General features: G+C 50.8%; 7 protein-coding genes across 8 annotated transcripts in view; 1 reads left to right on the top strand and 6 right to left on the bottom strand.

Annotated features, from left to right (window-relative positions):
- The window catches only part of Dnajc16 (DnaJ heat shock protein family (Hsp40) member C16), a 30,691-nt gene extending 19,546 nt beyond the window's left edge, over positions 1-11,145 (bottom strand). Inside the window, exons 1-4 of the mRNA XM_032895112.1 lie at positions 11,026-11,145; positions 9,229-9,413; positions 4,342-4,408; positions 2,372-2,702 (exon numbers count right to left, since the gene is read on the bottom strand). Of these exons, the coding sequence (XP_032751003.1) occupies positions 2,372-2,702; positions 4,342-4,408; positions 9,229-9,395 (565 nt within the window). The 5' untranslated portion in view covers positions 9,396-9,413; positions 11,026-11,145. The remainder of the gene's footprint in view (positions 1-2,371; positions 2,703-4,341; positions 4,409-9,228; positions 9,414-11,025) is intronic.
- Positions 11,146-13,660: 2,515 nt separating this feature from the next.
- Positions 13,661-32,150, top strand: Casp9 (caspase 9). Of its 2 annotated transcripts, none has more exons than XM_032895100.1 (9): positions 13,661-13,688; positions 16,289-16,688; positions 19,183-19,217; positions 20,681-20,857; positions 21,226-21,315; positions 22,471-22,618; positions 28,503-28,682; positions 29,165-29,274; positions 30,395-32,150. In XM_032895100.1, exons 2-9 carry the CDS (start codon positions 16,490-16,492, stop codon positions 30,485-30,487), a joined length of 1,032 nt encoding a protein of 343 aa, XP_032750991.1. In that variant the 5' UTR covers positions 13,661-13,688; positions 16,289-16,489; the 3' UTR covers positions 30,488-32,150. The 2 variants fall into 2 exon arrangements, with proteins under 2 accessions (XP_032750991.1, XP_032750988.1); XM_032895097.1 differs by lacking the exon at positions 13,661-13,688 and adding an exon at positions 13,863-14,197 and having other exon boundaries at positions 30,395-31,445.
- LOC116893222 (chymotrypsin-like elastase family member 2A) lies at positions 31,709-41,584 on the bottom strand. Its single transcript, XM_032895105.1, has 8 exons — positions 41,529-41,584; positions 41,106-41,200; positions 39,955-40,052; positions 39,420-39,548; positions 38,968-39,104; positions 36,660-36,805; positions 35,319-35,471; positions 31,709-31,802 (listed from the first exon to the last, which is right to left on the bottom strand). The coding sequence occupies exons 1-8, from the start codon at positions 41,566-41,568 to the stop codon at positions 31,785-31,787; spliced, it is 816 nt and encodes a 271-aa protein (XP_032750996.1). The 5' UTR covers positions 41,569-41,584; the 3' UTR covers positions 31,709-31,784.
- A 10,785-nt stretch (positions 41,585-52,369) lies between these two features.
- Ctrc (chymotrypsin C) lies at positions 52,370-60,007 on the bottom strand (the record flags this gene model as incomplete). Its single annotated transcript, XM_032890990.1, is given in 9 exon segments — positions 52,370-52,414; positions 52,539-52,635; positions 52,637-52,689; positions 54,263-54,408; positions 55,401-55,537; positions 58,222-58,289; positions 58,291-58,351; positions 59,593-59,690; positions 59,774-60,007. Coding segments are annotated over 9 exon segments (939 nt in total), but the record flags the coding sequence as incomplete, so codon positions are not given.
- Positions 60,008-65,267: 5,260 nt separating this feature from the next.
- Efhd2 (EF-hand domain family member D2) lies at positions 65,268-81,489 on the bottom strand. Its single transcript, XM_032895094.1, has 4 exons — positions 81,095-81,489; positions 69,078-69,225; positions 67,696-67,830; positions 65,268-66,747 (listed from the first exon to the last, which is right to left on the bottom strand). The coding sequence occupies exons 1-4, from the start codon at positions 81,397-81,399 to the stop codon at positions 66,616-66,618; spliced, it is 720 nt and encodes a 239-aa protein (XP_032750985.1). The 5' UTR covers positions 81,400-81,489; the 3' UTR covers positions 65,268-66,615.
- A 14,559-nt stretch (positions 81,490-96,048) lies between these two features.
- Positions 96,049-215,037, bottom strand: Fhad1 (forkhead associated phosphopeptide binding domain 1). The gene is made up of 33 exons (XM_032895089.1): positions 214,885-215,037; positions 212,381-212,487; positions 202,623-202,829; positions 188,210-188,453; positions 182,593-182,702; positions 179,421-179,666; positions 171,106-171,229; positions 169,606-169,736; positions 167,976-168,065; positions 166,396-166,500; positions 161,590-161,697; positions 159,445-159,528; positions 158,035-158,184; positions 155,475-155,670; positions 146,739-146,809; positions 145,791-145,928; positions 139,846-139,953; positions 136,717-136,824; positions 135,642-135,746; positions 129,470-129,643; positions 127,605-127,830; positions 125,242-125,326; positions 124,751-124,857; positions 122,364-122,523; positions 121,946-122,072; positions 115,954-116,083; positions 115,215-115,342; positions 111,924-112,019; positions 111,322-111,542; positions 109,709-109,874; positions 105,051-105,119; positions 102,263-102,316; positions 96,049-96,789 (listed from the first exon to the last, which is right to left on the bottom strand). Exons 2-33 carry the CDS (start codon positions 212,471-212,473, stop codon positions 96,679-96,681), a joined length of 4,272 nt encoding a protein of 1,423 aa, XP_032750980.1. The 5' UTR covers positions 212,474-212,487; positions 214,885-215,037; the 3' UTR covers positions 96,049-96,678.
- A 15,711-nt stretch (positions 215,038-230,748) lies between these two features.
- Positions 230,749-235,869, bottom strand: Tmem51 (transmembrane protein 51). Its single transcript, XM_032895082.1, has 2 exons — positions 235,406-235,869; positions 230,749-231,862 (listed from the first exon to the last, which is right to left on the bottom strand). The coding sequence occupies exons 1-2, from the start codon at positions 235,744-235,746 to the stop codon at positions 231,454-231,456; spliced, it is 750 nt and encodes a 249-aa protein (XP_032750973.1). The 5' UTR covers positions 235,747-235,869; the 3' UTR covers positions 230,749-231,453.
- Positions 235,870-284,296: the final 48,427 nt, after the last annotated feature.

Here is a 284,296-nt window from a genome sequence, read left to right as displayed (position 1 = left end):
GACAGAGGCGGGTACTTAGTAGGTGCTCAATCAAAGTGGCTATTAGCCAATTCTTATTCTTTCTTTCCCTTTCTTTTGTTTTTGTTTTTTCAAGACAGGGCTTCTCTATGTAACAGCCCTGGCTACTCCAGAACTCTCTCTGTAGACCAGGCTGGCCTTGAACTCACAGAGATCTGCCTGCCTGTTTCCTGAGTGCTGGAATTAAAGGCATGGACCACCACCCAGCTAACCAATTCTTTCTTATACAATGAAACTGTGCAGAAGACAGAAAGAAGGCAACTGCGTTCCTAGTGTCACATTTGAAACTTTACCACTCTGTGCGTGTGCATGTGCGTGTACATATGGAGGGCAGAGGTCAACCCTAGGCCATTCCTCAGGTGCCATGCGCCTTAGTTTTGGAGTCAGTGTCCTCTCTTGGCTTAGAACCTGCTGATTAGGCTAGGCTGGATGGCCAGCTGGCCTCAGGATCCAGCTGCCTCTGTACTCAACCACAGCATAGCATATGTCATGGCACCCAGATGTGTGTGTAGTGTGTAGTGTACGTGTGTGTGCTAACCAACACTTGTACACAGGATGCTAGAGGTCGACACTGGGCATCTTTCTCTAATGCTTTCCACGTGTTGTCATGGTAGTTGTTGATGGTGTGTATGTGCACACATGCATCTTTGGGAGCATCCCACAGAATAAATATGGAGATAAAAGGACAGCTTTGCCAGGAATGGTGGCACACACCTTTCACCCTACTACCTGGGAGGCAGAAGCAGGCAGATTTCTGTGAGTTTGAGGCCAGACTGATCTAGATAGCAAGTTTCAGGACAGTCAGGGCTACACAAACAGATCCTGTCTCATTAATACAAACAACCACAAAAACAGAGATTGGAGACAATTGAGGTCTGAATTCGAATTCCCCTTCCTTCCAACCACCAGTTTGTGGTCTCTCAGACCAAACCCTCCAATGTTGCTCTCATCCCCCTAGTCCCAGGGAGTCCTTCATGACCCTCCTTTATCCCTGTGTCCTACATGTTCCTTCTGACAGGAGCGATGGGTTGCTTTTGCTATGGTAACAGAGCACCACACACCAAGTCAACTTCTCATCTTAAAGTTCCGGAGACAAGGAGTCCAATTTATCCTACAGGGCTGAGCTATGGTGTCAGCAGCTGGCTTCCTTTGTAAGCTGCAGGGAAAGCCCGTGTGAACCCTTTTCAGCTCCTGGTGACTACTGCATCTCAGACCTTGTGGTCCTTCCCCTATGTTCACATCTTTATGACTTCTGCTGCAACCTGACAATCAGAGTTCCATGCCCAGAAACCACAGGTAGGAAGGAGAGAACAAAGTCAACCTCTGACCCCCATGTGGGCTGGGTGTGTTCTCACATGCATTTACTTGTGCAACATCTCCGCTCTCATCCAGCTTTATACACTGAGAGCAAACAACTTCCCACTGCCTTTGCTCCACTGGACGACAGCACTTCTGGCTTCGTCCAAGGGCAACTGTATCCAGGCCCATATATCCAGGGACATATTTGGCCAAGGCCGAGTACCCTCCTGCTTCTGCACAGCACACCAAAAATCTATTTGGAACAAATGGCCCACTAATTTCCAGAAGTCTACTCTTTTTAGAGAATTGAGAAAAGAAGAGAAGAGAAGAGAAGAGAAGAGAAGAGAAGAGAAGAGAAGAGAAGAGAAGAGAAGAGAGCAGAGCAGAGCAGAGCAGAGCAGAGCCAAGCCAGTTATGCTGGTATATGCTTTTGAGAAAGTAGAGTATGGAAAGATGGCTCTGCAGGTAAAAGCACTCCTTGCTCTTGCAGAGGATCTAGGTTCAAATCCCAGGACCCACATGGTGGCTCACAACCTTGTGTGACTCCAGTTCCAGAGGATCCTATACCCTTTTCTGACCATCTCAGGCACTAGTCATGCATGCAAGTACAGACATTCATGTAGGCAGAACATTCATACGCATTTAAAAAGGAAAGAAAAGTAGTTTAATACACTTCTTCTCTCCATAAACACCCTTGAAAATCAATCACTATGGACTTGGGAAAAGAAAACACACTGGTTGCTCCCTCTCCCCAACACCCATCACATTTAAGAATGACGGGCTGGCTGGAGCAGTGCCTCTGGGGTTCAAAGAGCACTTGCTGCTCTTGCAGAAGACCTGGGCTCAGTTCCCAGAACCCACAGAGCAGCTTAGAACCACCTCTAGCTCCAGTTCCTGGGGATCTACTGCTCTCTTCTGTCTCCATGGGCACCGCTTGTATGCAGTGCACGTACATACGTGTATTTCAGTGAACACTCACACATAGAACACGTACATTTTAAAGAGAAGAAAGAGTCATCTTCTGTGTACACGTGCTCTAATGGAAACGACTTACCCAGTCCTTCCAGTTCCTGGACCACTTCCTTCCAGACAGGCTCGATGTGGATACAGCTAAAGCACCAATCCGACGTGATCTTAATGAGGTAGGGTTTTTTGAAGCTGTCAGGAACCACTTCATTCACGTAGTGTGAAAAGTGCAACAAGTACTTCTCATCGATTGAGTCCCGCCGCTCAGAATTGAAAGGGAAGTGAAAAAAGGATTCATCAAAATAGAAGTTCTCATGGAAATGGCGGAAGCGGTACTCGCGCTGCTGCTGGTAGCCTTGGTTCTCACCCGCATCACCGTAGTGGTCATAGTTTGTCCTCTTCTCCTCATTGGACAGAATCTGAAAGAGGAAGAGGAAGAGAAGGAGTCCAAAGGGCAAGGGAGGTGGCTTGCCAAAGGGCTCTCCTTCCTCGATCTCTGCTTTCAGGACTGAGGACTGAGGCCAGGTCTTGTGTGCACTTGTCGAACCCTTTACCCCTGGGCCACACCCCAGCCACGAATGGCTTTCCTGGAAGCAGCCTGAAAGATGGAAGTGCGTTTCTCAGAAGTGAATAGTAGGATGGTGGGTTCAACTCCAGCAAGGCTGGACGCATGGGGAGAAGTGAAGGAGAGACCGATTCCCATCTGACCACTCCTAGAACCCACATGGCAGGAGAGAGCCGACTCATGCAAGTTCTCCTCTGACCAACATGAGTGCCACGGCACGTGTAAGCCCAGAAAACACACACATGCACAGAGTGAGTAAGTTCCTCTCAAACTCCCTAACAGAGACGTTAAAACTCCCTGAGTTCATTTGGTGAGGTCGTCTCCCTCAGGTAGACATTAAAGCTGTCAACCATCCCGGTAAACACCAGATAAGACCTGACCATTACCATTACCAGGATCCACCATAGAACATCACCCTGGCCGCACCACTGGAGTTAGACTCATTTGGACCAAGGTACGGTAACCATGAACATCAGAGAGTAAACAAAGCGTAGTCCAGGGCCTTAAGCATGAGCTGACCTCAGCTTTCGCTTTTATGTTCGTTCCATGTGTGGAGAACACAGGTATGGAGGTCTGAGGACACCTTGTAGAGTCAGTTCTCTCCTTCCACCATATGGGTCTGGGGTTGAACACAGGCCTTAGGGCTGGCTAGCAGGTGCTGTTACCCACTGAGCCATGTTACCGCCAACTTTGCTTGACTCAAGTCTAGCTTTGAAGACTAAAATTCAATAATCTTTTTAGGGTGATGAGTCACCATCTGCTGAAACACATTACCCTAACAAATCAGGCAGTCAGGGACCTACTGCCTATGTGTATTCTAGGCCATGCTACTTAAGCTGACATGTTGGAGACTTACCAGAAGTCTTGTGTTTCAGTTATTTGTAACCTTGTGTAACCAGGCAAACTGCTGTGAGATTCTTTAACCTGAGTCTCTACAATCAGAACAGACATCTGTCTGGGTAAGTGCAAAGTTCTTATTAAAGCTTTCAAAATGGGTTGGGTTTTCTAGGAGCTACAATGTTCAGGGGTTTGCTTCGACATGTTGGAGGGGCAGAGATCTCTTCTCTAACATTATGAGAAATCTGGGGCTGCCTGTGGAGAATGTGCCCTGCTGAGGTGACGTCACAGAGCTCCTCAGCTCTGGCCTGTTTCCCCTTTGCTTTGTGTGTGCATTCATATTTCTGTTTTCATGTGTGTGAGCTCACGTGCTGTGGAGGCCCGAGGCCAATGTTAGGGGTTTTGCTCAGTCACCCTCCACCCTATTCTTTGAGGCAGAGTCTCTCAACTTAACTGGGAGCTCTCGGATAAGGCTGGTCTGCCTAGGCAGTTTGACCCGGGGAGCCTTTCTCAGCCTTGTGAGCACTGACGTTGTAGGTGGCATTTGTGTGGGTTCTGCAGATCCTGCCTGCATGGCTGATGTGCTGAGCCATCTCCCAGTCCCTCCACCCATTTTCTAGGAGCTAATGGAGGCACCGAAGTGGCCGTCACGGTACCTCATAAGCCTTGCTGATCTGAATGAACTTGTCCTCTGCTCCAGGGTCTTTGTTTTTGTCAGGATGCCTGAAACACAGATGGCAGCCAGTGAGAAGATTTTTTTACGCACAGCTATTTTATAACCTCATCCACACAACTCTCAACGTCAGGAACGAAGAGAAGGCTGTTTGCTTAGGACTGTTTCCAAAAATAAATGGTAGAAACAATCAGTTGCTTCACTCAACCATAAAAAAAAATTGAACTTTAACACAGGCCGTTTCCTCTCAAGATGCTCCAGCTGAGCCCATTTCCAAAGCATCAGAGATCACCACAGCTCACTGCTGAGAAGAGGTGACACATGTGCATCCTCATCCTTGTCCTAAGCATGACTCAACCTGGCTCAAGGCTAAATCAGTTATTCATGCTGTCCCCGGGCAGCAGTGCTCCCTCCCTGGGTCAGGTTCATGCTGCAGGTGCTTGGCTTTGTTTTCCTGAATGCAGGCCCTGGGTGTAGGCGAAGCTGCACCGTGAGGGGATGATGGCCACATCTCCCACCGTGAGGGGATGACGGCCACATTGCCATGCCTGCTGCTCACTCTCACATCAGAACCCCAGTTTTTGCCCCTGCCCTGCTGACCTACTCTGCCTCTGACTGGCTACTTTTCCCTTCGTGTGGGTAATGATTTCAAGGCTGTGTGTAAGCTGCGGAAGCCAAGAGTCTCTCAACTAGTAGGCACCTGCTATTTCCACGTGAGGCATTCACTCTGCATCTTTTCATGTTTACATGTTATCTTGTTATCTTTGGGGTATAAAGTTTGTTTTTTAAGACTGGGTCTCAGGTACCCAGGGCGGGCTTTAAACTCTAGAGCTTTGCCTCTTTCTTCCCCGAAGTGTGAACCACAGGTCACACTCCTCCCACTGGCAGCTCTGGAGATCTGAGAGCAGGGATGAGCCACGTGTGCTTTACTGCTGCTCCCTAAGATTGAAATCAGATTTCCACAAAGACTTCACTGGTCATGGTATGAAGAGATTGTCACTATTTGACACAGAAGCTCAGTAGATGGCTTAAGCTGGCTTCAAACTTCTCATCCTTCTGCCTCAGCATTGTGAGAGCTGGAACCACAGGCTTGTTCTACCAGACCCAGCCACATTTATTCTTTTTTTTTTTTTTTTCGAGCTGGGGACCGAACCCAGGGCCTTGTGCTTGCTAGACAAGCGCTCTACCACTGAGCTACATCCCCAGCCATTAAGTTTTTTTTTTTTTTTTTTTTTTTTTTTCTTTTCTTTTTTTTTTTTTAACCACATTTATTCTTTGCTGTTCTTTTGCCCCTCTATGTAGCCCTGGATATCCTGAAACTCTCTTTGTGGATGAAGCTGGCCTCAGACTCACGGAGATCCACCTGCTTCTGCCCCCAGAGTACTGGGACTAAAGGTGTGCACCACCAAGCCTCACCCCACTTACACTGTGTAATCACTTATGCTAACCGTATGACGTTTTTCCTAGCAAACATGCTGGGAAGAAAAACAATTCACAGGGAAACAGGAAAGACTGACAACACACCAGATGCACTGAAGTAAAAAGCTACAAGTCACTAAACTCATTGGAGCATCAATGTATGAGTGGACTTTATCCCCTACTCTACTCTCTGAAACAAGGAACTTCAAATGACTTGCACTTGGATACCACCCTGCCCTTAACCACTGAATCCTTGCCACAAATGTCAATAAGGTTAAAAAGCGAATGTCAGGTAGACACACCGAACACAACAGGACTTAAGGGAACAGGATGGCGGCCCAAAGTGCGCTTCTACTGACTACAATATAAGCTTTTACTCTTCAAACTCAGGTTAAGGGATGGGTGGAGAAAGTGTGCACACCTGCAGATGATGACTTAGCCTGAGGAGCTGACAGGCAGGAAGGGAGGAGGGGCTTCGCAGGAGACGGAGGCAAAGGCTCGATGGCAGCTGAGTAGAACAGGTTAGCTGAGAACTCAGGGGTGCTTTCCTGAAGGTGGGAGACCTCTCCAAGTTGCAAATACTTGGAGAAGGGAAGTTCAGCCCTAGGTGAGTACCATCCAATGTTGGGTTCAGGGAAGGAGATGGATTCATGAGCTGCCTCACAGTGGGCAAACTTTCCATTTCAAAATACTGTGTATGGCTCAACTGACTTTCAGTGTAACCTCTAAAGGAATAAAAGTGAAGATGCAAGGTAGTAATTTCTTTCAGGTAAGAGTGAGCAGGACCGATGTGCTTTGAGCAAACCACGTTATGCCAGTCTGCTTCTCCTAGGGGGCCCTGGTACTCTGCTAACACAGATGGCAAACCCATGATAATATGTAATTCATGAGCGAGAAATAGAGTTTTCCTGATAGAAAAATATAGTCACATCACATGGTCTCACCAGGCATGTTTTTGGTGAGGTCTAAGAAACACTCAGAAAAGCACTTGACAAAATATGGTCCAAGTGCTAACTAACCATGTCTCCCTGCTATGCTCATTCTGGAAGTCAAGTGGGGCTGTATCACTTCAATGTTACTATGAAACCACCCAGAGGGGACACAGACTAAAGCAAGAGAGAAAAAACACTGCCTGGGCCCAAACAGTAGAAACCAGGAAAACAGTACAAACTTGCAGGTAAATATGAATTCAATGCACAAAGCCAACGCTGTTCATTTGTGCCGTTATGAATCACTCCTAGAGACTCCAGCAGGAAGACAAGGGCGTTTAGCCAACAGCTGAACATCTCTTAAAACTTGACACATAAAGGTCACAACTGTCCGCTGCAGGAGGGAGGCCCCCAACCTTAAGCTACCATTCTAGATACCTTGTCCAAAGAAGGCTGTTATTTATGAACTAACCACAGACTGTCATCTTGCCTTAAGTACAGAGAGGCAGGGACCTGAGATATTACTGAAAGCCAATTTGGCAGAGACTTGCTGGAAAGAGGCCATGCATTATTCGACATGGCATTTTCAGCATCTAATTCTCGATTCCTCGTGATAGGAATATTGCCCCAAATATTATTCATTGACATTCTTTACACTTTTTACCTTTACCACAATTAATTTAAAATCAAGCTAAATCTGCTCATTGAGAAAAAATACTGTCAGCCGGAGAGCGTGCAAGGTTAGAGTCTTCGCAAAGGCGGCTCCGTGGCTGCCCAACTTGACACTACTTCTTCCTGAAGCACTAACCAGTGTGCACAGGGGCAAGTGATCGCAAAGTCGTGTGCCAACAGGACAAACTGTGGGCATGAGGGGCAACAGGGTTGCCAACTCTGCGACTGGACGACCCATTTGTAGATCGGGTTGAAGCATCTCTCTCAAGGGGTAGTCAAATGGGCACAATGAGACACGCAGAACCTGGAGGTGAACATGCAGTAGGTATTCAACAATGGTCCTCCCGCTACTCTCTCTGCAGCTACTTAATGCCTGTCCTTCCTTGGCCGACGTTGTCTCGGGAGAAGTTTGCCCAAAGTAAGTTTAACACTTACTGCTTTCCTGGTAATTATAATCCTGATAACGCCAGGTGAAACTGTGATTGCTCTCATGAGCATACCTAGTGCCTGAGAGGCAGGGGGGATCTCTCTGTGAGTTCAGGGCCAGTCTGGGCTACATAGTGAGTTCTAGGCCGGGCAGGGCTACACACTAAGACTTTTGTCTCAAAAAGTTCTGGTAATTCTCTCAAGGTGTTTTTACAAAGTTATACACTTGCTTCTTGAATCTCTTAAAATTGGAGCCAAAAGTCCATATTCTAAATGTTTTAAAAGCTTAGAGTTTTAGAGAATAGAACTATATGTTCCCTGTAACATTTATACACATAAAGAATTGCTTTCTAGGGGTTGGAGAGATGGCTCAGTGGTTAAGAGCACTTGCTGCTCTTCCAGAGGACCAAGGTTTTGTTCCAGTGCCCACATGAGGCAACTCCCACTCCCCGTAACTCCACCTCCAGCACGTTCAGCAGTCTCTTTTGAGATATACACATAATTAAAAATAAAATTACCAAAAAAACCAAAAACCCCAAACAAAGAAGGGTAGTGGCAGAAACACACACCTTTCATCTCAGCATTCGGGAGGTAGAAATGGGTGAATCTCTGAGTTTAAGGCCAGTATGGTTTACGAAGTGAGTTCCAGGACAGCCAGAGCTACAGGGAAGCCCCCCAACCCCCAAACTCTCATACACACACTCTCTTCCCACACAAAGGAAAAACAATGTTTAAAAACCAGAATTCAGCTACATAACACAACAGGAGGTTAATTCCTACAGACCACCCCGCTTCCTTATTTGCTCTAGCCAGCAGTTCTCAACCTTCTTGTGACCCTTCAATACAGTTCCTCACGGTGTAACACCCCTAACCATCAAGTTACTTTTGTTGCTACTTTGTAACTGTACTTTTGCTACTGTTACGAATAGTAAATGTTTTCTGACCGTCTTAGGTGACCCCTCGGAGAGGGTTGTTCAACCCCCAAAGGGGTCGGGAATCACAGGTTGAGAACTGCTGTTCTAGTGGGCCTGGAACTTGCCAGGAAGCCCTGGCTGACTTCAACCAAAGGTGGGTGAGCCTCCTGCCTCTGCCTCTGAAGTGCTGGGATCATAAGTGTAAGGTATCCTGTGCATTTCAATTATTTTTTTTAAATTCATTTTACTTCTTACTTTAACATTACATGTCCTAACAGTATCTACGAGGATGCTCTAAGCTGTAGTATTTCTGAAGAATTGTGTATCAAAGTAAACACAGACTTTAGACTGCTAAAACAGATGGAGCATGGGCCATCAGCTGGCTCTCAATACTCTAAACAGGTCTACAAATACACCCAGCATAGAGACAGACAAGTCATCCTCACTGAGGCTTCAGCCACCTGCTGACTGCTTAGCAGACACTGAACTCCTGTTCTTGGTTTCACCTACCATTCCCGAGCGAGCTTCTTATATGCCTTTTTAATGTCCGCCTGACTGGCTGTGCGGCTGACCCCTAGGACTCTGTATGGGTCAAAATCCAACGCAGACAGGCTTTGCAGGATCAGAACGAGGACTATCAAGAATTGCCAGGAAACGCTCAACCTTTTCAATTCCATCTCTCTTCCTTCCCAGAGCTGAAATGATTAAAAGGTAGTTTTAAGTTCAAGAGACAGGAACCTGAATGCTTGTGCTTTCTTAGGGAGGGGATCAAGATGTTCAGATGAGAACTAAACAAGAAATTTTCTTAAAAAGGGGAATGTGTCAATCTAGTTGTCCCTATCTTAAAAAAAAAAACATGACTCTTGAATATCACACATAAGAACTATTATAAGTTAAAAAAAAAAAGACAAGTCATATTAGAAAAGCCCTTTTAAAATTATTGAAAATGAATGCTCTGAAATACATGGTGACTACAAGAACAGATTTAGGATATCCAGGAGACCACATCTCACGTGCACAACCTCACCTATCATAATAATAAACAATTGGCTTCAGAGTAGCTCAGAATGTGTCAAATTAATTCACGAATTCATCATGATTTCTCATGTACTAAATTACATTCTGAGATCACTGTGGCATTTCTGGGCACTAAATGGACATCAAAGTAAAACTTTACAAATAATTGTGCAGTAATATTCAGAAGCCTGCTGCTATTATTATTATTATTATTATTATTATTATTATTATTATTATCACATTCATTCAGACAAAATGGGAAGCTGTTTTTTAAGCCAATTAGCAATTTGGTTATTGACCATGGAAACTTCAGATATGAAAAAATGGTTATGAAAGAATTTAGTTTTCCATCTAAAGAGAACAGGAAAGACTTAATGAATAGGCAGGGCTTTAAAATGTCTTAACTACAACTCAGTTGAGGGGTTGAACTCAGTGTGGGTTTTGGAATAATCCTGGCTGGTTGGTACAGAGATAGTGTAGACCTGGACACACACACACTCACACAGAGGGCTTTGGTCTTTTATACCATACACTATTTTCATGGGTCACATTTATCTTGACCTCACAGTGTTCAGTTCAGTGGCTGACAACTCACTCGGGGCGGGGTGGGGGGGTGTATTTGACAAGTTCCAGGTATAAATCCTGCTTGGGAGTCTTCACAGACAATTGACCACTGTTTAGGACTGCACACATGCTAAGTACAATCCACAAGCAAGCCAGTTTCTCTTTCAAGACAACCTGTTCTGAGGTATTGAGATCCAGAATGGGGATCAGATTGGGGGTGGAGGGGAGGTTTTCCACCATTCTAGGACCTAAACCTATGTTCTTGCTGGCAGGGTGTGACTGAGCACCAGCACCTAGCAGGATCTTCATGGTCGGGGGTGGGGTAAAGTGGGTAAGGGGTTTAATATGCAAAAGCCACAAGCAGGGTGGGTGAAGTGTCAGCCCCTCAGAGTGGGTGAGATGGGGACATTATTTTGGCTGACGTTCTCCAGCTCCAGGGGGCTGGCCACAGGGCAGGGGACGCGCTGGCCAACAGGTAGCCCTCGGTGTCCCCAAGCGCAGGTGGCTGAGACTCCCCAGACGCTCCGCAGGACCAAGTCCCGACTCCGGCGCCCGCCCGGGTCGCGACCTTCCGGGAGGCGGCCCCCTCCCCCGCCGCCCCGGTTCCTGTCGGCTCCCGGGTCCCCCCGGGCCCAGCAAGGGCTGAGGTCGCGGAGGATCTCACGGGAGAGTCCCCCAGCCTGCAGGGCCCCGCCGCGTTCGCGCGTCACGCCGGGAAGGAGTTACCGGGAAAGGGCACCGGCCCAACCGGCCGCAGCGTCCGTGCTCCAGTGAATCCGCCGGGGCCGGCGCCTCCAGTCCACACCAGAGCACCTGGGGAGGGGAAAGAGGCGGGGCCCAGGCCCGGGGCAGTCACGTGTCACTTAAAGACCCCGCGTCTGGAAGGCGCGCACCGACCGGGTTTAAGCTGCACTCTCAGCCAACCTATTTTGGCCCTGATGGTCTCCGTAGGCACGTGGATCGGGCGCGGTTGCTATAGGAACGGAGCGCGCTCTCCGGCTGGGTCTGAAGGCTTGATCTTGACCAGCGAGGCCAGAGCGTGCCTACTAGCGAGGCCAACTCGCTATGCATCACGGGATACCAGGAAGACCTCCGGGAACTGGGGAGGGGTTTCCACTGGTTGCCAGAAGGTGGCCCACTTCTAGCAACTGTTGCTAGGACGGGGACGCAGTCGCTGGTCCCAGTTCACTTTGACCCTATTCATAGAATCCTAGAACGTCAGAGTTTGAGGCGACCTTAGGGATTCTTCCTAGTTCAACCTCTCCATATACTGAAGTTCGGAGAGGGTCAAAGACTTGCCCAAAGCTTAGAATCCAAGACTTCAAATTCTGTATATCAACCCAAAAATGTTCTAGACTGGGATTTAGACAAGAACTGGGGAAGAGGGCGTGGTGAATAGGCTGACATTTTTTGCGCCTGCAACCAAGGGCTCTTGGGAATGTATTTTCTATTCCATGCCTCCAGTTGAGTGAATTCTTATGTTATTGGTTGCTTTTTATCCCTTACCTAGCACACCGTTTTTGTTGTTTGTTTTTTGAGACAGGGTCTCACTGTGTAACCCTCGCTGGCCTGGAACTTGCTAGGTGGACCAGGGTGGCCTCAAACTCACGAGCTCTGCCTGCCTCTGCCTCCCAAAAGAGTTCTGGCATTAAAAGTCTGCACTACCATGCCCGGCTCTATCTTTTATGCATTTATTCCATATCTCTGCTCTTTTAGGAGTGTAAGCTCCTGTAGGTAGTCTCTTTTCTTCTTCAGCACCGTATCACTGTCTGCACAGACCTTGATTTGTACAAGCTGTCAGTATTTGAATAGTTAGTTGCAAAATAAATGAAAAGTGAAGCTAAAGCTTTTTGCCCCCCCCCCCACCTTGGCCTCTGTGGGCAATAAAGTGCAGCCCTCATGCATGCTAGGCAAGTGCTCTATCACTGAGCTCTAAGGCTTTGCTGCTCGAATGAACAATACATTCATAGTGGTTTTGGGTTGAGCTTCTGCACTTGCACCAGCAGACCAATGTGCTGTAGTCACTCATGCTCAGTTTTACCAAGCCGAAACTAGGTTATTTAACTGTCTGAGAAATCAGGTGACAGAGATATAACTGCCCAATCCCCAAACCAGCCAGTTTTAGCTAACACGGCGAATCTCCTTGACTTTGAGGCAACTAATCCCCTTGGAGTTTCTTCTTTGGGCTCTCCCCAGACTTCCTGTTTGTAAATTCACCTCAGCTACTCATCCGAATGTGCATCCTATCTTATGGAAAGAAGCTTTGCCTGATGCCAAAATCGGGAAGCGAGTGTAATATCATCTTTTGACATATTCCATGGTAGATTCTTGGCTAAGGGTCTATCCCAGTTCGGGTTTGAATCTCAGATGCCTCTGTTGGGGTCAAGCTGTGAGATCCCTAACACATGTCCACAGCTGTCAGCAAGGAATAACTATTATCGGGAATATGTCAGGGATAATAACATGGCTAGCTGGGACAACATCGTAAGTGGCTAGCACGATGCTCAATTATTTTTTTTAAAAAGATTTATTTACTTAATGTATATAGGAATCTTCATGCACACCAAAAGAGGGAATCAGCTTCCATTATAGATGGCTGTGAGCCACCATGTGGTTGCTGGGAATTGAACTCAGGACCTGGGGAAGAGCAGCCAGTGCTCTTAACCACTGAACCATCTCTCCAGCCTTGTTCAGCTACTTTTTAAGTCGTGGAAATGAGTGGTACAAAACTGAGAGAAGAGAGGACTAGATTCCTGGCAGTTTCTATGTGGGAGGTGCTGAGGAGGGAAAGAGAAGAGAGCGAGATGGAAGTCTGTGGGCTTAGTTTGCTGAGGCAGGACAGCATGAAAAAGCAGGAGGCGAGGTTTTACTAGCCGCAACGGAGGAGGGCGTTAGAAGAAAGCCACAGCCCGCAAAGGACTTGAAAGACGTCTAGACATGGTTTCTTCCCTTTCCTCTCGGGACCCTTTGAGCATCTGTAGAAATAGGGTCACCAGTGAACTTTGTTAGAACAATCGCTGCTAAGCGGAACCAGCAAATGGGCGGAAGGTAGCAAGGCAAACCTGGGGTTTGGAACCCTAGGGGCGTCCTAGGGGAGAGTCTGGGAGGAGAAGGCCGCATGGAAAGTCACGTGGGTCGCATGGGGGGGCGGAGCAACGTTACGTTTGGCCGCTGTTAGAGGCGGGCGAGAGCTGGGCGAGGGAGGGGCGTGAGGAGAGAGCGCTGCAGGGAAAGAGGTGGGGTGAGGCCTGAGTGCGGGACCAGGAGAGAGTTGGAATGGCAAGATGGGGGCGGGTCCTGGAGGCGGGGACAAAGGCAAAAGCAGAGGAGGGGGCGGGCCACGGGGCGGAGCGAAGGAACTCCATAGGGCCGGAGTGCTGGTCTATGAGGCAAGGAAGAGCGAGTCTTATGTGAGGCGTGTGACGGGGCGGGGCTTGCGTGCAGCGCCAGCGGGCGGGACGAAGCAAGGACATCTTGGGGCGTGGCGAAGGGGCGTGGCCTGAGAGCGCGGGGGTGGGGGTGGGGGGAAGGGGGGACTTGGGGGGAGTGAGAGAGGTGGGAAGACTGGTGAAGCGGTGACCGGGCCTTCGGAGCTGAGGTGGCTGCGGAGGTGGAGCCGAGTGAGCTTGAGGGACCGGCCTTGGGGCGGTGACCACTGGTCGGAGCGTGATCCCTAGAGGAGCTATGTGGGGGCGGGGCGTGGGTGCGGGGGCGGGACCCGAGGCCCGGAAGCGGACGGAACCAGGGGTCCAGCAATCCGCTAGCCATGGACGAGGCGGACCGGCAACTCCTGCGGCGATGCAGGGTACGCCTTGTGCGCGAACTGCAAGTCGCGGAGCTGTGGGACGCTCTGCTAAGTCGTGAGCTCTTCACGCGCGACATGATCGAGGATATTCAGGTGCGCCCCCGCCCCCTTGTGTCCGCCGCTTTTCCCACGGCGCCGGTAGGGACTGGGAGGTCGCGGAGAGGTTCACTGAAGCCACCACTACGGAGCTCCCGCCCTTTTCTCCCGCTTTGCACAGTGTGCAACCCAGGCCCTGGGAAACCATGGTGTGGGAACTCCATTTTTAAAACCTTCCACAATCCAGCTCTTTTAATCCTTCAGAAGGACCCAAGCACCTCTTTTGTGGAGTGCTCGCTAATGCTATCTGTAACCCACACCTTGTTAGTAGTTTAGCCTCTCTGTAGAAGGGTCCTAAACACCCACTTTAGGTTTATGCTGGCTCATTGTACTTGTCACTTGCCGTCTTTGAGCCTCAGTTTCCTGGGCTGTGAAATGCAACGGTGTCATCCTGTTCTAGGATGAATGAGATAACCAAGGTGAAGCACTTCTGTGGGGGACACAGCACCAGGACCCATGTCTTTTTTTTTAGCTGGGCTTTTATCCAAGTGCATGCTTTATAAAGGATTTCAGAAAAGAAGGACTTTGATACAGGTACCACCGAAGAATACAATCAAACATTTGATTTTTAAAAAAATACATTTGAGCTTCTTTGCTCCAGTTGATGCCTCACTGCAAGTCTGAAAAGGGAGTATTTCTTTTTGAGAGGATATGAGTGTCAGGCCCTGGGGAACTGTCTAGAAAGCTGTCTCCAGCATCTGGATTGGAACCTAGCCTGGTCTAGTGAAGGAAAATAGAAGAAAGTGGTGTAGAGTCATGGGGTTAACTACCAGATAATAACAAAAGTAGTCTCAGGAACACTTTCGGAGGGGCCCATGCTGGCCAAGGAAAGTGGTTTGAAGGGAAAGCCCTAGTCTTCCAGAAGGCATATTACGGAGGATCAGAAGCCAAACTGTGCAGGGAGGCACCAGCGGCCTCGGTCGTATGTCCTTCTCCAGTTAAGTGTGGTCAGAGCAGTGTCCGACCTAGTGTTGGCAGTGGCAGGCTGTTTGAAAGGAATGGTTTATTCCTCTGGAATCCCAGCCCTCAGAAGGTAGAGGCAGGAGGATCAGGTGTTCGAGGGCATCCTTGGCTACATGCAGAGTTTGAGATCAAGTCTCCGGAAACCAAAACCAAGGGCTGGAGAGTTGCCTCAGTCGTTAAGAGCTTTGATTTCGGTTTTCAGCACCCACATGGTAGCTCACAACTATAACTGTAGTCCCTGGGGATCTGACACCCTCTTCTGGCCTCCTCGGGCACCAGGCACACACGATTGGCACATATACATCTAGATACACACACATATACATACATACATACATACATACATACATACATACATACATAGTAAATGTATAAAAGCAAAACCAAAGCAAGAAGCTAGACATACAGCTTATATGGTACAGTGCATGTCTAGTATTCGTGAATCCCTGAGTCTAACCCCTAGCCCTACATAAACCAGGCCTGGTGACTCTGGAGTCAGGAGAGGCAGAAGTTCAAAGGTCATCCTCAGCTATGAAGGAAGTTGAAGGCCAATCTTGGCTACTTGAGAACTTTTCCTTCCCCCACACAAATATGAAAGTCCCCCCCCCAACAGAAACTTCTTTTCCTCCAAAAACAGAGATGTTGGAGATCTTGAATTCTATATTTAATTCTCTTATTTTAATGTTAGGAACAAGTTTAGAAAGTTTTAAGTACCTCGTGCAAACTACTGACCACCATTTTGCTACTTTTAGTAGGGCTAATTAGCACCTAGCACAGAGCTGGACAAACACACAGTAGGTGTCATTGACAAGCAAAGACTGCAGAGGGACATGAACTCAGTACACTGCTAGATTAGTTTCTGTCTATCTACCACAGGCATATTAAGGGGATCAGAAGCCAAACTGCGCGGACTGCGCGGGGAGGCACCAGCAGCCTCTGTCCTTCTCTAGCTAAGTGTGGTCAGAGCAGTGTTTGACCTAGTGTTGGCAATGGCAGACTGTTTGAAAGGAGAGACTTGTTCCAGGGGTGGTGGTACATACCTGCAGTCCCGGCAGGTGAGAAGCGGGAGGTAGGGTGACTGTAGATGTCACTGGATAATGAGCGTCTGGTTTTCTATCCAAACAGCGAGCAGGCTCTGGGTCTCGGCGGGATCAGGCCAGGCAGCTGGTCATAGATCTTGAGACTCGAGGGAGGCAGGCCCTTCCTCGCTTCATCTCCTGCTTAGAGGACACAGGCCAAGGCTCTCTGGCTTCATTCTTGCAAAGCAGTCGGCAAGCAGCCAAGCAGGATCCAGAAGCTGTTACACCCCTAGACCACCTGGTGCCTATGGTCCTGGGACCAATGGGACTCAAGTCAAAGGAGCAGAGAGTAGTGAAGCTGGACCCGTCGCAGCCTGCCTTGGGAAACCTCACCCCAGTGGTGCTGGGGCCAGAAGAGCTCTGGCCTACTCGGCTCAGGCCAGAGGTTCTCACACCAGAAACACCCAGGCCGGTGGACATTGGTTCTGGCGGAGCTCATGATGTCTGTGAGTATCAAGAGAATGTTTGGCGGGTGGGTGCATTGAGGTTACTTGGGTGTGACTCTGGGTACCGCTCTGGTTGAGATTCAGGATTTAAATGTAATGTTTGTCTTAATGAACGCTCACAGGAGAGACGTGGACTCTTCCGATCAGTCTATAGGAGATGAAATTTTGATAGCTTGTCTGAGAAGCAAGCGTCTGATTTGTATAGTCCTTGTTACTCTCAGTGTTTCCAGAAGGGGCCGTTGCTCAGGGATTGCCTTTGGGTTCTGGTGGGTGTCTGAAATTACCCACGCCCGACAGGAGGTGAGAGGAAGCTGGTTGTCAGGACTCGGCCCTGCCCACACATATATTGCACGAAGCATACTCCTACCTCCCTCAGTCCTGCAAAGCAGATTTTGTTAGATTCAGCCTTGTCAGTGAGGAAGCAAAGCCCCGGGAAAGAGGAATGATTTGCTTAAGATGTCAAGGCAACAGAATGTGGGGAAATGCAACATGTCAGCTCTGTGTGTGTGTGTGTGTGTGTGTGTGTGTGTGTGTGTGTGTGTGTCTGTGCGCGTGCATGCGCACACAGGGTTCTACCACCCGCACTGCCACATTACAGGATATTCTAGAATCCTAGGAGACCTTGTCTCTTCAGTCCATACCCGGCTCCTGCAATTGAGGGGACTGCTGTCCTGGTCTCCTTGACATCTGTCACTTTTCCTGTCTTTGAACATCATTAAAAATGAAACCGTACCTTAGTAGGAGCCCTGCTGAGTTTGGTGTGTTTCACCCATCATGCCTGTGTTCCTTCATGGTGTGGTACAGACCACGGGTCACTCTCTTTCGTTGCCAGCTGATAGTTGGTCCTGCTCTGAATAACCTGGAGTTACAGACTTGGCGGGGCGGAAGCACAAGACACGGACTTGGAGCAGCAACCTTACAGAGGCCATGGAGGAAGGCTTGCTTTCTGTGGCATTTCTCAGCCTGCTTTCTGACTCAGCTCAGGACCACCTGCCCAGTCACGGCACTAACCACAGTGGGCTGGGCCCTCCCCTGTCAGTCACCGCAGACTTGCCTACAGGCCAACCTCATGGAGGCATTTCTCATTGAGAGTTTCTCTTCTTGACTCGTATCGAGTTGACGTAAAACTAGCCCAGACCCTGTAACTTTTGAAGTCTGTTAAAGGGAAGAATCCTGAAGTTCTGAAGGTACAGTTGGCTGACCTAGAAGGATGAGGAATCGTTTCTGTGTGTAGTCACCTCATGACAGGAGGCAGACGATACAGGGGACCCATTGCTTATCTCCCTGGGGAATGTCATTTGGAATCATTAGGAAGAGCAGTCTGGACCTGAAACTTTCTGCTTTCTGGTAAAGTTTATTTTATTGACTTTGTGTGTGTGTGTGTGTGTGTGTGTGTGTGTGTGTGTGTGTGTGTGTGTATGCGCATGCACGTGAGGGAGTGCACGCCTGCATTTGTGCATCGTTGCACACGTGTGGAGGCAGAGCCTCTGGTGTTGGCCCTCCCTTCTACCTGGTTTGTGACAGACACTCTTGTTCATCGCTACTCGAGTCGGGTCAGGTGGCCTGTGAACGTCTTAGGGTCTCTCCTCTGCCTCCCATCTCAGTGTAGGGGTTCTGGGATTACAAGTGCTTTCTACTGCATCCAACTGTGTGGGTTCTGGGGATCCAGACTCCAGCCTTCTCAACCTTGTGTCCAGTGCTTTACCCACAAGCCAACCTCCTAGCTCCTCACGAGGGATTTGATGTGAATTTGTATTCCCAGTTGCAGCCCAGTTCTGAGGAGAAATGTTAATCCAGGGGCTGGAGGTTGGTAAAACACTAAGTTAGCGTGTGCTCTGACTTCCTCCTCTCTTTTAAGATTTGTTATTTTTATTCTATGTATATGGGTGTTTTGCCTGTGTGTGTGTATGTGTATGTACACATGATGTACATGGGTGTGTACTGCATACATGCCTGGTGCCCACAGAGGCTACACTAGGGTGCCATATCTCCTGAAACTGGACCTGACAATGAACCTGAACTGATCCGGATGTGTTTGCTGGGATTTGAACCCTGATCCTCTGCAAGAACGCTCTTGTGTGCTGAGCCACCTCTCTGTCCCCTCACCCCACCTCCCTTGCTCCTTTCCATGTGGCGTTTTGTATGAATGGAATCATGTGCTCTGTATTTCAGTGGCTGCCTTGTTTGCTTTAACATAACCTCTTGCTCTCCGATTACCCAGGGCATTGTGGGTATCACGAGCAGGCTCCTCTTTAGGATATCCCCCAGAGTAGCTGAATCATAGTTTGAGGCTTTGGAATAAGACCTCAGTGAACATTCTTGGCCAACTCCTTACAAGGGTGTAAGTGTGTGTTTAACTTTGTTGGCAACTCTTAGATACTTCGCCATACTGTCGGGGTCCCACTTGTCTCTCATGGGAGCTGTCCGCACAGCTCCTTAGCTTTTCCCAGATGAACCTCAACACCCCCATTTCTTCTTTCTCCCGTTTTCCCAGGTACTCCAGGGAAGATCGAGAGACATGCAGATATGGTGAGTCCTCATGTGTTAGAGTTTGTCTGTTCCCCCAAGCCTGGCTAGCCAGTCAGCACTCTCCATGGCTCCTGACCCCAGCCGGAGCACTCTGTCCTGTCCGCCCATCTGCCTCTGTAAAGTCAGAGCTGGAACCCAAAGAAGGGCTACAGCCTCTGGGGTGTCCACTCCAGGGTGAGCCACTCAAGCTATTCTTGAGTATACTTCACATATGTACTCTGTGGCTCCCATGTGCTGGGGACAAGGGGACAACAAGACCACTCACCCTACAGAGCCCTGTGCTAGGGAGAAAACTTAGGCAGAAGAATATTTAAATATTTTCAGACCTGTGGGCTCAAACAGGCTGTGGAAAGAGGAAGTTCAAGGGCCCTGAGCCTGGGCGAGAGCTGCCTCAGGAGATCAGAGGCTGGGCCCTGGCATGAGACTGCTCTGAAAGAGCCTTCCACATGACCCTCAGTTGAGCGCTGGGCCAGTCCCTCTGGGCGAATGTGTCTGGTTGGTTTGCTTGTTTTTTCTTTTTGGGGGGATGGGAAAGTTCAAGACAGAGTTTCTCTGTGTAGTCTGGTTTCCCAGGAACTCACTCTGTAGACCAGGCTGGCCTGGAACTCAAAGAGATTCACCTGCCTCTGCCTCCCATAGTGCTGGGATCAAAGGTGTGCATCACCATCCCCCACTCTGTTTGGTTTTTTAAGGAATTATTTTGCGTGTGTGTGTGTGTGTGTGTGTGTGTGTGTGTGTGTGTGTTTTCTGCCTACATGTACCACGTGTGTGCAGTGCTCATAAGCCCGGAGAGGGTGTCGCATCTCCTAGAACTGGAGTGACAGGAGGCTGTGAGCCACCATGTGGCACTGGAAATTGAACTGAAGTCCTCTATGAGAGCAGACGGTGCTCTTAATTACTGCACCGTCTCTCCAGCCCCTTCTCCACTCCATTTCTGTATTTTTGAAACTAGAATTTATTATTTAGCCCAAGATGTTCTAGAACTCAATATAAAGCCCCCAAATCACTTTGAACTCATGAAAATCTTCCTTCCCAACTTCCCTGGTTTATGGGCTTTTTTTTTTGGAGGAGGGTGTTGTTTTGTTCCTTTGAGACAAAGTCTCTCTGTGTAGACTAGGCCTGAGCCCAGAAGTCCACCCGCCTTTGCAATTCAAGTGTCGCCATTAACCGTGTGTGCCACCGTGGCTGGCTGGGCTTTGGTGTGGGAGCCACTTAGCTGACGGTTTTCCACCCCCAAATACTAAGATGGCATTCACTTCTCTCAGGGAGGTGGCACACACCTGGCACTTGTCTGGCTCTTCCTGTGGGTTTTCTCACTGGAATGGTGGGTGGAGTCCGCACTGCTCCCCATGACGCGTGCTGGCACTCCAGACTTGACCACTTCCGTGAGATCCAGGAGTCCCTGCCTCTCCCGAGGGGTGCCCTGAGCTCCCTGATGACACCGGAAACCTGTTGTTACACAGGCATACACCCTGGACTCGGATCCCTGTGGCCACTGCCTCATCATCAACAACGTGAACTTCTGCCCTTCCTCAGGGCTCAGCACACGCACTGGCTCCCACGTGGACTGTGAGAAGCTTCAGCACCGCTTCCGCTGGCTGCGCTTCATGGTGGAGGTGAAGAACGACCTGACTGCTAAGGTATAACCACTGTCCCCCAAGGAACATTCCCCAGAGAAGCCTCTGTGTCCACAGGCCTGTGGAGGTGACCTGGGCAACTGGTGCAAGCATCAGATAGAGAGAGGGGGTCTGAGGACCGGCTTTCTTAATGCTGGCCACTTGACCTCTTATGCCTCGGTTTCCCGGTTTAGAAGCAAGAGTAATGGTCCCCACAGAGTTATCGTGGGGATTAAACGGCCAGTGACTAAGCACAGCACCAATGGTGCCGTCTGCTGACTGCGTCCGTCCCAGCTTCAGCACTGGGAGCTGCTGTGTCGTGGCCTTTGGCCGGATCCTGTAAGTCAGATCTCCATTGGTGCCCCTGCCTTAACTGTAGCCTTCCCTCCTAGAAAATGGTCACGGCTTTGATGGAGATGGCGCACCGCGACCACCGTGCCCTGGACTGCTTCGTGGTGGTCATCCTCTCTCATGGCTGCCAGGTAGGAGGCCTCTCGACAGCTCTGCCGTATCCCTGCCCCTCTGTGTTCGTGGCCCCTTAGCTTTGGGGAGGAAGTGGTGAGGCCTTTGTCCCTCCTGCTGTGTTTTCAGGGCCCTGTGGTCCTCTAAGGAGTTGCCTTTGTGGGTGGGAGGGGGATGGGGAGGTCCTGTCCAGGATGGAGAAGGAGAACCTGTCTGCTCAGCTCTCCTCCCTGGTTCAGAAACCAAATGCAGCTGTCCTGGTTCCCCACATCTGCTGTGTTCCATGGAGAATGTTCCAGGCCCTTTCCTATCGGGTGGGACACAGGACACTGGGATCCATCTGATGCTTTGGCCACTAACGTACTAATTCACCCTGGCTAAGCCCCTACTCCTATCCGGGTCTTAGATCCTTCATGTTTTTTTTTTTGTTTTTTTTTAACATTTATTTATTTATTATGTATACATCACACAGCTTTCTGCCTGCGTGTATGCACCTACAGGTCAGAAGAGGGCATCAGATCCCATTACAGAGGGTTGTGAGCCACCATGTGGTTGCTGGGAATTGAACTCAGGACCTCGGGAAGAGCAGTCAGTGCTCTTAACCGCTGAGCCATCTCTCCAGCCCCGATCCTTCATGTTTTAAGTTGAGGGCTTGAGGGCCAGTGAGATAAGGGTGCTGGCTGCCAAGCCTGACAACTTGGAACCCACACAGTGTGGGGAGAGAGCTGACTCCTACAGACTGTTCTCTGACCCCCAACATGCATGGGGGTAGCCTATGCACAGACACTCAACAACAACAACAACAACAACACCAAGATAAATGCTGTTCTGTGTTTGGCTGCTTCAGAGGGTATGGAGGACCAGAAGGCTGACTGTGGAGGGCTAGGTGAGGCCTGGGAACCAGCATTTGTACAAGCCTATGGGTGACGTTGACACTGGTGGCGTGGGGACAGACCGTCTACACACAGCTGACCTGCACTCAGGCTCCTTGGCTCCCATAGTTAAGTGAGTCTGAGTCCCTTAGAATGGACGCTGACCCGCCTGCTCTATCTTGGTTAGTCAGTGTCCCCGCCTAGGGCCCTCCCCACACAGAGCCTTCAGACAGGCCTCTGGATTTCTACCTAGAGTCTTTTGTAACTGAGGTATTTTGGTAACCACGGTACCTTGTCCTCTAGGCCAGCCACCTCCAGTTCCCGGGTGCTGTCTATGGCACAGATGGATGCTCTGTGTCTATCGAGAGAATTGTGAACATCTTCAACGGGACCGGCTGCCCCAGCCTGGGAGGGAAGCCCAAGCTGTTCTTCATCCAGGCCTGCGGTGGTGGTGAGTGGACTCGGGCCTCCTGTGAGCACAGCAGGCAGGGAAGGAGCCACTGCATCTTCCCTTCCCCACCTCAGCCCCTCACTGCATCTGTGGGGTGCTCCATACACGTCACTGGCACACGCCATGGTACACGTATAGTAGGACTTCCACCTCACCACCAAAGGCCTAGCACCATCTGAGTTGGCTGCAGTGATGCCAGAGGTCTGTGTGAGCTTGGTATCTTCAGTCCCAGAGTTCCCATAAAAACAGAGTGGGGCAGGGGAGGTAGCTCCATCTGTAAGGTGCTTGCCATGAAAGCGCGGAGGTCATGAGTGTGAGCCAGGCACGCACACATGTATACACACATACTCACATGCTAACATTCACACACACACACACACACACACACACACACACACACACACACACACACACACAGAGCAAAGGAGATTCTACCATTCTACCGTCCCAGGGAAAGTGCACTGAGCCTCAGGGAGAAACTAAAGAATTTAACTCCCGGAACTCCCAGGAGCCCGGGGATGTGAGGGACTTCAAGGTTTTGCTTTGTGCTTGGTGCCTTACTGTTTTCTGTTGCTATAACCGAACACCACAGGCTAGGTAATATATAAGGAGGGAGGGTTATTCCCTCACGATCTGGAAGCTGAAAATCCAGAACCAGGGTGCTGGCTCTGGTGAGGGCTTGTCGAATTCTTGTCCATTTTCAATGTGGCGGGCAGCTTCCCGTGACAAGACAGTACTTGTGCTTGCTGCCACCGCCGCCTCCCTCCCTCCCCCACCCACTCTCTCTCCTTATGACTTTTAAGAGAATTTGAACTTCTGTACTTGCAAGATCACTGTAAACAGCCATGTCTGGGTATTTACATCCCAAATGTTGCCTCCAAAGAGTTATTTATTTATTTTGCATGTGTACTCTGTCTGCATGTACATCTGCACACCAGAAGAGGCATCAGAACCCAGTATAGATGGTTGTGAGCCACCATGTGGTTGCTGGGAATTGAACTCAGGACCTCTGGAAATACAGATAGGACTCTTAATCGCTGAGCCATCCCTCCAGGCCATACTTTTAATCCCAGCACTCAGAAAGCAGAGACAGGTGGATCTCTGAGTTCAAGGCCAGCCTGGTCTATGTAGTGAATTTCAGGCCAACCAGATCGGTACAGTGAGACCCTATGTCTTAGTTAGGGTTTCACTGCTGTGAAGAGACAGACACATGACCAAGGCAATTCCTATAAAGGCCAACATTTAATTGAGTCTGGCTTACAGTTTCAGAGGTTCAGTCCATTATCGTCATGACAGGAAGCATCCAGGTCGACATGGTGCTCTAGAAGGAGCTGAGAATTCTGCATTTTGATCCAGAAGAGACTCCCAGGCAGCTGGGGGAGGGTCTCTTACACACTGGGCAGAGCTTCTAAGCCCACCTCCACAATGATGCACTTCCTCCAACAAAGCCACACCTACTTCAACAAGGCCACACCTACTCCAACAAGGCCACACCTCCTAATAGTGCCACTTCCCATGGACCAAGTATATTCAAACCACCACAGCCTATCTCAAAAATAAATAAGATACAGCAAACCTCTGACTTTGACATTACATGCTTTTGTTTTGTTTTCCAAGCCTGGAACCCGCTGCTCTTTCTTACAAAGCACAAATGGACCAGCAAACAAACAAATCTAGGCGGCTGGGAGATGGTTCAGTGGTTAAGCACTGCTGCTGCTCTTATACAGAGGGGACCAGAGTGTGCTGTCCAGCACCTAAAACTGCTTGCACCTTTAGGCCCAGGGCATACAGTTCTCTTTTCTGACTCGCCTCCCCACCCCAATATGCTCACACATTCACATACACATATCCCCATAAATAAAACTTGATACTTTTATTTTTTTTCTTTTACTCTCAAGCAACTGAGATTAAAGGATAAAAACATTTTGAATTTTTTTTTTTTTTTTGGTTTTTTTTTTTCGGGGCTGGGGACCGAACCCAGGGCCTTCACAACTTCCTAGGCAAGCGCTCTACCACTGAGCCAAATCCCCAACCCCTTGAATTTTTTTTTAAATCTAGAATTAGTGACACTCACTGTAATCACAACATTTCCGAGGTGGAGGCAGGAGAATCATGAGTTCAAGGCTACCTTCAGCTACGTGGTGAATTTGAGGCTAGGATGGACTATATAAGAACCTGTCTTTAAAAAAAAAAAGTCCTTGGAAGCTAAAACAGGAAGATTACCTGAGTCCAGGAATTTGAAAATAACCTGGGAAACAGGGAGAGTGTACGTGTGCACACACGTGTACACACACACTCGTGCACTCACACATATGCACACCTAAGAACAAAACAAATGATTTTTTTTAGCGCACTAGGACCTCTGACATCCTGTCCAGGAGTCTCTTCTATGGAGGCCCTGGGCTTCTGACTGTTGTCTGCCTTGTCCCTGCACCTGAGCTTCCAGTGAAGTGACCGCTGTGAACCAGGGGGCTGTCTGGCTCACCCTAGGGACAGGGCACACCCCCATGTCCTGTAACACAGGTTCTGTGGATGCTTGGCCCCATTCTGTTTGGTATCATCTAGGGGAACAGGCCTTAGGCATTCAAGAAGTATTTATTTAGCACCTTGTGTATACAACAGAAGAGAGAGTGTGACCCTTAGATTTTATAATTTAATGTGAACAGTATAAGTCGCTGCAGGATTTATGCTTTTAGGCTGACAATGAAGGATTCAGGACGTGTCAGTAAATACTGGATTGGTCACTAACTCACTGCATAGCCCTGGGCCTTCATCTGCAGAAGTCTCAGTGAATGGGGGTCATAATACCGGATGCCTGAGTTATGCATATGCAGCACCCGCTCAGCTCCTTTAAATAACTGAGAACCGTGAGGCGGTGGTGGTGCTCGCCTTTGATCCTAGCACTCTGAAGGCAGAGGCAGGTAGATCTCTCCCGAGTTTGAGGCCAGTCTGGTCTACAGAAGTTCTAGGACAGCTCAGGCTACACAGAGAAACCCTGTCTTGAAAACCGAAAACAAACCAAGGCCAAACAAAAACCATAAAACAAAACAACCCTGAAATCCCATATACCCCCAACTACCTCCAGGGCTCAGGGGTACCCGCACATCCCCCTCTTGTTGCCAGTGCTCTTTGGTCTAATGTTGACATCCTGGAAGGAGTAGTTGAGCCCTCCAGCCATGGAGATGCCCCCTTGTTCACCCTATTTCTGTTCTAGGGTGTTTTGAGATGATGTTCCAAACCCAATCCCTGAAAGACACAGAGAGAACAAGGAACAGAGCCACAAACTCCCAGGCTCCCAGGACAGCTCCCTGTTTGCTTGTCGCCTCTCCCACCCCCTCACCCCCTCACCCCCCACCCTGTTTTCAGTAGCAAGTAGGATTCTGGTCCCACACACATGACTGGTGCTACTCTTCAGACTTCTTAGCAGGGTCATCAGGCCTTTGATGACCAAGACTCTGCCACTGTGCTTGCCCACCCATTCCTTAGCACAGCCTTCCCAGAATGCTCCAGGTTCCTGGTTATTAATTTCTTTTTTTTTTTTTTAAGATTTATTTTATGTATAGGAGCACACTGTAGCTGTCCTCAGACACACCAGAAGAGGGCATCAGATCTCATTACAGATGGTTGTGAGTCACCATGTGTTGCTGGGAATTGAACTCAGGACCTCTGGAAGAGCAGTCAGTGCTCTTAACCACTGAGCCATCTCTCCAGCCCCTGGCTATTAATTTCTTGATTTGTATATTTTGAGATGTAACCCTGGCTGTCCTGGGACTCACTGTATTGACCAGACTGTCCTCAAACTCATAGCCATCTGCCCACCTCCACAGGGGATCAAAGGCGTAGACCACCACACCTGACTGTTTTGGTTTTCTGTCTTATGCACATGGGTGTTTTCATGTGTGCTCTGTGGACCACATGGGCACAGGGCCAGCGAGAGAGGCCATGAGATCACTTGGCACTGCAGTTGGAGCGGGCTGTGAGCTGCCATGTGGATTCTCTGCAAGAGCCCCCAGTGCGTTCACCCGCTGGGCCATCTCTCCAGCCCCGACTCTCCTATCCCTCTGCTTACAGTTCATTCCCATTGCCTCCAGGAAGTCTTCCCTGTTGCCCCCTTCCTTGACAAGGCTGATCCCAGCACTTGGGAAGCAGAAGCAGGAGGGTCTGTGAGTTCCAGGGTGGGTAGTCTTCATAGTGAGGCTCAGGACAGCCAGAGCTATAGAGAGAGACCAAAAAAAAAAAAAATAGTGTCAGGCTCACCTGGGCTACATGAGATCCTGTCTACCCTCCTAGATTATTCCCTCTTTTGGAATTTTAGTCTTTTCTTTGTCTAGCTCTGTCTTTGCCAGGAAGTATGACCTGTGTTTAATGCTGTTGCCACCTGGTGGTGCCATGTCACCTACGGACAGAAACAATGCCATCCCTGCTCCTGCCTGCTCCTGCCTGTCTAGGTACCCTGTTCACACTCATGCAGACGCCAGCCCAGGGTTTTGTTCGCTCTACTGTTGCTGTTTTCAAAGTCACTATTTTCATTTAAAAGGTGACGTGTCACCTACCCTCTGTAGGTGGTGGCATAGAACCAGGCTTTGGAAATGCCCCCCAGAGCCAGTAACGGATGTGGTGCTGTCACTGTGTCATATAGTGTGACACCCTTGGGGAGAAGCCAGGTGTGGCTCAGACATGCCCCGCTGTCGGTCCTGGGGGAATCCTCTCGGGAGCTTATGTGGAGAGGGCAGAGAGCAGCCACAGTGCGCCACGGCTGCTGAGGGCTGGCATGCTGAGGGGACTTTCTGCCTCCTGCTGGACGTTGGTATGGGGGGTCAGCCTTGCCTGTAGACAGGTTTGTCCTCACCTGGGGCTCGGCCTTCCTATGCAGTTTGCAGACAGAATGACACATGAACAGACATGTGGCTGGTGTCTCTGTCTGTCTCGTTCTTCTACTTTCCCATGTCACTTCCTGACAGTGGCCATTTGGGTGACAAACACCTTTCAGCTCCCACTAGTTGAGGGATCTCCGTAGAGGGCCTTGGGCTGCACTGTGCTATTTCCTTAGGAAATTGTGGGTTTATAAGAGGTGTACACATTGACACAGATCTTGTTAGCTACGATGCGTGTATGTACGCCCACACACATAAAATGTAGCCTGTATGTTCACACTTGTGCATGGTCGTGGAGGTCAGAGGGCAACTTGGAGTCAGTTCTCTCCTTCCACCCTGTGGGACCCAGGCTTGGCCGCAGGTGCCCGTGCCTTCTGAGCCATTTTGTCAGGCCCCCCTTTTTGGTATAGTTTGGATTCTCTGTTTTGGGGTACCATAAAATAATTAGGGTAGCTCAAAAGATACCAGTGGTTGGGCCTGTTAGCACAGACCTGTAATCCTGGCTATTTAGGAAGCCAAGGCAGGGTGATCAAAGCTCAAAACCAGGCCCCGGAGAGATACATCAGCGGCTAAGAGCACATGCTGTTGCAGGGGACCCTGTTCAGTTCCCAGCACACACGTGGGCAGCTTCCTGTAACTGCAGGTCCAGGAGATCCGACACCCTCTTCTGGCCACTGTGGGTAACTGTACTCATGCACATACCCCACACATAATAAAACATGAATACTGTGTTTATGCTTTAATCCCAGCACTTGAGAGGCAGAGGCAGGTGGATCTCTTTTGAGTTCAAAGCCAGCCTGGTCTACATAGTGAGTTGCAGGCCAGCCAGGATTGCCTAAGTGAGACCCCATCTCAAAACAAGCATGCCCCATCATATCCAGTTTCTGTTTCCTTCCCGGATGACAGAGCTCACACGTGAAGCCTTCCAGTCCAGACCTTTTCCTTTCCAGAAGCACCCTGTGCTGGAGTGACATTCATGATGTTAGGTGACTGTTTTCTGCTTCCTGCAGAGCAGAAAGACCATGGCTTTGAGGTGGCCTTCACTTCCTCTCAAGACAAGGCCTTCGACAGTGATTCTGAGCCAGATGCTGTCCCGTACCAGGAAGGCCCAAGGACCTTGGACCAGCTGGACGCCGTGTCCAGTTTGCCCACCCCCAGTGACATCCTTGTGTCCTACTCCACCTTCCCAGGTGAGCTCATCCGTGCACCCGCCCCTAGCCCAGGGCGGCTGTGCCCTGAGGTGGTGTTTCTGCCAGGCACAGCCTATGGGGTCCTCATCAGGTTCTTTACCTCTCCCGGCCCCACCTCAGGCTGAAGTAGGCGAGTCATGAGGATTAAGAGCAGTGATCCTAGCTGAGGTTGTCTTGGGGAATACACTGGGGGGTAGGGGTGGGACACTGGTACTAACCTCAGCTCAGTGCCTGGCATGAGGTGGTAAGGTGCATCCTTCAACCTTCTTGAGACCCCTGGCTTCTCAGAAGCTGAGAAAGAAGGAGACACAGCCAGTCAAGTGGTATTGAGGGTGGAGGCTAGCAGGGAGCCAGGAAGATGGGCTCACGCTTGCCACGTGCCAGTGAAGCACAGTCTGGATCTGGCCACAGCCTGCATACTCCGCCAAGGACTGTGCCCCTCTGCTCGGCAGTGGCAGAGGTCAGCCTTCCCCCTCCTGTAGGTTTTGTCTCCTGGAGAGACAAGAAGAGCGGTTCCTGGTACATCGAGACCTTGGATGGTGTCCTGGAGCAGTGGGCTCGCTCTGAAGACCTGCAGTCCCTCCTTCTCAGGGTGAGCACTTCCTCCTGAGGGCAGAGAGGCCTGCAGAACAGGGCAGCAGGCCCTGGGCAGTGCAGAGACTGACAGAGAATCAGGGAGTGCTTTGCCTCTCAAATGAGGAAGCGACCATGGTGGTGACATTGGTCCTGATTGCAAAGTGTCATCTTCCCTGCCTACTTAGAGGCAGATGCCCAGACAGACACCCAGGTCCCAGATGAGAGTGATCTTAAGGGCCAGGAGGGCTGGCTCAGTGGCAAAAGTGACTCCCTGAACCCCATGCCAGTCCCCCACATGCTCTCTTTTTAGATAGGGTCTCATGTAGCCCAGGCTAGCCTAGAACTTGCTGTGTAGTGGGCAATGACCTTGAACTTTTGATCCTCCTGCCTCTACTTCTTGGGTGCTGAGATTGTAAGTGTTGACTGCCACACTCAGTTTATGCAGTGCGGGGGCCAGTGGAGCTACATCTCCACCCCATGTCACCAACTCGACTGTTAGGCATTGCGATTCTGTCCTAGTGTGTCCCCTTCCTGCAGGCCTCAGTGAGAATGGGGGGGGCATAACAGCCCCTCCCCTTTCAGGGCTTTTTTTTCTCCATGTGGACCCTGAGGGTTTGCTCAGATACACACTCTAGGGGTATAGGGGGTCACTTCTGGTCCTGAGACAGACCCTACAGGGCAGGGTACAGCCAAGGCCAAGCAGGACACATGTGATCTCTGGGTCATCTTCCCCCATCTTTCTTGTCCCCCCCTCAACTTTTCAGTCTGATTAGAACTGAATTTTTGCGTAAGAAAACTTGGCTAGGTGGTGGTGGCATATGCCTTTAATCCCCACACTTGGCAGTCAGAGGCAGGAAGATCTCCCAGTCCAAGGCCAGCCTGGTCTACAGAGTGAGTTCCAGGACAGCCAGAGCTACATAGAGAAACCCTGTCTCAAACAAAACCAAACCAAACCTTGAATTCTCCATTCTTTTACAAAGCTAAGGGGTTTGTTCTATGACCCACCTCAGGAGGTTGTAGGTGGAGTCGTCTTCAGACGTCCCCTTCAGTGGCCCTCTCCTTAGGGCCCCTTCTCAGCCCTTGCCTCAGTCAAGGTCCCTGCACTCACAGATTACCCCTGTGCTTCTGTTTTGCAGGTCGCCAATGCTGTTTCTGAGAAAGGGATTTATAAGCAGATTCCTGGCTGTTTTAACTTCCTCCGGAAGAAGCTGTTCTTTAAAACTTCATGAGGCAGGGGCTGCTCTCTGCCTCATTTTTCTACCAAAAGCCTTCATGGCCTGGAGGAGGCCAAGGTCAGAACTGTCCCGTGAAGCAAGGATTTCGAACTGGGGCAGGCTGCTCTTCCCCCTTTCCCATGCAGACAGGCTCCTAGCAGCTTCCAGGTTGGAGGAGACTTGGAACGGTGGGAGGGGAGGAACAGAGTACTGTGGATGCTGCCTGGCCGCTTCATCTGTGGTTAGGGACTGTGGCCTGGGACCCCCAGGCCTCTCTAGAACAGGGCTTCTCTGCCGATGTACTACAGACATGTGGGGTTGTGTAATCCTGTCATGGCACTGCCCCGTGTGTTGTCGAGTGTTTTAAGCTGTCTCTGGTCTCTACCTGAGCACCCCTCCTGAGTTCTGCCAACCAGACAGTCTTCAGGCATTGTCATGTGTGCCCTGGGGGACATTACAGCACTCCCCTCCCAGGGCCATTGCCCACAGGGGTCTGTGGCTACAGACACAGGCATCACTGTTTCCCAGACCCACAGTCCAGCTGGCCCAGTGTGAATACCTGGATCTGGACTGCGTCTCATCAAAGTTTCCAGAGGGTTAATTCTTCCTTGAGCACAGTATTTATTTTTAAACAATAAATCTTAGGCAAAAGGACTGTCTTTTGCCTTTATTGTCCCCACCCTCACTCTGCTCTTCCTACAATGGAGACTAGCTTTTTCCTGAGTATTTCTCTGTGCCTTCCAAGGTCTCTGCCTGAGCCCAGGAGTTGACTGAGGTAGGAGCCAGAGTCCCCACAGATCAAGTCTCCTGTCTGAAGGATCTTGGTTACCCTAGTGGGGACACCTGGACAGTGTCTCCCAGTGTCTTCCTTGCTAGGTGAGCCTGGTCCTCCAGTGGCAGTAACCGGGCAACAGTGGCGTGCTGGCCTCCCCTGGGAAGGGTACCATCCCCGTCTTTAAAGCTGTTCTGATTTCACTTATTTTTCTGCCTTTCTGGTTTCTTCTGGTCTTTGCTGTGTGAACATTCACTTGACCGTAGATGGTAGGGGTGCCAAGCCTTGTTTGTTTATTTTTGAACTGGGCTCTGACTTTGTAGCCCAGGCTAGCCTCAAAGTCTCCATCCCACTGCTCCCGAGTACAGGGATTATAGCTTGTCACCGCCACAGGTTGGGCCACAGGTGTTGTTTCCAGGGCCCTGGTTAGGGTGTCGGGTTAATAAGACAGACGCATCTCACGATGTGATTCCTAAGTCACTTTATTACTGTGTCCCTTCCGTGCCGTTCCCAAGGTGACAGTCACAGAGATGCCTTTGCTTAGTTCTTTGCAATCACCTGCAGGACACACAGGAGAGTGACGTTAAGCTGAGGGCTGAGCACTGAGTTCACTGACTTCTCAGGGCCAAGAGGTGCGGTCGCAGTTTTCCCCTCCTGTCAAGAAGGGTCTTGGCCCAGAGTCCTGCTTGGGGGTCAGGCCCGGAAGCCAGGAATCGATTACAAGCCAAATGTACAGATGGGTGTGGTTTTTTGATGTAATTTGTTTCTTTGTTTTTTTCTGAGACTGGGTCTCCCTGGGTAGCCTTGCTGTCTTGGAACTCACCACGTAGCCAACACTGGCCTTGAACTCATGGAGATCCGCCTGCCTTTGCCTCTGGGTACTGGTATTAAAAGTGTGCACCTCTACACAGGCCTATTTGTTTCTTAAACTTACTATTTGAGGCACTAATGTAGTGTATGAGGTGAGGCTCTCACTTATCTCCCATGACCAATTAGCAGGATCAAATACTTTTTTGGGTGGGTCTTTGGTGCTGGGATGGAGCCCTGGGTCTTACATTCTATGCACCTGTTCTACCACAGAGCTACACAATAACCCTTAACCCTTGGGCTTCTTTTTTTTTTTTTTTTTTTTTTGAGCTGGGTTTTTTATAACTCAAGATGGCTTTAAAGTTTCTATGCAGCCAGGGATGACCTTTAATTCCTGACCCTCCCCCCTGCACCTGTGCTGGGTTCCTCCCGTGCTTCTGACATGCAGGCTCTATAACCAGCCGAGCTTCAGGTTTTGTAGCACAAACATGCAGATAGAGCACAGGGATCTGTGTCTGAGGTCGCTCACTGCAGCAGCGCTGCAGCAGCGTGGGTGGGCGTTCAAAACAGAACCCAGAGCCAGGTGACAGGCTTGCACATTTAATCCCAGCACAGGCAGGGCAGGAGGCAGGAGGCAGAGGCAGGTGGATCTCTGTGAGTTTGAGGCTCGCCTGGTCTACAGGGTGAGTTCCAGGGCAGCCAAGGCTACACAGAGAAACCCAGTTTCGAAAAACAAAGACAAAACAAAAATCAGGACCCAGAGTAAATGTCTCTAGTGATGTTTGTGCTGAAGACACTTCACAGTTCAGAATGACCACTGAGTTCATTAAACAAATAAAATGTGACTGTCATGGCTTTTGTTAGAAGACAATCTACACAAGTAGTTGTGAGAGTTTCTTTGTTGTTTGTTTTGAGGCTGGGACTCACTATGTAGCCTAGGCTGGCCTCATTACCACCATGCCTGGCTATATTTGGTTGGCTGGTTTTGTTTGAGAACAGGGTCTCATGTAGCTCAGACTGGACTTAAAACAATCCTCCTGCCTCTGACTCCCAAGTACTGGCCATTATACATCTGTACCCCACGTCTGGCAATACAGTACTTTTTGGTTTGGTTTTGCGTTTTTGGTTTATGCTCACAAGGCCCAGATGAACACATAGCATATAATTCACAGTGATTGCCTCTGTAGAGTGGGACAAAGGTGAAAGCCAGGGGATCTTCGTTATTTGCGTGATACGCTCCTATGATCCTTTAATAAGCAATATTTTTACATTGCTGGCATTTTTCAGTGGTCATTTGCCGAAAGGATGAATACCGGGGTCGTTTGTGCCTTTTGTTGGCTGCTTGCTGGCCTTGGCTCATCACCTAAGGCTGTCTAGGCAGGTGTGCTCTGAGGCACCCCCTCAGGGTTGCAGCTGTTTGTGTACACACACACACACACACATACACACACACACACACACACAGAGCCTTGGTCTGGGACCATGAGAGGCTCCTATTGTCCCCTCTGCAGCTTCTCCAGGGACAGCTGGCTGCTCAGTGCTCCACCCCTGCCTGTCGTGTCCTCCCCTCCCAGTCCCCCAGCATTGTCCCCAAGTGGCTGCTCTCCCAGGAATGCAGGAGCTCCGCCCAGGTAACCAGCAAGTTTTGCTTTCCCCCTTTGGTCTTCCTGACTCCTACCCTCGGCCATCTGCCTTGCCGTGCCGCCTGTGGCTGGGAACAGCAGGTGCTGGGACAACAGGTCACGCTTTGGGTCCCGAAGGTGCTGCCAGTCTCAGCTGTGGGCTAACTAATGCAGCAGCTGGGACCACAAAAGACATCTGAGGAGCTGGCTGAGACAAAGGCCAGAAGCATCTTTCCAACCAATCACCGCGGCTCCTTTGAAATGCTCTAAGCTGGCTTTAGAGTCCCCTCTGTCAAAATTTAGTCATGGCTTCCTTAATCAGTTCACAATCAAACTAAAATAGGGAAAAAACAAAAAAAACAAAAAACAAAAAACTCCCCAAACCTAACACTTCTCTTGATTTTCCATTTTTCTCTAACTTACTTTTAAAAGAGCAAAATCAATTTTAAAAAAGATTTTAAAAAAGCATTTACTTGCTGTGTGCGCATGTGTGTACCACAGGACACCCGGGACTGAACTCAGGCCATCTATAAGGCTTGACCCCAAGCCCCTCTATCCCACTGGTCCATTTCTGAGCCCTGACAAACTTTCTTGGGAACTCTGGGGCCGAGTCTAGCTGTGAGCGGAACAGACCCAGCAGACAGACAAAAGACTGAGAAGCGGGCAGGTGAGAGCCGGCAAACTTGGAAGCTCCCTCAGGCTGGCTCTGACAGCCGGCTCCCTCAGGCACACGCTCACAGCTGCCGCTTCATATCTGGTTTTCCAGTAGTCTAATTCAATGTAAGGTTCCCTGCACACCGAGCTGGAGATAATGAGCCAACGGCAGCTTCCCTTCTTCATGGGGGCTGCCGCACGAGCCACCACCCTAGTCATTCTGTCGTAACCGGGCTGTACCGGCTGAGGAGTCTGGCTCGGTTCAAGTCCCATTTTACAGAAAAGCAAACCAAGGGGGCGGAGTTAAATACACCCTATGGGCAGAGTCCTCCCCCTTCCCAGCATTCCTCTGCACACTCCATGTTCCTTCATCCTCACCCAGGGCCCCTTGACTGCCAACTTCCTCCTGCTCTGCTACCTCCCTGACTGCCCGTGTCCTTAACTGCTCTGACTGGCCAGCGTGCCTCTGGGTTCCTCCTGCCTCTGCTTCTCCAGCACTAGGATAACACTGGCTACCACGCTTGGCTTTTTACATGGGTCCTGGGGATTGATCTGCGGCCTTTGTATTTGTGAGGCACGCACTTTATAACATTCCCTCTGTTATTCTTTTAATAATTTGGGATTATTATAGTAAAAGGGAAATCGAGCTTCCAGAAGAGGGCTTTCTGGGGACACACAGGCACAGAAGATTAACTTATGCCGGGGAGTGGCCCAACATAGAACTGAATAGTCCTTTGTCCCGGGGCAGATGAGACAGTTGGCCTTGAGGGAGTTGGGGGAGCACTCTTCAGGGGAATTAAGTGCTAAAAACTAAGGTTGTAGGGGTCTCAACCTGGGTATGGGCTTTGCAGATAAATATCACTGACAGCACTGGAGGGTGGGGGCTGGGCTTACATGCCCATATAAAGAGATGAGATCCACTTGCTGCCCCTGGGAACCCCAGCGGGTCTCATGGTGGGCGGGCCGTGGGCTCAGGGATGGCAGTTCTTACCGAGTTGATCCAGTCGATGTAGTTGGAGACCCTGGTGAAGACAGATGGCTTACGGGGGTAGTTGCAGCCCAGAGTGGAGCCAAAGCTCACAATACCGTGCACCTGCCACTGGCCATTAGATGCCTGGCAATTCAGTGGTCCGCCGGAGTCCCCCTGAGGAAGCCAGAGTGGGGCGTGAAGAGAGGAAGAGGGTGCCCAGTGGGGCCTATTGTTCTACGAGGTCATTGTCCTCGGAAGCGAGCCTTATGGACACAGGTGGTGGTACCGTACCTTCAGGAGCTGGTATTCACTTTTTGGATACTGAGCCTCACAACGTGCCTCTCCTGCTTCAGCCTCATAAATGCTGCCATTACAGGCGTGGACTATCATGTTGGCATCGCTCGCCACTTATTAATTAATTAATTTATTAATTAAAAAAATCAGGGTCTTTCCATTTAGCGCAGACTGTGCTAAACTGTGCAACCCTCCCTAGTGCTGGGGTGGTAGGTATGTGTCCCAAGTTGGCAGCTATGCCCTTTCTATGCCTTTTCTTGTTTCACTTTCATGAGAGCGCGTCAGTCCAGCGGAAGCTTTTCTGGTTCACAAGAGAAGGCAAAGCTGTTCAGAGGCCCGAGGGAGACCATGGAGAGTGTGTGTGTGTGTGTGTGTGTGTGTGTGTGTGTGTGTGTGTGTGTCTGTCTGTCTGTCTGTCTGTCTGTCTGTCTGTCTGTGTAGTCGAGGCATTGACTGCATCTGAAGGTGTGGGGGGTCCCTTCCCCCTTTGTCTTCCTCTGCAGAATCTGCCTGTACCAAGTCCTTCGGTTCCTGACACTGTCTTTAAGTAGATTTCTGTAGCAGCTACCCAAGGGGCTATCTTGGGCCGTTTACTGTGGGATGACAGTAATGGGAGACCTGGATGAGATTCAAGAAAGACTAAAGACTTCCCAGCAGGGCTGGAGAGATGGCTCAGTGGTTAAGACTCCTGACTGCTCTTCCAGAGGTCCTGAGTTCAATTCCAGCAACCACATGGTGGCTCACAACCACCTGTAATGAGATGCCCTCTCCTGGTGTGTCTGAAGACAGCTTCAGTGTACTCATATAAATAAGTCTTAAAAAAAAAAAAAAAGATTTCCTAGCAGTTAGGCAAAGAGAATGCTACAGGGCAATGGTACTTATAATATTTTTCTAGGGACAACGAGAACGAAGGCCAGTTTCTGGAATGTTCCAGAACAATTAACAGGGTTCCAGCCCAGGAAGGAGGGAGAAGATGGATCCTAGGACACCCCACTACCCCAACTCCCCCTATGCCACATCCACGCCATATTTTGCTGTAGACTGAGACACCCGATTGTGGATACTCACATTGCAGCTGGAGGTCACACCGTCGCCACCAGCACACACCATGTTGGTCTTCACGGAGCTTCCCCACCAGCTAGCGCTGGAGCAGGTGGCATAGTCCACAACCAGCAGACGGCCCTGCTGCAGGACGTCAGGAGTGGCTCCGTTGGCTGAATGAGACCACAGAGAAGGCATGAGGGGGCAAAGAGACTCCCACGTAAAGAGAGAACAAGGACTGCCAGGGATGTGCTTGCCATGAACGCAGGAAGACCTGAGTTCAGATCTCCAATGCGCGCGGAAAATGCCAAGTGTGACTGTGGGGGTGGGGACGGAGACTGGAGAATTCCTAGAGCTTGCTAGTCATGTGTGAGAGAAGCTTCGCTGCTGTGTCTTCCGTCCAACCCTTCCTTTCTGGTCCAGTTTACTTTCTCCCACCCACACAGTTGCTGCTGGTGGCCATGTTAGTTAGCATTGTGTCCTCAGTTGATTGGTTGGTGTTTGGAATATTGGTGATTGGTTCAGGGCGAGCATCTGACTCAACCCAAAGCCAATGAGCTCCTTCCTCTGGGATTCTGGCATAGGCAGTGGCTGCCATTTTCTTTTGTGTGGCGAAGGATGAAGCAGAAAAGACGCTCTGAAGTAGAGCTTCACGTTGCTCACAGGCTCCAAATTCCTTGATATAGAATGTTCCCGACATCTAGCTATGTGTCTACCCTTGGGTTAGAATTCCTCTTTTTGCCTGGCTAGTTCCACAGGTTTCTCTTACTTTACTATGAGGAAGCTGTTTGGAGCCTTCTAGCTGCCGAAAAAAAAAAATACTGGTCAAGGTAGTTTTCCTCATGGCCCAAGTGACATTGTCTACATCACTGCCACAGTTGGCCAGAATAAAGTTCATTTCATTTCCCGGTGTGTGTGTGTGTCCATGTGGAGGTCAGAAGTCAACCTCTACTGCAGTTCTCAACCTTCCAAACGACTCTTTAATACATACAGTTCCTCATGTCGTGGTGACCCCCAACCATAAAAGTATGATTGCTACTTCATAACTAATTTTGCTACGATTATGAATCATAATGTAAATATCAGATAAGCAGAATATTTGATATGCGATCCTAAGGGGTCGCGACCCACAGGTTGAAAAACACTTCTCTAGCGCCATCTGCCTTGACTTTTGAATTAGGGTCTGTCACTAGCTTAGGGCTCACCCAATAAGGTAAGGCTGGGTGGCTACTGATCCGTAAGGATCCCCACAGTTGTGATCGTAGGAACACACAACCACACCTGTCTTCTTTCAAGGGTTCTGAGGATGTATCTCCCCATGCTTGCAAAGCAAGCAGTTTACCAACTGAGTTAGTCTCCCATTTCTCATTATCTTTCTTTAATCACAGTTTATCAGGCTCTTCAAACAGGCCAGTTGCCACAGTAATATTTATTCCCATTTCACAGATGGGACTTGGAAGACTGCGCTCTAATTAGTATACAACTGATGCTTGGTTAACACCATCCAGGGGCCAAAGCATTTCATACACATCTTTGACATTCACCGCAGACTTTATACTTTAAAAGTGAGGAAATAGGTTTTAAAAAGGGCCCATTGTGAGTGAAATGTGTATATCTAAGAAGCCAGGGCTAACACCCCCCCACCCCCCCAATTTCCTCATTGGTTTGGTGTTGGGCCTCATTGCTCTCTACCGAGAAGAAAATGGCCGCCACTGCAAACAGCTCTTTGTCTGGGAGAGCCACTTCTCTAGTCCCAATTCCTATTGGCTTAGCTTGAGTCAGGTGCTCATCCCTGAGCCAATCACCAGTGATCAGAACACTAACCAATCATATGAGAGGACACAGTATAGCTAAACCTGGCCCAGCTTTCTGAAGAGGGTCTTGGGGATTTCACGGAGCTCCAGAAGATTGTGGTCACACAGTCTATGTTATTCTGAGCTCTGGCCTTGGACCACATGAAAGACACAGTGTGGTCTGTGTAGCTCTCACTCCACCATAGTGAACTTGTGCGCAGTGGCTGCTGTGCACTGTAGTTACCAGTCATAAGCGCTTCCACGGACTGTCTTCTCTCGCCTTCTCTATAGCTTGTCAACTATATATAGCCTCTACTCCACTCCCTTCTCGTGCTGGTCTGTGCCCCATTTTACAGATGAGGAAGCCACCAGAGCTCAGTAATGTGTCTGCATCACACAGCGAATAAAGCTGAGATTTGAACCCCGGACATATTTACCAGTCTCCTCTAAGGCAACCAAACACCGTAGGGACAGAGATAACAGCATCTCCCTTCCCTGCCAGGCCTTGGGGGTCCTCCCCGCACCCACTCGCTTTCACTTACTCTGCAGCCGGCCCCAGCCTGTGACGTAGCAGGGGTAGTTGTTTGGCAGAATGGTACCAGCAGGTGGGAGGCAAGCCGTTTGGATCTTGCTGGTCAGGGCCACTGGGCTGGCCAGTTTGACCAGGGCAATGTCATTCCTAGGTCAGGTAAAAAGGTTAGAGCAGCAAGGGTGTTGACTATTCCTATCTAGCATTCTCATTTCCCATGTATGATCCAAGGCTGACCCAGCTGGCAGGGTAGCAGGATCTCCCACAGCCTTTGCTTCTCCCTCCTCTGATAACTCCACCATTGCCACCTCTGTGGCAGCTTTGGGGGATAGGGGTGGCCCCACTTCTAGGAGGGAAGAGCTCCTTCTCTTCTGTACAGAAGAGGCAGAGGAGGGGTGTGTGGGCTCCCTCTCTGTGCTGCCGCCAACCCTACCCACTGAGAGCACCAGGTAGAACAGAACATACCCGTTGGAGAGCTTTTGAGCGTTCCACTTCTCATGGACCACAAGCTTGGAGACCTGAACAGCCAGTGAGCCGGATTCCGAGGTGGAGAGGCTGTGTCGGCCCAGCAGCACGCGGTAGGTCCTAGAGTTGCTGTGAGGGGCAGAGCGAGAGGTCAGGGACCTCTTCCCCTCCCCCAACCCCTCCCTCCGGTCTGTGAGCAAGGACACCTCAGGACAGAATGCTATCAAGGAAACAATCCCTGCCCCGAACCATCACTGTTTTCCCCGGAAGAAAGGCAAGCATTGGGCTTCTTCTTCTTCCTCTATATTCTACTGGCACAGGGCATTCAGTGCATGTAGTGTATGCACAAGGGAACTTGATAACCCTGAACCACCATGGACTTGCCCCTGTGTCTAAGGCAGACATGTGATGACTCTCTCCAGGCTCCCTTACAGAGCACTGACCAGTCTCCTCGGGGATCCATGTTCTAGTGTTGAGTGCCACTCCATGACACCGTGCCCAGCTAGGCGAGCAGGGAACCACCGTGTCCAGTTACCTGATACAATGGGCAGCGGTCAGAACCCAGTTGTTGGCCACCAGGGAGCCTCCGCAGGTGTGGTGCCACTTTCCAGAGGAAAGGAACTGCAGGGAGACCTGGGGTGGGGGTTGGGGGCGGAAGAACAGGTGCTTGGGTGGGAGAAACTGGTTTCTCAGTTCTCCCATGGTTTGACAGCAGGCTGAGGCAGCACGCTCAAGCCAGGTCCCATACTTAAGGGGCTATCCCTAGACCTCCAACCACTGAGGTAAAAATATTTTCCTCCGAGACACACAGGGTCGGTTGGTACATAGTCATGGATGATCCAGAGACTCTGACCCTCCTCCCTTTACCTCCTGAGTTCTGGGGCTACAGACGTGTGCCACTGAACCCAGTAAATTCTAGAGCTTTACAGGAAAAAATGAAGACAAAAGCTGGCTGTGGTGGCACATGTGGTCCGAGATCTTAGTGCTTGGGTGGTGGAAACAGAGAGAGATCAAGAACAATCTTAGCTAGGTAGCAAGTTGCAGGACAGCCTGGGCTATACGAAACCTTGTCTCAAAGCAACAGCAAAACCTAACACAAATCTACGACGAACAAAATATTAAAAATTTCACTAACTAATCTCAACCCTCAGGGCAGTGGCTGAGACAGGAGGGTGAGAATTTGAGGTCAGCTTGGGCTACCTAGTGAGCCTGTGTTGTGGCCCTTAACCCAACCCTCATCCTATGTTTTCTTTCATTTCTGACATTGTCTTGCTATGTAGCCCAGGCTGACCTTTAGCCCCCACCCCCCACCACCCTCAGTCCTCCAAGAGGAAGGTGAGATTGAAGGTGTGAGCCACCATGCCCGCTCACCCATATCTTCTCAGTGCACAGCAGCCAGAAAAATCCTTTCTTAACGTTCAGACTGATGGAAGCTACACTCTCCCCAGACCATCCAGAGCAGAGCTTCCTCTCACGTAGTGTAATGTACTGAGGTCCTACACCATCTCTTTGACCTCATAGGCATTCAAGAACTAACTTTTCCCTCAAACCCCCATCACCACCACCACCAAATTGGCCAAGGTTGTAGAAATGTATCCTATTGGTGCAGTTGCTTGTGCTGCCCTCTCCGTTTCCGGAGGCCTCATCTTTGCGTGCACGATAGACCCACCGGTGTGGCGGACTCACCTGCCAGGGCCAGCTGTTGGGACTGGCCTCTTGACCCCCAACTACCCTGCTCACATCATGCTGGACCTCGTAAGTGGGGTACCCGCAGCTGAGAGCTGTGAAGAGAGAGTTGAGAGAGAAGTGTGTTGGTTGGGAACGGTATTTGTGGACATACCTGAACCCCAACAGGAAACCCTTGCTTTGGAATGATCTTCGAGGTCCATGAGTCCTGTCCTTCACCCCTGCTTCATAAGTTGCCTTTGTAACTGAAGCTGGCCTTAAATTTGCAACCCTCTTGTCTTAGGCTCCTGAGGCTGACACAAGGAGTGTGTCACCGTGTCCTACTCCATGTGTCCTATAACTGAGGGACCAACTGGAGAGGGGACAGCCACTGGAGGGAAGGACAGGAGGGTCCGGTTCCCAGCTTCAGCAGACAGAGGTTACCTCCAGCCACCAAGGCAGATAGCAGCAGTGTCCTGATCATGGTGTGTCCGTGGATGTCTGTACGTCTGGCCCTGACTAAGCTTTGTTTATATCCATGGCCTTATCTGCCATGGAAGCGGGAGGAGTACACAAGGTGGAGCTTTTCCCAAAGCCCAGTGGAATAAAGGGCTGGAGTCCAAATGTTTTTTTAAATTTTTTCCATTTCCTTGCTATCCTGGAAGTATATTGAGAAACTTGCCAAAGATAGGTGCCAAGTTGGCTTTGTTGGGTATGGCCGCATACACCTGGTACCCTAGCTCTGGGGAGGCAGAGGCAGGGTGATCAGGAGTTAAGATCATCCATCGCTACATAGAGTGCTCTGGGCCAGCCTGGGCTACATGAGATTGTTTCACCCAAACCCCCTTCCCCCAAACAACAACAACAACAACAACAACAACAACAACAACAACAACTACCACCACCAAAGACACATAGATTCTATTTGCTTTCAAGAGACTGCTGCACGTTAGGGGAGGGTGAGCTTGTTCTAGCTCGACCCCTAATGCCCTGGAATAGGTAGAACCTTTCTTTATGGTCACAAGGGTCATGAGAGCAGCCATTTTGCTTGTTCTTGGGGTTGCTTTTTCTGAAGAAAATACCAGACCAGCTTGCGAAGCATCCAGTTCGAAGTCAGCCTGGTCTACAAAGTGGGTTTTAGGATATCCAGGGCTACACAGAGAAACCCTGTCTCAAACAAACAAATAAACAAGAGAGGAGAGAGAGAGAGAGAGAGAGAGAGAGAGAGAGAGAGAGAGAGAGAGAGAGAGAGAGAGAGAGAGAGAGAAGCAACTTCCTAAGTCTACCCTAAAGGTTAAGGCATCCATTTTTGGATGCTGGTTGATGTTTGCTGTCTTGGTCAGTTGGGATCAGTTGGACCCAGTGACTTACTTAATCCCTTGTAAAACTGAGTTAAAGATTTCAGCAACATACTCCATTCCATCCTCTATGTGATGCTTTCTATGCTGTTCAATAAAGACAGAGCAAAGCCCTTTGTGAGGGACAGACAGACAGTCACCCAACAACAGACACATAGGCACAGAACACACAGAAATGACGATCTCACACGCAGGGACAGATGCGGGCACAGGGACAGACAGATTTCCCAAGACAGCCTCCAGGTGGGCACAGGTTCAGACTTACACAGTAGACAGACAGGGGACCAAAGCCTCCGAGAACATGAAATAGAGAATTTAAATCTGGACTCACTCTGGGTTAAGGGACTCCTAGGGGAAATGCTTCCATTTCCTTCCTTAATGCATTGCAATTGGTGACTCAGAGCTAACTGCTAATGTATGTGATCCATGCTGACTAGGGGCTACAGGTATAGCTCAGCCCATGGAGGGCTTACCCAGCCCTGGGTCGGAATCTCAGCGCTGTAGAACATTAGGTTCCTGTGGCACAGTCCTGTGATCCCAGGGCTCTCAGAGGCGGAGGCAGGAGGATATACTGATTGTTTTCAGCTACACAGCAACGTCAACCTGGACTACATGAGACACTATCTCAAAAAGAGAAAGGAGAGAGGGAAAGAAGGAGAGAATGAATGAATGAATGAATGAATGAATTCAGGTACAGTTCTGGGACTGCCGTATGGGTGGGAAGCTCAGGGCAAGAGTCTTGCAAAGATAGGGGTGTCGGGGTGCGGGATCCTATTGAACTGGAAGTCAGAGGGTGTTCTTGTTTAAGCTCGACCCCTGATTCCCTGGAATGGGTAGGTAGAACCTTTGTTTATGGTTACAAGGGTCACGAGAGCAGCGATTTTGGAAATGTCAATGTCAGTTTTCCCTTAAAAGTCAAGGTGCAGTGGCACTCTTCTCGGGGCGTTGGCTTTGAGATCAAAATAAGTTTTCTCTAGATGAAGTCACTGAGCAAACAGCTTGCCGGGAGCTTGCTGCTTGCTGTGTGACCTTGGGCAAAGTAGGCAGGCTCTTTGCTTGAGGGTTGTTTACCTACAAAATGGAAGGGAACACATGCTCAGTCTCTCTCCATCTCTTCTCTGCCTCTCAAATTGAACCTGGGGACCTACACATGCCAGGCAGGCCCCCTGTTCCTGAGTTCTGTCTCCAGCACCCCCTGACCCCAACCCCTGCCTCCACCCCCACCCGTGCCATCTCTCCAGCCAGAAATCATCATTTCATGCTTGACGGGCAAGCGCTCTACCCACTGAGCTACACGCCCTCCCCACTCTGAGTGATGCTTGGTGTCTTACTGTAGAGGCCTTCAAAGCATCCTTGGTCCCACCCCTTAGACACCAATCCCAGTTTCCACAACCAAAGATGACGGTACTCATCACTACACACACCCTGGGGAACAAGCCCACTTCTCTGTGGTTTCCTTTCCATTTTGTGATTGTGGCCTCAGATCACTTCACCAGAACTTAAGGTACGGCTCACCTCTGGTTACATGGCCTCCCTAGAACCCAGTGCTTAGTAGGGAAGGGGATATAGTGCGAGGACTGGTAGAGTCCAGCACATGCTCCATCCCTGTCTTGGAAGGGAGGCTTTATCCTGACCCAGGACTAAGGCTGGGCTGCATGTGAATCCATTCGAGGCTTCTGTGCTGTGCTGAGAGGGAACAGCGAGGAACCACTGCAGCCCCCAGGCCCCCAAACCCTACCACCTGACTCCTGCACTTTTGGATGCCGTGGCTGTGTAGCAAGCTCTAAACTGGGTTGTGTGACCTTGAGCTTCTGCGGGTGGAGCAGGGCCACAGATGTAACCTTCTCATGACTCACTCAGAGCCATTCCTCTGAGGAGCCAGGTGGCGGGCTCTCTGGCTCGGGGCCTGGGCTCAGCATGGGCATGTCTGTGTGGGCTGTTTGAGGGTCCCAGCCTGGCCTTGTGGCTGGAACCAGCGACTTTGGATCAGATTGGAAAGTTGGAAAGTTAGAACTCCCGTGAGGGCCGTGGCCTCCAGGTCAGCACCTGCAGTGCATCCTCTAGGGTGAGATGTTGGCTTGGCACTAGGGCACGTGCTATCTTACTGTTCCTCCCAGACGGCCTCAAAGCCAGTGCTGTTGACCCTGACTCTGGCAGAGACTCTAAATTCTCAGAAGGGGAACTGGGTAAATGGTGTGTGTGTGTGTGTGTGTTTGTGTGTGTGTGTGTATGCCTGTCTTTCTGTCTGTATATGTGTTTGTGTTTAGGTGTATATGTGTGTGTGTATGGATGTCTATATATGAATGCACCTGTCTATATGTATAAGTGTGTCTTTGTGTATGTACATGTATATGTGTGTTATGAGTGTATACATGTATATGATGTCTATCTCTGTATGAGCCCATATATATATATGTATATATATATATATATGCTTTGAAATGTTTATAAGGTTAAGTATGTGTTTGTTTTTCTGTGTGTATGCATGTATATGTGTGCACACATGTCTATAGATGTGTATGTGCAAACAAAAAGATGTGTGTGTGTGCGTAAGTATGTGTGTGCATGGGTATATGAGTGTTTATGTGTGTTTGTGTTTATATATGTCTGCCTATATACCTGTATGTGTACATGCATGTCTGCCTGTTTCTGTGTATCTGTACTTTTGTATATTCAAATGTGTTTGAGTATATATGTACATAGTATGCATGGCACGTACACATGTGTGTGTCTACATACGAATACATTCTAGCGTGTATATGAAAGTGTGAGTGCACACAAGTATATATGTGTTTGAATGTAAATGTGTATGCATTTGTGCGTATCTGTGAGTGTGTACGCATGTGCATGCTTATGTGTCTGTATGATCTGTGTGCTAAGTGTGTGTACATGTATTTGTCTCTGTGCGTATGCACAGTTGCACTTAGTTGGGTGTGAGGCTGTTTATGTGGGTATGTGTATAAATATGTGTGCACGTGTGTGTGAGGCAGGGTCTCATGTCCTCAGGTTGCCTCGAACTCACTGTAGGTAGGGTGAGATGGTTTCGTGTGTAAAGCACTTGCTGTGTAAAATCGAAGGGGGGAATCAGCTCCTGCAAGTTGTCCTCTGACTTCTGCATGTGGTACGTACGCACCCCCTCATGCCATACACGCACAATACCAAGGATCCAGTGGTTACACAGAGTACACACCTGTGATCCAGGTTCTTGGGAGATGTTCATTCTTTTTCTTCTTTTTAGACAAAGGTCTCCCTCTATAGCCCAGAGCCTGCCTCAGCCTTCCAGTGATCACTCTGTGGACTTTATCTATGTCTGTTTGTCTGTCCCTCTGCCTGTGTCCATCTTTCTACCTATCTATCGTCTATCCATCTACCTACCTACTTATTTATCCTCCCCCCCCTTTGGAGATGGAAGGTCTCAGGTAGTCCAAGCTGGCCTCTGACTCTTATGTAGTTGAGGGTGACCTCAAACTCCTCTCTTGCACCTCCCAACATCTGTCTCTAGGTCTCCTGCTGTTTCCTGCCGCCTACACCCCTCCCTGGCTACTGGAGCACTTTTGTGTGTGAAGACCCCAGTGTGACTTTAGGATCCTGTTGGAACAATGTGACTGTCTAGGACATAGCTATGGAGTTGGACTTTAAATCACAGTGCCCTGCTCCTGGCTGTGTGGTCTGGGGGAAAGGGATTAAGTCTCTCAGAACCCAAGGTTCTCTTCTAGAAGGGATAGCAGCCAGGGTTCTCTGTGGCTGAGGTATTGGGTGAGGCACAGTAATTGCTACTGTTACACAGCACCGGCACCATGGGTACTGGGCTCTCTGAAGCCACAGCCAGGCATCCCTCAACCCAGTGTGAATTCCTAGAAAGAAGCCGTGTCTGGCTGACTGGTTGGGACTGCAGAGATGTGGAGACGTGGGGATGACGTAGGTCCAGAGGCTAATTAGGTGTACCGTGCGTAGTCTTTAGCCCACTAAATACCATCCCTGGCCCCAGCTCTGTGTCTAAACAAATACCCTGCTGCTACCCCGACCTGACATCCTGAGAATAGATAAAAACAGTTTGAAACGTATTAACTCAACAAAACCCTGTTTTTCCACCCAAAACAAAGGGTTGACGTATATAGTACCGGGAGCCCTGTGGTAGAGTCCTCCAATCTTATAACCTGCACACCTGATGTCACCACCAACATATTTGAATGGTATCCTCACTTGTGGCTTTCTTTGTTATGTTACTAAAAAAAAGGTCATACAATTGCTACCTCACTGGAGCACGGTATTTGAGGAGACCAAATCTGCATTCCTGGGTCACAATCACTCAAATTTGGTTCCAGAATAAACCATACATTTTATTCCTTTGAGGCGAGATCTGTTTCTCTCATCAACACCACAAAGAAAACAGGGGACAAAGCAGGGCATGGTAGTGCCAGCCTTTAACCCCTGAGAGGCAGAGGCAGACAGAGGCAGGCAGGCAGATCTCTGTGAGTTCAAGACTAGCGTGGTTCATAGTGAATTCTAGAACAACCAGAGCTGCTACAGAATAGAGACATATTCTCTCTCTCTCTCTCTCTCTCTCTCTCTCTCTCTCTCTCTCTCTCTCACACACACACACACACACACACACACACACACACACGGGAGGAGGGGTAATTAAAGCCTGAGTCTGTGGTCTCTCAGACCAGGCCTCCAATGTTGCTCTCATCCCCCTGGTCCCAGGGAGTCCTTCATGACCCTCCTTTATCCCCGGGCCCTGCAGTTCCTTCTGACAGGAGTGATGGGTTGCTTTGGCTATGGTAACAGACCACCACACACCAAACCATCTTCTCATCTTAAAGTTCTGGAAACAAGGAGTCCAATTTATCCTACAGGCCTGAGTCATGGAGTCAGCAGATGGCTTCCTTCGCAAGCACCAGGAGAATCCGTCTAGGTCCTTTTCAGCTCCTGGTGACTGCCTGAATCTCTTGTCTCATGGACCCTTCTCCCTGTTCCTGTCTTCCTGACCCTGACCCCCTGGGGGAGTGTCATCCTTCATCTTTACATCTGTCATGTGACCCTCCTGTCTCCTCCTTCTGGGGACCCCGCTGATTACAATGGGCCTAGCCCAGTCTCTCAGGCTGCGATGGTCGGTCTTGACTGTCAACTTGACTAAATTGAGAGTCACCTAAGAAATTATGAAAGCACACCTTCGGGCGTGTCTGTGACCTTTCTGGAAAGAGTTTGACCAGGAGGACTCTGGCCTTATCCACAGTTTCAATTATCTATGGATTAAAATTTTGAATGAGTAATTAGGAAGAGAGGAGGCCTGGGGGCGGAGCCTGGCTGGAGGTGGGGCCTGGGGCGGAGCCTGGCTGGAGTAAGAAGGTCTTGGGGGAGGGGTATTCCTTGGGGTGTTGTCTTTTTTATCCCTTTCCTGTTGCTGTTTCCTCTTCTTCCCATCCCCGTGGTATCTGCTGCTCAGCTGCCTTTCAGGCGTCACCTCCCTGCCCATAGCTGTCCTTCAAGACCCGCAAATCCCGATAGGGGAAGCAGAACAGACAGCCAGGCGCAGAAGAGATCACAGGCGGCTGTGAGCACAGCGGCTGAGAGCAGACTTCAGTCAAACAGTTCATTTAATGGGGAGTGGGTGGGTCACAAAAGCTTCTTAAACCTTTATAGGGTGGGTAGGGGCTTACAAGGTGAGTGTACATCATTGGCCGCGCCGGGGTGATGGGGACGCCTCATTTGCATAAGGAAGAATTCCAGGTGCTGCTAGACATGACCTTACAAGGGGAGAGGAAATTTAACCTGGCTACTGGGGCTCTGGTCGGCAAAGGTGGGGCTGTAGGGTTACATCCCTGGCCTCACACCCAGCCATACCCTTCTGCCACAAAGCTCTGAAACCATAAAGAAAGTTCCCCTCTCCCTATTAAGCTGTTTCCACTGGGTCAAGTGATGATAAACAGAGATGGATCACCCCGTCTGAAGATTCTAAATCAAATCTGAAAATTCCCCTTAGCCCCGGAAGTTCCATGGTCATAGCTTCTGGGGAATTTTTCAGGGACAATGATCCATTCAGCCCAGCCCTTGTAAGCAGCACCTGCCATGACCTCGGCATCCGTTCCTGCCTCCAAGTTCCTGCCCTTGCATGAGTTCCTGCCCTGACTTCCTTCAGGTGAGGAACTGTGATGTGGAAGTGTAAGCCCAATAAACCCTTTCCTCTCCATTTTGTTTTCCGGTCATGGTGTTTCTGTCCTCACAGCAATAGAAACTAACTAAGACAAGATGGTACCATCATAGTGGGACATTGCTGTGACCATGTTTTGAGGAGGATCGTGGAAGAATTTTGGAACACTGGACTGGAAAAAGCCATTGAATGTTGAGCTCTCAGTGGGAAGTTCTGTGGGAGCTTGGAAGATGAGAATGTTGAAGGCCAGCAGACGATGGAGGCCAGGCTTGTGAAGTTTCAGAAGGAAGATTAAAGGCTCTATTGGAGCCATTTGTTATATTGAATTAAGATTCTGTGGTTCTAGAGCATGACAAATACAGAGGGATGCTCACAGCCAACCATTGAACTGAGAACAGGGTCCCCATCAGAGGAGTTAGAGAAAGGATTGAAGGAGCTGAAGGGGCTTGCAACCCCATAAGAACAACAATAACAACCAACCAGAGCTCCCAGGGACTAAACCACCATCCAAAGACTACACATGGACAGACCCATGGCTCCAGCTGCATATGTAGCAGAGGATGGCCTTGTTGGGCATCAATGGGAGGAGAAACCCTTGGTCTGGCCAAGGCTCCATGCCCCAGTGTAGGGGAATGTCAGGGCTGGGGAGATGGGAAGGGGTGGGTGGTCGGGTCGGGGAACACCCTCGTAGAAGGAGGAGGAGAAGGGATGGGATAGGGGGTTTATGAACAGGAAAACAGGAAAGGGGGTAACATTTGAAATGTAAATTAAAAATCCAATTAAAAAAAGAGAAAAAATAAATATATATATATATATATAAAAAAAGATTCCGTGGTTCTGGTTAGATGGGACTGAAGAATAAGTTGTGGTTAACAAGATACCGGAATTACTAAAGTGAAACCTTTACTTTGCTGGGATCCACAATGTGGGTTAGCTGAAGCTGCGAAATTAATGGCGATTAAGAAAAGACCAAGGGCAACCACATGGGGCTCACAACCATGGAAAAGACCAAGGGGGGTTGGGGATTTAGTTCAGTGGTAGAGCACTTGCCTAGCAAGCGCAAGGCCCTGGGTTCGGTCCCCAGCTCTGAAAAAGAAAAGAAAAGAAAAGAAAGGTAAAGAAAAAAAAAGAAAAGACCGAGGGCTGGAGCGATGTCTCAGTGGTTAAGAGCACTGACTGCTCTTCCAGAGGTCCTGAGTTCAAATCCCAGCAACCACATGGTAGCTCACAGCCATCTGTAATCAGATGCTCTATTCTGGTGTGTCTGAAGACAACTATAGTGCATAATAAATAAAAAAATAAATCTTTAAAAAAAAAAAAAGAAAGAAAATACCGAGATGGTTGAGGCAAAATCTCAGGAAAGTTTCCTGAGAGCCACTAGACAGAGGCTGTGTTCCAGACATGGCCAAGGTTGCACCCCACCATGGCAGTCCAGCTTGGTAGAGTAAGAGTCACCCAGTGATACTGGCTTGGAAGGTTTGGAGGGATCATGGAGAACAGCCGAGGTCTGGGCACTGTATGGCTGTGTTACAGTCCCTTAAGAGAGTCTAGGAGAGGCTATCGGAGAAAGTATAGCCTAGCTGTAGCAGAAGACCCCGGCTCATTGGAGATGCCAGCACCATGGGGCGACCTCTAAAAACAACAGCAGCAGTGGAGCGGAGCCGGCCAGAGCCTAGAAGACAAACTGTGTGTGTGTTCCAGAGGGCAGAGCTGGAGAAGGGACCCGAGCTCTTCCGAAGAGTCCAGAAGATGCCGAGTGGGTCCCAGACATTGGTCCTGAATTATTTACAATTGGAGTTTGATTTTTTTTTTATTTAGTTGCGACTGCGTCCTGTCTCTCCCTTCTCGAAGTAAGAACGTGTCGAATTTATTTTTGATGTTTATAGGAGCCCGCAGTTGAGAGACCGAATTTTAAAAGCGATTCTAGGATTTAAAAGAGACTTTGGATTTTTTTTTTTTTTATAAATAGACTGAAGTTTAAAGTGTTTGAATTTGTAAAGACGGTGGGGCTTTTAAGACTTGGAATATTTTATAGTGTGACGTTCATGTTAATGTGTGTTCTTGGGGATGAACAGGAAAGGAAATATGGCTTAACAAGTAAGCGTTGGTGTGTCAAGTTGGCAAGGGGTCAGTTGCGCTGGCTAGTTTAGGTCAGCTTGACACAAGGTATAGTCCTCAGAAAAGGGGAACCCTCAGTTTCAAAAATTGACAATTTAGAACATCGCACCTATGAGACTGGATTGTAGGCAAGACTGTAGGGTATTCTCCTAACTAGTGATTGATAGGGAAGGGCCAGCCATTGTGGGTGATGCCATCTCTGGGTTGGTGGTCCTGCTTCTGTAAGGAAGCTGAGCAACCCATGAGGAGCAAACCAGTAAGCAGCACCCTCCATGGCCTCTGCATCAGCTCCTGCCTCCAGGTTCCTGCCCTGCTTGAGTTCCTGTCCCGACTTCCTTCAGTGATGGACTGTGAGGGGGAAGTGTAAGCTGAATAAACCCTTTCCTCTCCAACTTGGTTTTGGTCATGGTCTTTAACAAACAGCCACACTTTCAGGAGCGGTTCCAGGCTAGTGTCTCCTCTGGGACACCTGTCACCAATCCCCAGTCACCTTGACTCTCACCTGCCTCTTGCTCCTGTTCCTAGTCCATTGTGGTTCTTGCCTGTGGGTTCGTCCTGTTCCTGAGGCTTAGTTCAGTACTTCCTCTCTCTGAGCCTCAGTTTCCCTACCCACCTCACACAACGAAGGCTTTCCCTGTGACTGTGGAAGCCACGGCTTTCCTCAAGCCCGTGGGTGGGGCTGGGGTCTCCTCTTCCTGTACCTTCCTGGGTCAGGATTCGTTAAATTCTCCAACCAGACACCTCTGCCCAACAGCTGCAGTTGAGATTGCAGTGTGTGTGTGTGTGTGTGTGTGTGTGTGTGTGTGTGTGTGTGTGTGGTGGGGTGACAGAGGAGGGGGGCAGTGGCATGGGGGAACAGGATTTGGGTGTCTTTCTGTGGCCTGGCCTCTCTGAACTGAGTGAGTCTGCCCTTGATTCTCAGTGAATCCCCAGCCTTCACGTGCAACTAGAAGTTCTAGACCTTAATTTTGACCCCGTATGCTACATGCCTGCCTCTTTAATACTATCATTAATACTTTATTAATTAATAGATCAATTTAAACAATTATCAATTATTTAAATATTATAAATATTATATTATAATATCATACATATATTTAACACAGCCCCACAAATAAAATATAATCATATTTAATAAATTAATACATGTTAATTTAATAATATATGTTAATAAAATAGTTTAAATAAATTAACATTATTAATTGAATTAATAATAATTTTTAAAAAGTCACCTTCCTTAAGTCTCTACAGCCTGGCCTAGGATATCTGTTTCCAGTGCTTGGAGACCCAGGAACCCCCAGAAGACATAAATGAATGTAGTCAGTCAATCATGGGAGAAACTTTATTGCTGTTGGGAGATGGGCTGCGAGACTCCTGGAACGGCCTCTTCACAGTTGTATTTTCTGGAGAAGTAGAAGCCTATGTGAGCGACGCTACCTTCTGGGCCAGCACAAGGCTCTCTGAGGGGTTATAGGTTCCCAGGAGGCCGGGCCGGTGTCTGCACAAAGGCTCCGGGGTCTCCCAGCTCTTCAGAGCATGGTGCTTGTGGACTCAGAACGCATCCTAGACCTCCTGCCTCCCCCCCCACCCCCACCCCCGTCCTTAAACCTTTATGTAGCCACCCACGTGTCCCTCTATGTGAGCCGCCCCTCCCCTCAGTCCTGACTCAAGGCCTCCTCTGAGAAGGCTTCAGCCAGGGTCTGTCAGTGAATGGAAGAGTGAACTTGAATGTGGGCTTAAGTGACCGAGCAGTGAATACATCCGGAAAGGAGCCATTGAAGGAGAGGGCTCAGGGGCCCAGAGACGGGCCCAGGGAACACCTACCTCGTTGATCCAGTCATTGTAGGCAGACACTCAGGTGAAGACTAATGTTTCTTGTGTACGCTTGCAGCCGCTATTGGAACCGAAGCTCACGATGCTGCACCTGCCATGAGCCGTCTTCTGCTTGGCAGTTCAGTGGGCCGCCAGAGTCTCCCTGCAGCAAGGCAGTAGGCCTCAGCTCCAATGCACCCCAAGAGGCTGGCCTTGGCTGCTTTGGGGGTTGCTAGCTGGGCCCTTCGATTCCACATCTACTATTCAGGCCTCAGGCGTGAAGATTCTGACAGAGAAAGTGTAGGGGCTACCTTGGCCTCGTCCGGTGAGGCCCTGAGGTGTCAGCTAGCTAGCTTTCGGTTGGCTGTGATCTGGGATGATGCCAATAAACTCGCCCTCAGGTTCCCTGACTGTTGAGGGACCCAGAGAGTCATGGAGGCTGGGAACCCTGAAGAGGCCTGGGAAAGAAGGGAGGGCAGTGTGTTTCAGAATGGACACTGTTCTGAATGGTTTGTGGTTCTGGTCATACTCTGAGTCCCTGTCTCCTCTGAGTGGAGCCTTTAGGAGAATGTGTGGAACAGGAAGGAAGCCACTTCGTGCTGCTAGGCATGCTCACGGTGGTTCTGTGTAGTGGTTAGTACGGCTTCTTTTCTGATGCGCGTATGTACATGCATGTGTGTATGTATGTGTGCATGAATGTACGTGCGTGAGAGTGAAGGTGTGCATGCATGTGTATGTGTGTGTGTGTATGTGAGAATGAAGATATGTATGCTTATATGTCTGTGTGTGAGGATGAAGGTGTATGTGTGTGCATGAATGTACATATATGAGAGTGAAGGTATGCATGCATGTGTATGTGTGCATGTGTGTGTGTGTATGGAGGTATGTGTTTGTATGTGAGAATGAAGATATGCATGCATGTGTCTGTGTGTAAGGATGAAGGTGTATGTGTGTGTGTGTGGGTGTGTGTGTGTATTTAGTTATTTGTGCCAGTGTGTGTGCACATGTATGTGTATGTATGTATAGCCAGGAGGCACACTCTCCAGCCTGGAGCTGGCCAATTGGGTAGATGCACTGACCCGTGAGCCCCAGGAATTCCCTCGGCTTCTCCTCCCTAGCACTGGGACTCAGGTGCACCCCACGGGTGGCATTTTCATAACGTGAGTTCTGGGGATCAAATTCAGCTCCTTGTGCTTGCAAGGCAAGCTCTACCAACTGAATTATCTCCCCAGCCCTTGCCTCAGTATATATTTTTTCACTTTCATTGTGTGTGTGTGTGTGTGTGTGTGTGTGTGTGTGTGTGTGTGCATACATGCACCCATGTGTGCATGCACACACACCACAGTGCATGTGTGGTGACCACAGGACAATGTGGGAGTTGATCCTCTTGTTCCAACATGTGGCATCTGGGGACCAAGTCCCCAGGCTTGGTGAAAGGGGTTTTACCCTTTGAGCCACCTCTCCCCTCTTGCCACTTTATAGAGAACTTCAGCAGCCACCCAATTGCTGGCACTGGGACTTGAACCTGAGTTCCTCATGTCCAGCCCTCTGCCTCTCGCCATGCACTGAGGGGTGAACAGAGAAGGGTGAACAGGAGCGACAGCTTTCTCCTAGGCCTGCACGGTTCATCAGAGCCTGGCTTCTTGGAGGGAGGGGTGTGATTTGCTCCACCTGAACCCTGCTCTGCCCAGGGAGGTAGTCCCTGCTGTCCCCTGGTGTGGGGTCAGGACACTCACGTTACAGGCAGAGATGACGCCATCACCCCCAGCGCACACCATCGTCTTCCGGACCTTGATGAACCACCAGTCCAACCTGGAGCACGTGGCATGGCTCACGATGGGCTGCAGGCCCTGCTGGAGCACTTCAGCGATGGGACCATTGGCTGAGGAGAGAGTAGCCATGCAGGCAGGGAGTCAACCCGTGTCGTCGGTTCAGCCCTAGCTCTGGCCTCCAGCCAGCAGGACACCGAGAGTGTATGGAAGGCTGTGGGAACCACGGGTGTGCCCTTCACTGGGATGGCTCAGGTCTGTGGGTCACAGTCCCTTGGGGACTATGGGCCTCTAGTTTGGAGTCTTAATTTTGCTTCCCCTTCCTATTTTGCCGTGCTCAGGATCAAACCCAGGCCTCTGAGGATGCTGGACATGCATGCTACCACTGCACTATACACCTAGCTTTCTCTTAACTTTGTATTTTGTGACAGGGTCTCCCGCGTTGCCTAGGCTGGCCTCTGACTCACTGTGACCTGGGGCAGGTTGACTTGTGACCCTTCGGCCTCAGCTGAGGTCTTGGGGGCTTCCCTCACTCCATCTTTAGGGGACACATCTAAAGGCTTTCCTCGCACAGGAGGTCCTAAGAGCTAACCTCTGCTTTCTCCTGGTCTCGGCAGTCTCACTTAACCATCTAGTTAAGTTGGCATCTTCTTGGGCATCCGTCTGCTATGAGATCTAGCCTCCTACCCCTAAGGGGCAGTTTTAGTTAGCTAGCTAGCTAGTTAGTTAGTTTAATTATTTTGGTGCAGGGTCTCATGTAGCTTAGGTTGGCCTCAAACCCCCTGTGTAGTAACCTTGAACTCCTGATTCTCCAGCTTCCACTTTCCAAGTTCTGGATCATAGGCCAGCCTTTCGTTTGTACCTCATTTCTACGGCTGGGGCAATGAGGCAGTCCCTGTTCTAAACACCCGATGAGTTCTAGCCACACACACGTTTACTTGTGATGTGCTTGTCCCATGGTCTGGGCTAAGTAATACATAGCAGTTGTTATTATCACAAAGGTTTAAAAATCTACGAAAACATCAGTCGGGAGGGAGAACGTGGGATGGACAGTGGCACCTCCTCCAGAAAGCCTCGGGGATTTTCCAGTGCAGGCTGTACTCACTCCAGAGGCGACCCCAGCCCGTGACATAGCAGGGATAGTCCTGAGGCAGCAAGGAACCTTCCTCTGGGATGCAGGCCACCTGGATGGTGTTGCTCAGCTCCACAGGCTCAGCCAGCTTAATGATGGCGATGTCGTTCCTGGAACGCACAGTGGAGGTTCGGCAAGCGGGCAGAGGGTGGTGCTGTGTGTTGACCTTTGGTGGCCAGGGATCTGCTAGGAGCTACGTAACAAAGCTAGGGGAGGACCCTGGAGGGCAAATGGCTCGTGGTGTGTGTGTATGTGTGTGTGTGTGTGTGTGTGTGTGGTGTGGTGTGTTTGTGTGTATGTGTGTGTGTGTGTGTGTGTGTGTGTATGTGTGGTGTGTTGTGTGTGTGTGTGTGTGTGTGCATGTGTGTGTGTGTGTGTGTGTGTGTGTGTGTGTCTGTGTGTCTGTGTGTGTGTGTGTGTGTGTGTGTGTGTGTGTGTGTGTGTGTGTGTGTGTGTGTGTGTCTGTGGTGTGTGTGTGCATGTGTGTGTGTGTGTGTGTGTGTGTGTTGTGTGTGTGTGTGTGTGTGTGTGTGTGTGTGTATATGTGTGTGTGTGTGTGTGTAGAGAATGTGTGTGTGTGTGTGTGTGTGTGGTGTGTGTGTGAGAGAGAGAGTATGTGTGAGTGTGTGTGTGTGTGTGTGAGAGAGAGAGTGTGTGTGTGAGAGGGTGTGTGTGTGTGTATGTGTGTATGTGTGTATATGTGTATGTGTGTGTGAGTGTGTATATGTGTATGTGTGTGTGTATGTGTGTATGTATGTGTGTGTGTGTATGTGTGTGTGTATGTGTGTGTGTGTATGTATGTGTGTATGTGTGTATGTATGTGTATGTGTGTATATGTATATGTGTGTGTATGTGTGGTGTGTCTGTGTGTACCAGTGCATGTGTGCAGAGTCCAGAAGACTTCAGGTGTCCTGGGCTGTCCCTGACCACCTTGTTCCCTGGGCAGCATCTCTCACCAGAGTGAGGCTGGTAGTCAGCAATCCCTAGAGATCCCTAAGCCTCCAGCTCCCACAGCCCTCGGGTTACTGTACACAGCTTCCCATGGGATGCTGGGATCTGAACTTGGGTCCTCAGGCTTGCACAGAGTGCTGTCTAATTTTATGTCCGTTTGATGTAAGTTAGGGTCATCTGGGAAGAAGGCATCATAACCGAGAAAATACTCTCAAAAGATTGGCCCATAGGCCAGGCTGTGGGGCGTCTTCTTGATTGGTGATTGATGTGGGAGGGCCCAGCCATTCCTAGACTGGTGGTCCTGGTGAGCAAGCCATGAGGAGCAAGCCAGGAAGCAGCACCCCTCCATGGCCTCCACATCAGCTCCTGCCTCCAGGTTCCTGCCCTGCTTGAGCTCCTGCTCCCGTTCCCTCAGTGACCTGGAAGTCTAAGATAAAACAAAGTGGGCTGGAGAGATGGCTCAGCAGTTAAGAGCACTGACTGCTCTTCCAGAGGTCCTGAGTTCAATTCCCAGCAACCACATGGTGGCTCACAACCATCTGTAACAAGACCTGATCCCCTCTTCTGGTGTGTCTGAAGATAGCTACAGTGTACTTATATCTAATAAATAAATAAATATTAAAAAAAACCCCAAACCTTGCCAGGTAGTGGTGGCCCACACCTTTAATCCCAGCACTCTGGAAGCAGAGGCAGGTTTTGAAAAAGAAAAATAAAAGAAAAATCCTTTTCTTACCAAGTTGCTTTTGGCATGATATTTATAATGGCTTCAGAAACCCCAAGACACACAAGGGCTCTTAGCCATGAAGCCACCTTTCCAGCCCTAAGTGACCCTTCCAATAGATGCAGCTGTCCCCTCAGATGTGGCTTCTTCCTCATGTGCCAGCTCATGACAGCTCAGCAGAGTGAAATCTTCAGAACCATTGTAGGTTATGACCCCTGGAAAGGAGCTGCAGCTGGTCCAACGTGATGACAAAGGCGTGCACAGGTTCATTTAGCTGCTCTCTCGCCAGAGAGAAAATTGGTGACGCTGGCAGACATGCACTGGCTGTGTGACTTGGTCCACATTTCTCTGTCTCTGTCTCTGTCTGTCTCTGTCTGTCTCTGTCTGTCTCTGTCTCTCTGTCTCTCTCTGTCTCTCTCTCTGTCTCTGTCTCTCTGTCTCTGTCTCTCTCTGTCTCTCTGTCTCTGTCCTCTCTCTCTACTTCGGTTTTTTAAGACAGGGGTTTTCTGTGTACCCCCGGCTGTTCTGGAACCTACTTTACAGACCAGGCTGGCCTCAAACTCAGAGGTCTGCTTGCCTCTGCCTAAAGGTGTACACCACGACTACCACTGGCTGTTGTGTTGTGTTGTGTTGTGTTGTTTGTTTGTTTGTTTGTTTTGAGATAGTCTCTCAGAGCTCTGACTGTCCTGGAACTCGTGCAGACCAAACTGCTGGCCTTGAACTTACAGAGATCCCCCAGCCTCTGCGGGAATTAAAGGCATGTGCCACCAAGCTCCACATGGGGTATATTTCTTAACTCCTCTGAGCTGTAGTTCTCCATCTAGGGCTGTTGTGAGACTTAGCGGAAAGATGGCATCTCACATGCCTGATGCAGTCTGGGCATGCGCACGGCACTCCGTATAGGTAACGCTTGGCTCAGCCTCTGGCCCGGTCAATTCTGGAAAGTGTGGTGTGGAGCCTCAGGTGTAGAGATACCCGTGTACTTAACCCTTATCCTTGGTCAGTGTGAAGGACGAGTGGCGCTATCCTGTGATCCTATGAGCTGGGCTCGCCAAGTGCTGGGGCCAGACTCTGTGGCTCCACCTTGGGGACCCTCCTCCCATGCTGCCCCAGGGCCGGCACTGACCACACGAGGAGGCGGTTCCACTTCTCATGGACGTAGATGGTGTCCACCTCAGCGTACACGGAGCCTTCCTCATCCTCCACTGTCAGATTATACTTCCCCAGGCCCACACGGTAGGTGAAGTCTTTGCTAGAAATGGGAAGGAGAGACATCAAATGGCCTCAGGCAGGGCCAACAGGGAACTGAGAACTTTAGAGGCCTGGTCCTCTTTTGACAGTAGGGCTTTGTGGGAAAGAGGAAGTCTGTTCCCATCCCCCCGCCCCTGTGCGAGATTAGAGAAGAACCACAGCTTACAGCCAGGACTCAGCCTTGCCGCCCTAGACTGGCAGACTAGGAGAAGCCAAGCTGCTATTGCCTCTGGCTTCCACATGGCCTTAGGCACCTCACTGTCCCCTGCTTGGCTCTGTCCTCCCTAGTACAAGATCCTCCTGCCCTAAGATGGCAGGCAAGCGCCTGTCATCCCTTGGCTGTTGAGGTGCTCACATCCGGAAGCCTTTCCCACAACTCTGCCTCTCTCCAGTCAACTGTGGTTCTTGCATAGACGCCTCCTCTCCCCCCAACCCCCACCCCCATTCCCGGGTCCCCACACTCTGCACCCAGTAGGAGGCTGCCTCAGTATTTTCCAGTCCTCAGAGGCTCCTCCCTCAGGCTGATCCTGGAATCCCACAGATCAGTGAGTGATCTTCCTTTTGTGTCTTTGCCCAGATCCATTTGTCTGTCTTTCTGTCTCTCTCTTTCTCTCCTTTTTTCCTCCCTCCCTTCCTCTTTCCCTCTTTCCCTTAACCTGCCTCTTTCCTTCTTCTTTTTAGCCCAGGCTGGCCTCAAATGCATAGCCAAGGATAGCCTTCAACCTCTGATCTCCCTTCCTCCACTTCACAAGTGACACAAGTGACTGTTACAGGTGTGTGTTATTAACTCACCTGTTTTGATGTGGCACTTGTGTGTGTGTGTGTGTGTGTGTACCCAGGGCTTTGTGCATGCTAAGAAGGAACTCTACCAACTAAGCTATACTCCCCCTTATTTTACTATTTTAATTCCTCCTCCCTCCCTCTCTCCTTCCTAGTTCTGGGCTATCTTCTTTTATCGTCTTTTAACTTGAATGAAAGCCACCTTGTATCCTGTCCCCTTCTCCCAACCCTGTTTTTATTACACATTGACTCCTTCATATGCTGCTCTGCCTTCTACTAAAATAGCCCCAGAGGACGGCTTTTGTCTTCCTTGCCATTTCTTGACACGCAGTAGGTGCACAAGAAACGTTTTCAACTGAATAAATGAATGAGTTGAGTTAGCAGAGGAGAACAGCTGACAGAGCGAACCCAGTGCCTGGACTGTTGGCTCCTCGATGGCCTCCGGGTGTCATCCCCACTCACTTGATGCAGTGGGCGGCAGTGAGGACGTGGCTGGTGGTGATGAGACTGCCCCCACAGGTGTGCCTCCATGTGTCGTCCTTGAGGTACTGGAGAGAGACCTGCAGAAGGACTGCACATCATCCCTCTGGGGTTGCCCAGCCTTGCCCCTCCAACCCCTGCATCTGTCTTGCAGCATGCGTACCTGCCAAGGCCAGCTGTTGGGGACAGCATTCTCTCCTCCTACCACTCTGGTTGACAGGTTAGGTGGGAAGGCGGGGTTCCCGCAGCAAGAGGCTGGGGAGACAGGGGAGCGCAAGTAAGCGGGCTGGCCTTTTGAGAAGGGGGAGATGGGAAAACTCGGGTATGGAAGTTTATATTCTACTCGGTGACTTGGGAGAGTCCACTTGGCTCTCTGGGCCTCAGTTTCCCTTTTGTGTGTGTGTGTGTGTGTGTGTGTGTGTGTGTGTGTGTGTGTGTGTGTGTGTGTGAAAGAATGACCTTAACCTGGGAGTCTCCTGAGAACAAAGCCACTCGATACATTTAAAGAGTCACAGAAGGAGAAATGAGAGGACCAGGCAGCCACTAGCGCTCATGACAGACAAAGGATATCTTCGGTGGGTCACCGTGTAGTGTGTGACAGAAGGGTACTCAGTGTGGACCACACAGCGTCCCACCCTGTCATGCCTCAGACCTTGTGTGGATTGGTTACGAGCGCGTGTTCTGAGGTGAGGCTGACGGAGCCAGCATTCTGGCGTTAGGCGGCGTGTGGTTCTCTGGCAGGGTACTGAGCATCACTGGATGAAGATAGGGGCAGACCCAGTACATGCAGTGTCCAGCCTGCTCCTGCATCTAGAGAGTCCTTAGGATTCCTGATCAAGAGCTTTTACTTGTCCAAACCAAACCAAACCAAACCCGGTCGCACCGTCCATTTCAATCTGGGAGAATGGCACCAAAATGGGAGAGCCAAGAGCCATCAGGGGTGGGGATGTGGGTTGGGGTCGGGGGGACACAGATGGGGAAACACAGGCCCACTGGTTCCCTGGAGTGAACCCAGAATGAAGCACCTATGGTGACCCTTGCTCAGGGTCTCCTGTCTGAACCTCACAGCCTGGAGGGAGCTCTCCGTCCGTTCTCCGGAGCCTACTAATCTGGAAGAGGTTTAACCGACACACAGATGCTCAGTGGGCGAACCCACATAGGACCCCAAAAGTGCCTTTTTGGGGGAGCAGAGGACACCCCCAAGGCCAGCTTGATCTTACAGCCAGCTGGATGCAGCTGGTCCCCACTCCCACGCTTACCGCAGGCCAGGATGGCAGCGAGGACCGTAATTCCCAACATGGTTCAGGTGTTGAGGACTGGCTGGTGTGGACAGGCTGGGCATTTATAGGCATCGGAGAGGGGAGGTGAGGCCACCAGAGTCAAGGCTGAGCTAAGCCTGGGGCCAAACCTGTCCCGACAAGGCCTTTTCCTAACCTTGGTAATTACTGTTTAATTTGGGCAGGCCATGTGGTTGGCTAGAGGCATGGGGTTAAAGGAATCCAGCCAGCCTCCCTCTTCCATCAGAGCGTGCTGAACTAAACTCCAGGGCTGCCGTCTGCCTTTGTCAATGTGGTAACTCAGTTTGTATATTTTTCTACTGATTTTTGCTTTATTAGTATGATTTTTTAAAATGTAGTGTGGAGAGCTCTTGGTGCCCCTTTCAAGAATATTGGCAAGAATGATTGACATTGGGCTGGGACAAGGAAGTTGGCTCATGATAAACACAGCTAAGGAATGGGTTCTTTGTATCTTGATCGTCTTAAGTCCCTGAATATACAGTAATCATGAGACCTTTGTTTATGCCCTGTTTGTTCCTTCCCTACTTTGTCCTTGATCTAGAACTGGCACTATTCTTTGCATGTGCTTAGAATGGTATAAAAGCAGACCGGGAAAAAAATAAACCCACTTCAGCATTTGCTGGGGTCATAGCATAAAGTTGTCTAATTGTCTTTTTTTTTTTTTTTTCTTTAAGCCTCACTCCCTCCCCTGAGACCCTGTTGGCTGACTGAGCTGGCTTGGTCAATGTAAAGATGATTTCACATGCATGAGTGTTTGCCCACATGTATATCTGCACACTACATTTAAGTCTGCTGCCCCGGGAGGCCAGAAGGAGAGATCAGATCTGGAACTAGAATTACAGATGATTGTGAGTGGCTTGTGGGTGTTGGGGACCAAACCTGGGTCCTCTGTAAAAGCAGCAAATGCTTTTAACCACTGAGCCGTGTCTCCAACCCCATTTCTCATTGAATTTAAAGAAATCAAGGGGTTGGGAATTTAGCTCAGTGGTAGAGCGCTTGCCTAGCAAGTGCAAGGCCCTGGGTTCGGTCCTCAGCTCCGAAAAACAAAACAAAACAAACAAAACAAAACAAAACAAAAAACAAAACAAAGAAATCAAAGCATTCTCTTGGGGGTCCTCAAGGTAGCAGGGCTTTGGCACCAGCCATGAGTGTATTTAATGTGTCTGTGACCGTTTCTTCAGAGCAGCAGGTAGGGTGGGTGGGCGCCACATTGGCGTTCTCACCCATGGCTCTGGCACAGAGAGTGGCTGGGCAGAGGATGCCGTTAGCCTTCGCCCACACTGTGATATTAGGTGGGTTGATTTCCTTTCTCGTCCTTTCCTAATAAAGACAGCAAAAGCTGTCAGAGACACTTGGTGGGTATCTGTGAGCGGCAGGGCGGGGTTGGGAGTGTGGATTTCCTGTGACTGATGGTCAGGGCTTGCGGCTGTACTTACTTGTTTATAGATGTGTGTTTTATTTGAGTGTGCACACTACCTGCTATGTGTATGTCCTGAGCCTTCTGTCAGCCAGGGTGATGTAGTTCCAGGAGAGATGAACCTGGCTGGAGCTCTGTAGGAGATGAAATCCATTCTAGGTGGGAACTGGATAGGCTGCAGGTAATAAGGTTTCTTTGCTGATCCCACGTTCAGAATAAACTGGAAGCACTGAGAATGTCACTGCCCTCTGCTCTGTCCCACGGTAGCTCTCACTTCCAGAGCCCACAGTGTGACTCTCGGCACCTCAGATGTCAGTGCCAGCAGCTGCGATGGAAAAGTAACCACAAAAGATGTGTGGGGGTGGTGAGATGTGACCAGATGATGCCGCATGGCCTCCAGAGAAGCAATGCTAAGGTTTGGGGGGAGGAGGCGGAACCTGTGAAAGGAACAGGTGTTAGCCAAAGGGGACTGGGTTCTGGCTGCTTTGACAAGAATGGTGGCAGCCATTGCCTCTAGAATAAGGTTCACTGAAGCGGGTGAGGTTTTGCCTCAAATACCATTCGAAAGAATTGTGACTTCAGAGTTTGGGGATTCACTGATGAGCTTCAGATCAGTGAGGTTGAGTGGTTAGTTCAATGGGGGGTTGACTGTGGTGGTGTACACCTTTAATTCCAGCACTTGGGAGACTGAGGCAGAGTTTGAGGTTAGCCTGATCTACATAGAGATTTCCAACTAGAGCTACACAGTGAAATCCTTCCTCTTTTTTTTTTTTTTGAGTCCCATGAAGGGTCTGGGAGAGCAAAGGAGATTTGAGTGGCTTGAATCTGGTAAGGAAGATTAATGAGAAGATGGGGGTCCAGGGAAGTTTTTTAAAAATTAATTTGGATAAAAAAACCCCTTTAAAGTTACATATAGTTATTTACGTGTGTGTGTGTGTGTTTGTGTGTGTGTGCCACACAAGCACGTGTCACAGCATATATGTAGACGACAGAGGACAGTTCGATGGAATTAGTGCTCTCTTCTACCATGGGTCCATGGAGCCCCGGCTGGTCTCACACCCCTGAGCTTCCCATCTCTGTCTCCACCAGACCATGCTGTGGGGATGGTTTCTGGAGCAATTTCTCTTGGGAACTGGGTCACTTGAAGCCACCTCATTTCTCCGCTGGCTTTCTCTGCAGGGCTTTGAGTGGTTGAGGTCTTGGCAGGCTAAGGTTGAGGTTCCCCAATAGCTGAGCCTCTGGCACCCGAAAGTCAGCCTGTGGGTCTTGGATTCTGAGGGCTCTCGGCCCACGCTCATCCGCCAGGCCAGCTGCGGCTTGAATGGAAGCTGGTTCCTTTCAATCTCGTTTCCCTTCCCGAGGCTGCCGGACTAGCACGGTGGTTCTCACGACCCATCCACGGGGTCAAACGACCCTTTTACAAGGGTTGCGTATCAGATACTTACATTAGGATTCTTAACAGTAGGAGAATTAGTTACGGAGTAGCAACGAAACAATTTTCTGGCGGGGGGGGGGGGTCACCACAATGTTAAAAAGAGTCGCAGCATTTGAGAAACACTGGACGAGCCAGTTAGAGAATCCCTAGTGGATGAGTGTAGAGGGTACATGCTCACAGAAAGGCACTAGAAAAACCAGTTACTAAACACGCAGGCTTTCAAATTGAATCCCCCAGACTGCCGCCTGAACCCGGTTTCTCAGTTACTAGAACTTTCACGTAGAAAAGTCTACAATGTGATTCAATGTAGCCATGCCTCAAGCTTTGTTGTGGTGGTTGCCAATTGGAAACTTTTTTCTCCCAAGTTTTAGTGCGCTAAAAATATGCAAAAAACAAATCCCTTGGCATCAGACTCCAGAGGTTTTGACCCAGAACCGGCTAAGTTGTGCCGACCCGAGTTTCACTCCTAACCTCACCTGGATCGCTGCTTGCAGTGATCCCCACAAAAAAGGAACTGAAAGGAGATGCCTGGCTTAAGATGTTAGTGGCCATCTGATGCTGCAGTTCCACTCACGGCCACAAGGGGACAGCAGCATCCAGACAAATCAGAAACTTCCCCCACTGGGTTCAGGCTGTAATCACAAGTTTGGCAAGACTTGGAGATCCCAGTTCAGTCCAGCAGATGAAGACTGGGACGCCATGGGCCCCACACAAGCAGCTGCTGATCTCACCATTGCAGCCGCTCCAGAGGCATCAAGGATGGTGGGTATCTGCGTGTGCGTTGGGGAGGTGGTGGGGGGCACTCACTGGTTCAGAACCTCTGTACCCATAGCACCCATCTTGTTACAGTTTCTTTAGACAGGCAGGGTCTTGGGGCTTAGTCCAAGCCAACCAGGTTTGAACTCTCCTTCCTCTCACCTCAGCCCCCAGGAAGGCCAGGATGTCAGGTGTGTGTCACATCTGCCCTGTCCATTCTTCTGACAGTCTCTGTGAAATCTGAAGGCAGGGGGCCTTATGATAAAGGCTCGCGCCTTGGGTTAAATCCTGTTGCCTCAATCAGTCTGTGTGCCCGCAGACCTTCAGGCCTCCCTATTCTTAACCATTAAAAGGGATTAAAAACCAGTGCTCCTGGCCTAGAGAGATGGCTCAGTGGTTAAGAGCACTGACTGCTCTTCCAGAGGTCCTGAGTTCAAATCCCAGTAACCACATGGTGACTCACAGCCATCTGTAATGGGATCTGGTGCCCTCTTCTGGTGTGTCTGAAGACAGTTACAATATATATATTCTTAGAAAAAAACAACCCAGTGCTCCTTCGGTGAGCTCCTTTAAGGATGAAGTGGGTTTAATATGGGTGCTTAGATCACTGTTTTACAGATGCTAAGGGACAGATCTCTCCAGCAAGAGTGCCCTCCTCCCTGGGCACTTGCTGTGGCCGCCCAGATCCAGAATAAATCCTGTCCGCCTTTGTCTCCGGTTAGTCATCAAAAACCACGCACACATAAGAATATAGAATTTTATCTCCTTTTAGTTAAAAAAAATAATCGTACCACCGAATGAAGCTTTTTTCATTTTTTGGGGGAGTGGGGTCGGGGGAGAGGTGTTGAGAGGGGGAACCAAAAATAAAATGCAAACAGCCAAAAGTAAAGGGAATTTATATTCCTCTGTATAAACATATCCGCTAAGGCAAACAAGCCAGGGCCACGGCTGCTGAGCTGGGCTGGGCTTGGCCCCTCCGATTCTCACAGGTTCTAAGACCGAAAAAATAAAACCTTTGCAAGTCCTGCAGGGGTCCTGGGGGCTCTCGAGGCATTGTAGTAAAACAAAGAGTCATCAAGTTTCACAAGCAGTGACACGAGGAACATTGCATAACGGTGGCCCCGGTGGCCGTTCACTTAGACTGAGGTGACGTCACAGTTCCACAACACAGCAACGGACACACACATACACACACGTAAAGCAAGCACATGAGCTATGGAGGAGCGGCACGGGTTTCACTATGGCCTGTCTGGTGACAGGGGGGTCCCCATGCGATCTGGTGCTGACAGGCTGGTGCCATCGCTGGTGACAATCTCAAGGAAGGGTAGTGTGAAAGGGGTGCCAGCCCCGTGTCCTATTGCCAGTGCACATAAACACATCAGGCACTCCGTGGGGAGTCAAGGCAGAGTGCTGAAGTCTACCCTGAAAAGGCCAATCCCTTAGGAACCCCACCCTCCTCTCCACAGCCCCTTGGGACCCACCCCACAGAACCCTATCACTCACATCCCCCGTGGCATGCCTGACAGAGTGTAGCCTGTGAGGTAGATTCGCTCAGTGGCCTTCACCCTGCCTGGCTGGGCCCCATTTATATTAGCTTAGAGTGGTAGGGCCTGGATCTCCTCACTACTATAAGAGTCCCTGGATCTCCTCACCAATATAGGAGTCCCTCCACCTTCAGCGGAGATGGGGCCGATCTGAAAGGAAGAGTCCTGGGGAGGGTCTCACTTTCTGCTGGACCATGGCAGGGCGGCCTATAGTTAAGGGTAGGTGATGAGTGGAGAAAGTAGCTGGTACCAAAGGCAGGGGCGTGAATGGGCTGGAGTTGGGCTAGAGCAGGCAGCAGAGTGGCCAGAGAACAAGAGACGTAGGGATGGCCAAAGAGGATGCTGGTGGCTGGTGTCACAGCCGCATGAACAGCGGAAGGGAGCAGGGCCTGGACCAACCACTGAGGAGACTCCCGGTCACATACAGTTTGCGTTTTCATAGTGGTCCAGGCACAGAGACCAGGACCTGGGAGCTAGTCTCCCACAGGTCTCCTGGACCGACCCGTACCCCCAGACTGCACACGGGGCCGGGCCAGGTCTTGGCCTTGGCTCTGGCTACTTGAATGTGGACTGCAGCTCCTTAAAGGCCGCTTTCCGCTGCTTCACCTCCTCAGCCTGCTTCTTCCTTTCCTCCTGCTCGGCTTTGATCTCTTCCTCAAAGCGGCTGGACACGTTGATGGCCTGCACCTGAGGGGGAGGGGGGACAGGTCAGGGGTGTGGTCTCCACATCAGATCAGCCCAGGGAGCTGCTTTTCCAGGGGACCTTTCTGGCCCCGGCCCTTGTGAGCCACAGTCACCTCTCAGCCTTAGTTTGTCCACATAGAATCTTGCACACAGAAACTGACCACAGGGCTCTCTGGCAGAGGCGGGGACATAGAGCCCAGCTGGTAAAGTGCTTGCCTAGCATGGGTGACGTCCTGGGTTTTGTGCTGTGCTGCAGAAAACCGGTCATGGTACTAAACATTTATGATCCTAGCTCTGGGGAGACAGAGGCGGAAGGATCAGAAGTTCAAGGCCAGCCTGGGTTATATGAGACCATTTCTCTCTGAGAGAGTAAGAAAGAGGAGGCAGACAGACAGATGGACACACTCACAGAAAGGAGAGAGAGAAGGAGAGGGAAAGGAAGAGGGAGAGGGAGAGAGAGAGGGAGAAGGAGAGAGAGAGAGGGAGAGGGAGAGGAAGAGCGAGAGAATATTCACTGGCAGAAGCAGTGGGGGTTTACAGACAGCTGTGATGCCCTTGACATCCTGTCCTAGGTCAGACATACTGGTCCACTGATGAACCCTGACATCTCTATCAAAGGTTTGAAGAGAGAGAAGGGAAGGGGATCAGCCTTTCATGGAAATAAGAAATAAGAAAAGGTGGGGTTCTGGATGGGTTCAGGAGCCGCTGAACCAAATATGTCCCCTCCCCTCATCTATATATGCACTGAAGGGGGGAGGCTGTACATGCAGCCCTGTGGCTTCCTCCAGGCTAGGTCTGGCAAGGGTGGGGCATCCAGGGAGCCTCATGGCCCTCACGAAAGGTCAGCCCCACCTCTCCTCTGCAGCCTCGAGGGACAGGGAGGCACCGCGCCAGTCCTCCGTGTTAGCCCTGTCATCGCACAGCTGGACCGTGCAGTCCCTGGCTCCTCACCTTGGCCTCGAAGAAGTTCTTGGCACCCTTGACGCCCTCTGTGGAGACATCAATCTCGGAGAGGCGGGCCAGGACGTGCAAGCCACTGTCTTCCTGCAACTCCCCTGCTGCCGCCTTGCGGAAGATCAGAAGGAACTGTGGACGAGGGCACAGGGGTCAGTGAGGGATAATGGGGACAAAGTCCCCGGCCGCACCCAAGCCCCAGCTCAGATCCCTCTGCAGAAAGGCTGCGTGCTCACCTGCAGGACCGGAAGTCAAGATAGGCGGGGCTCTGGCCCCCACCTTCCTGGTCTGTCCTGCTAGGACCCTGGGTTAAAGAGTTCCCACCTGGGGCTGGGGATTTAGCTCAGTGGTAGAGCGCTTACCTAGGAAGCGCAAAGGCCCTGGGTTCGGTCCCCAGCTCCAAAAAAAGAACCAAAAAAAAAAAAAAAAAAGAGTTCCCACCAGTGGCTTCAGGGCGGCTCTACTTGTCACCCGCTGTCCTCCACACAAATCTGCACTGTGTTCACAAAGCCCCAGAGGGACCACACTCCCATCCCGCAGTGGGAAGATGGTTCAGAGACAGCAAACGGCTTCTGCGCTAGAAGGATTCGGATGGATGCTCTCTGACCCCAAGCTATTTTTGGGGTACCATTTCCCCTGGCCTCTGGTTATCCCCACATAACCTAAGAAGCCCTTGACGCCACCTCTCTTCCCTACCTTCTCTGACTCATGCCAGCTCTCTAAGGGCTAGCATTGTCTGGAGCACCTACTTTCTCACAGCCGCAACTCTATGCCTTCTGGGGCCTAGAACCATACAACTTATTTATTTTAGATATGAGTACACTGTCGCTGTCTTCAGACACACCAGAAGAGGGCACCGGATCCCATTACAGAGGGTTGGGAGCCTCCCGTGTGGTTGCTGGGATTCGAACTCAGGACCTCTGGAAGCGCAGTCAGTGCTCTAACCACTGAGCCATCTCTTCAGCACGCGCCGTGGCTATTGTGCTTTGAGCCTTGGTCTCTCCAGCCATTCCCTAAACGGGCTGGTCCATAGCTTCTGCCTCAGAGAATGTGAAGCTACCTAGCACCATGCCTGGTCCCCTCAGCAGAACCGTTACCTTCCTTTCCTCCGAGCCAAGCACCTCATTTCAGAGACTTCCCACTCTAAATCTCCAGACCCTCAGAGCACACAGCCTTTTCCACAACTCAGTGGCGTGCATACATAGGAGTCGTTCAAAATAGCTGATCGTGATGGCCGACATTCGTAATCCCAGCACTAGTTTGGCTGAGGCAGGAGGATACCTGCTAAGAATGCCTTGCAAGCCTCAGTTATTCACAGCTGGCTGGCCACCCAGTGCTCAGGTGTGGCTGGCCGGGAGTGGCCTGGGGGATGGACTCACCTCCCGGAAGCTGAGTTTGCTGTCAAAATCCTCATCCACCTCTTGGATCATACTCTTCAGGCCCAGGTGCGTCTGGGGGGCCCCCAGCTTCTCCATCATGAGTTTCAGCTCCATCAGGTCGATGAAGCCATCCTTGCCCGCATCATACCTGTGGGCGCAGAGAGAGACTTAAGGCTATCATGACGGACCTGGTGTTGGGAGGATGCAGAGAGGCCGAGAGCCGGGGGTACAGGAAGTGGTCAGTGTCTTCCCATCAGGGCTGGAAGGGCCCTTACCACGTGGTCTGGCAGCATCCTGTATTTTAAACAGTGCTAATTCTCACACAAACCCAAGGCGTGGAGGGGGAAACCACAGCCTCCTGTACTGTGTGTGGTGTGAACAAGCAGATGTTCTCACGTCACGCCTGTGGGTCCTGCTCTCTCTGGTCTAGGCACCTCGATGGGCAGTGTGTGTGTGTGTGTGTGTGTGTGTGTGTGTGTACACATGCGTGAATACGAAATCATTCCCAGTGGCCAGAGAATGCATGGATGTCGGAGATGGTCTCAATGTTTAATTTTTTTTAGACAGTTTCACCTGGCAGCCCCAGCTGTCCTACAAGTCACTATGTAGCCCAGGTTGGCCCTGTGCTCACAGCAATCCTCCTTCCTGTCTGTACAGTTGGGACGGTTCATGTGCACATCACATTCCTCTATTTCTTTCTGTGGTGCGTGTTCCACTCTAACAGAGCCACGCCCCTTCACGGGAGGGAGCCAGCACCCTTCACTCGGGGATCTTCCCGCCCCAGCTTATGCCAAGGTTCTCTGGGAGAGAGAATAAAAAGCACCTACTAGGTGCTCAGACTGTGGCATGAGTGACTTGGGAATGACTTCCGAGCCAAGGGTCTCAGCAGCCTCTTTGGAGCACTGTGTCTGGGAGGGAGGCAGGGCCGCAGTCACAGCAGGGCGGTGGATCTGGGTGTGTTCAGGGAACAGGCTGTTCTGGGAGCCCGCAGGGAGCGGGGTGGGTGTGCTGGCACAGAACCAGTTGATAATCAGGCCTCTGTTTCCGCCCTTCCCTTCTTCCCTCTGCCACCAACAGCCTGGCAGGGTCAGGGATGGGTGAGGACAGGGTCTGGATGTCCCTTCTCTATGTCCTCACACTCCTTGTGCTGTGAGTGGCCAGAGGTAGCTAGCTTCCAATCCACTTTCTAGCCAGTAAAGGTGCTGTCTGCACCGCCAAGTCTGCTGGTCAGGGTGACACACAGCTGCTCTGGTTGTCTCCTGGGACGTGAGCCTGGGGGAAGTGTCCTCAGGGTGACAGCAGGCTTTTCTGCCTGAGGACAAGTACGGGCTCAATTACAGATACTGGGTGCCCTTCCTGCTTCTCCTTGGCTTTCCCCTGTGCCCCTCTCCAATTACACACAGCCGCACCTGACTGTAGACATCTAAACAGCCCCCGGGTTGGACGGCAGCTTTATTACTCCTTAACGCTCTTAATAACCAGAGGCTCAGAGAGGCTAACTGACCTACCCAAGGTCACACAGCAGTAAGGAAAAGAGCTGGGCCACTATCCCAGGTCTGTCAGGCTGATGAACTTTTTTTTTTTTTTTTTTTTTTTTTGGAGCTGAGGACTGAACCCAGGGCCTTGTGCTTGCTAGGCAAGTGCTCTACCACTGAACTAAATCCCCAACCCGGCTGATGAACTTATAAATCAACGCATCTGTGCCCTGTCCCCTTCTGTGTCCCGTGGCCACCTGCAGATCGGTGTCTGCCAGCAGCGCCAAGGCGAGCATTTGTGTGAGGGGTATAAATAGTTGATGTATGGGTGAATCAGGCCTTGGAAGGAAGGAAGCACAGACCATGTGTTCCCTAACAGAGTAAGAGCGCTGGGTGGGGACAGGCAGGCTAGTGGCCCCGAGGACAGAGGGACTGCTGGATAGGGCAAGTATGAGAGGATGTGGTGAATGCCAGTCCGGCAGGCAAGGGCTGTGAAGGCCCAGCCACCATCTGCAGCAGGAACCACCCCCACCCCTGAGGTGACTGGGCACTCTCCTGTCGCAGCACTGTGTCTGCTGGAGGTGGAAGGCTGGGCTCCCACTGCATTTCTTTGTCAACAGGGGTACCTGATGAGGGGCTTGTCTTTCCCAAGGCAAGACACAAAGGACACCTCTTCTGTGTCCCTTGGGACCACAGAGTCCCTTACATTCTGAACGTGGACCGCGTCACAGTTCTCACGTCAGACTGCCTGGGCTCCCCCTCAGTACAACGAAGAACGTGTGACCTTTAAGGGGCATCTGGTGACATCTTGGCACAATTTTTGCTTGTCTTAAGTGGGTGTCAGAGGTGCTACTGAACAGACATCAAAAAATCTGCCTACGGCATCCGTACAGCCCCCTGCAAGGAGAATGCTCTGGTCTGAGTCTCTTTTTTGAGGTTATGCTAAAATATCCTGACAAAAAGCAGGTTGGAGAGAACGGGCCATGATGGCTGGGGTAGTTCTGGCAGCAGCTTGAAGCAACCGGCCACATCATAGCCACCAACCGCAGAGCGAATGAACCGAAAGAGTCCTTGCTGTGCTTTCTGTCTCCCGGATCGCTTTCCCGACTTGTCCTAGTTAGCTCTAATTGTCAACCCGATACAGTCTAGAGTCATCTGAGAAGGGAATCTCAATTGAGGGTTTGCCCAGATCAGATTGGCCTGCAGGTCTACCTGTGGGGGATTACCTTGATGGCTAACTGATTTAGGAGGGCCCAGCCCACTGTGGGTGGCGCCATTCCCTGGGCTGGATGGGGAAGTTAGCTGATCGTGAGTCGGAAACAGCAAGCAGGATTCCTCCTTGGTTTCTGCTTCAAGTTCCTATGAGTTCCTGTCTTGACTCCTCCCAGCGATGTCCTATGACATCGAAGTCTAAGCCAGATAAACCCCTTTCTCCCCAGATTGCTTTTGGTTCAAGTGCTTTACCCCAGGGAATGATACTGCCCACTCTTAGGCAGGGCCTCCCCACATCAATTAGCATAATCCAGCCCCCTAAAGACACGCCCACAGGCCAACCTGGTCCAGACAATCCCTCACTGAGCTTCCCTTTCCAGGGATTCTAAATCGTGTCAAGTTGACAGTGCAACTAAACGTCACTGGTACTAAACGTCGTCACTGGAGCATGGTTGAGAAACGCAGATGTCATGGTGCCTCTTGGTCATTGGGAGACCTGCTTGGGCTCATAGATGCCAAGCCCACAGCACGGCCCACACAGTAAGTAAGCTTCCTGGCAGCCATCACCACTCTGGTGAGATTTGGTTATGTTGCCAAGTAACTTCTGTGTGCCAGGCACTTTACATGCTCGGCAATCATAGCAGGTCAGAACTGGAGGACCACTGAAAAGGGCTCTAGCCTGGGACCCCAGCTCGGGAGCCACATGTCCCTTGTTTTTCTGTGTCCCCAGCTGGGTCTATGCTTCTTTTAAAGCCAGAATAAATTATCTCAGACTAAAGGAAGCACACGCCATGCCCAAACTTGGAGATCACGTTGGGTTGTGGATTCCCTGGTTTCTGGCAGCTTCAGGCTGGGCCAGGCCACGCCTCAAGCCGCAGTCTATATCAATCAAAGGTCATTCAATTACCAGGGCAGGGCCCCAACCCAGGCCAACTCCAGTCTCCAGGGGACGATGCAGGGGCTGGCTACAGTTCCGAAAAACATCGATCGCCAAGCCAGGTGACACAGAGCCAAAAGCAGGGTGGGAGATGGCCCTGGGGGAGGCCCTAAAGGTGTACATGGGTGACTAGTTCACAGGACTGACCTGAGAGAAAAGTCGACTACATACTCACCCTGTATTCAAAACCCAACCCTGCCTCTGTTGGTTGGGTGGCCCTGCTGGTCACCTGACCCCAAGAACCCCACTTTCACCATGTCTACCACGCAGATTAAAGAGCCCACTCTGAAAGTGAGGCAAGGATTGCGAGATGATTCAAGTTGGCTCTCAGCACAGGGCCAGACACACAGTAGGTGCTTAATACCTTAAAACCGGCCATTGCCATCAAGATCATGCACCAGATGCTACACTGAGCATTTCACATCCTTACTATGAAAACGGCAGTGACGTTGGGTTAATAAAAACCACCCTGGAGGCCCAGAGCACTGCTGCTCAATCATGAGGACCAGGTTTGGGTTAGGACCAGGTTTGGGTTTCAGCACCCGGGCCAGCCAGCTCACAAGCACCTGTAACGCCAGCGCCACGGCGTCTGTCGCCCTCTTCTGGCCATCCCCAGTACTGCATCACATAATGCACGTACACAGTCAGGTGCGCACATGGACACAGAACACTAAATTATAAGAGAAAAACAGGACAAAAGTCCCCGCTATGCTGGAGCTGGGTGTGATGACCCTTGTCAATAATCTCAGCACCTGGAAGATTAAGGCAGGAGGATTGCAGTGAGTTTGAGGTCAGCTAGGTTTGCATAAGAGTTTTCGAGTCGGGTTGGGGATTTAGCTCAGTGGTAGAGCGCTTGCCTAGCAAACGCAAGGCCCTGGGTTCGGTCCCCAGCTCCGAAAAAAAGAAAAAGAAAAAGAAAAAGAAAAGAGTTTTCGAGTCTAGGTAAGGCGGTCTTACAAACAAACCCATGCTGGCTTCTCCAAGGGGTCTAGGCCTAGCTCCCTACAGAATTGGGAGGAGTGGAGTGACCTGAGGGGTAGGAAGTCAGACTGGATAGATGGCCAAGGGGCTTCTCAGCATTCTCTTCCCCTTCTAGGCTTGACTTAATATCCAGCACCTTAGGGGGTCTGGCTAAACTGTAGGGGACTGGAGCCTTAAGCAGGTAGCCCCTGGTCGCCCTGCTTTCCTCCCTGTAAGGGGGTAACAGTGGGGACTGTCCCCACACCTCCAAGCAAGTGAACAGCTGTGGGAAATGATGGTGTTCTCGTGAGAGAGGCGAGGCTGGGGAGACCCTCTCATCCTGCTGCCTTTCTTTCTGAGCTGGAAATGAGGCTCCAGGAGGCTCCGAGGATCCGGGAAGGAAAGGTTGGCCCTCGGGGTTCATCCACCTAGCCTGGCCCACCAGCTTATGGAGGAAAATTGGGGCCCAGGGCAGGGGAATGATAATTCCACACAGCAGGTGGGATATTACTAGCTGGACTCCCCCCTTTGGCTCCCTCTTCCCATGGGCCTCTGGGGCTGGGCCTGATGCTCCCCTCCGGGACTCTTGGGTCTGGTTCAGGAAAGCCAGTGTCACCAAGCTCTGATAACAAAACTCAGGCTTTGGAGCTCAGCACCTTTTCTCAGCATCCGAGGGACAGGACGACAACGACGTTGTGGCTGCCTGGCACCCAGCCCACATTCCAGCCTCCCTCCCCGTGCATAGTTCACGCCAGGGGAGGGCTCAGCAGCTGCTGTCCTGGATGTGACAAAAAAGATCCCTCCCATCCACCCTCCCTCCAGCTGCCACCCAGGCTGACCCTGTCTTTAGGTCTGAATGTGATCTTAGTCAGCCGCGCTCCCCCATCTCTGTCTGTCCTCTCCCTCCGTCCTGATAACCCCGAGTCACAAGGGTGGCATTCTCCCTCCAGACATCCCTTTCGAGGAGGCTGAAGCAGAAAGAAAGTGCACTGGCCAAGGTCAGCATGGGTGCAGGTGGGGTCCAACTGTGATAAAACAAAACAAAACAAAACCACACCATATCCGGCTGCCTCCAGACACTGGGTTGGAGAGTCCCAGGGCTAGAAAGGGTAGTGAGTGGAGGTCACTTCAGCCAGCCCGGCCGCCGGCCGTAAGGGCCAACTCCCAATGTGGTTTTCCCTGCTTGGTGCCTTGAATTCCTCTGAGGACAGAGGGCTCACTGTTCCCTCAGGTAGGCAGCCCTCGCTCCCCCAGCCCCAGCCCTGCTGTGCTGGCTGAAGCGAAGCCATTATCACAGCTGTTGCCCCAGCAAAGGGGTACAGGGAACTAACCACATTCTGTCCCTTCTGGCACCCAGCCCAGGCCTGTGTTGCTGCTTCCAAATGGCCACAGGAGGATCGACTGCTGAAGGGACGCTGGTCTCAGCGGTCCCCAGGCTCCGGCCCCCAGTCTCCGTGCTCTCTTATTACCATGAATATCAGGGGTTTAGGGACCAAGTAGTGTGCAGTGCTCACAGGCCCCCTCCCCTGTTTTCCAGAAGGTCCAGTGAGAGCCTCCAAGCTGAGAGCTACTTGCCAGAGAGCTGCCAAGACTCAGGGTTGTCTTAACCTCAAGTTTGACACCACCCACGGGCTGAGCCAAGGTGGCGATGTGGGAGCGTCTTGCCGTCGCTCTATTCTCCGCCCACCTTTAATAATCACTTATGATACCGAGTATGAATATAACCCAGTGTTGTTACCCACTCTTGACTCCATTCACAGTACTCCTGAAGAGATCACACAGACAAAGTCACCTGCCTGCCGTCACCAGGAAGGGAAATGGAAGTAGACAGACTGGCCTTGTACTTTCTCTTTCTTGGTTTCTTTCTGTGATGCTGGGGATTAACCCCAGGGTCCCATGCATGCTGAGGTCTTGCAGAGTGGCCCAGGCTGGTCTCGAACCTACTTTGCAGCACAGGCTGGCCTTGAGTTTTTCTATCCCCCCGCCTCAGCCGCCTGAGCAGCTGGGATGACAGGCCAGCGCCACCAGAATTGGGAAGCACTTGGGGAGATGCATTTTCTGACAGCTCCACATTACGAGTGAGACATGAAGGCCTGTGGACCACGTGAGGGAGAAATCAGGGTAGGGAGATAGACCCCCGATGAAGAGACTGCCTCTGCCTCTCACTAGCTCTGGACCCAATCTTCTGAGCTCAGTCTCCCTACCTGTGAAGTGGCCGGTAGTATCAGGAAGGGAGCCGGCAGGACTGGAGAGATGGCTCAGTGGTTAAGAGCACTTGCTGTTCTCGCAGAGGACCTGGGTTCAATTCCCAGCACCCATATGGAAACTTCCACTGTGTGTAACTCCAGTTTGGGGAATGCAATATCCTCCAAAGGCAAAACACCCATATAATAATAATAATAATAATAATAATAATAATAATAATAATAACAACAACAACAACAATAACAATAAGTAGTAGTAGTAGTAGTAGTAGTAGTAGTAGTAGTAGTAGTAGTAGTAGTAGTAAGAAGAAGAAGAAGAAGAGAGTCAAGATCCTGCTACCCAGTGGGTCAACAGAGGCCTCATTCATCCGTCAAATGGCTGAGTCCTAAAAAGGACTTCCTGCTCAGCACAGCCAGGCTGGGCCCAGCTAGCCACACCTGCCTGGCCCTGCAGCCTGCTCTGTTTTTGCAAAGCTGGACTTCCGCTTTGCAAGAAGGTTGTTGAGCAGCCAGAAGGAACTCAGCGACTGCAGGGTGTGGGGACCGTTCCTTGTAAGAGGCTGTGACGTGACTAACTCCTCAGAGGAGCCGTCCTTGCAGAAGGGGGCCTCCAACCTGCCTCTGGAAGTCCTGATGACCCTTGGGCCAGGCCTGGACCTCAACCAGAAGGCTGGGAAGGAGGGAGGTGGGGCAATGGGAGGTGTAACCATCGCTCCCCCCACCAACCAGAAAGTCCCCAGGAGGGGGAGGAGAGGTGACTCAGACGCAGAGGGGAAGTGGGTGGAAAAGAGAAGAGGTCCTTGTTGGGAATCCTTCCTCCCTGGGGTAGGAGGCACCTCAACCCCCACCAAGCCTGCTAGCCTCCTAGAGCTAATCGTACAAGTAGCACTCACCACCTTGGCCAAGTGACTCACCTCTTTGAGTCTTGAGGACTAAACTTGACCTCTAAGTAATTGAGGTGAGTTCCCCTGGGACTCTCTAGTAAGGACAGGGCTGGGGACACCTTTAATTCGACACCACCCCCAGGCTGCTGTGGGGACGCGTGGCTGCAGTCTTTCCTAACGGTAGACACACAGAAGCCTTCCATTACTGGCCCTGTGGACCCACCATAGAATTCCCAAGGACAGTGCCTGCAGCTGGATTTTCGTATGCAAAACTTGAGAAAGATAGCTGCTGGGTGGCAGGTGGCACCTTTGTCTTCTAAGACCATCCATGATCCCAGACCCCAGGCCAAACCTGTGACAGTTCTGTTTCCCCACGTCAGGTAGGGTCCTAAGGCCCCAGGAGACACAGAGGCTCAGAAGCCCAGTACCCTGCTCAGACACCCAGCTGGGTGGCAAGGGCCCGTGTGTCCCAGTTTTGTGTCGCTCCAAGGGCTGCCGTTAGCTCTCCCCTTTTCTTCTACCACCTGCCTGCCACGTAATTAAGTGATAATGAATTCATCTCTCTATTTCTGTTATTTATCAAAGCAATATGTAGCCGTCAATCAGAGCGTCTGCTGGGCAAGAGGAAAAGTGGCAACGGGTTGTATCCCTGTCATCCCTGCCCAATGCAAAGGGCTGCTGCCAGCCTCACAGCCTGGCGGCTCTGTGGGGGGGAAGCGGAGGCAGCCAGAGGCTCATTCTGAGCTACCTCAGGATCGGTGCTGATGGCTGCCGCCAGGGCCAGGGCATATGGTGAACTTGGGACAGTGGTGACAGTAAGTTAGTAAGTACTGATTCAGTGCCAAGTCCTAGGTTACGCATCTGACAGCACCATCAGGTGAGGAAAGAGACCCAGAGAGGGTTAAGGAATGTGCTCTAGGTCCACATGCTGCTAAATCCACAGCCTTGTAGGGCTGCAGACTGTCAAGCAGGAAGGGAAGAGAGAGGAGGCCCGGTGGCCCCAGGAGCTTGTGATAGGAAGCCAGAAAGAAAGGGGACCTTGCCTGCCTGCTGCAAGGGGTCATGGGATGAAGCGGGTGGGGAGGAGGCTGGCCAGACGGGACAAGGAACTAGGGCACCTTCCTCAGATTCCACAGCTCGTTCACAATTATGTGGGTGCCTGCCTTCCAGGCAAGCGTCAGCTTACAGAACCTTCCAGAGTTCTCCCTGGGCTGTTATCGGCTCAGAGGGTAGCCATCCCTGAAATTTTGTGGACCTGTCCCATGCCTTTTTGTCTTGGAAACTTCTAGAAACAACTCTGGATGAGTGGGTAGAGAGAGGGGAGGAGGTTGAGTGTGTGTGTGTGAGAGAGAGAAGGGATAGAGTCTGAGGCCACGAGGGGTAGGGCGAGAGGGTAGGGTACAGGCTCTAAGATGCAGGGCCTCTATGCCTGACCGAAGGGGGAACTCAATACATGTCATCTCTAGGCCCCACCTCCAGAAAAACCCATGATTCCGAGCTGGTCACTTCTCTCTTCTGGGCCTCAGTTTTCCTGTCTGTAAAATGGGGAGAGGGGCTGGAGTCAGCTGGCAGTGCTGTTTCCTCCGGCACTCCCTCAACCACTGTTCTCAGGCGGTATCTGCTCGTCCACACTGAATGCATGGACCAGAAGACTGCACCGTAGTTCTGAAGAACATCAGTGCTCCAGAGCCCTAGAACATAAGTGTCTTTGAGATTCATCACACACAGCCCGTTCCTTTTACACAGGGGTAGACTGAGGTCCAGGGATGACAAGGAAGATGACGCAGGAAGCCTGGCCTCCTAGCCGCCAAGGAAAAGCTAGCTCCACTTTCGAGGGCACCAGTTCCACTCCTTCCTGCCCTCTGCTCTCAACAGAGCCCTGGCTCAGATCCTGGGACCTGCTGGGCCCCAGGAGGCAACTGCCGCTTGCACAGTGGAAACAGATCGTGTATTTTGTGCTCTGAGAAGCTAGCTGTGGCTGTTCCCAGCCGAGCCCCGGCTGGGCTGGGCTCATGGGGCACAGTGAAGCCTTGTTTCCCTGAATACAACATCAGCAGCTCTGTGCCCCAGCAAGGGACCCTGGCGAGTGGCGCTTCCTTCTCCTGAGGTCCAGCTTTCTGGCCCCTTCCTGCCCCTCCCAACACCCCAGCATGCAGCACTAGTGCCAAGAGGTAGCTCTGAGGAGGCCAGGACTCTCTCATCTCCACAAAAGCACCTCTCAATTAAACTGCTCCCCCCAAAACAGCCTGTGTGAAACTGAGTACAAACACAGCTTCCAGACCATTGTCCCCACAAATCCAAGTGGTCTCTCCCGAGTTTGCTCTTTGGGGGTGTCACACGGAGAGGGGGAGGGAGACGGGGGAGAGAGAGAGAGAGAGAGAGAGAGAGAGAGAGAGAGAGAGAGAGAGAGAGAGAGAGGGAGGTGTCAGGATGTGATTTGAGACACTGACACAGGCATCTGTGAGAGACAGTTCTGAAGGGAAGGCTGGGGCTTTGGAAGCTACCCTGTCTGAGTTCGAATCCTACTCCTGTCATTTTGTAGCTGTAAAGTCCTGGGTCACAGGGCTGCTGGGAGGCATGTGTGGGCTGCACTGCCTCAGTCCTATCTCAACAGAGATCTATGACACACGAATATCCTCTGGGACACTCCCACAGGCTGGCTCTACCTGTAAGTCACAGTTGTCCTAAGATTCAAAAGCAAGGAATGCGGATTCCTGCTCTCCTGGCCTGGTCAGTCGGCGCAGACTGAAGCCAGTGGGTATCCCCTCACCCTGGAACCTCCATGGAGAAGTTTGGGAGTGTATTCCAGCAGCACGAGGGACTTTCTAGTCACCCACGGACTGGGTGGGAAGTGGGAAGTGGGACGCAGGAAAGCCCTCTCTGGACCCCGGATGGAGGAAACGCCCCCTTCACGGGCTTCCCGATTGGTGTCTGGGTATTGTCAGCTGGGTGTGGCTGGGGCTCTCAATCCTTTACCTGCCTACAGTTTTCTGCTTTGGGACTCCCTGCGTACCCCACCCAAAACTCAGCTTCAGTGGTTTGGACCCCTCTGCGCCCTACTCGGGCCTGGTACCTGGAGGACTGTTTCCTTTCCAGGAACCATAGGTGGCTTGATCAAAGTAGGGACGACGGTCCTATGGAGGGCACCTTCTCTACCCCCATGGGTACTCTTTCCACCCCCCTCCATATTGCTTTATTTTGTGGGGGTGGAATGGCTGGGCCCGCAGGTCTAGGGGACACCCTAATCTGGTAAGGGTACAGCTTGGGATCACAGGAACTGGAGTGTGGCGGTTGGAGACCCCAGGCAGGGCACATAGCAAGGGGTCCCCTTTCTGCCCAGAGAGTACGGGAGCAGGGCGCCGGGCGCCGGGCACCGGGTACCGGGCACCGGGGATTGTATGGGAGGGGGAAGACTATTGCTGGGAAGAGGGCTGCTTTCTGATAAAGGGCAAGGGAGACACCACTGCACCGCCCGCCGCTGAGTGAAGGGGTTCCGGGTGGAGAGCTCAGGGAGGTGGACTCACAGTGTGTGGAGAAGGACTAAGCCCCAGGGGACTCTGTCCTGATAATAGGGGAAATACATATTTGAAGACCGGGGGGACAGGGACAGAGGAGCTCTCTCCTACTGTGCGGTCACACAGTGTTAAGGAAAAGGACATGGCCAACAGGGTGGGCGGGAGTGGAAGGGCTGAAGCGTTTTTTTTCACCCATGGTAAGTAAACAGAATAACTGAGGGGTGTGTGTGTGTGTGTGTGTGTGTGTGTGTGGCACGGGGAGGTAGTCCCAATCTAGAACTAGAGAGACCAGAGCTAAGCAGAAGAAATTAAAGGACCCTAGTAAAAGGCATATGTTTCGCATGGGTGCCGGGAATGTCCCCTTAAGAGGCAATAGGGGTGCCTTATCGAGGTGGGGGGGTAGGGAGTCCAGTAGTTGGGACAGGAAAGGAAGGGAGGAAGCCACTGGCCCTTTCTCGGTGTGTGTGGGTTTAGGGTGGTACGTGCAGTAACATTAACAGTGGGAAGGGGATCGGTTCCCTCGTGGGAACTCGCTGGGGACCTGCGATTATCTAGAAGGGACCTCGGGGTGCTCCCAACCCGTGTGGAGTATCCCGAGGGCAGCATCACCAGGAGGAGGGGGTCACATGCCAGGACCGGGAAAGGGGGTTCCCCAGATCCACTTGCGTGCTTGGGTGGTGGGTCTGGAAGCCTCGTGGCTCTCTGGAAGGGGCAGCAGAGTTCCCCACCCTGGTGGGTCCGGGTCCTGGGGAATCCTAGATGGGATTACTGGAGGTTCCGGCCCGAGGCCGGGTCTAGGGTGGTGGGGAACCGGGCGCGAGGGCACTCACTGCTTGAACATCTTCTCCATGTCTTTGATCTGCTTCCTGGAGAACTCCTTGAACTCGGTGTAGGGGTTGAAGACGCGGCGGCTGGGCGACTGCGGCTCGCCGATGCCCTGGTTGAGGTCCGCGCGCCGCAGCAGCTTGGCGCTCAGCTCGTCGTCCGCGCTGCCCAACGCCTGGGCAGTCTCGTCGGGAGCCTCAGCCGCTGCCGCCGCCGCCCCGTTGAGCCCCGGCTGCTCGGTCGCCTCGCCGCCCTCGCCCTCCATCTGCAGCCTCCGACTCAGCTTGCTGGCCAGCTCGTCCGTGGCCATGGTGGCCCGCGCACCGCTGCCTCGGCCGGGCCCCTGCTCCGCGCCGCGCACCCGGCCGCGCTCTTCCTCTTCCTGACACTCCCCGCCGCCAGGCGCCGCCCTGAAGGTGGGACTTAGGGGACCGCCCGCCCCCGGGCTGGCTCCCGCCGCCTGTGCCGCGTGCCCGGTCCCTCTCAGTCCCCGGGGAGGGGGGGGTCAAGTGCATTCTGCTTCCTAGCTCTTCATCGTCGTCCCCCTCCCGCCCCCCCCAGTGAAAAACCATCAATATCTCTCTGTTGACCTCTGGGGGACCGCTGAGTCCCGGGAGCCCTCTGGAAGGAACCCGGGGAGGGGGGCGTCCCAACCCTGCGGGAGGGAAGAGGGTCCGCTTGCACGAGGTGGCTGTGCGTTCAGGGACTGGAGAGGGGCGCGGCTCCCAGCCCCTTCTCTAAAAGGGGTTTGTATCTCTGATACGCTGTCGGTTGCCATGGAGACCACTGGTGGTGAGCCTCTGGGCATTCTTGATAAGGTTGCAGAAGTCTGAAGAAGGTGGACCCTAGCTAGCACTAGAGTCCAACTGAGACAGTCTCCGGGGCCGTAGTAGCTGGCATCATTCAAGAGTGGGGTAGCTGCTATGAGGGAGGTGAATCCTACCAGTCCTCAAAGGTCCCCGAAGAACTGGGGAAAGGGAAAGGGGCTCGCTCGTCCTGTTACAGAATGATTCAGCACAATAAGCTGCTTGATCCGGTGGATGCCTGGGACTCTACCTCAGAGGGGTTTCAGAGAGATCTCCATGTTGCCTCTTTGATGAGGATCCCGGGGGTGGGGGATGACCTCCTCTCCAAAAGCTCAGGAAAGGGGGCTGGAAAGGAGGAGTTCAGAGAGAATTTGTCTCTGTCATCTAGTCTGTCACTTCAAAACCAGCAAACCTAGGCTGAAGAGAAGGCTCGGTTATTAAGAGTGGTTATCGCGCTGGCGGAGGACGGACCTTCTAGCGTCCGTGCAGGATGGGGGTAGGGAAGGTCAAATCACAAAAGGCCTGTAAGTCCAGCATCAGGGATCCAAGACCCTCTTCTGGCCTGCTTCTGCACCTGCACTCACAAGCATATACCCCTCCCCCACGTCCACATAATGAAACCTAAAGTAAATCTTTGAGCAGGGTGTATGCAGCCTTTAGTCCTAACACTCGGGAGGCAGAGAGGTTACCCAGTTCGGTCATTCTGGTCCACAATCAGGAGTTCCAGGCTAGCGAGGGCTGCATAGAGAGAAGCCCTTCTTGATAGATAGATAGATAGATAGATAGATAGATAGATAGATAGATAGATAGATAGACAGATAGATAGATAGATAGACAGACAACAAACTCTTAAAACTACAACGCTATGGTACTCTGGCGTCAACTGCAGGGGCACTAGCCACAATACTGATTCCCAGGCCCCACCTAGATTGACAGACCTGTCCTTTGTCACTGGGGTCCACAAAGCTGCTTTCCACAAGCACTTGGGGGAAACTTTACTCTTTGGAGTTGAGTCTCTGGTACAGATGGGGTGTGTATTCTCTAAGATGTTAGGACAATGCTGGGGACCCAGATACCGCCCACTCCTAAAAGCAGGGTGCAGAGAAGACATGGAGAGGGCTGGCTAAAAGGTGACAACGCTGTGAAAACAGAGGGTACCCGAGAAGCTTTTGGCTGCCGCAGGAGGACTCTCAGAGGAAGGCGTCCATCAGTATTTGTTGATGCGTTCAAAAATATTGTTGAAGGAAAAGGGATTTGCAGGAGTAAAATGGATACAGAAGGAACCGGTAATTTAGAAAATGCAACATTTCGGGGTTGGGGATTTAGCTCAGCGGTAGAGCACTTGGCAAGGCCCTGGGTTCGGTCCCCAGCTCCGAAAAAAAAAGAAAAAAGAAAAAAAAAAGAAAAGGAAATGCAACATTTCGATTCACTGTTTGGAAGGTTGCTAAGTCTGATAAAGATGCTAATTAAGTTTAGAGATTTTGATTTCTTAAAGACCAAGGGAGTTACACTTCCTTAGTGTTGGGTAGTTTAGTCCAGCTGCTTGTAAAAGGAACCCAGTTTACTTATTTCATAGGGACCGAGAACGGGGGAGGGGCGCACAGAGATCTGAACATTTAAATTACATCTGCACACGTCTATGTTTGTCTAGGCTGTCCTTGTAAAGTGTGAAGGTTACTTTTAAAACTGTGGTGAGCCTCAGTTTACCCAAACTTATGACTTTATTTTAGATAGATATCAGTAGCCCAGGCTAACCCCATCCTCTCTGTGTAGCCGAGGATGATGCGTTTCTGATATTTCAGCTTTCTAAATGCTGGGAGAACAAGATCTGCACCCTTAGATGCTGTTTATATGATGCTAGAGATTGAACTCAGGGCTTTGAGCATGCTAGCCCAATGCCTTACTGTCTGATCCATATCCCCAGTCTGATTTCTTGTTCTGTTTGTGAGACAGTCTCCCTTTTCAGTCTGAGGGCTGGGACTTGCCATTTGGTCTAGGCAGACCTCAAACTATAGATTCCCCTGCTTCAGCTTCTCAGGTGCTGTGATCACAGGTATCTGGTACACTCCGGGAGAATGTATGATGATCTAATGGTTCTGCAGGACTCAGACGTGTCTTAATTATGGGCAGTTTTGCATCTACTTGACTTCACCAGGATGAGGATATCTGATGGGTCTGCTGTCCGGAGAAGTAATTCATATGAGATGAATCTGGGGTCCAGTTTGAACTCTTTGAAGGGTGTGTGTGTGTGTGTGTGTGTGTGTGTGTGTGTGTGTGTGTGTTAAGCTCTACTTAACATCCTACTTAGCTTGCATAGGTAAAATCCTGGGGCAAGAGGATGAACACCTTGATGCACAGGTAACGGGATTTCTCCCTTATCTGCTACATCTTGAGAAAGAGATAGTTACCAGAGCCTTACTACCTCAGCTCAGGACACCCTTCTGGGTGAGCAACTCCCCAGTCCATTTTAAATTTTATATTAAATTAATAATAATAATAATAATAATTTGAAGCATGTGTTACTGGTGGTCAGAGGACAATTCTTAGCGTTTGGTTCTCCTTTCCTGGTACCTAGGAATGGCACTCAGTTAAGCGCTTTTTGTTTTTTGTTTTTTTTGAGACAAAAATCTCGCTCTGTAAACCAGGTTGGTCAAGATCTCACTAGATAGCTCAGGCTGGCCTATAACTGTCATCAATGCTCCGGTTTCAGCGCCCTGAGTATTGAGACTAAGGCATGGGTCATTCTACTCAGCTTGGGAAAGCTCTGAAAACTACTCTTGGGTTACCTGTACACACACACACACACACACACACACACACACACACACACACACACACGTGCATATGCACATACATATGAAGGCCAGAGGTCTTTGGCTGTCATTTCTCAGGCTCAGTTCACCTGTGTTTTGAGATAGGGTTTTCCACTAGCCTGGAAGTTGTGGAGCAGACGCTTTCCAAACGTGTGTGGTGGTGGGGGTTGAACTCAACTCCTTGCACGTGCACAGCGAACACATTGCTGACTGACCTATCTCCCAGCCTTGTCTCCCGGCCCTCGGTGAACTTCCTCATACTTCTGAGCCTCTGTGACATGTGAGGAAGGTGCTCATTGCCTTGCCTGTTTCAGAGGCAATGGGGCTGTGGTCTTGCCTAAAGGGCTGGTTGCTAAAACCAGAACCAGAGATACAAGTTGGAGACTGAGTTTCGTTCAATTTTTTTTTCTTCCGTCTTGGGGGTCCAGGGAATCTTTGTTTTTCTTTTAGACACTAAAGCAGTGGGGAGAGTATGAAAAAACAGAGGTGATTGATGGGCTCTGACTGGAGACAGACTGGAGATAGAACTTCCAGGAAATACCAGTTGGCTTTTTATTAGGAGAGTCACTTTATAATGACCACGAGTCCTGTGTGGTGAGCACGGATTCTGGCAGCGGGGAAGATCTATTCTGGTGGCACATTCTAGCATTTGGTCATGGAGAAAGAATGATCTTGAGGAAAAATCACCCCCTCAGCAAAGGATTTCTACGGAGGCTGAGGCGAGTGAGAGCCAACCCTGACGCTCTCGCAAGTGGAGAGGGAGCTAAGCCGACTTAGTCATCGCTGACGTGTCTCTTCTCTGCCTCCCACATTTACTTGTATAACTGTCTTGTAGGGAGGGGTGAAGTCTTATCAAGAAAACAATTTGAAAAAGAGAAGGGCTGGGCTGGGAGATGGCTCAGTGGGTATGAGCCGTTGCTATGCAAGCGTGAGGACCTGAGTTCGAATCCCAAGTATCCACACTTAAAAAAATACCTAGTAAGATGTGGTGGCACACAATTTTAACCTCAGCACTTGAGAGGCAGGGATAGGGAGATTTCTGAGTTCGAGGCCAGCCTGGTTTACAGAATGAGTTCCAGGACAGCCAGGGCTATACAGAGAACTTAGCACTGTAGCTGGTGGAGGCAGGAGAATTACTGGGGTTTGCTTCCAGCCTAGCTCAAAGATCAGTGAGAGACAGGAAACAGGGTAGTATGGTGGCATGATAGAGTGGGCCAATCAATGCCTTTTGTGGGAGTGCATGGGTGCACACCTTACACACATGCACACACATACACACATGCACACACATACACACTTGACATGCTTTTGTCGGCGTACACAGAAAAGACAGAAGGAAGAAACAAGAAAGGGTTGGGAAGAGCTCTGGGTTGACCAGACAGGGCATGACCACTGGGGGCCACATTCCAGAGTCTGACAGAACCGGGTGGTTCCTTCAAGCCCTGAGATTCTGGGGGATCAAGAAAGGGATTAGCGAGGCCTTGAGAGATAACCCCAGGTCAGAGCATGTGCCTAGCACTCAGGAATGCCAGGAAGCTAATTAATCATCATAAAGATCCAGTCATCAGGAAGCCCCGGAGAGATGAGAGATGCTTAGAAGTCAAGGCCCAGGGACACCATAAACACTCACTTGAGGTAATGGGCTGATGGCAGGGAGAGGGGCCATAATCTCTGTCTTCAATCTCTTACAGCATCTGGAGGCCATTCAGTGGGTTCACTGAAGGTAGCTACTGTCAGCTAGGAACTCTGAGGCCCCGCTGCCTGGTGCAGGAGGAGAGGGTAGGGGAGCATTTGCAAATGTTTGCAAGCCGACTTGTGTACAGGGCTCTCTCTTGGAGTTATCTTGGAGATTATGAATTGACTCTAGAAACTAGGTAGCATTCCATAGTATTTGCATATGGGGCTGGGGGTGTGGCTAAATGGTCCAGTGCTTGCCTAGCATGCGTGGGTCTTGTGTTTGGTCTTCAATATCCTAAGATTTAGTTGCATAGGCCTAAATGGATTGTGGTTGTTTTAAATTATATATATATATATATATATTTTTTTTTTTTTGCTTTATTAGTGTGGCAGTTCCAAAGACCAGTGACTTTCCCTTGGGCTAGTTCTAGCCCTCAGGAACAGTCATTCCAAATGCCCACGCCCAGCCGCACCTCGTCCCAGTAATGTCCTGTGACCAATAAGTGAAAACCTTTGGGACTCCAGTAACCTAACAGATTACCAGCTTCCACCAATCCAAGAGCTAAGAATGTCACCAGGTAGCATCGCAAGCCTAAAGCAAAGCTCCCCCAATCTCATGGTACCTGCCTCTCTGATATACCCACCGGTATGTTTTAAACTTGCTTTTATTTGTGAAGTCCTTTGTTCTGTAAAGCTGTAAGAACTTCAGGATACTGCTTCACGGTGCGATATAGAATTTGGGGGCAACCTAGATCTGGCCTCAGGAGACAGAGGCAAATTGATCTCTAAGTTTGAGGCCAGCCTGGTTTACAAGAAGAGTTTCGGGACAGCCAGGGCTACACAGAGAAACCCTGTCATGAAGAACCAAAGAAACCTTGTCAAAAAAATAAAACAAACAAACAAACAAACAAACAAAACAAAACAAAAAACAAAAAACAAAAAAACAAAAAAACAAAAAACATACAAAAGAAAACAGAAACCCAAACAACAAACCCCCAAAACAAAAACAACCAAAAAACCCCAAAAAACAAACAAACAAACAAAAAAACAAACCAAAAATGAATTGATGTGGGAGAGTCCAGTCCACTGCCTCAGATCCTGCCTCTAAGTTCCTGCCTTTAGTTTCTTCCTTGACTTCCCTTCTTGATGGATGTTGATCAGAATGAGGAAGCCAAATAAATGCCAGCAACAGAAAGCATATCAGAACAATGGCGGTGGGGAGCGTGCACGGTGCCCGTGGGTCGCCAGAGGACAACTGAAGGAGTCAGTTCTGGACGTCTGCCAGGGCCAGCCTGGGGTTAGAACTGAAGGTAGGAGTTTGGCAGCAAATCCCTTTGCCAGTGGAACCACCTTACCAGCCTCCAAGTTAATGCCTCTGTTTGCAGCCGTTTCCTCTGAACTGAATGTTCCTGGTGGGAAGGAGGAGGGGGAGGGGGACCCAGAAAAACAAACAAACCTCCAGGAAAGGGGAGATTACACGGGGCTTCTCCCCAGGGCTTGGAGACCATAAACAACTGCTGGGCAATGGGGACTCTGGAAGACCTGCCCTTCTGCCTCCAGGTGCCTTCCAAGAGTGCATCTTTCCTGAGTCCTCCCCTGTGTAGGGGCGAGTCCTCCACGTGGAAACAACCCCTCACTCAGACTCCTGGAACTCCAATAGGCTCGTAAGTTCCTGGATGGATTTAGTGTACCGGCTTCTTCAGATTGTCCTCCGTCCCTGTCTGGGTGAATAGATGTTGGTCTGTGCAACTGTTAGTCGGTTCAAATCCTTTAAGACTATGTGTGTGTGTGTGTGTGTGTGTGGGGAGAGGATACCGTAAGTCTAGCCCTTCTGGGCTCCTTCCACAGATGCTACTACGGACATGGGCAGAAGACTGTGAATTTCATTCTGGCAGCCGCTACCCTGGGAAAGCAGCACATTGCTGCCTGTAGCTGATCCAGACAGACTTGTCAAGTGCGCTGGCTGTGGTCTGGGATCCGTTCCTGGTCCAGTCTAACAGGAGACTGTGTGACCCACTGGACCCCACAGAGTCAACTAGGAAGGCTCTTCCACTCCCATTTCTTACCCATCACCAACTGTTGATAAAGCAGCCGATGCCCTGCCCCCAACCAGACTTCCCCGGTTGCCTTTGAAACCCCCTCCCTCAGCCCCAGCCTAGCTTGCATTGAATTCAGGGGACATATTTGTTGAGTGAATCCATGATGGCCTGTGGTGTCCTGAGAAGGCTGGGGACACATCGGATGTTTTCTCAACGTCCCCTCCCCAGCATCCGGTGGCCCACTTTCAGGTCTGTAGGTCGCCGCCAAGAAACAGAAGCCCCCGAAGTGACACCTCTGAACCCACATGACTCTACACAAAGCTCACAGGAATGCAGAACACAGGCTTCTCAAGTGTCGTCTCCTGTTGTCTCTGAGGGAGTGACTCGGGCACCAGATAGGGGTTCAGGCAGTGTGACACGCTGGCCTTTGGGTTATCGCTGTAATCCGGAGGTTATTTAAGTAGCTCTCTGCTCAGCGGATGGAGTAATAATAGGTAGAAGATACTGCGTGTGGCCACTGTGGGGGGACACCTGAGAATGCAGGACACCGTAGAGTTACTACAGCGTGGACCAAGGCAGACATAGGTGAAGTTAGGTGAAAGAGGTAATCTGGTCCCCACGACAAGCTATACACCCAAGAGATTCACGGAGGAAGCGGGTGACTCAGCAGATACCAGGAAGCCCAGGAGCTGTGAGGCTGAAGGCAGCATTCCTCCAGGCCTCAAGGGGGGGAAAACAGCTCTTTCGGGCCATCAGGCAGAGCATCTGTGCAGATGACTCGCTACGAGCAAAAGCAGTATGGAAGATGGTTAGGCCCCATGCTTGAGATCTCACTGGGATGAGCTTGGGGGAATATTGTCTGTGGCGTGGTCCGTGTAGAGTTCCACAGTTTCTCTATGCACCCCAGGCCGGTCTTGAACCGGCTAAAGAGCCTAGGTTGACCTTGAACTTTTGATGAGCTCTTCACCTCAACCTCCCCTATCCTGGGATTAAGACCTCGTGCCACCCATCCCTGGCTCTCCTGGAGCTCTCGAGAGCATTATGCATTTGAGAAATCTGTGAAGCATTTGGGGCCACCACCGTAGGCATACGTGACACTCAGAATGCTCTCCTTGGGGCTTGGGGAGCTGACTCGGGTGGGAAAGGGCTTGCTACATGAGCAGAAGGACCCTAATTCAATAGTCTCAGGGCTCACATGAAAAAGCCAAACAGGGAAGCTCGTGCCTTTGGTCCTAGTGCCGTGGAGGTGGAGACCAGAGGATGCCTGGAGTTCAGTGGCCAGTCAGTCTAGTTGAATTGGTGACTTCAGGTTAAAGGAGAGACCCCATCAAAAAGTGGGGATTGAGGAAGACACACAACGCTGACCCTCTGGTCTTCACCCATCTCATGGCAGCTAGCTCCATAGCAGGCCTCGTCTATAAACGCGTTCATCTAGTCTTGAGGACAGTTTCCCACAAGGACTGGTAATTCTGCCCACTTTTATAGATAAAGTTTTTATTGGAACACAAACATGACCATCCATTTACCCCTGCTTGCCCCAGAGACAGACTTAAACAAGTGTTCACAGAGGCACTGTGGCTGATCCTGTATAACAATCACTTTTGACAGAATAGAGTTTTTGTTCCCTGGCTAGCTCGATCCTCACCAACAGTGCACGAACAGCAGGGGTCTGGACTTCATTAAGTAAAATGGCGGACTGAAGAAGTCTGGATTCCAATGCTTGCTGTGCCACATTGGGCAAAGTACTTCACAGACTCTTCATTCCACCGGCAAAACTGGAGCTGTGTGCAGAGGAAGCGGGATTATGCCTACGGGGTCTAGCAAATGTCTGATGGTTCGCAAGGACACTATAAAATGTAGTTATCAGGGGTTGGGGATTTAGCTCAGTGGTAGAGTGCTTGCCTAGGAAGCGCAAGGCCCTGGGTTCGGTCCCCAGCTCCGAAAAAAAGAACCAAAAAAAAAAAAAGGACCCTGAGAAAGCCAAAAGAACAGGCATCACTAAAGTGATCCGTTCACTAGAACATACCTCCAAGTCAAGGATTCCAACTTCCTTCATTAAAGTAATAGTTCAGAGGGCTGGAAAGACGGCTCAGCAGTTAAGAGCACTGACTGCTCTTCCGGATGGAGGACCCCAGTTTGATTCTCAGCACCCACCTGGTTGCTTGTAACCACCAGTAACTCCCGTGCAGGGGATCTGACACCCTCTTCTGGCCTCCACAGGCATTGCATGCACACAGCGCACGGATACATAAGGCAGCAAAATGCTCACGCACATACACTTTAAAAGCAGTAGGTTATAATGTGAAGGGAGCAAAGGTCAAAGCCAGGAGAGCTAGCACAACGTCACCCCCAGGCTCACGGCAGGATCTGTTGCCTGACGGAAGACTAATTGTGTCCCTGAAAATGTGACTTGGCAGTCAAAGGAAAGCTGCTTCTCTGATAAGACTTCAGTTAGACAGAAACAAAGACTCTGGCTTCTGAATCTTGGGGTCTTAGGGAGGGAAGCTGTTTATACCAGAGGTAAGAGGAAACTCAAAAAAAGCAACTTGCTAATGGATCTGTCCTGGGATGGAGGCCTAGCTATGGATCCTGGAGACAGTAAAATCAAATGTTTTTAAAAAAACAAATCAGCCACATAAGGTCATGAGTTGACCCGAAATAGCTGGAGACACCGAGAGGACAGAGGCAAACAGTACATCTTGATGAAGCCGGTCTTGGTAAGTTGCAATAGTCTTTCCTCACTGCCTGGCCTCCTGCTCAGGAGGCTCCAAGCAGGAGAAAGAGGACCTCGATTAGCATCTGCAGGTTTTTGGTTTCCTCAGGTCTCGCCCTGTATTGCTCTCCCCTCTAAGTCCCCCACCCCCACCCCAAACCCAGCAACCACAGTTCTTACTAGAAGCATGCCTTGGAATAAAGATCTGGAAGCTATTTTTTTCTCCACCCAGACAGCTCATGATGCTGGCTTCTGTCTGCAACAGCAGGCACTGGTGAGGCTGCCAAGTTGCGAGAGAAGGTCCTTTAGCTGCAGAGTCACGATTCCGAGCTTCCATGCAGGCCAGCATCAGTGAGGTATAAGATGTTTGCCATAGCTTCTTAGGCGAGCAGAGGGAAGAGGCCGGAGAGGCTGGAGGTGACTTGTTTCAGTTGGCTGTGGCCCACCCTTCTCATGTGTCTAAGGTCAGGTGGCTGGTGTACCTCAGAGCCACTGTGTGGGCATGAGGAGAAAAACCACTTCTGGTTGTCCAAGCCTCTTCTGTGTCGATCCAAGGAATGGGGTGTGTGTGTGTGTGTGTGTGTGTGTGTGAGTGTGTGTGTGTGTGTGTGTGTGTGTGTGTACCTACCTGTGTGTGCACCTGTGTGGAGGTGTGTATTCAACCTCAGATGTGAGTCTCTCGTTTCTTGAGACAAGGTCTCTCACTGGGTCCTAGAACTCACTGATGTTTGGGCTATCCTGGCTGGCTAGGGGGCCAGAAGGATCTGCCTCCCCCCCCTAACTCCCTGCCCTCCAGTGCTGGGATTAGAAGTACAAACGCAACTTTTTTACATAGGTTCTGGGGACAGAACTTAGGTCCTCATTCTTTGCATAGAAACCACTTTAGAAACTGAACCATCTACCCGACAGAACCAGGGCATCTCAAGGGATAAGAAGGGTCCCAGTGAGAGCCCAAGGCAGCCTGCAGGGCCAGCTGGGCTTTAGATGGGAGAGAAGTGGTACTCAGAGTGGCTGAGAAGCAAGGTAGCATTCCCCTGCTGGGAGTGTGATCAGCCTCAAATAACAGAAACATGGTGTGGAGGATTGCGAATGGAGGCCCTCCTCTACTGGCTCTGGCTTTGTCTACCAAGGGCTAACGAAGGAACGTGAGGCAGGTGGAGACTACAAAGCCGCACCCTTAACAGCTGCTCTTTGGAGCCTGTCTGTGGCTATCACCTTGTCTGGCCTCTGGGGATGGGCTGGGACAGGCTTGGCCAAGGGCCTTCCTAGACTGAGTTTCACAATCTCCCTGTTCATCGTGGGCGACGTGCTTCCCTGCAGCCGTGGACGGCTCTGTGAGGTGTGGGTATTTGGCAAGCTCAGCCTCTACCCACTGTCTGATTAGTGGTGTCACTCACTGTTGACAGCCACTACCCCGACCCACTGGTCTGTCAGGAACCAGACATGTAAACGAGGCCACCTATAATCAGGGCGGACAGGACAGACAATCTACCTTGACCTGTGCAATCGTGAGACATATTTGTTGTTTTTTGTCACCAAGTTGCGGGTGGTTTGTTCCGCAGCAGACATGCACCTGACTGTGCTGGCTTCAGTGTGTGGGGACAAGAAGTCCAGAGGGAGGCAACCCTCTGGCTTAGAGCTCATAGATGCCACCAGGTCCCACCAGACCCTTTTCTGTTCTACTCTATTTTCATTGAAAGGTGGCTTTTGTCTTTTGTTTCAGAAGCTAAGCCCTTCCAGGACTCTGACTTCTGTGTTAGCGTCTGGCTCTGTACAGTACATTTTAGCCATAAGGGAGGAGGGAGAACCAAGACATTAGCTTTCGGCCTATATTGCAGAGGAAGGAGATGACCACGCAGCGACCAAACAGAAATAGTATCTGCTCCCTGTAGGGTTAGGTGGTTCTGTGTCCCGAGGGCTTGGCCGCTCTCGGAGGCAGGATGTGGTTAGTTGACCACGCTTACCCCACGCCGTCACCAGGCGGGTGTCCAGCCCTAGGGCAGCCCTGGGACACCTCTCTGGGGGTGGGGAAGCATAGTCTGAGGCACTGGGTGTCTGGTTCTCAGGTTCTCAGACACCCAGGTGCTGCTGGGTGCCTTGGAAGAGCTGAGTACAAAGTGGGGACCCTATGGGCTAGATCTAGCCCAGGGCTAAGGGAGAAAGAGGGGAGCTCTGCCTTTTCCCATGGCGGGGTGGGGATGAGGGTTCTTTGGCTTGACAGCTACAGGCTTGGACTTGGCTTGGTGGTGGTCAAGGCTGGGAGTACAGAGAGGCCTTCTACGGGAGCCTTCTCCATGGCTCCCCAACAGTCCAGGGTTTTAAAGCATTTATTGTCATGGCAGAAAGTGGATAAGTAAAACCGTACCCCACTTCTCAGAGTGGGCCTGAGATTAAATACCTTTTGCAGGGAGGAGTGTCTGGGAAGGAAAGTTTCATTGACTAAGCCTCGAGGCCTTTAGGTACCTCATTATAACGGAGATCTGTCTTGAGCGTATGTGACCACAGCTCATATCCTCTACCTGTAGAGGGGCTTGGGGTGTTGCCCTTACTGATGGCCACAAATCTATGGAGGGCTGTGGCTAGTGACAGGGGCCTGGTGCTGGGAAATCGCCCACTGTCCCTTCAGGGTCACTGGGGTTTCAAGCTTTATCTCAAAGGGGAACCAGGGTGCCTTTCACGGTCTCACATGCTCCCCAGTGTCTTCTGTCTGTACTGTCCCCATGCTGTCTCTCTAGGCTTCTGGGGCTCCTTGCCTCTGTCTGTCTGTCTTGTCTGTCGGTCTATCTACATATATACATACACATACACACATATATGTATACATGTATATATGTATCTATGTATTTCCCTTCTGGAGGACTGGATCTCCCCCCAACCCCCCACCCCCGAACACAAGTGGGAACATGGCTGGCCCTGGGACTCCATCATCCTCCAGCTCACAAATGGCCTGAATGGCATCTCAGGATCTACTCCCAGATGCCAAGGCCGGAGGTGCTGATGGATTCAACCTGAACTGTGAGGGAATCAGATTGGTTATAGCCAGTCGGCTGTGTCCAGGGACGCAGCAAATCTGATGCAGGGTTGCTGCTCGGGGAACAGCAGGTGTCAGGAAGTGAGGTCAGTTACAAAGGTGAGAAAAGAAACATTACCATGTCTCTCCCCTCCCTCTCTTCCTCTTCCCCTCCTCCCCTCCCCCTTTCCTCCTCCCCCCCTTTCTTTCTTCTCTCTGTGGTGCTGGAGAAGGAACACGGAGCCTTCTGCACGTTAGACAATCTCTCCACTACAGAGCCACATCTCAGTGACCAAACTTTTTTTTTTTCAGACCAGATCTTCCCATATAGCATATATTTTCCCATAGGCAGCAAGTTGCGGCAATCCTCCTGCCTCTGTCCCCTCCCATCACTGTGGTTGCCGTTAAGTGTGCAGATACACCCAGCTTTTTACGTGGGTGCTGGGGTTTGGACTCAGGTCCTCATGTTTGAGCACTGATCCATCTCCTTGTTGAGACAGAGTCTCATGTAGCCCAGGCTATCCCCAAACTTGCAATGTGCTTGAGAGTGACCTTGAACCCCTGTACCACCTTCCTTACCTCTGGGGTGCTACAATCAGGCACAGCTCAGGTCAGGTTGATCATGAAACACATGTTAAGATTTTTTTTTTAAAAAGCCTTTCTTTCTTTTGAGGCCAACCTGGTCTACAGAGTGAGTTCTAGGGCTATACAGAGAAACCATATCTCCAAAAAAATTTTTTTTCATTTTGTTTTTTGTTATTGGTGTTATGTGTGTGCAGTTTCCTGTGTGGGCCAAGAGAGGGCGTCAGATCTCCTGGAACTGAAGTTACAGATGGCTAGAGCTGTGTTGCGGGTGCTGGGCACTAAACCCTGATTCTCTAAAAAGTAGCCAGTGCTTTTAACCACAGAACCATCTCTCCAGCCTCTCAAGAGCCTTCTTAAGGTCAAGTGAACTTCGCCTTTCTCACTGACTTTGGATATGCCTCTCATGACACAACACATAAAAAGTTTTTCTCCTATGTTCCCCAAGTTTTAACAAGCATAAAGAATACATTTGGCTTTATAATTAATACAGGACAATGGACTTACTGTAAATTTGATACAACCTAGAATCATCTGGGAAGAGAGCCTCAAAGAGGGGTCATCGACATAGATTCAGTCTATGGGGCCTTGTCTTATCTGATGTTAACTGATGTGGAAAGACTCAGCCCACTGTAGGTGGCACCATTCCCTAGGCCTGGGAACCTGAGCTGTAGTGAGAGTAGAGAACAGGAGCTGAGCACAAGTGAGTGAGTGTGCACACGCTCATTCCTCTCTGCTCTTAACTGTGGCAGCGATGTGACTAGCTATTTGACGTTCCTGCCCTGACTTATGGCGGGCTGTGAGCATCACGCTGGTAAAATAAACAGAAATAACCCCCCCTTTTTTTGTCCCCTAGGTTGCTCTTTGTCTGGAATGAAATTAGACAGAAATGAAATTAGAATAGAATATGAAAATATTTTTATTACTTTCTTTTAAAAAAAATAATAAGCCAGTTTACTTTGTGCCTTCCGGCTCCTTCTTCACCCAGGTGTGGCTGGCTGCCTGTCCAGGAAAGACTGTCAGTGATAAGAGGTAGGTAGATGGAGAGAGGGTGGGGCATGAGAGGAGAATTGAGGGTCTCTGTAAACATCAAGGGATGGAGTGCGTGTGCTCTGGTCTGTCCTGCCACCAGTGGCTGGGAAGACTAGGGCCATCTTGTCCAGCAGAATGGACAATGTGACAGAATTAGAAACCGCGTTTCCAGCAGGGCATCATGGTACACACTCTTAGTCCCAGTTCTGAAGAGGCAGAGGCGGGCAGATCTCTGTGAGTTTTGGGGACAGCCTGGTCTAGAGAACAACAGTTCCAGGACAGCCAGGGCTACACAGAGAGACCCTGTCTTGAAAAAACAAACAAAACAAAACCCAACCAACCAAACGCACACAATGAAATCAGCCTTGCAGGACCCGTTTACCGGCTGAGTGGCTAGGCGGGTCAGCCAACCTCTCTGGAGTTCAGCAAGGTAGGGCTTGGGGAGAGGACTGAGAAATGTTTTGAGGACTACAAAGGGCCACAGAGATGTCGGTCAGGATGACAGAAGTGACAGTGTTGACTGGCATTCTAAATTTATTATAATAAACTCAGATATACATTCACTACACTATGGCCGAGTACTTCGGGCATCCCTGTCGGCTTGTGGCTCCAGCTGGGTCTCTTTGCAGCTCCCCGGAGGAGCCAATGCCTGGGGACATCAGAACCCAAACTGAACAACTGTATCCACGAGCATCAGGAGTCTGCGCTATAACATATTTATATACGTGCATTTATATACATTTATAGATAATTTTAAAAGGTCTTCTCCTCACATAGTCCAAAACAATGTCCTGTGGAAAATATTAACCTAGAAGGCAAAAACGTCCAAGCATCCATATTTAACATGTTACAAAAAGTCCCTCGGTACTTGTTCCTGGAGAGTCAGGATCACGTGAAGCCCCGGGACGGTGCGTTTTCTAGTTCTTTCCGCCGGGTTTAATGAATGAAAGGCTCTGGGTGGGCTTGCACACCTCCTTCTTTATCTCTCTCTCCTGGCCTGTCTTCAGGGTGGCTTTCTTGGCTCCAGCCTTGAATGAACAAAAAGAACAGACACACGAAATCTGTCAATGCAGTCAGAGCCTCAGATGGCCGATGCAATTTTAAGAAAAGATTCACTTTATTTTTCAATCATGCCTGTGTGCGTGTCTGTATGTGTATGAGCACATGTATGTACAGGTGTCTGGGGAGGCTAGAGGTGTCAGGTTCCCCTGGAAGCTGGGGTCACAGGCAGCTGTGAGAGGCCGGATATGGATGCTGGGAATCAAACTCAGTCCTCTGCCAGAATGGCACGAGCTCTCAACTGGCGATTGATGATTCCAGACCCCTGTGCAGCGTTTCTGAACTAAAATGTAAAACACACACGTGTAGACGTGAGAAAGTGGGACAATCCTCAGTCATTGCCATGTTCCGTGGGGATGAGCCTCATGCTTCCATGCACCCTTCCCAGTACGTGGGATTGTGCTCTCTCTCTCCCCCCAGTTTACATCGGATGTTTTGAAACTGGGGTCTGTGCTAGGAGCTGCTCCCTGGAGTGGGGTTTCCTACTCCTGGGGTGGCATTTCTCCCTCTGAGCTGTCACGGGTCTGGAAGAGGTGTCCCATGGCTCTAGTGGCTTGGCAGGAGAACATGGCAGACTCTCCAGGAGGCCCTCATGCCTGAGTCCTTTTCCCTTAGCAAGGGGACACACCATAGTGGCCACAGACCGGACGCTGCTCCACGTCACAGCTGGGCTTCTTGGATGACAATCTCTCCCAGGATTGGGGATTTACGGGCTCTGAGGTCTTTCACTTGCTTTCTGTCACATGACTGGGGAGAGGAGGTCTGCAGAGATGTGGTAGTGGACAGTGTGCATGCATGGCACGCTCCCGTGTGTGCGTGTGTGTGTGTGTGTGTGTGTGTGTGTGTGTGTGCGTGCGCGCATGCGTGTGTATCAACAGTATCCAGTCCTCTCCCTTGGTTTTTTTTTTTGTTTTTTTGTTTTTTTTTTCTTTTCTTTTGTTCAGAGCTGGGGACTGAACCCAGGGCCTTGCGCTTGCTAGACAAGCGCTCTACCACTGAGCTAAATCCCCAACCCCTCTCCCTTGGTTTTTCACAGGAGGCCCATCTCCCTGTGAATCTACATCTCTCTCTCTGTGAGTAGGTAACCACCTCTCCAGAAGGCCTCTTGCTTGCACACTCTGCACTGTGGCTATGTCAGCCTTTTGAGTTCCTGTCTAACAGGGTGTTTGCTTCCTACTGTCTCCTATACGTATTTGATTCAAACCATCAGGATGCATGTACACCTGAGGCAAGGGGGAGCTTGTTGGTAAGGTGAGTTTCAGCGGCCACTGTATAACACCTCCCTACGCACTCCATTTTCTTCTTCTGTCACATGGAGACCAGGCTGTGGGGTCTGTCTTTTTCAGAGACCAGTGGAGTCATTCTGGGAAGTTTTTGTTTTATTTTTTTTAATTCATTTATTTATTATATATAAGTACACTGTAGCTGTCTTCAGACACACCAGAAGAGGGCATCAGATCTCATTACAGATGGTTGCGAGCCACCATGTGGTTGCTGGGATTTGAACTCAGGACCTATGGAAGAGCAGTCAGTGCTCTTAACCGCTGAGCCATCTCTCCAGCCCGTTTTTTTTTTTTTAAAATTATGTTTTATTTCTTTGGGTGTGTGTATGACATGATATACATTACAGTCTGGGGACAACTTGTTATTTCTACCTTGTGAGTACTGGGGACTAGACTCAGGACCTGAGGCTTAGTGTCAAGCGCTGTAACTTGTGAGGCTACCTCACAAGTCTCTGGAAATAGAAAAAGCCACCTCGGTGTTTGCTTGAGGACAGCTTTGAAATTAGCCTTGGGAGGCCCAAACCAGTGGCAGATGGGAGCCTTAAGTGTTTGTTTTGTTTTAAGTAATTTTATTATTTGATGCTATGAGTATTTTGCTTTCGTGCATGTACGGCACCAAATGCATGCCTGATGCCAGACACGGTCACAAGAGCGTGTGGGATGTCTTGGATACATCTCATTAGTGACACTTGTGAGCCACTATGTGGGTGTTGGGAATTGAACCCAGGTCCTCTGCAAGAGCAGCAGATGTTCCTATCTACTGAGCCAACTCTAGCCCCCTGGGTTTTTTTGTTTTTGTTTTTGTTTTTTTTAAAGACAGGGTATGTAGTCCAGGCTAGCCTTGAAATAGTGAGATAGCCCAGGCTAGCCTTGAATTCCTAATCCTCCTGCCTACACATCCCAAATGCTGGGATTATGGATGTGTGCTACCTACCATCCTGGTCCTTGAATGTGTTCTGAGAGCCTACATTCAGAATCTGCTCAGGGGGAGAGAGCCTGAGATCAGCATAGCAGGCTACTCAGGGAGGAAGAAAACAGGCAGCAACCAGGATGGTCTTCCTGCTGAGAGGTCTTCCCTCCATGCTTCTTTCTCTGGGTTTTTCAGGGAAACTGCCACCCGCAGATGGCTCCCAAATGTCCCTGCCCCAACCTGTTGCGGCACCAGAGCCAGAAAGCTCTGCTCATTAAAAATAGAGCCCGGCGGTGCCACCCCTGGGTCTGCCACGAGTGTGGGAAAGGGACTTTCTGTCTATTTGGCTTGACAAGGGAAGGCAGCTGTGGCCACTGACCCCCGGGGTGGGGGGAAGGGGGGAAAGAGGTAGGCTTTGGACACGCTAACGTGAACAGGAAGGGGAGGAGCCTTGGCAGAGACCAGCCTGAGATGAACTCCAGACAGGGTTCAGTTTGACATCTTTGGGATCACAGAACACACTCTAAGGGACAGAAGCCAGTCTACAACAGTGCAGCCCAGGTGGAAATTATACACTGGGCTGCTTTTGTCCTGGCAAACCGCGAGGCCCAGCCCACTCCCAAGCAGCCGCTGGTGCCTCAGCCTGTCTCCCCACAGACCTCTGCTGCCACAGACTGGGAGGGACCCCTTGAAAGAGGCTCTGGAGCTCTGCCCACTGACTTTTGCCTTCACAGTACTTTGACCAAAGCAATTATTAGCACTCGTATTTGCTTAACAGCAGTTACAAAATATTCCCAGGGCTAAGCCAGGCAGGCAAGTTTTTATGAGTGTTCTGGTGGGACTTCCTTGTCAATCCAACGTTATTATTATCCCTGGCTAACACAGTGGATATCTTCCCTCACCCCTCTCACATATATGAAAATGGTATGGTGTTCATGAACACATATATGTATTATGCTTGTGCATGGATATATACATATACACATATACCATGGCTGTGCTAAGGAAGCTTGCATTTTAGATCTTTAGATCAGGGATGCCTAACCTGTGCAGGGACATGTGTGTGTGCATGCATGCATGTGTGTGTGTGTGTGTGTGTTGTACATGCGTGCATGCATGTATATTAAACTCAAATGTGTGTGTGATTCATACATAAAAATTTCATGCCTGCCCCTTTGGTGGTGACATTGCCCCTTCAGGGATGTATGATTAACCCCCTTGCCTGTGTCACCTGCCACATCCCAGGCTCTCAGCTCATGTCTGTCCCAGGGTGGGACCTCATGGTTCACTCCTCCCCCTTCATGTTCAGCAGCATGGTAGCCCAGCCTAGGCAATTAGCACATCTCTGGATGTTTTAAAACATAGGAAACTAGGAAAAATGTTCACTTTGGCATATATCCCACAAATGATGGCAAAAGACTGCTGGCCACAAGGGGAAGAAAACAGGTCCACGGCAACTTGGAGGGCAGATAAGAGGAGGCATTTCCAAAGTATTATGAGGGACCCATGAGTGGGCAAGCCTGGAGGAGCCCTCACTGCCTCTGTCCCTTCCAGGGGCATACTGACTCTCTCCCCCAGGACTCTGGGCATTCGAGGGGGGGGACCCAGTAACAATCTGCAAGAAGTCTGGAGCAAGTCTGTCTGCACCATGTCATCCTAGACCCCAAACCTTGTATCGATGCCTTCATAGCTGCAAGTGGGATCGCTGCATTCCCAGAGAAGTGTGCTTTGTCCCACTCTCCATGGCCCAGAGGACACCTGACATTCCAGCATCTCCATGTCAGAGAGATGTGACATTCCCAGGATAGCCAGGCCCTCTAGATAGCTCTGTTCCCTTACAACCTGAGGCAGTTCTTAGACAAAACCTAGCCGCATCTCCTTCCTGTTTATGGATGAATGACAAGCCCCTTCACCGGTCTACTTTGGAGTAGGCAAAGGTCTCAGATCTAAGGGATCCCACCCACCAGGGCACACTCTGTTTGGGGATAAAGCTATTAAGGAAGAGACTTTTGATCTTTAAAAATATCCCTGATGACCAAGCATGGTGGCACATGCCTCTCCTAAGGAGACAGAGGCAGGTGGATCTCTGTAAATTCAAGGCTAACCTGGTGTACACATTGTGAGTTCTAGGCCAGCTGAGGTTATGTGGTGAGACCCTGTCTCAAAAAAAAAAAAAAAATGTTCCAGCACAACCAACGTTTACTGTCAAGGCTGCCAGCCTACAGTCAATATTCCTTTCGTCGTTTAGTTCCTTTAATAGTTTAAGGCCTGTGTGTGTTTGACCCTGGGTAGGGTCTCATGCTTTCCCCAGACGTTGCCTCAGATTCGCAAACAAAACTCAACTCTATTAACAGCAGGATATCCTGGCCTCCCCGTAGGTTAGCCTTTCACCTTATCGACTATAATCCTGTCATTTGTCTCTTAGGGACCACTCGGTGATAAGACGGTCTACTCAAGCCCCACCCAAAGTCCTGTGTATGACAGTCATAAACCACAGAGAGAGCTGGGACTCTCGTTGAGTGGATGCACACATGGGGTATGCTTAAGCACTTCTATTTCTCCCAGTCCTCGTGCTAAAGCCTGTTTGAAAATATCTTGAGGAAAATCTAAAACCTCCAACTCCTGCTTTATGAACCGGTCTGCTCTTCGTCACTGATGCTGTGAAACCTGGTTTAGCCTGAGTCGTGATCCCTGAAGCTCTACGGAAGCTCCCCAGTCTGTTGAGGGTGACGGGCACTGCACCTCCTTCATCTGTGCCCCCCCAAATACGGACAGATTCATCTCCTTTCTCGTGTGCAGAGGAAGTGAGTCTAGCCCCGGGCTTCCGCGAGGCGGAGTGTGGATTGGGGCGATTCCAGGAAGGGCTGGATCACAGCTGTGACACCTCAGGATATTTAAAATGTCATAGTCTCGGTTCTCAGCTCTTTTGAGAAAAGATGATTTTAGGTGATGTTCCCTCGGAATTTGAGAGAAACGTGCACCCGAACTGTGGCAATTGTACACCCCGAAAGACAGTAAGGAACATCCGATATCTCCTACCTGTGCTGGGCTCCATGGAGGCGTCCTCGTTAATCGTGTGGCTTGAGACTCACACAGTCTCTGATCCTCAGACCCCTCCTCTGTAGGCTAGGATAACCCCAGCCTTGGAAGGGAATGAGCTGCCATTCCTCGTCCCACACTACCGAAAGCATGGCTCCCAGCGGATGTGAGGAACTGCTAACGGACTGTTTCGCCCTCTCTCTGGCTCACCTGGAGACTCGAGTCCTGCATCTTTCTCTTGACCATCTCTACGAATATGCGTCTCTAATACAGAAAGGACAGCGACATGTAGTTTAGACCTGTACTGCCTTCTTCTCTATGTAGGATTTACCTATTTGGAATGTCGGGCCCTTGTGGGGGTGGGGGCGGGGAGTGACATATAGGCCGGCAGTAGGGGGTTCTGTTTTGGGGGGGTTCGAAGGTGCTTTGCCTCTCGGGGATCTCTGTTTAGATTCTAGCTAGGAGGAGACTGGCCGGCGGGCTGAAGTCTCTCTCAGGCAAAATGGCTTCTGCTGGCAGCTGGGGAGGGGTGCAGGGGGGGCTTGCAGTACCGGGGAGGGCAGAGGGTGCAGATGTCCCCACAGTACAGGTGTTAAGGAGACCATAGTGGCTACCCTGCTCCTCAGGTATTTATCGCCTGTTGGGAAGTCACTCACACCCCAGTCTGACATGCCATTCTGATTCAGAACTATTGACCCTGCTGTCTTCCGGCCCTTAGGGGTAGTTCCCAGAAGAAAGACCCTTCAGAGGTACAGAGGATACCAAGGTGACAGAGGGAGCTGCGGCCTCCTGTTCAGAAGTCAGCGGGTAAACTGAATGGTGCTAGGGAGAGGGAATTCCCGGAGAGCTCTGAAACCCGTGTGTTTCAGAAACTCGTGCCTTCAGGGCTTTGGGTGTAAGAAAAGGGGGACGAGTTGTGGTGAGCTGTGAACCAGGATCCTGAGTCCTTCCTAAGGGGTCTGGGAGGTGGCATTTTTATGGATTGTGGGTCTCATGTTCTTGTCTCCAGAGAAACTAGAAATCTAGCATACTGAGATATTTCTTTAAAAGTAAAACAAACAAACAAAAAACTCTCCCCAAACAAACAAACAAACAAACAAACAAAATACCACAACCAAAATCGCAAGCCAACGAGACACTCTCCCGAGCAGTGGAAGCCATCCGTGGGCAGCTGTTCCTGACAGCTGCTTCTGGGCCGCCCTCCTTGGCACCAAGCTGGTTTTTCTGTCAATACCCATTGGTGGGCTGCCAGAGAAACGGTGTCCAAGTCCATCCAAACGTCATAATGAGAGCACATCTCTATGAAAATATATCTCCATCTGATATTTGGGGCAATACTTAGACTAAACTGCTATGTTGTTTATCTGAAATTCGAAAGGCCGGGGGTGTGGCTTGGTAACACAGTGTTTTCCCAGGAGGTGAGGGGCTGTGGGTTCCGTCCTGAGTGTCCCATTTCACTTTTCCCTCCCACTGGTAACCCCACCTGGCTTTCCCCATACCCAGGGAAGGAAGGAAGGAGGGGGCAGGGAGGGAGAGAGGCATGGAGAGAGGGAGGGAGGGAGGGAGACAGTCTCTTGGGAGAAGGAGAGTGAATGTTCCCCAGTCTCTTCCAATTTCTCAAAACAACTGTCCCCGGAACTCTTTGGGGCCTGAGTTTAGCTGACAGTTGCCCTCTGGGTATTTTGTACTTAGAAGGTGTCCAGCTTGCAGCTGTTCTCTGTTTATCTCGGGGCTGGAGAGAGGCTGGGAGGAGGAGGAGCACTTGCTCCTACTGAGAGCACTGAATAAGCATCCACGGCGGAGGCTTATGACCACCGGTCTGTAGCTCCAACCCCAGAACGTCCCAGTATTCCATGCCTTTCTCTGGCTTTGGAGGCTGCGTGCACGCACACGCACGAGAACACACACACACACACACACACACACAGAGTCACGAATGTGGTTAGAGGGACAGGGACCAGGCTTGTATCATCTGGAGTCTTAGGTATTATGAAGCAGCCATTTAAACCTTCCTTAAGCTTCTGTTTTAAGTACTGGGGAAAGAACTCAAGGCTCTTCGCAAACTAGGCAAGGACTGACCTGTAGCCCAAGGCCTTGTTTGTGTGCCTTCCTCTTTCCCCGTGTTCTCCTCTCTCCAGCAAACCCAGCCCGAGTATGCTGGCCTATAAGTTAGATGAAGTGAAGCTACTCTGGGTTGGGGGGGCATCTCTTTCAAGGGACCCAAGGACTCAGAGGAAGCCTGATCCATTTGTGAATGAAGGCTGAGTGGTGGATAGCTGGGCCCTGAAGACCGGGCAGAGCTGGGGAGCTGGACTCACAGGGTTCCAGGACATGGAGATCTGCTCTCAGTTGTGACTCGGTGGACACTAAGGCTGCCTTTCCACCGAGGCTGCTTTTTGGGATGTGGTACATCCTGTCACATGAGCCCCCCTGGGGGAATGCTCTGGGGGATCCCTGTTCTGAAAACACTGGGGACAGCTCGTGCACTGTATTTGGAGGACTTGGTGAACCAGGGACCAAGCTGGATCTCTGTTTGCAACGGAGTGCCAGGGTGCCAGGGAGCCCGATGGAAACCGCTCACATGCGAGCATGAAAGTTGCTGTAGTCAGGAACTTAGGCCCCCATTCTGGGTTCCACTTCGTACCCCAACTCATGCACTCCCTCCTTAGGAAAGAAGTCTTGGGGTTCCCCACTCACTCCCTTTTATCTTTTCTCCAAATCCTAAGCCATTTAGTATCGGAGATGTCTTTTTTTCACTGGCCAAAAGTGCCCTGGGATTTCCTTCGCTTTGGGACCCTGAGTTAGAAACACATGTGCCTGTCTCCTAGGTCCTCTGTCCAATGTGCCAGGAGGCAGCGGTCAGGGCGAGGCTGGGAGGGAGGACAGGGAGGAGGTACCGGTGTCCCTGGGCAGTGTGGGCTGCCCTTCATTGCCCAGGGCCCTCACCCTTGCAAGGGAGCTACTCTGCCAGCGGCCGTCTGACATGGCCTCTTCCTACCTGTTTTTCATTGTCTTTGAAGGGGCAGCTGCAGGATGAGTTTCTCTGCTCCTGATCCTCTACTCGATCCTGAATGAAGAAACCAGGCGAGGGAGAGAGCGTTTAGTCCACTCTTTCCTGTTCCACTCTGGGGCTTAGCGATGGGGGCTTCTGGGAGATGCTACGGCTCACTGCCCAACGCTTCAGAAGAGGCCTGCGGGAGGGTGGAACCTGGTTCCTCTTCACTTTTCCCTCATTCACGGTACCACTTGCCCTGTATTTTTTTTTCAGCCTTCTGTCCCTGCCGCTCCCCATTCCTTCCCATCTGACATATCTGATGACTTCTTAAGAACATTGTTTATTGTATTTGTTTATTGAGTTTTTTTTGTTTATTTTTGTTTTTGTTTTTGTTTTCGGAGCTGGGGACCGAACCCAGGACCTTGCGCTTGCTAGGCAAGCGCTCTACCACTGAGCTAAACCCCCAGCTCCTGTATTTGTTTATTTATTTAGCATCTGCGAAGCCATAAGCTCCTGTGGAGGACTGAGGATAACCCATTCTCTTCTTCCTTCCTCTATGTGGGTCCTGGGATTCGAACTTATGCTGCAAAGCTTGTTAGCAAGCACCTTTACCCAAGGAGCCAATCTCATCTGCCCAATGTCTACGTCTACCAGTTTCTACTCTTTGGCCACAGTGGGACAGAGGAGTAGTAGAAGGGCCAGACAACTCTGGGCCCAAGCCAACCTTAGAAAACCGAGTTTAACAGGATAAGGATGTCGGTGACGACAAGGGCGTCTAGTCTCATCCTGAAGATGACGAATCTAAATGAATGACATGGGAGGGGTTGGGGGGGGGTTTCAGCCTAGCTGAGACCACTCCTAAAAGCAGCGAGCAAACCTCTGGGCTGGAATTTGACAGGCTGGAGCCTGGAAGGAAGTGAAGTTTGCTCCCCTGGCCAACCAAGCCGCTGAGAGCAGCTGTTCTCACACTTCCAGCCCCGATGAAGGCCCGGGAAAGGGCTCCTGGGCTTCTCAGAGGGCAGCTCCCCAGTGTTTAAAGGCTTTCTATTGAAAATTCCCATCTGAGCCATTCACGGAAAGTATCTGCTCTCTCTTGGCCACAGCCCCAGCTGCATTCACCAGCTAGAAAAGAATGCTGGACAAAAAGGGCTGCCAGCTTCTGGTGGGGAGGGGGGCAGGAAACAGCCGGGGGGGTTGCTGGGCTCCCAGCTGGGGGCGGGGTGGGGGAGGCATCAGTGATCCAGCCCTGACTGCCTGGAGTTACCTTTCTCGCCCTCCTATAGTACCGAGTTTTCTAGGGGTGCCGCCGTCATTCTGAATGTACCCCTTCCCCACTATCCTGCTAAGCGGGTCCTGTTTGTCACTGCCATTGTCGAGAAGCCGAGACCCAGAGTGGCCACCTACCAAAGGGTCAGAGGTGGGCACGGATCCTGTTGTTTGACTCCAAAGTCGACCTCTTAATTCTTAGAGAGATGCCTTTTCTAGGAATGTGGAAACAGCTCAGGGCTGAACACAGCGCTGGCATGGACTTATGGTCCCGTGGACAGAGGCCTGAGGTCTCAGGCTCTGTGTGTGTCTGACTCAGAGTTTCCTTGCTTTTGACAACCAGCTTTATCACCCAGCCGAGGGTGTTAGCCAAAGGGGGAAGCTTTCCCTCGTGTGCGCTTCCTAGGTTTCCTGGAAACATACATTATAAAATCGGGCATGTATGTATGACTTGAGAGTAGAAGCAAAAATGTCTAGGGGACCAAAGGGGCTTGTGGGGTTGGGACTGACTCAAGGGTGTACGGGCGTGGATGGGTGTGTGTGCGTGCATGATGTTAACATACACATGCATGAGGGGAGTCTTTACACAACCCTGTGCCGTGTGCGTGTGAGCCCTACACACTAATGAAAAAGCAAGGAAGGAAAGAGTTAGTTCGGAGGCATGGCTTTCGACTCTGGGAAGTCCTGTATTGGAAAGAGGCACTCAAATATTACAACCGTACTGGTGTATGCACGTGTATCTGTGTCCGTCTGTCTGTCTGTTCTAAAGGAGAATGGTTCGAAAGCCTCGGATGGGAAACATCCTTGCCCAGGGCCTCAACCAGTCCATCTTTACAACATTACAGAGGGAACTTGGAAAAACTGTCAAGCCTCTTTGATAAAAATTAAAATAAACATAACTTTGGAAAGAAAGTGGATTTTCCTTTAAGATCCCCTTCCCTTGAAATCAGGGTTTCACTTTTATAGACCAGGTTGGCCTCAAACTCTGAGTCATGGCAGAAAGAACAGGTACCACCACCTTCTACCCAACTTCCCCTGCCCCTCTCCCCCTTTAAATGAAAATGCACTCCTAGAATGGACAGACGGTTTAGAACTTCTTTTCTCTAGAAAACAGGGGTTTCTAACGGTATGGAGAGCTACGGGACTTGTATGAAAACCACAGCCCTGGAACGAGACCCACCACTTTCACGGCACTCAGAGGCGGCCAGGAGACTAGAGTGGAGAAGTTACAGGGACCGTGGAGCAGAGGGCTTGGTGGGCTGCCAGGCACTGCGACCCTTTGTCAGTCTCAGCTCTTCTCTGAGCCTCTTGGCCCTGGATAGAGCCCCTTGCAAGCTGTGGAACTCAGCCGCAGGTGCGGCGTGGCGCAGGCGCACCCGGCTCGGAGGGCGGGTACACGTGAGCTTGAGCGGAGCGTGACCTCTACCAGCACAGTGTGGCTGAGCTGCAGCTCCATCTATCTCTCCACACCTTAAAGCCTGGGAATTTGCAGCCCTAGCTCTGCTGGGACCCCCTGCTGCAGGCTGAACTGTGCCATTTTGGGTCACCCCCCCCACTCGCCCGCGCCCGAGCCTGCGCCCGCACCACGCCCGCCCGCCCGTGCTCCGCGCAGGATGTCGTCTGGTGCCAACAGGCTGGCCAGCTGCATTGTGTATGAATGAGGCAGCTCGTGAATAATGCATGTGACATTGATTATGCAAATCCTCAGGTTCTTACACTTTCAGCCAGCACACCACAATGGGCTGCTGGGGGCCCTTTGAGGTCCTGGTCTATGGTTTTGTGTCTGTTCTTGAGGGATTGGGCTGACAAATCCTAGGGGGCACCTTGGGAAGGAGTGGGTGCCCTGGCAGTCCAACCTCCTATTTGCTCTAGCTGCCCTTGATGGGGCTCAGTGCAAAAGCTGCACACATACATCCCCACCCCCACCCCTGACAAAACTTCACCTCTGGTCTGAGGTATTCCATGGTACACACATGTGGTGGCTTGGGACAGGGGAATGGGCATAAGCAGTCATATTTGAGGCTGCTTTCATTGGGGTTGGGGGTTGACCGCCCCCATAGTGCTTCCAGGGCATCATGTTTCATAGCTGGCCTCCTTAGAGCTCAACCACACACAACACACACACACACACACACACACACACACACACACACACACACAGGAATCACATCACAAGAGTCAATGTATATGCTTAAGCAAACGCCGACACACTGTCACGGTTACGCACACGCACGCGGATTCAACTGTGTCCCTTGTCCTGCATGTTTGAACACTTACAGAGTCATATATATGCAAACACTCATAGGCACACACATGCATGTGTGCATGGGCGCACATAAACACAAAGGCCCAAAGTCAAGAGATGATAATTACAACGGGATCCTTACAACCAGCCCAGCATACAGCACAGGAATCAGGGGAGACCTGGGCCTTGATGCAGCCCTGTTCACTAGCTACTGTGTTAACCTGGGCAAACCTCTCAGCACTGTCTCACTGGATTCATCTCATGTGGCTCCCGGTTGGGGGGGGTCCCCAAACCTGGCTATGAAGTCTTAGTCTTTCCCTCTCCACCTCCTGAGTGCTGGGCTCACCAGCGCGAATCACCAAACCCAGCTTATGCAGTGCTGGTGGTCTGACCCAAGGCTGTGAGCGTTCCGGGCAAGCATTCAATCAAATGAGCTACATCCCCCAGCCCCGGTCTCTCAGTCCACTGAGGCTCCGTTTTCTCATCTGTAAAAAAGTCAGGCTCGTGGTCTGCACCAGGCACGCCTCTTAACGGCATTAGTAAATGACCACGTCTGTGTGGTGCAGACTGAGCCCAGGGTCTAGCCTGAGGAGGGTCACGAAGAGATGGTGGTAGTGATTAATTTTCTCACCAGCCTTATCTGAGCCTGGGGTCTGTATTGTCTTAGCAAGAGTGGAGGGGGCTGCCGAGATGGCTGGGTGGGTCACGGCGTCTACTGCCCAGCCTGACAACCTGGGTTTGATCCCCAAACTCGCACGGTGGAAGGAAAGAACTGACTCCTGAAAACTGTCCTCTGACATCCACACGCACACTGTAGCACATGCACGCCCACACGTGTACTGGCGAGGAAATGAATAGATGTAATTACAGGCAGTAAGATGCACGCTGGGCTTCAGTGAGGTTAAGAACATGCGTAAGGTCTCGAAGCAGGTGGTGGAGTTCTGAGTCTGACTATGTCTGTTGGCCACAAAAGCTATTCTACCACTGCCTGCACTTGGCAAGGGGGTTCCTCCCAGGGCTGTCCTACCATATTTTTTTTTTGAGACAGGGTCTCTCTACGTATCCTTGACTGGCCTTGAACTCACTATGTCGACCAGGCTGGCCTTGAACTCATGCCCAGTTGTCCCATCTCAGGGGCCAGGTGGCTCACCTTCTGCTGCTTGAAGGCCCTGTTGAGTCTCTTTTCCTGGCTTAGCTGCTGCTCTGTGCGGTCCAGGGCCTCCTTCAGCAGCGCCTTTTCCTCGGCCTCTTTGTGGATATCGTCCTCCAGCTTCGCTACCTGTGTCTGGTACATCTGAACGGACACTTTGCTATGCCTGGGTGCGCAGAGAAACAAAGTCCCTTTCCCCCTGACCGTCCCCACTCGCCTTCAAGACCCCAACCTCTCTAGATCCTTTCCTACGAGTTTGACTTATGAGATAGTGACAAAGACTTGGGGGGTAGAGGGCAGAAAACGTTGAGCATGCACAGCATGGGGTGGTTTGTAAGCGTTGCTGGCCTTCCCCCATGCTTCAGGGGTGTGGGTGGGGCCCCGCAAGTCTTGGGGAAATGATGCACCCTCAAAGTCACGCAAGTGCTAAATCAAGATTTGTGTGTATGTGTGTGTATTTGTATGTATGTGTGTGTATGTATGCGTATATGTGTGTGTGTATATATGTGTGTATGTGTGTGTATGTGTATATATATGTGTGTGCACGTGTGCCTGTGTGTGTGTATGTATGTATGTATGTGTAAGTGTGTGTGTGTATGTATGTGTGTATATGTGTGTGCATGTGTGTGTGTACTCGTGCCTGTGTGTATGTATGTATGTGTGTATATGTATGTATGTATGTGTAAGTGTGTATGTGTGTATATATGTGTGTATTTGTGTGTGCATGTGTGTGTGCGCACGCGTGCCTGTGTGTATGTATGTATATGTATGTATGTATGTGTAAGTGCGTATGTGTGTATGTGTGTATATGTGTGTGCATGTGTGTGTGCATGCGTGCCTGTGTGTGTATGTATGTATGTGTATGTATGTATGTGTATGTGTATATGTATGTGTGTATGTGTATGTATGTATGTGTATGTGTATATGTATGTGTGTATATGTGTGTGCATGTGTGTGTGTGCATGCGTGCCTGTGTGCGTGCATACACTCGTTTGTGTGGATGTGGGCATGCTTGCGTGGAGGTCAGAGGACAACATCAGGTATGCGTCCTTGCCTTCCACCTTGTTTAAGGCAGGATCTCTTTGTTGATTTGCTGCTTGTGTCCAGAACAGTGAATTCTCCGATCTCTGCCTCCCATCTTCCTGTAGGAGCACTGGAATTATGGATGCACCTACTACTGCTTGGATGAGGATTCAGACTCGGCTCCTAACGCTTGTGGGACACGTGCTTTACCTATCAGATCACGTTCAGCCTTCTGCTATATTGAGACAGGCCTGGATGTTGCACAGGCTGGCTCGGAACTTGCTGTGCAGTACAGGGTGACCTTGAACTCCTGATCCTTCAGCGAGTGCTGGGATTCTAGGTATGAGTGGCCATCTCAACTCTTGTGCACTGCTCGGGCTGGAGCCCGGTGCTTCGTGCATGCTGGGCAAACTCTGCTGTCTGAGCTGCACCCACCTCACAAGGTTCTAACGGGTGTAGCCCGCTCATTGAGAGCAGACAGGCTAGAGAGGCATGGCCCTCCCCCAACTGGTGCTATTACTTAATCTGCGTCGAGCCCTCTGTCCTGCCCCAGCCCGGCAGGAGTCCATGCTCAGCCAGGGGATGGGTACCTGAGCTGCTCCAGTTCCCATTCGTATCCCCTCACGAGCTCCTCTTTCCTCTGAAGCCGGGTCTTGAGCTGAGTGATCTTATCAAACACCAGGTCCAGGTCCTTCTGTCGGAGGTGGTTGACCCTCTCCCGCTCTTTCGGGGACAGGTGCTTCAGGGACATGTGGCTGGACATGTCCTTGATGTTCATCAGGCTGCCGAGCGTCTTGATCATGTCCGTGTACTGCAAGGAGATGGGTGGCTGGTGAGAGCTGCGTCGGGGGCGGCACGTGGCGATGCTGGTGTCTGAATCTAGCTCATGCTTTGCAGCCCGCGGGAAGCAAATGTGTGTGACTGCAGTTGGGCCTTTCATCCTCCCCTACCCGACAGCCACGTCTTTTCCAGAATGGATGGGAAGTGACAACAGAAATTAATACTCGTTCTAATGGTGGGGCTCCCCGGGAACTGGGCTGTGTGCTGGTTCCCGACCCATGCTGAGTGGCAGCCGGGTCTTGCCGAGTTAGTGGAACGAGTCAATATGGCTCAGCCTGGCAGTAAATGATCCTGTGGCTAACAGTCAGTGCTGGGCAGAAAGGGGGGGAGGGGGGCCGCCACATCCACACACCAGCTTCTCACTGAGCTCTAAGGCTTCCGCTGCATCCGTCTTCATGGTCTTCTCCATGGCAAAGGGGGAGCCCGAGCTGAAAGGGCCATTCAGAGGCTGAAATAAAGGAGAGATGGACAGCGCTCTTGGTGCTCTGTCGTCCGTGTCAGCCACGGGAAGCTGGGACCCCTGTGTGACCATGGACTAGGCGTTCCGTGGGTTTCTCGTCTCTATTCCTGACCATCTAGTCTGAACTCTCAGCCGTCGGTTTCGTTTGCCAGCGCCTCTTCTGATGTCTTCCTTCTAGAACAGGGTCTCCCGCCCGGGCTGGGTTTGCCCCTCCCCAGCCCCCAGGTTGTTTAGTGATATATACTGGCTCGTCTAATGGGAGGAGGCTGAGGGTGCCAGTGAACAAGACAGTCCCCCAGTCAAACCGGCTGGGAGCCACCTGACCCCAAATATCCTGTGTGTGTGGAGAGGGAGGTTGAAGGCCAACCTTTCGTGCCATTCCCTAGGAGCTGTCTTTCTTATTCTTTAGACAGTGTCTCTCACCAGGCCTTGAGAGGCCTGCTGACTTGCCGATCCCCAGAAACCCTTCTGCCTTTACTTCCCCAGCACTGGGCTTACAAGGCACACTACAGCGATCAGCGCTTTTTCTTTCTTTTGAGACAGGGTTTCACTGTGTACCTCTGGCTGGTCTGGACTCACTATGTAGACCAGGTTGGCCTAGAAATCACAGAGAACCATCTGCTGGGATTAAAGATGTGTGTGCTTTAATGTCATGCTTGCCTTTTTTTTTTGAATGTGAATTCTGGGATCAGTCGGAAGCCATCGTGTTTACGTAGTAATTCTTTACCAATTGAGGTATCCCAGCCTCTAACTCCAAATATCAATGTGTTGATGTTGAGAAGCCCTGGGCCAAGTGACAGGCTCCATAGAGATGGTGACCATGTTGCTGCCTGTATGCTGCACTCCAGTGCCAAGCTAGGCACTGGTCACATGGTGGCCCAAGATGTGCCTGAGGAATGAATGGATGAATGAATGAATGAATGAATGCGACGCAGGAACAGTATGTTTTCCTTCTGTTAGAAGAACCTCATGTTCCCACGGTAGAAATGGAGTCCTTCAGGAGATGTGCCCAAATGTTCTCTGGGTGGGGGAGGCTCCCCTGGAACGTTTCCTGAGATGATACAGGCCCGGCCTTCCAGCTGTGCATTTGCTATGCCCTGCCTCAGCCAGTTGGAAGCTCTGACTGGAAGCCTGGAACAGCAATCAGGCCAAGCAGAGAACGTGGAGCCACGGGTGACTATCATACACCTTGTCAGGACCCAGGTGGCCTTTGGTCCTCAGTAGGTACATCGTGGCCTTCTTGGCTCTCAGCATCGACAGGCGCTGTCCTGTGACCCCCTGAACACTACAGCGAAACTAAAAACCCTGACCATAAAACTAGAAAGGCTCTCAGTAACCAGTTGGTAAGTGTGGGTACAGTTATACATTGAGACAAGAAGAAAAGGCGTGTGTGTATGTGTGTGTGTGTGTGTGTGTGTTGCACATGTATGTGTTGCGTGTGTATACATGCGTGTGCACATGGATGAGGTACATGTGTGCAGGTGCGTGTAACCCATGTTGTGGCCAGAGGAGGTCAGGAGCCCTGTCCTGTCGCACTTTGCCTCGCTCCCTTTAGACAGGATCTCTCACGGAACCTGGGGCTGGGCTGGCAACCAGCAAACCCTGGTGATGCTCCTGTCTCCCTCTCTCCTAGTGCTGGGCTTAGAGGTGGGTGCGTGGCCACACCCTGCTCTTTCCATGGGTATTGGAGATTTGAACTCATGTCCTCGTGTCTGAAGAGCAAGTGCTCTTACCCACTGAGCCGTTCCCCTGGCCCTGACAAGAGGATCTTTGGAGATAACAGTAAGTTGGACAGAGTCCTCTGCGCCCCTCTCCAGGATCCCCTTTTCATCCTGGCAGGGTGCAGAGGAAGACAGCCGGGGACGGAGTACGGGCTCTCTCCTTTATCTCTGTGACCTTGGATGAGGTGCATTGCTTCTGAAGCCCTCATTTTTAATCTGTCAAACAGGGACATTGGAAATCTACAGGTCAGCTGCTGCGAGGATTTGCTAAGCAGGTGACGGGCTCAGCTCACTGCCCAGGAACAATTTTACATGCTTCCAACTTTGGAGGATGGAGAGATGGGAGGTTCCCTGCTGTGTGGCAGCAATGGTGGGGTGAGGTGGGGGTGGGGTCATCCCACAAAGGGAAGACCAGTCTGGGTAGCAGAGCCAGGCCATGAGATCTAGCTGATCTCCCATCTGGAGATGGTCCCGCCACACCCGACCCTGGAGAACAACAGGTGTACGGTTTTAGTAAGAAAACCAGCTTCTTTCAAAGACCTTTCTCTCCAAGGGCAGTGAATGTCCGGAAAGATTATTTGAGAGGGACATTGGTTCAGATAGGATAACTTTGTTGTTCGTTCTAGAAGCTTCCGTGGGCTTTATCCCCAGTTGTGTTAGCCAGGTGGTAGCCAGTGGGCCCTGTGATTGACACTCACCTCAGCCTATCAAACACTCGGTCTCACATCCATTAGGTTACTAGGTCACCTTCAATGTCACCATTCAGTTCTCATTACTGAGAATCTTGGCATGAAGTCCCACTTTCCCTGGGATAGCATTACTTAGCAACCACAACGCCCTGTGCTTCATCCTGAATTCTGAGCCAGGCACTGGGGGAAGCATTTGTAAAGTTATCGTGGCTTTTGTTGTTGTTGTTGTTGAGGGCCTTAAGTAGCCCCTGTAGGCCTAAAAATTGCCACGTGGTCATGTCTGACCTACACTCCTGACCCACCAGACTCTGCCCCTCAGTCCTGGGACTACAGGTGTGCGTCACCACAGTTGGCTGTCCTTTCAGGCTGGGCTCCCTCACGGGGCTCGCCTCTGGCCCCCTCACCACAGCTCCCTTATACTTATGTGTGTTCGAGTCTTTCAGTTTACGGGGAATGGCAGACTTTGGCAAACTCCTGGCGTAACCTCATTTTCTGTAGAATGCAATGTGTCATAGGAGAAGGGGGGGCCCTTGAGCTTCAGTGACTGACCTGGTCCAGACTCAAAGTAATGACATACTGTACTGTACAGATGGAAGGCCACTGTCTGTGCCAGTATCCATTGACTCCCTGGGTGGTGCATGTAGACAGACACCTGCTCATCGGGGAGGGCTGGCCTTGAACCCCTGGCACACTGTCTCGAGGCTCAGATCACACCAGCCCTAATGCCCACCCTCTCATGTTGGTCACAGCAGAGATAAGTGATTTTTGGTTACCGGTCGGATCTCTACTCTTGAGAAAGTTGTCAGGTCAGGCTTTGCGTCTAATAATATTTTCTGTACATTTTTTTCCATTCGGAGGGTCTTGAGCTCTAGGAACGACTCATTCACGTGGTCCTTATGATCTATAAAAGAAATAATGTAGACTCAGGTAGACATCATTTTACGCCATCGCTGTAGCTGCGGTTTACAGGACACGGGACCGTTCTAATCCTCACAACCTCACGGGGATACTGGTGAGGAAACCGAGGCCCAGAGAGGTTAAGTGACTTCCTCAAGGCTGCATATTGAGTGTGAGGCTTTGGCCACCATTGCAGAGGCCTTCATAGTGAATGTCACTGCAGGGCTTCCAACCACAGAGGTGACAATGGCACTTGTACCAGGATACCCTAGCGCCCAGTACCTTTCTCAGTCATCAGCTGCCCGTTCTGAGCCAGTTCCAGCCCTTTTGAATGGGGTGCTCTAAGAGGACCCCCTATGGCTCACCCTCGGTGTAGTTAGACCATGACAAAGTCCCCACCAGGTGACAGGGAAATAAAAAAAGACAGTAGCGAGTCTTCATGTCCTGTTTATGTAATGCCAGGATGTGCACTTGACCCTGAGGCAGGACCTGGCTCGTCTCTGTTAGTGTTTTAATGTCCTGATTATTAAATGGTGGGGACATCTTGGCCAACCAGCCCATCCCCAAGGTGCACACCAGGTTCTGGGGCCCCCAAGCTGGGACCAGAGAACTTACTGGAGGAGTTGGCCTTCTCCAGTTCTTTGATTCGTGTTCGGAGTTCAGACAGGGCCTTCTTCTGCCGCTGGATGACTTCCTCGTGTCGAGACCCTTTGCACTTGGCCCCCAGGTCACTGAAGAACTGCTCCTGGGGACAGGGTAGCAGACACAGCAGCTCCATAAGGGGCCAGGTATTTCCCTCAGGTTCCCAGTGACTTAAACAACTCGTGTTTGGCAGAAACCCTGTCACTCAGTGCTTGTGGAAACTATCCTAAGAGCTTCGGCAGAGGAGGCATTCACATGTTTCGTCATAGACATCAAGTCCTACGTAGGTCATCATAGACATCAAGTCCTATGTAGGTCATCATAGACATCAAGTCCTACGTAGGTCATCATAGACATCAAGTCCTATGTAGGTCATCATAGACATCAAGTCCTACGTAGGTCATCATAGACATTAAGTCCTACGTAGGAGGATTTGCAGCTCTACTTCCTACTATAAATAAAATATCCCTGGTTTTCCTTCTCTGCAGTCTTCTTCTAAAGACCTTCGTGCCTGGGTCTCCGTTTCCTGCCTGCTCTTAAGACAGGGTCTCTCACTATAGCCCTGGCTGTCCTGGAACTCACTGTGTAGACCAGGCTGTTGGTCTCAAACTCAAGAGATTCCCCTGCCTCTGCCTCCTGAGTGCTGGGATTAAAGGCGTGTGTCTCCACGCCGAGTTTTGGATTTTCCATTTGTTAGCAATCTCCCCTTTTCCTGAAGAGTAACTTTTAGAAAAGGATTCTTTTATTACTTTTTCTTTTTTTTTTTTTCGGAGCTGGGGACCGAACCCAGGGCCTTGCGCTTCCTAGGCAAGCGCTCTACCACTGAGCTAAATCCCCAACCCCTCTTTTATTACTTTTTAATGAGTGTGTGTGTGTGTGTGTGTGTGTGTGTGTGTGTGTGCGCGCGCGCCTGAGGTGCACTGAGGAGGTGTCTGAGGAGGCCAGAGGAGGGCATCAGATTTCATGGAGGTGGAGTTAAAGGTGGCTGTGAGCTGTGGCTGCTGGGAACAGAAGTCCAGTCCTGTGCGAGAGCCACAGGTGACCTTAACTGCTGAGCTGTCTCCCTAGCACCCTCACTTCTGGGAGAGCATTTTTACTTCTCTTTCTCCTCCCCCTTCTGTGGTGCTGAGGGTGGAACCCATGTCTTGTGCATAACTAAGATCCTCCTTTGTTGCTCAGCTGTATTCTCAGCCCCAGAAGGACATTTAAGGTGAGACCTCAGGAGGCCCTTTTCACGCTGGCCACGAGGATGGTTTTGGGGATAGCGGACACCCTGGTACTTGGTCAGTCTGGAGAGAGAGAGAGTCCTCTGAGACTTCAGGATCTCTAGAGTGGCAGGTCCAACAGAACCTTCTGTGACAATAATTCCATACCTGCCATATGTGGTAAGATGGCTGCCGGCCACACGCGGACCCCACGGGACTGTCAGGGACTAGAGTGGGGGTCTGCTCCATTTTAAGACAAATTCAGAGGAATTTAGGATTATTTTTTCCTTAAAGAAAAAAGGAGGAGTCACATCCCAGTAATGCAGAGGGTTTGCCTGGCATGCACGAAACCCTGGGCTCCATACCCAGCACTGGATAAACCGACGTGACACACACCTGTGGTTCCAGCGCTTGGGTGCAAGTGGATCAGAAGCTCAAGGCCTTTTCTGGCTACATAGTGAGTTCGAGGCCAGCCTGGGTTACTTGAGATCTTGTCTCAGTTCTCTGGTGAGTCATTCACTCATTCATTCATTCACTCATTCCACACCCCGGAGTGCCAACTTGCTGTAGGCTCTGGGGAATCTATCAGGGAGTGACACTGGCAAATTCTTGCTGTCCTGGATTGTGTATCCGAGGGCACAAGGAGACAGACAGTGGGGAAGGTAAATAGGGAGAGACACAGTGGGCAGTCACAGATGTTTAGCAGATAATTAATGGGGGGTGCGCTGTGAGTAGGGATGGGTTTTCAGTTGTCAGACGGTTGCTAGGGGGAGGCCTCAGCCAACCTGGCGAGAATGGAAGGCACCAACGATCTGTCTCGTTTATAACTACTTTTAAAATAGCAACTTTTGGTTCATTTTAGGTTGCAGATATACACATCGGAGACAACACACACAGCATGAGGTGAACAGAAATTATTAAAATTTTATATAGCTAGGCATCTTGGTCTTTCTTTTCTTTTTAAACGTTTTCCCCCTTTTTAATTTTTCTTTGAGACAGGCTCTCACAGAGCCCCGGTTGCCGTCTGACTTTCTATGTAGCCAAAGATGACCTTGAACTCCTGGTCCTCCTGTCTCCAACTCCTGAGTGCTGGGATTTCCGGTGAGTGCTGCCATGCCTAGTCTGTGTGGTAATTACAGTGTAGTAATAGCTTTGGGAGCTCAACAAGCCCTACCCACTGAGCTACACGTCCAGTCCTGTGTCTATCAACCCATCACTACTTACCCATATTCTCATCCAAATTCATTGGCCCCGCCTTCTCTTCCCCTATGCTAAGATGCTATTCCAGGTGCCTCCGTCAAGGGCCCCAAGCTAAGTCCTCCCGAAGAGCTGAACTTTGCACGGCAGATGGACGGTGAATAATTTTGTGTTAGATACCCCAGCTTCGGTGACAGAAATCCAACCACAGACAGGGCGGAAGTCAGGGAAAAGAGAATCACTGGGTCTTCCTTTGCTGACGTTGGTGATTCTTTGAGGCTGATAGGGTGATGAGTCCTTAGGCCCTGTGCTAGTCACACTGGCTCTCCCGGGGTTCGAGGCCTACAATCTCCTTCAAGAGGGCTCAGCAACACTGGCTGAGACCCTCCCTTTGACATTTCTATCACTCATACCTTTATGACTCTGCTCCCAATCTCCCCCTGTGAAGGTCCTGACCAACAGTTCTGAGAGAACCCTTTCTCTACCGTGTCGTTCTTAACCACTATTCTGGTCAGTGTTTTGTCTCTGGACGAAAGCAATGGTTAATCTAGGAAGAACGAACCTCAGCTGATTGAAAAGACGCCTCCATCAGATTGGTCTGTGAGGCTCTTTTTTCTTTGGATTAATGGTTGATATGGGAGGGCTCAGCCCACTGTGGACAGGGCTAGCCTGGAACAGGTGGGCTTGGGGTATATCAGAAAGCAGGGCGAGCAAGCCAGGAAAAGCAAGCCAGTAAGCAGCATTCTTCCGTGACCTCTATGTCGGTCCTAGCCTATAGGTTCCGGCCTTGAGCTCCGGCCCTGACTTCCTTCAGTGATGCACTGTGAGCTGTAAGGTGGAGTGAACCCTTTCCTCCCCAAGCTGTCTTTGGTCAGTGTTGATCACACCGATGGAAAGCAAGTGAGGACAGTGTTAAGCCCTACCATAGCAGCTCCACAAACCACTTGACCCCACCTCCTCCCTAGGACATACTTTTAGTCTATACTGTTTTCTTTCTGTCTCTTCCTTTCGTGCACAGAGGCTCCATGAGGGCCAGGCACGCTTCCTGTGGAGCCTGGCCTCTCAGGATGGTGCTCAAGATGTGCAAAATGTGGAAGGAGAGAGGAGGCTGTCCCCAGCTCAGGGCTGTCAGGCGAGTGAGTGGACCCAACTCCTCTGGTCCGCCTCAGGGCTTGGTTCTGTACCTCAGCTGCTGGAGGACATCTGTTTGTCCTGGAAGGAGCCACCTGAACGTTCCCTCTGTCTGGACAGAAGCAGACAGGAGGTGCTGATCTGGGGCAGAAGACCAGGCTCGGCAGCCAGGCAGGGCTCTCTTGAGTCTTTCATGCACTGGGAGAGGAAGTGCCACGTGATCCTTCCTCATGCCCCTCTGGGAAACTCTCTTACTGAGTGAGGATGCGAATTCTTTCTCATACAACTCTGGAGCCCTCTGACCCTCTCTGGCTTTGGAAACAGGAAGTAGCCTGGATGAGGACCACTGTTCCAAGTGCCTTTTATCTTACATTCCCATCCCCCATCGGCTTCCACTGTGAGATAGAAACTAAAAGTAACCATTCAACGGAGTCTCTCCATCCAACACAGGCAAGGTGTTTGGATCCCTTTATGCCTTTCCCTGTCTCTAGCACGAGGCCTGGTATACAGCAAGTGCTCAATAGTGGCTGTGAGTCAGGTCCTGCTTTTGGGGCTTAGGATTCCAACAGGAGTGATTGACATCTCCTACCCCAGCTGAGCTTCCAGTCACCTGGGTCATTGCACTCCTCCTCCTGGTTGCCCTGAGCAACAGGGAACACTTCTATTTAAGTGCTCTGGACAGCACTCGGTGCCAGGGACGGCTGGCTGGACCTCGAGCCCTTTCATCTTGGCTGCCAGAAGCCCTGGCTCATTCGTCTGGCAGGGACAGTGTCTTTGTTGACATTTTTGGCTTTGTTTCTTCTGCAGATGCCTCCCCAAAGCATCTGGTTTCCCAAAGTGAGAGGAACGGATGTTCTGAACTCTAGGAAACTGAGACCTCAAGGAATTACTGCACCCTGCAGTCGGCCTCCTAGGAATGATGGCTAAGACCACGGCACCAGGCATGGCGCAGAGAGTGGGCATCAGCTTTGGGGACCACCTGACGGACCACTCAGGCATGCTTCCCGTTGGATGAGCATTTGGGACTTCCGGGCAGTCACGAAGGGGCACCTTATCAAGTGACCGCCATGGTGTGGGGGAGATGCGGGGGGGGTCACATTAACTGCATGTCAATTAACCTCTCTGGGAAAGTCATTTGTCTGTTCCCCGCAGCTTAAGAAGCCCCTTGGCCCTAGCAATTTCATAGCCAAAGGTGAGTTCTCCATGGCGGCCATACTGATTACAGCATCAGGTCAAGGGAGACACGGCTATGTGGAGAGGATATCTTGTGTATTATATGGATGCGTCGCCTGTCCATTAAAGAGTCTGTGGCCTTTCGCTTAGGCAGGAAATAGAAGGCGGGATGCCCAGGAGGCAGAGAGGATTCTGGGAAACAGAGAGGCACAGGAACATCCATCCAGGAAGATGTGAGGAGATGGACCCCTGGAGCCTGAGCACAGGTAACCAGTCGTGTGGCAGAATGTAGGTTAAAATAATTAGGTTATTTCAGTTGTGATCTAGTCAGAGAAGAGGCTCGAGATATGGCCAATGTATTTGCAAATATATATATTTTTCTTTTTTTCCGGAGATGGGGACCGAACCCAGGGCCTTGCGCTTGCTAGGCAAGTGCTCTACCACTGAGCTAAATCCCCAACACCTGCAAATATATTTTGAGTCTGAGCTTTACTTCTGGGATCATGGGGCTGGGAGGAAGAACCAAGCTTAACTTCTACACAGCTGGAATATCCACCGGCTGGATAAGGAGGACACAGAATGGAATTCTAAGCAGCCACTTATATACAAAGTGGACTTTTACAGACTTAGTTGCAAAAGGTGCCATTGAATAGAGTTGGTGGGCTGGGGTGATGGCTCAGTGGTTAGAGCACTTGCTCGTCGAGCATGTGTGTGAGCATTAGGGAATTCAGATTCCCAGCACCTATTTAAAAAAAACGCACCCTAGAGCTTGTGGGGAGGGAGGTCTCTACGTTCAGGGAGGGATTCTATCTCAAGGGCGATGAGACAGAGATATATCTGATGGCCTCCGAGCACACATGCATACCCATGAGTGCACGTGTGCGTGTGCGTGCACACACACAGAGACAGAGGTAAACAAATCAAATAGTTACAAACGATTACGCACCAGACGGAGGTATGTGCAGTCTGTGAGTTTGTGAGTGTGCATACATAAAACGTGTCTCCCGACAATTCTTTGAGGTGGGTCTGTCTTTCTCAGAGCAGGGAGCTGGTGCACAGTGACCTCCCTGGGGGGCAGTGGCCATGATGATGGCAGGAAGACCTGGGAGCATTGATGATGGCTTGACTCTGGAGACTGATCATGGGGACAGGGCTCTTTTTATTTTGTCCTTTACCGTGGACCAGCGATACTCTTAGGAAGAAAGCCCTTAGCCCTCAGGCTGTTGGGGCTGCCTGGAGCCCCACTCACAGACACTGACCTCTTGGAAGCTGGAGAATGAATCTGGGTGGGCTGGCTCTATCTGCAATGAGATGTCACACTTCTGGCTCAGGTTCCTAGGCTTCTGCTCCGTGCTCAGGTAGGGTCTGGGTTTCTCTTGGGAAGCCCTGGGGCAGAGAGGGGCATCATGGGTGTCAGACAGCTCAGGGTTCAGGGACCTGTGCATCCCTCTGTAAACACTCCTGGGGGGGCACTGAGTTCTTTCCTGTGGCTAAGCTGAGCCTGGTCACCTGGGGGGAATGCGCAGTCCAGAGCCAAGCGTGGCTCTGTCTTAATTAATGAATCTAGGAGGCAATGACACACTATCATCAGTCTGCTTCAGCCAACATTTACTGAGCCCTCTCTGTGCGGATGCCTTGGGGTGGTCGTGTCACACGGACCCGGACCCCTTCCCACACCTGAGCGCCTCCCTGAGGACCTTCAGTTCCCGGTCCTTCTTCTCCACCAGGCCGGTCGTCTGCACCACCTTCGCCTTGAGAATGCTCAGCTCACTGTTCTGCTGCCGCACCAGGGCCACCTGCCGCTCCAGCTCAGTCTTCTGCTTCTCGCTCAGCTCCCCTGGGCGCGACAGGAAGTTAGTGAGTAGTTTTCCCCACCTCAGATCTCTGCCCTCTGGGATCCACGAGGCAGGTCTGCCCCAGGGTTCTCAGGGGGCTCTAGTGCTCCCCCGGAGCACTGCCAGAGCCTCTGCACGTGACAGTGGGTGGCACCAATAAGTCCCTTGCTTCTGCCTTGTGACAGTGTTAAACCGGTGGACGCCATCAAGGCCCCACTGTCTGCCTGTGTCCCCCACCACCTACTCACGTCCCCAACCGCCTACCCACATCCCCCATAGCCTACCCACGTCCACCACCACTACCCATGTCCCCCACTGCCTACTCACATCCTCCATCATCTACCCATGTCTCCCACCACCTTACTCATGTTCCCCCACCCACATCCCCCACCCCTAACCACGTCCCCCACCGCCTACCCACGCCCTCCTGTCTTTTACAACACGCCGGCCAATGTTTTGCTACCAGCTTCTGAGTTTTTGTTTATACTTTTGTTTTCAGATAGGGTCTCATACATCCTAGGCTGGTCTCCAACTCTTCACATATCTATATCTATCTATATATACATACACATATACATATATATATACATATACATACATATATATATATATATAGAGAGAGAGAGAGAGAGAGAGAGAGAGAGAGCGCGCACCAGAGATGACTTGAGACTCCTGATCGTCCTGTCTCTACCTTCTCAGTGCTGGGACTGCAGGTGTGTGACAGACCTCAGGTTTACTTTCATTCAGTGTTGGGCCTGAACCCAGGGCCCCGAGCAGGCTCAACAAGCTCTATAGACTGAGCCCCACATCCTGCTGCTTCTCTATCTTCCTACCTGGGGCTGTTCTGAGGCCCCGGGGGTCTTCTGGGCTAGGAGCCTGACAGGTACAACAGCGCTCCCCCCACAGCTTGCACAGACAGCTGTCCACTCTCTCCGAAGCCTGCTCCCTGTGTTTCATTGTCCTCTCTATGGCTCAGGCCCTACTTCATCGCCTGAAGGCATTTCCCGGGGCTGTGACGTGAACAGACTGGCTGGAGTGGAGTTCGGGTTTCGGAGTCCACTGTTGGGAGGACCCACGCCAAGACCCTTGCACCACTTTAAAACTTCAGTCGCAGGCTACAGGGGAGCTACTGTCTGCAGCCCCACTTCACTGATGCGGACACTGAGGCTCAGAGAGGTCTTGTCTTGTCTAATGTCAAGCGATCTGGTTCTGGACTGGGTTTTGACTCCCTGTGGATACCATTTTTTTTTTTTATTTTACCACTCTCCTTCCTTCTGGAAATCCATGGGGGCAGCCTCAGGGAGCAAACAGTCCTGAGGGTTTGGGGGTGTCAGAGGCTGGAGAAGGGTGAGACAGTCTCCCTCCCCACTTCCTTCTTTCCTTCCCTTTTTTCCTGGATTGCCTCCCTCTCTCTCTCCTCCCTCCTCCTCCCTCCTCTTTCTCTCTCCCTCCTCCCTCTCTTCCCCCCCACCCCACCCCTGTCCTTCTTTTCCCCCTCCCTTTCCTTTTCTCCCTCCTTTTTTTCTTCTCCCCTCCTTCTCTTCTGTCCCCTTCCCTCCCCTCCCTCCCTCCCCTCCCTCCTCCCTCCCTCCCCTCCCTCCTCCCTCCCTCCTCTCCTCCCTCCTCCTCCCTCTCTCCTCCCTCCTCCCTCTCTCCCTTCTCCAGCCCCCCTTCCACTTTTGGAATCTAGCTTTGTTACCTCCTAAGTCTGGACTTTTTGTCCTGCCAGAGGCTGGGGACAGGAAAGAGTAAGAGGCCAAAAGAAGTGAGAGGAAGGATGGGGAAACACAAGAGGAGGGAGACAGAGGGAAGAGAGCCTTAGCCTGGCTGAGTGGTGGTACAGGAGGGGAAAAGGAAAGCGCTGTTGGAAGAGGAGGGTGTGTGACACTGGGCTTCCTCACCCCTATTCTGGGTGGCCATTATCCAAGAAGGCGTGTGGTCTTTTTTGCATGAGGAAGAAGCAGCTTGAGGGCCCCTTCAAACTTCACCCAGGCTCCTGCAAGGCCCAGCCAGAGGGGAGCCCCATATGGCTCTTCTAGGGTGGAGATGCTCTGAAGTGGATGTCACGAACATTTAAGGTCCACTAACTCTGTGTGATTCCCCCTGGGTGACAGGCTGCAAGCACACATGAAAGCAGGTCTAGGGGAGACTTTGCGTCCACGGTGCTGACTCTTGGCCTTCACTTCCTGCCTGGTCAGACTGTCAAGTAACCCAGGAACTCACACCAACCTCTCAGGTCTGACATCCGCGTGTGGGCTTCCCCGAGGTCTGTCCTCAGCTTCATGATAATCTCTTGCTGAGACAGGATTTCCTTCTGAGCCATTAGTAAGTCATCTCTGTAAGAGAGGAAAGAACCCAAACAGGCCTGAGTCTACTGTGCTCAACTTCTCTAGGGACTCCTGGGGACAGGGTAGGAGGACCCAGGGAAAAGGCTCAAAATACCCAGGGATGGATCCTGGGACCCCAGCCCAGGCAGGGAACAGACGGCCTTTACGTACTCAAAGAGAACCTCATTTTGATGTACTTGTGTGTAGTACACTTTGAGGAAGAGCCAAGGGTTGGGCTGGGAGAGGGGGGCTGAGGTCCACGAGGTTTAGTGAGGGTCTCAGCTGGTCCTGCTTGGGACCTGCCACATGACAGGGATTGGGAAGGCTAAGCAACGGGGAGAACACGGTTGTGGCCTGTCCCTGCTTCTCTAACTCCGGAGACTGGGTACTCACATCAGGTGGTCGCACGCTATTTCTTTGGCACTGCTGTCCAGGGAGGGTACTATGGTGAACTCTTGGGGCACTTCCTCCTTTTGAGCTGCATTAGAAGGACATGTTAATGTCATCACAATCTGAATGCTGTGGACGCTCCCTTTGCCCTCTCCTATGAACGCACCCGTGTCTCTCACAACTCCCTGAGCTTTCTCTGCCCTGAGATTCCTTGTATGTGTAGTGTGATGAGCTGAGGCTATGTCTCTGTGAAGATTGGATGCAGTTTGTGCTTATCGAAGTTTGAGGAAGAGCCAAGGGTTTGGCTGGGTGGGGCTGAGGTCCGCTGAGGTCCGCTGAGGTCTTATGAGGGTCTCAGCTGGTCCTGCATGAGGCCTGTCAACACCCACGGTGGGAACTGGTATGCTGGTGTTTCATCTGCACTGTGAGGTTTAAGGAGGTGGAGACTTGATCGCGTGGGGTTAGAGCAGTGAGTGGATTGGTCATTTGAGACCATGGGGGTGGAGCTCCAGCATGCCAGTGGCTTTATAAGATGGACAGACACCAGACACGTTCATGCCCCTTGTGTCTTGTCCTTTTCTATCTTCTGCCATTAAAACAAACAAACAAACCCAAAAAACTAATCTCACTGAGGCCCAGGCTGGCCTCAAACTCACTGTGTAGCTGAGGACAACTTCTGAACTTCCAATCCTCCTGCCTCAAGTGCTGGGATTCCAGGCATGCACCACCAGATCCCATTTATGTGGTGAGAGATTGAACCCAGGGCTTCCTGCATGGAAGGACTCTACCCAACCGAGCCACACGCCCAACTTTGCACAGCCATTTTTCTTTTGACATGTGACGCCTTGGACTTTCTCAGGACTCTGCTGGCAAGGCCATCACCACCAGCACCCCCCACCCCTTGAACGCTCATAGGACTGGGTGTCCACTGTCAACAGCTAACTATGGCTATGGGCTCTTCCCGGCTACTGGGTGACGTTTACAGACCAGGAAGCATTGTGGGAATGAGGGACCTGATAGCAGTGGCCCAGCCGAGCTTCAAGAGGCGTAGCCTCGTCGATGGTTCACTCTACTTGCCCTTCTCTCTTTCTAGACAAACACCTTAGGGGAATCTGTGTTTCCTGGCTCCCCAGCTTCCTCGATCGCTCCTTAGCCCACTGTCCTCTGCTTTCCAATTCTTGCAGGATCATGTATTCACTCAACAAACACGTCTTTAATGCCTCCTTTATTTTTTATTTATTTATTTTTTTTAGATTTATTCATTTATTATGTATAAGTACACTGTAGCTGTCTTCAGACACACCAGAAGAGGGCATCAGATCTCTTTACAGATGGTTGTGAGCCACCATGTGGTTGCTGGGAATTGAACTCATGACCTCTGGAAGAGCAGTCGGTGCTCTTAACCGCTGAGCCATCTCTCCAGCCCCCTAATGCCTCCTTTATGACGGACAATTATCATCCGAGGGTGGAAATGACAAAGATGTTGTCACCCTTGGGTCCCATTGAGTATCCTTGCTCTTACCTGGACTCTGGGTTAGGGGACAGAGCCTGCTCTGTGCCCTCCTTATCCTAAGTCACTGTTAGGGCCCTAAGCTGGTTACTTACAGGGGTATGGGTTGGCTTGTCTACCATGGATCTCTGAGGCCTAAGGGAGACTGTGGCGAGAGAGGACTGCAGGAATGATACAGTTCACGAGGCAAGCCTGAGCTAACCTCCATGCCTCTCAGTGGAGGCTAGCTCCCCTCTGGGGGAACTTCGGTGATGTCTGGAGACACCTGGTGGTGAGGTGGGTGAGGAATGGGGCCTGTAGTGAAGGTCAGGGATGCAGCTAAACCAGGCATCCTGCCCCCAAGCGAAGCTTATCCAGTGCCAAACATCAACAGTGCTGATGCAGAGGCCTGGGGCCCGAGGCCTCTGCTTCCAGAATTTTCCACCCAGAGTTCAGTGCCCATCATGAGTGACCCAGGTCATTTCAGGTGAGTGAGCGGCACAGCTCTGGTTGCTGTTTTTAGTTTGTTTGGGCTTATTTTGTAGGAGGTCGGTCCTGGCTGCCTGGGAGAACAATTAAGTGAGGTCGCAGTGGCCAGTGGCACAGAGAAGGCCCCGGATTGTCATTTATGATGTGGAAAAGACAACCTCCACTAATAGCTCTGGTTGCCCGTAAGCCTCACTGCTCACTGGGTTGGTACAAAGGATGTCCTAACTCATTGTCGTAACTCTGGCTCTGTCAGGCCTCCAAGGATTTCTAGAAGGGCTGAGGGAGAATGAGGGGGCGGCGTGTGGGGGGTGGCTTTTAAACTGGGCCCAGCCTGGGGCCATGCAGGGTCAGCTAGATTCGGAGTTCCCCCCCACAGCCCCGGCCCTACCTGAATCGCTGTCTTTCAATGTTGCTATCTCTCCTTCTATTTTCCTGTAGTACTGAGTCACTTGGCTGAGCCTTTCCTCCAGGCTCACGATGGTCTGCGAGTGCTGTTTGATTTGCTCTTTGTACTCCGTGATCTCCTCCTCGAAGCCGTGCTTCTGGGATTCCCGCTCATCCTGCAGGGCCTTCATCGACTGCTGCTGCAGCTTCAGCCGATCCTCCGCCATGATCTGGGGAAACATTGGTGGCGATCGAACATCGGGAGCCAGAGTCGATGGCCGTGGTCTGCCTCCTTTGCACACGCAGGCGCTGAACTGTATCTTACCTCAGAGCTTCTGCGTGCCCTTGTCTTACTGGCACCCTCCACACCCCACCCCCACTCCACTGCATGGCTGACCCATCGTCTAACGGGTTTTGCCTCCTTGGAAAAACCTTCCCACACATGTGTTCATGGAAGAGTCCCAGACAATTTCTGTTGTTTGTTTTCTTGTCCCTGAGACATTTATCCACATCTGAAGTGGCTTTTTTTTCCCCCTTCTCTCCCCTCAATCTCTGAGCTCCATGCAGCAGGAGCCTTGCCTGCTCTTTTCCTGCAAGGCCCACAGCATCGAGACCCAGATATTTGACGGAAATGATTGAATGGGAGCTGTGTGTGCCGGAGAGACCGCCCGGCAGTTAAGAGCAGTGGATGCTTTTCCAGAGACTTGGATTCAATTCCCGGCACCCACATGGTGACTCACAACCATTGGTAACATCAGTTCCGGGGCATCTGGTGCCCTCTGCTGGCCTCCATGGGAACCAGGCACATGGGTGGCAGACAGACAGACATACATGCAGGCTAAGCACCTACACATAAAATAAAAATAAATGTATCTTAAAAGAATTAATAGACAAAGAGATGAGAAAAAAGCAAATTGACTTGCATTTGTGTGTGTGTGTGTGTGTGTGTGTGTGTGTGTGTGTGTGTGTGTGTGTTGGGTGTCATTCCTTGGTGCCATCCATCTCTTTTATTGAGACAGAGTCTCTTCCTGACCAGGAACTTGCCAGGTAGGCTAAGATGGCTGGTCAGCGAGCTCCAGGGGTCTGCGGTCTCTGCCTCCCCAGTGCTGGACTACAGCAGGCAGTGCAATTCCTATTAATTGAAATCACCAACAAGGGCTCTCGGACAGAAAAGCAGACACGGCCTGTGACCACCCTCCATTTTCTGAGCCCTTTTGGACATGTCCACCCCAGACCCCTCCAGCCCCTCCTACGTCACCAGCCCTGCCTTCCTCTGCCCCTGCCCATCAGCCTCCCAGCTACCCGGTGAGCCTGGACGGCTTGCAGTCTCACTAGAGTCCCAGATTTATTTTATTTTATTTAGAGACAGTTGCTCCGCTGTTCTTGACCTCAGTCTGTAACCCATGCAGACCTTGAATGTGTTTCTCTTCACTCAACCTCCTGAGGAGCTAGGATGACAAGCCTGTTACCATCAGGTCCCACAAGGTGCAATTTCCCAAACAGGGGTGATTTCTGCCTCTAAGGGACATTTGGCAGTGTCTGATTCAGCTGGGGGTGGGGGTGGGCACAATGCTGCTTACTGTCCACAGAGCACAGGTCAGTCCCTGAGAAGAAAGGACTCTGGTCTGGAAAGTCAGCAGCCGGAGGGTGGTGTGGCGCTGGGCGGGCCTGGTCTCACCCCTCCCCCACCCTCCTAATTCTCCTGATACCTTGTCAGAGTTAGGTTTCCCCACAGGTCAGTCTGGTGGGGGGCACTTTCTCAACTGAAGTTCCTTTTTCTCAAATGACTCTGGCTTTTGTCAACTTGCCAGCACACACACTGTCATCTTCCATGGGGGAGGGGCTTACCAGTTTTTCAGACCAACCCACCATTTTCGCCTTGGTTATTTCCAGCTCTGCTAAGGTTTCCTTTAACTTCAGGGAGAGCTTCTCGGCCCTGGTACTCTCGGCTGTCCTCATCTGCTGAGCGTCCTCCACCAGGAGCAGGGCGTCCTTCAATTTGTTATTTAAGATGTCCTCTTTCTGCCCCTTTAATTCTATCTCCTAGACAAAGAGCAAACACCCAATTAACAAGGTCGACCGACATTTACTCCTCCAAGCCTCCTATCCCCTGTGCCTTCGGACACAGACTCCAGTTTGCTGGTGCTTCTGAAGCCCAAGGATTCTCTGGAAGGTTCCCATGACTTTGGAACTCTCCTCTGTCTTCAGTGGAGATCTGTCTCCCTGTGATTTCTGGTCTCCGGGCCTCATTCTGTCACCGGGAGCCTTTGACGAAGTTTTATTTCTATTTTATGAGACAGCCCTTTAAATATCTGAGGAGGGCTGTCATGTTTCTCTCTAAATCTACTTTCCAGGATAAATGCGCTAAATGCTTTTGCCCTTCGTCACCTGCCCTGCCCAGGAGACACTCTGTTCCCCGGCACGCCAGGTCCCTGCCAGACTGGATTCCAGTTGCCAAGTCCTTGGCATAGCTCATGCCTCCCCTCGGAACCCCTTCATCCATCTTTGTCACAAATCCTCCCGTCCTCTCAGAGACTCTCCTCTAAGGACTAGAGAGCATGGGCTCCTGCCAGGCCCTGTGTTGGGTCCCAAACGTTAATTTTTTAAAATGTGGGTATGTTTGTGCATCTGTGGGTGCACTGTATGAACAGGTGTGTGTATGTAGTGTGTGTATGTGCGTGTGTAGGCCACAGGACAACCTCAGGTGTCATGCTTAGAAATATAGTCTACCTCTTTTTTTTTTCTTTTTTCTTTTTTCTATTTTTCGGAGCTGGGGACCGAACCCAGTGCCTTGCGCTTGCTAGGCAAGCGCTCTACCACTGAGCTAAATCCCCAACCCCTAGTCTACCTCTTTGGAGACAGGATCTCTCCTTGGCCTGGAGCTTACCAATCAGGCTAGACCGACTAGTCAGCCAGCATCAGGAATTCTTTTGCTTCTGACTCTCAGAAGTTGGGATTTTTAATTATGTGTGTGTGTGTGTCTGTCTGTCTGTCTGACTGTCTGTCTATCTGCACACATTAGAGAAGATGCCCGAGGCCAGAGCCATTGGATCCCTTTGGGCTAGAGTTACAGGTGGTTGTTACCCTTACAGCCTGACATGTATGTTGGTGATCAAACCTAGGTCCTCTGTAAGAACAGCATTTGCGCCTAACTACTGAGCCATCGCTCCTGTTCCTGGGCCTGGCTTTCTTTCTTTCTTTTTTTTTTTGGTTCTTTTTTTCAGAGCTGGGGACCGAACCCAGTGCCTTGCGCTTCCTAGGCAAGCGCTCTACCACTGAGCTAAATCCCCAACCCCTGGGCCTGGCTTTCTTACGTGGTTTCTGGGGATTACACTCAGGTCATGGTGCTGGCCTGGCGAGCACTTTATTGAGCGGGCTTCATCCGCCCGCCCCATGAAGTGCATGCAGTCTTGAGACACAGTCCTGGGCGCTCTCCCAAGCTGCTCTTTGCTAGTGAGGATCAGCCTGCCTTTTCTCGAAGGTCCCATGGGAACAGAGACTGAGCGGGGCTGCTCCCTTCCCGAGGCCCAGCAGCTGCGCGTGCAGATTTAGCCTAAGGATGGAACCCTGAACGCACAGCTTTTATTAATTAATTTTGTTTTTTGAGACAGGGTTTCTCTATGTAATCCTGACTGTCCTAGAACTCACTCTGTAAACCAGGCTGGCCTTGAACTCACAGAGATCTGTCTGCCTCAGTCTCCTGAGTGCTGGGATTAAAGGCATTTTTTTTTTTTAAATTTATTTAAATGGCAAAGTCTCAATAGCCCAGGCTGGCTTTAAGCTCATGGGCCTCTGCCTCAGTCTCCTGAGCTGGGATCACAGGCACTTGCTGCCGATTACCTACATCCAGAATCAGTGGGAAGCGACCCCAAGCCTGACAGAGGGAAGGGCCAGCAACTCACAGTCCATCCTACACAGGGCAGACCGGGGACATTCTTCAGTGGCAGGCTGGGAAAGAGAGTTCAGGGACAGGGAGACACTTGAGAGATACATAATGTATCAAAATAGTTCTCGAAGCCGTAGGCACCAGGCCACTATCTTGGTAACGAGTTGGCCTCATCCCCGTCCATAACAACAGCACAAAGGCATCCCAGACAGAATCGCATCAGCGCGGCATCTGTGACAGCTCTGTCTGGCTGATACAGGGTCAAGGTCGAGGCTCTTCCGAGTGATTTTCCATGTTCGTCAAATATTCTAGAAGGAGTAGAGCTCCTTTTGTCATCAGAAAAGAAAACATAGTTTTTGGAAAAAGAAGAATACGGGCACTGCTGTTCCCAGGCTGTCCCTGTCCCTCACTGAGAGTAACTTCCTGGCCTTTGTGTCTGAGGTTTTTGCCTTGGGCTTGACATCTCAGTGTTGGGGACTCCTTGGGGACAAGTGACCTTGCCTAAGAGGATATAGATACAGAACCACTTGTCATCGGATGCTCAGTGGACTCCTCCAGACGTCCCCGAGGATCCACCACAGAGTGCGCTTGTGTCTGTACTGTGCTGTGAAGCCGGACTGTGTGAGGCGACCTGCTGTCGGCCGTCCTTGCTCCACGCTCACAGAGCCAGAGCTGTTTTTCTTCTCTGTTCTCTCTGTTCTCTCTCTTGCCTCTGTAGGTAGACACCAACTTTTTGTTGTTGTTTTGCTCTTGTTTTTGAAGGCAGGGTTTTCCTTTGTAGCCTTGACTTGTCCTGGAACTCACTCTGTAGACAAGGCTGGCCTCGAACTCAGAGATCCACCTGCCTCTGCCTCTCAGGTGCTAGGACTGAAGGCGAGCACCACCACCTGCTGGTATTCTAAGCTCCACCCCCACTGTTGCCTGGCAACAGCCAGCTGTGCCTGACTAAAAAGGGGGCTGCTTGCCCCCTTCTCTCTCTCTTACTCCTCTTTGCTCTTCCTCTTCTCGTGCACTCTTTGTCCCTGTTCCTTCTCTCTACCTCCCTCCTTCCCTCCATGTCCTCAAGGCCCGCCTCTCCTCTCTTCTTCTCTCATTAAACCTCTCCACGTGGATCCATGTTGGCTTGATGTGTTCTGTTCGGGCACGAGCCGTGATTTAAACTCTAACATGGTGCCCAACTTGACATCAACCTTTTGATTACCCTGTTGTGAATACGAATAAAACTGTGTGCAAACGGGGTTGGGGATTTAGCTCAGTGGTAGAGCACTTGCCTAGGAAGCGCAAGGCCCTGGGTTCGGTCCCCAGCTCCGAAAAAAAAAAGAACAACAACAACAAAAAAAATTGTGTGCAAATAAGCCACTTACCACTTAGGTCTGAGTGGGTTTTATTATTTTTTATTTTTATTTTTATTTTTTATTTATTTATTTATTTATTTATTTATTTATTTTTGAGATACGATCCCATGCAGTTCAGGATTGATTCTTGAATCCCCTCAGTGGCTGAGGATGACCTTGAAGGCCTGGTTCTCCTACCTCTGATGCCCAAGTGCTAGGATTAAAGGCATGTGCCATCAAGCCAGGTTTATGTGATACTGGGGACAGAAGTCAGGACTGCCAGTATGCTAGGTGAGCTCTCGACCGACTGAGCTCGGCAATCTTTCTGAAACTGGCTCGTCTGACAGCCTTGAGGCCTTTATCTTTTCCGTGTATCGGGTAATTATCCTCTTTTGCACATCTGTTCACAGGGCTGGAGAGGTGGCTCGACGGTGAAGAGCACTGGCTGCTCTCCCAAGGGGCCCAGGTTTGGTTCCCAGCAGGCACATGGTGGCTTACAACCATCTGTAGCTCCTGTGGTGCCCTCTTCTGGCCGCTGCCGGCACCAGACACACATGCAAGTAAAACACTCAAGTACACATAAAAAAATAAGGTAATTTTTTTTTTTAAAGAAAGAAAAAAAGTGTATTAAGGTCAGGTATGGGGCTGGTCTATGATTCCAGCTACTTGAAAGGTTAAGAGGCAGGAGGATGGCTGAGCTGAAACAAGCCTGGGTTACATAGTGAGTTCGAGGTCAACTTGGACAAATTAATGAGACTCCATTTCAAAAATAAAATAAAACAAACAAATAAAAACTTTGGATATAACTCAGTGGGAAAGCACCTGGCCGCTGTGTGCGAGGCCCTGGGCTCCATTCCCTGGCCTCATAAAACAAAATAAGTCAGTCTGTCAGGTGCCTGGTGAGTGCTTTGGTTGGGCCATTGGCCTGTCTTTTCAGTGAGCTATTAGGATTCCTCAGACGGTGTAGAGATTAACCAGTTCTCTGACCTGTGTTTCAAAGTATTTCCTGCCCAGTCTAGTGGTTCCATCTGCCCACTGTTCCCTCCGTCTGGCGGAAGCTTTTAACGTCTCCATTTTCGGTTTGGTTTCCTGGGGTTTGAGGGATTGGGTACAGAATCCCTGGCAGAGTCACACAGGGTTTGCTCTGCAGTCTGTTTTCTGTCCCCTCAGGGTGGGGTGTTACTGATCTTCCTGATGTGTGTGGTGCCACCAGCCAGCTCTGAGGTCTCCCAGCTACTCACTGCTCTTGGTATCCTGATTTAAGGATGGTTTTTGTTGCTATAGAATTCTTTTTATGATAGCCCTTGGTGGAGGCGCTCTGTAGGGCTGGCACCTGGAAAGGGCTTCGCCTCTGTGAGCTTGCCTGACATTTAGCTGTGGACTTCAACCCAGCGCCTTGCACATGCTAGGCAAGCGACACATCTCTGGGTTTTTATCTTCAGGTCTCTTTGCTTTTTAATTCCGAGACAGGGCTTTACCAGGTTTCTAAACTGACCCTCAGCTCACTCTGCAGCCCAGGCTGGTCTTGCACGACCTCAGCCTCCTGAGTGGCTGGAATTACAGGTTTATACTGACAACCCTGTTGCGCTTGCTGTGTTTCTGTGTAGTGACTACACAACCAGCAGGTTTTTCCTTGCCCTGTAACTGCTGGAATAAAATTGAAGTTTGTTTACTGATTCATGATAAACTTTAAAAAAAAAAGAGTCATTTTATGTGCATGGGTATTCCCCAGCCCTGAATATATATGTGTACATGTATGAAATATGACAGATAGGGTGTAAATGATGTATATGTAGGTATTTACATTAGTCTCACTACTAGCTTGCCTTCTCTATAAACAATTTAAACTCTCTTCTTCGCCCACCCCCTACTGACTTGTCCTCCTACCTTTGCCCCTTCCTGATTCACTTGGCTCCCTCATCGTTCCATTGGGTGGGGAAACAAGGTAACGAGACAGCTCCCTTGGTCGGGCCTCATCTGAGCTGCAGACCCTCCCATGGGAGTGTGGCAGTCCCGAGTTCTCAGGCCTTGCCTTACTTTGCTGGGCCCTGCCTCCTCTGGACACCCATCGGTCAGTTAAGGCCGCCCATCAGAGTGGGGGGTCCAGAGCAGCTGTGTAATCCCAGGTGCTTTGGTGGCACAGTTTCTCATTTGGTGGCCATCTTCAAAATGCTCCAGGGTTACTTGGGCAGCTTGTCAAAAAAAAAAATATATATATATATTCCTGATCCACCCCATGGCCAGGGGTCCTTGAAACACAGGCATGTTGACGTGTAGGTGCCCGTGTTTAAAAAAAACTCTGCAAAATGGAGGCAAAGAGACTTAGACAACCTTCTCAGTCCTTCAAGCCCTCAAGATCCTTCTGCGTGCATGCATGTGCGTGTGCGTGTGCGTGTCCCTTCCCAAGACGAGCAAATGATACTGCAGTTGGTGAGACCGTGTGCAGCCGCCTCCCCTACCCGCCATGTCAGAACTGTGGGTCCTAACAGAAATGTGTGTCATTGTGATAGAAGAAGAGTGTGAAGATGAACGGCTTCGGAATCCTGGGTTCAGATCCTGCCCCTGCACTTCTGAGCCAGGAGCTGGTAACAGTCACCGGAGCCGCTGAGACGCGTGTGCTGTGTGTAGGTCTGTCTATGGTTGTGTCTCTCTGAATGAGATCGACTGTGTTTCCTTAGGTGGGAGCACTGAGCCACAGAGAGGGTAAGCAACTTTCCTAAAGACCCAGAGCCAGAAGGGAGCAGGAGGAGGATCTGAAGCCTGGCTGCAGGGCCTGGCCGTCTGCGGGGAGCAATGGTCCTCTCATCTCCGTGACTCATACCTCTCTTTGCTTGGTCAGGCGATTCTCCAGGTCCTGTATCCTCCTCTTCTCCTTCTCCAGAGTGTCTCTCATCTTGAGTTTCTCGTACGTGTTACTCTCTGAGATCTGAAAGTCAAGGAGGGATTTGGGGGTAGCAGGGTGTAGTGGGTTAAGAATGGCCCCCATACGCTCATATAGGTGTTGGCCTTGCTGGAGAAACTCTGTCTCTGGGGGGTGGGCTTTGAGGCCTCAAAAGCCCATTCCAGGCCCTCTCTCTTGCTCTCTGCCTTCCGATCAGGAAGTAGCTGTCAGCTACTCCTCCAGCACCATGGGTGCTGCCGTACTCCCGCCATGCTCCTGCCAAGTCCCGCCATGATGATAATGGACTAAACCCTTTGAAACTGAAAGCAGGCTCTCAATTAAATGCTTTCTTTTATAAGAGCTGCCTTGGTCATGCTGTCCCTTCACAGCAGTAGGACAGTGACGGAGACAGAGGACAAACTAGCTGCAAGGGGAAGAAGCCAAGGTGAGTCACCATCGAGACCAGTGACTCAGAGGTTTGGGACAACAACTCAAGGAACAGGGTGCCTGCCAGGGTGTGAGGTGAGAGGGAGAGGATATGATGAGTCTGGGGAGCGGGGAGCCACGTCTCAGTCACAGGAGCAGAAAGGGGGAGGGGCTCCTTGTTCCGGGTTTCCTGGCTAGCACCAGGAAACGGCCTGGTCATGGGTGTTCAGTCACTGGGCACTGGGCCACTGTGTGACCTGGTAGGTGTTGGCATCGCGGCAGGTTCACCCTGGGAAGTCCCTCGCTTTTGCAGGGTGGGGCAGACTGCTTAGAACTCGTTTCCTGTTCTACCTGGCACAACTCCTGGTAGCGTCAGAGAAGGGCTATGTACTTTACACAGAGCAACCTTTGTCCCACAAAATGAGATTGTTGAAACTCTCATTTTTCAGGGGCCTGAGCTCCAGGGATCATCCGGGGTTGGCCGGTGAGTGGCAAGTGTTGGCTACGTCCAGGAGAGGTGGCCTCAGACTGCAGGGCTGCCCGGCACCCCTGGCTGGAAGTCCCCCTGGGGGTCCCTGGTTGTTCCTACCTCCTTCTGCTGGGTCAGCTGATTCTCCAGGTCTTGTGCCTTCCTCCTTTCTGCCTCCAGCACTTCCCGCATTTTCCTTTTCTCTTGAGTCAGGCTGCTCTCCAAGACCTGAGAGACACCGTCAATGATACCAGCCTCCATATTCAGGCTAACAGTTAGGATGCGCAGCCAAGTCACCCCCAGGATGACCTCACCCCCACGGCAGCTCCATGGGGAATTGCTGCGGAAGGCCCTTTCATTTTTTACTTGGTTTATAGATAAGGAAACCAGGAGCCAGAAGACGTGAGGGTTCAGGCTCAGGGCTATGATGTCTCCTGTTGACAGGGAGGTCTAGGTCCTGAACAGGGCAAGCATGGCCGGCTGAGTACAGAGGCTCTGGGAGGGGACCGGGATCTGAAGGAGAACGGTCTCATCGATGAAGGCCCTTCCAACTAGTGAAGCAAATTTATGAAGGAAGATTGGTTTCAGGAGGATGGAGGGCTGGGGATGAATGAGCCAGTCACCACTAGAATTCGTCTGGCATCTAAAAGGTTCAGGGTGCGCCTTAGTTCTGGGTTAGCTGCTGTCCCTAGCCATGGAGTTTCATCTTGTCCATCCATGTCTTACTCAGTTAATGGACTCAACTGCAGGTTCCATCCCCAGAGGACAGAAGCTGTGGTCTTGGCCCAGTAGCCAAAATCCCAAGAAAAGTCTCTCCAGCATTCACAGGCCTCCCTTCTGCATCTAGCAGGGCATCGGGTGTTTGGAACTGGCAATAAGATTTCCACTAGAGCCCACGACAGGGGAGAGGATTAGTTTTCTGAAGGCATTTAATCCCCAAGAGGTGGAGAGGAGCTAAATCTCTCCTGCTTTTGAGACAGTTTTATGTGGTTCACACCTGGGAGAAAGGAGGGTCCTGAGGTCAAAGGTTATAATTGGCTATGTAGTGAGCGTGAGGCCAACCTGGGCTAACAAAGCTCTGTCAAAACAAACACCCCAACAAACAAACGAAAAGCTCAGCGGAGGTGGCGCCATTCTTTCTGGGAAGAAACTAGAGTTTCCCCACTCCATGATGCTTAGAAAAATTTTTTTAAGGCAAGGGTGTTACTGTGTAGGCCTGTTTGGCCTGTAACCCTGCATGTAGATCATGCTAGCCTCAAACTCACAGATTCACCTCACTACACCCAGCCCGGAGGCTTAAATTTTTATGACCTTGCCATCCCTTGTTGATGCCTGGATGGCACCTGACTGAAGTGACTCCATGGAGAACACACACACACATGAACACACACACCCCACATACACACATATACACACCACATACATATCTATACCACATACACACATACCACTTACATACACAGCACACACACACACCACACACACACCGCACACACACACCACACACACCCACACCACACACACCCACCACCCACACACACACACACACACACACACACCACACACACATACATACATACATACCATATACATACCCATGCCACATACACACATACCACATACATACACAGCACACACACACATCACATAGATACCACATACACACACACCCCACAAACATAACACATACATACATGCTACACACACACACACACACATACACATACACATACACACCACACACACACACACACACACACACACACACACACACACACACACACACACACACACACACACACACACCTGCCTCCTTACCCTGCCTGGAGACATAACTCAAGGGCAAACTCTGGCAATGTTGTTGACCCAGTGCTGAGGAGCAACTGTGAGAGGCCACTGTAAACACCTCCCTGGGCCACATCGGATTGTGTGGGTGGAGCTGCAGGTAGGGGGTACCCTGGGAGTGGGGTAGGGGTGGGGAGCACTCCACTCTGAGAAGGGAGGGCAGTCAGGAAGCAAGGGCTATGCCCCAGTGCAGGGAGATCTGGCTGAGGGGATACTGTCGATGGCTACCACAGATCAGTGACACTTTCAGGTCAGAGGCTGGGCTGTGCATTATCTCTGCCTCCCATGGCCGGCTTCCAAGAAGGGAGGGATGGAGAGACTTGAATTTGCCCTTTGTGTGTGTGGCCACACAGCCTGCACCCATCAGGGACTGAGAGAGCATGTGTGAAACAGGACCAGAGGCCTGAGAATGACCACAGCTAAGTGCAACTTGACAATGTAACAAGAGTTACAACTTGACAATGTAACTAGAGTTCCGGCATAGCCACAGGAACATGGCATTTTTAATGAGGGATGGGAAACCCTTCCCTGGGCTGAAGGGATGGCGTTTGTTTCTGGCTACTGTACTTTAGGAGAAAGGCAGGTGATGAACTGCAAACTTCCAAACCTGTGAGAGTTGGACACCCACCCAATCCGTCATGGGCTCGTGTGGGCCGACTCTCAAAGGAGTCCCCCGACTGCTGCTGCTGCTATCAATCCCAGCCTTCCTCTCCCCTGGCCGCAGGAGTGAGGGACACAGCTTTTGCCTTCCCAAGAGAGGACTGAACGCTACATTTACGAATGCATTTTATGAACCCAAACTCAAACATTCTGGATCAAACACATCTGCAAGCCCTTTCATCCGCTGAACCACAGGTGACTTCTAGAACACAGAGCAGGCATGAGAAGAGGATCCAGGCCAGGCTCCCGTCCTGCTGGGAGCTGGGAACTGGATGGGGATGGTGGTGGGGGGCGGGGGCAGGCTGGGAAGGATATGGGAGCAGGTGCCTGCTTTTTAAGTATCTGGAACTCTGTGTGGTAGAGGAAGCTGGAGATGGGTTGACGACGGCCATCTTTTGGCCAGAAAGAGCTTGACTCACCCCCAACCTCAGACTTCCTGCCAGCCCTGGGCCTCTCTCTGCTGGGACTGAAGATGACTTCCGGGTATTGGTGTTCTCTCAAGATCCCATCCTCCCCAGCCTCCTGACTGAGTTGACCTCAGGGTTGGGGTGACGGGCAGAAGCCACCACCCCGGCTTGCCACATGTACATTGTTTTCCCAACTGGTTGGCAAGGCTACACATCTCCATGGCTCTCCTGGAAACTCTCTATGCTTCTCCCAACTGCAGAGTCCAGGCTAACACCAACAGCACAGAACAGCGCCCCCTCAGCCCGCCTGTCTTCTGCCTCCCCCAGCTGGGCGTACCTCCTTTTGAGAAGCCAAGTCGTCCTCCAGCTCATGGACCCGAGCTTGTGCCGTCTCCAGGTCCTCCTGCAATTTGTTTTTCTCCTCTGCGGTGCTCTCTTCCAGAGCCTGCAAGCCAACAGCCATTGTTGAGTCCACCTGCTACCATGGCAGGAAGTGGACTCTCCCTGGGCCCTGTCTGGTTTGCTTTTCCATCTTCAGCGTGCCTTAAGCGCGCCAGGGCAGAGGGGGCCGAGGTTCGGTGCGCTCGGAAGAAGCGGGGTCTGTGTGAGAACCTGAGCAGGACCCTGACGACTGTAAGCCTTGACTGACAGTCCAGGCCGGCTCAGCTCCCCCTCTCTGAACTGTTTACCTCCTTCTGGTAGGCCAGGCAACGCTCCACCTCTTGTCTGCTCCCCCCTCTAAACCCTCCTTTGCTCTGTTTTTCTCTTGGGCAATAGCTGTCTCCAGGGCCTGCAAGTCAAGGATCCTTGTGAGACGGACCTGGTTTCCATGGCAGGGAAGTGGACTCTGCCAGGCGCTTCAGACCTTACCACATCCTAAAGAGAATGTGGGACTTAGTCTGTGCGCTGGAGCAGGGGGTCTGGGGTGGCACGGGGGACCAGGTGGGCCCTGCGTGGTGCCTTCCCAGCTATGCAGCTGAGACTCTGTGCATGGAGGCCTCACTTTCCCTATCTGTACATTGGGCTGACGTGAGGAAGAGATGACGAAATGATCAATGTGAGATTCTGGGCGCAGTGCCAGCTTCCAGCCTCCACCCCTGCAGAGGAGGGAACGGGCCTAGTTTAGAGGTACTGGGGAATCTGAGTTATTACTGAAGACCTCCTGCCTGGGTGTGGGGACTGAAAATGGATGGGTTTAGGACCAACGTTAGCAAAAGGCCCTTAGATGTTGCCCACCCCACTGCTTTGTAAATGAAGTTTTACTGGGACGCTCCATGCCCACTGTTGACGTGTGGTCTCCGGCTGCTTTTTACAAGAGCAGTGTTGTGACGTCACAACGCACACTGCGAAGAGTAGCCCGCCAACATGAACACGTTTATCATCTGGCTCCGTGGAGGAAGTGTGCTGACATCAGTCTACGGCGGTAAGAAGCCTCTGTGCAAATTAAGATGATGCCATTCGGGGCCCATAATAAAAAAAAGGGAGGGGCTTGCTGGATTGGCGAAGGTGCCTGGCATTTCCTTGCCGTTGGAAACCGGAGTACTCAGAGCAGCAGGATCCATGGGACGGAGGCTGAGGGATGAGCTAAAACATGGGTTATTTTTACAGACGGAGAGAGGAGGGCTATTAGGGGACAGGAGGAAGGGTCACTTAAAAGCCAGCACAGTCCTGGAGAGATGGCTCAATGGATCAGTACAATGTTTGCCTTGCAAGCACAAGGGCCTGTCCTGATACTCAGCTTTTGTAAAAGCAGGTGCGGGGCAGGGGAGAGGGCACAGGAATTAAAATGTGCAAGCGAGAGGACCAGAGTTCAGGTCCCCAGTGCCTGTTTAAAGCTGGTGGGTGTGGCAGTCTGCCGGAATTACAGTGCTCTAAAAGCCGAGAAGGGGGAAGCCTGGGGCAAGCTGTGTCTGTGAGCTCTGGGCTCGCCTGAGAAACCCTGACTCCAAAAGGCGGGGTGTGATCACGGAAGACTCTTGGGCCTGCACACGCAAGTGCAGGAGCATACGTGCATTTAGGTTTCCATGTGTGTTTGCAGGGGCACACGTATGCACACCCCCCATGTACATACGAACATTCATAACCACATGCATACCACACACAGATGCATAAGAAGGCTAGGCAAGGTGGTGTGCACTTGTAATCCCAGTACTAGGGAGGAGACAGGTGGGTTCTTGGGGCTTACTGACCAGATAGCTCAGCCTACTTGGCAGGTTCTAAGCCAGTGACAGACCCTGTCTCAAAAAACAAGGAGGGGTTGGTGGGATGTCTCAGTGGGTAAGGACGTTTGCTTGCCAAGGCCGACAACCTGAGTTTAATATTGGGGAGCCACACGGTGGAAGGAGAGAAATGATTCCTGAAAGTTGTTCTATGACCTCTATACATACACGCACCATGCATGACATGAGTGTGTCCACACACACATGCACACATGTACTAATGCACGTGCACATACATGCATGCACCCACACGTGCACGCATGCATACACACAGATGCACACACATGCATACACACGCATGCGCACGCGCGCACGCACGCGCACACATACACTCACACACTGTGACTGAGGCCCACAAAGTTTTTTTCCCTATGAATCTCAAGGGTCAAGGTGGATGGGAGTCAGGTGGCAGTCTGTCTGGGCGGGCTGTCATGTTCGTCTGAGTGTGGATGTCCCTCTGTCTGTCTGGTTTTTTTGAGGTTCCTATGTTAAACCCAGGATGTTCAAAGCATCACTTTAAAGGTCATCTTCCCGGAGTAATTTCAGAAGGGGTAAGAGGGACATGACCCTGGGGTAGGCACCATGCAGGCCGAAGCGTCACACCCCCAAAGGGAAACAGCCAACCCCTGGGTCAGACAACCCTGGCCTGGGTAGGCTGGTGTTAGGTGGGGGTGTCAGTCAGGAAGAGGCAGAGAGCTGGGGAAGATGTCGAAGGTTTTAGGGCCTTTCTGGATTTGACTCCTTCTGTGGAAATAAAGGTTTGGTTTGGTTTATTTTCTTCCATCAAGCTCTCTAAAACCTACAACCAAGATTATGGCCCCTGTGGTTTGGGACTAAACGCAGGCTCCTGTGTTGAACGTGTTTGGTTCCCGCCTGTGCTGCTTAGGACGTTCTGGAAACTTTAGGATACGGGGCCTGGCAGCAGGAAGTTGGTCAGCAGGGCCTCCTGTCTTGGGTTACACTGGTCCCTTATCCTTTCTCCTCTCTCTGCTTCCCACCCACCATGCAGTGCGGAGCCCTCTCTACCACACGCTGCTGGCACTGCCGTGCTCTGCTAAGCGCTTGGGGTGTAGCAAACATAAAACTGAGACAAAACAAACCCTTCCTTCCCCTTAAAAAGCTAAACACAACTACCCTGGGATAGTATGATGAGCAGGAGGACCTGTGACTCCAACACTCAATCGTAGTGTGGCATGAAAGCTGAGGGGACTATGTGGGGAAAGGGGGACCTGAGGGGGACACATGAGGGTAACAGTGGGGGAAGGTGGTCTAAGCAGGATGTTACACAGGCATGAAAATTTCATAATGGAACCCACTGTTTTATGTACAAAATACTTTTTCTTCCTTCCTTCCTTCCTTTCTTCCTTCCTTCCTTCCTTCCTTCCTTTCTTTCTTTCTTTCTTTCTTTCTTCCTTCCTTCCTTTCTTTCTTTCTTTCCTTTCTTTCTTTCTAGAATCTTTCCTTCTTAAAAAAAAAAAAAGTCCAGCATTCTGTCATCGTAATGAGAAGGCCAAGCTAGCCTTACCCTGACAAGAATCTTCGGCTGATGGTTCTCCCATTTTATATCTTCCACTTGGCAAAAGGCAGAAGGGGGGCTGGCTCCACAGGTAAAGGTGTCTGCTGCCTCGAAGCCTGATGACCTGAGTTCGATTCCCAGGACCCACATGAAGGAAGGAGGGAACTGTACACACACACACACACACACACACACACACACACACACACACACGAACACACGTATGTGTGACAGAGACAGACTGTCCTAGTTGGGGTTCGCTGAACTGGAGCCAACAAGAGATGGTGACACTGTGCACGGCCTTGTCCTTCACCGTGGAAGGAGGGGATGCTCAGGAGTTGGGGTCTGGCAGGTGGGGGCAGGAAGAAGGGTACAATGTGCCCCCCACCTCCCTAACCACTCTGATTGTGTCTATCAGCCATGGCTGTGCTTTGGAATGTTACGAACCCCAGAACCTGAGCTACACTCCCACCTCTGACCCCAGAGTCTCAATGACAAAGGGTGGCCCAGCAGGTGAGATCATAAGCCTGGGACCTAGGAAGAGAGCAGAGGAAGGTATGGCGGGTCCCTAAGTGTCACACAGTATGGCAGGTCCCTAAGTGTCATACAGGGGAATGATAAGAACTGGCTTTAGAAATGCATTTCTAAGTTCTCCATAGAGTCTGGCTCAGTGGGCCCAGGTGTGGGCCCAGGCTCTATGTTTTATTAATGCTTGTTTATCAGCATATGTTAATTACGTCAACTGTGGAGGGTTGGTCTGTTGCTAGGTAATCTTGTAATGCTAAATATTGGCTCTGGTTGCCTCTGGGAGGAGAGAATCCTCACATTCACAAAGTGATGCTATGTGACCCTGTTCCTTAATGGAAAACGACTGGTTGGATAGAGAAGCCGACAGCCTATAGCTGGGCGGAAGAGAGGTGGGTGGGGCTTCGGTTCTGGGCTCAGGGTCTGAGGCAGGACCCCAAGGAGAAGAGGGAAGGTGGGAAGAGGAGAGATGATGTGGGGTAGGTGAGTCACGAAAACATGGCCTCGGGGGCTGGCCAGTTGGAGCTGAGAGCTGCCCAGATGGAACTCAGGGTTATTGATGGAGAAGTAGATTGCAGCAGCTTACATGGTAGGCTATTACATCTAGTGCATTAAGGGCTTTTTATAAATATAAAGGTTTTGTGTCTTTTATCTGGGAACGGAAGGCTCAAAGGCGGGGTAGAAACCCCAGACTAGGATGAACTATTTACTACAACACACAACTGTGGGTTCTGTTGTGACATTAAAACACGTGCGTGCAGTGTATGTATCTCCGTTTACCATCCCCCATCCTCCTCTTCTTCTCAAGTATTCCCCACTGTGCTTCATACCCTCCCTCTCCTCTCTCTTCCCCTCCTCTTTCTCATTCTCTTCTCCCCTGTCTCTCTCTTCACCTCTCATTCTTTCTGTGACCCAATCTGTTCCATCAGGGTGGCCATCCTGTCAGTGGCTATACCACTGAACAAACAGACAGACAGACAGACACTCTCTCTCTCTCTCTCTCTCTCTCTCTCTCTCTCTTTCTCTCTCTCTCAACCCCCCTTCACTCTCTCCTTCCCTCCTTTCACCCCTCCCCATCAATTATCAGCTGCCTATGGATCCTCAGGAAGGGACAGGGCCTTGTGTGCTCCCAGTCCCTCCCCGACAGGATGTCTACAGGCCCAGTCTTATCCTGGCCCTGGGAAGGTGGTCACAGCCATGAATTCTAGCCTGTGACACAGACTATTTCTAATATAGACTCTGATCAGAGTTGCTTTCCTTGGGACATCTCTGGGAAAGCCCCGGGTACCCCAACAGTAGGATGCAGATCTGGGGTGTCAGGAGCCCCTAGGGGATGTCACAACTGTGAAGCCAACTGCACCTCGAGCAGGTCCTCGGACCCCGCAGGGGTCTTAGCAGGCATGGCTCTGCAGCGAGCTTTCTACAAGGCCTGGATTCTAGGAGGGTGAGCAGCGATTTGGGCCAAGTTGTTCTCCCAGATATATAGCTAGAGAAAAAAAAAATGGGCTGATGTGACCTGAAATCAGTTTTGCTTACACTTGGCCACTCATAAACCAGGATCTGCCGTAAGGACACCACTGTGTTTAGACAAGGACACCACTGTGTTTAGTCAACTGCGATACGAAACAGATAGGGTCACGTTTCCTGAATTGTCAACGTGCCTGCCTTTTTCAATTGATCTTTCTGTGGTTTTTTTTTTTTTTAATCTTTTAAAAGTTTTGCTTATTTATTTAGTGTACTTGATATGTATGGGGTTTTTGCCTGCATGTATTATCTGGGTGCAGTGCCCATAGAGGCCAGAAGAGGGCGTCAGATGCCCTGGAACGGGAGTTACAGACAGTTCTGAGCTGGGTGCTAGGAACAAACCCACGTTCCCTACAAGAGCAGTCAATGCTCTTAACCACTGAGCCACTCGACCAATCTGGAAGCTGGGGAAATTACTGTTCCACACAAAGCCCACAGAAATGTCCACCTCACCTCCCAGACTCAAAGGAACAGCCATGGACCGACTGACTGCCTTACCGCCTTCTCTTCTGTCAGCTGCTCGATTCTGGCTTTCAGCTTCTCTTCTTGTTCTAGCTTCTCTGTCAGCTTCTCCTTTTCAGCCAGGTTCTCCTCCTGCAGAGACTGCTGGGTTTCCAGAGAAGCATTCACCTGGGCCTGCAGGGAGAGAAAAGCTAACTGAAGCTCACGGGGGAAGACAGTGAGGAGCCCTTTAGCCTTTTCCTTAAGAATTGCTTATCCTCCACAACAGTTCCTCGAAAGCCTGGCTGAACCATACTCCACGTAGAGATGTGAGTGCTTTGAGGGCAGCAGTGAGACGTCACACTCCCGGGTCTAGATACAAACCCCAGCTCTAGCTAAGTCTTCATGTCTCCCCATCCCAAACATGGGGTGTCACCGTGCCTGCATCTCGGTCCTGAGATGACGAGGGGCAACTTTGAGGCCAGGGCGTGGTGTGCGGTAAGTGCCCAGTAAACAGCACACGGGAAGGTCAGGAGCCACCGTGCTTTGATCCAACTGTGTGGCAGTCAGAACCATCGACCTCCCTGAACAGCGATGTCCGCAGAACGGGACTGATGAACTACGGACCACGGGCCGGATCGGGTTTGCCCTCCCCTCCACCTTTGTGTGTGGCATGTGGCATTTACGTGTAGGCGTGTGAGTGTCACGGTGCTCGAGTGGAGATGAGGGGACAGCCCCTCCATGTGGGTCCCAGGGACTAAACTCAGGTCGGCAGGCTTGTCTGCTGAGCCCCCTCGATGGCCCTCTTGGGGGGTTTTTACGGAGGAAAACTGTGGTTATCCCGGGAGGTCAGGTAGGGGATGGTGCCCTCTCAGACACTGGGCTCAATCCCTTTGTGCAAACAGAAAGTCCTGTTGCCTGCGGGAGGGTGGCGGCTGACACATCACCGCAGGGAGACAAATTCAAATTTACAGTCTGGGGGAAGAAAAGAACCAAAAGAGTCACCCGAAGTTCCTCGGACTGGATCATAATCTTCTTGTAATGTTCCAGAAGGTATATCAGACACAGGGAGAACCCTTAAAAGAGAGGGGCAGGAAGAGAGGCGAGGATCAGTTTATCTCCTTGTGTCTTTTTCCCTCCCTCCCTCCCTTTCTTTCTATTTCTCTCTTTCCTTTTCGAGATGTGGTCTTGCTATGTAGCCCGGGCTGGTCTTGAACTTGTGATCCTTCTGCCTCAGCTTTCTAAGTTTTGACGGTACGGATGAGCGTGTGCCACCACACACAGCTTTGCATAAGGACTTAACCCTTCAAGACAGGACAAGCTGTCTTCCAATATATTTTTCTTTTTTTTAAGATTTATTTATTTATTTATTTATTTATTTATTTATTTATTTATTTATACACTGTAGCTGTCCTCAGACACACCAGAAGAGGGCATCAGATCCCATTACAGATGGTTGTGAGCCACCATGTGGTTGCTGGGATTTGAACTCAGGTCCTCTGGAAGAGCAGCCGGTGCTCTTAACCGCTGAGCCATCTCTCCAGCCCCCAATATGTTTTCCAAATGGTTGTTAAGGATTTGTACCAGGCACAGCTCCAAGGGGTGTATGACTTCGTTTCCATAGACACTAAAGCTGTATCAACAAAGCACCACTTCCTGTATGCAAATTATGATCAAGGAATTTTAGGAAGCCACACCCTCCCCAGGCCTTACAGCCCTGGCTGCCCTGGAACTCTCTCTGTAGACCAGGCTGGCCTTGAATTTAGGGATCTACCTGCCTCTTGGAAGTGCTGGGACTACTGGGGTGTGCCACCTGTGCCTGGTCGAGGGGTTTGGATTGTTTTATTTCATGTGTGTGGGTGGTTTACGTCTATGTATGTCTGTGCTCCATGTATGCACCTGACACCCATGGAGGTCAGAAGTTGTTGTCAAATCCCCTGTGACTAGAGCAGATGGTTGTGAGCAGCCATGTGGGCGCTGGGGATTGAACTGGGAGAATAGGCCGTGCTCTTAGTCACACAGGGAAGGCCTGAGGGAAAGGGTGAGGGACAACGGTCAGCTCTGAGACGCCTGGAATCTCAACAACTGGACCCGAAGGGGAGCTGGTCAGAGAGGAACTGGATACCACCTGTGCCAGGTCCAGTCTAGGATCTCGGCCACCACCTGGGACCCAGGAGCCAAAGAGAAGGACAAACTCATGGGCGGGATCTACAGAGGGCCAAGGGAAGAGGGGAGAGATGGAAAGAGAAGTGGGGAGAGGCGCCAGACTGTGTCTCAAGATCAGACTGTGCTGGTCTGAGTAAGAATGGCTTCCATATTTTTGAATGTTGGGCCCATAGGGAGGGGCAGAACTAGGAGGTGTGGCCTTGTTGGAGTAGGTGTGGCCTTGTTGGAGTAGGTGTGGCCTCGTGGGAGGAAGTGTGTCACAGTGGAGGCAGGATTTGAGGTCTCCTAGGCTCAAACTATGCCCAGGTTGGCACACAGTCTCCTTTTTTTTTTTTCTTTTTTTCGGAGCTGGGGACCGAACCCAGGGCCTTCGCTCTACCACTGAGCTAAATCCCCAACCCCAGCACACAGTCTCCTTTTGCTGCTTTTGGATCAAGTTAGAGAACTCTTGGCTCCTCCAGTCCCATGTCTGCCTGCAGCGGCCGTGCTTCTCACCACGATAATGGACTAAACCTCTGAACCTGTAAGGCGACCCCAGTTAAATATTTTCCTTCATAAGAGTTGCTGTGGTCATGGTGTCTGTTCCTGGCAATGGAACCCTGACTGTGGTGAAGTGTGATCTCGTTGGGGTTCTGCCCTTGGGAAGAAGAGTGCGATTGCATTGTGTTTTCAGTTACAAAGGTTTTAAGTGTTGACTGCAAGAATCCAAAGGTCACAGGTCACGGCTCTGACTTCGGTTCCACATGGTGGGGCCAGCATGTGGTGGTTGCTGAGGCTGGTAGAACGCTTGTCTAGCAGGTACGAGGTCCTGCCTGGGTTTATCCAGCGCCAGTATGAACTGGATTTGGTGATGCATACCTGGAACCCCAGCATTCGGGAGGAAGACACAGAGGGTCAGAGGGCCAAGGTCATCCCCGGCTGCACGTGGAGATCGAAGCCAGCCCGAGTCACCCGAGACTCAGAAAACAAGACCGGAAACGCTGCATGAAAGCAAAGGCCCTCTGTGATCCACCCCGTTGCCATGACAGTTCATAATTTTGTGTCCCCCTCCAGATTTTTCTTTGGTCAGCTACTGACATTTAAAAAAAGGAAGAAAAAACCCCCAAGAAACCAGGAACATGGTTTGCATATTGTTTTGCAACCTGATCGCCTTTCTTCTTCTCTTTCTTTAGACAGGGAAGGTCTTGTTAGGCAGCTCTGACCGGCCTCTCTCTCAGCGATTGCCTGCCACCCTTGCTGCAGACTGCGTCTATCTTTTCCTTCCTTCCTTCCTTCCTTCCTTCCTTCCTTCCTTCCTTCCTTCCTTCATTCCTTCTTTCCTTCCTTTCCCTCAAGGTTCTCTATACTTGTTGCTGGAACCAACCAGCTTGCTCGTATAGGATAAATGAGCAAATTGCAGTTCCAGCTGAGCCTTAGTCTCCAGCCATAACAACTTCAAGCTGTGGCTGATAGAATGGGTTGGACCCCCGGCGTTCAGCACAACGGTCTTGCCGCTGTGAATCCTTCAGGCCCAGCCTGGTCTCCTCTGGGGGGTTGAGTGGGGGAGGAGGTGTCTTCTCTTGGAGTTGTGCTGACTCATTGTCAGTTTTCAGTCCATATTCATGGGGGAAGGAGATGATTTTGCTTTTGTTTCTTGGCCAGGGTTCCCTCTGGTGCTGAAAGTCTTGTGAACATGGAGGCAGGGGAGCGATGGAGGCAGGGGAGCGACGGAGTCAACTGACTGATCACAGTGGCAGCATGGTGATGAAGGAGGTGGAGAGAAGGGAGAAATCCTTTCTTCTCTTTTCTTTGTCCCACTTAGCTCAGCTCTTCCAGAAGTGGGGATTCCCCGTGGTTGCAGAAATGGACACAAACAAGTGGGTTTGCAGAAATAGCCCTAAGTGACATTTACCCCCCTTACCTCGGGAGCCTGAGAGACGGAGTCGAGGCTGCTGTCTTCCCAGTACGTCCTTTGCCAATCACCAATCAGAGGCGATGCCCAGAAGTGGAGCAGCAAGACTTCGAGGCTCCCCTATGTTGGGCGACCTGGATTGCCCTGGGTCTACCTCGGGACTTACAGACATGCTTGCTATGTAACTTTTCCCTCTCGAAACACTGTGGTAAAGGCTGGCAGGGAGCGTGGTGGTTAGAGTGGGGCAGGGAGGGACACAAGACCATGTCTCTAAGACGGCCTTGAAAAGGCTCTTTCTGTTTGGGCCCCACTGAGTGCTAATTCACTGCCTAGTGGAGATAGGGTAGGGTCTAGACAAAATCTCTCTGGTGTAAGCCAGGCTGCCCTGCCCAGGAACACATGGGTGGCCACCCACATTATGTCACCAAGTACTTGAGGTTGTTGATGAGAGCAGATCCTTGCTATCAAAGCCTCGATGTGGGCCAGGGAGGCCATGCATTCCTTATACCTACCCACGAGGTTTCCTGACCATAGTACAGACAGGTACACTGAGGCACAGCACTGTCAAGGAATCTGGCCACATGGAGTGCTGGTCTGGAGTCCCAACCCTGGGTCCAAAGCTCAAATGCAGAAGAGTCGAAAGAGAGTCAGAGAGGGGCTTTGTCCTCAGCCAAACGCACTTTGAAACTTACTTTCCATATGTCATGGTATTGGAGATGTAGCCCCAGCGGGCATTGTGGCTTTGTAAGGCAGTAGATCCCAGTTAGCAGCTGGCTCTGACTGGTTGTGTGGCCCTCCCTGCTAGCAGGAAGGCCTTGCTAGGCACTACACCATGCTCTTGGGCTTCCAGACGCGTGAGCTGTACAGGTGCTGTCTCTTTATGAACTGTCCAGACTCTGCTGTTCTGTTACAGTAACGTCATGACTCGTCCTGTGAGCACGACAAGGTGCATCTGGGGAAATGACAGTGTAGGTCCATCTAGGCCTGGGTGCTAGGGATGTGGGCATGGCCTGGTGCCCTGCTGGGCCTTCGGAGGAAGTGTGGGGCCATGACCGAAACCACACTGGCCTCATATAGTTCTGACGACAGCAAGTCCGTTTTAACATTAGTGAAAATACAGCCAGCATTAACACCTGTCTCACTGAGCTGGCAGAGGGTACAAAAGCACTTGGCTCAGAAAACACCTAGCAAGTGCTTAATCCCCAGGAGTGGAACATATCACAATGCTAAATAACCAGCAGTGAAACACTTAGCACAGTGCTAAGTACCCAGCAGGGAAACACTTAGCCCAGTGCTAAGTACCCAGCAGGGAAACACTTAGCCCAGTGCTAAGTACCCAGTAGAGAAATACTTAGCACAGTGCTAAGTACCCAGCAGGGAAACAGCACAGTGCTAAGTACCCAGCAGTGAAACACTTAACACAGTGCTAAGTACCCAGGCATAAAGCCCTTTACACAGTGGCAAGTCCCCAGAAGTGTCAAATGACTCACAATTCCTGCTGCTTCCTCAAGCTGTGACAACACAGGTTCTTGGGTGTTAAGGGATAGCGGTGGTCTCAGTGCCTCAGAGAGGTGTTGTGAGGGTAAGCAGGGACGACACAAGGACATGTTGAGAATGGTGTATCAGATCCAAGTGCTTGAAGATGACTGCTATCCTCACCATCGTCACTGTCACTACTGCCATCACCACCACCATCATCATCACCACCACCACCATCACCACTGCCTTAGGCACTGCTCTATTGCTGTGCAGAGACACCATGGCCAAGTCCACTCTTATCAAAGAAAACATTTAATTGGGGCTGGCTTACAGGTTCTGTCCGTTCTCATCGTGGAGCATGGTGGCTTGCAGGCAGGTGCTGGAGCAGTGGCTGAGAGTTAAACCATGATCCGCAGGGAGAGAGAGAGACTCTGGGCTTGGCTTGGGTTTTTGAAGCCTCAAAGCTCAGCCCCAGTGGGGGCAGTTCTCATTCAAACTATCACAGTCACCTTCCTCACCTTCACCCCCCATCACCTCCTCCACCACCACCATCACCATCACTACTGCCATTAGGATCATCACCAACACCCTCCTTCCTCTTCCCCACTTTCTCCCTCCCACTTCTCCGCCTTGTGCAGATGTCTCTGTGCTGGAGACAGGCGTGTGGTGGAGAACCCAGGGGTGCACCGGACTGCCTGTCCCTTTTGGCCCTTGGGATCTCCTTACACGGAGACAGATCCCTTTGCCGCCTACTTCCTCTTCCACACTGCGCCACTTTTTATTCTTTTCGTTTCTCTCAGCTCCGTAGAACCAAGGCATTGTAACCAAGGACACGCCCAGCAGCCCCTCCTCACTAGAGATTCACAGGTCGTCTTCCCAAAACCACTAAGCTAGGGATAAAGAGCAGGGAAGGACCTGCATTCGGACCCTCCGCCCTGCCCTGTAATGCACACTGACTGTGAACAGAGGAGGGCCCTGGGGAGCCCGGCGTAGCACCGCTCGGAGCTCAGGGCCCCCAATCCAGGAGAGAACTATGGCTGGCCTGAGGTGCTGCCCAAGGCCTGTCTGTCCCAGCCTTCCTGGAACTGCCGTCTTGACAGCTTAACTTCATATCCATATTTCTTTACAGTAACAGATGGCTCCATTTACAGACACAGACGGCGATGACAGAAGTGGTCTTGGGAGTGAGGAGGGGACAGTGTACACACAGCTTGGTGCAACTGTTACGGAGGGAAGAGACTGGGATCTGCTTCTTATTGGTTCCAGCCTGGACGAGCAAATAGAAGCCCAGGCCGCTGCTCCCCCGGCAACCCTGGCTGGAGAGCCCTGGTGGGTGGGAACACGCCAGCTCCTTCACCCGGTGACCCTGTCCTCATCTCTCATTTCTGTGTACACACTTAGATACATTAAGCCCGCTCTTAATGTTTCCTTTCCTTTTTTTTTTTTTTTTAAGAACTTTATACCGCCTCATGGATCACTTCGGAGACACCCTGTCTGGGAGGCTGAATCACTGGAAGGCAAATGTCTTTCTGGTCTCATTCCTGGCTAGATGAAGGCATGTTTATGAAGTCCTTCGAAAGAACAAGTTTTCAAGGACTGGCCACAATTTCCAAAATGTTGGCGCTACTGTGAGCGTGTCCCTGGGAGCTCTCTCTGCTCACCCTGTCTTGTCTTTCTGCATAGCACCCACTCCTACAGTTTTATTCATCCACCATTCATCTACCTATCCACCCATCCATCCTCCTACTTATCCATCCAACATCTATCCATCTGTCTGTTCATCCATCCATCCATCCATTTACCCACCTGTCCATCCATCCATCATCTATCTATCTGTCTGTCCACCCACCCATCCATCCATCCATCCATTTACCCATCTGTCCATCCATCTATCCATCTACTGATCCATCGATCATCTATCCATCTGTCTGTTCATCCATCCATCCATCCATTTACCCATCTTTCCATCCATCCATCATCTATCCATCTGTCTGTTTGTTCATCCATCCATCCATCCATCCATCCATCCATCCACCCATCCATCCATCCATCCATCCATCTACTGATCCATCCATCATCCATCCATCCGTCTGTTCATCCATCCATCCATTTACCCATCCGTCCATCCATCCATCCATCCATCTATCCATCTGTCCATCCATCCATCATCCAACCTTCTGTCTGTTCATCCATCCATCCATCCATCCATTACCCTCCATCCATCCATCCATCTACTCCATCCATCATCTATCCATCTGTCTGTTCATCCATCCATCCATCCATTTTTACCCATCTGTCCATCCATCCATCATCTATCCATCTGTATGTTCATCCATCCATCCATCCATCCATCCATCCATTTACCCATCTGTCCATCCATCCATCATCTATCCATCTGTCTGTTCATCCATCCATCCATCCATCCATCCATTTACCCATCTATCCATCCATCCATCTACTGATCCATCCATCATCTATCCATCTGTCTGTTCATCCATCCATCCATCCATCCATCCATCCATTTACTCATCTGTCCATCCATCCATCCTCCTACTTATCCATCCATCATCTATCCATCCATCATCTATCCATCCATCTGTCCATCCATCCATCCATCCATCCATTTACCCATCTGTCCATCCATCCATCCTCCTACTTATCCATCCATCATCTATCCATCCATCTGTCCATCCATCCATCCATCCATCCATCCATCCAACCATCCATCCATCCATCTGTTCATGGACTCACCGACCCACCCATTCATTCATTATCTACTCATTTGCCTATTTTTATCTACCATCCACCCACCTACCTAACATTAATCTACTTACCCACCATCACCCATCCATCCATCCATCCACATACCTAGACATCCATCTAGATATATTATGTCTATCCACACATCATTCATCCCCCATCATATATATGATATATATCACATATATGACATATCATCTCTTCATCTACCCACAATGCACTTATCCACCCGTCTACCCGTCTACCACCTTTCCTCTCTACCCACCCTCCATCGTCCCTCTCCTGTTTACCTCCCATCTGTCTCTTCTTCCTTCCTCTCCTCCCTTACTCCTTTCTCTCTCCCCATCTCTCTCCCGTCCATCCCACAGCCGTTTGGGAACCTCTCCCAGTGTGGCAGATCTCCCCTGGTTACGGGATGCGTCACTGGCTTCTCATTTCCTGAGCAGCCGTCCAGGTTCAGCTCCCTCTCAAGCACTGCATCCTCCCCCTTGAACCTGGGCAGCATCCAGCCTGCCCGAGCCTTCACGGCCTTCTCGTCTTTCTGCCCTTTGCTGGGTAGAATGTTCAATTCTACCACTTCCTAGAGACACTCGAACCTTCTTTCCCCAGCCCCACCCTGACGCTAGTGTGGCCACCGTCACCCTTAATGATAACTTACTATGCGGACCGGGCTGGCCTCAGGCTCGCAGAGACCTGCCCGTCCCTGCCTCCAAAGTGCTGGGATTAAAGGTGTGAGCCCACTTTAAAAGGTTTTGCTTTTTTTTTTTTTTCTTTTCTTTTTTTCGGAGCTGGGGACCGAACCCAGGTAGCCAGGTAGGCAAGTGCTCTACCACTGAACTAAATCCCCAACCCAAGGTTTTGCTTTAAATACTGTTTATCGATTTGATTTTACACATAGGAATGTTGTGCCTGAACCTATGTGCCATGTGTGTGCTTAGCGCCTGCAGAGGTCGGAAGGAGGCATCAGATCCTATGGAATTGGAGTTACAGATGCCTGTGAGCCACCATGTGGGTGCTGGAACCAAACCTGGGCCCTGTGCAAGAGCAGCCACGTCTCCTGCCCCTCTACTTTAAATTTTTTTTTTTTTTTTTTAATTCTTTTTTTTTTTTATCTTTTTTTTTTTCCCGGAGCTGAGGACCGAACTCAGGGCCTTGTGCTTGCTAGGCAAGTGCTCTACCACTGAGCTAAATCCCCAACCCCTACTTTAAATTTTAAGTTCCGTTTTATGCTTGTTTTGCGTGAGTGTTTGTGTGTGTTCATTGGAGGATCACTTTTGGGAGTGGATCCCCTCCTTCCATCATAGGGGTCTTGGGGAATGAACTCAGCTGCTGGGCTTTGCCTGCTATGCCGTCTTGCCAGCCCTCATGCCGCAAAGCCTCCTTCACCAGCATATTCATTCATGGCGATATTCCAAACACTTTACCAGACAGGAAGGCCCCGCTACCTTTGTCGGAATCCGACAGCTCGATGTTGAGGTCCCCGAGCAGCTGCTCTGTCTCCTCCAACCAGGACAGGGACACTCTCAGGATGTTCAGTACAGCCTTCTGAAGTCCCAACACGGGCGGGCTGAGCTGCAGGTGCTGGAGGAGCTCCACCTCCATCTTCAGGCCCATGCTATTGCAGGAATCTCTCATGCAAGCCTGGGGACAGACAGGCTATGAGCAGTCAGACCCGGCGTCTATCAGTGGCCCTGACCAGGGCTCTGGTGAGACTGGTCAGTGAGGACCTGGCCAGAAAGCAGGTTGGCAGCCCATCGCTGGCCTGCTGTGGCCCACTTTTGGCGGCCTTTCTTTCTCTTTGGCCTTGGGGAGGATGGGCATGTGTGTGTGCACATGTGTGTATGCATGTGTGTGCTTGAGCGTGTGCATATGCGTGTGTGCATGTGTGACCATGTGTGTGTCCTCTTCTGTCACTCCCACCTTATTGCCTTGAGACAGTGTCTCTCATCAAACCAAGAGCTCAACATTTCAGCTCAACGGGCTCTTGGGATCACCTGCCTTTGCCCACCAGTGCTGGGCTGCAGGCCTTTGCAGCCATGCCTGGCTTTTTGACATGGGCACTAAGGATCTGAACTCAGGTCTTCGTGCTTGTACAATGAACACTCTTACCTCTTGAGCCATCCGCCCCACCCCCCAGCCCTTGTCTGGATCTTTGATAGACACAGGGATCTCCTTTTAAGGCCGGGTAATGCCACACTGCTGCTGCCAATCTGTCTGACGGGAGAGCCAAATCTGGCTACTTCTAGTCATCAGAGTTCTTGTCAAGACCAACGCAGGCGCTGGACAGAACGTGCCGTTTCCTGACTTGTTTGAAAGGGAGCTGGCAAGTCAGCATTTGCGAGAAACTCCCTAAATAGCAGCTTCTGATTGCAAGAGAAGACAGAGGCAGCTGTGCATTGACACACGCAGGGTGGGGGCGCCAGGGGGCACCCCAGACCTTCATCCTTCCTCTTCTAGAGGGAAAGGCAATAGCTGGAAATAGCTTTTGAGGCTGAGCAAAACTGAAAATTTTGAGTAAAGCCATTTCTCTCCCTCTTCCTCTCTGCCTCCCCTACCACCTTCCTCTCTGTCTCTGTCTGTGTTTGTCTCTCTCCCGTGTGTGTGTGTGTGTGTGTGTGTGTGTGTGTGTGTGTGTGTGTGGCTGTACATGCACGTGTGTGCACATTCAGGTATGGAGGGTGGGGTCTCAGGAGCCATGCCCCTTTGTTTTTTGAGGTAGAAGCTCTCACTGGGCAGTGGGCTGGCCAGTGAGCCCCACGGATCTGCCTGCCTCCAACAGTGCTAAGATTACAGACAGGCGTGCGCTATCATGCTCAACTTTTAAAATGGGGGATCCAATGCAGGCCCTCTCTCGCCCACAGAAAACACTGGAGTGACTGAGCCGTCTCCCCAGCTGTGGTTTCTCTTTCTTACTTTTTAAAATCCAGAGCTGGGGACTTCCCAGAGTTGGTACAGTCATCGCTATCTGTCTGTGGGGAATTAATTAGTTCCAAGACACTGAAGCCAAATTCTGAGGAAGTTCAGTTTCCTTAGTGAGAGGCGTGGCATTTGCACACAACCTACGCACGTCCTTCTGTATGCTTTAAGTGGCCTCTAAGGCAACTTACAACACCTGGCACAACTTACATGCTAGCACAAAAGTGACAGGAGAGAAATGTCTGAGGGTGGGAGTGAAGTCCGGTGGTACAGAGCTTGTCCACTGTGCACAAGAGCAAAGAGCCCACCCCAAACAAAATCAAACCTTATCTGGTTCGAGACTGACTTTGGGGAGAGGGGTGCATGCAGACCAGAGGTCAATGCTGGGTCTTCCTCGATCACTCTCTACCTTACTTTAAGAAGCCTTTTGGCGTGTTTGAGAGAAGGTCTCAGGAAACCCAGGCTGGCTTCAACCTTGCCGTGTAGCTAAGGGTGACCTCGATCCTGGAGCCTTGACTTGCATCAGGACACCCAGCTTTATGCAGTGATGTGGATCCAACCCAGGGCTTCACGCATGCTACGCCCCTCCTCCTCCCCCCCTCATTTTTTTGACAGCGTCTCTCGCTGACACCAGAGCTAGAATGGGTGCCTCACGAGCCCCCGGGATCTTTCTGTGTCTGTCCGCTTTCCCAAGCACCAGGGCAACAGGTGGGTGCTGCTCCCGTCTTTTTATGCGGGTGCTGAGGGTTCAAACTCAGGACCTCATGCTTGTAGCAAGCGTGTTACCGTCCGAGCTATATTTTGAGTTTAATAGAGAAAATTCGTCTGTATGAGTTCTTGCCCTGGGAGGCAATTTTGAGTCAAAGGTTAAAAAGGAGAACGTTTTAGGGGTTGGGGATTTAGCTCAGCGGTAGAGCTCTTGCCTAGCAAGCGCAAGGCCCCGGGTTCGGTCCCCAGCTCTGAGAAAGAAAAAAAAAAAAAAAAAAAAAGGAGAAACGCTTTCTCCCCAATCGGTCCCAGGGTCAGGGCAGTTTCTTCACAGGAGGGGGATGGCAAGATGGTGGCCTGCAAAGCGCTCCCAGAGGCTACCTGGCACTTGTCCAGCAGCATCCTCAGCTTCTCCACGTTATGCACGACCTCCTCTTGCTTGGAGTGTAGATGGGTCTCCCTTTGCAGGGTCCACTTCCTCTGCTGGAAGCTGAGGTTGTCCTCGGTGACTTGGACAATCCTCTCTATCAGCTGGCCAGAGGACAGACAGTAAGACGTCTCAGGGCAGCCTGCTCTGCGAGGCAGTGATTGCAAAGTAGGAGCCCAAGTCCTGGCTGGGGGAGGGGGAGGGGTGCAGGGCCTGAGATGCTGCCTCTGAGGGAATATGCGCTCTGTCACCAGGACGCGTCGCTCAGGAGCTGGGGTCTACGCTGTCACTCTGAATTTGTTCCAGATCCTTCCACACTTATAGCAATGAGTCTTGACACTAAGTGTGCGCTCATAGGCCCTGGTCTCCTGTACCTGCCTGTCTGGTTTTTTTTTTTTCTTTTTCTGTGTTTGAATATTGTACATATGTATGTATGTATATGTGTATGTATGTACATGTGTATGTATGTACCGTGTCTGGGCATGGTGCACATGTGTGAGAGTATGCATATGTGTGTTTCTTTGTGTGTATATCTGTCTGTGTGTATCTGTGTGTGTGTATCTGTGCATCTGTCTGTGTACGTATCTGTGTATCTGTGTTTATATCTCTGTGTGTGTGTATGTGTGTGCATATGTGTGTATGTGTATGCATGATGAGCCGAGAGGATACTGGCTACCATTCCTCATGTGCCATCCACCTGGTTTTATTGAGATAGGGCATCTTATTGGCCTAGAACTTGCTAAGTAGGCTAAGGCTGGCTGGTTGGAGAACCCTGAGCCCCAAGGGTCTGCCTGTCTATCTTTCCTTTGCACTGGGGTTACAAGTGTGTAATGGCACGCAGACCTTTGTGTTTTATCTGGGTCCTGGGGATTGAACTCAGGTCCTTATGCTTGCAAGGTGAACACTTTACTGACTGAGCTATCTGTCCAACGCCCCCACCCTCTTGTAAACCTCTTACCTCTTCTTGGCCACAAAGGGCTGAAAAGAGAGCAGGCAAGCAGCACGTGGCCTATCTACACTGCTGTGGCTAGCTTCCCCTTTTGGAAGGGATCAACCGAGGGATGTGGACCAAAGCCAGGTGGCCCCTCTGCTCTCAGAGCACCGGTGCGTGTCTGGTGACCAGCCCTGAGCCTGCCTGGCTATGACTCGATTTCTACCAGGAATGTTTTGAGGGATTTTTAAACCAGCTTTCACTTCAAAAGCCAGGAAATCCCCTGAAATCAAAACAAATCTTTATGGTGTAGCAACAGTGTGAGAAACATGTACCACTAACAAAAACAAGCATACGCTCTCGGGGTCTGGCATCCAGATCCCCGGAGACGGAAGCGGAGGAGTCACGTGGCCCGAGAGCCAGCCGCACTAACCTGCTGGTCGGTGACCGGCTTGTCTCGGAATGGCTTTGTTTTCCCGAAGGTGGCTTTGATGACCTGGCTTCTGAAGTTCTCTAGCTGTGGCACAAAGGGAATGGGGGTTACTGAGACAGAGGCAAGGCTAAACAGTGTCTTCACCTCTCGGTTCAGGCCGCATGCCTGAACGGTCATTCATTATGAAGCACTAGGGTGCAGAGCCGTAGACAGAACACAGCAGCAGGCTTCAAGTACTTTTAGTGCCCAACCCGACCAAGGCACACACGGCAGAAGCCCTCCAAAGAGACCCTTGCAGTCAGCTATCCAGAAGGGTGCCTTTTCATAATTGCCAGGCTGTGAAGTAGATATTGAGGCTGTTAGCCCCAATAAATGTTCTTGGCGTTGGCGACAGGGAGAGGAGAAAGCACATGTGTGTTCCCAGACACCTTGGACATCAGCGATCCCAGAGCTTCTCTGTCCATTGTGATTCATTTCTAGGTCTATGGAGCCAGCACAGTGTGGGCATGGGATGAGCGTTCAGTGGGGGTTTGCTGAGCACTTGGATATGGAATTGTATCTGTCAGACCTATAGCTGGTACCAGTGCCTCCCATAGGTTGGGGATTTTAGCTTGCGGTGGAGGGCTGGCCCTGTGTGGAAAGCTTAGAGAATCCCAAGTCTAAGGTACCCCAGACTCCACCAGGAAGCAGAGGCTGAGAAGCCTGGTTGAGAATTTACTCCCACAGCACCCCATGACCTAAGCCTGTGATTCCCTGGGCAGATGTGGGCATTAAAGACTCTATGTTCTCAATGGGACCCAGAGGGCCGCCAGATGACGTTCAAAGTCACAGAGCTGTCCGCAGAACTCAGAACTCTGGGCAAACAGAGACAGTGACAATACAGGAGACTTTCAAGCCATGAGCTCCAAGCTATCCTCTGGTTTCACGGCCAAAGGAGGGTCAAGCCAGCCAAGAGGTTGGTTATATGGGGAAGCCCTGCATGCGAGGGCCCCTGGCGCCACCAGAGGGACTGAATACAGGGATGACTGCTTATAGTGAGGGATGTGGTGACAGGTGTTTAGATGCTGTGCTGGGAGTTGGAGACAGTGGACTGGGCTGAGGTAGGTGGGCCAGGCCTTGAGGTAAACAGACAGTGAGAAGGCCGGGAGGCAGGAGGACGGCTGATTCCCTCCCCCTGGAGTCTATGCATAGAGCTGTCTCATGATCCTTTAGGTGACCGAGCTTGGAACTGAAATGGAGGTCTCTGGACAAGAAGCATGGAACAAGCACTCAGTTCAGGTATACTGGTGGGCGGGAGGGGGGGGTGTTCTACCAGACAGCAAAGGAGATGAGGGGTCAGCACAGGGACCATGTGACAGACAAGGGACTGAGGACCTACTAGAGAAATCACAGTGTGATGGGTTATTTGATGACAAGCTTTAAAGTCTGTCCGATGAGCAGCACCATTTGATGGAGTCTACCTCACATGTCCCGAGTGTGGGGACCAAGCCTGATTACACAACCTGGTTAGGGCTTGGATTGCCATAGAAATAGAAATTGTGTGGCTTTGATGCAGGACAAGATGGAATTATGGTTTTTAGTATTTTTTTGAGGTGACTAACTGCCCTTCTGAGACCCTGCTATGTGGTAGAGTAGATGCCCCTCCCAGACACAGAAGCACGAACATCTCGGAACACAAAGTGTCTTGAGCACCACCAGGTGGGGGGTTGGCAGAGATTCCCACAATAATCTCAAGTGGATGTCCTGGGTTGCTTAGGCCTCTGCTCTTGGCTTTTCATTGGCTCTCCCCTCCTGCCCAGCCAGGGGAGGACTCTCTCTCTACCCTGACCAGGATCACCTCTGTCTAGCATGGACTTTATATACTCAGGGCTTTCTTTCTTTCTTTTTTTTTTCTTTTTCCGGAGCTGGGGACCGAACCCAGGGCCTTGCACTTGCTAGGCAAGTTCTCTACCACTGAGCTAAACCCCCAACCCGGCTTTCTTATTTAAAGAAGAGGCATGTCCTTATGACCACCGAGAAAAGACCAGGATAAATGCATCACACCCTGTTCCGCCCCACCCCGCTCTGACACCGGAATTGGCTGCCTGGGTGTAGGAGACCCCCGGGGAACGTGGTCCAGCAAGGGGGGCTGCGGAACGCTCCTACCTGGCCTACTGCCCTTTCCAAATTCATTTTAATGAGGTTCTCTCTGTTCCCCATTTCTTGCAGCTGAAGCAATTTCCTTCTGGAATCTTCCTGAAGCTTCTCTTCAACCTGAAAGGATGATCAGAGCATGTGCTAGCTGCTGCTAAAGTGGCCGTGAGGCAGCCTCGGGGAGAGCCCTCTGTGAGATCCAATGGTTGGAGGTAGGGGGTGTCCCAGGGCAGCCCACACGGAGCAGGGGTCTACAGGGAGTCTGGTGAGGAAGCCCTCTAATGAGGCTTCGCGCCCCCCCCCCCCACCGGGCCAAGCACCAGGCTTTCTTTACTCCCTGGGCTGGGCTGAGTTAGACCTACCCCAAGCCTGAATCTGAGGGCAGTCCCTACTAGGTCATGTGACTTCAGGGGGTTGTTTTGTTGGTCTGTGACTCGGTGTTTCACGGGGGTGGGGGGGTAGGGGGGCGGGGGCGGGAGCAGTGTTACCAGGACTGTCTTGAGTTACCGTGGGGTTAAGAGTGTTTGGAGTAGTGATGAGATTTTATAACTGCTCTGGGTGCGTTACTGTTGGCTGTTACTTGTAAAACTGCAAGATAAACCACCGACCACTATTCTCATGCCGAGTCCGCAGGGGGCTTCGTAAATGTTGTTATTAGGAAGGCTGTTCTGAATATGTCATCAGTGGGGACCACTCGGGGAGGTCAGCCAAGCAAGACTTTGAAAGAGATGGAACTTGCGGAAGGCATTCGAAAGGGATGGGGGTCTGGGGCGTGGCTACTTACTCCCTTAAAAGTGCTCAATGCTACCCTCTGCTGGCCATCAGATGCACTGCATCCCTATTCACCACCACTTTTTCCAAATCAGTAGATGTGAGACAGAAAAGGCTTCTGGAGGGCCTGTTCATGCGTGATTATAATGCATTTAGAACACACTCACTCCTCGTTATCCCTCTGCTCCCTCCCACATCCGTCCCTTCCTCTTCCTGACTTGTCTGTCCCACTTCCCTGGGGACCACGGCTCTAGCCTGTATTAGAGGTAGGGGTATGTCTTTAAAGGAAGGGGTTTCATGCTGAAGCAGCCTCGCAAGCCTCTTATTGGGGTCTGGAGAGGGGTGCACCCCAAATGTACACTCCAGCACTTTCTCCAGAGCCCTGTGGGGCAGCGAAGAGCCTCTCAGACTCAGGCTGCCTGAGAAGCCTGCTCACAGCTTTGGTCCTCAATGCTTGTCCTGCAGGTCCTCCCAGCTCTAATTAAGGAGGTGGGAATTCAGTGCCTGGCCTTGGACCTGCTCTGTATCCCCAACTGAATGTTCTCCTCCCTTCTTCCAAGCTCAAAGCCGCAGAACCAGCCTCAGTCACAGCCCAGCCCCGCCCTGGTCCTTAAGTGTCCTGCCTGCCCTGTCCCTCCATTGCTGCCACACAGAAGAGATACTTAGGAGTGGATTTAGTCCTCAGAGGTTTATTAGGTCCCCACCCTGTATACAATCTCGGGCTGGGCACTGATGACCTTTGCTCTCCTCTCCTCCAATTTATTTCCTTCTAGAGCATTCTTGACGGTGCTGCTGGGACCCACCCGGACATGAGCAAGGGAGTCTGAATCAGCTTCCTCCCATAAGCCCTAGATGACCAAAGTGCTTAGGGACACCGAGTTTTAAATTCACACCCTGGCTCAGTGGAGGGGGTGGGTTTTCAATTGAATTTAAAAATACCATTTTATTTTTAAATATGACTATGGAGGATTTGAATTTTAAAATGAATTTAATTTCAGTTTCCATTTCTAGTCACGTGTGACTAGAGGCGGTGTCGCCTGCAATGATGAGTCCCGTAAATGAGGCTTCTGGCATGGTTTTTACCCCTCTCTGAGTGTATGCTTTCACACAAACTATTCTGCTCCGAGATGCTCCCTCAACCTTTGCGTCCTCATCTGTCAAATGGATACAACAGCTTCCAGATCCAGTGGGCTGAGAGAACAGACAGCAATGACTGTTGCAATGCCATAGTCAACTCTGATCTCCACATTCAGAACTGGCCACCAACCCAGTGCAGTCATTGCCTCAGTCACGGGCCTCCAGCAGCTTCTCTCTGCCTTCAGTACATAGCCCAGGCTCCAGTCTTAATGAAAGAAACTGTGAGTCAAAGGGAAAGGAAACCTCAACAAAGGGCAGGGGAGGCTGGCTACATAATAACCAACCGGGTAGTAATAGTAATTAGGTAATAGACTTACAGGGAAAACAATAGTCTATAGAGTGCTAGGGAGGTCAGTCAATGGAGAGATCAATGCACAGTCAAAATATGATCCAGAAAGGAGAGTAACACATACACACAGAAACATGCACACACGCACATACGCACACACGCACCCCTGAGAGACTTGGCCATCAGCATCCTTAGGGATATATTTTAGTAGGAGGAGGAGGATCCTGGATGGATACCCGGGGAAGCAGGGAAGGCCCAGTTCCTGTGGGTGTGAACACTAAATGTACAAAGGCATTTGGGATCCCTTTGGGGTGTCAGTGTGGACAGAGGTGTAGGTAGTGGTGATAATATTACATAAGTTTGTGTCATGCCAGTGATGGTGAAGGGGATGCTGGTGGCCATTGTGTCATCTGGGAGTGGGATAGCGAAAGAGTAAAAACTTGCTGGGTGGTGGTGGCACACACCTTTAATCAGCACGGGAAGCAGAGACAGCACTCTGTGAGTTCGAGGACAGCCAGGGCTACATGGAGAAACCCTGGCTCCAAAAAACAAAAGAAAATAAAACAAATAAAAAGGAGTATATCAGATTTGGGGAAGACATGAAATAGCTTTTGTGCTGTTCTTACTAGATGAGGAGATGAGTGAAAAAAATTCCAAAGGAGTACAGGAGAGAATAATTAATGAAAACTGTCACTGAAGTGGGCATGGCATGGCGTCACACGCCTTTAATCCCAGCACTTTGGAAAGATGGCTCAGTGGTTGAGAGCACTGGCTGCTCTTCCAGAGGTCCTGAGTTCCCAGCAACCACATGGTGGCTCACAACCATCTGCAATGGGATCTGATGTCCTCTTCTGGTGTGTCTGAAGGCAGCTACAGTGTGCTTATATATAATAAATAATAAATCTTTATAAAAAAGAGTGCTGGCTGCTCTTTTTTTTTTTTTTTCCCCCGGAGCTGGGGACCAAACCCAGGGCCTTGCGCTTCCTAGGCAAGCGCTCTACCACTGAGCTAAATCCCCAACCCCAGAGTGCTGGCTGCTCTTGCAGAGGACTGGGGTTCAATTCCCAGAACCCACGTGGAGGCTTGCATGTGGAGCCAGGGTTTCTCTATGTAGCCCTGGCTGTCCTTGAACTCACAGAGTGCTGTCTCTGTTTCCCATCTCTAACTCCAGTTCCAGGGGATCCAACTCCTTCTTCTGGGCTCCCTGGGTACTGTACACACATGGTGCACAGATACACATGCAGGCAAAACACCCAAACACTAAAATAATAATTAAAAAATTAACATAATACCTTGACAGAAGCAACCTGGAGTAAGGAGGATTTACTTGCCTTACATTTCCAAATTATAGTCCATTATTGGGGGAGGGGAGGCCACGGCAAGATCTCAAGCAGCTAGCTACATTGTATCCACAGTCAGAAACAGAGAGGAATGTATGCAGGCTGCCCTCTGATGCTTGGTATTCAGTTAGGTTTCTCTACTCTAAAAAAAATTTTTTTTAAAAATGTGTGTGTGTGAGCTAGAATCCCAGGCAGTTGTGATCCACCTGATATGGATGCTAGGAATTGAACTCAAGTCTTCTGAAAGAGCAACTAGCATCCTTTACCCGTGAGCCATCGCTTTAGCTTCAGATTTCTCTCTTTTTATACAGTTTGGGAACCGTCCTAGGGAATGGTTCCACCCACAGTGGGCTCGTTCTTCTCATGCTAATTAATGATCAAGATAACTCCCACAGACCAATTAGACCTAGATAATTCCTCAACCAAGATCTCATCTCTGGCTATTCCAGGAGCTGGCAATTGACTTCTTTCCTGGGCAAATTTTATAGATAGGATTTTTGGCCACTGTCCTTTATAAATATTAATTTTATTTTTTTTTGTGTGTGTGTGTCCATTCAATGCTGCCAATTATGTGCATGGCTGTGGACCTGTAGTGTAGGTGCACAGACAGCCTCTCAGAGACTGTATCCTCAAAGAAAACTGACTCTTTCCCCAGCAGCCCTCAACTTCCAATAGCTTCTCAGTTAGGGGTGGGACCTCATAAGTCCCTCCCATAGCCAGATTGGGATTTTGAGTTTTTTATTACTCTCCACTTTTTTTTGTCTTTTTAAAGACAGAGACTCTCACTGAACCTGGAGCCCATTCATTCTTCTACATTGACTGGTTAGAGGGCTCCTGGCTCTGCTAATCTCCATCCACCCCAGTGCTGGAGTTACAGCTATGTGCCACCACAGACGGATTTTACATGGGTTCTGGGGATCTACGTTTAGATTCCCATTCTTGTACAGCCGGCAATTTCCCCACTGAGCCATTGTCCCAGCCCTGACTTTTATTTTATTTTAGTTTTTTTTAAAAAATTTATATAGCCCTGTGTGGTTGCCACCCTGGATGCCACACTTCCCAGGACAGGAGAGTAACGCAAGTCTGCAGGTAGGGGCGACTCCCATGGAGACCGGTTTTATTCTGAGCATCTTGCTCAGGGTTACCTGCTCCCGTCCGTGAGGAGTGGCAGATGTAGGCATCGGCCACACGGGGGCGCTGTGTGGGTGGAGCAGGACGCTGCACCGGGAGAGCTTGTCTCTTGTGGTCAGGGACACAAGCAAGCTTCCTTGAAGCACGCACCTTGGTCTTTTCTCGCAGCGTCTTGGAGATGACGTTCTGACCCGTGTAGTTCTTCTTCAGTTCCTCTCTGAGCTTCTTCACTTCTTTCTCCATCTCTTGCATTTGCTTAAATAAATAAATAAATAAATAAGCAAGCACCATAGAGAATTCAAGTTTAAGTGACAAGACACCTCCTAAATGGAAGGTTCCCCTTCCTCAGGTCCCCCGTATTCCTGGGGCTCATACAGACAGGATCTATACCAGCCAGCTAAGCTCCTTTTTGGCTCTAAATTTGTAGGCAAGATAGATCCCCACTCCCACCCCCATTAATATATTCAGTATGCTTGAGAAAGGAAAATAATTAATTTCTTGGAAAAGACAATCAACAGAAGGGGTTTGAAGGGTTTGGGAGAATGGTTCAGCGGTTGAGTGTTTGCTGTGCAAGCATGAAGAACTGGAGTTCGGATCCCTAGAACCCAAGTAAAAGGCTGATGGGTATGGCAACTGGCCTGGAGTCCCAGTGTCAGAAGCCAGAGACAGGACCTCTCAATCAAACCCAGAGACAGGACTTCTCAATCAAACCCAGAGCAACCTGGTTACCAGAAACAAGAGGGATTGGGGTATTGAAATATGTTTTTATTGCAATTTTTAGAGGTTTATTTTTAATTGTGTGTGTGTGTATGTGTGTGTGTGTGTCTGTGCACACGTACAGGATGTCCTTTAAAACCAGGAGAGGGGGGGTTGGGGATTTAGCTCAGTGGTAGAGCGCTTGCCTAGGAAGCGCAAGGCCCTGGTTCGGTCCCCAGCTCCGAAAAAAGAACCAAAAAAAAAAAAAAAAAAAAAAAAAAAAACAAAACCAGGAGAGGGCATCAGATACGCTGTAACTGGAATTACAGGTGGTTGTGAGTCACACGATATGGGTGCTGGGAATCAAACTAGGGTCTTCTACAATAGCATTAATTGTTGAACCATCCTTCAAGCCCCTTTGTGGTTATTTTTCTGGCCACAGTCTCTCTGAGGCAACCAATAACCTTTCTCTTTCTTTCATGTTTACCCAGTGTAATAAAAATCTCAGTTGTTAAAAACACAGGAGGGCTGGAGAGATGGCTCAGTGGTTAGGAGCACTGACTGCTCTTCCAGAGGTCCTGAGTTCAATTCCCAGCAACCACATGGTGGCTCACAGCCATCTGTGGTGAGATCTTGGTGCCCTCTTCTGGCGTACAGGCATATATGCAGGCAGAACACTACATAAAAAATACCCTACTGTAAATAAATAAATCTTAAACAGGAGATACTTGTGTTCACAACACCGTAAATTACAGTAGAATTTAGATTTATGTAAACAAAGGTCCAGGGTGGGGAAGCCAAATGAACTTCTATTTCAGCAGCAGGTATGGCTTCTCTGCTCAGTCCAGGGGGAACCCACGGGATAAACAGAGGCAACTAGCCCAAGGAGAGAGCCCCATGGCTCCCCCAAACAGCAGAGCCAGAACCTTGAGCTTTAAGGAGGGCCTTGGGTCACACCAAGAACGTCCGGGTCAGAGCCTTGCTCGGAGGCGCGCTCACGGAGGCGCGCTCGCGGATGAGGACATTCAACTTACACTTCTGCACAGTTTCAGCTCTTTCTCCTGAGCCTCCCTGCGATCCTTCTGAGCCTCTTCCTTTCTCAGATCTTCTTTCAGCTTTGAACACTGAGGAGAGAAAGGGGCCAGGGCTGGTGATGTGGAGGTGTCTGGGGGAGGGCGTACCCAGGGCCCCAGCCGGCTCTGAGAGAACTTTGTGCTGTTTCCATCCCACATTCCTGCAGGGGAGACAGCTTGTCTCTGACAGGCACACAGATGCTTCAGGACCTCTGGGTTCCTGCCTCTCTCTCTGAAATTTCCTTTCAGAAGCCAGAAATCCGGATCACGAGAAAAACTTGTCTTTGGAGAGCTGGGTGAAAGAGCGTGTGTGTTGCCACTGGGAACTTTGTGTTACTTCAAAGGCTATGACCACCCAGCAGTGGGGAGGGAAATGTACCCTCACTAAGAGGTGCGCTTTGGTTCCAGTTAAGAATGTGTGCTGTTTGATTTTAACTTTCAATTCCACAAAACTTAGAATAACCTGGGAATACAGTGAGGAATTATCTGTATTAGGTTGGCCCGTGTGCACATCACAGAGGGGATCACTGTGATTTTTAATCGATGTAAGAAGACCCAGCCCATTGTGGGCAGCACCATTCCCTAGGCAAGCAATCTTGAGCGGTGTGAGGGAGGATAAGCAAGCAGGGATCTGTAGGATTATTCTCTTTTTGCACTCGACTATGGACATGATGCTTCAAGTTTCTGCCTTGATGCCCCTCAGAGAAGGACTTTTGGGGGGTGGGGGAGGGGTCAGGATATTTTATCTCAGCAACAGAAATGAAACTAGGGCAGAGTGCACTCTGAAGCCAGTGGCTGGATCCCGGCAGCGAATCTGAAGGCTTAAGGACTCTCTCTCCATCTCCTTAGTACGATGGTTTGACTGTGTTACTGGGGATGGGCTTTGACTCACTTCCTGCCTGCTCTCTGCTTCCTGAGAGCTGTGGAGCACCCCAATTTAGTCCTCATGCTTGCATAGTAGGTACTTTACCTCCCCAGCCTCCTACTTTTTTTTTTTTTTTTTTTTGAAACAGGCTCGTGTAGCACAGGCTGGCCTTGAACTCTGGATCTTCCTGCCCCAGCCTCCCAAGTGCTTACTTATTATATGAACATAGTGGGTGTGTTTGCTGAGTTAGCCTCTGTACTGTGTTGATTCTGATCCTGGTTCCCACTGCTCTCCCTCTCTGGTAACCGCAGAGAAGGAGGTGGAGAGATGGCTCAGTGCTTAAGAACACTGGCTGTTCTCCTAGAGGACCCACGTTCAGTTCCCAGTACCCACACAGCAGCTCACAAACACCTTTAACTCCAATTCGAGGGGATCTTGCGCCCTCTTCTGGCCTCCACAGGTGCTGCACTCACAGGTACACGCTCATGCACAGGCACACACAATTCAAATGAAAATAAGTCTTAAGAAAGAAAAGAAAAGCCATGGGGGAACTCGGATCTTTGTTAGTCTTTCTAGGAGGACATTTCAGGACTCTCCTTATGTTCCTGGACCCCACAATGTGGAAGGAAGGCTGTAGAGTTCAAAGTCAAGGCACAAGAGAAGTGAAGAGGGGTGCGTCACGTGACCGTTTCCTGAGCCCCGAGGAGATGGCGCCCGGAAACTCACCCTGGAGGTCAGGGCTTCCAGCTGGTACTCCTTCTCCTTGTTCTGGATTCTCAGTTGATTTACCTCCTCCTGCAGCTGCTGAACTTGCTCGTTGCGCGCTGACACGTCTTTCTGTAACGATGTCACCATCCCTGTTTTAAACAAAGTCAGGACAGAGGCCAAAGACACAGTGAGGATCACCGCTACCACTGCTGTCACAGTCGGCCACTGGGGAGACCCCATGGCACTGAGGAAGGTGCGTGGTCCAAGGACCCCAGGGGCTGGAATGGGGCTGGGACCAACGTTGTGTGGCTATTTCTTACACGCAGAAACTCTTCCTGGGGAGGAGAGACGTTCCTTCTGCAAGTTGCCAGGCTCAGGATTGGTATCTGACTTTTCTTCGGTCTCTCTCCACCATGGTGGTGGTGTTTGTTTTTGAGATAGGGTCTTTCACAGAGCCCAGAGCACATCCATTACCCAGAATGGCTGGCCAATGAGCTCCAGGAATCCTCCGGCCACTGCTTCCCCAGTGCTGGCAATGATAAGTGCTGACTTTTTACGTGAGTTCTGGGGATCAAACTTACATCCTCTTGCTTGCATGGTAAGTACTTTCTGACTGAGCTGCTTCCCCAGACCTCTGTTTCAGAAATTTTGACGCTCTTCCCTTTCTCCTAATGCCTCTGTCCTCTTCTAGTCTTTAGATACATTGTTCTCAGCTTCAAATATCCCATCTAAGTATGGCGACTCAGCATTCTTAGGAGACAGTCCCCTGCAGGATCTGGCCCTCTCTTCTCCTCTGACCCTTCATCTGTCTCACAATCCCTCTTTCCCTGAGATATACTTACCTGTTGCTTCTTCAACAGAGCTAGGTGATTCCTTCCCCAGGACCTTTGCACGTGCTTGCTGCTAGCAGAACACCATTCCTAGAGGGTGCCTTCTGTTTGCGCATGTGATATCCCTGTCCTAACTCCTCAATCCCTTCACTACCATGTTGCCCCATTTTACTGTCTTTACAGCATTGCTGTCCCTCAGACACGCTTGACTACTTACCTGTCTGCCTGTCGTATGGATGGATCCAGGCTAAGTAACCTCTGTGGCTAGCAAGATGGACCATGATTAACTGTCCCCCCTCCCACAGTCTTTGGCGTTGAACTACCTCAGTTGACCAGTTAGCAAATTGTTTTCACTAAGGGCCAAGAGCAGTCAAGGAAATGGTTCTCAGGACTACAGGCCACTCAGTGTCCTTGTCCTCCCTGGTGAGATGGGCTCTAGCTAAGGGTTGGCATTCACTCAAACATTGACTATGGAGGTAGTGCCTGTGCTAAAGCTGGCTGGTGAGCTCACTTCTGGGGAAGATCCCGGAGGCATGTCCTGAGGGTTGCTGAGAACTCTGAGGCTCTGTCCAAGCTCAGAGAGCAAAGTGTGGCAATCGATTGGTGATGTCTGCTCAGGCCACAGGAGTGGGTGGTGAAGTTAGTGCCTCCTAAGCCTGACTCAGAGAGCTGACTCCTAAGAGCTCACCTGATGTGATGGCCTGGTCTCTCTTTAAGTTCTCGCCCTCGCTCTTCAGGGATTCGATTTCCGTGTTGCGCTCTGCCAGGGTCTGACTCAGCACCTGGCTATAGCCTTTTTGAAGAGCATTGATCTGTGGGAGGAAGGAGCACAAAGTCAGAGGGCAACAGCCCAGCTCCAAGACACATGGGTATTTCTCAAATCTGTGCAGAGATCATCACATGATCTTGTCTTGCTGATGACAAAGGTATAGAGGCCCAGCTGCCCCAGGGATACCTTTCCCCTTAATGGGCTCCTCCTGTCTTTGGAACTCGCAGCCATAAGTAGACCAGCCCTGGGGTTTTTCATCAGGCATCACAGCTAGTTGTCAAGCGGAGTTCAAGAGAGTGATACAGGCTGTAACCTTTTCCTTGTGTAGGGAACAGTGCGCATGTGGAGCTCAAAGGACAATATTTAGGACTTGGCACTCTCCTTTCATCCTATAGGCCCCAGTGATTGAACTCAGGGAGTTAAGGTTTGGGGGCAAGTTCCTTTGCTGTCCCATGATATCATCATTACCATCATCACCATCATCACCACCACCCATCACCATCATCATCACCACTACCACCACCATCAGCAGCATCACCATCACCATCATCAGCATCACCATCACCAGCATCACCATCATTATTTTGTGTTTTTTTATAGTGTAGTTCTTACACATGAATTCTGTCAGTGACAGTATTGAATTGCAATGTCAGAAGGCTGGACTCATCTGCCAGTGCCTCAGACACATTCTCGATGCTGGCTCCTTCTGTAGAGCCTCACAGCACTCTGATGGATGTCCCCATACAGTTCTCGCTTTGCACGTGAGGAAATCAAGAACAGGAGAGCCGGGCTTGCTGGCTTAGGGCCTTGGGGATGGCTTGGGGTAGAGCTTCACCCAAGCCCTGCCTCAGGTATCTGGCTCCCATCACAAGGCTGAAGGAGCTGATGTCAGAAGCTGGAGTCTGGGCACTGGAGAGTTGTCACTGTTGGTAAAGAGCCTACTATGCAAGCATGAGGACCTGAGTTCAGATCTCCAGCACCCGTGTCACAAAGCCTGGTAGAATGGCACGTGCCGGTAACTGCAGCCCTGGGGACTGGGGACGGGTGGTCCGTGAAGCTCACTGGCCAGTCAGTTTAGCTGGACCACGACCTTCAGGATCATTAAGAGATCCTGTCAAAAAATGAAAGCGGAGCGCGACTGAGAAAAGACACCTAAGATGGGTGCAGTGGTACATACCTTTAACCCCAACTTCGAGGTCACCCTTGTCTATAAGACGTTCTAGGACGCTATACAGAGAAACCCTGTCTTGAGAAATCAGACTGGGGATGGATGGGTGTACCTGGCTTCAACCTCTGGCCTTTATGTGTACACACCTGAATGCACACACAGACACGTGCACACCCCCACATTAGCATCTCCCCCCCACACGCACGGAGATATATATCTATATCTATATCTATATCTATCTATCTATCTATCTATCTATCTATCTATCTATCTATCTATATATAGAGAGAGAGAGATTGAGAAAGAGATTGAGAGAGAACATGCTGGAATCTATCCTGTGTGGCCTGTCTTTTTGGGGGAATGTCTGCCACATCTGGTCCCTGCCATGTCCAGGTTATGCAGGCATAAGACCTGGGTCCTGTCTTAGGGCTGTTTTTTGTTTGTTTGTTTTATTTTGTTTTTTCTTTTTTAAGACAGGCTTTCTTTATTCCCTATGTAGCTCTGGCTGGCCTAGAACTTGGTAGGTAGTTCATGGTGGCCTCAAACTCACAGAGATCCTCTCTGCCTCTGCCTCTGCCTCTGCCTCTGCCTCTGCCTCTGCGCCTCTCTGCCTCTCTGCCTCTCTGCCTCTCTGCCTCTCTGCCTCTCTGCCTCTCTCTGCCTCTCTGCCTCTCCTCTCTGCCTCTCTGCCTCTCTGCCTCTGCCTCTGCCTCTGCCTCTGCCTCTGCCTCTGGCTCTGCCTCTGCCTCTGCCTCTCTGCCTCTGCCTCGGCCTTTCTACTTCTGTCCCTCTGCCTCTGCTCTGCCTCTGTGCTCTCTTCCTCTGTCTATGTCTCTGCCTCTGCCTCTGCCCCTGCCTCTCCATCTGCCTCTGCCTCTGCCCCTCTCCTCTGCCTCTCTGCCTCCGTCTCTGCCTCTGCCTCTGTGTCTTCTTCTGCCTCTGCTTCTGCTTCTGCCTCTGCCTCTGCCTCTCTGCTGCCTCTGCCTCTGCCTCTCTGCCTCTCTGCCTCTGCCTCTGCTGCTCTCTCCTCTCTGCCTCTGCCTCTCTGCCTCTCTGCCTCTCCTCTCCTCTCCCTCTCCCTCTCCCTCTCCCTCTGCCTCTGCCTCTGCCTCTCTCTGCCTCTGCCTCTGCCTCTGCCTCTGCCTCTGCCTCTGCCTCTGCCTCTGCCTCTGCCTCTCTGCCTCTGCCTCTCTGCCTCTGCCTCTGCCTCTGCCTCTCCCTCTGCCTCTGCCTCTGCCTCTGCCTCTGCCTCTGCCTCTGCCTCTGCCTCTGCCTCTCTGCCTCTGCCTCTCTGCCTCTGCCTCTGCCTCTGCCTCGGCCTCTGCCTCTGCCTCTGCCTCTGCCTCTGCCTCGGGCTCTGCCTCAGCATCTGCCTTGGCCTCTGCCTTGGGCTCTGCCTCTGCCTCTGCCTCGGCCTCTGCCTCTCTGCCTCTGCCTCTGCCTCTGCCTCTGCCTCTGCCTCTGCCTCTGCCTCGGCCTCTGCCTCTGCCTCGGCCTCGGCCTCTGCCTTGGCCTCTCTCACATACTGGGAGGAAAGGTGTGCCACTATGCCATGCCTAGTCCTGTCTCAGCTTTTAGTTCTGTTAGCATGGTCATGCTAGCCCTGACTTTACAGGGCTGCAAAGAGATTTTATAAGCTAATAGACTCAAGTGCTCAGACAATGCCTGGTGCACCACATAAAGATATTAGCAATGATTCCGTGATTATCCTGCGTCAGCTTCGGCTGCGTAGAGGGAAGGAAGGCAGACTGTAAATACTTTTGTGTGCGCCTGTGAATTTTGTCCAAACAAACTTAACTACCTGGTGACTGCTGACTGTCATACCCTGTCACAGGCTTGGCATAAACAAGACAAAGGGTAGGCCCTGCCCCACCCAGATAATTAAGACACACACACAGACACAGTCACACAGATACACATAGACACATACACACACAGACACAGACAGAGATAGACACACACACACAGACACACACAGACACAGACACACACACACAGACACACACACACAGACACACACACACACAGTCACACATACATACACAGACAGTCACACAGACACACACACACACACACAGATACAGTCACACAGACACACACACACACACACACACAAAGACACACAGACACACAAACACAGATACAGTCACACAGATACACATAGACACACACACACAGTCACACAGACAGACACAGACACACACACACACAGTCACAAACACAGACACACACACACATAGATACAGTCACACAGACACACATAGATACACACAGTCACACAAAGACACACACAGACACACACAGACACAGACACACAGAGATACATATAGACACACACATAGACACAGACACACGTGCTTGCATGCATGTATGCACACAGGCACAGCACGCGCATACACACCGCACCACTAGATGGCGCACACAGGCCTGTGTTGGGCTTCCCTCTGACCCTGAGTAGAAATCTTTGGTCGAATCAACAGAGGAATTTTATTCAGCCATAAAGAAAAATGAAATGGATGGATCTGGAAAATCTTCTATTAAGTGAGAGCCTAGCTTGTTCCCAGAAAGGCAAACAGCAAGGCTCATCTCTCTGTGTGGGTTGTAGCTTCTAACACACACACACACACACACACACACACACACACACACACATGCACGCACACACATACACACACATGCACACATACACATGCGTGCACACACACACATGCGCGCGCGCACACACACACACACACTCCATCTCTCTGGGGTTGGCGGAGGGCAAATGCCAGGAAACTAGGAAGGGGCCACGAGAGAGGAAAGGTGACTTCCAGCAGGAAATGACTATGTAACTAAAGCTCAGGGAATGTTAACTGCACTTCATTTAAACCCCAAAAGTCATGATTGGTTAGATTAGACCAATCACGGAAGCCCTGCATTTCTTATTAGGCTGTTCAAACTCACTTCCTCAGAGTAAACAGACCATAGGCAACATCCGGTATTGTTTCTTCATGATTTTTTGCACTTTTAACGATTTCCAAAGAGTTTGGGTTTTATTTGGGTCTTGATGTGTTTTACATGTTGTTAATTCTTTTTCTTTTTTCTTTTCTTTTTTTTTCCGGAGCTGGGGACCGAACCCAGGGCCTTGCGCTTGCTAGGCAAGCGCTCTACCACTGACCTAAATCCCCAACCCCTTAAAAGTCACCATGTGGTTGCTGGGAATTGAACTCAGGACCTCTGGAAGAACAGACAATGCTCTTAACCACTGAGCCATCTCTCTAGCCCCGTTAATTCTTATTATATACATTTAAATCCACTCCACTGGTTCTTATTATATAAACTGAAATCTTCTAATAAAACTTTTAAATAATGAAAATAAAACCTAGGAAGGGTAAATGCCAGTGTGTGTGTATGTGTGTGTGTGAATGTATATGTGTGTAGAGGTGTATATGTGTGTATGGGTGTGTGTGAGTGTGCGTGTGTGAGTGGTGTTTGTGTGTTTTTGTGTGAGTGTGTGTATGTGTGTGAGTGTACATGTGTGTGTGAGTGTGTTTGAGTGTATATGTGTGTAGAGGTGTATATGTGTGTATGGGTGTGTGTGAGTGTGCGTGGTGTTTGTGTGTTTTTGTGTGAGAGTGTGTATGTGTGTTTGCGTGAGTGTGTATGTGTGTGAGTGTGTGTCTGTTGGGTGCACAGGCTGTGCCTCTCACCATCCTCGGAGCCACACGCCTGAACATTTGGATGAAGAAAGCTCATCTTTCCCTGCTTGCTGGGAATGCTTGCTGCTCAAGCATTAAGATCTGAGTTCGGATCCCAGCACGCACATAACTAAACAGTATTGTCAGCATACAAGGCTGTAAGCCCACCCCACTGGGGACAGAGACAGCGAGGTCTCCAGGGCTTGCTGGCTGCCAGCCTAGCTTCAGGCTCACAGAGAGACCCTGTCTCAGGGGAACGAGACGGACAGGTGCACGCACCCACTCACATGTGCAGGCATATGCTACACACGTTCAAAAACAAAATAAAAACAAACATTTCTAGTTTCTAGCCTAAATCTTTCTTGCGCAGACAGAAAAATTTCAATCAAGCACCCCGCTCTAAGGTCTCAAATTGCAAACAGTTTTCAGCCTTCTTCACAGCCTTCATTACCTAAATAAATATCCAGATTGTCTGTCGTTGGTGCAAACCCCGGGATGTTTATTGCCTGGTTAGGCTGTGTAATAAAATGGGCATTGGATCATAAGGAAGTTAACAGTGCTGGGAAGAATGATTGCCTAGAGGTAATAACCGCCCGCTAATTAGCTCAGGCAGGAGGTGAGCGTGTTCTAGTGGCATGGTGGCGGACGGAAAAGCTTTGAGAGCAAATCGTTAGGTACATGCTTTCGGGGGACCCTCGATAGCACATAAAGTAACCAGAGCCATTAATCAACCTGCCGTACAGATTATACTTCCGCCCGAGGGTTCTGCTGGCAATAAAATGGTTTAGAGACTGAAACGAGAGCCGCTTGGATTTAAATCTGCCGCATCTTTGAGTTCAGACACGCGTGACAAACTACCAGACAATGATGGCTTTGGGAAGAGAGGGCTTTTTTGGGGGCGGGGGGCTCTCAGTCCATGCTGGAAGCAGGAGCTCTAGTGAGGCAGCTGGTTATATGGTCAATCTGCCGTTAGGAAGCAGAGAGCAATGAACGCTGGCTTTTTCCTTTCCATTCAGTCCAGGAAACCAGCATAGGGGATGGTTCTGCCCACAGTGAGGGCGGGTCTTCCTGTCCAGATAGAACCTCACAGGCAGGCCTGCTGTCCCTTGAACTCCACATGTTTGTTGTAGTGCGCGTGTACACACACACACACACACACACACACACACACACACACACACACACTCACTCACATGCACACACAAATAAAAACTGAAACAAAACACCCCTTTCAATTGTAACTGAATGTTTAGTAAGTGAGCACGGTTGTATCTAAATTGTTCTGAAGTGAAAAAAAAATCATTCCCAGATGTTACTAGTTACTTGAACTCAAGTTGTGACCTGCTGCCATGGAGTCAAAGACAGGTGAGTATCTGTCGTCCTTGGTCTCTCCTCTGTCCCTCCCTCCCCTCCCTCCCCTCCCCCCTCCCTCCCTCCCTCCCTCCCTCCCTCCCTCCCTCCTCTCTCTCTCTGGTCCTGGAACTCGCTCTGTAGACCAGGCTTACTTTGATCCCAGAGATCTGCCTGCCTCTGCCTCCTGAGTGCTGGGATTAAAGGTGCACGTCATCACCGCCCAGCCCTAGTTTGATTTCTTTGGCTGTAATAAACACCCATGCCTTACTTTTCAGGAGCCATCAACCATGTTCCTTTGATACAGGATTTTTCACTGGGACCTGGCTTGCCTCTTTGAATAGACAACAGACTGGCTGGCTGAGAAGCCCTGAGGCCTCTACCCGACCAGTGCTGGCATTACAAGTATGCCCACCACACCTTGCCTATTTTAAATGGTCTCCATTAGAAAACGTTTTTCGGAATTTCTACTCATATCATCCCTACCTCTCCCTTCCTCTTTGACTCCTCCCATATCCCATTTCCTCTCAAATTTATGACTTCTTCATTTTACACAAGACACATATATATTATATATGATTAATTATTGCCACATACATGCATTATATTATATATACTAAACATTATTGTTATATAGATACACACCCACATATACATACACACATACACACACATACACACACATACACACACAAACACATACACATACATTCACACATACACACATACACACCCAAACACACATACACACATATACATACACACAAACACATATACATGTACACACACACATACACACATACACACATATACACACACAAACACATACATGGACACATATATACACACAAACACATATATACACAAACATACATACACACATACATATACACACATATGCACACATAAACACATACACACATACACACATACATATACACATATACATGTACACATACACATATATACACAAACATACATACACACATACATATACACACATACACACACATAAACACATACACACATATACACATACATACACACATATACATGTACACATACACATATATACATACAAACACATATATACACAAACATGTACGTACACACATACATATACACATAATACACACATACATACAAACACATACATGCACATTCACGTGAACACGCATCCTGATGACCCCACTTGGTGTTGCTCACAGGCACGCTAAGGGGACTGTTCAGGGCTGACCACCTGGGACTAGATAACCTATCAGCGAGTTCGTCTCTGGAAAAGACTGATTCTCCTGCCCACAGCAGCCACTGAGTGCCTGTAGCTCTTCATCCAGGGGTGGGGCCTTGTGAGTCCCCAACCCTTTTGCAAGCCTTGCTTTTTTACGGGGACCGAGCTCAGGTCCTTGCACTTGGGGAGCGAGTACTTTAACAGCTGAGCCATCTCCTGGGCCCAACTGCTGTTTTTAGAAACAGGAATTTGGATCTAGTTTCCAGAAGCTGCCTGTCAATGGAGGCCTTTCAAGCGAGGAGTTTACGTTCGATGGCACTGCCCATGATGAAGCCGGCTGCCACCTTCAGGGCTTGAGGAGGAGTTGGGAGTTGGAGGAGCTGGGCTAACTGTCTGTGGCTCTTTCTGGCTGGGGCGGCCAGGGGTGTGACAGGCAGTCATTAAGGCAAGGAGGCCATGCTGGGGTAGGACTGAGAAGCTGGGAGAGAGTGTGGGAGAAAGCGGGCAGGGCAGATGCCGGTCTGCAGCGCCCGCCACCTCCGGCGAGCTGTGCAAGATCCAGGCAGCTCCTGCGCATCTCTGGGACTCCCACGGTCTCTCTGTGGGGTGTGTCAGAGGACTGTGACAGAGCTGAAGAACATCCTCCAAGGCCCGGCACATGCCACACTGGGAAACTGGACCCCTGATGGCCTTCTGTCCGTACACTCTGTGATGCCCCAGATGCCCTCTTCCAGCTGCCCCCACCTGGGCCCAGGCTCCACTCTGATTGTGGTGTCTCTACGCTTTGATCAACGTGTCCCCAAAGTCCTACCTGGCTCTTCATGCTCTCAATCTCCTTCTGCCTGTGATCGTCCCCTTCATCCAGGTCCTGGAACCGGGGGTCGCACCTGTTGCTCTGCCTGGCGGCGGCAACAACTGCAGCCATCTCAGACAACCTTTGACTTAGGTCGGCAATCTCAGCCTGCAGGTTCATGATCACCGCGTCTTTATATTTGGACTCCATTTCAAAGTCAGAGAGCCGGTTAATCTCTCTCCCCAGTAGCAGGATGATGTCGTCCTATGTGGGGGACAGGAGGGAGGCTTAGTAGCAGTGGGTGTGGATAGTAAGCTAGGCCTGTTTCTATCCTGTGGGGGGAGCAGGGTGTCACTCAGGGAGAGGGCAGGCGGGAGCGAGGAGACACCTGCTGACCACCGGATCTCTTGGAAGGTTCTGGGGAGACTAGAGTTGGGTTCGAACCACCTGTCTGTACTAAGATGCTTATAATGGAGCCTCCCAGGTGCAGAAACTTTTTTTTTTTACCCAGAAAAAAATTTTTTTCATGTGGTAAATCCTCCGTGAATGTCAGCAGACATTCTGCGCATTCCCTTACGAGGCCCACGTCCAGGACGTTGGGGACCCAGCACAGGTAATTAGAATGGGATTCAATCCTAATGCATTCTGACGATCACAAGGGCGTTATTAACAATAGTTTGTATGTATTCTGAAGGGGTCATTTCTTTCTTTCTTCTCTTATGGAATTCTGTTTCCCCCTGGAAGCCCCCATGAAAATGTGCTCATGGAAGAAGTCAGGAAACAGAACACTGAATGCAGCCATGGCGGCTTGTGAACACTGGGGTAGGTGGGGGAACTGTGGGCGGAGTTCCCAATGCGGCTCCTCACTAGGAAAACACAGTAACCAAAGAAACTTGTTTCTCCAAAGCCCGATAAGGTACCCTGAACCTCTCAGAATGATGGAGAGACTGGAAAAACAGAATTCTAGCCGCACGCCCGGGGAACAGATGGTGTCGCAGGCATGAGGGAGCCCACTGGCATCACCAAGTGTCTTTCTCTGGGTCTTTGTGACTGTTTATGTCATAGCTCTTCCAGCAGACACTGTTTCTGTTGTTCCGTATCCTCAGCGTGTTCCTGTGCCTCATCCAAAGTGAGCTACTCGGGGCCTCCACACTCAACACAGAACTGGTTAGCTTTTGTGCCACAAAGATTTACTGAGCACCTTCCATGTGCTGGGCTCTGCACTTCAGGTACGGTGTCCTGCAATGGCTTCTGTCTTTCTGGTGCCGTCCCTGGTCTCTATGCCCCCCTTAAGGGAATGTCATCGCTCCTTCTGTGTGGCTTGGGTAGGAGTGAGTCAGTCAAGTAGCTCACTTCCTGTCCTTCCTGCTTCTGTCCCTGTGACCCAGGCTGACCAACCGAGTTTTCTCAGCGCCCCTGAGTGTGGATTTGGGGTGAGGGTATGGGTCCCGCTTCTCTTTGGATTGTGGACTTTAAGTATAGAGAGCTTGATCATAACCATCCTGCCCAGCACAGGGAGCTTAGCCTGCTGGGGAATGTCAAACTGCAAGAAAGACAAGGAGTAGAACAGGCAACAGGGACATTCCAATGACGTCACTGAAGATCCTGGACGCAGCCAGGCCTGAAGCTTGACAGCCTTTCACCGTCCAGTAAGATTAGCCAGTGAACATTTTCCACCGCTATCGTTGGCTATCACTTGTCCTTGAAGGTGTCTCAGGAAATCAGGGTGTAAAAGGCTCAAAAGAGCAAAACTGATTTGGTTTTCATTTTCTTCCCACCTTAGTGGGAGTCACGATGGCGGCGGATCAAACGTGACAAATACTTGGTGGCTTTTGTCACTGAGTGGTATCAATTTCTACCGTCCACCAAGTCCACCAGCCTGTGGCTCCAGTGGAGTGGACGGACGCTGGCAGAGATGGTACAGCGTGAGCTCTGGGCAGGCTGTCAAGATGCCGTAGCGTCTGCCCTGAGGACCTGGGGGCTGCTCTGCTGGGGACAGACTACACGCAGGGGACTTGCCATTTCCCTCACCTGGGGGAAACCTATGGCTGCTAACACCTGAGAGCATCAGACCACAGCACTCCAAGTTGATGGCAGTTGTGTGTAAGTTGTGAGGCACCCGCAGAGGTCCCAAGTCAAGTCATGGAGGCAAGGGAATGGCGGGTGGCTGTTTTAGCCACTACAGTTTGGGGTGACTTGCTGCAGGGTGACAGACAGGTGGCTTCTCATCGTACCACAGCACCTCATGGTCTGGTCTAAGGACACCAACCTCAGAACTGCCTCCTGGCCCTAACGTCGACACTCTTAAGACAGTGATCCCGAGCGTCAAAGGACCCAGTGTTCCTGCAAGAACTTCTTGGGCTCAGACCTCAGTCTGTAAGGAAAGTGAGGCATTTATTGGGCTGTAGTTTGGGTCTCATGTAGCCCAGGCTGGCCTTGAGCTTACTATATAGCTCAGGATGACCTTGAGCCTTTCATCCTCCTGCCTCCACCTCGGAATGCCAGGATCACAGGCCTGTGTGTCACCTGCCTGGTTTATGCAGTGTTTGGGGCCAAAGCCAGGATCTCGTGCACCACGTGGTGGGCAAGCACGCTAGCCCCTGAGCCATACTGCCTGTTCAGGGTCTCCTTTCTGTTTTCAAGCTGTGGCTGGATGGGGAGTGGTCAGTGTCTGGGGTAGCCTGTGCTCAATCCCTTTAGGGTTCAGCCTCTGACCCCTCTGCTCCACGTCTCTAACAGCATCGCCTTGGCTCTCCTGTCTTTTACCTCAGCTCCCCTTTCCTCTGACCACAGCTGTTGTGTATTTTCCCCACCGCTGTGCCATCACTCGGGGTTGAGCCGGTGTGGGGGAGAGAGGCACCGGACCTGGGTGCCGATTCCGTTCTACTTTTTACGCTGTGCGAACCTGGGCACGCCAGCCAACCTCTCTGAGCTGAAGTTTCTTCCTCAGTAAAGTGGAGGTGATGGGATATGTTCTGAAGCCTTCAGAGATGAAAGGAGCTGATGAGGGTCGAGTTAGGGGCTCAGCCTGGCTCACAGGAAGTGCTCAACGAACCGTCCGTGAGGCTGTTATTGTCTAGGACACGTCTATTGAGTAAGTGGTCCCTTGGATGTAGGACACAGAGGAGAGGTGACGAGGTTCCGTGGCCTCTGACTGCTAGTGCCCTGTGGACCCCCAGCCCCACCTCACCTTGTCTTGCTGGCCTAGGTCCTGGTCCACGAAGATCTCGGGGGGAGGTACTATCCCAGCGATGCCCTCGGTCAAGCCTTGCTCTGACATCTCCATGGCGCTGGCCCACACTGCAGGACATCCACAGAGAACAGGGTGCTGTGTTCCCCAGCTTGGAGGTCCCCACACCCTGAGCTACTCATGGTTTTCCCTCAAAAGTCATACTACATCACCATCACCACCACCATCATCATCATCACTAAATTGAGTCTCACTATGTAGCTCTCCCTGGCTTGGAATTCTCTATGAAGACCAGGCTGGCCTCAAACGCACAGAGTTCCACCCGTCTCTAACTCCAAAGTGCTGGGATTGAGGGCGTGGGTCACCATGCCCAGCCTTTAGTTTTTTAACTTGTGTTTGTATGTATGCCTGTGTGTTCCCATGTACATGCTTGTGAGAAGGCGTGTGAGTGCGTGTGTGTGTGTGCGTGTGCATGCCAAGGCCAGAGGCTGACATCACATGTGCGCCTCCCTCACTGACCATCTTACTTTTTGTCAGGGTCTCACTGAACACAGAGCATACGGTTTTGGGTATAATGACTGTCGGAAGCTCCGGCCATCCCCTTGTCTGCCCCGTGGCTGTGATTACATATGCACGCTGCCCTGCTTTTCACGGGTTCTGGGGACCTGAACTCGGGTCTTCACGCTTTGGCTGCAGCCACTTTATCCACCAGGTCCTGTTCCCAGATGTTTCTCCGACTTAAAAAGTTCAGAGCCGTGTGTATGCAGCGACATGGCTGTGGAAGGACTGGCTGGGAGAGCAGCCAGCTCACCTCTCTTCCTCACTGCTCTGTGGCCTGCCGATCACTGATGCGCCTTTCTCTGCTGCACCAGGATCTGGCGACCAGGAGGGGAGCTCTAAGCCTCCCTCTGCCTTGGTTTCTACATAAATAATTCAGTGACGTGAACAGTCTTATCGCAGGGAGCTATTATGAGATTAAATAAAAAAAGACATAGAGTTGTGCTGGCTCTGAAATGCACTGTGTAGCCCAGGCTGGCCCTAAACACATGCCAATCCTCCGGCCTCAGCCTCCTGAGTGCTGGGATCACAGACGCGAGTCGCCATGCTCACAGAATGCTTTGAGAAAATGTGTGGTTTCACTATTTTCAACTCTATGAGGCGTGTGTCTGCGCGTGGGTAGGTGTATGTGAGTGCAGATGTCTGTGGAGGCCTGAGACATTGTGTCCTCAGGAGCCAGAGTTATAGATGGTTTTGATGTGGGTGCTGGGAACTGAACTTCAGTCCTGTGCAAGAGCACCCAGCACTCTTACCTACTGACACATCTCTTCGGTTCCCTCATGCTTTTAAAAATAATTGAGGGGGGTGTGGCTAGAGAGAGATGGCTCAGTGGTTAAGAGCACTGACTGCTCTTCCTGAGGTCCTGAGTTCAACTCCCATCAACCACATGGTGGCTCACAACCATCTCCGAGTTCAGTTCCAGGATATCTGACACCTTACCCTCTGGTTCTACAGCCGCGACACCCATGTGCTGCACAGGGACACATGTGAGCAAGACATCCTCACACATCAAATCAAATAAGCAAATCTTTGAAACACTCTGAGCTATGTGTGTGTGGGGGCGCACACCTCTAACCCCAGCACTCGGAAGGCAGAGGCCCACAGATTCATGTGAGTCTGAAGCCAGCGCGGTCTACATAGTGAGTCCCGGGACGGCCAGGGCTACATACTGAGACTCTGTTGCAAAAACAAACAAAGCAGCAAACTGTTAAAAATAAAATTTTACTGGAACACGGCCCCAACCATTCACTTCAGGCCGCTGCTTTTTGCTCTACAAGGACAGAGATCTGTAATCCAGCTACCCAAGGGACTGAGACCGCAAAGGGGAAGTGCGTTTTCTCCAGCGGAGCCTCAGTGGGTATACAGACCACACCTAAGGGAGACCTGCGCCCGGCAGTAGATGGGTTGGGAGGATTTGTTTGGTCTCCCAGTGCTTTGTCTGGGCAGTTTTTTTTTTCCTTTTTAACCTTATAGATCTTTTGGTTAAATATTGTAGTTTTTAATTTTGTTTTCATAGGCTTTCTGTGTCTGAGTGGGTATAGCGCACATTCTGCGTGTATGTGTTTCTTGTGATTTTTCTTAAACTCCCCACTCCTAATCTGGTTTTGTCCTAATCTGGTTTGTTTTTATTTTATTGTATTCTTATTAATTACTGTTATTTTAGATGCCTGTTTGTATTCTGATGAGAGACAGAGAGGGGGGGGTATGGATCTAGATGGGTGGAAAAGAAGGACGGATCAGGGAGAAGTTGGGAAGGGAAAAATCATAATCAGCATACACTTACTGTATGAAAAAAATCTACTTTCAATAAAAAAACACCAGACAGACAGACAGACAGACACACACAGAGAGAGACAGACAGACAGACAGACAGAAACAGAGATAGAATACAAGTTTAAGATCAGCCTAAGGGTTGCACAGTAATTTTTTTTTTTTTTTTTTTTTTTTTTTTGTTCTTTTTTTTCAGAGCTGGGGACCAAACCCAGGGCCTTGAGCTTCCTAGGTAAGCGCCTACCACTGAGCTAAATCCCCAGCCCCTGCACAGTAATTTCAAAGCCAGCCTAAGTGACTTAGTGAAACCTCGTCTAAATTTAAGAAAGTAAATTGGCCTGAGACTGGGACTGGGGCTGGGGATGGAGCTGAGGCTAGGGCTGGGCCTGGGAGATCAAGCACTTGACTAGGAGGTAGGAGGCCCTGAGTCTGATTCCTGGCACTTCAACAGCGTCTGCACAAGTGTACCAGATGGACACCCGATGGCTGTGCTTCCCGGCCAAGACAGATTCTGTCCTTCTGGAAGTATAAGCCCAGTAATCCTTTCTTCCCTGAGTTTCTTTGGTCATTTGATCGCCAGGCTCGGTGAAGCCTTCAGGGGACCATAGTCTGACGCCCTCTTCTGTCCTCCGTGGGTACTGCATGCATGTGCATGCACAGTCCTGGACAGCTCCATAACTTCTATCTCGGGACTATCCTGAGCCACAGCATGGGGTTGAGTGACCCCAAATCCCTGGCTACAGACAGCCCAACACACAGTCTTTATTCAGTGTGTGCGTGCGCGTGCGTGTGTGTGTGTTTTCATTGTCAGGCTGTTGGGCTTGGGGACAATTTATCACATAATTAACAACTGATACCTACTGTATGTGTATTAAACTTTAGTTTATGGTGTCCATGAGGATACGTACAATGTGCTTTGAAATGCATAATATACATTGGTTCCATTAATGAAGGCTAAGACACTTTGATTTAAAATAAGTAAGAAGGGGCTGGAGAGATGGCTCAGCGGTTAAGAGCCCTGGCTGCTCTTCCAGAAGAACTGAGTTCGATTCCCAGCAACCACATGGTGGTTCACAATGGTCTATAACTTCAGTTCCAGGGGCTCTAACACCCTCTTCTGGCCTCTGAGGGTACTGCATGCACATGGTGCGCAGACTTTCATGCAGGTAAAACACCCAAACATATAAAATAAACTAATATAAAATAAAACAGTTTAACAGAATATTACAGATAGAATTAGGTGGAGGCTCTCTGCAAAGTCATTTCTGTTTGCCAGCACCAAGGGTGGAGCCGAGGCCCTCGCACAAGAGGCACTCGTTCTCCCACAGGGATACACGCCCAGGATCTTTCTGCCTTTCATTTGGAGGCAGGATCCCGTCGTGCTAACCAGACTGATCTGGAACTCACTCTGTAGCTCAAGCAGGCACCAAAGCTGCCATCCTCCAGCCTCAGCCTTCCCAGTGGGACCTACTCTGTATGTTTGGAAATGTTTGCGTCTACATGTTGGGCCGACAGGCTGCTTCCAGAGCATGGGATGGCTCAGTTGATGATGGTGGTGCCAGCCCTAGCGTCCACTTGCCTCCTCCTCGTCCCAATGGTCCCCAGGTTAAGTACAGTTTTCGTGCTGGAGGAAGGTGCGATGGTTTGCATAAGCTTGGCGCAGGGAGTGGCACTATTAGAAGGTGTGGCCTTGTTGGAGGAAGTGTGTCACTGTGGGGGTGGGCTTGGGGACCCTCCTCCTAGCTCCTCCTGGGATGCTGAGTCTGTTCCTGGCTTCCTTCGGGTGAAGATGTAGAACTCAGCTCCTCCTGCACCATGCCTGCCTGGATGCTGCCATGCTCCTGCCTTGATGAAAATGGACTGAACCTCTGTACCCATAAGCCAGCCCTAATTAGATGTTGTCCTTCATAAAACTTACATTGGTCATGGTGTCTGTTCACAGCAATAAGACCTAAGACAGAGGGTAACTAGGTGAAAGGTCTCGAAAGGCCAGGGGAGGAAGTGGAGAGAGCCAAGAAACAGGGACGCACGCAGGGGCTATGGAGCGGAGGCTGAGAAAACTAAGGAGGAAACCTTGGTCAAGCCGCCATGGAGGAAGCCTGGGGACTGTGCCCACGGCCTGAATTGACATCTGGTCTGCTGCTAGGGCTACTGTGGCCAGGAGGACAGGAATGGACAAGAGTGTCCTATCCCCAAACACGTGGAGACTTTTCAGGATGGTTTGGGGTAGGAGCTGGACAACAGCCCAAAGGCTGTGTGTACCCCCACACTACAAAGCTGTGGGTGGGTGGTCATAAGATGCAGATTGCTAAGTTAAACTAGAGCGGACAGATCTTCCCTCCGGGAAAGGACTTCCTCTGGTAAGCCTCACTCTTCTCTTCCCGCAGGCACTGTAGTGACCAAACAACTTTACAACTTCCCAAGAGCTCTGTGGGCAAATGGGGTTTCAGTTGCCAACATGTCTGCTCGTGCACCAAAGAGAATCGTGTAGATCCTGCTGAACACTGTATGTCCATGAACACGCATGCACACGTGCACGCCCACACCCTGCGCAGGGAACTGCGGTGAGGACGGGGGCTCTGCTGCAGAGTCTCAGAGACAAACCCAGGAGCTCAAAGGAGGAATCCAGAGGTTAGAATCGCACAGCTGGATGTCTCCTTGTTTTGTTTATCTTTAACTTTTTTCTCTTCCTCCTTCCTTCCTTCCCTCTTTCTTTTTATTTCTTGACACGTGGTTTTGTGTAGCCCTGGCTATTCTGGAACCCAGTATGTAGACCAGCCTGGCTTCGAACTCACAGAGAACCGCTTGCCTCTGCCTCTCGAGTGCTGAGATTAAAGGTGTGCGCCATCGTGCCCCACCATATATGGTTTTATGCAAACCCAGGACTGTATGTATACTAGGCAAACACCCTACTAACCCCCCCCATTTTCTCTATTTATTTAAGTAACTTTTTTTTTTAATGTTTCATTTATTTTTAACTCTGTGTGCATGTGTGTGTGTGCCTGCATGGGGACGTGCTTATGGCCCATACATAACATTTCTGAGAAGGCCAGAGACAACTTGCAGGAGTCAGTTCTTTCCTTCTACCTTGTGGGTTCTGGGAATCGAACTCAGGTTGTCAGAGTTGGTGGCAGGCCCCTTCCCCTATTTAGCCCTTTCACCTGCCCACCATTAACCAACTAGTGATAGTCTATAAATAGTTAGAGTCAGAGAAAAGTGAAAACCAAGGCCGACCATCTTCATGGCTTTAAACCCTCGCCTGAAACCATCCCCAGAGCCTGGCACGTACCTTGCTTGATGACAGGAGACTTTGGGTTCATCATAAAGGAAAACATCTTCCCACTGGCACTCATGGGCCGCTGGTGAGGAGCAGATGGGGGGACCACGGTGGGTCTGGGACAACCCTGCGACCAACTTCTTTGTACCGAGGCTGACCGGACGCCCTGGTGGAAGGGCATGGTGGGGGGCGAGGACGGCAGGTGTGACTGTGGATTTGGCCAAGGTCCTGAGCCCCTCACCCACGGGCAGGAGACCTGTGGGACAGACGGGAGGCTCAGGGGAGGTGATGTTTTCATACAGCACTGCTTGTCCTAAGACCCAGCTCACGAGTCGCTCCCTCCGAGAAACCTTGCAATGTTCCTCAAGTCTGGGACAATACCCTGCCTCGGGACCCTAGGCCATCATCACATTCCACCAAGAGATTCCTGACCCCCATCTAATGCAGTCAGTGTGGATGACGCTGAGGCCGGGCAAGGTCATGTTGTAAAAATAGGATGTGAGGATCAGGCCTGGGCACTTGCAGGCCTCCCACTTCTCACAGACACCGACAGGCACCTAACAGACTGCCAGGGGCTGAGGACTCTCCTGGGAAGTGAGTTCACATCAAAGCTGCACACCCTGCTCCCCACCCCGTCCCCCCCTCCTTCCTGGGAACCAGAGAGCCTGGCTGCAGGCCCGAGCTGTGAAACCTTCCCATCCTCAGGAGCATATGACCCGGGACCTCGCTTTTGCCATGGTGGTTGGAGGGTTTGATTCCTCTCTTCAGAGCTGCTGTGCTCTCAATCTTGGTTCTGAGGCCTGAACTCTCCTCAGAGGCCCTGCCATCCTGTCGTCTGTCTGTCTGTCTGTCCACGGTATTAGTAAATGATTCCAGTAAGTTCTAGAACCGCTACGATCCATCTCAGTGCCCTCCTGAATCCTCATCCAGGACTTTCCACACGTGACATCTCCTGAGCCAGGGACATGGCTCTGAGCTGCTGAACTGACAGGATGGCACTGCAGGGACCAGGCCTTTCCTCCTTCTTACCCACCCCAGACACGACTGCAGCTCCCACAGCGGATGCTGGGTGCACCGTGCTGGGTGCAGGGGCATGAAAGAAAGTGTGAGGTGGGTCACCGAGAGTCAGACCAGCTCCAGGAATCCTCCCCTCCCCTGCCCCAAGTCAATTCTATCCTCACTAGTGTAGAGAGGGCCTCTAGCACTGTTTGGAAGAATCACCTGTCAGTAAAAATGTTCTTGGCCTATTGGCTTAGGCAGGAAATAGGGAGGTGAAAGTTCCGGGATAGAGAAAGGGTGCTGGGGGGTGGGGGAGACAGGCTGGAGAAAGAGGATTTGGGTCCCAGACACAGAGGAAGATGGTCGGTCGCACGTAACCGGGGACCAGGTAGCCAGCCACACAGCCTAACTTTGGATAGAATGATGGGATGACTAAGCTGTGAATTAGTCAGAGAACGAGCCAGAGACCTTGGCCAAGGCATTTGTAAATATATTTAAGTCTCAGAGTTGTTATTCAGGGAGCTTGGGGCTGGGAGGAAAAACAAGCATAGAGGGAACTCCACACAACACACTATGGTCCGTCTACACACCCCAGGGCTGAGATCTCGGGGGAGGGGTGGGACGCTGCCTCGCAGCCTTCGTCCTCAACCGCCTCAACACCTGGTTGCAGCAGGTGCCTTAGATCTGGGACGCCACGGAAGTGTCTGGCTGCTTCAGTGGAGAGCCAAGAGCCTTCCCCCCAGGAGGACCGTCAGGACCCGTCCCCGCGGGAGAGGCAATATGGTGCGGAGCTGACGCAGAACTGGTAATGAGGCGTCTCCCCTGTGCTTTGTCCTTCGGTGATGACGGCAACTGTGCTGTTGTCTGCTGCACAAGGCTCACCTATTCCCACGAAGCCCTTGGATGAGTCACCCAGGCTCAGGGCACGCTGGACAGGGCCAGGCTCTAGACCTTAGCCTTCCTCTCTCTCCTGCCTCCCTCCCCCTCTGCTTCCACTCCCTCTCCTCTCTGTGTTCTCTCTCCTTCTCTATGTCTATCCCCTCACCCCAGCCCCTTCACCCCGTATGCCCGTGTCCTGCCTCTGTCTCCATCTCCTTTCTCTGAGAATACCAAGGACACTTTGCAAGCGACAACCTGCGCTAGGAGCTTGGTGACCCCAATGTTTCCACAGCTGCCGTTCCTCTTTCTGAACACCAAACCCATGAGGAACAGAGAGTAGGTTCTAAACTGGAACTTGCTGAGATCTGTTCTGAAGTGTCCCCATCAAAGGAAGGCTGCCCCCTGCTCAGAAGCCTAACCCAGTCTAGAACCTAGTCAAGGATCCTGGGCTTCCCAGAAGACTCTTAGAGCCAGCGAGGAGAAAAGCATTCAGGGAAACAGAGTCACTTAGGAAAGCTGACCCACTGACTCACTGACCCACTTAGAATCTGTGGCCAGGAAGGGAGCATGGCTGAGTCCTGTTCCTGGCTGGGCCCACTGGCCTCAGTTCTTTCTAGACTGTTCTAACTGGATTAAAAGATGCGTGTTGAACGTGCGGGCGGAATGCATCTCAGTGAACCACTCCCAGAGTCCTGAGCGCCACCTCCTAGGACCCACTCTACACCACTGGGTCCGGGGGTGGTTCTGGGCAATCTCCCCGTCCCTATTTTATGGGAGGGACTAAGCAACTTGCCAGTCACATCCCCTGACTTGACTACAGAGATCGGTTCAAAGAACATGTGATCCAACTAGGGCTGAGTGGACTAGGCTAGACCCTAGGATCTACCCTAGCTGACTCTCTAGACTAGAGAGTGTGGCAACGACGAGGGAGGAGGAGCCAGGGAGGAGAGGGGAAAGGAGGAGCCAGGGAAGAGAGGGGGAAGGAGGGGGAGCCAGCGAGGAGAGGGGGAAGGAGGAGGAGCCAGGGAGGAGAGGGGGGAAGGAGGAGGAGGAGGGGAGGGAGGAGAGGGGAGAGGGGGGGAAGAGGAGGAGCCAGGGGGAGGAGAGGGGAAAGGAGGAGCCAGGGAGGAGAGGGGAAAGGAGGAGGAGCCAGCGAGGAGAGGGGGAAGGAGGAGGAGCCAGCGAGGAGAGGGGGAAGAGGAGGAGCCAGTGAGGAGAGGGGAAAGGAGGAGCCAGTGAAGAGAAGGGGAAGGAGGAGGAGCCAGGGAAGAGAAGGGGAAGGAGGAGGAGCCAGCGAGGAGAGGGGGAAAGAGGAGGAGCCAGGGAGGAGAGGGGAAGGAGGAGGAGCCAGGGAGGAGAGGGGGAAAGAGGAGGAGCCAGCAGGTGAGGGGAAGGAGGAGGAGCCAGCGAGGGAGGGGAAAGGAGGGAGCCAGGGAGGAGAGGGGAAAGGAGGAGGAGCCAGGGAGGAGAGGGGGAAAGGAGGAGGAGCCAGCGAGGAGAGGGGGGAAGGAGGAGGAGCCAGCAAGAGAGAGGGGTGGGAGGAGGAGCCAGGGAGGAGGGGGAAGGAGGAGGAGCCAGCGAGGAGGAGGGGAAGGAGGAGGAGCCAGCGAGGAGAGGGGAAAGGAGGAGGAGCCAGGGAGGAGAGGGGAAAGGAGGAGCCAGGGAGGAGAGGGGGAAGGAGGAGGAGCCAGCGAGGAGAGGGGAAAGGAGGAGGAGCCAGGGAGGAGAGGGGAAAGGAGGAGGTGAAGAGAAGGGGAAGGAGGGGGAGCAGCGAGGAGAGGGGAAAGGAGGAGCCAGGGAGGAGAGGGGAAAGGAGGAGGAGCCAGCGAGGAGAGGGGGAAGGAGGAGGAGCCCAGGAGGGGAAGGGGGAGCCAGAGAAAAGAGGGGCACCGTGGCTTATAAACTGATAAAGGAGTTCTTTAGCACTCAGTGGTAGAGCTTTTCCTAGCCCTTTCTCCTTTCTTTCTCTTTGAACTTTTCTGGTCCCCAGTTCCCCAAAAAAAAGAAGAAAAAAAAATGATAAATATGGGCCAAACCCTGGAGAACCGTGTTTTTTAAAGCAGATGTTGTGTCTGTGTCTGAGGCTGAGGCAGGGAGAGTGCTGGTATCTCAAAGAACACCCAAAATTTACCCCATCGTAATATCACTCAAGCTGCTTTGCACCGTGTCTTATAAACTCGAGTTCTTCCCACTCCTGGCTGTCTTTCCTACCCCTTTCTCCTTTCTTTCTCTTTGAACTTTTCTGCTCTGCATACCCCATACAAACTGAACCTCTACCCCGACTCAAATATGGGCTAATGGGACAATGTTTTGTTTTTTTTGTTGTTGTTTTGTTTTTTTTTTTTTTTTCTTTTTTTCGAGCTGGGGACCTCACCCAGAGCCTTCTAAGCGCTACCACTGAGCTAAATCCCCAACCCCGTCAGTTAACTTTTCATCTAGATAAACCTAGATGGCATCTCAGGAGGGTGTGTGGCTCAGTGGCTTTAGGACTATACACCCCCTCACTTCAGAGGGGAGGTGCAAACACCATGGATCTCAACCACTTAGCTGAACACCAGACCTTGACTATACTTTGGGATGGATGACAGCCTTCGTTCTTTTTTAAACAAAAGCATCTCTCTGTGTGTTCTGTGTGTGGGTGCACTTGCGTGTGTATGTGTACATGTGTGTGCATGTTTGTGCATGTGTGTGCATGTGTGAGAATTGTGTGTACATGTGTGTGCATGTATGTGCATGTGTGAGAATTGTGTACATGTGTGTGCATGTGTGTGCATGTGAGAATTGTGTGTACATGTGTGCATGTGTGTGCATGTGTGAGATACTGTGTGTACATGTGTGTGCATGTGTGAGAATGGTGTGTTTGTGTGTGCGTTTGTGTGTTTGCCTGTGTGAATGTGCACGTTGGCAAGATTGACATTGGGGGGTCTCCTCAGCTGCATCTCCATCTTCATTATTTTTTGATTTCCTGGGGTCTCACACTGAACCTCCCTGTTTCGGCCATACAGATCCCTACAGCCTTCTGGGTCTCAAAGTCACACAGATGGCATTCACACAGAAGGTTGTCCTCTGGCTTCCACACACAGCCACACATGTTCTGAGGCCTCACCCTCTCTCCATAAAAATAAACAGTTAATTGTAATTCAATGTGTAAAATAAAGACCCAAGGCTGTCCTGCTACGTACAACTGAGTAAAGTAAACCCTGGGAGAGAGGAGGAGTCTTCCTCGGGGGAGGGGAGGAAGACCTCCGGGTAGGCGGAACCTCTGTAATGGAGTTTTCTGTGGCTTCCCCGTAGGTGGCTCATGTCTCCCATGGAGGCTGAGCTATAACTGGTTCTTGCTCCCAGAGAGCAGAAACAGTGCCTCTAGCATGGAGAAACCTGACAGGCGCTGCCCTCATCCAGGGAGAAGGTGACATCGGGTGCCCCTGAGGGGTTGGGGCAGTAAGTCCAGGCCACCTTAGTTGGTCAGGGCTTTCTGAAAGCTTTGACCCGGTCTAGTCAGAGGGAGGTCTCTGGTGTATTCAGACTAAGGGACGGTCTCCAGGATGTCTGGTCAGGGCTCCTTAAGCCTGCCAAGGAGAGAGAGTGTTACGTAGTGCAGGAGTACAGTGGTGGAATGCAGCATAGGTCCTGGCTGGCTGGGATGCGGGTCCTGGGGTGCAGTTATAGTAAGGAGTCAGAATGGATCCTCTCTCTGTTCTTGATATTTGTTGACAATGGGGCAATAATGGGAAAAGGTGTCAGTGAACTGTTACCATTAAAGCCTTTCTGTAATTATGTTAAAATAAGGCTAGTATGCCACTTGTGTTCATATGTGTGTGTACTCATGTGTATATGTGTGTGTGCATGTGTGCGTGTGTCTGTGTCAGTGTGCTAGAAGACAACTTCAGGTGTTCCTTGGGACCTATTAGTCCCTCCCTCCCTCCTTCCCTGCCTGCCTGCCTGCCTCCTTCCTGTCTGTCTGTCTGTCTGTCTTTCAAAACAAAGTCTCTCACTGCCCTGGATCTGGCACAGGATGCTAGACTGTCTGGTTTGTGAGCCCCAGAGACCGACCCATCTCCAACTTCACTGCCTTAGAGCTGGGATTACAAATGTGCCACCCCAAGGGGCCTGAGGATCAAGTTCAGTTTTTTGTTTGTTCGCTCGTTTGCTTTGTTGTTTTACAGGACCACTCTACTTTCAATGCAGCCTTAGCTGACCTGTTACTCCCTACGTAGACCAGGCTGGTTTTGAACTCACAGCCTACCCAGCTCAGCCTCTTGAGTGCTGGGATTAAAGGCAAGCACCATCACACAGGGATGAAATTCAGCTCTGCATGTTTGCAAAACAAATACTTTATCAACTGAGATAACCCCTTCAGCCCTGGGTTGTTTGTTTGTTTGATTGATTTTTAGATCTTAAGTTACAAGACCAAAACACACACACGAACAAACAAGTACAGATTCTATCTGCAGTGGCTCACCCAAATAGGGGAGTTCCTTAGATCCACTGCCAAGCCACTTCCTCTGATTGTGCTCTCACTACTGCACCATAGCTGGAAGGACGCCTCCCCACAACCCCCACCCATGTGCTCCCCAGCAATGACAATTCTGGCTACCAGATAGGCTGGACACAAAAGTGCAGTTCCACAGCCAGGCCAGCAGAAGGCGCTGTTTGGTACCTGGCCAAACAGCCTTCAGAGGTGGCTCCATAATTTCAAATGGGGTAAAAGTATTTAAGCCCCACCCCCAGAGTAACATTATGCTGGGGCTTTTCAGTCTGAGAGACCAAGATTATATTTTGTTGGACCTAGAGGTACCAAGTGATGTCCTTAAGCTTTAGACCGTTAAAGGTAGACACCTCTGAATCTGCTTGTTCCCAAAGCCTTTCTTTTGGCCTTTGTCTCCCTGCGTTTGGCTTATGGTGTTCTCTCCTCTCTGTAAACCTTCAGGTCAGAGCCTTGCCCTTCTGGGTAGAAGCTGGGTTAAGCATGTGCAACAAGTAGGGACAGGAAGCCGCGGGTGATCCTCAGGGGTCTGCACTGTCCCTCTGGTCCCCCAGCCCCAGTCTGTACCACACCTTCCCCGGGGTAGTCTGCTGTCCCACGCCCTCCTGTTCCGGTTTCTGGAACTTTCCTTTGATATAAAGGGCCCTGGCTCCGGATTCCATATGCATCAGCAGGTCCCTCTAGAAGAAGTTCAGCACAGAGGAAACAGCACGCACGGGTGAGCTGGGGGAAGACGACCGATGCTTATCCTGATCATTCCCGCCAGCCCTCCAGTCCCCATCCTCCATCCTGCTGCAGACACCATGGCCTGACACCATGGCCTTCTCAAAGCCGAGATTACTTAAAGTCAGTGAAGATAGAAATCTCTGGGTGGAGCCTCTCACCCGGCATCTTCCAGCATCCTCCCCGGAGCAGACCGTTCCAGTGGAGAACGGATTATCGTCATCTCTGGATCCTGACAGGGGCGCTCTGCTCAGGTAGTAGGAACTCTTCCTGAAATGCACCATCAGTGTGTCCCCATCTGTGGACATCTGGGCGGCGCTGGGATGCACCTTGACTTTTCTAAGGAAGGGACTTCTTCCCCTCTCTCAATTCTATGTGTGTGTGTGAGTGTGTGTGTGTGTGTGTGTGTGTGTGTGTGCGCGCGCGCGCACGAGTGTGCATGTGCACACACACGTTCTTTTATTTCTTCAATTTTTCACATGTATATGGATGCATGTATGGGCGCATGTATGTTTGTGAGCACACATACATGTGGAAGCCGGAGATCAACACCAGCTGTCCTTTACAATTACTTCTACTTCAGTATTTAATCAGAGTCTCTCGATGAATCTGGTGTTCGTAGGTTCGGCTAGCTAGCCTGGCTGGCCTCTGCCCAGCTCTTTTGTGTGAATGCTGGGGAGACAACAGCTCAGGAGCTAAAGCATTTGCCACACAGGGTGTGAGGACTGGAGTGTGAATTCCCAGAACCCATTTAAGTGCTTGGCGGCCATGGCGGCCCACCTGTCACTCCAGCCTTAGAAGGCAGAGCAGGCTGGCTACTGGACTACCCATATTGGTGAGCTCTGGGTTTGATTGAGAGATCCTGCCTCAAAGAATAAGGTCAAAGCGTCACTGAGGATGACTTCTGACATCAACTTTAGGATTCCATATTGTCATAATAGGGTTTCATTGCTGTGGGGAGACATCATGACTTCAGCAACTCTTATAAAGAACAACATTTAACTGGGGCCTGGCTTACAGGTTCAGGGATTCAGTCCAACATCATTAAGGCGGGAAGCATGGCAGCATCTAGGCAAGCATGGCGCTCTAGAGGAGCTGAGAATTCTACCTCATGTTCCGAAGGCAGCTAGAAGAAGGCTGGCTCCCACATGGCTAGAAGGAAGGTCTCAAAGCCCACCACAACAGTGACACACTTCCAACAAGACCACACCTACTCCAACAAGGCCACATCCCCCAACAGTGCCACTCCGTGGGGCAAGCATCTTCAAACCACCCCACATTCGAGTGCACACGGTTAAACACATCCACTGGCCCACACACGTGCAAATATGCACGCTCACATGAAACATGTAGAAATCAAAGACCAAATTCATGCTTGCCAGCCAGCACTTTACCCACTGGGCCGTCTTCCCAGCCCCTCCCGTTCAGTTCTGAATTCATGTCGTCCTAAGAGCTGATCCCTCAGACCCAGGAAAATGCCTGTGAGAGCCATCAGTGAGAGGTTCCAGATAGTCACATGACCACCCAAGACAAATAACTGGGAAAACAAAACAATCAAATCTGCTGTCAAGGCTGCAGGCGAGGCCCTGCTCCCGTGAGCCTGGTGCAGAGTCTGCTGAGGTAGTGAGTTAATGACACTGGACGAGATGAATTCCTGAGCATTACTGGATGGCCCGGAGCAAGTCAGGCCGGAAGCAGATGCTTTCGAGTTACACGGTTTTGTTTGTTTGTTTTGCTCACTTTGATCTGGGTTTCTGTCACCTGACAACAGTAAAATTTCCTGGACAATAAGCTCACTGAGACTTCGCGTAAGTGCCACCGTGTCCCCACAGGCAAGGCGCCCTACAGGTTCCGACAGGCTTACTGCATACGGAACTTAAGTCAAACGGCGGCGGCCCGGGGAGGGAGAGATTTAGGGTAAGACAGGGAGTGAAAACTTAAGAGGGATGGGAAGTAAAAAGCCACTCAGCTACAACCACAAACCCCACGTCCAGCTACAGCAGTGGTTCTCAGCCTTTCTAACGCTGCTTTAATACAGTTCCTCACGGCGTGGTGACTCCAACCATACAATTATTTTAGTTCCTACCTCATAACTGTAACTTTGTCACTGTTAAAAAATTTTTAAATATTTATTTATTTCTGTCTGCATGTATGCCCGTGTGTCAGATCCCATTACAGATGGTTGTGAACCACCATGTGGTTGCTGAGAGTTGAACTCAGGACCTCTGGGAGAGCAGTCAGTGCTCTTAACCTCTGAGCTCTCCCTCCAGCCCCCTGTTATAAATTGTATAGATATCGCTGTTTTTCCAATGGTCTTTTAGGGTTGCGACCCACAGGTTGAGAACCACTGAGTTGCGGCCTGCTTCAGAGTACAAACAAACCCACTTTCCTGCTTCAGAAGTTACATTTTGGAAACATTCCTAAGTTCTCAAAAAACAAAACAAAACAAAACCTCCCAAAGGACCAGGTTCCTTTTGTAACACTCGAGGTGTACAGTTTATATTAATGACCTAGAGCATCTACCTCGACGTGGCTAGAGTATGCAAATACTCACATTTGCATACACATAGGAACACATTTGCATATGCATATCCACCGTTGCTGTTTTAAAGAGACAGTGGAAAGAGTGTTCAAAGTCTACTTTTCCCCAACCTCTCAGTTAGCTGAGTAAACTATTAACCCACACAGCCCTAAGCAAACAGAGGAGGGCTCAGTGCGAGTTAGTCCCTTCTCTCTCTGCCTGTTTTTAAATTCTTCTTTGGGGGATTGCGTAAAGCAAGAGGGGGCACAGCAGTGTTGCCAGGGTAGGTTGGTGAACTGACTTTGCCAGTGGACCCGGAAGGTAAACAGAGGCAGCAGCCACATGAACAGGCAAGGCTGTGTCCCGATACAACTTCGTTTACAAGCACAGGTACCGGACTCCGCTTTGCTCAGTACAAGGAACAAAATAATGGTTCGTTTTTAAAAGTGCCTTGAGCCAGCTTAGGTCCAAGTGCAGACAAACAGAGAACACTGGCTCCTCACCCAGACTCTGCTAGTCTAATTGCCTGTCAACATGAACTGAGAGGAAGGACTGGGCGTGATGGAGCTCGTCTTTAATCCCAGCGCTCGGGAAGCCTAGGTGGAGCTCTGAGTTCTGGGCCAGCCTGGTCTACATAGTAAGTTCAGGTCAGCCAGGGCTACATAGAGAGACCTTGTCTCAAAAAAAACAAAAACAAAAACAAAAACAAAACTGTGACAGAACGAGAGTATAAGATTAATAAGACTGTTATTATCATTATATAATATAATGTATGTTATACTATGTAACATATTAAATATAATACATTATAATATATAAGTATATAATATATTTATATATTATTATTGATATCAAGATTGTGCTTGACAAGCTTTAAAATAGACAGGCTGTAAAACATGTGTGCACGCATGCACGCACGCGCACACACACACACACACACACACACACAACCAAATGAAAATAAAATGATCTTTTAAACAGACAAAATAAAGACAAATATAAGCAGAGAAGGAAAAGTCAAGGCTCAGGTGATGTGGGATTGTACCCTCCTGGCCACTCAGCCAGTGAGGAAAGGGCTTGCACTGTGGTCACAGTAACTGTTCTCTGTGCTCAGCCGTGGGTCAGCCATGGTGGTCTGGTGTGGAGGCTTGCAAAGTTGTAAAGTATCCTCCCCCGAGCTCAGTAGCCTGAGCCTCAGCGCTCTTCTGGGGAGGCACATTTCCCACACTCGGGACTCGCTCACCTGCCCCTCTGGTTAAGGGGACCCGAGCTCGCTCACCTGCCCCTCTGGTTAAGGGGACAGGAGCTGGCTCACCTGCCCCTCTGGTTAAGGGGACAGGAGCTGGCTCACCTGCCCCTCTGGTTAAGGGGACAGGATGTATCTTTAAGGAAATCTGGCTCCACTTGGTTCTCTTCCCTCTTGACAGAGATGAGTGTGTGTTCTCTGGGCCTCGGCTATTAATGGCGCCTACCTGCATTTCAAGGAACTGAAGTAGAGGATATCCATGGAGCGCCTGGTGCCCTCCCTGACTGCTCAACACTAGCTACCAGGCAGCACTGTCATCATCAACTGAGGAAGATTGGGGGGGGAGAACCAGGCTTGCCAGGTGTGCTCTGGGCAGAAGCTGAGGCGGAAGAGGAAGCCTGTGACTCAAGTGTGTTTTCTTCCCTTCCCGTGACAGGGTGTGTCAGGAGCAGCAGACTGGGGGTGGGGGGGGATGCAGTGAGGGAAGCGGTTTGAGCTTTCACACCACCAGAGGGGCTCTGGTAAAGTCCTCCAAGATTAGAGCCCAAGTGATCTGGCCACTGCTGAGAGGAAACCTAGGGGCTAGGGACATGGCCTGCCGCATGCAAGCGTGAGGACCCAAGTTCGTGTCCCTATGTGAAGCCTGCTGTGGTAAGGGTACCTCTGTGAGACGGGGCATGGAGACAGGAAATTTCTCCAAGGCCCATGGGCCAGCTAGCCTGGTATACACAGTGACAGATAAGACATCCTGTGTCGAAGGTGAGGGACAACACCTGAGCTTGTCCTCTGTCCTCTACACATGCCGTGGTGCACGCATGCCACACACACAAACACAGACAGACAGACAAAGATTTTTGTTTTAAAGACAAAAGCCAGGAAGCTTAGTCCTTGAATGATTCTCATCCACCTACAGAAACTCAAAAGGAGAAGAGGAACCCATGACTTTCGTGGATCTGCTTTGGCAGAAAATTGGAACCGCAAGCCCTGAAGAGGTAGGGATGCGGCTTGGTTAATGACACGCTTCTCCGGCATGAATTACGTATGCCCTGGGTTCCAACCTCAGCACTTTTTTTTTTTTTTCACTTTTTTTTCAGTGGGACTGAACCCAGGGCCTGTACACCACTGATCCCAGACTATTCATTCATTCATTTATTTAGGAGGATGGGGGGTCCTCAGAACAAGAAGAGGGGATCCCATTACAGATGGTTGGAGCCACCATGGGGGGGGGAGGAACTCAGGGGAAGAGGGGGTGCTCTTAACCTCTGGGGGAGGGAGGAGGAGCAGTAACTCCTCTTGGGAGGAAGAGGGGGAGGAGGGGGACAGGGATGGGGAGGAAGAGGAAGGAGAAGGGGAGGGGGAGGAGGAGGGAGAGGAGGAAGGGGGATCAGAAGTTTAAAGACATCCTTGGCTGCATAGTGAGTTCAAGGCTAGCTTGGGCTTCATATGCAAGACAAAAGAAAATGTCCCCCAAATGTTGGATGAGATTCATGAGACACTCTCGCTATATCCCCCTACCATCTTGTTTGTTTGTTTCTGTAGCCCACAGTCCAGGTCTCGAGACCAACAGAAAGCAAGTTCACAGGAAAGTAGCAGAGCCCACCCAGCCCGTCTCTCATCCTGGGGAAGATAACCTAGGAGACGCATCTCCGGGCTTGCCCGTGAGGCGCTATCTTGAGGATGTTACCTGAGGTGGGGAGACACACCCTAGATGTACCTGGCGTGGGTACCATCGTCCCACGGGCTTCGAAGTCCGCACGAAAAGGAGAAAGCAGCTGAGCACTGCGGCATCTGTCTCTCTGCTTCCTGACTGTGGGAGTCATGTGACCAGCTACCCACACTCCTGTCACCATAAGGGACTGTGCTACCCTCGGCCTGTGAGGCAAAATGACCCTTCCTCCCTCGAGTAGCCCCTGTCATGGCTTTTGTTATGAGCAACTGATACACACCAGGAAGCGGCTTTTACAGAGAAGGAGTAATGGCTGTCTGAGCTATTGGGGTGGGGTGGGGCAGGGAGTGAAGGGTAGGGGTGAGGGGGGGGGGGTGGGGGGGGTGAGGGGTGGGGTGAGGGGGGTGGGGACAGGGATGGGGATGGGGATGGGGTGGGGTTGGGGGAGGGGGTGGGGGTGAGGGATGGGGGGGTGGGGGGGGGATGGGGGTGAGAGGTAGGGGGTGGGGGTGAGGGATGAGGTGGGTAGGATAAAGGGTTGGGGGATGAGGGGTTGGGATGGGAGGTGAGGGGTGGGAGATGGGGCTGAAGGGTGGGGATGGGGGTAGGGAGTGAGAGGTGGGGTGAAGGATGAGGTATGAGTTGGGACAGGGGTGGGGTAAAGGGTGGGTGTGAGGGGAGTGGGGGGTGAAGGGGTAGGGGTGGGGGGGAAGGGTGGGGCTGAAGGGTGGGGTGGAGGGGGGAGGATGAGGGGTGGTGGGGTTAGTATTCGAGGGCCTGGAGTTTCAGTTTCTTAAGCTGGTTCTATGAATGGCCACACAACTGAGAGAAGGGACTTAAAGCAAACAAGCTTAGCTCCACGGGCTTGACTGAGGATGGTGAATTCCATGACAAATGTATTTCCAGCACGGTTTTTAAAAAAGAAACAAACACCACGGGCTTCTTATGGGTGTGTGTGTGTGTGTGGGGGTGCATTTCGAAAGCACTTTTCGAGGGCTCGTGACTCTTGAGGACTTATTTGAGTTTCCTGAGAATTTACTTGATTTACCATACAATAGGTGAGGTTCATGCTGAGTAACCCACCCTTGGGTGATGGCAGCTGGCAAGCAAATGACCTCCACATTCAGGAGGCAGTCAGGGGTGGTGGCGGGGACGGGGATCGTGACGCTCATTCCCTGTTGTAGCTGTAGACATACTTTCCCAGGGGTACACACACCTCAAAACCCCCCAACCCACTCCCAAAACGCATGTACTTCGTTGTAGAACTATATAACCTTGGGAAAATGTCTTTTTGAGAAAGCACCGGGGAGATAGCTCAGTGGATAAAGGTGCTCGCCTCCAAACCTGATAACCACAGCCTCCTTCAGCCTGAGGCTTCCTGAGTTTTGAGTTCTCTTCAACGTAAATCGAGATTATAATTTAGACTGTGACCTCAGACCTACTTCTGATCTGGACCAAAATAACTGTGCCGATCACAGACATGGGCGTTCGCCGTACCATGGAGAAGACTCTGCCCTATGGAGGATCCGTGTGCAACCAGAGAATAGCAGCAGAGCGGAGCAGAGTGGAGCAGCCCGGAAGGGAGGCGCCCATCTCTCTGTTCTCAGAATCATTCAACTGCTTCCGGCCCCTCTGAAACCACTGCGGGTCTGAACTGATGCGCACTTTGCAAGCAATTGCATGTAGTGCAATGAAGTGCCCATCAGGGGGCGCTGACGCGCTTCCCTCCCCAATCCCCCTGGGATGCACCAGGATTGAGATTGGGTAGAGTCTTGTTGCTATGTCATATGCGGGCAGTGTGGGGTTGCACAGTGCTTCCGGTGGCTGTATCTGAGAACAGGACCGAATGCCCAAGCCAGCGTAGCACCCCACTCCCACCCGCCACCGCGCAATGGCTGGGCTCACCTGGGACGGGTTCTCGATGACCAGCTCGTAGGTCGGCCCCGAAGACCCGAACCGCAGAATGTCCCCAGGGATCAGCTTCACTGCCACATTCTGAATGTGGCACTCGTTGACAAACGTGCCGTTGCGGGTGTTAAAGTCCTGAAGGACAAAGGTGCCCTCGTCCTCGTTGAATTCGATGAGCGCGTGGTGGTTGTCAATGTCTGAGGACTGAGATGAAGGAAATGGCGGTCAGGAAAATGAAGAGAGCAACATTCGCGATGCTTGCTGCTCAAGGGCTGCCAGGAGAGGATGCCACTGAGTCTCCTTGCTGGGTCCTCATTTGTGTGTGTCAGCACACATACAGACAAACACTGGGTAGTGTGCTTAAGTTTACACCAAGATACATCTGTCCATCTTGGAGGGAAGGTACTTAAGACACAAGATGTTAAAAGGGAGATAAAAAAACAACAGAATGTTCTAAGGGAGATGAAACATTACATCCTGCTGGGGGCTTTAAGCTCAGGAAGTAAACAACTCAAAGGCACCGTTCAGGAAGTTCCTGGGAACGAACAGATACACTAGGTCCCTCCCTCCCTCCCTGTCCTTCCCTTCCTCCTTCTCTCTCTCCCTCCCTTCCCAAGCTTATATAAGCAGTAAGGCTTGCTGGGACAGACACTCAGACAAGCCGAGCTGCCTGGAAGAAGCAGGTACCTGGAAAGTACACTCCAACCTCTTGAGCTGCCTGCAGGCTGTACAGTGAGCTCCAGGTTCCCAGCTATGTGAGCTCTCACTCATACTGGGGCGGGCGCTTGTAAGTGATCCCTCACCTATATTCCTGTAGGTAACCCCAATAACACTCATTGGTTCTCCACGTTTGAGTTGAGTGGTACTGTAGTTTGGTCTGTCCCCATTCCCTGTCTGGGGGGTGAGTAGACATTCAGTCTCCTCAGGAACAGTGTCACATGACAGATACCGTCATCACTCCGTGCCTTAACTTTTGAGACCAGACCCTCACTGAATCTCTGCTTTGGACAGACCGGCTGGCCAGCAAGCCCGAGGCTCCTCCCGTCGGCACATCCCAGTCCTGCCTTACTGATGTGTGTGCCGCCACACCTGGGTTTTCCTGTGGGAGCTGAGACTCGAAGCTCGGGTCCTAGCCTAGCTTTCACCTCTGTTGCCGAGATAAACACTAACCGAAAACATCTTGGGGGAAGAAAGGGTTATTCCGCTTACAGATGCAGTTCATCACCAACAGAAGTCGGCGCAGGAACCCGGAGGCAGGGATTGAAGCAGAAGCCGTGGAGGAGTGCTGCTTATGGGCTTGCTCCAGCCTCATACTCAGCTGCTAGTTTTTACACAGCCCAGGCCTACCTACCTACCTACCTACCTAGGGATGGTTCCACCCAGAGAGGGCACACATCGATCGGCGATCAAATGCCCCGCAGACATGCCCACCGGCCAATCTGATAGAGGCTGTTCTTGTGGAGTTGACATCCAAGCTCAGCCAGGACTGTGTACATATGAGGAAGACTGTTAATCCGTGGGCAGACCTGGTTTATCCAACTGGGACTACCTGAGTCAGAGGAGAGAGAGAGAGAGAGAGAGAGAGAGAGAGAGAGAGAGAGAGAGAGACAGAGAGAGAGAGAGAGAGAGAGAGAGAGAGACAGAGAGAGACAGAGAGAGAGGGACAGAGAGAGAGAGACAGAGAGAGAGACAGAGAGAGAGAGAGGACTTTCTTTTTTTTCTTTTTTTCAGAGCTGGGGACCAAACCCAGGGCCTAGCAAGCGCTCTACCACTGAGCTAAATCCCCAACCCCAAGAGGGGACTTTCAAAGATTGAGGAGGTGTCTGTTGGTAAAGTGCTTGCTTGCTTTGTAAGCATGAACGCCTGAGTTTATCCCCATGTAAAAAGCCAGTTGTGGTGGTGAATCCCAACCATGGGTCCTTGAGGCTCATTGGCCCGATAGCCTCACCTACTTGGTGAGTTTTGGGTCACTGAGAGTTAAAAAATGTGAAAAATGTGTGTGTGTGTGTGTGTGTGTGTGTGTGTGTGTGTGTGTGTGTGTGTGTGTGTGTGTTGCGGGCCTGGGGGGGGAGTGGTACTTGAACATTAACACCTGAAGTTGTCATCTGATCTCCATACATACTCACATGTGTTTACAAACATCTGTGCACACACATATACAGTTCTCTCTCTCTTACACACACACACACACACACACACACACACACACACACAACCAGACCGGCCTTTCAATAGCTGGATCTAGAGAGAAGAGTCTGAGGGGGGAGCCACGGGCACCCAGCCACCGTTGCTGATTTTAAAGCTGAAGATGCCAGAAGCCATGGAATGTGGGCAGCTTCCAGAACCCGAGGATGCCCTCCAACGGACACCAAACAGGAAAAAGACGTTCTCAAGGAATCAAATTCTTCCAAAGCCCTAATGGACCGGGGGGCGCACCATCCCCAGGATGTCGGGGAGGACTCCAGGACCAACGTTTTCATCTTGGCTTTGAGTGATCCAGAGCAGAGACTGAATCCACCCGGATTTCTGAGCAGAGATCTGCGAGATAACAGATGTGTAGTTTGGAGCAGAGAGTTGACACTTGAACTGTTCTGTTCTAACTCAACGGCCAGAGGCGGTCCTACCACTTCCCAGCGACGCAGTCTCACCACACAGCCCCGCAGAGGTTACCCACTGCACTCGCTCAGGAATGGTGACTGAGGCAACTGAACACCTTGCCTGCACCCTGTATCCCACTGGGGTACTGCTGTGTTCACCTACCTGACCACCGGAAACCAATCAACCGGTTTCCCGTTCATTCTGCCTGCTCAAGGTTCTCTCTCAGAGCAACAGAGATCGCTCCGCTGCAAAGGCTTTGTGAGAAGGCCCCATCGTCCCAATAAGTCCTGCACTGACCACTTAGCCTCGCTTGCCCACTTAGAGCAAGGCTCTCTGATTCTTGTTTTGCCAAGCAGGAGCATTGGTCACCGGCTCCGGACCCTCACACTAGCTGCTTTGACAGCTGGATGTCCTTTCCAGCCCCAAGCCCCAAGCGACAGGCTTCTGCTTAAGCAACTAGGCTTCTTTACTCTGAGGATCTGTCTGTTGTACCCCAGATAGGACCTAATGGATATCCCCAGTTCAGCCTCCGGTCACTTGTAGGAAAACTTGTTGTTACACTGGATACCCAGCAGAGGGCGCCAGCCCAATATGTTCCCTCCCTGGCTTACTGTGAACTCTCATTGAGCATTCAACAGCGTTGGATGGCTGCCTTATTGTCTCTGGGAGCTCACAGGAGTTTTTAGGTGTCCCCAAAGCCATATGGAAAAGCTTGGAGTCAGAATCTCACGTATGAAACTGCTTTGCCACTCTGGGATGGCTGTGTGGTTTTAGCCTTTTAAGACCCGTTTACACGCTTTGGTGTGTGGGTGGTGGTGGTGGTAGTGGTGGTAACAACAGTGGTGGGTTTTATGCCACAGAGTGACATTGGGTATGTGTGTCATTGTGCATGTGTGTGCTCAGGTGTGTTCATTCATGTGTGTGCGTGTGCCTCGCTCAGGAGTCTCTCCTCAGGTGCTGTCCACCTTTTTTTTTAGGGTACAGGGTCTCATATTGGTCAGGAACTTGCCAGTATGGCTAGGCTGGCCGGCCAGGCATCCCCTCAGTTACTCCTCTATGGAAGCAGCCTCGGGAGACACACCTTCAAAAGGAACACCACCTAAGGAATTCTGAAACCTGTCAGGTTGGCAATGAGATTAGTCATCACAGAAATAAGGGAGGAGGAGAAGGGGATGCTCCCCAGAACGGAAGAGGGTAGCTGGGATGTGTAAGCAGGGGAATCTGAAAGTCAGGAGCCTGCATTGAACCAGCATTAACTGTAAGCCTGTGAAAAGCCCACTGGCCACTGGATGGGGCCATTTCTCCACTCAAAAAGAACTGACGCCCTTTCTCAGAAAAGCTTAGGTAGCAATCATGCTCGCCAGGCACAGTGATGTACAGCTGTCATGGAAACTACTTCCTCTGTGTGTGTGTGTGTGTGTGTGTGTGTGTGTGTGTGTGTGTGTGTGTGTGTGTGTGTGAGAGAGAGAGAGAGAGAGAGAGAGAGAGAGAGAGAGAGAGAGAGAGACAAGAGTGCAAGAGTCCATCTGATAAACAGCGAAAAGGGGCTGGGGAGATGGCTCAGTTTGCACTGTGCTCACAAGCAAGCAGGAGGACCTGACTCCTGATCCCCACCGTAAATGCATGCAGGCAGGGGCATATGTAACCCTAGCAGTCGGGGGTTGTGGGAAGGTGAAGACAGATGGATCCGGGGAATCCAGTCTTTGAGCTCCAGGTTCGGTGAGAAGCTGTCTCTACAATGAAAGTTGGGACTGAAGAGATGGCTCAGTGGTTAGGGTGTTTGCTACTCTTTTGAAAAGCTCTGAAATTGATTAGCTGAGCGCAGAGGGATTCCCGAGCCCTCACCTGGCCTTTGCAGGCAGGCAGACAGACAGACACACAGAGAGACAGAGACACAGAGAGAGACAGAGATGGAGAAACAGATAAACAGAGACAGGCAGACAGACAGACATACAGACAGACACACAGGTTCTGCCAATAACCACCTCCAACATTAAGTTGTACAATACACTTCAGGAGGGTCTAACGCTCAGCTGAGCTGGGTTAAGTAGGGAGAGGAGGTTCTGCAGCACTGCAGCCAGAACGGCCCTTATGAAATCCGGTCCCTTCCCTTGCCGAGGGTCCTTCTGATTCTTTCTCCTCTTGCTTTTCCAGGCCACACCAGAACTCTCATGGACACATGAGAGGTCCCACCTGCCTCTCTACCAACTTCCCAACTTTTTTTCCTAAGACATCTTTTTTATTTGCTTTTACAAGTAATTTGCTTCATTAACTAAAACACAAGGTTCCAAATTGAAGGAGAACATCACCACGTTCACTACTTTACCAGAGCTGCTCAGACAGCCTCCGACTTCAAACCCAACCAGCTGTAATCAAATGAAAGCAGAACTTTCAGTTGTTTACTAAAGTTGATGATTTTTTTTTTTCGGAGCTGGGGACCGAACCCAAACACTCTACCACTGAGCTAAATCCCCAACCCTAAAGTTGATGATTTTTAAAAAAGATTTATTTATTTATTATATATGAGTACACTGTAGCTGTCTTCAGACACACCAGAAGGGGACATCAGATCCCATTACAGATGGTTGTGAGCCACCATGTGGTTGCTGGGAATTGAACTCAGGACCACTGGAAAAGCAGTCAGTGCTGTTAACTGCAGAGCCATCTCCCCAGCCCCACCCTCCCAGTTTTATTTATGAGCCCACTGCTTTTCTGTCAGTACTTTGGGCTCACCAGGAGTCTTAGCACCCCAGGGCCTTTGCACAGGAAATTTCCTCTCTCCTGTGGGTAGTGGGTACTCCTTGACCTTTTCTGGCCTTTCCCTTAGAGCTATGAGGCACCACGTGCTGTCATGTGACCATTAGCACCTGCCATGTGACAATTAGCGCCTGCCATGTGACAATTAGCACCTGTCTTGTGACCACCAGCACCTGTCATGTGACCATTAGCACCTGTCATGTGACCACCAGCACCTGTCATGTGATCACCAGCACCTGTCATGTGACTATTAGCACCTACCATGTGACCATTAGCATCTGTCTTGTGACCACCAGCACCTGTCATGTGACCATTAGCACCTGTCTTGTGACCACCAGCACCTGTCTTGTGACCACCAGCACCTGCCATGCCAGGTAAGTATCTGTGAAGTGGATCTGAGCCTCACCAGCCCCACTGGTGTGTAAAAATCTTGTGTAATCATTTGTTAAGTGTAGCTGCTGTGTCATTTCAAAGCTGTTTTTCTGTTTGTTTTGTTTGTTTGTTTGTGTTTTCTTTTGCCCTTCCCTCTCTTTCCTTAGGTTCCCGAACTTTATTCAGAGGCATGACTTTTAAAATTTTTATTTATTTCTTTGTGTGTGTGTGTGGGGGGGGGTGGATGGGGGTTAAGGGAGTACACTCGAAGGCCAGAAAAAGTTGTCAGATCCTCCTGGAACTTTGTGAGTCTCGAGGGGGTGCTGGGAACCGAACTTGGGTCCTTTGATAAATTAGCCAGTACCCTTAAACTCTAAGCTGTCTTTGCAGCTCCTCCCCCTCCTCCTTCCCCTCCCCTCCTCCTCCCCCTCCTCCTCCTTCTTCCTCTTATTATTATTGGTAGTAGTAGTAGTGTGTGTGGGTCTGTGTGTGGTCCGTGCACATGTGAACATTACCCATTGTACTTGCTAGGAACTGGGGTTGCCGGGGGTTGTGAGCCTCCTGTGGGTGTTGGCTTCTCTATTAGCAGCCTGCTCTTAACTGCTACTCCGTCTCTCCACCCTGGTGACATCCATTTGAGCGAGGCCAAGGACACTCTACGGCCAATTATTTTTATATCAAACGCCACTCAATTTCTGCCCGTGTAATAACTCTTCTCATTAGCTGCCGCTTTCCAAGCAGCTTCCAGGCTCCGTGGGTGCCCCCTCCCACCCCTGAGAATTTCTCTCGGCCTCGTTTTACGAGATCATAATAATGATCGCAGTGGTGTTTACTTAGCGCTGTGTGCCAGGCGCCTGGTTGCCTTTTCTCATTCAGTCAACACGAGAACCCCGAAAGGTACACAGTTTACAGATGGGAACACACACTTAACAGCCACACAGTCAGGAAATGGCCCTGAGAGGTTCAGGCCCACATCTCTGTTCTCAAAGCCTGTGCCTTCTCAAACCTTTATGATTTTTCTAATCTAATCTAACGGAAGATCCCTGGGGCCCCCGGGGGTAAAAGCACCTGTGATGCCAGGCTGGGCAGATGAATCCAATTTCTGCCACCTGTGTAAAGGCGCAAGGAGGGATCCCATTCCATCAACTCCGCAAAGCTGTCCTCCTATTTCCACATGCTACCTCCTCTGGCTTGTTCTCGGTTTCCTGTGTCTGTGTCTGTGTCTCTGTCTCTGTCTCTCTGTGTGTCTCTGTCTCTGTTTCTCTCTCTCTCTCTCTCTCTCTCTCTCTCTCTCTCTCTCTCTCTCTCCCTCTCTTCCTCTCTCTCTGGTTTTTTGAAATTTGGTTTCTCTGTGTAGCCCTGGCTGTCCTGGAACTTCCTCTGTAGACCAGTCTGGCCTCCAGCTCAGAGATCCACTGTCTCTGCCTTGCAAGTGCTAGGATTAAAGGCGTGCACCACCATGCCTGCCTCAAACTCTCAGTATGCTGTGAAGAAATACCCATTCTTTCTCTCGGTTTTCCCACTGTGGGCACTGAACAGGTTTTCTGCTCTCTTGCATGGAGCCGTCGTCGTGTAAGAGACCGTGTGAAAGGGGAATGTGACAGCTAATTCTGATGGCTGACTTGACTAGGTGGAGAGAGCTAGCCCTGGGCCTCAGTGAAGCACAACTCTGGAGTGTCTGGGAGGCTGGTTTCCATGGAGATGCTGAGGATTCCAATTCAATGCCCAGCTTTGTAGTAAGATGGGATGATTGGCAGTGGATGGGAAGTGTGTGTGTGTGTGTGTGTGTGTGTGTGTGTGTGTGAGACCTAAGAGGAGGAAATGGGTCACTGGATCGCGTCCTTGGGATGTATCTGCCCTGGTGTCTTATACATTACTGCTGTTTCCTATCTGCCATGAGGTCCGCAGATCCTTTGCCACGCATCCCTGACACCATGATGCTCTGATCACACACAGGGGCCACGTTCCCATGGAGTGAACCCTCCCAGATACCGTGCGCTCAGACAAGGTTCTCTGTGGTTTCCCTTGGCTCTCTGGTCTCAGCCGTGAGAAAAGCGACCCAGGAGATATGGCGAGCTGTTGTTAAATTGGTCGAATTTTGTTCTAAGATTAGGCGAACGTTCCAGAAATGCTAACGAGCCTGCTATGTAATGGCAGGACGCTGGACGCCCTCTCTCTAGAATCAGAAAGGAGGCAAATATGGAGATTTATAGATTTATGCTGCCTTTGTCACTCCCAGTACCGAAAATAAAAATGTCACGCCCAGTACGGACGGCATTCACTGTACGGTGAGACCATCTCTTACGTTGCTGGTGGAAATGAAAGCCGCACAGCCTTGTTGGACAAGTCTGGCAGTTTCCCTAGCACCAAACGGACATTTCCATGTGACGTTACCATCATATTCCCAGACATTCATGTCTACTCAAAAACGGTGCACAGGACACAGGACTGTGCTGGGTAGGTGTTTTATAAACTCCACACAAGCTAGAATCATCTTGGGAGAGGGACCTCGATTAAGAAAATCCCCTGCATCAGATTGGCCTTTGCATGAGCCCGTGGGGCATTCTCCTGATTAATGATTGACATGGAGGGCAGGGCCACTGTGGATGGTGCAGCCCCTGGGCAAGGCGGTCCTGGAAGTGTGTAAGAAAGCAAACTTAGCAAGCCAGTAATCAGCAAGCAGTGAATAAGTGTCCCCTATGGCCTCTGCTACAGGCTCTGCCTCCAGGTTCTTGCCCTGTTTGAGTTCCTGCCCTGACTTCCTTTCAGGGATGGACTGGGCTGTGGAAACGTGAGCCCGATTAACCCTTTCCTCCTCGAGGTGCTTTCGGCCCTAGTGCTTATCAGGGCAGTAGACAGCAAACTAAAACGAGCAATTATTTAGTACGGTGTCCCCAAACTAGAGCTAGTCACCATGTCCCATACGTGAACACCTAAGCACACAGCAGAAGGTCCATACCGTGGAGTACTACTCAGCAGTGAAAAAGAAACAGCCTAGCAACCGAAGTACATCTCCAGGCCTGAGGGAGAGGGAAACCAATCCAAACCGAACCGGAATCTCAACAGATCACACGCTGTACGATTTTATTAATGGACCTTTCCTCGAACAGCAGAATTATCAATGTGAAGAAGACAGGGGCCACTGTAGGAAGTGAGATGTTTTGCATCTTGGCTTCCGCACATGAATCTGCCTTCATGATAAAATCACGGGTACCCACCCTCCACGGGCAACCCCTGCCTAACGCACACACGCACCGCACGGCACTGCAGCCTGGACCGCTTTGCGGCTGTTATACGTCGCACCAGCATAACCACTGAGGAAACCATGAGGGGTTCTCCCTCTGCTCTCTTCGGGATCTTCTGTGACCCTTCACCCACTTCAGAATAAAGCTTATTAAAGGCACGCGGCACAAGGTCTCGGGGATGCCTGCCCCTCTGCCGTGGGAGGCTCCATCCCGTGTCTCTCTATGCCTCCAAGAGTACTATAGCCCGCTTGGATACTTAAAGAGCCTTTGAGTCTCTGTTTTCTTCTCTTTCTTTCACTTCCTTGGCTGTCAGTGAATTGAGGCTTTGGACCAAACCACAGCTCATCAGAAAATGAAGTTCAATTAAAGGAGGCTATGGCTAAGCCCAAGGCTTCACCTCAGAGCTTCCTGGGTTCCAGGGGTCCTTCAGAGCCAGGCTACTGAAGGGAAGGCCTTGGAGGGGCATTGGAAAAAGAGATGCTTCCCTGGGCACAGGGTGGGGGAGGGCACTTCATGTACTTGCCCCATGCATACCTTCCAAGCTCCCCCAGAAAGCTGCTTCTGGACAGGGGACAACTTGGGACTTGAGTGCAGTCAGTAACAGAAGGCCCACCACCTTCAGATGCCATGGGGAATATTCCTGAATGGATCTTGGCTGTACAAGTAGGGAGGTGGCTGCTTGCCCCATGTGGCAGTTGGCCTTAGGGAGACTTGAGTCCACCTCACGCCGAGGAGACCTGGGGGCGCATGGGACAGGTGTGCGGGTGGCGCCGTGTATCTCACCTGTAAGACGAGGTCTGAATCTTCATGCTTGCCGATGGTGGTGCTTTTCTTCAGGACAAAAAAACCGTCGGGACTCTTCAAATACGCTTTCATTCTTTCTGATTTCCCTACAGGACGGTCCGGAAAGGGTAGGGTTAGAGAAACACACTCTAAACCGGAGTAAAGTGAAGACGGTCTCCTAGCGTCATTGAGCCCTGAGGGGGAGGGACACAGGGAGCGGCCAGGTGGTGGCCTAGCCCCGTCTTTTAAAGGTCATCTCTCCTAACAGTGACCACTAACAGAGAAGCATTAAAAGGTCGTAATCAATGATAATCAAACACAAGGTATTTCTTCTTTTAAACAAATGCATTCACTTACCTTACGTGAACACGTGTGAGGGTATGTATGTGCACCGGGCGCATGCAGGAACATGCAGAGGTCAGAAGAGGGCACCAGATCCCCTGGGATTGGAGTTCCAAGTGGCTGTGACCTGCCCCGTGGGTGCTGGGATCTGAACCTGGGCCCTCTGCAAGAGCAATAAGAACCCGTAACAACCCCTGGAGTCATCTCTCCAGATCCCTGACGGTATCTCTTAACTAGAGAAACAAAACAGAGCTCTAAATATCCCAACCGCAACCTGAATGTCACCCACGACGGCTGCCCCTCCCTTGGCCTACTTATCCGTGTAACGTCCACTGCTCATTTCGCCTGGTTGTGACCCAGTGCTTACTACTACAGACACTGTGGGTGAGTTACTGTCTCCCAGGTTGCCTGGCAACCACAAACTCTGCTATTACTGATGCGAAGTTGGGCCTCTCAGACTCCAGTTCAGAGACCCACAAGCTTCCAGGGAGTTCAAAACACCAGGAGTTCAGCACCGAGAAAAGCAGGCTTCAACTGATCCCTTCTTTGTAAGCCGCCGCATTTCTCCTTATATTGAGTTAGGAAAGGGAGTGATTTCGAGTTTTACTTTAAAACTCTGTGCGTGCGTGCGTGCGTGCGTGTGTGTTACTGAGGTACTCATACACCTCATCTGTTTCTTCCGCTGTGGTGGGTGATGAGGATCAAACGAGGCTCCTCGGGCATGTTTGGCAAGTACGTTTACCTGCTGAGCCATCCCACTGGTCCAAGGCCTGACTTCTAAAGGCAAAGTAGGAAGACGCAGGGCGCTCTGTGATCTGGACACTGCATCATCTTACAACAACGGAAATGCCAAATGTACAGAGATCTCTAAAGGGGCAGTGAGCCAGGTGGGAGGTGCATGCCTGTAACCCAGCACCAGGGAAGCTGAGACAGGAGGATTGTGAGTTTGAGGGCGGGTGAGGGGACACAGAGAGAAAAGAAAGCCAAGGGGGCCAGAAAGGTGGCTCCAAGGCTAAAAGCATTGGCTTCTCAGGTCCGTAAAGGACCCAGATTTGATTCCCAGCATCCACATGGGGGCTCACGATCACCCATTCCCCACGTTCCCAGGGATCTGATCCCCTCTTCTGACATTTGTGGGCACTGAGCGTGAGCAGTGCACAGACATACTCGGGGTCCCTGCTCTCTGTCACCGCCTACTGTACTGAGCCTGACTAGGGATAGGCATTTAGGGATGACCTTGAACTCCTGAAGCTTCTGCCTTCATCTTCTGGGAACCGTGTTCACAGGCATGTACCAGCACACCCACCTGCATGACGGAACCCAGAGTGGACGTGGGACAGCCAAGGGAGGGGGAGGGGGAGGGGGGCCTCTGGTCTAGGAGTCTCCGGTCTTCTGTCTTAGCTTGCTTTAGGGTAAACTCTTGGGGCCCTCTGCCATCCTGACAGTTCTGGCCACTACTTCATCTCCCGTGCCCGGAGCTGCCACGACAGGCAGACAGAAGCGTTCTGTGAATACTTACTAAGAGGCCAAAATGTTACCTGGAAGGCAGCTCAGCTCTGGCCAGGAAAGACACTACCTTTCATCCCTTCCCCCTCCAGGATCAATCCTAGATGGAATTTTTGGAAGCTCGGCTTATTTCTCTCACTGCTTCGGTTAGGCGGTGTTTCTCCACCTTAGTCTAGCCCCGTACAGTCTCCCATATGCTTGAAAATACTGTAGTCATTTGAGGGTGTTAAACTGTGGGTTGGTTCTCTCTTGATACCATGCTACGAGCCAAACAGCTCCTGTCTTACATGGGTTAGAGGCAGGCTTTGGAAGATAAATTCTGTTGAGGGCTACTTAGCGTGGGAGCCAGCTATACATTTTTCTTTGAGTTATATCTGAGCATGTGAGATTAGGCAAGGGATCTCTCTGCCCGCTGGTAGATGACCCCCTATGGGAGAGAGTCCCCTCCTAATCCCAGCTGCACCAGGTGGACATCATGGGGCCTAAGGTCTCCATCGGGATGCCTCTGGGGACAGGGTGTGACTGCACTTAAGGAGGAAGGGTTGGTGTCTGAACGCTACCCGGGAACAGGAGTCTGTATTGGAGAACTCCGGGCGGGGACACGCCTCCTTTCATGGCCACTGCTTTCTGCCAGTCATCCTTGGAACCGCACTCACCTGGCAGGAGGAGGAAGCTGGGGCTCTGTTCTCTTCCGAGAGCCCCGCGGGCTGGGAGTTGCTTGCCAGACCCGGGGAGAGGCGGCCCGCCGCTCTCTGCCGAGTCTCCAGCTTGGCCCGCGCCCGGCGCGCCTGCACGGCCTGTGTACGCGCGTCGCCATGACAACGTGGCGGGCGAGGTCAGCAGGTGAGGGGCGTGGCCTGTGCGGGGGCGTGGCCGCGTGCAGAGTTCTCTTTCCCCGCCTCCGTGTGTGTGTGTGCCGGCGCGCGCGTACGTGTGCGCGAATGTGCACGTATGTGCAGAGTGGGAGTCGGGTATGACTAATGTATTCCAGGCAACTCAAGAATGCCTCATTTCACAGAGGAAGAAACCGAGGCTCAGAGGCCCCACAAGCTTGTATAACAGAGTGATCAAGACGCTATGGTGACGGTGTGGTGACAGGTGGATTGGGAGGTTGGAGAATGTTGGATGTCAAGACTCAGTCTTACCGAGACCCATTCCCTCTAGGGTGAGGATGGTAATGGGTGTGAAGTGAATTAGCCAGACAGAACCCGGATTCTTTCTCTGTGCTAGGGAAAAGCTGTTTCCAACCTCATAGCCCCTCTCTCCCATCACTTAATCAGTCTTAGTCTGTCTCTCCATGCATTGCTAGGGGCCCTATACACATCAGACTGCGACTCCAATCCTGACTTGCCTGCCCAGGGGCACATGACAGGGATGACCTGGGAAGTCGATCCTCTATTCTCAACTGTATGCAAACATCATCACCTGTTCATGCTACTGGACTCAGTGAAACTCAGGAACACTGTGAGGGGCAACCGCCCAGGGTCAACTTTCTGCATCTTACGAGGCTGCCAGCCTATCCGCAGTGAAGGAATGGTAAGCCATCAGCTGAACTGACTTTCAGATTGCGTGGGGCTTTATAGCAATGCTTCCGGGGGCAGGAGAATAAGGGCCTTCCCCTTAAAGAGTGGCGGGATATTAAAAATACCACCTTGGAAGAAAATATCCACGGATTCAGTGTCTGTAATCAACCTGTTTGATTGAGTTCTGAGTGACTTTCAGACAGAGGGTGGGGTGGGGACCCACAGGCACACTTAAGGGTACTGGAAGTGTCAGTGACACTCATAATTCCTGTGAAATTGCTCTCTGTTTGACAGAGAAATGACGCTTGGCCGGAGGCCACACCCACTAGGCAATCGAGCAGGATCTGCGATGGCTGACTTAGGTTTACAATGTTATGACACGGTTATGTGTTTAAGAGGAGTCGAAATTTGTGTTTCGAGTTTTGATCTTTCCTGGAGTTAGAGGCACAGTATGGTGAGCCCCAGCTGTCTATCACGCCCTCACTGAGGAAAGTCTCCTGCATAGCAGTGGGCTGCACTGCGGGGTGTTCCACAGGTTAAGTGTAACCAAGGCATTTCAGCTTACAGTATTCCCTCCCTCCCTCTCTCTCCCTGTGCACATGCTCATTCGTGTGCACGTGTTCCTGTGAATGTCTGGGCAGGCATGCATGTGTGTCTGTGTGCATGTAAAAGTCAGAAGGCAACCTCGATTGTCATTCTTCAGGATCTGTACTTTTATTATTTATTTATTTATTTATTTATTTATTTATTTATTTATTTATTTATTTATTTTTGGAGACAGGGTCTCATTGTCCTGGAGTTCACCATAATACTAAGCCAACTGGTTAGTGAGGCCCGGGGCTCTACCTGCCTACCCTCTACCCCCTCCCAGCAATGGGATGACACGCACATGTCCCTGAGTTTACAAGCCGAGGTTACAAGCTCACAATCCTATATGTACTCAGCACCTTGCTGACCCTATCTCCTGAGTTGGGCGTTTTCAATTTACGACAGGCATATTGGGTCATAACCTGTTTGCAAAGCAAGGAACATCTGGAGATGAGTGTGACAGGGAAATGTCAATTCTTAGGCACCATCACTGACCCCTATCAAAGGAGTGACACCTGCTTGCTACCTGCTTCCCGGCACTCACGTCTGCCCCCTCCCCTGTTCTTCCCACTGTATTCTGAGAGTCCAACTTCTCTCCTGCAACTCCAGCCTCCACAAAACCTCATTGCTCTCCTGCCACCTCCCCTGGCTGCCCTTGTCACCTCCCTGGACACCTCTGGATGCTCCTACCCCTTCTGTTCTTGCTTTCCAGTAGGAGGGGAATCCTGGCTTCCGCTCCAGCGAGGACAGCCACAAGGCTCCGTGGTTGGCTCAAAGGAAGTTACGGGATGTGTAAGCTTAGTCTAGATCCTCTTTCACAGGCGGTCTCCTTGATGCTTCCAGTCTGTTGAGTCAATAATCATTGATATTAACTGTCACATTTCAGCTCCTGTACACAGCAGATCCTACACATGCCCCCCCCCTCGTGAGACTCATAATGCTGACACACAGATTGTATGGAACCGGATGAAAACCCACGCAGAGGTCTTTCTGTTCACCCAGTGTCCCAGGTTCTCAGGGCAACATCTTGAGTGCGATGAATTCACTATCTTTTTTTTTTTTAATTTAAGTGAGTGAGTTAGGTTTGAGGGGACTGAGAGGTGCACCCTGGAGAAGGTAGGAGCCACTGGGATGGGGAGGAGAGCGTACCCCAAGCAGGGGTGTACAGTACTGTGGAGTCCAGAGCTTTTTGTTGTTTGAAATAAGTTATGCTATTTTTAAGTGGTTTATTTATTTGGGGGAGCATGCATGCCACAGTGCCTGGGTGTGGAGATCAGAGGCAATCTAAGGGAGTCAATTCTCTGCTCTCACTATGTGGGGACCTGGGATTGATCTCAGACCATCAGGCTTGTCCTTGGTCACCTTTCCCAGCTGAGCCATCTCAGCCCGAGCCTGGAGCCTTTGCAGTTTTCTTCACCACCAACTGGTGACGTCAGCTTTGGCTGCTCTGTCACTCACAGAAGCTGTGGGCCCCAGGGGAAGGAGGCGTGGGGACTGGGTGCCCAGGGAGATTAGAAAGTGAGAACAGACACTCACCCACTTGTGACCCAGGAGTGACGCCCTGTCCGCTTGGGCACACAGTGGCTCTCTGAGGAATGTTTCATGAAGGTGCTCTTGTCCCCATACAGAACATTCTAGAAGGCCTAGTGGGTGTGTGTCTGTCAGTGGCAAAGCCACATCATGTGAGAAAGCTTGTTCCGGGCAGCAGCTTGAGGTGACCTCACCCTTTGTCACCCCCCACCTCCTGGAGGATTTATGGCATTTGACAGGATGCTCTCCAGGTGCCTTCGTCATCTCAGAGGTGCAGATGTGGGGCATGAGGTGTCTGTTCTGTATCATTACTGGCTCTAACTTTTCCCTTCCTTCCCGAACAGGTTGACTGGGGCCTCTCTGGTCATTTTTTTCTCCTCAGGTTTCCTCTGAATCATTCCATTTGGACCGATGGCATCCGGTCTCCTCCCCACACTCAACATAGACTCTCTTTCTGCCTGAGAACAATCGCTCTTTTCTTCCCAAGCCCTCGTCCACCCTCATCTTTTACCCCAGCTTCTCATCTCTCCTGGGAACCCAGTGTTGTTCAGAAACTTAAGCCTCAGAGATAGTCCGTTCTAACCCAGGTCTGAATTTGGACCAGTCAAGAGCTGAGAGACAGGAATGACCCCTGGTCCCTGGGATCCAGAAGAAGCACTGGTTGCCCTGTAGGACTTGGAACTGGAGTAGAGAAGGGGGGCTGCGGCCTTGTTCTTAAATGACTCCCCACACTCATGTTGAAGGCTTGTTCTCCAGTTCGTGGTGCTACTGAGACACGGTGGTAGCTTTGGGAGGAGGTGGGCCACTCAGAGCATCTTAAAGGGAAATCTCTCTTCCTCCCTCTTTCCCTCTCTCTTTCCTCCCTCCTTCCTTCTCCACATCCCTTCCTTCCTCTCCCTCCCAGCCACCCTAAGCTGTGCAAATTGACTTTGACACAAATTTCCCACCTGACGTTCCGTCGCAATAACACAGGGTCTGAAACACGAGGACCGAAACCAGTAAAACCGTGACCCCAAACAAACCTTACTGGTTTTGTAAGTTGACCATTTTGTTTGTTTTCTAACAACGAGGAAAACACACATCAAGGAGGCACACAGGAGAGACAGCCTTCTGCCTCCAGGGTCTGATGGGTCAAAAGAGGAGAATTCGACCTGAGACTTGAAGAACTTACAGGATTTTAGGATGCAGAAAGGGAGAAAACGGGAAGGTGGAGGAAGAAGCTGAGGAGGCTGAATGTGGCAGGGGTGGGCAGGCAGGTACTGAGACTCAAAGATGGCCCCTGGTCAGCTCTTCAAGGCTGCGGGTTTTCATATTGCATCAAAAACGTCTTACAGCATGATGGACCCCAACGCCAGCATGAAGCAGGCCAGCATGAGAACAGACTCACTGGTCACCATGAACGGACGTCACGAGGTCTTGCTGCTCTTTAGCTCTCAGCAGTTGTTCTGACGCCACATGGAATCTCTGGAGAGTAGCCACCACAGGGCAGCCATAGTTCCAGTCCTTGCATCCCCTCAGCTTTGAATCTCAGAGGGAACCGTGAGGTTTCCCCGCCATCCTGCCTTACCGAGAATTTGCCCGAAGATCTCGCTGCTTCCCAGTGTCTCTGATCGGCTCACATGCCATTCCTACTGCTAGAGACGGAGTCTTATCTGCCACAAAGAGATCAAGAGACTGACCTGACACTGGGAAGAGCATGAGGACCCGAGTTCGAATCCCTCACACCTGTGTAGTGAAGGAGGGAGCTTCTAAGGAAGAATCGTAACCTTGTGGCATTTACACAAGGGCCAGCGTGAGTAAACTATTTTCATTTACTTTGAAAATTTGGATTTATAGATTTTTAAATTTGTACGTGTGTGTTTGGGGGCATGGGCCAAAGAACGTTCATGTGTCCTTTTCCATATCTTTCTGCCTATTTTTTTTTTTTTTTTAGATTGAGGGGGGTGGTTCTCTTTGAGTCTGGAGTTCCCAGAAGGCTAGAGTGGAAGCCAGTGAGTTCCAGCTACCCCCTGCCTCCACCCCACTCAGAAGCACTGTAATTATAGGTGCGCTCGACCACACTGGACTTTGTTTATTTTGACGTGGACATTGGGAATGAAACTCAGGTCCTCATGCTTACCCACTGAGCCATGCCCCTGCATGCATAGATTCCCGCCCTTGGAGAATCAGACCATCTATTGGGCTTTCTTCCTGTACACAGAGTGTCCCACGCACGACTTCCCGCCGGCAAGAAGCACGCGAGACATAGAAATTCTTACTATGAGTGACTTTATTCCTGTCTATTCCTCTCATGGTGGAAGCCCTTACAGCCTGGCCAGGCGCACCCTATTTATCCCCTGTGCGCACCCACACCTGATTGGTTGCTTACTCATGACCTCATCAGGCACGCCCGAAATGGGCAAAGACCTGGCATGAAGGCACTCTTGCACATGCGCACACAGTTAATCTCCCCATAGGGAGCCGGCTTGCGCGGTAAAGGCTAGCGCCATCTTGACTGACCTGGCCTTCCACGTGGGGCGCAGTGGAAGCCAGCGCCATCTAGTGGTGGCGAATGTTATTGCGGCCCTCTACAACAGAGCAATAGTTTGCTCCAGCCACGGCAAGACCACCCTTTGCACCCACCCACTGCCATGCATATACTGGCGTTTCTTTGGGCTCTGCAGGGGCTTGCGTTTTTACCTCTCAATACCTTGATTACATAAGTGACCTGCTTCTCCCCACAGAGGGGACAGGTCCAAAGCACAGGTGTCCCATGGAGTTCTCCTTCAGGACCCACAAGCCCCCAGGATCAAATGCCTGGGTACCCACAAACCTCTGGGGAGCAAATACCTGGGGACCCACAAGTCTCTGGGGCCAAACGTTTGGCTTAATTTTTTTGTTTGTTTTTTGTCTTTTCTTCCTTATTTTATTGTGACAATGGGGGTTGAGCTCAGGATGTACAGTGCAAGTCTCTCCCAGGCTTCATTCGCAGTTCTCACCCTCATTATTACGGCATCGTTAGTGATGTTTTCCCTACAGGGCCCTTGGGTTCTGCTTCCAGAAGATGGAAAACTTATCTAAAGCCCTCCTCATCCCCATTGGGTAGAGCTCTGTGAAGAAGATTGGCACAATATGGTCATTTATTTTAAGTTTTAATTATTAACTTTGAGTTGTGTGTATATGCATGTGTGATCTGTGTAATGTGTGTATGTGTATGTGTGAATGTGTATGTGTGAATGTGTAGTGTGTATGTATGTAGTGTGTGTATAGGTGTAAGAGTGTGTACTGTGTTGTGTTTGTGTATATGTGTATAGTATACATATGAGCAAGTATGCACATGTGCAATGTGTGCATATGTGTGAATGTATGTGGTATATATGTTCATGTGTGAGTGTATGTAGTGTGTGTATGTGTATCTGTGTGTGAGTGGCTGTATATAGTGTGTGTGTGTGTGTGTGTGTGTGTGTGTGTGTGTGTGTGTGGTGTCACATGTAGTATGTGTTTGTACATACCTGCCTTTGGGACTCTTTACCTAAAAGGAATTTGTTTTTTTATTGCAAAACTTTTGAAGCTGAATGAAAGCAGAGAAAGAGTTTAGCTTCGTTGTGCCCATTACTGAACTTCCACATTTTCCCAGCATCCCCTTTTTATTTTTAATTTTTTAAAAAAGTTTCCTAGGGTAATTTAAAGTCAGCTGGGCCACTTCTCAGAGACACTTCCTCACTGAGAGAATTTATTTTTCCACTCTGTTCCCCTGTGAAATTGTCACATCTAACCAAGCTAATGAGGATGGCGTCTGACTTCTGGCTTAGGCTACTTCCGGTTCTCTATCTCCGGTTCTCTTCGACATCCTCTTCCTGTCGGTCTGTGAGTGTCGCGCTCTCCACATCATCCTGCCTCTGCCTTCTTCAGCAAATCCTACCGCCTGAGCCACCAGAACCATCAGTTTCATGCTCTATCTAAAGTTTGTGCTTTATCTCCGAAACCTCTTTATTCTACAGCAGTACACTCTCACACCATTTTGAGTGGGGGGGTGGGCTTACTAGGTAGCTCAGGCTGGCATCAAACTCCTGATGGTTCTTTCCGTGTGTCCTGAGGGCTGAGGTTGCAGACTGCTCCCCCGCCACTGATTTGTTAGAGGGTCTGGGACTTGTGGTCCTGGTGGTTAGAATGAGAAACGTTCCCCACAGTCTCATGTATTGTAACCCTGTTGTTGGCGCTGCTTGGGGGGAGTTATGGACCGCCTAGGAGGTGGTGCCTTGCTGGAGGAAGTACGTCAGGGGGCGGGGCTTGGAGTTGTAGAGCCTCATTCACGGATCTCTCCCTCCGCTCTTTGTCTTGTGGTCCAGCCTCGAGTCCCTATAAACATGATGTCCTGACATGATGTCATGATGGGCTATATGGTTCTGGAACTGCAAGTCAGCACCAACCCTTTCTCTCTTAAGTTGCCCTTTGTTGGCGTGGTCCACCCATCACAGCAGAAAAGAAAGAATACTACAGTCAGATAGTCTCCTAGCCTGCTGCCGCTGGAAGCTTCAGAGCTTGGTTCTGCCTTGCATAGATGTTAGATCCTGAAAACTAGATTCAGCCAGCCTACTGCGACATCCCACTCTGGGTACAAAGAAATGCCCAGGTGAACCAACAGTCACAGAAACCGTACACATCTGAATCAAGTAGGCGGGCTTACTGGATGCCGCTGAATGAAGGGCTGGCTTAGCTAGTCTCTGTAGGAGGACTCTAAGGGAGCAACTTGGGCTGTAAACTTCCCGGAGGAGGAAGCTCTGGTTCATAGTTTCAGCTCACACTGGGTTCAGCTAAAGGTCAATTGGTTGTAACATCCGTGGTAAGGCCTGAGGAAGGTTTTGCTCTATCCTGGACCTCACCTGAGGAAACCGGTCTGAGGCATGGAGTCCTTAACATGGCGTGTCCCGTCAACAACACACATCCACTCAGCCTTTTGTCTGCTCCTTACACATTCTCTCAGGGCTTCCTCTACTCCCTATAGTCTCATGTAGCCCAGGCTAGCTTCAGACTCATCAGGTAGCCCAGGATAACCTTGAATTTCTGGTTCTCCTGTGTCTGCCTCCTGAGTGTGGAGAATTACAGACATCCACTACCTTGTTTAGTGTATGAGCTGCTAGGACCGAACTCAGGCCTCATGTGTGCTAACAAGCACTGTATACACTGAACTAACCCTCAACCCTAGTCTAAGTCAACTTACAAAATTCTCTTTCACGTTTATTTATTGTATGTTGGGGTAGGGTGGGTGGGCAGAGAACAGAGTGCAGAGGTGTGTGGAGGTCAGAGGCCAACTTGTAGGTGTTAGTTCTTCCTTGACACTACATAGGCTCCAGGGATCGAACTCAGGTCATCAGACTTGGCGGCAAGCCCCATCAACCTGTTGTGCCATCTTGCCAACCCAGTTACAAAGTAGGTAAGTGGGATCAGTGACAACAGACTTAAGTATCTGTGCTGAAGTCCTTTTTTTTTTTTTTTTTTTTTTTTTCCGGAGCTGGGGACGGAACCCAGGGCCTTGTGCTTGCTAGGCAAGTGCTCTACCACTGAGCTAAATCCCCAACCCCCCCCCTTTTTTTTTTGTTTAATAACCTTGTCTTCATTTTAAAGTGTGGTGAAATACAATGTAACATTTTGTGCTTAAGAATTTATTGGGGCTGGAGAGATGGCTTAGTGGTTAAGAGCTCTGACTGCTCTTCCAGAGGTCCTGAGTTCAATTCCCAGCAACCACATGGTGGCTCACAACCCTCTGTAATGGGATCCGATGCCCTCTTCTGGTGTGTCTGAAGACAGCGACCGTGTACCCGCATACATAAAATAAATAAAACACATCTTTGAATGAAAAGAATTTATATTTATAACTTTTAATTACTTGTGTGTATATGCATGTGCATACATGCTTGTATATGTGTGTGTGTGTGTGTGTGTGTGTGTGTGTGTGTGTGTGTGCACTCATACAATGAGTGCAGGAGATGAGAGGGTGTTGGATACCATGGGGCTGAAGTTGGGAGCAGGTTGGGAGTCACCCAACAGGACTGCTGAGAGCTGAACTTGGGTCCTTCAGAAGAGCAGTAAGTGTTCTTAACCACTGAGCCCTCTCTCCAGCCTCTGCTTTACCCACTAAAGCACACGTTTTACAAGTGTTAAGTGTCCTTGTGTGCTGTGGGGAAGCCTGTCGCCTTGTAGAACTGAAACCATACCCTTTAAATACAGGCTTCTTTGCCCTTCTCCCAGGCTCTGCAGAAGCATTCACCTGCTTCTACGAATCTGGCTCCTGTTGGTTCCTCATATAAATATAGGTCTCTGAGCCTGACTTTTAAACTTACTTATTCGTGTTGGATGTGTCAGGGGGCCTATGTGTTTGCCAAGTGTGCAAGGGACCAGGGCATTGGGTGTCTTCTATCGCTTGCCACCATATTGCCTTCTCACTGAAGAGGAAACTGTTTTAGTGAGGGTGTCCGGCCAGTGAGCGCTGGTGATCAGCTGTCCCCACCACCCCAGTGCTGTGGTTATAGGCACACGAAGCTTGCCTGATTTTTTCCATGGGCGATGAGGGTTTGAACTCAGGTCCTCGTGCTTACAGATCAAGCTTGAGCTGAGCACAGGCAAGCAAGCCAGCAAGCACACATTTGCCTCTCTCTGGTCTTGACTGTGGGTTTGAAGTGCCTGTCATTTTGAATATCTGCTCCTGGCATCTCGAGTACCACTGAGCTATGTATCTGCTAGCCCTTTTTGTCTTGAGTTCACTTGGCACAAAGTCCTCACGTTCATCATGGCATAGGAAGTGCCAGAATGTCCTAGTGTTTGAAGGTAGGTAACACTCCATGGTACACTTTGCTTATTCATTCACCTATCCATTTTCTGTACCAGCAATTCCTCCATTGAGTGTGAACTAGAGATTTTCTATAAAGAGTTATTCTCCCACTATCACCAAATACAACTTGTAACACGACTTAGAATCACCTGGTAGCAGTCTTAAAGAGGGATTGTGTAGACTGGGTTAGCCTGTCGTCAAGCTCACGGGGGTGTCTTATTAAGTTAACTGATGAGGAAAGACCTAGCCCACTGTGGGCAGCACCATTCCCTAGGCTAGGGACCTGAGTTATATAAGGGTGAAGAAATCGAGTGGAGCACAAGCAAGCCAGCCGGCACGCACACATTCACTTCTCTTTTGTCTTGACTGTGGGTGTGATATAGCTCTCTGAATATCTGTTCCTCCTTGACTTCTCCCAGATAATAGGAAGTAACTTGGAATTGTAAGCTAAAATAAGCCTGCTCTCCCTAAGTTGCTTTCTTTCCAAGTTATCACAGCCACAGAAATGAAACAGGAACAACTACGTGATGTGTTTCACCCATGGAAGCCACCATGGGGTCTTCTGCTGACAGAGTGCCCCTCTCAGGGTTCCATGGGGACCCTGTAAGGGTGTTTCTTGTGTCCTTTGTTTTCCCAGGCGGAAGCCACTGAGTGTTTATTCATAACTGCTGACATTTGCATAGTGTGGTGTGCCCTGTAGGCCTAGATCTTTATCTCTGTTCTCCTTTCCTACACAAGGAAGTTGGGCAAGATGAACTCTAGAACCTTCCTCCTCAAGGCCCTGCTCTCAAAATCTCCTTTACACTTGGTTCACTTCTTTGATTTTTTTTTTGTCTTGTGACCCAGAGTCAGTTTGCAAAATTGCATTGTATAAACATGGAAATTACCACTCAGTTAATGTCCCCCCACCCCGATTTTCCATGTAGTTTTCAGTCCAGGGGTATTTTCCTCAATCCAGGTGACATTTGACAATATCTAGAAACATTTTTGGCTGGCACATGAATTTGTCGTATTTCCATTGCTGTAGTAAAATGCCTGAGACAATCAACTTACATTAAAATGTTTACTTAGTCTCATCCAGAGGTGTTGGTCCATGACTGTTGATCTGGACCTGTTGATATGGAGCCTGGGGTAACATGGGTCATCATGTGGGATCATGTGGTAGGGGAAGGCTGCTCATGTCAGGTGACCAGGAAGCAAAGCAGAGGTGGTGGGGAGGGAGGAGAAAGGGTCAGGGTCTCAATCCTTATTGAAAGCACACCCCCTGTCTTAATCTTTTTCTTTGCTGTGGCAGAAAAGACCTGATAGAGGTCACTTAAGGAAGGAAGGGTTTATTCTGGCTCATATATTAAGGGTGCAGTCAGTCCATCATGGCAGCAGGAGTGGCTGGTCACATGGCATCTGCAGTCAGGAAGCAAAGAGAGATCAATGCTGGTGCTCAGCTCACTTTTTCTTTTTTATTCAATCCAGCATCCCGGCCTAGGGGATGATGCCACCCACAGTCAGGGTGGATCTTCCCACCTCGATTGGTTTACTCTCACTTGCTTATAGACATGCCCCTAGATGGTTTTAGATTCTGTCTAGTTGGCAATCAACATTCACCATCATGGTGGACATAACTTCAAAGGACCCACTGCTAGTGACCTATTTCCAGCTCGTGACCTACTTCTACTGCTAGTGACCTACTTCTGACAGTCAGGTCCCTCTTTCAAAGGCTCCACGGCCTTCAGATGGTGTCATAGCCAAGGACCCAGTATTTAAAACAAACCTATAGGAGATATTCTAGATTCAGACCATGACACTTTACTGACCTGAAGTCCTTCAGCTAGGGCCCAACTTTTTTAAAGGATCCACCATCTTCCAGTGATACCACGGGCTGGTGATCAATCCTTTTCATAAGCCTTTGGGGACAACTCTGATCCAAATAATAACAGCCCACATGGGAGGTGCTCTTGGCATCTCATGAGGACAAGTTGAGGTTGCTGGTGGGCGTTTTTCAGTGAACACCCTTTTGTCAGTGTCATCCAACCCCAACTGTGACAAGGTGGATGCAAGACAAGCAGTGGAGATAAAATTGTATTGGTTCAGGTCAATATGTACTCAAGTAAGCATGTGTGAAAAATGGCCTCATCTGAGGCCAGGCATGGGGTGACTCAATGGGACGATGGCTCGCCTAGCATGCACTAAACCATGGAATGGATCCCTGGCATAGCATAAACTGGGTAAGGTGGCATTTTCATGTTTGTCATCTCAACAGTTATGAGGTGGAGGCAGGTAGATCAGAAGTTCAAGGTCACCCGAAGCTACTTAGCAAGTTCAAGGCCAGCCTGGGATATACGAGACCCGATCTCAGAGGGAAAAAATGTGCATATCTAAGTATTCCAATCCCCATAAAGTAGACCCGTGGGACAGCCTGCCCTCAGCATATTTATGGAACAGCCATTGACGTTCCTCCGCAGCCTCTACTTTTGGTCTTATTTCTGGCACCGAGTTAGCCTCTTGAGACCTTTCTATTATTGGCTTGAGGAAAAGATTAATGCACAATTTTTATTGCTTTCAGCGAATGGAAACATTTTAAGTCAGAAAGGTTTTTTTTTTTTTTTAACTTGGAAAAGAAACATAAAAATGAAGTCTTAAAATTTGTGGTTCCAGTTGTGGCTTGCTTCGTGGCATTTTGATTGATGAAATGAATGTTTTTAATTGACCTAGCATTATTTTTAAAAATGTATCTATTTGGCGTGTGTGTGTGTGTGTGTGTGTGTGTGTACCTCGGTGGATGCTGGGTGTGCTGTCAACTTGACATATGACATATGCTAGGTTCCTCAAATAGGAAGAAACTCAAAATTGAGAAAGTGCTTCCATAAGATCAGGCAGTAGGCAAACCCATGGGGCATTTTCTTAATTAGTGGTCAGTGGGGGAGGGCCCAGCCTTTTGTGGTTGGTGCCATCCCGAGGCTGGTGGTCCTGGGTTTTATAAGAAAGCAGGCTGAGCAAGCCAGTAAGCAGTACTCCTCCATGGCCTCTGCATCAGTTTCCTGCCCTGTTTGAGTTTCTGTCCTAACTTCCTTCAGTGATGGACTATAGTATGGAAAGGTAAGCCAAATCAACTCTTTCCTCCCTAACTTGGCTCTTCGTCACTGTGTTTCATCATAGCAATAGTAACCCTAACTAAGAATTGAACTCAGGTTATCTTTATAAGCAGAGCCACCTTACCAACACTGTTCTGTTAAACTTTTTTTTTTAAAGTACACCTATTGGTTTATTTCAATGTACATACACATGTGTATGATGTTTGCTACAGCCCATGTGTGGACGTCAGAGGACAAGGTGTAAGAGTCTCGGGTGGAACTCAGGTCATGAAGCTGGTACTACATTACTTTTACCCACTGGGCCATCTTGTCTACCTTGGCATTCTACATTACTTTTACCCACTGGGCCATCTTGTCTACCTCAGCATTCTACATTACTTTTACCCGCTAGGCTATCTTGTCTACCTCGGCATTACCTTTACTAAAATAGTTGTCTTCCTCCCACAGCATCTTCTGTATGACATGTCTTTCTGCAATCCTTTCTCTGCTGCCTTTGTGCGGACTCTGATGCTAAACTGCATATACTCTTAGCAAAGGCTCACATGGTGCGCTCGTACAAAAACAAAAGCAAACAAAAAACAAAAGACCACCAACAAAGTAACTTGTGGACTAGTCCTTGGGATCTGATTTTTAAAACAAACAAGGAATTTATCAGAATTAAGAAATTTCAGCTCAAAAAAAAAAAAAAAAGAAATTTCAGCTCTTGATTTCTACCACTTAATTTTTAAGGAAAATTTGATGTTCCGGCTACATTTATGCACTAGTTTACATCAAATCCCTCCTCATTTCCATGCCAACACTATCCACATGGATTATTGGATTTTATTCAAGAAATAAGTTTGCAGTCTCTGCACCGTATTATTTTCCTCACAGATGCTGGTGACTGTCTTCGGCTGGGTACTATCGTCGAGGGCACATTCAGATATGACAGCACAAGGACAGGTACTAAGAACATTTGCCTGATTTTGAAGCGCCACATAGTTCCTGAATTCTCCACAGCGCTTATCTCCAGGCACCATGCTGTCTTATCTGAAGTTTTCTTCCTTTCTTCTTCCTGAGAAGATTTATAAGCCAGAAAAGGCACGCCATGATTTCTACTTCTAAAATTGTATTCTGGTCGTTTTATTTTGTTACATTGCTCCCCGTTGGCTGTATGCTGCTGAACAATCTACTAATTCCCAGAGCATAGTTGACCTTGTAGGCACCACTGACCATTATCTTTGCTGTACCTTTATAGAATGTTAATAAATCCCAGGTTATTGCAACTTGTAAAGTTCTATTAAAGGCAAGCTAGGCACGATGCAGGTAGGAGAAATGGACCAGCACTGTATTCCTATAATGCTACAGAGAATTAATCTTTAAGTCTAGAATGGGGGAAAAATAGGAAAATTGGCTTTGTAAAAGTTACCTTTCTTCTTCTTCTTCTTCTTCTTCTTCTTCTTCTTCTTCTTCTTCTTCTTCTTCTTCTTCTTCTTCTTCTTCTTTTAAGACACACGTTTTCAAGACTTAAGCGACACACTCGGGCTGATCTCTAAGCATAAGAGTTTATTTCCTTTTAAAATAATTCTCTTGGTTTATTATTTCGTTTGTATTGTGTGTAGGTGGGCACACACATGCTGTGGTGCATAGGTAGAGAACCAGAGGACAACTTACAGGCATGAACTCTCTCATCCCAGTATGAGGTGGACAAGATGGTGGGTGATGGGACCATCCTGAGGGCCAAGGTGAGGGAGGGAAGCAGGGGAGGATGCTCTGGAGAGAGAATGGAGCTGACCGCAGAAGGAAGCTGCCGCTGGTGGGCCGAGGGCCCTCAGTTCTTGTCCCTGGGGGAGCTGGGAATTCCATAAAAGATGCTGTGGCATCCCACAGTGTGCCTGACAATCTGAGTTTTATCCCTGTGACACAGCACAGAAGGAGAGAACTGACTTTTACAAGTTATCCTTTTACTTCCGCAGGTTCACTGTGGCGTGTACACACACACACGCACACTCACACGCACACGCACACACACACACACACACACAGGCATGCACGAACACACACACAGGCATGCACGAACACACAGACTCTGTTTCTACACGTTCTGGTTTGGAGATGGGGTAGGATGGAGGAGTCTCACGTAGCTCAGGCTAGCCCTGAACTCACAGATGATGGGATGACTGTGAATTCCTGACCCTTCTGCCTCTAACTCCTGAGTCCTGGAATTACTACCAATTTGGTTTATGTGGTTCCCTGTAGGTGAGGGAAGTCCTCTACCACAACTGAGCCACGTCTCCAGCTCAGCCTTTTACACTGACTTGTACCTTTGAATGTCAGCCCATCTTGCTTGGTGTGAAGACAGTAATTTGCCTTCTAGCTTCCTGGAGTTTATTGTGAGACATTCAGAGCCCAGAACACTTTCTCTTTCCCAGAAACCAAGGAGCGAGCGGGACTCCCAGCAGGCTGCTCCAAGCAGAATTCCTTTGGACTCAGGTCTCTGTCCCGGGTTTTGCTCCAGGGCCAAGATCTGTAATGCAGAGGTCTCTGTTCCCTTCCTTAATAGTCTGTGGTCATTGGCGTATTTCACAGTGGTGTGTGCTGTACAGTAGACACTGTCCCCCTCCTAGAGGGAACATATCTATCTCCAGTCAGTTCTGGGGGTAGGTGACAGGCTGAGCTCCTTCTTGGGCTGCTTGGGGGTGGGAGTGGGGCACTGCTCGAAGTTTCCAGTGGTCTGTGGGTTGATGAGGGGAGCCTCAAGTCTCCTCGCAAGTGGTCAGTGTTCTTTTACCACGTTTCTTGGCAGAGAGAGAAAGTAAGAACTCAGATTCTGGAGCTAGAGGATTTGAGCCCAGAGCTACTTGTTAGCGGTGCAACATGGGGTGTTTCGGTACAGGTGACATGGGCTAACACGTGCTTAGAACACGGCTCCCTGCGAGTTAGGTGTTCATGGTGACTAGCTGTTATTATTGAGGTCCCTGCTGAAATGACTCAGTGGTCAGGTGTGCTACATATAAAACACTTTATTATAAAATGCCCATTTGCATGGCGTTCGAGAAGGCACGGGGCAGCGCCTTCCGCTCTTGTCTCCCATTACCCATGGGAGACCAGTGTACCGACTCAGACAATCATCTTCTGTGTCCCGTGCTGAAGGTCATCAGGCCTTAGACCCTCAAAGAACCGGCAGCACTAGGGGCCTCTAGGCACCTCCCTCACAATTCACTCCCACACGGCCATCATTTTATCCATCAGACAGTCCTAGGTCCTTTTGGCCAAGGCTGGAGCCATGTTCTCCACGGGTTCAAGGCTCAGCGAAGAAGGCAAGCATAAAACTTGGTTTCTCTTTGAAACCCAGCAACTGTGGTGGAAGTGAAAGGAGACAACCTTGGTCTAAAGGGAGTCACTAGGGATCCTGTCCCAGCCCAGGAGAGGAGTGTGTGGGCAATGATCCCGAGTGGGAGAGGAAGATGGAGAGGTTGCCAAGGCCACAACGCCTTGCCATGGTTCAGAGCATCACAAACTCCCAGCATCCTTCTGGCGCCCCTACTCTGCGAGGCTCTGTGAACCGTTCTTAGTAACTCCCTCTACCCAGAATCCCCATCACAGTGGCTAAGTGTGCCTTGACCCCTCGACTGGGGCTGAAGTGGCTTTGGCGAAGTCTGTTGGTGTGGAGGGTGAGACAGGAGGGAGTGTAGTCAGAGAAGTCTTTCAATCGGGTGGCCGGGCCTCGGGGGCCTTTGCCTGGACCTCGTCATACTGCGGTGGAGGAGTCAAAGGCTCGATAGAGGGAGGGGGAACGTTCTTGTCTGGGAGGGTGATCCTGAAGTCTTTGAGGTGAAGCTTTTCAGATTTAATCCTTCGAACTTTGAGTGGCTTCAGGCGTTTGGCCAGCTTGGAGTTTTGCCTGTCGGGAGCATGCCCTGGGCTGGTCTCTGTCTCTGCCCTGGTGCTAGTGGGGGTTGCCTCGTCGAGCCCAGTTAGCGATTCATAGGAGGGGAGAGAGATGCTCAGCCTTGGGTTCTGCTCCTGGTCCCTGCTTTCCGGGTAGCCCGTGTTCATCACTTCCTCGTAGCTCGGTACGTAGTACCGTGAGGAGGCCTCCTCCTCCTCCTCCTGGCTGCAGGACAACAAACACAGAGCGTCAGTCAGCACACACTCAAGTCATTGAAAGTTCGCAGAAGGTGGACTCAGGGTTACATTCGAATACTAGGTTCATACATAGGAACTCTGCAAACCACATACAGGCTCTAGAAATAATCGGTAAATGTTTGAGCATAGAGGAACAAAAAAAAAAACAAAACAAAAACAAAAACCAGAAGAACCAATTTTTCATTGCCAACGGCACCATAGGTAAGGGCTTCCATTATGCCCATTTTACAGATGGGGAAACAAATGCATCAAGGTTGCGATGGTTAATGCGATTTGTCAACTTGACAGGATCTAGAAGCACCTAAGAGAGAAGCCCCGTTGGGCCTGCCTGTCCATGAGACCCATTCTAAATGTGGGTGGCACCATCCCATGGGCTGGGGAGCTGGACTGAATAAAGAGGAGAAATTGAACTGAGTACCAGAGTCCATCTCTGCTCAATTAGCTTTGAGCTCCCTGTGTAACAGAGGATGACCTTGAACTTTGAGCTTCTTGCCTCTGAGTCCTGAGTACTGGTAATTCAGGTGTCCCCCACAAGTGTATGTGGTGCTGGGATTAGAACCCAGGACCTATGGCTTCTTAGGTAAGCACTCTACCAACTGAGCCACATCCCCCAGATGTCTCAGAATGTGTCCCTGTCATTCAGCAGCAGGTAGCTGGCTCTGCTTCTTTGGACTAACAGTAATACAGCAAATATGGTCTCTTTTTTTCTTCTCTTTTTGGTGGTGGGGATGGGACCAGGGCCTTCCCCAAGGAAGACCAGCGTTCTACCATTGTGGTACATGCCTAGTCGGCATGTGTACTGTCATGGTCAGAAAATGAGACAGGGTATGGTTTAATCCTAGTATTGGGGAGGAAGAAGTAGGAAGATCTCTGAGTTTGAGGCCATCCTGGTCTGCATAGCGAGTTCTAGGCTAGTCATGGCTACACAGTGTCAGAGAGAGGGGGGTAGGGGAAGGGGGAGGGGAGGGGGGAGAGGGGAAGAGGAGGAGAAAGAAAATGAGACCAATATTTCTGACATAAAGCACCCTCCCTCCTTGATTTCATGTAAAGGAAGAAAATACAAACTTTGCAAATCCCTCCATCTGCATTCCCTAAAACAAAAACAAAACCCTAATCTTTCCATGAGAGGCAATCATGCTGTGTACTATGACCCCCTGTCTGTCTGCCGCCATCCCTCTCGAGCCCATGCACAGTGTCTCACATTCTGGAGCCTTCTAAAGGCTATGCCACTATAATGTCTCATTCTCAGTGATGTGGGGATTGCTCTGCATTAAAGAACGCAGGCCAGCCGTGTCTGGGGGAATCGTCAATCTATCTACCTGTCTTTTATTTGTTCATGCCCAACCAAGTGCTTGTGTCATGGTGCACACATGGAGGTGGGAGGTGAGCTTCATGTGGGTTCCCGAGATCAAACTTAGGTGGTCAGGCTTGGCAGCAGGCTCTTTTACCCACCCAACCATTTTGCTGTCCCCATAATGTTCATGGCACACCGTCCTTCTAATTCTCTGATGCTAGAACCTTACTGTCTTGGCTGACGTAGGTGAGAGAGGGGCCTGGAAGGACAAAGTGTCTTTTTATTTGTACGCCAGGATTAATGAGGTGGAACAGCTATGAAACCATTGCTTGTCAGCTCTCTCTATCTTCTGACCAGTATGCTCATCTTTTGGGTCGATTCATGGGGCTTTTTTATGATGGAGGGAGGGGTTCATCCTCATCGTCATCTTGAGATTAGGCATCACCTAGGAGACACGTCTCTGGGATGTCTGTGAGGGTCACTGGGAGTAGATGAAGCCCTGTGTCAATGTGCACTGTTCACATGAATTGGACCGTGTCAAGAATGCCAATGGCCCAGACTCGGGAATGGCAAGGCCTTTTTCCTGGTCTAGGGTTGACCAGTAGGAGCAGAAAGTACTGACTGCAGTTTCCCTCCCATGACTGCACCCTAAGGCTACTTCCTCCACAGAGACCCCCCTAACGTGGTGAATTTCCTGGCTGTGGCTGATGCCTCTCCATCAGAGTGTGCATGACCCACTCAGTCCCAGATTTACTTGTGGTTGTCACGTGTTCATTCCTTGTGGCCCCATCAAGGCCAAAGCCATGCATATGGAGGCCAGGGGAGTTTCCAGAGAGGTTTAAATGTGTATGGTAGATCCACCCTGACTTAAATGTGGGCAACACCATTTATGGGCTGGGCCTGGATGAAGCGGAAGAAGAAGACAGGGACCTGAAAATCAGCATTCATTTCTTTCTGCTTCCCGAGTTCCCACATGATGTAACCAGCCACCCCAGGCTCCTGTGGCCGCACCTTCCAGTCCACAATGGACCCTAGCCTCAAACTGAGAGACGGAATAAAGCCTCTGTCCTTAACCCAACTCTGTGTATTTGGTCAGAGCAGTGAGAAGAACACCTAGTATGGATGCTGTGCTGACTGCCTATGCTCGTTAGCTTGCACTGGCTAGAACAGTGGTTCTCAACCTTCCTAATGCTGCAACCCTTCAGCACGGTTCCTCACGTTACGGTGACGCCCCCAGCCATATTCCCATTGCTACTTCATAACTGTAATTTTGCTGCTGTTATGAATTGCAATATAAATATTTTTGAAAATGGAGATTTGCCCAAGGGATATCGATCCACATGTTGAGAAACACCGATTTAGCATGGCTTGGGAGACAGGCCTCTGAGGCTGTGTGTGCAGGGCGTGGTGGTGTTGACTATGTCAATGGAGGTGGGAAGGTACACCCTGAAATTGGGTGGCAGCATTTCATGACTGGATGAAAAGGAGACCCAGGGCCAAAGAGATGGCTCAGTGTTTAAGAGCACTGACTGCTCTTCCAGAGGTCATGAGCTCAAATCCCAGCAACCACATGGTGGCTCATAACCATCTGTAATGAGATTAGATAACCTCTTCTGGTGTATCTGAAGACAGCTACAGTGTACTTATATATAATAAATAAATCTTTAAAAAAGAGAGAGAGAGAGACCCAGAGCTGAGTGCAGGGCTGTCTGTGTACATTAACTCATCCCTCTCTCTTCTTGACTCTCCCAAAATGACAGACCTGCAATTGTGAGCTAAATAGATCCTTTCTCCCTTAAGTTGCGTTTGTCGGAGTGCTTTGAGCACAGCAACAGAAATGCGTCTAAGAGAGATGCCAAACTTTTATTACATAGGCCCTATCTATCGTCTATCATTTAAATATGTTCGTGATATTTCTGACCAAGCAAAATAATCGTGCCTTGACCTTCTAAAATCAAAGTAGACACACACAGCACCAGGGACAGAGAGACAAGCAACAGAGCGCTGGGACCCTAGGCCCCACCAGTTTCTGTGCTACACCGTATTATCCACCTAGAAGCCTGCATCTAGTAAGCACAAGGCTGTTTGTAAAAATATGAGGCACCTTCCTGGAGGAGAGTGGAAATACAGACTCGGGGAGTAAAGTGCTCTCTCCGCCATCCCGTGCACAAGTGTGTCCCTACCCTAGTCTGGAGGGAGCAGTCACTTGGATCTCACCTGTCTTCCTCTTGGGAGGGGGGCACGGCTCCTGCCTGCTGCTGAATTCTGGCCAGCTCCTCACTCTGCCGCAGCTTCCTCTTGTCCCGGATGCTCAGGCAGATGGATAGCAGCAGCAGCATCACGCCGGCCCCGACCAGCACGTAGGCCACTGAAAAAGTCTTGCTTTTGAGGATGCCACCACCTCCCTCTGTCTTATTGCCCTGAGCTGTTGGCTTATCCGCAGGGCTGAAACCAGGAACCAGGTTCCACATGGCCATGATAACCCCGAGGACCAACATCCCCAGGCCGATGGCCGTCAGTGCGTAGTGCGAGCCGTTGGCCTTGGACTGGGCCATCATGGCAGCGGAACGGTGCAAGACCCGGCTCAAAGAGAGAAAATGAATGGAAAAGCAGTGGTGCCAACAGATACTCCTTTCACACAGCAAAGAAACTCTCCTGTGTCACGGTGGAAAAAACCATCCGTAGACTCTCAAGCGATGACTCTCTTCAAATGCCAGGCGGCTGGGGTGGGCCGAGCGGATGAGAGATCTGAAGAGGAGAAGGAAGGAGAGATCATTAGCTCCGTCTTGGGGAGGTTCTCTGGGAAGGAGGTACCAGGCAGGGCTGAGTCACCAGCCTCCACCCTGGCCTTACCTCTAACACATTCCAGATGTTCCAGCCACCACCCCTGTGCTGGAAGGGAAAACCAGATCTGTCCCTGCAGGAGGCCAGTGAGGTCAGTGCTCAGAGCAGCTGCAATGTGCTGTGAGGTTCAATGAAGTGTGGTCTGCTCTCAGCCCTCATGGGAGAGACTCAGGAGAGGGAGAGATGCCATTGCTGGGCCAGGGTCAGTCACATCTCTGTCACCTGGGGGATGGGGAGCGGGGGTGCAGCAGGAACAATGAGTCCTATCCAGTTAGCCGGCTGAGCTCAGTATACTACCCTGGCAAGGGACCCCTGGAAGACAGGCCCACCCCAGTAGCTAGTGGAGCATACTGGAATACCCTGTAAGGGGGTGACCTGGTAACTGCAGGAGTACTTGGAGGGGGTGCGCAGACCAAGGTGCAGACTAAGGTCATGTGACCATCGTTCTAAGAAAAGGGATTCCCCTTCCAAGACAAGAAGTAGTGAGCCAACAAAATCCCTCTTCCGGTAAAGCCACTCAAAGATCCATGGGAGCTGGGATCACCTTCGGTGACCAAGGGAGTCTCGAAGCAAGGCATTGAAGCTGTAGTTTAGGACAGATTTGGAGATCATGGAGGAGGAGAGGGCATGGCCTCAATCTGCCCAGTTTTCAGTGGGTCAGGGGGTGGGCAGGAGCCATTCCCGAGCAGGGCCGCCCAGTGGACGCTTAGATGGACAGGCCTTGTTTTCAACCCTGCATTCTTTCCAGCCTTCTGAAAGCACAGCTGAGCACAGCTGACTGGGGAGCTTGAAACGTGATGCTGTGGAGATGTTTTCTTGTTAAACTTTCGCCTTCATCTGAAACTTGCCGCTTTGTTAAAAATTACTCTAAAAATATCTGGGACAACATCCTCTCTCAGCTTGAAGTCCTCGCCTTCCTTTTCTTCCACCCAGTAAATGTTTCTGGTGCATCTGGCTACCTGCGAGTTGCCGGGGTGGGGGGGGGATGCAGCAGATGGGTGAAGGAAGGAAAGGGACACTCGGAAGTAGAGACAAGGAATGACAAAATGAAAAGAGGGGGGATTTAGCTCAGTGGTAGAGCGCTTGCCTAGGCAAGGCCCTGGTTCGGTGTCAAAAAAAAAAAAAAAAAAAAAAAAAAAAGTGTGTGTGTGTGTGTGTGTGCAATGTGTGTGTGTGTGTGTGTGTGTGTGTGTGTGTGTGTGTGTGTGTGTGTGTGTGTGTGTGTGTGTGTGTGCATGTATGTGTGTGTGTGTGTGTGTGTGTGTGTGTGTGTGTGTGTGTGTGTGTGTGTGTGTGTGTGTGTGTGTGTGTGTGGGGGTGTCCTAGCTCAGGCTGTGGCTTCTGGAAGCTTCCAAGAAGGAAAGTTTTATTGCTGTGAAAGGACCACATGCAGAATTCACAGTTGTGTGCATGGGCACACATGAGTATGTATGTATGTATGTATGTATGTATGTATGTATGTATGTATGTATGTATGGTTATGCATGTACAGGTACACATATATGTATGTGAATGCATGATCAGGGGTGTGTGTGACCACATATGCCATGTTTACATGTGCAGAGGGCATATGAGCACATGCTATGTGTTGTAAGAGTACAGGCATGTGGAAGCTGTTTGTGGTAAACAGAGCACAGACGGCTACAGTAGGACCAGGGGGACCACCTTGTCATACATACAGGTTGCTTGTTTTGTTTTGGAGACAAAGTCTCATGTAGCCCATGCTGACTTTGTACTTATTATATAGCCCGGATGACCTTGAACTTTTGATCCTCCTGTCTCCACTGCCCAAGTGCTGGGATCACAGCCTGCAATGCCACATCTGGTTTGTGTGGTGCTGGGGCTGGAACCCAGGGCCTTTCATGCCTGCTGTGGAAGCACTGAGCCATTGGAGAACAGCCTAGGAGGGCAGTGACTCCAGTGGCGGCGTTCTTCAGAACCCATGCTCTCCAACCCATGAGCCCCTGGGTCTGGGAAAATCAGGTTCCCACTGGCCTGCTGTTTGTCTTATATCTGGCTTGTTGACCGCTCGTGGACCTGTGGTATATTTAGCCCGGTTTGCTTTCCCTTGCCGAATATACACAAAAGCTAATTTTATGCTTAGCCGATTTGGGCCACAAAGCCTTCAGCATGTCCTTAACAAGTAGCAACCTGGAGTGGGGACAGATAGGGTATCTGGCTCTGACAAGCTGCTCTCTAGAGCCCAGAGCTGGACCTGCCCATCACCACTCACGTTTGAGACAGCCTGGCGACACAGGGATGATGCTGTATCTTGGGTTTTAAAGTGCACCGTTAGCAGAGGGAAGAGGGGTCACCTACCCGGGGATACTGGGGAGGCTCTGGGCAGACTCCTGCACTGCTGTCATGCTAAAACCTTCAGGTACAGATCCACCTGTGAAATCGAGAGACAAGGTTCTAAGGCAGCTGTGGGCATTTTGCTTCTGTGAGACGCCGTTTTGCAGGCTGGGAGCTTGAGGTGGGCCTCAATAAAAAGGGGTAATGGGAAAAGTCAAGGGGAGCTATGGAGATGGCTCCTTCGATAAAGTGCTTGCTGGGCACTCATTGGGACCTGGATTCAAATCCCTAGGACTGAAGTAAAAAGCCAAGCACAGTCGTGTGTGCCTGTAACTCTAGGACTTGTAGAAGGTGGAGGCCGTGGGATTGCTGGGGCTTGTTGACTGCAAGCCTAGCTCCAGGTTCTGCAAGAGAGACCCTGTCTCAAGGGTATAAGGTGGAGAGCAATAGATCAGGACATATGACATCCTCCTCTGCCTTCACACCATAGACATAGGTGTGACCAACTGCACAAATGTGCACATGCCACACAAACAGATAGACACACATACACATAAACATACATACACACATACATACGTACATACACACACACAAACACACACAAACACACACTTACACACATGTACACATACATACACATACACACAAACATACACACATGTACACATACATACACATATACATACCTACACACACAAACATATACACATACACACACAAACACACAAACATACACACACATACACATACCTACACACATACACACACACAAACACATACACAAACACACACATACACACATGTACACATACACACATATACACATACACACACAAACATACACACAAACACATACACACACACAAACACACACAGACATACACAAGAGGGAGAAAGTGTATGTGTGTGTGTCAAAACTCTGTGTAACTACCCCAGGCTGCAGAATGAAGGCCGTCCACAGATGACACTGGTCCCCAACCCTTCCATGGTCTTCTCCATGCTAACCACAACTCCAAAGAAGAAAATGGCAACACATCCATGCAAAACCATGAGGCATAAAGGTCATGCCCAAGAGGGAAATGACAGGCCACTCTGATCTGAGATCCTGAATCACAACCCTCTACTAGGTTTCCACGTGACATTCCTCCCCACGATTAGATGCCACCATCTCAGTCTGTGACGATCTCATTTTGGCTTTCCTTGGCCCCCATATCCAAGTCTCGACTTCCAGAAAGGCGGCTTTTGTCTGCCTGACTCCTGGCACAATGTGGCAGGAATGCGACAGGCCCTTAATAAATACCTGTGGACTGGGCAAATGAATACCTAGCAGGCTTAAATGTTGAGCCCCTATCTCCATCAATGAGGGAAACTCCAGGCCCAGGTGGACACTGACAGGGAAGGATTCCTAAGGTCTAACTCAGGAGTCATGGTGTACCTGTATCTTCAGATGCCAATGAGAATGAAGGTGCCTGGGATCCTATCACACTTCCTGGAAGGTCTGAGGTTGCAGCAGCCCAGCTCTCTGGCCCTCCCCAGGAGAGATCAGCCTCCCTGAGCTGGGGGAGGTAGTCTCTGCTCAAATACCAGAGTGTTCCCTCTGCCTGGCGGAGGCCCCAGGGAGTCTCGGCTGCTCATTCTCAGCTGGGCCCAGTTTCCATAGACTGCAAGTTCAAGACCGTCGGTGAAATGAAACCAGACAGTAAGGACTGGGGACTGGCTCAGTGGTAAGGCCCCTGCCTCCCTGTATCCCAGCAGTTCTCGACCTCCCTTGCGACCCTAACACAGTTTCTCATGTTGTGGTGACCGCCCCCCCCCAGCCGTAAAATTATTTTGTTGCTACTCCATGGATGTAATTTTGCTACTGTTATGAATCGTAATGTAAATATCAGATATGTGATACCCAAGGGGGTCACGACGCACAGGTTGAGAGCCACTGCTGTATCTCATTTCCCAGCACTGTGAATTCAAAACGGCAAACCCTGAAAACGGACTTCAGCGGCTGCAGGGCAGACAGCCCAGGCTGGTCTTCTGAGCCCTGCTGGGTTGCCCTGCAGCATAGGAACCGAGAGATGGCTTGTCAGACCAAGGTGAGGGCTTGCCACGCCTCAGAGACCACTGGCTACTGCCCCAGCGTTACCCACGGCCTGCCCGGCTGCACAACTGGGAGAGTGATTTTGTTCTGGGGACAAGGGCTGTGCTGCTTTGACATCACTGAGGGGTTCCTGCGGGACCTGCCAAGTTCAGCCCACGGTTGCTTTTGTCACCAAGGCCCAGTGTCACCTGATGGGGGTGACAGGGAAACCTCTGAGTTGCAGCTGCTCTTGGGGTCCTGCCAGGCAGGGAATTTTGGACCACCATTTCTGAGGACCGAGGGCCAAAGGTATTGGATTCTTATTTCTACAGCCCAGGAAATCTCTGAGATTAGGCATCTGGGAAAACAGAGGAGAGAGGGTAGGAGGGTTGCAGTGCCAGAGGGCAGCTAGGCGGGCACTACAAAACCTGGGAGTAGTCTGTGGGAAAGAGACAGGCGGTCTTAGGAACACCCATGGCATTGCCAGCTCCGTGAGAGTCAGGCACCCATGGGCACTCACCCAGTAATTCTGGCCACCTGGAGGTGCTATGAGTCCCGACACCCTAGAGTCTGTGTCCTGGGTCACACAACTAAGTAAACGGTTGGGTCAAGATTCCCAGTCAAATCTGACTGACCCTGTGTCCCGAGCCAATGGCGCTCATAAGGCTGAGTCCCCGAGGCTAGGCAGACAGGTTCTGCAGTGTGTCATCGCAAAAGCACAGAGAGTGACAGGTGAGTGGATGGTGTTCTGACTTGGAAGAGTTTGCTTTCAATAACTCCTGGGCCCATTCCGTGTGATTAGGTTTAGGGGACGGACAGGCATGTGGCATTTGTTCATAATCCATGTGTGGCATTTATTCACAGTTCACCTGAAAGACTGGAGAATCCCTAACAGGGGGAAACTCATTGTGAGTGACAGCAAGATGCTTGCCTGGCACCCAAGCACTTGGGAAGCTGAGCCACGAGGGCCAGCCTGGGCTACAGCGTGAAACCGTGACCTCTCCCTGTTCCTCACAACTAACTGAACTATGAGTCCTTTCCCAAGGACTTGCTTATAGACCCTAGGTATCTCTAGGGACCCGGTGGCCTCAAGGCTGCCACATTGGGTAACCAGCTTCTAACACAAAAACCTTCAAAGAAACACACTTTAGAGATACCTAAGCCATAGCAACTGCTTGATGGCTTCTAGTTCGGTTTTATAAAGAAAGATGCCCGGGTTCAGAGAGGCAAAGCCACTTTCCTAAAGTCACACAGCCAGTACAGGGCTGAGGGTGATTATATTTCATTCAAAACCTTGTGATTTTCACCCCACGGAGCAGCCCCTCTAGTGTCTTGAGATGCTGAAGTTCCTGTGACGGAGTCTAAGCCAGGATATGAGGCAGTCCAGGGGAGACACAACCTGTGTGATTCCACGGAACAGAAAAGCGGGCATCTCCCAGAATGCACCAGCCTTGCTGGGAAGAGAGGCAGCTCCTCCCCCGGGCTCCTGGTGCAAGGCGCTGACAAACTTCATAAGCCAACATCGCCAGGTCCCTCACTAATTCACTTAAGTGATAAGTTAAACACATCAAGTCTGCCCTACAGTCCCCAGGACACAGCCACAGGAGGCAGGTTCAGAAACCCAGGTCTCAGGGGGGTTTAGCTCAGTGGTTAGTTGGTCCCCAGCTCGAAAAAAAAAAAAAAAAAAAAAAAAAAAACCCAGGTCTCCCAGGGTCTGTCTCAAGCTTTCTCTTAGCAAAGTGGCTGATGTTGTAGCCCTGTGGACCAGCCTGGCACCAGGGACCCAGCCCATAAGTGCTAGGAGCATGCTGTGTTCCCTGGACAGCATTACACTGATGGCCTGTCTTTCTCTAGGGGACAGAGCCCGTGGACACAAAGCAGCTGCCAGACCTCTGCACTGTCCACTCCCATTGGCCTCTCTAAGATGAGCCACAACTGTCCTGCTGCCCTGGCAAAGGTGGGTGAATGTCATGGCCAGGCTGGCTCTGAGTTCCTGCCCTGACTGTGCTAAGCACCTCATGCTCTGTACAGCTGAGCCTGCTTCCCAATTCTGAGCCTAAAGTAGGTGCCATCCCAATGCTGCTCATTCATGGAGCAGGGGCACTCGGTACACGGAGGCAGAGAAGCTTGTCCTGAGGGACTCCTGCTGAGAGCATCTGTCCTGGGAGGTGACACACAGTAGCCCACACAATGACCCTCCAAGATGGCAATAAGATCTCCACTCCACCTCCTCTTCTTCCTCCTCCTCCCCCTCTCCCTCCTCTTTCTCCTCCTTTTCCTCCCCCTCTTCCTCTTCTTCCTCTTCCTCCTCCTCCTCTTCCCTTCCTCTTCCTCCTCCTCCTCTTCCCTTTCTTCCTCTTCCTCCTTTCTATTACTTTTAAGACAAAAACTATTACCCAGCCCAAACTGGCCTCCAACTCACTATGTAGCCAAGGATGACTTTGAACTCCCGATCTTCCTTTCTCTCTCTATGGAGTGCTAGGGTTTCGGGCATGCAGCACCATGTCCAGTCTATGTGGTGCTTGGTTTTGAACCTAGAGCTTCACGCACGCTAGGCAAACATTCGATCAACTGAGGCACATCCCGAGAAATCCCTGCGACCTTGGACTGGAATCTTTATGTGGCCAGAGCACTTTTTGGCTGTGATGATCTGAGGATCTGAGCCGGGCAGATTTCTCTGGTTAGGCCAGGTGAGTTCAACCGAATTACACGTGTTCCTACACGACAGGGGTGAAGAGGTTAAAGGAGGAAGTGGCAGCTAAGAGGGTGGTAGTGTGTGGGACAGGCACAACTGAGGGGGTGCAGGAAGCTTCTAGAAGCAAGAAAAATGGAAGAAACTGGTTTTACTCTGAGCCGGAGAAAAGGGCACACCCTACTGGTTAACACCAACAGACACGGACTTCGACGTCTGAACTCTGGGAACCCTGAGACGGTGTTGTCAGCCAGCACCTTTGGGGAACTCTTCCGGCAGCCAGAGGATGTGGCTATGGGCAGTGCTCCTAGACCTGTCACCACAAGGCCTTCCATTCCACAGTAGTCGGTGTCACCGGGAACCACACAATGCCTTCCTCCAGGTACACAACCTCTTGCAACCACTCCTCCTGGAGCCTGGGCATCAGGCCCAGCAGGCTGCCCTTGCTCTGGGCTTGCACTTTAACCAGGCAAACGTGTGTTCTCACTCCCACATGGGGCAAAACTCAAGGGAGAAAAGCTCTCTGGTACCTCATCCGCAGCCATTCTGGTTTCTCAGAACTACACTTCCAGAGTCCCAGGTGCAAGTCTGGGGATGGGGCTCGGCTAGTACAGTGCTTGCCTAGCATGCATGAAGCCCTGGGTTCAAACCCCAGTTTCGTATAAACCAGGTATGGTGATTCATGTCTGTAATTAGGTACTAGGCAGATGGAGGCAGAAGGACCAGGAATTCAAGGTCATTTCTCAACTGAGTAGTAAGTTCAAGGCTAGCCTGAGCTACCTGAGACTACAAAGAGCCCAGCACAGGAGGGAGTATGACCCTCACCGGGGCACATGGGAGGAGGGCTGGCTGAGGTTTTCCATGAGGGACAGCCCTTTGTGGTCCTTGGCTATTTCCATCCACGAAGACACACTTGGGAGACATTTGTCTTTCAATATCTGGACTTTGTCATGTATGTATGTATGTATGCATGCATGTATGTATGTATGTACGTATGTTCTGTAGTTTGAAAACCTTCAAAAAACATTCCTGTGCAGGGTGGAACCAGTAAGAGCCTCCCCTGCCTCTCTCCCTGGAGCAATGGACCACAGCGAGTTCGAGTTCCCTCAGCTGAGGCTCTTCCGGCCTGATGCTCACACAGTCAGTTGGTGAGCCGGTTTCTTCACTAATGGCTTACCCAAGTATCTGACGGGGGCCCACTCAGATGTCTGACAGGCTTAGGTAGCATCAGGAACCATGTGGGTGCTTCATTGGTGTTCTTTATTACTTATGACCTATTCATTATTGTTTGAGTGTCATATTTTGTATGATTTATGCCCTGTTGTTTTTACTTATGCACAAACCTTTGTCAGCAACTTGCCATTTCTCTGATATCATCACAGTCACAATCCTGTTCAAATGTTCCAAACCTCCACGATGAATTTTCAAGAACAATCTCAGAGAAAAGCTTGAAGTTCGGAGACGCTCAGACACTGCTCAGAGCCACACGGTGAACGGCGCAGAAGATTGGAAGCCTATACCCCATCTGCTGAAGGCCTCCCGACACCCATCGCAGCTCCTTCCCAGAAGCCCTTGCCAGGTCAGGAGGTAAAATTCCTTTCTCCTTGAATTGTTTCTAGGTGTGTGAGTCACGGTGTCCCCACAGCTCTGGTCCTTTCTGGCTGTGGTTTAAGTAACCAGTGTTGGGTTGTTTAATTATAAACCTGGAAGCAGACTGAGGTGAGAGCCTGAAGGAGCTGGAAGAGTCCTGGCCCAGACTAGTCTGCTTGGTCACCGTGGTCAGGAACACACACGGGGACTTCCCCAAAGCCAGGGTGCTGACTGGGTTGGTTTCTCTCAGGCCACTTTCCTTGGTCACCCCTCTATGTGGGTCTGTGTCCCCTGCTCCTGGTTCATTTTGTTTGTGACAGGGTCTGAAGGAGCCTAGGTTAGCCTCAAACTCACCATGTAGCTGAAGATGACTTTGAACTCCTGGTCCTTCTGCCTCCACTTTCCAAGTACTGGGAGGATGGTCATGTGCCACCATGCCTGGCTTTGCCTCTCCTCTTTGTATAAGGACACCAGTTGCATTGAAGGGAGAGAGACAGCCATATGCTTCTATGTCAGCTCAGTCACCATTTTAAAGGTCCTGTCACCAAAGAGTTCCACTCTGAGGTCCCGGAAGACTTCAATACACCCATCCAGTCAGCTAGAATCCAGCCCTGCAGGGGCCTGCTTCTTTTGACTCAAGCCCCTCTCTCCGACCAGCCGACGATTTCCAAGACCAATTTCTCACCTCCTATCCCTTCCCGCGCAGCCCTGGAGGGTACCTGCTATGCCTGCCCACTGTTACAGAGAATGAAAGCTCAGCTCTGTCTCCAAATGAGCGACCGCTTTGCACAATAAACACCAAGACGTGGACCTACAGGGGAGACAGTACCAGGAGCCTCTCCTAGCCTGTGGAAGACCCATGCTCCAGGCTCCTGTGGCCACACCGAGGCTGCTTTATCTCCTCAGGTGCCCAGTTGAACTCCTGAGCTGGAAAACAACATCAGAGGGGGACAGAGGCGGGGCTGCCTGCCTGCCCCTCCTCAGCCAGATGGACCCAGCAGGACCGAGAGGCCAGTGCAGCCCAGCCCACTTGGAAGCAGGGAAGTTGGCTAATTTTATCCTCTTTCCTACCTGAGTTGGAGGGGGGCTGGGAAAGAGATGGCGGTGTTGCTCGCTGGCTGGGATTCTCACGTGGAGAGTGAGTGAAGCCGTTCCTGAAGTCTTTTCCCTTCCTCCATGGTAAGGAAATTGACACGCAGCTCCCAGGGCTTCCCAGAACCCAGATAGCATTACTCAGTCTCCTAGGCCGGCTGCTTCATATGACTGAGTTCTGGCCAATGAGGTCCAAGCAGCAGAGGGCTGGGGGCACCCACCCGGTGAGAAGGCTATCTTTCCTCTTTCCTCCTAGTTGTAGGATGGGTGGAATGGCTGGGGCTCAGGCATGGCGGGAGTAATGAATGACTGAGCAAAAACGATAAGAAGAGGCGGGGTTCCTGATGACCACAGCGCTGTCATTTCAACCTCAGACACCTGACCCGTGGGCTCTATTTACATGAAAAGGCGAGCGGTTTTTATAAAGGTCTTGTTGGATCCTTTTTTCCTTATGAATTGCTCAATTTATTTCCTGATATATGTGATATTATATGTTATATATACGATAATAGAGTATTGGTGTCACTTATGAGGATTTCTCTATGTCAAAGACATTAAGAGATGTACCCACATGACTTTATTTGATCATCGTAAGAGCCACGGGGAATCGTCGCCTTTTGGAGGGTCTTTCTCCAAACAGACTCTAACGGTGGCCCCATATCCCTGCTGCCTGGTGTTCCCGTTGAGTTCACTTTTGATTTTATCGTGTTTCATGTTGTAAGGGTGTTTTTCCTACAGACATGTCTAGGCACCACCCGTGTGCCTGGGGCCCGAGGAGGCAAGAAGAGGGCGTTGGGTGTTTTAGAATCGGAGTTACAGGCAGCTGTAAACCAAGATGGCGTGGAATGAAACCCTGGCCTTCTGCAAGAGTAACAAATGCTCTTAAGCACTGAGCCATCTCTCCAGTCCCTGGTGCTCTTGGTTTGGCTCTTGAGTGTAGGCAGGCCACACAGCTTGCTTCTGGTCAGTTAAGATATGGCCGAGGGGATAAGATAAAGGAGGATGTGTGGGTGGTGTTATGACCAAAGGCACAGTCTGCTGCTCAATGCCTCTGCTTGGATGAAACAGGTGGGCCATTTGGGGAAGAAATTCGCTTAGCAAGGGATGGGAGGAAGAAACCCAAAGACCACAGGCTTCATCCCACGCCCATGACTGAGGGTAGGGGTGGGGTCAATTCCAACACCCCAGTGAACCAGGAAGTGGGTCTCTACAAGCTGCACTGTCAGATGAGCAGACAACCTTGGTCTCCAGGACTCTAGCCAGAGAACAGCAGAGGACGGACCGGGCCGTGCAGTCCTGGACTTAAATCCCTCAGACTAAGATAAAATATTAAATGTTAGCTAATGAGCCCGAGGCATTTGCTCACCTACGGAAGTGCTGAGGTGCCCAATGGATGGTGCAATGACTGTCCATGGGCTGTGGAAGGGCTGGGGAGGCCAGCAAACCAGAGCGAGGTGGGCTGAAGGGATTGATCATGTGGTAACTGAGACTGGAGGTGACTGGGGACAGAAGCCGGAGGAGAAGGCATGTGGTTTTACAGCCCTGCAGTGGTAGCCTCAGGGAAATGAACATCGGGTACAGAGGACCAAGGCAGTTACTGCCACCAACACAGGACAACACTTGTATTTTGGCTTATCACCAGGTAGGTGCTCTCTGTGTCTCTTAAAGCTTTGGCTTCCTCGTCTTTAAATTGAGAATAACGATGCTTCCCAGGGCGGGAGAGATGGCTCAGCAGTTAAGATGTGTACCACTCTACCAGAAGACCTCGTTGGGTTTCCAGCACCCACATTAGGAAACTCACAAACACCTGTATGTCTCCACCTCCAGGAGATGATGCCTGCTTCTGGCCTCTGAGAGTGTTGCACACATATCCAGACAGACAGACACACACACACACATATACACACATGCACACAGACATACAGACACAGACAGCCCCCTCACATATACGTGCACACACATAGAGAAGAGACAGACAGATACATGCACACACAGAGAAACAGAGAGATAGACAGACACACACATAGAGACAGAGACACACAGACATACAGACACAGACAACCACAGACACACACATACATGTCCACACACATAGAGACAGACAGACAGACACACACACACACACACCCACAGACACACACATACATGTCCCCACACATAGAGACAGAGACACACAGACATACAGGCACAGACATCCCCCTACACACACATATACATGCATACACATAGAGACAAAGACAGACAGATACACACACACACAGAGACAGAGACAGACAGACAAACACACATACAGAGACAGAGACACATAGACAGACAGACACACATACAGAGACAGAGACACATAGACAGATAGACAGACAGACAGACACACACACAGAGACAGAGACACATAGACAGATAGACAGACAGACAGACACACACACACACACACACACACACACACACATAAAATAAAGTCTTCCAGAAGCAAGGAGGCAGGCAGCCCTCTAGAGCCTCCCATCCAAATCTGGAGATCGAATCAACCAGAAACAAAGAGTGTTGCAGGGGCTGGAGAGAGGAATGTCCGAGCAGGGCCTGGTGACGCAGGCCTCAAATCAGAGGTACTGGGTGAGGCTGAGGCAGGCAAGTTCAAAGACAGCCCTCGTCTACAGAGTGAGTTCAAAGTCAGCCTGAGCAACTTAGTGCGACCTGTCCCAAAATGAAAAGGTAAGAAGAGGGCTGAGGATGTAGCTCAGTGGTGGAGTGCTTGCCTAGTATGCACAAGGTTCCAAGTTCAGTCCCCAGGGCTGCACAGAGTTGGAGGTGGGGTGGTACTGCAACTGTGCACTGGGATTTTCCTTGTTCTCATTCCTTGAGCAAGGTTCAGTCACTATTTACACAGCCTTCACAGTGGGTCGGTCATTACAAGCCACCCGAAGGCACATAATGTACCCAGGAAGACATTTCAGGCTCAGTGCAAACAAAACAGGATGGGTGAGAGCATCCTTGGTTTTGGATCCGGTACCAGTCCCCAGTGTATACTATGGATGGTCATATACAGAAAGTGTGTCCTCTGACCTCCCTTCCAAATCTCACCATGACTACCACGGTGGCCTTGGCCAATGGCTATGGGCGTAAACCTTCCCATCATAGCCAGCCTGAGCCGACACAAGGTCCCTGTGCCCAGGGTAGGCAGGAGCATGCATGGCGGTGCTCGGAGAATTGTATCCCTGCTACTCAATCCCTGCTAAACTCAAGGGAGCAGAGTCCTGCTCATCCTGACTTAGCCATTGCATTTCAAGGCTCCGAGGTTCCCTCCAGAATGAATAGGCAGCTTCTCTTAGGAGGAGAAGTGCATCGGGAGTGTCCTGTGTCTCTCCTGCAAGGCACACCTCCGAGAAGGTCTTGAGAACAGAGATGAGGCTTAACACAGGGCTAACCTCCACCTGGGGGGTCAGAAGAAGAAGGGTACTGTGGTGACACCAGCGGGGTCTCCAGGAGAGATGTTCTGTACCAGGGACAGTCATGGCTGTCCTCACAGTAAAAACAGGACAATCATAGAATTCCCCCACCTCCCTGCCGCTGAGAAGGTCTGATGTGCCCTGTGGCTTGCCAGGATAGACAGCCAGTAACGTAGTGGCTTAAAGCAAAGCTAACCGATTTTCCCCAAAAGCCAGAATCCGTACACTCGAGACAGGACTGACGTTCCATGGAAACCCAGTGTCTAGCCTTTCACGGCTTCCCCATGTCACCAGAATCCCTCGGCTTTAGCTCTTTCCTCTATCTGCAGACCGGCTCCTCCCTCTTGCTGAAGCCAACTAGATGAGCCAAGGGTACCTTTTCTCTTCAAGATCTGTGACGCAGTCACATGCACAAGGGCCCCGTCACCAGGCAGGCATGGCTAGCCGTGGCCTGAAAGCTTCATTCTCCCCTTTTTAAGACTTTTTAAAACAGATAACTCAACTGCACGGGTCTCAAGAGTGAACTTTGAACATGAATGGCTGTGTCACCAGCCTGAAGGTTTACAGAGATAAGGCTCTGGGAAGATGGTGTAGCCATCTGGGGAGAGAGAGGGGTGTTATTCAGACAGCCCAAATGGCCACAGGTACTCCATGACTGGCTGTCTTCCAGCGAAGTATCATGAGGCTGATTTCTTTTCTTTTCTTAAAGATTTATTTATTTTATTTATATGTTAGTACACTGTAGTTCTCTTCAGACACTTCAGAAGAGGGCATCAGATCCCATTACCGATGGTTGTGAGCCACCATGTGGTTGCTGGGAATTGAACTCAGGACCTCTGGAAGAGCAGTCAGTGCTCTTAACCGCTGAGCCATCTCTCCAGCCCCCATGAGGCTGATTTCTATTGTTCTCGGGGCTCCTGGCGTGCCTCACGTGGTGAGCTTTGGATTACAAATAAAGAGTCATACATTTTACTGGGGAGGGGGCTTTTGTTCCTACAGGGAGCATCTTCAACGTCTTCGGAATGGTTAGCATGCCCTGATGCTATCACCAGCCTCATCCTCAGGATTAAATGAAGACACTGTGGTCATTACCCCTACACCACTGGGGTGGGGAGTGGACTCTGAAATACTCCCCCCCCCGGGGCTATCTCACTCTGCCCAAAGAAGTCTGTTAATAAGTAACAGAGCTTGGCTGCAAACCAGAGAGTCAGAGTCCAGAATCCACTCTCCACCCGCCGCCCCACCCCTCACGTGACCCCCGCCCATGCCCTGCAGGCTTGTCTTCTGTCCCCTGCAAACCTTCTATCTACAGCATCCACAAAAAACGAACTGCACTGGCCAATGTCAGAAGCAGGCGTTTTCGGATGACGGAGGCAGAGAGGGATAAAGGCTTGATACAGAACACGCAATGATGAGATCGAATGCCAGCGCCTTAGATCGGCTATCCCGAGCCCAAGGGTCCAAACTGAGGGCTGACTGGGGCCTCTTTACCACCAGGCTCATGATCTCTCAACTTGGGGCTCATGCCCACTCACGAGGCTGCCTGAAGCCTGTCTCGTGTCTCAGGACTCTGCCCTCAACCGAGCTACATCAGCAGAGGGCGAGGGGTTGAGATTAACCATAGGCTCAGGGCTCTTGCCCTCTCTGGGCTTTTGCTCAGTCTTTGGTCCTCTGTCCCCATTCCTTTGGGTTAGGAACACGAAGATCTCCTACTCCTCACGGTGTTTAGATCCTAAACCTCATCCACAGGAACAGAGCCCCCGACCTTCTGACAAAATGGAAATCCTGGAACCGCTCCCAGGATCCAGAGGGGGAAAAGACCCTTCCAGGCTGAATGCCCTCAGGTAGCCACAGTGATACAAACTCCAGCTGCAGTTCCCTGACTGGCCCCCATACACTGGGCAGGGGTGGTGCTGCCTGGTGAGATGAGTCCTGGGGGTCATGAAGCAAAGAGGCTACCATCTGCCTGCTGGCTCCCTCTGTCACCCACTCGGCAGACACCAGCTCAGGGATCCAGGTGCTGGGGACCCAGCCATGAGCATCTCAGAGCAACAGCCCAGAGCCCAGCATCACACAGGTCTGGGGCATCTTTAGGAAATGTCAAAGAGGAAAAATAACAGACAGGAAAATAGATATTCTAACTAACGACAGTTGGTTATAAAATAGACCACTCTAGGGACACTTCAAATATGTCCCTGAAGGCTGGAGAACAGCCGCACCAGGCTGGGAGAGCAGGTTGACCAGGGTTATCCCCCGAGTACTCAGATGATCCCATGAGCATCTGGTATCCCTGTCTACTTCAGGTTCTAAGACTGGGTGTGGCCAGCCTTGTCAATCAGTCCCGAGGGTGTGGTCTCTGCCCTGTCAGAACCCGAAAGACCCACCTGATTCTCTGGTTTTTTTTTTGGGGGGGTTTGCAGGAAGACAGAACGGGGTCTGGAGCTGCTGGGGACCAGCATGCCATCCCAAGGGGAGAGACTGCCACTCTTTTAGGGATGTCCTGTGGACACAATGACAGCTGAGACAGGGTAAGGGTGCGTCAGAGAGGACCTGGACCCAGGAATGCCCCGGAGACCTGAAGCTGCTTCCACTAGGTGACCCAAATAAGGACAAGAGAGCGAATCCAAACCCACACAGCCCAGCTGCTCAGAGCTGGGCTCTCTGGCATCTGAAACCACTGTCCCCACAATGTCCTTTCTGCTTGCACGAGTGACTTAATTAGGGTCACTGTGGTGGTGACTAAGGAAGGACACCACTCAGGGCTGGACGCAGACATATACTCCAGTCCCTGTCCTATCACACAGTCACCCCAGAGGCACTGCTGTAGATCACCCAGATGTGAGGCCTGGAGGCTGTCAGCCGGAGACGGAGGAAGTAGGCCTGTCCGTCAAACAGCATTGCCAAGGCTACCAATTCAGCCAGTGGCAGAGACTCACATAGGAGAAGAGAAAGCGGATGAGCTCAGGCTGTGGGTGTAGCTCAGTTGGTAGCACGTTTACCTAGCATATGGAGCCCTGGGTTCAGTCCCCAGAACCACATCAACTCAGCCTGGCAGTGCCTGTCTGTAATCTAAGCAGGAAGTGGAAAGTAGAAAGATCAGGAGGTCGTCCTTGAACTCAGCCAGTTTGGGGCCACCCTAAGCTACACAAGACTGTCTCTAAAAATGAATGAATGGGTGCATGGATAGATGGATAGATAGATAGATAGATAGATAGATAGATAGATAGATAGATAGGTAATTTGATGGGTGCTGGAGAGATGGCTCAGTGGTTAGAGCACTGACTGCTCTTCCAGAGGTCCTGAGTTCAAATCCCAGCAACCACATGGTGGCTCACAACCATCTGTAATGAGATCCGATGCCCTCTTCTGTGTGTCTGAAGACGGTGTGCTTATATACATAAAAGAAAAATAAAAAGATAATTTGAGTGGACGTGGGAGTATGGTATGGAGGGGAGCTGGTGGGTGGGAAACGGGGGCCATCCTGGGCTACGGGAAGCAGCCTGCCTTTCCAGAAGTATGCGCCTTGGGAGCATGAGGAAGTACTCTATGCTTGCAGCACATCATGCTGGCTCCCACGGACCTGTCACTCAGATGTCACCCCTGGGTCTGGAGAGACGACTCAGCCACTAAGCGCACTCACTGTTCCTTCAGAGATTGCAGGTTTGTCTCCCAACACCCACGCTGGGCAGCTCACGACCATAGTAACTCCAGCCCCAGGCGTCCACGCTGTGGCCTTCCTTTTACACACACACACACACACACACACAAAGACGCCTGCCGCACGCACGCACACACACACACACAAACACACACACTCACTCACACACAACGAGAGGGACAGAAACATAAAAATAAGTCTTTAAATGTCACCCCCTTAACTGTCAAGCCGAACATCTTTGTTGTGTTGTTGTTATTATTATTATCATCATCATTATTATTATTACACAATTCTTCAATGCTGGAGATGAAACTCAGGGCCCTGTGCATCCTCGACCAGCACTCTCTTCCACTGAGGCTCACCTCTAGCCCTCATGCTGTGTAATTAAGATTTTCTAATCGACTTGCACTTATTCGTGAGCAGGTGATGCCTGTGTGCACGGAGGTGAGTGTGCAGTGTGTGTGTGTGTGTGAGCACGCGTGCATGTGTGAATGTGTGTGTCAGGGAGTGTGTGTGTCAGTGAGTGTGTGTGTGTGTCAGAGTGTGTCTGTGTGTGTGAGAAAGCATGTGTGCATGTGTGAGTGTGTGTGTGAGCACGCATGTATGTGTGAGTATGTGTGTGTCAGAGTGTGTCAGTGTGTGTGTGTGAGAGAGAGCATGTGTGCATGTGTGAGTGTGTGTGTGTCAGTGAGTATGTGTGTCAGAGTGTGTCAGTGTGTGTGTGAGAGAGAGAGAGCATGTGTGCATGTGTGAGTGTGTGTGTGTCAGTGTGTGTGTGTCAGTGTGTGTGTTATGTGAGCACACATGCATGTGTGAGTGTGTGTGTCAGAGTGTATCTGTGTGTGTCTGAGCACACATGCATGTGTGAGTGTGTGTGTCAGAGTGTATCTGTGTGTGTGTGAGCACACATGCATGTGTGAGTGTGTGTGTCAGAGTGTATCTGTGTGTGTGAGCACACATGCATGTGTGAGTGTGTGTGTCAGAGTGTATCAGTGTGTGTGTGAACACATGTGCATGTGTGTGTGTGTCAGTGTGTGTGTGTGTGTGTGTGTGTGTGTGTGTGTAGTTCCAAGGACAACCTGCAGGAGTCCGTTTTCTCATTCTACCATGTAGGTCTCTGGGTTTGAACTCAGGATGTCAGGCTTGGCAGGAAGCACGTTCATCCACTGAGCCCTCACCTGGCCCTTACTGCTTCCACCCTCCCAGGGAGGTGTGAGACGAGCGCGGAGTGCAGTAGCCACTTGGAAAGCACGAGGCAGATGGCATCACCATGAAGGCCAGGCACGGCTGTTGCTACTGTGCTGGGTGGTGGCCAGTGATCTCCCCAGAATCGCCTTCAGTGTCTTCATGACTGAGCTCAGACAGGAACTGGGTTTAAGGATCTTATTTCACAGATGACTTAATGGAGGTGTGGCCAGGGCTCGGAGCCTGTGAGAAGCACAGGAGGGGTAGGTGGGGTGTGCTGTTGCTGTCCCACACTGTTCTGTCCCACACTGCATTGCACAGCGAATTCACACAGCACATTACACAGCTGAGGGCGCTCAACAAAAGGAGCTCATGTAAGAGCTTCTACAAATGGAGACTTTTTATTTATTGTGTGTGTGTGAACACATGTACGCCCGCACGTGCAATGGGTATTGTGACCTTTTTCAGACAGGAGGAGCCCACACTCAGAGAGGTTAAGCAGCTGCACAAAGGTGCCCAGCTACTTATGGAGATAGGCGATGGGGTGCGGAGCTGAGAGTTCCTAAGAGCCCCCCTTTAGGCAGCTCTCTTGAGTTGAATCTTTCGCCCCAAATAACCATCATCACATTTGTAACCCTGGGTCCTCCACACCCAGACTCTGCCATTCCTGTCATTATCATTTGATCTGCAGCCAGGCAGACAGGGCCCAGAGAGGGCCTGTCTAGTCCTGCCTGATATCTTGTGCCTGGAGAATATCTTGGCTGTGCGGCGGTCCCACCCTCTGCCCGCCTGGCGCGCAGGCCCTGTGATGTGGGGCACACAGCCAGAGCCGCCGGGTAACTGAGGGTGCTTTGTCTGAGGCTTAGAGCAGGGCTCTCGGAAGACCAGGAGCCAGCCCTGGGGTCGACACTGACCTAATTAGACTTAGGCTTAAAAATAGACTCAGCGAGTGTCTGATAGCCTCAGACCCTCTGCTCTGTGACTTGGCCTAGAGCCGGGTGGTGCCCGCACAGGGTGGGTGGTGGTGAGCATAGGGCTGTCTGTGGTGTGTGTTGGAAGTTGGAGAACCTGCCCCAGATCTGCTGACTGTGAGCTCCGGGACTGAGGGAAAGGCTCTGCTTATCCCGTTTGCTTAAGATACAATTTGTACAAAGTGCGATGCACCTTGCAGTGGCTGAGGGTTGTAAACTTGACTGGGGTCTTTCTTGGTGTTTTTGTTTGGTTATTTGTTTCTGCAGTGCTATGGATGGAGCTGGGGTAGGCCACGGCTCTATTACAGAGCCACATTCCCCGTCCCTACACACACGCACGAATGAATGCGTGCACGCATGAATGTGCACTCCACAAAGATCCCTCTGGAGCTGAAGTGACAGGCAGCTGCTGGGAACCACACACTCCAAGAGCAGTCAGCAGTCATAACCACTGAGCTATCCCTCTTGCCTCCTGAGTTCTGGGGTGACAGATATGGGCCTTACAGTTTAGATGAGTTTTTTTTTTCTTTTTCTTCTTTTTCTTTTTTCTTTTTTTCGGAGCTGAGGACTGAACCCAGGGCCTTGTGCTTGCTAGGCAAGCGGTCTACCACTGAGCTAAATCCCCAACCCTCACTGAGCTAAATCCCCAACCCTAGATGAGTTTTAAGGTTCTCTTTTCTTTTTTCCTTTTAATAAAGGAGGTCTTGTGTAGCCCGGGCTACACTACTTCCCGAGTGCTGGGATCACAGGCGTGCGTCCACACACCTGTTCTGTGGGGTGCAGGGCATGGAAGTCGGGGCTGTGTGCACACTAGGCAAGCCTTCGGAGAGCCGAGCTATAAGCACAGCCCTTGGATGAATTTTAAGAACACCTATATATCTATGTGCGTGCATGCGTGCGTGCGTGTGTATAAGAGAGTGATAGACAAACAATTCTCTCACCCTCGAGAGCCCCTTCGTGCCTCTTCCAGATGCACAAGAAGTCACCATACACAGGATGAGACAGCACATGTTCCTATGGGGACCCTCTTTTCCTGCCCATGGGGTGTCATGCCGCTTGGTCCTGAAGAGCTGTGGCCCATCCTGTGACTGTCCCATGGCCCTCGTGCCTCCTTACAGCTGTGGCGCTGGCTGCTTCTCCCTGCACCTCCTTACAGCACTGGCTGCTTCACCCCAGGCAGCTGCTTTACAGTGAGCATGGCGCCGGCAGGGCCTGCACAGAAGGTATTTGTGTTTTTCTTGACAAACACCCAGGACGGGCTTTACTGGGACATGAAGAAAAGCAGGTCTTTAAGGGTCTGTCCGGGAGCTGCAGCAGTCCCCATGAGCTGGGACCCTCCAGTCTGCTGTCTGTACAATCCTGGTCCAGATGAGATACCTCAGAGGGTCTGGGTCACAGCAGTATCAGTTCTGCTGCCGAATGGTCCCGGGTCACGTCACGCTACTGCTCTCTCTGGCTGTGAAAGCCGAGCCGACCTGGGTGGTTTGTTCTGACTAATGGTGAGCTGTTCACACTAGGGCTAAAAGCCATCGAGATGATGGAGACAGGAACATTCCAGAGGCCAGGGCTCCCCAGGGTTTAGGCCTCTCTCCCTGACAGTCCAGACGCCAAGTACGCTGTTAAAGTGGATGGTTCTCATTCCTCCTCTACACCCAGCAGTGAGTGGCCTCCAGGGGATCAAGGCTAGCGGCAGAGACACTAGAGCTTAGAGCCAACGTTGACAGGAATCTGGGTGTGTCCTCTGGCCACTCTTCATTGTTAGCCTGAAGTCAGACTCATCCTCGAGAGTGTCTATCGGGGAGATTCCAGAGCGACTCAACTGAGGGGGGAAGACCCACCCTGAATGTTGGCAGCATCGTCCCTGGGCTGGGGTCCAGGACTAAATAAAAGGGCGAAAGCAAGCTGAGTGCCAGCATTTACCCCTCTCTCTGACTACAGATACAAGGAGACCAGACACCTGGCAGCAACGATCGACTGTGTCCCCTCCAACCGTGAGCCAGAATAACTCTTCCTTCCTTAAGTGGCTCCTGTCAGGCATTTTGTCACAGCAATGTGAGAGGTAACATCGTATTACCTCACTGACCCTCAGTTTGCTTGTCCATAGAATGGGTACATCACTGTTGCTAGCTCATACCACTGAGGTGGACAGGATAGGTATAGGAGGAGGCTTTAGTAGCTAAGGCAGCAGATAGGGGTGAGGGAACAGAGGCAGCAGAGGCAGCAGAGGGAGCAGAGGCAGCAGAGGCAGCAGAGGCAGCAGAGGGAGCAGAGGCAGCAGAGGGAGCAGTAATTTGAGCCTCTACTATTATCTGAGGATGTCTTTATGAGAGGCAGGGAAATTGGGCTGCACGCCAGCCTCCTGATGCTCACCAAGCCTTGGAACGTGGCCCCCACCAGTGTGGGTTCATGAGGAGACTCGTGAGTTGGCTGAGTGTGGACTGTAGGCGCAGATGGTGCAGGAGGGACCAGAAGGAAGTTAGGGCCAAGCCAGAGAAATCCAGGGTCAAATAAAAGGGACCGGCTTATTTTCACTCTTGCCTTTTGTCTCTTCTGTTTTGCAATGCCCTTTCCAGCAGCTGCCTAACTAGCGGGACTTCAGCCTGGTCATGGAGGTCTCAGGCCACAAGACATCACAGGGTCTGATGGTTACCTCAGCAGGGCCCCAACACCCTTTTGTGAGAGGGAGGTGTTCCAGGCCAGTCAAAGAGCTCAGCTTCTGCACATAAAAGGAGACCCTGGGAGCATCTCTCTCTGTTTCTCTGTCTCTCTGTCTCTCTCTGTCTCTCTTTCTCTCTCTCTCTGTCTGTCTCTCTCTCTCTGTCTCTCTGTCTCTCTCTCTCTGTCTCTCTGTCTCAGTCTCTCTCCCTCTCCCCCTCCCCCTCCCCCTCTCCTTCCTGGTCTCCACCTCTTTCCTGCATCTTCTCTCAAGTCTCAGCTTTCACCCTCCTCCCCTGAACAGCTCTGAAGGGGCTGTGCATTTAGGGCTTCACCACTATGATGGCTCCGCCCAAGAGCCAGGGCGGCTCAGCTCCCAGGCCGGAGGAGGTCTGTATTCATTACTTCTCCAGCTGCTGGGATAAATACTTCACAGAAGCATCTTAAGGAGCCCAATGGTTTATCTCACAGCATAGTTCAAGAGTCTACTGTGAGGGGGAAGGAATGGCAGGAAGAGCATGAACCAACATGGCATCCACTGTCAGGAAGCGGAGAGGGACGAATGCTTGGGCCTCAGCTCACTTCCTTTTTTTAGTCAGCCCAGGGAGTGGACCCACAATGAGGGTGGTTCTTCTGGCCTCAATTAACCCAGTCTAGAAAGCCCCTCAGACATCTACGAGTGATCCTACAGCCTGACAAATGCACAGTATTGACTGTCATAAGGGTGCCTATGAAAACAGATGGTACCCACGGCAGTGCCAGGGCCCCTGGATGCCAGGACTGCACTGTGTATGGAGACAGCAGACGCAGGCTCTGCAGGGAAGTTGTCCTATGATGTCCAGGTGTCTTGTCACAGGGGATGGTTGAGCGGCAGCAGCCTTCCCTTTAGGCGTGAGATGGCTCCCTGCCCCCTCCCCTCTGGCCCAAGGTCACCTTCACAAACGGGTCACCAGACACTAGTGTGGGAGTGACTGTTCAGTGTTCAGGGGCTACATCTTTCTTTCTTTTTTTTTTGTATAGAGCTTTATTTTTAATTTTTAAATTGTAAGTAATTGTGTGTGTGTGTGTGTGTGTGTGTGTGTGTGTCCACACGTGCGTGTGCGAGTGTGGCTCCTGGAGGAGTTACGTCAGGCCATCAGACTGAGGCAAGATCCTTAACCCACTAAAAAGTGATCTCGTTTCATCAACCACTGGAGATGCCAGCAAAGACACTCATCCTGAAAAACCTGCTCCGTCCAGTTCCAAACAATGGCTGCCACTGGCTGGCAGAGGTAGTGAAAGTCCCTGCACTTAAGTCAGAGCCCTAATCAGGTGCGCATGGGCTGCTAACCTGCTCCTGATCCCCCCTTAGCCATGCAGGTCTTGCACATGGTCCCTCCTCAGAGTTGCGGGGCATGGTGGAACCTTCACCCCGTGGTGGAACCTTCACCCCGTGGTGGAACTAAACACCCCAACGAACCTGGACATAGTGGCTGTGGTGCTGTACAGAATGGGGGCAGCCATGTTTGGAGTTTGTGTTGTTAAAACTCATGCCAGCACTTCAGAGGTGGAAGCAGGGGGATCAGTAGTTCAAGGCCAGCTTTCACTACTATTTAATTTGGAGACAAACTGGGCTACATGAGACACACACACCACCACCACCACCACCACCAACAACAACAACAACAACAACAGCAACCTCAAAAAGCACACCAGGGTGCGCACCACACAACCATTTACTTCATGATCAGACAAAATGATTTTGTCCCATAAAGGACCGAGTATGGAGATACAGTTGTCCCTAGGTCTTGGGTGTCCTAGGAACTCTGGATTCCCTTGTGTCACTGCACGATGCTGAGTAGGGGATGCCAAAGACAAAGGCAGGGCTGAATGGAATGGTCAGGATGCTGGCTCCTTCCACCTGGGTTCCAGATGAGGAAGTTGGGACCTGAGGGGAACATGTGTCTCAACAGAGCAAAAACCTGAGACTCAAGGCTGAGGCTACAGCGACAGAAGAGGCTGTGGGCCTTCGGGCCAGCAGGGTCAGTGTTCCCATTTGAGTGTGAACTAGGCCCAGCTAAGTGGGAACAGCGAGAACTCCTCTCTGCTCAAGATCATGACCAGCTAGGGTGTGAAACCCAGGCATGTACGGTACCAGCTCTAGTGTGCCTTAGGGTACCCCTCACCAGGTGTAACCAACCAACAAACCAACCAGCTAACCAACTAACCAACCAACTAACCAACTAAGCAACCAACCAACCAACCAACTAACCAATCAACCAGCCAACTAACCAACCAATCAGCCAACCAACCAGCCAACCAGCCAACTAACCAACCAATCAGCCAACCAACCAACCAACCAACTAACCAACCAACCAACCAACCAACCAACCAACCAACCAACCAACCAACCAACTAACCAACCAACAAACCAACCAACTAACCAACCAACCAACCAACCCAACCAACCAACCAACCAACCAACCAGCCAACCAACCAGCCAACCAACTAACCAACCAATCAGCCAACCAACCAAGTAAAACAGCTCCTCTCCCATCCCGTTCAGAGCCAAACGTTTACCAGAAGCACTGAGGAGAGCTAGAGAAGCCACTCCATACCTATCCCCATGAGGCACAACTTAGGCCTCCGCCCTCTCATGAAACAATCACCTTTTTTGGCAAACAGTGCTTCCCATCGACTGTGACAAAAGCTAGCGACTGCCATGTGCCTCCCATAGTCGCCCCTTCTCCCCGCCTGCTCCTACACTCCTCAGATGCTCCCCCTATAGGGCCAGGACACAGCATGGTCTGGTGACCTATACTTGCATACTGAGTATCTCTGGGCACCCTCTCGCCTCCTTGTACCTCCCTCAACGCATACACACACCCTCACCTCAGACCGGAAGCCCGGGACGGCACACCCCTCCCCAGAGCTTTTTATTTGGCCTTGGAGGTGTTGCGTGATGTTTATCTTATGTACTGTAGGAGAGCTACGCATGGGAACACAGTGACGCTGCTCACTCAAAGCAAACTTGACTGGTCCTACCTGCCCTGCACCTGGGGTGAGTCACAGCTCTGCCCAAGGAAGGGGTCTAGCCTCCACTTTGCCACAGTCACCACAACTCCCTGTTGCCACATGTCTGGCCTGGCTTCTTCATCTTCCTGGTAGGATCTTTCTGGATGTGTGAACTCATCACTCCTGTACCATTCCTGCCCTCTGCACACTCCGCTGTCTTTCAAACTCATTGCTTCTCCACAAAGCTCTTCTTTCCTGGGGTTCTCCATGCCCCGACTGAGTCCTCACGTCACCATAGCCAGATTTCACCCAGCCTTTGTCAGCTACCAGACCCGGTTACGCCAACCGGTCAGCCTGTGCCAACGGCATGTCAGAGAGGCTCCTCACAGGCCGCACAGAGACTTCTCACTTTGGGAGAGTCTGGACCACCCATCACCTCAGCCCTCCATCACCGCCCGTCTGATGCTCGCTCTGAACAGAGCACTGGACCTGGTTTAAGCAGCAGCAGTGTGGGTCGGTATGAGCTCCCTCCCTCCCTCCCTCCCAGGAAAATTAGTGCAAGACTGCGGCACATCCGAGGTACAGGACAACCCACCTGTACCTTCCCCTCTCCCACTGCTAACCATGAAGGCCTCTTAGCCTCCTCTCTCCCTCTCCAAGTGCTTCAGGCCAGTAAGGCAGCTCGTCATGGGAGGAGAACATGGTAGAGGTAACAGACAGCTTATTTCAGGAGACAGGAAGCAAAGCCAGGAGGAAGAGGAGGTTGGAGCCTAGTATCCCCCCTCAAGGGCATGTCCCCAATGACTTAACTTCCTCCCACAAGACCCCATCTCCTAAAGGTTTTACCACCTCCCAACAATTGCTACAGACCAGAGACTGAGCCTTCAATACAAGGGTCTCTCTCTCTCTCTCTCTCTCTCTCTCTCTCTCTCTCTCTCCTCTCCCTCCCTCCCTCCCTCCACATTTGCACTCGCATGTGTGATCAACCTTGGATTGATCTCATTTCTTGGGAGCTGTGTATCTTTTTTATTTTTTGAGACAGCGTCTCTCACTAGGATCTAGGGCTCTCCAAGTAGACGATACTGGCTGGCTGAGGTCTGTCTGCTTCTGCCTCTTCGGCACTGAAACTGCAAGCTTAAGCCACCATGTCTGGCCTTTCACACTTGTGCTGGGGATCACCTTCAGACCCTCACGGTTGTTTGCTTACACTCTGCCTACTGGGCCATCTTCCCAGCTCCTCCTTGATCACCTCCAAGCTGCTGAACTGCGGCCTTTCTCCTCATAGCTGCTATGTGCCTCTCGGGACTGACAGCTTCCTTGGAGCCACAGCAAAGCCAAGTCTCACTGTGTGCCCTCTGCTGACCTGGGACACAGCTTTGATCCAATGGGGGAACAAGCCTGAGGAAGTGTCAGCAACTCCGGCTAACACAGGGGCAGCAATGTCGAGCAACATCAGACAGCAGGTGTAAAACCATGTCAGAGACTACCAGCATGGGGTTAGTTCATTAGCATGGTGGGACACACCTGTCTTCCCAGTGCTGGGGAGGTGGAGGCAGGGGGAGCAGGAGTTCAAGGTCATCCTTGGCTACATAGTTCGTGGCCAGCCTGGGCTACTTCATTCAAACAAACAAAGAAACAAACAACACAAACCCACTAAAAAAAAACAAAACCAAACTGATTTCAAACACAGTAGGTTGAGTCTAGTGTCTGGACAGGAAATATTTTTTTACCACAGGGTTTGTGGGGTTTGCCTAAAGAAGAAACAAGCAAACCATATTTATAAGAAACAATGTCTGGAATGTGAATGGGGGGGGCAGGAAAAGCAAGTCTGGTTTTTATGATGTAAACATGGGGCCAAGGCCAAGTCTGGCTCTCGAGGGGACAACAAGGACTGGTTGGTCTGTCGACATTAGCCCTGGACACTTCTGGGCTCAGGTGTCCACTGTTGGCTACACCGACTTTCACACACCAGAAGTGGAGCGCATGTGGCAGCCTTCACCAGCGCTGGTTCAGTGAGGAATGCCGGAGCCATACTCATTTTACAGATAAGGAGAGAACATCCGATCAGAAATCCTGAGTCATTTCCCCAAGACCACAAAACTAGCAAGGATCAAAATCAGAACTGTAACTCATATCCTCTTGGCTCCACGGCCCTGTTTTTCATGGCGTCAGAATCGTCAAGCTCGGGGGAGGTGGGCAGGGTGTAGCTCAGATGGTAGAGACGTGTCTAATGTGCACTGTGTAAGCCAGGCACGGTGGTGAGTACCTGTAACTCCAGCACTCAGAAGGGCACTCTCAGCTATGCAATGGGTTTGCGGCCAGCCAGGCTATAGACCTTGTTAGATGAAGTGGGGGCGGGGGGAGCAGATATTAAGTTTAAAATGGGTGGAGTCAGCTAGAGATTGACAGTTATGATACTTTGGCTGCCTGCTGATATCTGACTGCAAAGACTGCCCCAAACCTCTTTCTACAAAGTTCCTTAAAGAATGCTGGTCCTGCCATGGACCTTGGCAGAAAGTTACAGAGATGGGTCACATCCGGACCAGACAACCCGTCTTGCTGTGAGAGAGTTGGGGTTTTCCTTCTCAGCGAAGGGGAGACTGGGGAGTTGAACGTGGGGTCTGACCCATGCTAGGCAAGCACTCTGCCCTGTAATGTAGCTTTGGCCTGGTCCCTTTTTGGTTTTTGTCTGTTTATTGTTTGTTGGAGACAGACTCTCACTATATAGACCTGGCTGGCTTAGAATTCCATGTGTAGACCAGGCTAGCCTCAAATGAACAGAGGCCTGTCTTCCTCCACCTTGGGAATGCTGGGGCTGAAGGTGGGTGCCACCATACCTGATCCCTTTCACCTTGAAATTTGGGATGGGTTCTCACTAAGCTACTCAGGCAGCTCCTTGGACTGAGACGCTCGGCCCCAGCCTCCCGAGCACTTCGGATCTCAGGCCTTGGCTGCCGGGTCAGCACTGGAAATGGGTTCACAGAAGAGGGTGGGTGAGGAAAAGACTCTGGGATGGCAAAGAGGAGGCTGCACCAGTTATGAATATACTAACTGGTTTTAAAGTGATTTTGACGTCATGTGAATTCCTGAGCTGTGGCATGTCACCTGGGTCAGTAAGGCTGAGCTCATCCCTACCAGAACATTGAATCCGCAACCTCACCCTGGGCAGGTGTCCTTCCCCCTGTGGAATAGACGAGGGTTCTACTGTCCGACTCCATCACCCTAATTTGTCATTATGTCAGAACACCTTTGTGCAGGAGACAAAAACTAGACGACAGTTAGGGGAGCCCCCGGTGGCGTGGCAAAGCAGGAGCCCAGCCTCTTCGAGCCAGAGCAGGGAGTGAATGCCACGGTAGCCAGGTTGCTCTTGGGCCTACAACGCTGGTCCTTCTGAGATGAAACCCCACGGGCTGCTGGATGTGGCTGGTTTGGATTAGGGACAGGCTCAGCACAGGGGAAAGCTTTTCAAAAGCTTGTGGGGTCCAGAGATGCAGCTCAGATGCAGAGGGACACTTGCCTGGCTTAGAAGAGGCCCTGGGTTCATATCCTCTCAGCACTGAGAAGGTCGGCACAAGAGGAGGAGACATTCAAGGTCATCCTCGGCTGCATAGTGGATTACATAGCCTGGTCTGTGTGAGATTGTGTCTCTCAAAAATGCAACAGTAGGGGTTGGGGATTTAGCCCAGTGGTAGAGCGCTTGCCTAGCAAGCGCAAGGCCCTGGGTTCGGTCCCCAGCTCCAAAAAAAAAAAAAAGAAAAGAAAATGCAACAGTAAAAAAACTCACAACCAGAACTCAGTTCGCTTCATCTTTGCAAAAATTCCCCTCCCCTTGCACACCCTTGGTCCATGCCGGCCTCAAATTGTCTATCCTCCTGCCTCAGTGTCTCGAGTGCCAGGATTACGGGCTTGAAGGCCATCACACCCAGATCTCACAAAATCCTGAAATTATTCTAGTTAGCAGTGCTGAGCATTGGCCCAAGGTCACCACTGTCATTAGGACAAAGGTTTGAATTTTAATGTTGCCGTAATCCAAGGTAATACATATTTCTTGGTACGAAATTTAGTAGAGCTGAGAACAGAGGGCATGCAAAGCTCGAATAGTTTATTAGCGATTACTGTCAGAACCATTATGGTAAACGGCTTACTTTTCCCCCGCCCCCCAAGATGCCTCAGCAGGCACAAGACCTTCCCTCACAACCCTGGCAACCTGAGTTCCATCCCCAGAAGAGAACCGACTCCCACAAAGTTGTCCTCTGATCTCCATATTTAAGTTGTGTCACGGGCTGGAGAGATGGCTCAGTGGTTAAGAGCACTGACTGCTCTTCCAGAGGTCCTGAGTTCAATTCCCAGCAACCACATGGTGGCTCACAACCATCTGTAATGGGATCTGATGCCCTCTTCTGGTGTGTCTGAAGACAGCTACAGTGTACTCACATACAATACATTACAAAAAGATCTATTAAGTTGTGTTATATTTAACCTGTGTTGTGCGCAAGGCCCCTAATGCTTATCACGAACACAGTCTATGATACAAAATTAAAAAAAAAAGATTTATTACTCATGTCGTTTTTTGAAGTAAAAATAGCAGGGCAGTTTCATAACCTTCCCTTTCACAATTGGAGTCATCTTTCTATGTCTTCCTAAGTCTCCCCCTCATAATGAGTGTGCAATGTCTCCATGTGGGTGGACCGAGATTTCTGTCGGGCACTTAATTCGCACGAGAAAGCATCTCGATTGTGGGGGTAAGTTTTAACCTCATTGGTGGTATCTAGCCAAGCCCCCTTCCCACAGAGAGCAGGATGGCTTCTGGGAAGAGTCAAGTGCCCGACAACAATAATAACAACATTGCACGTGCTTAACCTGGGCATTCTCACCTACGCGATATGCATTTCACTAATCCCACATTTTGCTTGGCGGGCAGGGGGTTAAGGTACTTGCCTCCAAGCTGACCTCGAGCGTCATCCCTGGGACCCTCATCCCTGGGACCCTCATGGTGGTAAGAGAGAACCAACACCCGTAAGTTGTCCTCTGACCTCTACACGCTGCCGAGGCACATGTACATGTCCCTACACGCACACGCATTCACACTGTGAGGGAAGGTAACGAAAAGCCAATTTAGCAAACAAAGAGCACGGAGTCTGGAAGTCGGCTGACTGAACTGGGTCCCAGCGGTTCTTTGTTAGCAAGAGTGGAGCAAACCCGGAGTGTGAGTTGTGAGAACGATACTTAGGTTCTTTTTTTTTTTTTTTTTTTTTACAGAAACTTGCAAGTTGCTTCTGGTGAAGCCACAGAACTGCACTGGTGTCCAGCCTGTGACCTTTTTGTTTGGTTTTGGACCTGGGGACAAGGGACTGAGGTGCATATTTTACATATCAAAGCGGACCTGGCCTCAAGGTTCTCCCAGCATCCTTCAGTCTTATCTGACGTACCCTGCCCCCAACCCAACACTGAACTTTCCAGGGGCTGGGCTGCCCTTCCCCAAGAGGCTCTTCCCAACATAATCCAGACATTTTGAGCACTCTCTGTCTCTATCTGTCTGCCTCTCCCTCTCCTCCTCTCTCTTTTCTCTTGTTAAGCACCCCACTCTCTCTTTCTCCCCCTACCCCCATGGCGACTCCCCTGCCTCAATCCTTGGGGCCAGTGAACTCGACCGAGTGCAGCTTTCCCATGAACCTGCGTTTAATATAATCTAATCTGGCTTGAACTGGTTCATTTCACCGTCGGAGAAATAACCTATCAATTTTGGGATCAGAAAGCAAAAAACAGCACCCCTGGTTCATGCTGACCTTGCCGTGTTTACACAAGCACCTGGAGGGGCCCAGAAGCTCGATACTGGGTGTGCAGAACACTTCCTACGACTCTGGTCACCACCTCCAAGCTATGAATCACCCCTCCCACTTCTTTACCCCAGGAGTCTCCCCAAACTCCATACTCTGGTAGATGGTCTCTCTATGTAGCCCAGGCTGGCCACACTTAGCTCCCTTGAGAAATGGCCCACCACACAGCAGACAAATGGCCTGGCTGGAAATATTATTCTGTCAATCCCTTAGAAAAGATAGTACTGAAGGGACTAGGACAGGAGTCCCAAAATGACCATGTGGAGCCAAGACCCTCCCATCCCTCTTTAAATTACCACTATTTAAGTTATGGTCTAAAGAACCAAGGTCCTGGAAATGTGGGGTCGTTGTACAGTGACCCCATGCCTCAGTTTCCCCACTAGTCATAAGGTTGTCCCAAACATTCAATAGCTCCCCATCCTCTAGGACAACGGGAAGGACCTTCCTCCAGCTGCTCCAGATATCAGTCCTGTTAAGGACGGTCCCCAAACATCTTTGGTTTTCATCCCCCTGCCGATGTGGCTCTGTGCCCAGGAATTTCCCTAACTACTTCTTGAATCGTGTTCAGCCAGTTTACAGGAAGCCTCCCTCTTCAAGGTTCCGGGTAACCAGCTCATCCCGGGAGAGAGCGAGCCACGTGTGTTCTTTCTCCGCTGCCAGCGGATTCTCCACACTTGTGAGTCAGGGCAAGGGGTGAGGATGGCTGAGGAAGCCTGGGAACATCAACTCTGAGGTAGCAGCCGCAGTTTCCTCTCACCTAGGACAAAGCTATTGCATCAACGGCCTCTCTGCCCCGCAATCAGAGAAATACAAACCACCGGTAAAAAGTCCGGAGGTCACCCCAGCACACGGGCGACCTACTTCCCTGGATGTGAGCTTGCTCCTCAGACCTTCCTGCCTGGTTCTGGCCTCGTTCTTTGCGTGCACAGACCTCTTGGAACGTCTGAGGAAAGCTACTGAGTTGTCTCTCTGAAATGCAGATGTGGAGGTCTAGGCCTAAAACTGCCGGGTGGTTAATTCCAGGTTCTTACAATGGATCTAGGACCCGGATATGAGTTAGTGCACGTTTGGAATGACTCAATGGTTTTGAGGCGCTCCTGACAACTGCAATATTTTATTGCTCTGATTACCAGGAGCTCAGGTGAGAGCGGGTAAAGGCAGCGTTTTAAAGTATCCCTAAGTGGAGAGAGGATTTCAGGAAGTGCATGCGAGGAGTCAGGAACTTTGAGTACCTCTGGTTGACGCTCAGATATTAAACAGGGATTTTTAGTGTTAGCGTTAGGTAGCCTTAGACACTGAGTGTTTCATGTGCACACACAACTTTTGTAATTTTGTAATAAAACATTGTTTAGGAACTATACACAAGCCATTGTTCCTTCCAGGCCTGTGATGGGAAGGGAGGGGTTAGCCATGAGGAGGAGGCCAGATTTCTGCCCAGCAGGGAGTTGGGCCACCATATCAGCTGGTAGTGAGCAGGTAGGCAGAGACTTAAGACCAGGAAGGATTCCAGATGGTCGCTGCTGGGGCTTCTCTGTGGACCCTTAAATTTCCATGCAGGACAGGAAGGAGCTGGTGTATCTCCTTAACAGTATTACCAGCTGGAGGGACGGGCCAAACCTGAGCAAGTTTATTCATTGTATCTAAAGACAAACACACAGAGGCAGGTGATTTCAGGAGAGTGTTGGCTCACTACCTCAGCTTTCTAAGCCTCCGAAAGGGGACTGAAGTTTGAATCCTAAAGGAGCCACGGGGAATATTCATCAAGCCCTGTACACAAGGCCACCCAACCATAGTAGTAACCTGTAACGTACAACGAAACGGAGAGTTTTTTTTTTTTAAAGAAGAAAACAGGGGGTTTGGGATTTAGCTCAGTGGTAGAGCGCTTGCCTAGGAAGCGCAAGGCCCTGGGTTCGGTCCCCAGCTCCGGAAAAAAAAAAGAGACCAAAAAAAAAAAGAAAGAAAAAAAAAAAAAAAAAAGAAAACAGTTTCTCTAGTCACCGAACAAGGCTTGTTTATTAAACAGCACCTAGTAAATCTAGCCCGGCGAAAGAAAATGAAAATTACACCGCAGTCCTTAATTACTGATTAGATCTGGGAGCCCCACCCCCCGATTTTCTTGTATATGGTGAAAACATGTGTTCTCTTTGTTTCTCCCCATAATACAATCTTATTACAACATGGCTTGAGACCTAATATTTATATTGGGATATTTTTAGTCCTGGGGGTGGGGGTGGGGCCTTTCACCTGCTTGCCAAACCCTCTACCACTGAGCTATAACCCCGGTGCTTAGGGATCTAACTTTTCAACCTTTGATACCTAACGATTTACATTAGGGAACCTCGAACACACAGAAGCACCACCTTTTATTTCTTCCTTCCTTCCTGAATTTGAGTCAGGGTCTCATGTAGCCCGGGCTGGCCTCAAACTCACTATGTATCTGAGAATGGCCTTGAACTCCTGATCCTGAGCCCTGGGATAACCTGCACACTCTGCCACATTTGGTTCGTGTAGCACAGGCTATGAAGCCCGGGATTTAGTAGATGCTAGAGGAGCGCTTTCAATAGAGCCCCACTCTCAGTGCCCATATTATTTTTAACTTCAGGTTTTTGTTACACCTACTTACCTACTGTGTGTGTATTTGTGCACGTGTATATGTGGGCGTGTAAATGTCATACATAATGCGTGCGGAGGTCAGAGATACAACCTGCAGAGTTGTTTTTTTTCTCTCTCAACACTGAATCTCTGGGATTAAACTCAGGTCATCAGGCTTGGAGGCAAATGTCTTTTCCCACTGAGCCGTGTTACCTGCCCATTCACTTAAAATTTTAAAACAGGGCTGGAGGGATGGCTCAGTGGTTAAGAGCACTGACTGCTCTTCCACAGGTCCTGAGTTCAATTCCCAGCAACCACATGGTGGCTCACAACCATCTGTAATGAGACCCGGTGTCCTCTTCTGGTGTGTCTGAAGACAGCGACAGTGTACTTATGTACAACAAATAAATAAATAGATCTAAAAAAATTTTTTAAACATTTTCTGTTCTTATGAGATGATGGTGTGGTCTGTATCGGCCTTCGACACATTCAGGTAGAATGCTGTCCCACATGTCTCCTTGTGCCCACTGGGCAGTGACAACTCATCTGTATCCCATGCCTGGGCAGGAGCATGCAGTTTCCCCTGCCAACCTAGAGAGCGACTGTGAGTGTTCAGAGATCAAATCCTTCCAGGAGTGCCTCAGTTTACCAACTGGTCTGTCAAATGCTTTAATTTCAGAAGCCTAATCTGGCACCCATTTCCTGTATAATTTTACCTTTGCCACCATGTTGAAAGCCCCTTGCCAAGGGGGGGAGGGGCTGCAATAACTTGGTAGACACCCACTTACCCATCGTTCAAGGCCGTCATGGCTGAAAAATGTCACGTGGTTCCCCTAAAGCTCCTGACGCAGTGCAGAGAGAGCACTGCTTCCGTGCGGGAACCAGAAAGGTCCTGACTGGTTTTAAGCAAACATCAGGCAAGCCCAGTTTGAGGGACAGCTACACTAAGTGAACTGGCTAGCACCGGTCCTAGCTTTCAAGGTTAGGGAGTTGGGGGAAAGTCTGAAAACTCCGAAGGATCAGAAGACACTTAGGAGTTGTAACAAATACAGTTTTAGACTGTCAGAGCTGAAAGATGGTGCCGGAAAGGCCCGAGCCATCCAGATAAATCCCACAACTTCAGTGGTCATAATGCCCATGACTTAGATCTGGTCAGAGCAGATGCCCTCTGTATCCATGGGAACCGCATCCCAGGATTCAGCCAACTACACATAGCTGGGGCCAGAGCAAACATGCAAATGATCTTTTCCTTCTTGCCACCATTCCCTAAACCATTCGGCTTAGGAATTCTACGGCGTTTACATTGTGCTCGGTATAAATAAGGTTGAGAGTCTGCCATGGGGGCCCAGACCTCTAATCCCAACCTTCAGCAGGCAGAGGCAGGAGGACCACATGTTCAGGACCAGCCTGGGCTGTGTAAAGAGACCCTGTTAATTTTCCATTGGCTGTGATCGACTATGCTAACTAAGATGGTGGAAAGAAGAAGGGTTGAGTCAAACCGCCAGTTGTGGGGTGCAATCCATCATGGACGGGAGGTCACGGCAGAAGCATGAAGCAGCTGATGGCTTCGCACCCAAAATCAGAAAGCAGAGTGCATATCTTTACTGACCCTTTCTGCATTGAGAGGGAGCGAGACAGAGAGACCCAGAGGGAGGGGGTGGGAGGAGGGAAAGAGAAGGGGGGAGGGAGGGGGAGGGGGAGGGGGAGGGGGGAGGAGGAAGGAACGGAAGGGGAGAGAGGGAGCACAAGCATGCATGCCTGCGGTCTTGGACATTCTGGGCAGAAGAGCAGAGAAAACAGGAAGTGAGAACTCATCAGACTTCCCTGACCAGGGTGAGCAGGGAGGAGGAAGTAGAGAGCAGCTTCTTGGGACTAAGGCCTGGGGTTGAGTCCAGGGTTGGGCAGCAGCCATTAGTAGGGAGGTTGGAGGGCAGAGGGTCTCTGAAGAGGCCAGTTCTGAGAACTGGGACAGCCGCCTGGGCTGCAAGGCAGCAAGAAAGGCTAGCTCAGCTCTGTCTGTGGTGCTAGTTTACTAATCTCAATGGTTTGCTCCCTGGTTCACTGACTGGGCGTCAGCTCCACGGAGGCAGGAACTGCCTCTCCTGTGTGCCCTGCACCTCAAAACCAAGAAAGAGCCACAATGATCTGCAAGAAAATTCAATGAGTACAGAGCAGTGTTTCCAAAATGATTCTGGGCTCCTCCCCCCCAATTTTTCACTGGGCCATCCCATTCGCTCTTTATGATATAAACTCCATTATCCTACCAAGTTTTTAAAAATATTCTTGACCCGCGGAGGTCAGAGGACAGCATTGTGACTTCCGCCTTTTCATGGGCTCTGGGGGTGGAGTTGGGGTTGGGGGGCGGTCAGGATTTATTAGGTAAGCTCATTACCCACTAAGCCATCTCAGCAGCCTCATTAACAAGTTTTAAGCAGGCCATTTGGTGGTGCGGCGGCGGCGGCGGCGGCGGCGGCGGGCGGCGGCGGCGGGCGGCGGCGGCGTTAAGACTCTCTTGTCATAGGCCAACCGTCGTGGACAGACAGCACACCCATCCATTCAGCAGTCACACTGTGAAAACCTGAGCCCCTCCCCAGCACAGGGTAGCTCAAGGTCTCCCTCTGTTTGTCCACGGAAACCAATCCATCCACTCTTCTGCCTGAAGGATCTGCCTAGGTCCTCAAGTTTGCCCAGTAAGCTCTGCCCACCATGAACCAACCCCTCTCCCCGTTTGCCTTTTCCCAGGCTTTTTCTCTTAGCATAAAGTCCTCAGGTAGCAGGTGCCAGAGGCTGAAGGGTATGTGTTGTCTGGGCCACGCTCTGTGTGTTTACACATCCGCCAGTGAATGTCCCTTCCACACTCTTGCTCTCACAGAAAACTGGGAGCACAAGGTACAAATGTCTCTTCTGAGCCCAATTCTTTTGGGGCTGTACCCGGAAGTGGATTGCCGGATTGCATAGCAGCTCTAATTTTAATATTTGGGGTGGGGGGGACTGCCACCACTAAAATAACTGGTAGAAGGAAATTCTGTAGGTTTTCCCCGCCCCCCCCCCTCGCAGCTCCATGGTCCCATACAAACTTAACTCTACTACTTCAGGAATTTTGCACAGGATGCTACATCCACTAGGTGGCTTCGTTCCCCTTCCCAGTTCAACTCAGACTCCAGTTCTTTAAAGTCCTTCCCCTCAGGCTGGGGGACCTAGACCAGTAGGTATCATGTTTCCCTAGAGCGAAACATGAATTCCCTCGGATTCAGTTCTCAGCATTTCAGCAAGCCGGTGTGCCGGCGTGCAACCTCAGGGCTCTGCAGGTGGACTCGGAGTTCGAGGTCATCATCAGCTCTACGGTTCTAGGCTAGCCCGTGCCACGTGAGGTGCTGTCTCTAAAACAAAATAAAGCTCTTTCCTGCACTCTTGAGTTTGGGCTAGCCCCTCCTCCCTCCTGGTCCCAGATCCCCTGATCAGATTCCAACCGAGTGGAACATTCCCCTAAGTCTCCCTCAGGACCATAGGCTGCGTCCCTGGGGGGAAGGGGCTGCCTCTCTTGATAACAGACTGTCACTAAGGACTGTACCGGTGCATTTGTTTATCAATTTGTTTATGCAAATATTCTTACCGAGGCTTGGGCAAGGAACCCAGACAACCATTTGTACTGCTGACCATTTGAAAACACGAGTTGCCCAGGAGCAGTCCCAACCCATTTCTCCCAACCGTAAACAGTAGCTCACGGTACTAAAGACCTGAAGATTCTTCAGATTGCTGTAATCCTGTCTCAAACAAAAAACAAAACAAAACAAAACAAACAAACAAATCACATGCCTTCCACCAATATCAACAGTCCAGGTCCACACCCTACTCAAGCCAGACCGTGGGGGCAGGGGAACGCATGGAAAGAGGATAAGTCAGTTCTCAGCCCCTCTCCAGACCTGAGGTTGAGAAGAAGCTGGTCACCCGGAAGTTTCCACTGAGAGTACTTAGGCCTGGAGCTTCACATATGCAAGGCCCAGGGTTAGTCCCAGCAGTCACATCAAGTCTCTTGCACGGAGCACACCGGAGCCTTCTGGAGACTTTCAGAACTGCATATCACATGAGACCATGCTCTCAAAGGCACTGGCCCACCAGGGGAAGTTTGGGTTCTGGTTCCACCAACATTTGTTGGGTGAAGTTAGCTGGTCCTGGTCCTCTTAGTTCAGGGAGACAGTCTTGGGGAGTTGTCTGTCATCTATAAAGTACTAGACAGATTTACATGCCACACACACACACACACACACACACACACACACACAGGCACACATACACACACACACAGAGAGACAGAGAGACAGGTAGGCAAGCAAGCAGACAGAAAGACAGAGAGACAGAGACAGGTAGGCAAGTAGGCAGACAGACAGACAAGGACCGGGGTATAGTTCCCTAGAGTACAGCTCACCCAGCATGCACAAGGTTCTGTGTTTGAGCCAGAGCCCCACCTAAAATGGGTGCAGAGGGTATGTCTGTAATCCCAGCATAGCAGGTGGTTCAGGAGTTCAAGGTCATGCTGGGCAACCTGGCAAGTTTGAGGCCAGCCTGGGATATGTGAGACCTTGTCTCCAAAAAGGAAAGAGAATATTAAAGAGGAGAAGGAGGGAGAGGAGGAGGAGGTAGGGGAGGAGGAGGAGGAAGAAGAGGAAGTAGAGATGGAACAGGAAGTAGGGTTATTATGCCTGGGTGCTGGATGAGTGCTCCCATTGAAGCATGTGTGCTTTTAGAAACAGATTTCTTTTTAAATGACTTGTATGTGTGTGCTGTGTGTGCACAGGCGCCCAAAGAATCCAAAAGAGGACATCGGATCCTCTGGAAGTGCAGTTAGAGGCTGTTATGAGCTGCCATGTGGGTTCTGGGGGACCAAACCCAACCCAGGTCCTTGGCAAGAGCAGCCAATGCCCTTAACGTTAAATCATCTCTTCAGCCCTGACAGAGTGACGCCTTATGTCAGCACTATAAGCAGGACTGCTGCCAGACAGCAGTGGGGTTTTGCAAAGATTGGTCCGTGTGCACACACAGTGTGGCCTTCAGCCAGTCCGGTCTGTGCTGCAGATGTGGGTCCAGGCCAGTTCGCTACCTCACACTGACTGCCTAGCCTCCTTTGGAACGCCATCACTGTCTCCACCTGGAAACACTCATCAGAGTGAGGCCTGGCAGCCACCCGCCCCTGCCTCTGTTTCTTCTACGAAGAATTGAGGAAGCTGTGTAAAGACTGGTACTCCACTTTTTAATATATTTTACTTTTAAGGTCTCTGAATCCTTTAAAGGGGATCTTTCAGCAGCCTGGGTATATCTGGAGCATTTACAAGCAGTTCCTCCTTCCTGTTGGCCCTGCCTCCCACCCCTGAGCTCTGTCCTTGCAAAGCCTGAGCTGCTCTCTGGGAACTGTCCAAGGAATCCTGAGTTCCCAGGACCACAGCATAAAAAGCCAGCGGCCCGGAGCAGGACTGCCCAGAGCTCTCACTGCAGAGACCCACATGTGCGGCTTGACTCAGACCACACTCACACACAGACTTCCCATGGGCCCGAGACGTGGCTCAGTGAGCAAAGATAGGTGCGGTGAGACCAAACCTGATGGTGCACCACTTGGTGACACATTTTACTTTGAAGGTCTCTGAATTATTTAAAAGGGAACTTCCGAACCCAGGGTATGTACAGTATGAAGCCAAGCTTTGCAAAAGGAGAGAACCACCTCCTGCAAATTGTCCTCTGATCTTAGCAGTCATACCTTGGAATGAGTGCACCCCATCTCTCTCTGTCTCTATCTCTGTCTCTGTCTCTCTCTCTTGGAATCAGTGTACCTCACCTCTCTCTCCCTCTCTTTCTGTCTCTCTCTCTCTTTCTCTCACATATTAACAATAATAATACAACAAAAACAATAACAATAAATGTGAATTTTTTAAAAAATTGATAAAAATATGCTAGAATTAGTGACACATGCCTTTAAATGGTAGGACTATGGAGGCAGGAGAATCTCTGTGAGTTTGAGACCAGATCGGTCTACACAGAGAGTTCCAGGTAAGCCAGGGCTGCATGGAGAAAACATGTCTCAAAATACAATACAATACTACCACTACTACTATTATTGTTATTATTATTATTATTATTACTATTGTTCTAATGAAATGTAATACAAAATACTTTCCACGGTCCAGTGAATTGACTCAGAAGGTAAAGGTGCTTGCCACCAAGCTCACTGACCTGAGTTTGATCCCTTGGGCCCCACATGGTGAACCTCCATAAACTAGACATGGCACCCACACACCCTCCCCACAACTCCTCCAGGACAGACACAAAATGTTTTTAAAAATTGTGCATATAAGGGTTGGGGATTTAGCTCAGTGGTAGAGCGCTTGCCTAGCAAGCGCAAGGCCCTGGGTTCGGTCCCCAGCTCCGAAAAAAAAAAAGAAAAGAAAAAAAATTTTTTTAATCTTTAAAGTATGTATGTCTGTGTACATGTTATATGCCTCTGTGTATGTGTGTGCCAGTGCACATGTGAAGAGGCCAGAAGAGGGATGCCCAGTCTGGGGAAGCCATGGGGCCAGGGGTGGTATCACTGGTTGGTTTAAAACGAACACAGCTAAAATCAGACTTTTCCTCAGTGTGACCTCGGGCTCCCACCAGCCCCATCCATAGGCCCAGCTTCCTCTTTCTAAAGACCTCATGGGGAACAGACGTCTCCTTAACACTCACAGACGCACGGACCCCGAAGCCCCGTGCACCTTGAACTGTGTTAGAGAATTTGAATCAAGGCAGTGTTCCTGACTGAACTGACCCTAAAAGCCAGACTCCTGAACTGCTGATGGCCACCGTGTAGAAGGACATGAGTCTAGCATGCCAGAATGCATAGGCGGAAACTTGTCTCTTCAGAGTGTAATAATAGTAAACAAAATAAAATAATATAAAACAATAAATTACCCAAGACAGAACTGGGAACATCAAAATCTGGCCCGGGGTTTAATCTCACACATGTCCTTCCCTTTCCTCCGACCTCAGTTTCCCCATTTGTAAGATTAGGAGATCGGACTTCTGAAGCTAAGGCCACCCCCTGCCGGTTCCCACACCCTGGGTCCTGAAGTGACCGGCATGCAAATGTGAGGGCGGCTGAGCCTGTAAATCTAGGCCAGGGGAGACCGGAGCCAGAGTGAACAGCTGAACAGCGGACGGCAGGCAGTGCGCCAGGGCCAAGCCGGGATTCTGAGATGGGACGGGGCTTGAGAGAGGGGATTCAGGAATCAACCTAAGGTGTGGTGGCTGGGACAGCATAGACCCACCTGTCAGATTTCTGGCCCCTGTCTTGGACCATCTGGAAGTGGTCAGGGCAGCCTGGCCTGTGGCAGGGAAAGAAAACCAAACAAGAGCTCCCAGGAGAGGAGGCCTGGCGCCAAGGGCTGGGTAAAAAAAAAAAAAAAAGACACCGTCAGGCCAGGCTAGGCTGTGCCACCTGTCCAGGCTGGGGAGAAGCAGGACTCGACGGAATGTCCAGAAAGACCCAGAAACTATGAAATCGTACAACTTGTCCCCCAGGTGGCCACACCCCCTCTGGATCGCATGAAGGACCCCAGAAAGGAGTCTGGGCTTTGGTGTGCATGCACAGGTCTCTGGTCCTTCTGAGTTACTTGTGAGTGTGGCGCTCGGATGGCTAGAAGCCCCTGTCTACCTGCCTCACGACAGAATCCTCCCGTTGGCTCCAGGCAACGAGAGACTTGACACACAGAGGGTGTTCCCGAGACTGCTAAGTGCAGGACGTATCCCCGAGTGCCAGGGCACAGGCCATAAAAGTGAAAGGAAGCAGCAGGCCAGATACAGATTCCTCACACCCCGTGGAGAGAAGCTTCTGGAACTTTCCCAGCGCCTCTGACTCCCTAGAATCCCGCCCTGGGATCTCTTTTTGATCTGCAGCTACAACAAGAGACGGGAGAGGCTCCCTGCCAGCCTCAGAATGGGGAAGGGCACACATGCAGAAATGTGTTGCTGTACATCTGGAGCCCCCCCCGCCCCCAATAAAACCCTGAAAGGCCAAGCTGCTCCTAGAGGACATCAGCAGGAGCTGCCTCTTCTGTACCCACTGTAGCCAGATTAAGGCCCTGAACCTGTGACATCAGAAACCCAAGCAACAGCTGGAGAGTCCGGGGCCCTGCCAACAATCCTGGGAGCTTGTGGACTCTCTGGTGGGAAAGAGAGGAGCCATTGGGGCCTCCCACGGAGTTCAGGAATCTTGCCCTCGATCATCAGTCACATGTGAAGGTCCCAAGTTAATCCCTGTCTCCTGTATGGTCCCCTACCCGGTGCCCCTCAGTGTCTCTACTGTCCAGAGCCAGTTTGCCTGCTCCTGGCTGTCTTTCTGAATTAAGTTTAAGAATGTCTAGTCGTTGCGGCCGTGACTTGTTTGGTGCCAGGGATAGAACTCGGGGCCACACGTGACAAGCAAGTACTCTATCCCTGAGACCCCAGCCCCCAACCCTCACGCCAGAATTATCTGAACCTTAAGATCAGATGACTCCCCTGCCTTAAGACCTAGAATAGAACGTGTGTCCACACTGTCCACCTTCAGCAGCTCCCGGCTAACACAAAATGCTTGATCTACCTCTGCTCACTTCGTGGGATGCTTCCACACACCCCTGCCGGTCCAGTCCATCTCATCGTAAACCCCTGGACCTTAACTTTCCCCTCAACCCGCTCACAAACCCACTCACACTACCCGAATGGAACCCCACCCAGCACATTCGCACACCTATAGACCTCCGCATTATTGTTCCTGTCATCTCATCCGCTCCAACACCTTCCTCTCCTGTCCCCAGGGATGCCAACATCTCGATGACTACATCAGTCCTCACTTTTTTCTCTCTCTAAGCCCCCTAATATGTTAACTACAGAGTATATGCCACCGATGCCTTATTGAAGTCTAGGAGGTCGGCGTTCCCATCTTAGAGGAGGAGACAGGCTCAGAGGGGGTGAGGGGACTGTCCACTCTCCCTCACACAACCCTTGTCATATCTACCACTGACTTCCTTGATTTCCTGATTGGCCAGGCCTAGTCGTGGTCGATGCCCAAATGACCAACAGAATCGTCACCAGTCTCTCTTTCTCTCCAGTCACCCTTTTCTTTCTGTCTGGGTTGGGGAAGTCTTTGATCATTTCTGAGGGAGATCTTTGGAAAGGAGTAACTCTCCCAAGGACCCGTGAGTGACAGGTCTCAGTGGGGAAGCTGCTTGACCTTTGAGACCAACCTTCAAGTTATCCTTCAAAACAAAAACCAGAGGAGGTCCTGGAGGGGACAGGTGGGGATCCCCCGCCCCTGCAAGCCTGCTTAGCTTACTTAGGTCCTGCCCCTTGACTCTGCTCCCGACTTCCATCTCTAAGTTCCCATATTGGCCAAGGACCTAGCTCAGGGCCACATGCACCATCAGAGGAGCAACCCACACCACCTTGCAGATTCCAGGACAGGACTCCTGCTCCTACCTTGTGGTTGAGAAAAAAATTTCTCTCTTAAAGTGGCCAATGTGATAATGAGACTTGGTGTTCCCTCCTCAAATGCACCCCCAACACTCACACCAATTACGAGCAAACTTACTGTGTCATAGGTATTTTGTTCTCCCCTGCACCCTGTATCTTACCTACGGCCATTGGTCTGTGAATGCTTAGCTTCAGCCCAGCGCTCCGTCATTCCCATTTTACAGACGAAGAAACCAAGGATCCTGGAGGACCCCTGGCTCTCCACCCCTTCATTGCTTCTTAATGCGGAAACAGTCAGAAGGAATTAAGAGTAGATAGTGTCCACTCCCACATTACAAGGACAGGGGCTCACGCGGCCGGCTCAGTGCCCTATCCAAGTTCTTTCCTCTCAAAAACACCAGTGCTCAGGTGCCTCTGTCAAGACACAAGCGGATGCCACCTGTCCCCGCCAACAGGGGGCCCCCGAGGCCGAAGCCAGAGCGACGCGGGGAGGCGGGAGTACCCCACATCGGCCGGGTGCGGCTGCGGAGGGTGCGGGGCCCGGAGTCCCCTGAGGAACATGTCCGACATGATGCTCCGGGACGCAAAGATACCAAACTCGGGCCCTACGGCACACTTTTCAGTGCGAGGACGCAGACTCACCCCGAAGGCAGCGAGCCACGCCGGGTCTCTGTCCGGAGGCCCGGGGCTGGGGGTTCCGCGACACCCCCACCCCAGGCAATCACGGGTGGCGGAACCGGAGCCGGGGAGCACGGCGTGGAGTGGGCACGCAGCCCAGGGACCTCTGTGGTGATCAGCCAGCACGGCCCACAGCACGGAGAGCAGGAGGGAGCGAGGGAGGGAGGGACCGAGGGCGCTCGCAGGAGGCGCCGCCCACCTGCCCACCCTGCGCCCTACGCCACCAGGCGGGGACCCGGACCCTGGGGCGGAGCAGGCTAGAGGGCCTGGCACTGCGCAACGCAGTGCAGGGTCCTGGGCCTTCCACTCTGCGCCTGGGGAATGGCTGTCTAGGGGGCCACTTGCAGGATAATGGGAGCTGCGAGTCCCTGTTCGGCGACCTCACCTGTCTGTAAACACACCTTCCTGTGCGCGCAGGGCGCCGACTCCTTTCCACCCGGACTCCTGGTCGCCCAGCCCAGTGATAGGCAGAGGAGGGAAGGAGGAAGGAAGCGAACTTTTCCCAACCTCTCAGCCCATGCTCTCCGCTCTCCCCATTCTCTGGTGTCCCGGACGGTCTCCGGATCGCTACTTTGAGCCCTAGTCAGTAGTGTCCCCTTAAGGAACGTGTTCCCGGCTTGGCAGAAAACTTTCCAGCGAATCACAGGCTGGCTTCTTCCTCCGCCTGGAGTTGGGGAGGGCGCCTCACCTGCCTGGAAGTTTGCCTAGGAACCCCACGACTCCAGGCACGGATCTGCGTCTCCTGCCAGCTCTGAATTCCGACCTGGGTGGCTTCGTGGGTGCGCGCCCAGCTCTTTGAAGTTAAAGGCCTGAGAAGTCCTTGGGCAGCCCGGGAGTCAGAGAATTCGGCTGGGGACCAAAAGCGCCTCCTACGGGGGGGTGACCGCTTTCTGGATAAACCGCACAGCTTGGCTGCAGCCAAGTTCACTTGGAATTCCTGGGTACCCCTGATGGGTAAATTCACCAAGCTGTATACTTCCGGAGTCCAATCACAATCTATACATTGCACTAATAGCTAGCAAGGGCTTAATTTGGGAATGGCTTGTGGTTTTGGAGATGCAAAAGGCATTTTTGGAAATAGAGGCTCAGAGCACAAGAGTAACTGCTGACAACATCTTGTATCCTTACTCTGAACCAGGCCTAGGTTCCCACCGATCCCCTCCTGAGCATTCTCCCTCAACCCCCTCTTAACCCTGCACAGCCCAATCTTGTCGTTGGCATTTTGCCCTGACAGACTCGAGGCAGGTCATTCAGACAGTCCAAAAGGTGGAAACAAGGAATACTGGTACTTTTCCATGACGGGATCCAGCCCAGACCCGCCCCTACTCTGCTAGGTAGAGTAATCTAGCTGGAGAGGTCGGGCTCTTCCCAATGAGGGGAGACCAAGGACTTAACAGTCAAAGCTGACTAAGAGAAAAACCAAGAGAGTCACAAAGGAAGCGTGCTCTGCTCACCCTGTCCAACCTTCTACCTTAATGGACTTTTTTTCTTGCATCTTCCCACACAGGAGCTGCCTTCCTCCTTATCCCATCACACTGCCAGCTCACCAGGGCCCGAGGCATGCGTCCTTGGAGGAAATGATCCAAAGAGGTGACTCTGAAACAGTGACTTTCTGTTACCTGTTGTGCTGTCTTGTGAGCTTGACGCAAGCTATAGTCAACTTTGTGGAAGGAACCCCAAATAAAAAAATGCTGTGGGTAGGACATTTTCTTAATGAGTGATTAATAAGGCGCAGTCCATTGTGGGGACCTCTGGACTGGTGGTCCTGAGTGCTGGAGAAAGCAGTCAGAACGACCATGAGGAACAAGCCAGGAAGCAGCACTCTTCCTTGGCCTCTGCAACAGCTCCTGCCTCCAGGTTCCTGCCCTGCTTGAGTTCATGCCAAGTACCCCGCCTGCACATGCACTCGCACAGACACACCACACACACACACACACACGCATACACACACACGCATGCACACACACATGCATGCATGTATGCACGCACAAACGCATGCATGTGCACACACATAAGAACATGTACACACAGGGGCTGGGGATTTAGCTCAGTGGTAGAGCGCTTACCTAGGAAGCGCAAGGCCCTGGGTTAGGTCCCCAGCTCCGAAAAAAAAGAACAACAACAACAAAAAAAAAACATGTACACACACCCACACATACACACCCAAGTGCACACACACACGCATGCACACACACATGCATGCATGTATGCACGCACAAACGCATGCATGTGCACACACATAAGAACATGTACACACACCCACACATACACACCCAAGTGCACACACACACTCACACACACATGCATGAACACACACAAGTGCACACACACACATGCATGCACACACACATGCATGCATGTATGCGTGCACAAATGCATGCATGTGCACACACATAAGGACATGTACACACACACACGCGCGCACACACACACACACACACACACACACACACGTGGTCATGTTGTTTCATTGCAGCAGTAGTAACCCTAACTAGACCATCTATTACCACAGGGCGTTCAGGTTGGGGTTTGATAATGGTCGCCATCTATTGAACCCCGTGCTGCCAACATCTGACCTTCACAGAACACTAGGAGGAAGAGCCTTCTGACCTTTCAGGGAGGCCTCAAAAAGACTAGGAGAGTTCTATTCTTGGATCTACCAGCACTGAGGGAGTTGGGATTTAAGCTGAGGGTCTCTACTGGACCCTGGCTCTGAGTACCCACACCAGGAATTTCCAACGCTGAGTAACCACGCTGGCAGAATCGTGGGTACCCAAAGCGGTTCGCATCTCAGTCTCCAGAACCCAGTACCTCAGATGGTAGACTGTAAGTATGACCAAGCTGAGAATCTAGAGATGGGGGTCACCCAAAGAGGTCACAGGGGCTTTTATCAGAGGAAGGTAGGAGGGTCCATCGTATCTGAGATGTGACAGTGGAAGAAGGAAATCAGATAAAGCTTCTGAAAAGGGACCTGTGACAGCCATAGGACGTTAGGAGCCTATACGAGCTCGAAACGGTGGGAACAGATTACGTGGTTGGAAGCCCAGAAGGGTCTTCACCCTTGCTAAGGGTCTTTACACTTGCCATTGAGTTTAGCCTGGGAGAAGCTGGTACCTGACCTCTAGAGCTGTAACCTTGTGACTCTAAGCCCTGCAGCAGTTTCTGGCTGTTTGTTACAGTAGCCACAGGGAATGGATACATCGAGCACTCTCAGCTGAATAGGCCAACGCTGATTTTACCGGCCCTTCTGCTGACTGTCCACTGGAAAACTCTTCTCTCAAGAGACACCAGAATACAGCTTGAATCACAGATTTAGGAAGAGGGTAGGATTTCATCAGATCTGTCTGTATTTATTTATTTATTTATTGGCTTCTCTGCCATCTTGAACTGTGTGACCTTGGGAAAATGTCTTATCCTCTCTGGGCCTCAGTTTCTTTCTTTAAATGTAAAAGCAGTGATGCTGGCTGGGTACACAGGGGGCACATGCCTACGGCCCTGGATGCTTCAGATGCTGAGGCAGGAGGATTGAACATTTGAGTTCACTTTGGGCAATCTTCTTTTGTTATCAGTGAGGAGTCAAAGCTTGGGCCTCGTGTACGGGACCTGGGTACTTTTCCATTACACTACCTCTGCAGACCTAGCTTGAGTAATTTAATGAAACTCTCTCCAAAACAATAAGCTAATTAAATTAAATAATCCTTAAAACAGGGGCTGAGGATGTAGCTCAGTGGGGAGAGTGTTTGCCCTACCTGTGTTTCTCAGCATGGCATGAACCCCAGTGAGGTGGCACATTCTTGTAATCCTAGCACTGAGTAGGTAGAGGCAGGAGGATCAGAACTGCAAGTCATCCTTGTGTGTATAGCTAAGTTTGAGGCCAGCCTCGGCTACGTGATATCCTGTCTCATCGTGATGATTACAATAATGAAACTCGTAGCCTGTGTGTGGCCCTGGGTCCCATCCCCAGCACATTAGGAAGAAAAACAGAGTAAGAATAGTGATACTAAAAATACCCCCTTCCAGGATCAATACGAGTATCTGAGACAGCAGGATGTGCTGTTCTGTGTGAGTCCCTGCGGAGTCTGAACCACAGTTGCTGGGCCCTGACCTGCCCACTCCGGAACACAGGACCCTTTAGAGCAGGTCTGTCTGCTGTGCCATTCTTGAACTCTGGCTGAGTGGCCACACGGTGCTCAAAAATGAAAGTCTAGCTGGGCTCGGTGATGCACACGTGTATCCCAGTATTTGGGAGCAGAGGCAGGGACATCAGAAGATCGAGGTTACCCTTCTTGAGGATAGCTTTGTGTGGTTCTGTGTACAGAGAGAGAGAGAGAGAGAGAGGGGAGGAGGAGGAGGAAGGGAGGAGGAGGAAGAGGAGGAAGAGGAGGAGGAGGAAGAGGAGGAGGAGGAAGAGGGGAGGGAAGAAGAGGAGGAGGGGAGGAGGAAGAGGAGGAGGAGGAGGAGGAGAAACACACACCCCAAACACCAAAAACTAAAAAGTCAATCACCCCCCACAACGCCCACTAATTAAAAGAAAGAGAGAAAGAAAGAATAAAAAAGAACCATCTATTGTCACCGGTCAGTTGATTATGACCAGTGTAGGTGGAAAGAAAAGTGTCTACTCAATAAACACATGTGCTCCTGGGCCAGCAAGATGGTGGTGCAATGGGCAAAACGCATACAGCGCAAGCTTGTCAACTTGAGTTCAATTCCCAGCCCCACGTGAAGGTGGACAGCTCCACCACGTTGCTCTCTGACCCCCACATGGGCACTGTGGCATAGGTTTGCCCCCGAGATACAGACACAAAGTAACAACTGATTTTAGGTGCTCATAAGCCAGCGGGGATGGCCCAGTGGGTAATACGTATTGACTTGAATTTCATCCTAGGGACCCACTTGGCAGGAGAGACGGACTCCCTCCTCCCCCCAGATTGCTCTCTGACCTCCACATGTGCATGTGTGAACGTACACACATAAGCTAAGTAAATTTAATTTAAAAACCTGAATGTGTTTATAAATATTTAGAAGCTGGTCAGG

Source organism: Rattus rattus, chromosome 1 (genome assembly GCF_011064425.1).
Source record: "Rattus rattus isolate New Zealand chromosome 1, Rrattus_CSIRO_v1, whole genome shotgun sequence".
Taxonomy (NCBI): Eukaryota; Metazoa; Chordata; class Mammalia; order Rodentia; family Muridae; genus Rattus; species Rattus rattus.
This window is presented reverse-complemented; position numbering and strand designations above follow the sequence as displayed.

Bases quoted from the DNA above. Each gene is read 5' to 3' on its own strand.
- LOC116893222 (XM_032895105.1), bottom strand. From the start codon at position 41,568: ATGATCAGGACACTGCTGCTATCTGCCTTGGTGGCTGGAG. The intron at 40,053-41,105 runs GTGAGTCCGCCA...CCCCCACCCCAG, and splicing joins CCAACAGCTGGCCCTGGCAG to GTCTCCCTGCAGTTCCTTTC. The intron at 39,549-39,954 runs GTAACTGGACAC...TGCCCCTCACAG, and splicing joins ACCGCTGCCCATTGTATCAG to CAACTCTAGGACCTACCGCG.
- Fhad1 (XM_032895089.1), bottom strand. From the start codon at position 212,473: ATGAAAGCGTATTTGAAGAGTCCCGACGGTTTTTTTGTCCTGAAGAAA. The intron at 122,524-124,750 runs GTTGGTGTGAGT...TGTCGCGCCCAG, and splicing joins GCGGATGTCAGACCTGAGAG to GGGAGCTGAGCGAGAAGCAG. The intron at 112,020-115,214 runs GTAACCAAAAAT...CCTTTATTTCAG, and splicing joins CAAGAGTAGAGATCCGACCG to CCTCTGAATGGCCCTTTCAG.
- Efhd2 (XM_032895094.1), bottom strand. From the start codon at position 81,399: ATGGCCACGGACGAGCTGGCCAGCAAGCTGAGTCGGAGGCTGCAGATG. The intron at 69,226-81,094 runs GTGAGTGCCCTC...CTGCGCCCACAG, and splicing joins ATGGAGAAGATGTTCAAGCA to GTATGATGCGGGCAAGGATG. The intron at 67,831-69,077 runs GTGAGTCCATCC...CCTCGTCCACAG, and splicing joins GCAAACTCAGCTTCCGGGAG to TTCCTTCTGATCTTCCGCAA.
- Tmem51 (XM_032895082.1), bottom strand. From the start codon at position 235,746: ATGATGGCCCAGTCCAAGGCCAACGGCTCGCACTACGCACTGACGGCC. The intron at 231,863-235,405 runs GTGAGATCCAAG...GTTGTCCTGCAG, and splicing joins CCCTCCCAAGAGGAAGACAG to CCAGGAGGAGGAGGAGGAGG.
- Casp9 (XM_032895097.1), top strand. From the start codon at position 14,066: ATGGACGAGGCGGACCGGCAACTCCTGCGGCGATGCAGGGTACGCCTT. The intron at 16,689-19,182 runs GTGAGTATCAAG...CCGTTTTCCCAG, and splicing joins TGGCGGAGCTCATGATGTCT to GTACTCCAGGGAAGATCGAG. The intron at 21,316-22,470 runs GTAGGAGGCCTC...CTTGTCCTCTAG, and splicing joins TCCTCTCTCATGGCTGCCAG to GCCAGCCACCTCCAGTTCCC.